The sequence below is a fragment of the Rhyacophila brunnea genome, unplaced genomic scaffold, assembly GCF_057557595.1.
Source record: "Rhyacophila brunnea isolate RB1 unplaced genomic scaffold, BYU_Rbru_1.0 scaffold_10, whole genome shotgun sequence".
NCBI lineage: Eukaryota > Metazoa > Arthropoda > Insecta > Trichoptera > Rhyacophilidae > Rhyacophila > Rhyacophila brunnea.
The window spans coordinates 35,234,742-35,487,618 of NW_028232752.1; the positions used below are offsets into that span (position 1 = coordinate 35,234,742).

At 32.7% G+C, this 252,877-nt stretch overlaps 2 protein-coding genes across 2 annotated transcripts; one reads left to right on the forward strand and one right to left on the reverse strand.

The window, feature by feature from the left end:
• Nucleotides 1–18,644: 18,644 nt before the first annotated feature.
• On the forward strand, nt 18,645–199,868 carry mAChR-B (muscarinic acetylcholine receptor). Its single transcript, XM_085955952.1, has 4 exons — nt 18,645–18,754; nt 188,661–188,913; nt 195,976–196,153; nt 197,653–199,868. The coding sequence occupies exons 1-4, from the start codon at nt 18,645–18,647 to the stop codon at nt 199,866–199,868; spliced, it is 2,757 nt and encodes a 918-aa protein (XP_085812078.1).
• A 33,371-nt stretch (nt 199,869–233,239) lies between these two features.
• Nucleotides 233,240–246,280, reverse strand: LOC147079147 (sodium channel protein Nach-like). Its single transcript, XM_085955961.1, has 4 exons — nt 246,162–246,280; nt 240,760–240,966; nt 237,804–238,097; nt 233,240–233,387 (listed from the first exon to the last, which is right to left on the reverse strand). Exons 1-4 carry the CDS (start codon nt 246,278–246,280, stop codon nt 233,240–233,242), a joined length of 768 nt encoding a protein of 255 aa, XP_085812087.1.
• Nucleotides 246,281–252,877: the final 6,597 nt, after the last annotated feature.

Consider the following 252,877-nt stretch of genomic DNA (forward strand, 5'->3'; position numbering starts at 1 on the left):
TTGTAATGTGGCAATAATTTTATATATAATAATATTATGTTATTTTGTGAAGTTAAGTAGGTCTATTGTCTATTGTATTCGCTACTGTTCTACAATGTACATTCTCAATAATAATATGGATTTACTCGTGACTATTTGTATTTTTGTGAATACGTTTCAATAGTAAAGTAATTATATCAAAGCCGAAATTATTTTTCGTCTTCGTCCGAGTAACCCCACTAAGTTTGTCCGAGTAACCCCACTAAGACTAAGCAGGTGCATAGCCGAAACCATAGAAATTTAAACAAGAAGTTAGCTTTAACTGTCAAAATTCCCAGTACCTACTTTAAACCCCTTGTCAACGTATACTGAATACAAAATTGTATAATTCTGTGAATAATTATTGATACCTATATTCGAAATTATGAAAACCAAATATTGTGAGCTTAAATTTGAGTAGCATTGAGGTTTCAAATAGTGTCAACAAAAAAAATATATGCACTTTAACTAACATAAACATTATAATAATAAACATGAGGTTCATTTTTATTTAAATTTACTTTATTCATATTTATTTAGACAACATTAATTAATTGGTAGAATTCCATTTTATCTACATGTTGGTAGAGTTAAATAAATAATTTGTATTATTATAATTTTATCCTTATGGTGATAACCTAATTTAGAAAACTTAATATATCCATCGTATATAATTGCGGAGCTCGACACCTATGAAATTAAATAAATATGGATATATTTTTCATAGTTTTAAATTCCCTATTTGTCGCATTAAGGCTATACTTCAGCTGGGGCACGGTCTAAAAAGATCGTGACTAGGCGATGCGTGGATTGTGTAAATGACGAGTGCCGAACGAAATATAATTTGTCATAAAAATTCAACATTCGTCCATTTAATGTTCTGTTTATTGTTCTATTAGTAACAATAATAATATATTCATTGACATGTTTTTTTCCCCAAGTAAATGGGTAACGTTTTTTAGTCATCTTTACACGATTTAAGAATTAATACCCCCGTCGCCATCACGAAAAAAATTGACGTGTTCACAGCTCGACTTTCGCTCTCCGATTGCCAGCGAGTCCAAAATTTCATCGCACCTATAGTTGACAATTATTTGCCGTTTCACTGAAGTATGCTCATAAAGAAAATAGGAATATTTCAGTTGTATTGCCATAATTTCATACAAATTATTTGAGACGCTCACCGATCAGGATGGTACAAATCACCCCTTATGCGATGCGGACATAATCGCGTTGCACAATCATATAAACTAACGTAATTTTTACACCATATTATTAATTATTATCCTCAGATCATAGCTTCCTAACACAAATGAATTGCGAATAACTCAAGTTCAAGCATTGAACGATATGGTTTCTAATAATATCGACTTAGTTTCGTGGTAATAGTTATAGATTGTCTTCGAATAAATTAATTTAATTATTACGATAACCTGTTTGCGATAAAGAAATTTTTCGATTCTATATTTCGTTCAAAATATTGTTTATTTCAATATGCAACTGTCATAATTTTCAACAAACAGTTTACCATATTACATTCGAGTATAAGCAATAACGAGCACAAAAATCGAACTTTACAGTTTCGTACCACAACCTGACTATAAAGTATGCCTCGGGTTGGTAAAACCAATAATGTTGTAAAAGTACGTAAAACTGCGTAAATATTTTTTAATGTGCCGCAAAAAACTGTTATGCAAATAGTGTGCCGTGACATGAAAAGTTTGGGAAGCCTTAAACAACGTCTTTCTTAAATTGGAAACAATATCAATGATATTATGAACATATAAAACACGATTAAAGCTTAAAAAAAATGCTAATATATTATGCTAATAATTCGAAACTATGTTTTGTTGTTTTTCCATGCCGTACGTAGTGATTTGTCGTAAAAGGTTATTTTTTTCTTTGACCGTGTTATAATATTGGGTAGTCATTAAAGCAGTGTCAGAAAAACGTTTTTTACCTGGCGGCACACTGGGGAAGGGAATTTATTTCATGACACACCATACGAAAATCTCTCAAAAATTACACACACACCTTTATTATGATGATTAAAAAAAAAAATCTTAGTACAGTAAAAATAAAAAAAAATGCTCTATCTATAATAGTAGTTAACAATAGCTAACTATGTAGAAGGCAAGTGTGAAGTAAGTGAAGGCTGCAATTATTTTTGAGAAGGAATTGTGTTTAAAAGTAGCTCTAAATTTAAAAGATGTTACTCTTCATTTAGTGACGTCCCGTAGGGGTAGGTAGCTTGAGCATCCCTTGGGGGCGGCAGTTACTCGAAGGGCGGCAAATTGAGGAAAATCATTTTGAATATATGGAAATAGCTATCTAAACTTAGTAATAACAAAAATGTCTTTCCATTAAAAAAATCAGCTCACTGGTTTTGTCGGGTTCGCGATTTCCGTTGCTCTTCGACGTCCTTGGTGACCAGAAACGACACGTGCAGATTTGCGAATAATTAGTGTGATATTTTGTTAGTAATGTATACATACAACACATTTCTTAGATATTGGACTAATGAAAGGATGATAAAAATAATGTATAGAAAATGAGGCGGCATTTTGGCGCTGCCTAGGGGCGGCATTTTATCTAGGGACGTCACTGCATCTACTATCTGTAATCGTTTGATTTTTTCATTTCAGTTCATGGTATTGACAAACTATAACTGAATTAGGGAGTAAGATCATGTTAACGCGCGTGTTTGAACATGTACCGTTTAAAAAAAATCGGTTAGATACATGTTCAAACACGCGCGTTAACATGATCTTACTCCCTACTTCAGTTATAGTTTGTCAATGTATGGCTACGGCCGTATGTTGTAGCTTAATCACTGGGAAATGCCAATAGAAATGGCGTATTTCAAAATACTACCTTATTCTTAGGTCAATAATTATTATAAAGCAATCATTATTTGTAAGATGTTTATTTCGTTTGAATGGTCAGAAACATAGCTTATAATCACTATCTTTAGAATTATCTTCAGATGTGTTAATCGTGCCCATTTTTTGAATAATAAAATGCCTAATTCTTGTCAAATTTGGGATCACAAAGAGTATAAAATATAATTTTTTGTCGTAAATATATCACTATATAATGTTAACATTAATTTTACTAATGGCTTTGCAAATGCGTTTAAAAATTAATAAATCTAAAAAAACTTAACATCACTGCACATGAACGTACCGAAATATGACTATATTCTAAAACATTAGATTGAGAGGTTTAAAAGAATACTATTTTATATAATAAAAATACTTTATAGTCATCAAATGTTTAAAATAAACATAAAGGATAATAAGGCTTCAAAATTATATAAATAGATTATCTACAACGTTTAAGGAATGTCCAGGGTTATGCTCTGAAAATACCATAAAAGCTCAATTTTCACCTACGACTAGCATGTGGGCCCTTATAATGGCAGGCCGCGACTGCCCACTTCAGAGCTATAACTTCATGTGAAAACGCAATGACCTACTTGTCGCAATGATTACTCGCCACAGTGAAGGTGGAAAAGCGTTACCCTATAATAGTTGTAGAGCAGAAAGCCGTGTGCTTGAATAAACTAACAGTCAATATGGCCTATTTTTCTCATTGACTCTATCGAGCATGTATATGAATAATGAACAAGCGTAATAATACATGTCGTGTGAAAGTGATTCGCTCTCACGTTATTTCATATTGCATACTTATAGAAGAATTAACAATTGTTTTATCAGTTATCACATAGTGAAGATACTACCAAACTGGAATAATGTGGCTTAGTACGTGATTTTATATCACTCAAAAATAATTGATATTTGTGTTGAATGTTTTTAATACTAAAGTAAGCTTCAATTAATTATGTAAATACCAATTATTATTTTAGGATATATTCATTGTTTAGTACATAATTTAGTTATTAATTGAAAAATGTCGATAGTTCAATATCCCCAATAATGTTGTGAATCATAGACAATCAAAACGGATTAAATTGTGTAAGATGAAACTGTATGTGGAATGTACTCCTGGTATTTAGAGTTTCAGCATACCTTACCGGCTGTCTAAACAACAACATAATATATAAAATCGCAATAGGATTGTAAACTATACTCCGTGAGAGCAGGAAAAAAAGAGTACTACGAGCTTAAAAAGAGTAAAACGCAAGCATGCATATTAAAAAAAAATAATAATTGGAAATACACGTTTGAAAAATTATAAAAATGAAAATAGTTATTTAATATGTTTAAATAAAGATGATGAAGAAATTTCTTCTGGACACGCTCTAAAACATGCCTGTAGGAAACCTCATAATGCCTCCAGACAATGGACTCAAATTCAATAATACTCCGTACTGACGACAAGTAAAGACGTGTACGTAAGATATTTAGATTCTTGAACTGAAGCTTAGCTTGTCACGTGATGAATCCTAGAAGCTTGATTCCACGCAGAGCTGTATAAGTGATATCCTAGTGAAAAGATAATCTGGTGTCAAACAATATTGCCAAAATCTTTGATTTCAGATTGATGCTTCCTAAGTAAGCTGTTTGATATAATATTATTTATTATTTGACCATGTCTAATCCTATTAAGATCATGTGAACCTCAACAGAGTGGAGGTTTATATTACCTACCAGTTTTTTTTTTGTTTTTACGAGAAATGGGTATTAGCCACTTACTTTGACTCCAAACACAAATTGAAAAACAATATGTGTATTTTCCAGGCCCGGGATTCGAACCTGGGACCCACGACATTATGAGCCGATCCGTAAGCCGCTCGACCATCGTGCGCGATAGTTCTATATAATTGGAGATCTTGACTTAGAAATCGTACTCGTAATAAAGACACATTTGTCAATATTTATTTTTTTACCAAATTTCAATTGGATTGCGATTATTTTGCACCATGTAACAATGCAATTCTCTGAAAATTTGGTGCATATAATTTTAAATTGTCTATAAAGAGTTAAATTTTAATTTTGTTTACGGCATTCACAATTTAATTAATTGGGCCAACGTTTGATCCTTGGGGTACACCTGAAAAAGTTTGAAAAACGTCAGATACACGCCTAGCATACACGCATTGGTAGCGATGTGAAAAATGGGATTTCAAAAAATATATGAAATTTATTGATCCATTTACTGCACATGAGTTGTTAAGTAATATAATATCATATAACTCTATTAATACAGAGTCGGTAAGATCAAAAGTTTGCGGCACTGAGCATGTCAATTGTTTTTATCCAATTTAACTCTGTAACCACGTTTTACTTAATTATCTAATATTCTATAGTCAATCCTCAATAACGTTATACTATATTGTCGTTATAAATTTGTTTATTTTCGAGTGAAAAGAAGCGGTCAAATAAACCACGAATCCATTAAAATGGCGTAAGAAACACAAATCAGGAAACGCTCATTACTTGATTTTGATTTATTTTTACATAGATTGCATTTACAAAATCCGTGTCTAAATACCGTCATATATTTTAAAAGTAATGTTGTAGGCGTTAAGAATTTCTATTTAGGACAGTCGCCTTGTTTAATACGAAACGAGTTTATAGTGATTAATTGAAAAATGAGGAGGAAAACGGCCGCGGTGGTGAGGTCGGTGATTGGTTATTTCCCAGCCGCGCGAAGCTTCCGCCAGAGGCGCCCGCGACATCCGCTTCCTCTCGTGATGCTAGGCGCAAATAGACGAGTTAGGAAATAATGTCCTCCAACTGCTTTTTCAATGAAAAAAAAACCTTTCAACGTTCGATAAAATCTGTGATTTCTTTTAAATCTACACAAGAACTTTTACGCAGCTGCTTTCCGATTTATTGCATTGACTCGCTTATGTATTTTGAATATCCAATGAATTTGATGAATTATTTCATTTTCATTCAACCTGATTTCCTCAACTGAAATTCTTCGACGACAATACTACCGATATCGTAAAAAATATTTTAAATATTAACTATTCAAATTGCGGTCGACTTTAAAAGCTAACTATATGAGACGTTCTATCTTGATTAATCCAGTTTTTTAGTTTTATAAATATATAATTATACAGAAAGATGCTGTAATTGTACACTTATAATATGTACTATATTTACAGCTTGTTTTATGATGAATAACCGTCAAAATGAAAAATACGCGACCGGTGTAGACTTGCCATGTCTCTGCTACTTATACACACATTCAATTATAAAACTATTCATACGTAACTATAGTATAGAATTTTAAACATAGTCATGTCATTTTTACAATAAAAAAGTGCGCAATATTATCATAGACAAGCTCATTGATAGCTATGCAAGATAATATTCAACTAAACCGCTGCTCCAGTATGTAATTACGTCAGCAGACAGTTAAAGATATCGTAGAACATTTGAGAAAATAATAATGTTTGTAGAATATAACAATAGCATTTTTTTTTAAATATGTACCCTTATGAAAATATAGGTGGAGTTCTTTTTTCAGCAAAATTTTTATGATTAGGCCTCGTTGATTACGAGCAGGGATGTTTATGGGGGTGGGTAAATTTTATATCTGCCACAGTTATAATAATATATTATATTGCTTTGAGGTGTTGTCAAAATTTGTATCTTCATATTGTATTTTATTTTAATTTAATTAATTGTATTTTTGTCATCAATATTTTCATTGAATGCCGAAAAGGCATTTTATAACATAATATTCGCTTTCATTTTCTTACATATCCAAGACTAATATCATTTAAGTGACTATAAGTACGATACTATGTTTAAGTTATTTTATTCACATTTGATATTATATTTATTTAAGAAAACAAAATATTGCGGATATAACGAATCTTCACGAAACGTTCAAACATGAGATGTACATTATCACAAAATATTACCCTCACAAGAGTGAAGAATATATATATATATATATATATATTTTTTTTTTTTTTGACCATGTCCGATCCTAATAGGATCATATGGGCCTCCACAGAGTAGAGGTTTGTATTAACAGATTTTGTTTTTTTTACGAGAAATGGATGTCAGCCACTTGCTCAACCTATTAGGTCCATACCCTGACTCACACACAAACTGAAAAACAATATGTGTACTTGCCAGACCCAGGATTCGAACCTGAGACCCACAGCGTGATAGTCCAACGTTTATGCCGCGCGGCCACCGTGGGTGTAATAATATTAATACTATCGACCGAAGGTACCTGATGGAATTTGGATTTAAATTTTAATTCTAATATATATATATGTATAAAAAAACATTAGTACAATTTTATACAGAAAAATAAAATTTTGAAAACAAAATACATAGCACGTCACTGAAAATGTCTATGTCTTAGGGGAGCGCATTTACTAGTCTTGCACCCCTTGCTAGTGGTGCCTGACAGGCGGCTTCCGTGGCGCAGTTTGTAAGGCGATGGCCTTCCATCCGGGAGCTATGGGTTCGACCCGGTGAGGACACAATATATTTATGTAATTTACCAAAGCCTGGGTGTTTGTGATTGTTCAAAATTTGTACGAAAAAGCAAGAACATGGTTATTAATAATATTTAAAAAAAATTGGTGCCTGATAGACTTCACATGAGGAAACGGTTCCGACCCAGAATAGATCATGGCTGCGACCACGCAGGTAATTGACATGCGCAATACAAATTCTTTAGGATACCCGGATTTGAAACCATCCCACACGATAACAGACAAATTATCTCAAGAGCAGAAGTGACCTACGAGATCCAATAGAATGAAAAGTAAGCATGCCTTCTAGAAAGGCAATCGGGCAAAAGGCAAATAACCATTTGACGAGTTATCGAAAGGAAAATAGTTATAATATATATTAAAATAAAGACATCGAAGAAATTCCTCTGGACGCATTCTAAAATAAGTTTATAGGAAACCTCATAAGGACACCAGATAATCGTAGTGTGTACGTATGACATTTGGATTTTACAATGGTTTGGCTTGTCGCATGACGAATCCTAGAAGCTTACTCGCACGTAGAGCTGTAGAAGTTATATGCGAGTGGAACGATAATGTAAAATCAAAAAATATCCCAAGATCTTTCGCCTCAGATTGACGCTTTAATGTACTGTTTGACAAAAAATAATTATATATTTTAACCGGGGTTTGTTACCTATAAAAAGTAATACGGAAACGTTTGTCAGTAAATTCTAGTTTATTCTTTATTAACACACTTTCAAGTGAAAAGAGATTTAGTTGCAATTAGTAATAGTCTAACTCATTGCGATTTGGCGCATATAATTTCAAGTCATCTGCAAAAATTAAAAATTCTACTCCATACATGGATTTAACTATATCATTGACGAATATGAGGAACATAATTGGTCCAAGATTAAGACCCATGGGCAGACCTGCAAATAGCAATAACAAGAATATGCCACTTTTAGACCACATCTTGAATAAGAAATCATTGAAAATATTTCTTAAAACTCATATGAACTGATGAAAACTCACTTAAATACATATTTAATGTAATATACTGTTTACTCGTAGGAGGTATAGTGGGTGTAATAGGTATGTTGAATCTATGATTAAAAAAAGAAATAAATAATTACTATTTATTCATATACAACATAATATAATACATTAATTTTGTACGGGATACGAACATTAACCAAATACCTATTTGTTGGCTTAGAAAAGATTGGGAACCAATGAATTATAGAAGGATAAAAAAGATTTCGTTATTGGAACTAAAGTTGCTGAACACCATTAGGTCTTTCAACATGTTTGCGCAAAACACTAACTTGATCTTTTTCGCTTTTCAAAGAACATCCTTGAAATGTGTTTCGTCATCTATCTGCCTCCGAGCTATGTAACGTGAGAAAAAACCCAAAGTTAAATTATTTACCGATAATGATCTAACTAAGTCTAAGAAATCAAACAACTCATGGCTGTATTAAATGGTATCGATTGCAAATTATATTTCACAGTGAAGACATTATTATTTGTTTAATTGTGTATTTAATGAACAACTTATTTTAATAAATATCCTGCTATTATAAATCTAAAATTATAATTACTTAACACACTCTAAGCCATAGGTGCTAAATATTTTGCCTTCTCTGGACAACAAAGAGTGAAGAAAATTTATTTTGGGTCCCACATAAAATATATAACATAGTTAATGTAAAGGTATAAATAATCAAATTTTAAAAAGTGTAAATCATAAAACAAGTGGGATAATGTTCATGTTAAAATTCCTGTATCAAAACGAAGATCATTGCTGCATATATTTCGTTATTCACTTCCGTGGGCTACATTATTAGGTGTCAAAGGTTGCGGGTTGTATGCCTGCTCTGAATTTATTGTGAAATATAATAATATATGATATGACGGATGTTTGGCAATGAAGAACTAGGAACTGAGAGGGGTGGAAGTTGCTAGATAGGCCTCACCCAGCAGTTGATCGACCACGTCTGATAATAACTATGTGCTGTTGTAATTGTTCTATCACCATCGGAAAAAAATATTATTTCTGGTATTCGAGATAAATACGAAAAAAATGTATACGTTTTGACTTACTGCAATTAGATTTCAGTATAATTTATTCACACAGCTAAAATATAAAAAAAAAGACGTGTTCTAGTCGACGATATGCGAGCATCGATCTGCAAACAACAGCGCGTCTCATTTCTGCGTTAGCCCTGCGTCTCCTTCGGATGTTTTAAGAAAACGTACAAAGATAAACAGTTTCAATAAACTAAACAACCCGATATCATGATGGATGTTATCCGATATTTTTTGATAAACACCCTATCGTTTGATCAAACATTAAATAGAAAAACAATAGGGAGCGTACTCCGTTTGTTTTTATCTCAATTCACATAAATCATTTTCCGACAAAGCTTCCTTACTATGAATTCTATGAATTTACAGTAATATTTTTAAATGTATTTGAAATTTAATACCTACCAAAGCAGTAAATTAAACAAAAAAACAGTTTTCTTGTCCTTCAAATATACTAATCTTACCATTTAAGATTTTCGTGAATTTTTCGATATGTTAGTGTGACGTCTCATGTGAAAAACGTGCTGAATTTTTTGGAGCATGATATTTGCTAAAACACGATCAGTCCTGACTGACAACGACCGGAGATGACGTCGAGAAAATCGCAGTTTTCTGTCAGTCCCTTGAATTGCAGGCACCAGATAAGAAATGAGAATTGACCTACTATAATATAGGCACTATTTTATTACTTACTATGTATTATAACCACTTAAATCTTGTGAATTATTCGTCCCATATTTTTTTTTATAATATGAAGTATTTCTTCCAAATACTTCCAGCGATACACGTATAATATGATTAAAAATATTTTTATGGCACACTGTATAATAAATAATTGCTATAATTTTATTACCAATTTATAACTAACTAGTAGATAGTATCAACTATATAAAGAATGCACTAAATAACTGCATGATTTTTTTTAGGTTCTTATATTCTAAATTATTTAGTAAAAAATCTTTTGCTAAATCAACATCTTCAACATCACTAAGCTGATTCGTGTTTAATCTTAATCTCCTTAAATGTGCTTAAAATTTTTAAGATAAGAACAAGATGAGAAATTTAGGCTTTGTCTACTCCTTGAAAGATACTTTGATATATTTTTTTATCATCAAATAAAATATGTGGATATATTAAATTTTATATCAACTAGTTTCAGATATATTGTTCCATTAATATCGAATATTGTCACTGACTTATTGAATACATATGGGGTTTTAAAAATATCTATTATATCAGATTGGCATTTCAATTATTGCACGTTACATAATGTACAGTACATTTTTGGTCGGTAACTATTAATTTTGAAATCTTTTCACGCAAATGAATTATATTAGGTGCCAGAAATCTGTGCTGAAGTACCCACATATAAGTATTGTTATTTAATTAATATGAAATTACTTTTATATTGTATTTGGCTCATACAATACATTATAAGCACTTGGCCTCTTTTACTCAATTTTATTAATAATATACTTAGCAAATAAAGTAAATAACGGCTAGGTTGGGTTTACCTTTTTCAGGAATGTTTTTGATTAAAATTCTTAGATGGCTATAAAAAAATGTTCTCAAATAATAATTCATTATTCGTAAAAATTTGATAATATTATAAAGAATTTAAAAATGAAAAACTATTTAAAAATCTAAAAGATTCAAGATAGTAATTATATGGATATTTAATTGACTGATATCCTGAAACTTGAACACCTACTGTAAAAAAATCATAGTTGGTATATTAATTTTGCTTCAAATTAGATTAGGGAACCAAACTAAAACCAAACTCTGGAACCTCTAGAATCCAACAAGAGCATCAGTAATCACTCAACACAGAATTTTTCAGGGTTTTGGGCATAGCGCCTTTTTTTAAATATATCAATTAAAATGATGGAAGAAAGGTAGACGACGGTGACTGATTCCATGCGGCCGTACCGCGGGGTATAGAGACAGAGTGTCACACTCTCGGGTGGCACCCGGACCACATGAAGTGCCTCTTCGTGACTACATCTGTCACCAAGGAAGGTCTTTAATATGTTAGCTCATGAAATCAAGTGTTTATATACATATCTTTAAGATTTTCAAAATTGAAAATTTGTCCCCCTTTGGGCCGTGGTAATATGGTACATAACACAGGCGCGTTTAACAAGTAAGAAGCATTAGTTTCTCATAGAATACAACATTGACCTCCATGAGACTTTGACTAAATGCATACCCTTACATGCATATCAAGTGCTTCACAAATTTACTAGAAAAACCATCATCGTCGGCTACCGTTCCAAATTGACAGTGAGACTGTTCACGGAGACGTCTAACTTTTAATGGTCTTGTTTATTCAACACTTTTATACGCTTAGGACGTTTAAGGTAATATTTCTATACGCGAAGATTTACTTCATCATATTTTTATGTAACTCACTTATGCAAGGTATTTTATTTCCCGAAAATAAATCTTAGCCCACCTACTGGTACGATAAATGTACTACAAGTAAATCTGCAATAAGATACGGCTTTTCAGTTTTACTTTTATGTTATTATAATATGTGGGTTTATGGATCTTAATGGAATGAGGTTTTTATCAAAATTTTTGGGTGCATCATTTGATAATTAGTAAATAATAATTGAATGATATTTGAAAACGTATTTGATTGTCATATTTTTATAATAATAATAGCGATATGAAAGGCAATTGAGATATGTCAGCGTCGCAGGCGTTTTCCATGGGGAAGGCCAATCTCGTCGCGGCAACGATTTGCCGGAATTAATTACAATCTACCCGCGCATCTCACCCTACCTGCCCCTGACGCCGCACCGGTGATAAGCTTCGTTAGCCTCAATCAGTCATTCATTAAGGGCGCGGAGCGGTTTTACCTGCCTTCGGATGCGCCCAAAGGCTGACACATAATTATTAGACGTTTCAACGGTCACCGCGAAAGCACATCCTATTCTTAAACTAGAGATTTTTATTCGTTCTCACAATGTCGAAAATTAAGACTTTGTGGTATCTTTGAGAGCTAAGTCTGAACTATCTATCGACTAATATTATTTAATATTTATCAATAAAATTAACGCTATAATAATTTTTAAATGTGCTATACTCACGTCTGATGTCCCAAAACATGGAAATACTCTTAATTTCAAACAATAATGTTTACAGCTACTCTTTTGTCATATTACTATAAATGATATATTATAATGTTGGTTAATAGAATGAAAATAGATTCGGCCATAATAATTGCTTATACATATTATTTCCTACAAAGTCGACAGATTGTTTAGATTTAACTCTTAAAGATACCCCGAATTCTTAATTGTCGACCTTTATATGAAAACTTGCTCTTTAAATATACATCAAAACTTAATATTTTTTTTATACGTGCATTTTAAAAGATTTCCATTATGTTTACCATAAATATAAAATAAAAAACAGATTTACATAATATTCCGAATTATTCATTAAAATATAACGATTGTTTAATAATTAGGATGGTCTCTAATAATTGTTAACGCGTCCCTTGTAGGTACACATACAGTATTGCTGAGAAACATATTCACTTCAAGACTGTTATACTTACCTAATAATAATATAACATTAAAGTTAAAAATCAAAACTGCCATCCGTACATGTTTCTCGCTTTGTATGGGTTTCAGGAGTCGGCAAACTTTTGAACCAAAGGAGCCAAATATGAGTGGCACAACGGTTAAAAAAATTCTAGAGCCATCCCTACATATATTTTTATAAATATGATTTGTTTAAATGAATTAATTACATTTTATAATTGTTTATTTATTAAGCGAAGAAGATTTCCCGAATAAAACTAACGTAAATATATGTTTTTATTGTTGAAATATCAAATGGAGAAAAATTTAATTTGTCGACTTTTGCAATGAAAATTTGCAACCTTTTTGCATCAACCATCACGGAGAAAAAAATATAAATCTCGATAATGTCATAATATATAATATAATGAGTGTACAAATCAATGATAAAAAATTGTGAATTGGGAATTTGGTAAAGACACGCACGCCAATACCCAAAGAGCCGCATGTGGCTCGCCGCCGCGGTTTGCTGACCCCTACCTAAGATTAAAAACAATCGATTAAATAGGTAATATACACATATATTTTTATAAAGATACCTAAATTTATATTAACTTTAAAATGCTAGGCCGCAGAAAATCACAGAGCAGCAGGTTGATTGTCACTGATTTATATTAAAATCTACGAAGCTCCAATACAATACATAGATTATAATTACTAATATTACTGAAATCACTGTTCTAGAAAACATTATTCTATAAATATGAAGTCTATTATATACCTGTATATAATTATAGCTTAAACCTACTACTTGTTGCTGATAATTAAAGTAATTGAAAGCCATTCCGTACTGTTTCACTGTAACACTGAGATTAATACGTATTATAATAGCATTTAGTGACTAAAGAACGCTGTTATAATAAACCATAATTATTTAAATATTAATTCATATAATTTGGCAAACAACAATGTGTGAATAACTACCTGATCAAAACCAATTGTTAAAACAGATCGCCACTTTTTATTTAAGAATGCTGCTAACCCAAATAATTTAATAGTTAAAAAATCGACATCAATAAAACCTTTCTGAATTGCCTATCAAATGCTGTAGGCCAGTGTTTCTCAACCGATGGTCCGCAGACATTTTTTGGTGGTCCGCGAATTTTTGGCGTCCAAATACATATGCTAAAAATTCCAATAAAATCTTCAAAACTCGTGCACCTGTGTTTGTGCATTGTATTTTGTTCTTAAAATAGATGAATGGTCTTATGTAGGGAAATCAACCGTGATCGGTTACTATATAAATAATATATTTTTATTTCCTCGTTAACGATCGCCACGCACTCATGTCTACTTTCACTGAGTTTACAGAAACTTTCTAGTAAAAGTGCCCATATTATGATAAAGGAGCACGGATAGTTAACAAAAATAAGTAACATTTTATAAAACATTTTAGCTATTCCAATAACTCGGTGGATGGGAATCCCGGATCAACAAAAATTGATTCAAATGTAAAAGTACCTTACTTGTTTAGCAATGAAGAAGCGTCAATTGATATTATTAATTTAATATCTTTTAAAACTATGTTTTTCACTTAATATGTATTTTTAATGAAGAATATTAATTCTTCTAATTATATTTAATATTGCCTAATTTTATTCTTATTTTTGGGACTAATAGACCTAAGTTTACTATTTTTTTACTCATCTTTAATCTGTAAATCTTAAAGTGACCCAAAATAGTATATCTGATTAATATTCATATTCGTATCAATATTCTTATTTCAAATAATAAAGATACCTTACAAAAGTCTACGCATTGTAAAATTCGCTTTTAAGATGAGCTTGTTATCACTTGGGGCTTTTTTCTATGGGATTATGTAAAATTTACCAATAAATTTTCATAGTGAATTTTATTATTTTAAATATATTTATATACTCTTTATGGGTGATGCAAAAGAATTTTTTTTGTATCTAAAATAATTGACCATACAATAAAATATTATAACATTGTAATATTCAATTTATAACCTTTCATGCTGGCCTTCACAATGACCCAAGTCAAGCAAATGTTAGTGGTAATAGTAAAAGTTTATATGTTGATTCATTATAATATAAGTCAAATATTTAGAAAACTAGCGGGTTTAACCTATCAATAAATATGCAATAATTATGTGAAGAATCTATTAAGTCATTATTAATACGAACGTCGAACGCGTTATTATAAATAATCCTGACCAAGTTTGCTTTAACTACTTTAACACATGTTTTAAATTTGATCTCGTCACATACGATAAATGTTACACCCTAGTGGGTTATTAATAGACGGTTATATTGTTTATCTGCGTAGAAAAATCGATTTCTTGTCAACGGAGAACCCTTCGCCATTATAATTAGCATCAAATAAGGTTCGCTTCGGCGAATGCGGTCGCCCGTCGCCCGCTACTCAACCTCTATTAAACAATATAGACAAGCTTATTATTTCAACATTAATTTATACGTTAGGCACCTATTATAATCGCTCAAATTATTATGCTACGAAATAAAAGAACGTTTGCAATTCACACGTAAAGACGAGTCTCGTTCCTAGATTTTTTCAAAGATTTCAAATCCTTCAAAAAAGTAAACCCGAACATTTAAAAAATCGTTTTACTTACGCAACTCGATACTTTTCTACGACAGTTTACCCGTCTGTCAAAAAATCATGACGCCGACTACTTTTCGGTTCTATATTTCTAATTCTAGTTCTAATATTTTTTAACTCTTCATAAAAAATTTCAAACCAGCGCTTTAATCTTACTACGATGGAATGTATAAGTTAATTTCATGTTTTAAAATGATTATATTAAAATATATAATAGCGCCTGTACACATGCATGGAATTAGTGTCGGCAATTTTGCTTATTTTAAACCGTAATGACGATAAATGTTTACACGTAAAAGTGCTGACTGTCTCTCCAATCTTATTCTTCAAGAGTAAGCGAGACGCGAGGTTGTCATCTTATACTACTATCTAACAGGTCGTATTTAAAATCGGAGCTCAAAATGAGTAGTTTGTTTTTTTACTGGCATGTTCGCCTCTATCGCTCTATTGCGCAGGAGCAGATCGAAAATAATCTTACTTGCGCGCAATAAATCATCACAATTTGGAATCTTCCAATCTCGTTTGATTTATGCACGCAATCTTGCCAACTGCAGGATAATAGATGTTTCCCCATACATTTTCTTACTGTGCACAGAACATCCATGCAGTGTAAATAGAGTATAAATCCACGAGCATATTTATCTAAGACATTTATAGAATTCAGCTAGATTTGTGATATGAAATTTTCCTTTTAAAATGTTATCATTGTGCAGATTAATAACTCTAATCTAAGATTAGGTCAAAGCGCTCAGTACAGTAACATGGATTTTGAAATAATATGGAAACGTTTATAGAATCATGAAAAAGCTGCTGCCACTGTTTCTGGTTTTATGAAAATTTATCCGGTGTAAATTTGTGTGCATATGGAGATTATATTTTTTGACATCATAATTTATTTTGCGTACTAAATTTCTAATAATTAAAATATCTGAAAGTCATTTTTAGCTTTCTCCGTGGAGTGGCGGGCAGTCGGATTTGTTTGCCGACCTTTGTGTAATGCTTATCAGTATAAATCAGTCACATATGATAAGAATGTTATATTAGATAAATTCACCTTTCTACCAAAACTGCTACACGTCCTGCTTTACCTACCTATTATTAATATAAAAGCAGCTGACGGCCAGCAGCTTTGATGACCGTAACTATATTGAGACGCTGAGGGTTGTAGTGATACAAGTAGATAATTAAGCCGGTAACCGAATGTTAAATTTAATATGAATCTATTTTAAATATTCTATAATCGAAGTCTCGTTCTGAAATAATGATCCTTTGTTACAATTTCGCACAAAACAATATTTATATTTATTAGCGATTTTACTGTTTGAAGGAGGGAAAATGATAACAAAATATTCAAATTATATACTGTTTCTATGAAAATTAATAATAATGATATGTTATACAACATGTGAATGAGAAATATATACTGCAGAGTTGGGAACAAAATACTTATATTATTATAATAGTATCCATGATAATGGAGTCCATTATACTCCACTCCACTCCATGTGAAATACGAGTAAGCAGTAAGGTCCAAAAGTTTCCGACCTATTTACAGGGTATTTGAGAAGTAATAACATCAATCTTTTTTATATTTCGATATAACCACAGTTTATTAAGATACATTTTTTAAATCGATGAATTAACTTTTCTATACCACTAAAAATATTCTTAATTGTTGTCCTTAAAATTGTCTAAAACTGCCAAAATGACTTCTTCATCACTTGTAAATTTTGTCCCACACAGGTCCGACTGACGGCAAAAAAATAGTCGCTATTGGATAGATTTGGAATGTAAGGTGGATGATTTGAACGATTTAAAAGCACATTGCTGAATAACGGCCTCCACAGTACCTATTTTGAGTTGGATTTTATTTTGGATATGTTCACAACGAATGAATGACTGGGGACATTAATGCCGGTAGACATATCTATAGTAAAAGTCTAGAAATGACAAACTGCCTACAGGTCGTATCTGCTAGCATCCTCGTAACTACTGGCAGACAACACAGCGTTAGCCAACCGGTGATACCGGACACCGGTGCCTTAAAACTGCTCCTCCAGCAAATAAAATAAATCCTTATAGTGCCTGTACACGTGCATGAAATTACTGTCGGCAATGGTGCTTATTTTAAAATATCGTGACAATAACAGAACTGTTTACACGTAAAAGTGCTGACTGTCTCTCCAATCTCATTCTTCAAGAGTAAGCGAGACGCGATGTTGTCATTTTATACTATTTGACAGAACGTATTAAAAATCGCTTAACCTCAAATGAGTAGTTCGTTTTTTTACCGGCAGGTTCGCCATTATCGTTCTACTGCGCAGGCGCAGATTTGACTTGCGCGGAAAAATCATCACAATTCGGAAGCTTCCAAACTCGTTTGATTCATGCACGCAATCTTGCCAACTGCAAGATAATACATGTTTCCCCATACGTTTGCTTACTGTGCACAGTAAATCTATGCACGTGTAAACGGGGTATTACATAAAACACGGTTGGCCATAGTTTACGAATCGTCGAAATCTCGTAGCTTATTTTCCTTGCTTTCATCACGTTAAAAAAAACAATATGCTTACTATTGTCTACAAGACCTCCGTTATAGGAATAAATGAAAGTATATTGATATTGATAACGTTATTCTTTATTTGTTCCAGATAGCAGACAGACAGCCAACCGCATAAGACAAGAGTCTTTTGAAATGGATCAACACAACACTAAAACGAGAAAAACTTTTCAATTCCCGCCAATCTCTCACTTTAAAACGCCACACTTCGACACGGAATATGGAATAAAACAAAAGTCAAAAGTAACAATACTCTTCAGAAATAATCATTGACGTGAAACTACATGTCATAATAATATATCTCATCTCATTTAAATATATAATATGGCCATTTCATAAAAGTAAACACGATATACCTAGTAGTCGTTGAATCTCGCGATCGTCATCTATATAGTTTGAGATGGATGCATCCAACCTCACATCGGAAACGCCCTTCAACTCCAATGGAACAGACAATGGAAACCGGACGACGCCCATCTTTTCCATCGGAGGCGAGTACATTCTGCAATGGTAAGTAATGCTTAACTTATTATTAGGGCCTGATGGCTGAAAATTCTTATTTTTATATTAAAGTATTGTCACATCAGCACTAGTTGAGTAATCAACCCCCCCCCCATATCCTTATCTATGACATTACGATTTTGCAAAAAAAAACAGTGTTTATAAGATGTAAGTGAATTTTTATTAATGATAATTCGTATAAATATTTCACATGATTTTATTCAGGAAAAAAATACATAATATCTGTATCATTAGATACTTTAATCCAATGCCGCAATTCTGATTATCTGAACTCTGAAAGCAACAATATCTAGGCTTTGGTACATATTGTAATGAAATGTAATTATTTACGTTAAGCATTAAGTATTACCAGATGCCAATAAACAATTTTTATAAAACTTCATATATAAAGCACTTTGATTATATTAGTAATTAACTCAGATGAAAACAGAACTAATAATTAATTTTGTATTTTACAACGTTTTTCTTAGCTCGTATTCTTATTTGTCCGGTGGTTATTTGTCCGGTGTAAATCTTGTTATCGATTTTTAACTAACTTCCCGAATAGTTAGACATTTGAAACTTTTAGAATATATCAGAACACAATGCCAATGCATTTTTTAATACTTTTAGTCATCTTTCAGTAGAATTGAATTCATTTTCAGTTAATTCTGTTTTGTATGAAAAGTTATTTTGGCACCATTATTGGTTGCTAGGGGTCTGGGGTCCTAGCAACTAAATTATTAATATATACGTGCGTTACTATGGAAATCAATATGACATGCCAAAATGACATTTCAGTATTATTTCTATCAAGTACAATTTTGTTTGATCGTTTAAGCTAGTCAAGTCAAGTTTATTTGATTCAATAGAAAATTTAAAAACGTTATATATAAAAGTTCTTTTTATAATTATTAATTTTAAATATTTTTTATTCGGATACTTAGTTAAAAAAAATGTTTTGGCATTATTCTATAATCTTTAGACTGATTACTTGTGAACTGTAGAAATAAACTTTCGCAAATTTATACTTATTTCTAGCCTTGATTTTCCCACGAAGAGTAATTTTCTTTTAAACACACTAAATTAAAGTTAAATGGATACAACTATTCAACCTGAAAGGGTATTAAAAAAAAACATTCGATTTGCAGAACGTTGGAAAAACATAGACAATTTTCTTTTAATCAGTATACCAGTGGTCATTTTTTGCTTCATTTCCATACATCTTTGATGTTGCCACTAAACATTATATTATACTATGATGCAAGTGTTGTAAATTTATAAAATATTTTCATTTTATTTTTTAGAAACACATTCAGTATTATAAATAATAATTGGTAAAATATCATTCATTAAAAACGAGTTAAGATTATATCTAGTTTTTCTCGCAATCGGTGATCGTTACCTTTATCAGATACCACGTCTTATAACAACATTATATTTCATAAGTAGTATCCTATGATGTGAAGTATAGTTTTACCAATACTATTAAAATGACCGTGTAATGCATGCTATCGAATTGGTGTGGGGATACGCTAAGTGCAACGCTGTCCACAAATTTAGCAATGACTAAAATTTGTATCTAAAAACACATGCATGATAATGGATTTTCAGTAACGTACCCTCTACTAAAATTTATATAATAAACTCTGTTTCTTATTCAATTAATGATTGTCAATATTTGAGAACGCAACATTTTTTATTGAATATATAATTTTAAAAATCTCAGAAACATACTTATTAGAAAATGTCTTTTTTTAAATGTAGCAGGGCGGAATTCAAGCCCGTATCATTCCTCATTGCTTATTATGATGTTTTATCAACTATATCAGACGGAAAATGCAATAAAAATAATCAATCAAATCTACCCCATCAGTACCGCAAGCAAAAATATATAGCGTTCACAAAACTTTCACTCAAACAAAGGCTGTAATATTTGATAGATCAAAAATTTGCAATACAGTAGAAAATATAATTATTATGATTTTGTTATATAATATGCTTATATTCGTATAATTTATCTCCATTCGTTAACATTTGGTCATCCTACTTACTTCATACATTCTAACATAACATTTAGTTAATGTGATCAAATGAATATATTTTTGTTTTTAAAAATGTTGCGTCCCCCCTCCCAATATCTCTATTTTACGCGCCACTAGATGATGCGCGAGATTCATTATATCTGCCCCTTAAAAGTCACGAATCGCGGGATCTAAATCTATCACTGATAAATTATTCACATCTTGTTTTGCATTTTGATTAAGAGAATGAACCTAATAGGTTGAGCAAATGAAGTAAATTTTATGAAATATCAAGTTATATTAAAAAAACTGAAATCCAATTACGAAGTAGTTCTTGATACGCCTTTGTCAGACTTAATAATATCGTAGAGCAAAAAATTGGAAAAAAAATGTTTAAAGCAGTAAAAATGCAAAACAATTAATTTATTTTCATCGGAAGTAATTGGAAAATGCATTTCATCCGGTCTCTGAGTCGCACATACCTATTTGTTTATTTGTTCTACCAATCCAACCACCACTCGAACCATTAAAAAACGACGGCATATTTTCATCAAATTTAATTGGCTCACCGTATGATTTTTGAAGTAGCAAAATAATTATAGAAATCAATATTTCCTCCAATTAAAATTTTCTACGGCCGGATTGCATCCAGATGATCCATACGTCAAGCTCGGTTATTACGATCACGGATATAGCGAGATCTCGAATGTGACGAGAAAACATTCATTGACATTTTAATTTTTGATTTTCTCCATACATTTATTCACTTTGATAACGTGCTCTTTATCGGATATACCGAGCTAAAATATCGTCAAATTTTTTATTAAAACTGTTAATGTGTGGATCGTTTAAACACACTTCGAGCCAAAGCAATAAAATCCAATGGACAGGATGCCGCCGGGTTTGGATTACGTTTATGACACTAGTTAAGTGTCTAATTACCTACCTAATTGGTGTTTTTGCCAAGATTGAAAAAGTATCCACGCATATGGTTGAAAAAAAATCCAAGGTTTGTGAATTAAGTAGGTACCAACCAGCGTTCATTACAATAAACAACTTCTTTTGTCGTTTATGAATGCTATGCTTGTTTCGGGGAAATATTCTAATTGTGTATTTTTGTTTGAATTGCGACTTTTTGTGTTATGTGACCACTCATTTAAAAATACCTATTCTATAATATCACGAGTAACGCTTATAACTAGCAAATTCAGTCGGTCCCACCTTCCTTGGAATAACCATGTTCGATTAATCTGAAATTCAGAAAGTTTTAAATGTATTTTAAGACCCAGTCACATAGCACATAACATCGATTGAAAGATACCGTCTTAACAGCATTTACGATATAGTTAAATGAAATATTGATTGTAGATCTTACAATTAGGTAGTAGCAATAAAAAGAGAAAATATATAAACCAAGCTGCTTGCGGAGGTTTCGTTTAAACAAACGTGTTGTAATCTGAGAAGATTTTTTTTAATATTCAGTGAATTACTCGTCAAATGAAGCGAGTCCATCCATCGATCCGATCACCTCGCCAGACATTTATAAATAGAGTGGCATTTAGGTTCCCTCCTGTACTGTTGTATTTGCTTCTATTCGCACGGCGATTAAAGCCATCAAAAGCTGTTGTAGCATTTGAGGATATCAGTTCTAAAGTGCTTCCCTTTTTATTTTATTTTTAACATATTTTATTATCTGACAAAATTATATGTAAGCTTTAGCTTACTTTAGATTACGGTTCAATTGTTAGTTATGATTACAGTCGGTAACATCCATAAGCTAATATCGGTAAAGTATTTAATAGCAACATCTGCAAAATAAGTCAAGTCTAATACTTTGTGTCAAAATTGCCTCCTACCTAGAAAACATTATCACTTCACAATTCAGTCTCAATAAAATAGCTTACACGAAAATATAGTTATGAAAATACCTATCTTTTCTTAAACATATATTACCTATTATAATATTATTCATCAAGAAATAAAAGGTCGTTACACTTAGGATTGGCGTCATATGAGCATCGCTTAAAAAGGTGATAAACTATTACAGATTTTTTGAGATGGAAAAGAGAGTTTTACGTTAAAAATTAACATGAAAATTTTTAATTGCAGTAAACAACAACAACCTAGTTCGTTTGAAATAATTTCAAAGTGAAGCTTCACTGAGGTTCTTCTTATTTGAAATAAATCGTGTAAGTATGTAAAATATTAATCTTTTAAACTATCTGGCATGATATAATATTATGGTGTATAATTGTAATTATTTTATAATTTGAAATGATTTATGCATTCAAAAAATCAGTTTTAACTATTAAAAAAACCTTTTTCCATGACGTCTATACCGGGAAACTGTCAATCTTCTCAGGTTTCGCCTCTAGATAATATGTTTATCCAATATAATAAAAAATATACTATTTTATGTTTATTTAATAATATCCATCGGTAAAATGTTGTGTATTTGCTGCAAAAAAATCTTTAAAACGTGTCGAAGTTTAACCTTAAATCTTTAAAATATATTTGTAAGCTGCTCTCGTGGTGCAGTGGGTAAGGCGCTGGCCTTCCACCCGAGAGTTCTGGGTTCGATTCCCGGTCATGACAAAAACATTTATGTGTTTTTCTCAAAGCCTGGGTGTTTGTGATTGTTCAAAATTACTAACAACCACCTTGTACGAAAAAGCAAGGACATGGTTATTAATAATTCTAAAAAAAAAAAAAATGTATGCAATGGAAGTGTGGAATTTGTGTGGTGTAATATAATATATTTTATGTAAATTTTTGTAATGTTATTTTATAAACTTTTAATATTTTCAAGTTATTAATTCTTAACGTTCATTATTTTTTTTGTATAATATCTTGTTTGTTATATTATACCCTCCACAGGCAAACACAACAGCGCGCCTGACAACATAATATTATTTCACGCATTCATCATCCTTACCAATGTTGATTCCATTATAATGTATCAAGTATTGACAGAAATAATTATTTAATGTTTGTAAGATTGATTACTTATACAGGGTTATCAAATAAGATATATATAATATACTAAAGTTTTCTCTCAACAATTTTATTGTGTCACGTACCACATATCGTCCAGCAAAAAAAACACTAATCATGTGTCTATAGCGTTCTCCATTGACAGTAAGTGCATTGCCATTTTCTTTTTCAAAGAAATACAAACCAATTACACTTCTAGACCATAAACCACACCAAGTGTTAATTTTTTTGGATGTAAAAGTATTTCAAGAATTATAGGATATGGATTTTCACTACTCCAAATGCGACAATTGTGCTTATTTATAAAAGCATTTCACCAAAAGTGAGCATCATCGCTGAAGATTATTTCATGAAATAATGGGTCAATTCTCTTTCCCCAATTGAGAAATTAATATGGTGATAAAATAACCATTTTCATTTCCTTACCTACTGAGGAAAATATAAAGTGAACATATTATGATTTATTCAGTAGGTGCATTACTGATATTCAAATATATTATTATTTTCACTTCTAAGCAGAACATTTCAAGCCCCACAGGGAAGTTTTCACAGAACCTTTTAGGGGAAATAGCTATTTGTCAAACTGTCAAGTGGATACAAGCGAAAAACTACAGCAATATCAACACATTTCATCTTTAATAGATTTAATCCACCATTCTATTCCAATACATTCAAACACCATGTCATTAGGAAGCCAAGCTGTCTCCAAGACCCAGCAAGACAATCTGTGACTTGGGGCTGTAAAATAAAATAACATTTGAAGCTTCAGGTACATTATATAGCTGTACATACTTAATGGTGGCGGAAACATCATTTTGAAAATACAGAGCTCTACTTTATCTGGCACGTAAATATAATGCTGGAGGAGTTACCAGCAAGGCGAAGAATGTTAGTACGCATGCCCTGAAGGCAAGAGAAGAGCTGGATTGAGCCACGTGATATTTCCATATGCACATTCCATATCCATATGCCATCCATATGCACTGCCAAAGTAAATGCAAAGCATCGGCGCTGGGTTGTACAGAATGAAAAACATTTTTGGAGAAGACCAAGATTCACCAAGAGTGTGCCACAAATAAAGATGATGACGTTTGTGATAGATATTTTTTTTTGGTTAGCGGTTTTTGTAAAAGACGTGTATATAAAGACTAGGATGATGTAAAGTTTTAAATTATTATTTGTGCATCATCAGTAAGTTTAGTTGCGTCGCAAAGTTGAAGGATTTGATGCCGCCCCGCGACCGTTCCCCTGATCTGCCGCATAATCCAAACAATATTGCAAACTTTTCCTTCTGTTACCAGCGGGGCGGAGCGAGGTGGGGCGGTTCTTGTCTTGTTATATCAAAGGTTTACTTTGGATTTAATCCCCCGTTTTGTACAAAGTCATCCGCTCTTTTTGATGTGAAAACTTTTTTGTTTGAGATTAATTTACTCAGAAATGAAGAATGCATAGTCAGATATTTTAATTGTATGCAATATACCCACTTTTAACACGTGCGTGACTTCATACAATTCGCAATATCAGTCAATATTGTTGATATTTCTAAGTGATTATATTGTTCAATACACATAATTTAGAACACCTCATTGGTAATCTCAAAGCGGAACTTGTTCCCGCATCAAACGTATTTTTCTGTATTATGTTTATTCAATAACGAATGCGTTATTCTTAAATTAAATACATAGCTTAATTAAATAATAATATATACTTTTTTATTGGATATTAAACTGGGCCGGTTTCTCCCGCTTCAAAGGGATATTGTCAACTAGTTACAGTGACAGTTAACACCATAAAAGAGATAATATTGTATGTATCATTTGGTTCCAATTTTTACAATATACATATGGAACAAGATAATCAAACATCTATCTATAACTAATTAAAATAAAATTCATAAAAGAGAGTTTTTTATTTTAGTCTATTTTTGTATTCCATTATAACTCAAAAACCACTGGACTAATATTGACGAAACTTTCGGCGCTTATAGACTATATTAGTACACATTTTAGAGGTATAAATAAATCATTATGCAGTGGCACCGTATGCGATTCACATGTGTATTAGATCTTCAATCTGTTTCAATATTAGCAAACAAAACTACCACAACTGCAACCCGTTTTTTTCGTGCTCATGGGGTCATTTATTATAATCAACGAAAAGGATGAAATTGTTTATGTTGGCAGATCATTTTAATTTGGTTCTCTGTTTATTTATTTTAATTTGAGATGCCGTTCCATATCCAAAAGCCTGTTCCTTTTTTTGACTCAATCTACAAATGCTGAAAAAGCAACTTCACACAAATATGAAGTTGGAAAAGACAATATGTATCAGGGTTTTCTATGTTAAAACTGAATACACATATTGCGTTTGCAACCAGAATGATGTTAAAATATACTCTTTATATTTATTTTTCAAGAATCCGTTTGTAGCTAATTATTCCAACAATTGCTCTTCTTCCACATGCAATAAACCTTCTAGCATGGATGTTGTATTGCTGTCATATTAGTGCTTATTGCACCAAATGCAGCCAACACCCGGTGCAGCGCGCACTCCCACCAAACTCTTCCTGTACCCTAGGGGGTACGCGTACCACACTTTGGGAAACACTGCGTCTAAGGTTATGAAAACAACACACAAAAATATCACACTAGCAATAATTCATTACGAAAAGGTAAAATGGTTGCATAGTACCCGGTAAGATGAGGTAAAGTGCGGGTAGAGGTGCGCGCGCCTAGATCCAATTGTTGGCGAACATCGCACTTGCAACAATTAATCACAAGTAAATAAATAGTCTGATAGCAGCGGTGCAGAAATGAGTTGTAGGTAGAGTAGAGCGAATAAATGGAACCGACGCCTGTATAAGTGGATTGATAGCATCCAAACCGAATCACTATATTTCTTCGTGTATATACATATTTACTTTTATAAATAAAAACCTTTTTAATGTAACACACAAAATTTTAATTCAATACTGGTTAATACTAAAGACGAATTAGCCAAAGTGGTATTTATCTAATAAATTGTGACTCTTGTAATGCCAAATATGTTGGAAAAACAGGACGATCTTTTAATATTCGAATCAAAGAGCATTTTTAACCTGTGCCAAAAATGGATATGAGTCTTGTTCTTTTGGAAATCATTTATTTTTAAATAATCATTCTTTTAATATCATTAAAAAAATTAAATCCTACATTTGAATGAGAAAATTAAAAAAGTTGGTAAACAGGAAATCCTAGAGATTAATAGGTATAAATATTTGCTTAATTCTTAATAATAGTTAAATGATCAATTGAATTTTGTACCATATCCGTTATTGTATCCTATGTAATATTCAGGATTGTCTTATCGGTTTAACTTAACTTCATAGATTGTGCATTATTTTATTTTATTTATTTTTATTTATTTTAGACTCATAATTTGTTCGAATTAATACTGCTTCTGTTGTTCGTTTGTCCATCAAGTGGTCACAATGTATTTTTATATTATAAATTTTATAAAATAATTATTAATCCAATGCATTGTGTTATTAAATATTGATTAATCATAAATAATATGTGTTTGGTGATATATTAAAATGTTTTATTATAAGTGTTTATTGCTTAATATTTTTGTTTTATGTTAATAATTTAGAATATTAGGTTTAGTGTCCTTAATGAGGTATTATGTAATCTCTATATATATAAAAATATCGTGTCACGATGTTTGTGGTCGAACTCCTCCGAAATGGCTCGACCGATTTTTATGAATTTTTTTATGTATATTTGTTAGGAATGAGAATAGGTCAACAAGTATATTTCATACGGCTAGGTGATTAAGGTATCTCTATCCAGAAAAATTTTCTTTTATTTTTTTGACAATTTTTTTTTGTATTTTTTTTATTATTTGGCATAAAAAATGCCCATCCTCCCTCCCAAACCCCCATCCTCCCATTTTTTAATCGCGATTTTATTATTTTTGTATGAACAAATTTAACCGTCGTTCGTATTTCAAACAGAACGAAATTATTTATGTGGTTGAATGACAGATGGCACTACGTCCGAGAAGAATTCAAGAGAAGCGTCGCGTCATTTTGACATTTCATTCGGCAAATCACAACGCAGTGCGTGCAAAATTTTGTACGATTTATTTTAATTTATCTATTTTTATGTGCGTGTATTACAGTGCACAATGCCAGCAAGACGCAAGGGGGGCCATTTGGGCCGTCAAACGAATAAAGCAACAAACATGCGAAATAGTAGACTAGAAAGAACAGACGAACAAATCCAACAAGAAAACAAAAACGTGCGTGTAAGCATGTCGCAATTGCGTGCATCTCAATCACAAGAGGCACGAGCTGAACGAAAGCAACAACGACAATTGGAACGGAGCCAAGCGCGCCGGTTCATAGTTAACACACGCAGAGCAAATGACCGACAACGCCAACAAGTACATCGAACATTTACATCCGTTTTGTTCCTTCGTCTCGCATTCGAGTACGAGCCAGATATTGAATATTCCGCTCATCCAAAAGTGCTGATTGGTGCTATGGACAAAGAATGTCCCCATTGTCATGCGCTCAAATTCAAACATAAGTCAGCCGGGATGTGTTGCGCATCAGGAAATGTGCAACTACCAGAAATTAAGATACCACCAGAACCATTGAACGGCTTGCTCATCGGCACGGTTCCAGATTCAAACCTGTTCCTGAAGTCCATTCGCACATTCAATTCATGCTTTCAAATGACTTCGTTCGGAGCAACAGAAATAGTTCACAATACTGCGGAAAATGGTCAACAACTCCATTCTACGTTCAAAATCAAAGGCCAAGTATACCACAAAGTAGGCTCATTGCTGCCAATGCCAAACGAACCACATACATTTTTACAAATCTACTTCATGGGCGGTGAGGACATCAATCATGTGGATGCACGTTGCGGCTACAATAGCCTCAATTCGCCTAATGCCAAGCGCATCGTCGGCGAACTGGACGCCCTGTTGAATGAGCACAATGAATTATTGAAATTCTTCAAAGCACACATGCACGAATTGCAAAGTGACAATCACGCTATTGTCATCAATCCTGATAAAACACCAACTGGAGAGCACGTACGTCGATTCAATGCGACTGTTGTTGACGACATTGCTGGAATCATGGTTGGCGACCGCACATCGACGCGAGAAATCGTGATTCGAAGAAGAAACAATAATCTGGAGTTCCTCGCTGACACACGCCGTTCATAGGACGCTCTCCAATATCCGTTAATTTTCTGGAAGGGACAAGACGGATATTGCATAAACATTAAACAACGAGATCCTATCACAGGTAATTCATTCATTATGAACATCATTACTCATTTTGAATTGAGAAAATGAATGGTTGATGTTTTTTTTGTTTTTATCGGCGGTCATCGTCTACAGTGCTCTATTCCTCTTTCTGTCATAGATCCCATCCCCACACACTTACGATACATTCGTTACTTTTTATTTAACAACCAAAATATTCACTAGAAATAATTTATATGGCAGAACAACGTTTGCCTGGTCAGCTAGTAAGTATATAAAAATCTCGTGTCACGATGTTTGTGGTCGAACTCCTCCGAAATGGCTAGACCGATTTTTATGAATTTTTTTATGTATATTTGTTAGGTATGAGAATAGGTCAACAAGTATATATCATACCGCTAGGTGATTAGGGTATCTCTATCCAGAAAAATTTTTCTTTTATTTTTTTGAAAATTTCTTTTTGTATTTTTTTTATTATTTTGCATTAAAAAATACCTATAACTCCAAATTTTCACCTTCCTACCTCCACCCTCCCATTTTTTAATCGCGACTATATATATAAAAATCTCGTGTCACGATGTTTGTGGTCGAACTCCTCCGAAATGGCTCGACCGATTTTTATGATTTTTTTTATGTATATTTTTTAGATATGAGAATAGGTCAAAAAGTATATTTCATACCGCTAGGTAATTAGGGTATCTCTATCCAGATTTTTTTTTTTTTTGAAAATTTCTTTTTGTATTTTTTTTATTATTTTGGATCAAAAAATACCTATAACCCAAAATTTTCACCCTCTTACCCCCACCCTCCCATTTTTTAATCGCGATTTTATTATTTTTGTATGAACAAATTTAATCGTCGTTCGTATTTCAAACACAACAAAATTATTTATGTTGTTGAATGACAGATGGCGCTACGTCCGATAAGAATTCAAGAAAAGCGTCGCGTCATTTTGACATTTCATTCGGCATATCACAACGCAGTGCGTGCAAAATTTTGTACGATTTATTTTAATTTATCTATTTTTATGTGCGTGTATTACAGTGCACAATGCCAGCAAGACGCAAGGGGGGCCATTTGGGCCGTCGAACGAATAAAGCAACAAACATGCAAAATAGTAGAGCAAAAAGAACAGACGAACAAATCCAACAAGATAACAAAAACGTGCGTGTAAGCATGTCGCAATTGCGTGCATCCCAATCACAAGAGGCACGAGCTGAACGAAATCAACAACGACAATTAGAACAGAGCCAAGCGCGCCGGTTCGTAGTTAATACACGCAGAGCAAATGACCGACAACGCCAACAAGTACATCGAACATTTACATCCGTTTTGTTCCTTCGTCTCGCATTCGAGTACGAGCCAGATATTGAATATTCCGCTCATCCGAAAGTGCTGATTGGTACTATGTACAAAGAATGTCCCCATTGTCATGCGCTCAAATTCAAACATGAGTCAGCTGGGATGTGTTGCGCATCAGGAAAAGTGCAACTACCAGAAATTGAGATACCACCAGAATCATTGAACGGCTTGCTCATCGGCACGGTTCCAGATTCAAACCTGTTCCTGAAGTCCATTCGCACATTCAATTCATGCTTCCAAATGACTTCGTTCGGAGCAACAGAAATAGTTCACAATACTGCGGCAAATGGTCAACAATTCCATTCTACGTTCAAAATCAAAGGCCAAGTATACCACAAAGTAGGCTCATTGCTGCCAATGCCAAACGAAACACATAAATTTTTGCAAATCTACTTCATGGGCGGTGAGGACATCAATCGTGTGGATGCACGTTGCGGCTACAATAGCCTCAATTCGCCTAATGCCAGGCGCATCGTCGGCGAACTGGACGCCCTGTTGAATGAGCACAATGAATTATTGAAATTCTTCAAAGCACACATGCACGAATTGCAAAGTGATAATCACGCTATTGTCATCAATCCTGATAAAACACCAGCTGGAGAGCACATGCATCGATTCAATGCGCCTGTTGTTGACGACATTGCTGGAATCATGGTTGGCGACCGCACATCGACGCGAGAAATCGTGATTCGAAGAAGAAACAATAATCTGAAGTTCCTCGCTGACACACACCGTTCATACGACGCTATCCAATATCCGCTAATTTTCTGGAAGGAACAAGACGGATATTGCATAAACATTAAACAACGAGATCCTGTCACAGGTAATTCATTCATTATGAACATCATTACTCATTTTGAATTGAGAAAATGAATGGTTGATGTTTTTTTGTTTTTATCGGCGGTCATCGTCAACAGCGCTCTATTCCTCTTTCTGTCATATATCCCATCCCCACATACTTACGATATATTCGTTATTTTTTATTTAACAACCAAAATATTCACTAGAAATAATTTATATGGCAGAACAACGTTTGCCGGGTCAGCTAGTATGTATCATAAATTTTAATTTAACTGTTATTAATTAACATAATATTATTGGATGGATAATTCAACACATTGGTTGATTATTTGTGCCTCCTTTGAATTGTTTTGATAAATACCTGTTGTACAAAGATTATTTAGTTGAAAATGTCCTTTTGAGGAGGAGGAAACTGCTTCAGATATAATTAATAAAAGTGGAAAAAATTCTATAAAGATTTTCGTTCTATTGAATTATATTAATAATTTTAATTTCCATATTTCAAATTGGTAAGTTAATTTTAATATTATATTATGATAATATGACCAATCCTACGTGTGTGTAAATAAATACCACCCCACGTAAAGAATATAATATTATCTGATTATTCTGCGATGTTTGTATAGAATGAAAATATTTATTTATAGCTACGCCACTGGATATAATCTTCCATTCTTATAAACTTCAAGTTTAGTGGTGGTGTAACCATCTTCCATGGACACCAGTTGAGCCGTGTAGCCTGAATAATAATAATATCCAGTGTATAGAAAAGAAAAGTCGTCTCATTGGACATGCGAAGGAAATACAATGGCCGCCTCCATCTTGGGCCAAAGAGACGAGCTTCGAAAAAGTAATCGTCGAAGGCGCTGACAAAAATTAATTTCTGCTCGCGATGACGTCACTGGCTGCAACAGATTGTTTTTACTCATTCACGGACACTGCCAGAGGCGTGCTTTGATGATTTTCTTAAACAAAAATAAACATATAAAACGCTATTTTCGAAATTAATCCTTTCGAATTGAATAACATTTTTAATAATAGTCCACCTACTTACTAGTTTATAATGAAATTCTAATGAGTAAAGTGCAATTACATTTAAATATTGATTATGTTCACGAATATTTTAATGATTACAAAGTGCGATAGGCGGAATATTATAAAGATTCATAAATATGGTCGTATTGTAAATTATAGAATTATATTGTTGTTTTTTTTACGTTAGAAATTATACTTCTTTGGCGTAACAAAACAAAAACAAAACTTGTGATAAACTAGATTCTTTGACTAGCTCTTAATTATCTTGTTAAATTACACACTAAAGAAAAAGAACCGCTTATTGGGACGCCGTTAGTTTATTTCAATACACTTGTAAGGGTCGGGTGTGCTCCCAGTGCTCACGTATAAATATGAAACTTGGTCCCTTATTAACAGAAAAATTAAGAGTTACACAAAATGGCATGGGTGAATTTTAAGGGTACAGGCCGCCCAGTTAACGTTGAATTAACCTATAATTATTAAGGTTCGTTGGGATTAGTGGAGAGAGTTTGAAAAGGCTTTCATCCACCAGTGGATTGAAACAGACTGATGATGATTATAATAAAACCCCAACATTTTTAAATTCAAACTAAATTAAACTACCCCTGCCATCCATGCACTGAAATGCGTAACAACATACATAATAAATAAATATTCTAAATTAAGTGGATATATTGAAAGATATATTTAAAGTAAGAAATTAAGAGGATATATTGAAATATAATATGGGTTGGACATCAATGCGATATGTGAACCCTAAATATTAGAGAACTAATGCTTCCGATGTTATTTTTAAGAATTCAAATTGATTTAGTACCGGCGAAATGAGTCCTACCCCCGAAGTTAGTGAATATCGGCACGCCTGGCGCTCTGCTCAGCGTGATAGGTCACACTCCGTGACTCAGTGCTTCTCATGAAGCGCGGTTGAAGGACGGGAAGTTTCGAGTGGCAATCCCGAACAACACTTTGGCGGCCGCGAAGAGAATCTCGCTCGATACGAGTTTATAATAAAGGTTTAGAAACAGAAAATTTACAATTTGTACCTATTTGTCTTTTGATGTGGTTTGACCACGCTTTTAAAGTTGTCAGCTAGACAGATTACACTTTTAATTTTGTTGTTCAAGTGTTTATCATCATCATCGTCTTTTCCTTCATCATGATATAGTCGAGTGGTGGATTCCAAGTTCACAGTCATCCGATACCGGACAACATAAATTCTGAATACCAAAGTATCTAGCACCGGTACTGTCACCGTTAGTCCCTCGAACGTCCGAACCTTTTTCAGCCGTTAAGAGTCTCTCCTTGCAGGGCTCGCCGTAATCCATAATCTTGCACATATCCTGGCCACCAAACTCGCACGATTTATGGAGATAGTGTCGTGTGACTCTCTCAGCGAAACAACGAATACAATAATTATTCAACACTACACCTAATACGAGCACGCCACACTCATTTTTTTTATTGACATGAAATGGCAAAAATATCCAAAGTTCAATGCGTCATTAATTCAGATAGCATGTATTTGGTAGAATTTTATTTTATAAAATGATAATATAAATTGTATTCAATTCTACAAGTTAGTTTTTTATTCGCAAGCTATTTTTCACACCATTATCAAGATCTCATACAATTTATTCATTAGATACCTTTATTAAATTTAGTATGAATTTCACAATTTAATATTACTGTTAAGTGGTTTCAATTCCTTTTTTTTATTACTTAAGAGCATACTTCAGTGAAACGGCAAATAATTTTTAACTGTATATGCGACGAAATTTTGGACTCGCTGGCAATAGGAGAGCAAAAGTTGAGCTGTGAACACGTAAATTTATTTCGTGATGGCGACGGGGGTATTAATTCTTAAATCGTGTAAATATGACTAAAAAACGTTACCCATTTACTTGAAAAAGAAAACATGTCAATGAATAAATTATTATTGTTACTAATAGAACAATAAACAGAACATTAAATGGACGCACGTTTAATTTTTATGACAAATTATATTTCGTTCGGCACGCGTCATTTACACAATCCGTGCATCGCCTAGTCACGATCTTTTTAGACCGTGCTCCAGGTGAGGGATAGCCTTAATATAGATTTTTTTTTGAAAAAAAATACTATTGTTTATGTCTGAAGGCTTGGAAACTCAGATATACAATAATATTATTTAATATTATGTTTTAAATTTAAGTAAATTATATTAATTTATTTTTCCAAAATACTAATAACCTATTGGGTTTTTATTCCTGAACAGTTGTTGGATTGAAGATGGAGTATCTCATCTCTTTATGTGAGGAAATTACTTTATCAGACTAACAAATCGATTATCTGTGTGGCCTTGTGAAGTTTCAATAATTAACACCAAGCTCATCATATTTATTCTGAAAATATAAAAATAATTACTGTGGACTTGCCAACACAATATAAACATCCCTTCCTCACCCGGTTGACTACATGTCCGCGTTTACAGACATAACGGTACATAGCATGTATTGTGAAATCGCAAGACAGACACTTAACAATTTATTTCTCGTACGATGCGATTTTTGTAATCGAGAGTACTCGCGTAAAAAATTCAATTTTCTGATAAAAATGTGGTAGACAGATCGGCCAAGTTGGGTTGATGAGCGCAAGTCAGATTACACAACCATTGGGTCTTTTTCCCACATTATAATGGATCACAAGTTTCGATCACAAATTTATGTAGCGATTGCCGCGTGAAATAAGGAAAGAAACAGTAGACATAATTTATATACGCAATGAATGACTGATTCTTATGGTTAATTATTCTATATTTGAAGTTAACGCATCATATCATATTGCCGCGAGTACGTTATTTTCTAAGGCTTCGGCCACATAGGCAGGTGCCTTGCTTGGTGGCTACGTGCTAGGTGACATATCCTGGTGAACGAACTCACACTATTCTATCGCAATGGCCACACTGCATGCTTCGCGCCTCGCTACGTGATTATGAGTCACCTCGTGAGTCTCCCGGCGAACAAACGTGTTGGTTATTTTTATTGTGTCACCTAGTGATTTTGCCATTGTCTATGGATTTTGCAAGATGGCGGATATTTCTCCAGTATGACAAACGTCAAATATCGTATATTTTGAGGTTATGAATAATGACGCATGGGATGAATCGTTGCCGACTCAAATAGAAAGCCGATACATTCACAACGACTGGTCCTACCTTTCCCGCCCCTTCCGTTGTTGTCCATAAATAACCTGTCAATGTTCTATAGAGTGCTCATACTGACGCTTCTGTCGTGTTCACATAGGGAATGGTTTGATTTGGATAGATGAGTTACATGATAATAACACACTAGATCAATGCTACTTATTTTTTGGAAATCAAATATACATTTTGAATACTTGATTTTTATAAAATCTACATAAAAATATTATGATATTTTAAATTATTCAAATATTGTACTATTGAAACAGAAAAATTCAATCATTTTGGCACTAAACGCTATATGGGATTAAGTTTAATAACTATTTTTATAATCTCAAAACCGTAGACCACTATTAATTATAAACCCATATAAATAGTATATTAAAAACGCTGATCACCGGGAGGTTATTTTTTGTTTATGTTAACAAAATTACAGGTTATGCAAAATTTTTGGTGTCGAAAATAAAATTAATTAAGATAATAATTAACGAAAATAATATGACTTTTTACAAATTATATGCTAAATGTATGTTCTCTGCCATTTTCATCATCATTTCAGCAGGTATTCTCTCGTCTGCCTTTAAATGTCATTACCTGTATATTAATAAATAATTTATATATATTATTACCTGTATATTAATATATTAATATATAATGTAATGTCATTACCTATATTATAATAATTATTATTATTTGACCATATCCGATCCAAATAAGATCATATGGATGGACCTCCACAGAGTGCAGGTTTGTATTAACAGGTTTTATTTTTTTGTTTTTGTTTAGATTTTGTTGAACCTATTAGGTCCATAGCCTGACTCAAACACAAATTGAAAAACAACATGTGTATTTGCCAGACCCAGGATTTGAACCTGGGACCCACGACGCTATATATATTATATTACATGTCCTATAAAAAGCATAATAACATAAAAAATAAAATATTCTAACAATCTACATCAAAAACAATGAAATAATATCAAAAATAATTATGTTTAAGGCACATTGTTTATTGTTATAAATTATGGCTCGATTTTTTTTTCAATTTTAATATAAGTACCTACAACTTTTCACTTTTTGATACACGGAACTCTGCTGCAAATAGTAGTAGTAGTATCAATTTAACATATAAAGTCTAATAGACAGTGTGAACTATATTCTATATACTAATTACAATTCTTTGTTAACAATAGAATATTGATGGAATACTAATATAATATATCCATTTAAAATTAAATTCGTCAAAGGGTTTGATCGTAAACTCCTTGGCCACCTCCTTGAATCGGCATATGGACAGAGTGTGCTGTAAGATAAGTGTACTTATCTTAAGTGAGTTTGTCAACGTCACCTAAGTTTGAAAAAGTATAAGTATGGCAGTTTAGTATGTAGATAACGAGACTGATTTTCCAAGGAATTGCTATTGATGACAAATTGCAGGATATTTTGGTTTTATCTGCAAACATTCGAGTTCATTTTTTAGTTTTACGTATTCCTGATGTGGTACACAATACGATTCAGCATCGTTTTTATAGCAATATCTATGAAATCTGCAGGCGCCAAACTGTAGTCGTCAAGTAGTGCATACATAATTAGTATACTTTATCTTTTATAATAAGTATTTGTTGTATTATTTTTAAATATTGTATTTAAATATGCAGGAACAGTGTAAGTTCTTTAGGTACTAAGTATTTAAAATCACACTCGGATGCTTAAATATTTCATAATTACATTAATATATCATGTTCCACCACAATAAATGCATTTATATATTTATCCAAATCAATCTATATATAATAAACTATTTATTATATTATTAGTAAGAACGTTATAGCGTACGGACTTCGGTTAGTAATTAATCTACCTTGATTTAATATACAACAACCGATGGCCAACAATATTAACGCAATTTGATAAGCATTTCATGTAAGAACTATTGGTTAAATTCGTCGTAATTAAGTAGGATACCCGTAGTTTATTTGGAAAAACACATTGTCACTTATCTAATGCCCATAAAATAACTTTTCAGGGACCATAGCAAACTCTGGGTGCCACGGTTAGAATGAAATATAAAATTACTTGAAAACCGATTAAAACGTTTAAAGTACAATAGATAAATTATTTAAAAAATATGAATTTATAAAATTATTCCATTTTATAAAAAACTATATTTAGTAAATTTGACAAGAAAATGTTTCCTGAAAATTAAAATCGTAATCGAATCATGCCGACTTTGAGATCTTCTTTTTTTATTTTATTGCAACGCAAAGATTCGTTGGTAATAAAATTGTCGTGTTGTTGCACTTTGGGATAATATTGTGTCATTTTATAAGCGAATACTTCTAGACGTTATATTATTTAAACCTTTCGCCATTTATTTTTATACAAGATTGTTTTCACTATGTTGACTAAAACACAATAGTGGCTTGTACCGTTTTCGAAATAAAGCTTTCATTTCCAAGATACCTAAGCACGTTTTTTATATATTTTTGTTCAATTAAAATCAAAAACTAATAAACCAACAATTTATAAATCTAGCAGGCCTAACAGACTACCGAAATTTTTTGTATATAACCAATTTAATAGAATTACATCTCAGAGGATTTCGAAGTTTTATTTTTATTAGTTTTTTTGTTAAACCCCGCAACAGGCCGTGAAGCCCAATAATAGTAATAAAACTCCCAGACTTGAGCAATTTACATATTCGATTATGTAAATATATGTTGACCTCACCGGTAATCAAACCCAGAACTACAGGATGGAAGGCCAGCGCCTTACGCACTGCGCCACGAGAGCCGCCAAAAAATATAAATTCTTGGCGGCTCTCGAAGTTATAAATTCTCTAAAATAACACAACAATTCATGACGTATAAGAAAATTTGCCCTGATTCTTTCCCACGCCTTGTCTTAGGTTCAAATTTTGGGTAAGTATATCAAGTTCACGTGTCATTTTTTCAAATGTGTTTGGATGTCATGGACCCAATAGGTTGAGCTAGTGGTAAATATCCATTTCTTGTAAAAAATGTGTTATGAAACCTGTTTGTGAGTGGCCAAAGTCTACTTGAGATTGTTGATACAATGAAAAAAGGTAAATTGGTCAGTTAGCAACTGTGAAATGGTAAAGTACGGGTAAAGGTGCTTCTACGCTTAATCACTTTTGCACGCGTGATTTTAGTCCAAACTAATAATAAAACTGGTGGATATTGTGTTCATATACCAGCGGAGTAAGATACGCATAGAGGGGCTTACACCTAGATTCAATGATCGTAAATGTTAGTGAAAAATTACATAGAAATTCAATACTTTTATTTCCTTATTGTCTACATATTGTTTCCGTATTTAATGAAAACGAAATCGCGGGCGATCGTTAGTAAAACACAAAACAATAAAATGTAACCACTAGATATTATATATTTCTCTGAGGTATTTTATAATTATGTATGTTAAATAAAAGAACGATACCTACATTCATACATTTTATTTTGAATAAAAAAAATGTTTATAATACAATATATATTTTTAAGAAGTACCAGTAAAATGTGTACTGTGTTTATATTTTGTTCAATGATAACAATTGTACAAAAAATCTTGTAGATACAGTGTTTACTATTTAACTTCGTGATGTGTTACCGTTGGGCGCCGTAGAATCACCGCAGCGCTGAAGTAGCGCAAGCGTAGAGCCACGGCCTGATAAGCTCGGTCTCAGACTCGGCGGAGTTATCGTCGTGGCGGGCATATTCTACTTCGTCGATTCAGTTAAGTTGCGATAGTTGGAATACCCGCGTGGACCGTTGGTACTTCTTCGTATTTTTAGCCGCGTAAGTTGCGCGTGACAACGAGAGGGAGTGACTCTGAACTTTTTTTTAAACTTTGAATGTTATTCAAGTGACATTATATTTTTTATGAAAAAACGTAGTTATTATAATAAATAAATATAATTCTTCCAAATTTTGGCAAAAATAGTAATTCTGAAGATAATTTTATAGGTGCCAGAGTGAATAATTAATTTCAGATTTCAGTCACCATATAAATATTAGAATTATAAGGTTATGAGTATCACATGAAAATGATAGCTATGTAAACTACTCATACTTTCAAATTTATTTATTTAATTAAAAAAACGCTACAAAATTATATAGGACCTACTCTAGTAGTAAATATAATATGAAACGTAAAATATATATCTTAAGTAAATAACCAAGTACTAAATCAGTCATAATATGAATATAAAATGGTAATACAAAAAGTTTATTTAGTGTAGGTACTGCTTGATGAATCTTTTAAATTGAAGAATGTATAGAAAATTGGCACATATTAGTTTTCATTATTTGGGTTTTCTATCTATAACGATAACAAACAACCGCGAAAGTTTCAAATATTATATAAAACTCACCGTGTATTCGAACTATAGTCTGACACTAAGCTATAAGTATGCATAATATGTAATACTCATTTAATTATAAATTTTAAGTGTAAACTACTAGTCTTTGACGGCGCCAATTAAAATGTTGTACGTTGTTACACCAGCCTAAGTAAAACGGACGAGAGTTATTTTATTTTAACCGGTTGTCTGTCAAAAGGGGAAGGGAATAGTGAATATCAAAAATGTTATGCATTTGGGACATTGAATAAAAAAAAATAAGTTATAATATCGTTACGAACATTTTCTATGTAGATTGAATGAAATTATAAAAATGTGATTTGGGCAAACCAACATATATTGAGAACTCTATTCAAGATATTTTTCAGAATGACTGCTTTGGAGAAGATAAGCTCCATTTCTAACGCAACACAATCGAATGGGAAAATAAAAAGCGCCCGATTTGAGAACGAAAGACCAAAATGTGGTTGTAGATTCTCCGTTTATAAAAGCATCGACTAAGGTTTCGTCAAACCGTATACAAATATATAGTACATTTTTAAATAATATACGTTATAAAGGTAACAATAAGAGAATTTAATAAACTAATTATTCGAATTAAGCATGTTCTTCAAAGAACTGCGACACTTGAATATAACACACTTTCTTTTACTTCTTCGGCGTACCTATATTATTTTTATTGTAATCAGTAGATCATCTAATTTTTATAGAAAATTAGTTTCCACCCATGGTATAGTAGAGGGGAATGGGACAACTGGACGCCATGACAAATGGTCGCCGCACTGTCGAATGTAATAAATATACGTTCGTTGCGATTTTATACAGAAAGTAGACGAGGAATTTTAATCAGAGTCTATACTTAGTAGTTTTAATTCGTTTTGCTCTTAACAAATTTTTTTTAAATTTCGGATTGAAAATTATCATGCCTGTGGCTTTTTGTTGGAACTTAAACATATGCACAATTAAATCATTATTTACGTGTGCATATTTAAATTATCACAAAGTATTAATATATATTTTAAAAGTACCTATAATTCACGAACGTCTATTTATTTTCGAATTTCATTCGATTGCATAGCGCCCAGTTGTCCCAGCACCGAATCGTCCTAGACCCGAGTAGAGGTAGGGTGTCCGTATCTGAAGTCATGAATTATAATCATATGTTCGTCAAAATTAACTTTTGCTCTATTGTGTATTTTAATCCAGTGCAAGGATTAGCTAACAAAAACTTTAAGCATTTAAACTTTATAATACTGCGCAACCAATTTAAAGCTGTGACTACTTAATTTTTATTAGCGTATTAGAATTAGATTCAAGACTCAGTTAATAAATATTAATATGTGCTCGGTGATATTTAATTCATCTGATGGTTATTCAGCCAATTTGTTGCGGATAATTTTTATTTTTCTTGCATTTTTACAATCGTAAACTCTCTGCCAACCAATACATTCTGTTAGTGATCCGGCTTACCTAAAGAAAGAATAATTGGAAACAGAAAATGGCGCTGACATTTCAGTTTGCGTACTTACGTACCTCTGTGTTACCCGACAACAATGTTTTGACAATCCGCAACAAAGGATATTATTTGAAAAGCCTGGATTTGAGAATGTTCGACCAAAAATATTCGCGGCTGGCAGCACTGCACAGCATTGTCGACATTTTTAAAGTCGTACCGCAAGCCTTTTTATCCTCGCACGCCGCACACAATGGCATCCCTAAACGTCTCATCACATTGTTCAGTCGCATCCACACAAAATGGTTGGCTTACTTTCCACCGTTTATTGTGAGAGGTAAACCAGCTAGCTTCAATGCCCACCCACCTGTTAGTTAAGTAGACCAAAAACAGATTGACTTGTTATTTTAAATAGTATACTGTTCGAATATTGAGTCTTCAATGAAACTATTTTCATAATATTAAGAACATAGATAATTTATTAAATAAGCTTTATTATTTGATTAATTATTTGTAATTAAATAAAACACAATTTTCTAGTACTTATTCTACTTTTTAATTAAATTTTTGTACCGGTTTCGTCCTCTAAAGGGGACATTATTATCAAGAAGAGGACGAAACCGGTACTAAAATTTAATTCAAAAGAGGAATAAATACTATAAAAATGTCACTTTCCTTTGAGAGAGAATTTAAACCAACGAGTTAAGATTATTATTAGCAATGATATTCTGAAGATCTTCGAATGCGAAACAGTTACCATAAAAAAGGATCCGCCAACAGCTGTTAAAATTATTGGACAAATTACTTTATATACATTATACAAACAAAACTAATTTAAGTCAGGCATTCTATAAGTGATTGCAATAAGTTTTTAATAAAAGCAAGAGGTTTTCAATCGTGAATTATATTTACCTGTGTTTTAAATTGCTTTCTAATCCCGTCGATTGAGTTATGCTTAACTCACAAATCAAAAAGAGGTTGAAGAAATTTGAAATCTTTTCACGTGAACAAACATTTGTTTTAAGCTCGCATGTTCACATCAAAATATTACTGTAAAATTATATGTCGTTAGGACAGTCAACATTGTAAAAAGTGCGTGCATCAAGAAAACATTCCACGAGACCATGCGTTGCTATTTCCGATGAAAGAGTTTTAAAAAATCTAAACTTGTCCTTGCGCTTGTTTGATGATTTATTTGCACATTTTTTTCATCCTTAGCAGAATAGAAACAAGCATGGAAAATTTGTATAAAAACATTTTTTTAATTTCTATTATTCTACTTATTTCGATTTGTATTTTTAATAAATTAATGTTTGCTAACTTTTTATGTTCGATTATATAATTTATTTTCTGGGTGTAAATTGTTCTGTACGAGGCATTTGAGACATATTTTTAGAGAACAGTAAAATTCTTGTCTTTTTTTTCTTCATTTTCACAATTATTTTTTTTTCAATTAAACGGTTGAAAATCTAATTACAAAGTGAATGGAAAAGCGAAAATATTTTGTAGATAAATTAGCGTCCGAAATGGATAAATTTCACGAACCGGAGCGCTCAATAATTTTCCGAAAATATAGTTATTAATTTTATGTATCTAATATATAAAAATTAATATTTGTGTGTTTGTGTGTTTGTTTGTTCGTATTTAATGCGCAGCCATACCGTTCATCCGATTGCAATAAAATTTTGTAAACTTATTGCTTGCACTTGCGGGAAGAGTATAGGCTATACTAATATATAAAAATGAATGTCTGTCTGTCTGTATGTCTGTCTGTCTGTGTGTCTGTCCCGTATGCGTTCCTATACCATTCATCCGATTGCAATGAAATTTTGGTAAGTGGTTGCATGCACACCCATGAAGGTTTCTGAATTAGAAAAATCATCATCTTCTTCTTCTTCTTCTTCGTTATATTTTCTTTTATTCGTATGGTTCCTATACCATTCATCCGATTGCAATGAAATTTTGGTAAGTGGTTGTATGTACACCCATAAAGGTTTCTAAATTAGAAAAATCATCATCTTCTTCTTCTTCTTCATTCTATCTTCTTTTATTCGTATGGTCCCTATACCATTCATCCGATTGCAATGAAACCTTCGTCAGTTGTTGTGGTAACACCCGCAATGGTTTTTGAATTAGTACAATCATCTTCTTCTTCTTCTTCTATTCTATATTCTTCTATTCGTATGCGTTCCTATTCCATTCATCCGATTGCAATAAAATTTTCGTCAGTAATTGTGCCAACACCCGCGAAGGTTTCTGAATTAGTACAACCATCTTCTTCTTCTTATTTTTCTTCTTCTTCATTCTATCTTCTTTTATTCGTATGGTCCCTATACCATTCATCCGATTGCGATGAAACCTTCGTCAGTTGTTGTGGTAACACCCGCAATGGTTTTTAAATTAGTACAACTATCTTCTTCTTCTTCTTCTATTCGTATGCGTTTCTATTCCATTCATCCGATTGCAATAAAATTTTCGTCAGTAATTATGTCAACACCCGCGAAGGTTTCTGAATTAGTACAACCATCTTCTTCTTCTATTCTATCTTCTATTCGTATGCGTTCCTATACCATTCATCTGATTGCAATGAAATTTTGATCAAGTGTTGTGCTCACGCCGCAAAGGTTTCTGAATTGTTACAACTATTTTCTTTTTCTTCTATTCTATCTTCTTCTATTTGTATGCGTTCTTATATCATTCATCCGATTGCGATGAAATTTTGACCAGTTGTTGAGAGTACGCCCGCAAAGAGTTCTGAATTAGTACAACCATCTTCTTCTTCTTCTATTCATATGCGTTCCTATACCATTCATCCGATTGCAATGAAAATTTGATTAAGTGTTGTGTTCACGCCCGCAAAGGTTTCTGAATTGATACAACCATTTTCTTCTTCTTTTTTTTCTATTCGTATGCGTTCTTATACCATTCATCTAATTGCGATTAAATTTTGACCAGTTGTTGTGCGCAAGCCCGCAAAGGTTTTTGAATTAGTACAACTGCCTTCTTCTTCTTCTTCTATTCGTATGCGTTCCTATACCATTCATCCGTTTTTTTGGATCCATCCGGAACTTTGGTGAGTTGTCGTGCGCATGCCTGCAAAGGTTTCTGAATTAGTACAACCATCATCTTCTTCTTCTATTCGAATGCCTACCTACACCATTCATCCGATTTCAATGAAACTTTGGTGAGTTGTCGTGCGCATGCCCACGAAGATTTCTGATTTAGAAAATCATCTTCTTCTACTATTCGTATGCGTTCCTATACCATTCATCCGATTGCGATGAAACTTTTGTCAGTTGTTGTGCGCACACCTGCAAAGGTGTCTAAATTATTATTATATAAAATACAAAGTTTGTTGTTTGTTTGTTCCATCCAATTTTGATTTTTTTTTTACTACATATTAATAACATTAATAACGTTTTCATATTTTGGATTCGATTTTAATTTAGTGTTCTTATGTTTGACCTTTACTCCTATTAGAATTATTTTCATATTGCCATATTGTATTACAAAGATATTTTAATACTAAAAAAATAATTACCTATTATTATTTTTCAAATATCTAAGATAAATATAACCACGAAGCGACCCTGTGCGAAGCCGGGTACTTCAGCTAGTATTTTATAAAAAAATGTGTTAAATTGTTCTACATCGCCTATGTAGCTCGGATTGTCAAATTATTTTTTTCACGGGACGGAACGATAATTTTGGTTATTTCATGAATCGAAACAGCGCTCCTGTGCTCTCCGGTCCATTTATTTCGAGCCCTGATAAGTTAAGTATAATAAATACGATAAACATACAATTACTTACCGTTTTTATGTCTTTGATATATTTTAGACTTTAAAAAATATGAATTTTTGATAACTTGGTAAACGGAAAATAGAATAATATTCGGTGCCTAGTTAGTATTAATTACAGAAATATATCTTTAATTATATTCCTAAAGCGCAAAGTGTTCAACCAGTGTGTGCTTCCCGTAATCACATATGCGTGTGAAACATGGACCCTAAGTAAAAAAGACATGAGGAAACCTAGAGTAGCACAATGTGGTATGGAGAGGTGCATGCTGGCCATAACGCGAAAGGACAAAAAAGGAATGAGTGGATAAGGAGGCAGACAAGGGTTTGCAATTTGATAGAGTTCGTTAAAAGCCTCAAATGGAGATGGGCTGGACACGTAGTTTGAAGAAGGGACAATCGTTGGACAAATTTAGTCATCCAGTCGTATCCAAGAAGTACAAAACGTCCGCAAGGTAGCCTTAGAGGCCGCTGGATCGATGAAATGATAAAGTTCTGCGGAAGTATGTGGCAACGCAACGCACATGACCGAGAGAAGTGGAATCAGCTTGGAGAGGCTTTCTTCCAGCAGTGGATAGATTCAGGCTGATGATGATGATGATGACGATTATATTCAACATTTTATAACAAACGATTATTTTGTTCTATTCATTAGGCGCTTGATACACATAAAGTGCTCTCGTTTTGATTTTTAACAAAGGTTATCGAATTAAACTTACTATAAAAACTTTTATGTTATGTAAACAAAACTGATGATGGAAACAGTAGCATTATGTTTGCCAGTGGTTACTAAATTTAATCATACAGTGATATGGCTGGCGATGCATGGCGCGGGTCGTGGGTGGTGCGGTGGTGCGGGTGACGACCCTCGATATAATTTATCCAGAGCGGCCGCCATCTCATCTGGCTCGCGCTTATGTGGAAAGTATCGTCGGTAACATTCGGCCAAATGCGTACCCAGACAAGTGGACGAATTCATAAGCATACATTAAAAAAAATATTACCCAAACACTGCAATATTGAAAAAAATACTATGCTTACACAAAACAATGACTATTATGTAGGTAGGTAGAGTACCTGCATACAGATGTTCATATTTTTTTAACCATAAAGCCTTAGATCAAACGTAGGCCGGTCTTGCTTTCACTACCTACGTAAAGCCTCAATTACATTGAGCCACTTTACAAGCTGTTTGTTGGCAAATTTACAATCTGCCTGTAAAGTCGCCCAGTGTAATCATCGAATAAGCTAATAAGCAGGTTGTAAACACTCTACCGAGAAAAGTTGAAAGCCGGTCAACTTTACACGCTACACGCCGGCGTGTAGGCCTACTGCGTCTGCGCAATAGAGCGCAGTACCAACCTCCCGGTAAAAAGAACGAACTACGTTCTGTCAAAATAGTCCCTGGCTTGTGGCTTCTCAGCGAATGGAAAATTTTGTGTGTAATCATCAAATCGCAGTAGCTGAATCGCCCGCTTTTAAATTCGCCAATAAACAGCTCGTAAAGAAGCTCAATGTAATTGAGGCTTTATTACGCAATCATTTAGAGAAGAAAAAAAATTGCTTTCATATTTTAATCAATGATGATTTATTTAATTTAATTTATAAATGAATCAAAAAACAAAATACCAATCTGAAAAATTGATAGTAAAATAATTTTACAATAAAATGCGAATAAAAACATAAGATAATCGCTTTTATTTACTTAATATGTTATCGCAGAATTTAGTATTTTGTTTGACATGCCTAAATAAAAAATATAGGTACATATTTTAGATACTTAGCTCAAAAGATTCACATTATGTGATATTATTCGTTCGACGCTTACATGCCTCAAAACTACTGTGTGAATTTATTTAACTTTCACAAGTTCCCTCTTATTTTTTTTATATACGTACGAGTAGTATTGTTTCATTAAAGAAATAAACATTATTTAATAAAGTTAGTTAATTAAGTTATATTCTTTTTAGTAATTTTTTATGCATTATAATAAATGTATATTCTAATATGAAACCGGTCGTAGGATCGCATATAGCTATTGTAACTAATATATTATTACAATAAATTTATTGTTATATGTTTTTATTTTATGAACAATAACACATAGCCTATGATCGTTATAATTCATGCAGATTGTAGAGGATCAGTGACGGCGTAAAGTCTTTTGATGGTGCGTCACCAAAGAAAGGGTAGCCGATATCCTCTTTCAGGTGAATGGCCTTCTTATAAAGAGGCAGCGCTCGGCTCCCACGGGGCTTACCCGCTTCACGCTGTATTATCCTTCCATCTCTCATCAAAATTACCAAATGATAAGCCTTTTTGGGTTTTTGAACTGGATGGTTACACACTTAAAAATACGTAAAGATTTATGCTATGATCTACAAGAATATTGCAAAACCTATTCGGTGATTACTAAATTCTAATTGAAAAAAATGTTATACTATTGAATAAGAATCAGTTGTAGCGACTTACATAATAAGATTTATGGACACTGTCAACATATTAAAATTACTTACATTTTATAATAAACTGTCCTTAATACCCTGAATCACCAGGGGTTTTCTTTGGCTAATAATGTATTTCCACTGCTCCATATCGCAACTAATCTTGGATTGTTGGATTATATTATGTTGTCCAAAATTATTCTTTCAACACATATGCATAGAAATAGGTAATGATCCGCGAGAAGCATTCTCCCCATAAGTCATTTCATATCACATTGTAACGTATTACTAATTACTGCCGTGGCGACTGCAAGGCGGATCGACAATTTTATTATTGAAGCCATTTGAAGTTCTGTTATAGGCAAATCATTTTTTTTTTCAAAAAAAAAATACAACCATGGGATCTCAAAACACTACATAAACATTTTGAATAACATAACATATAGCAACACTATACAGTGATGCAATATGCCAATAGCTATCGTTAAACTACATAAGCCGTCTTGCAGATTCCCAATTAATTTAGCAACGGTGTCCTGCAAGGTGACACGATCTCATCCAAATTATTTACATACATTTAGTAGGTATATTATATTTCCTTTTAAGCAGACTTTATAGTAAATTTTTAATCTTGGTTATTAAGACAGATTACATCTTTATATAGGGGAAAGAATATAAAATTTAAATTTTTTATTGTACGTACCTAATATTTTTTTACAAGCATTATCGATTTGTTTTCATGTAAAAGTCAATCGAAACAACAAAAAGTTGCCTATCCCTGGCATATAATAATATACATAATATCACAAAAAAACTTAAGTAACACTCTTGTTTTAATACATCATTAAAATGTGATTATTCATTGGAATATCCTAGGTCAGTGGTCGGCAAACCGCGGCTCGCGAGCCACATGTGGCTCTTTGGCCCTTTGACTGCGGCTCTGCCACAAATGCCCCTGCCCTATTTGACCTACAAAGAAAACGGAAGATGAAAAGCGTGAATTTAAAGTTGAATGGACCGAGACTTTCGCGTTTATTCAAAACTTAAATGGCCTACCGACCTTTATTATTTGTCGGGAAAAATTAGCACATTCAAATATAAAGAGACATTTTACAACTAAACATGCGTCATTTTGCACTAAATATCCTGTCGGTGATGCAAGGAAGAAAGCAGTTAAGGAACTTTATAAGAGTCAAGAAAAATCAAGTTCTGTATTTAATTACTGAATACAATCTTCCAATAATGTTAATATAGCAAGTTTTGTGGTTAATAAAGAGATTTCTAGAGAGAAAATCTTCTGCATATCCATGCGAACAATATTTTTTAAGCATGAACCTTATCAAGAGTAAATTGAGAACTCGGCTTATTGGCGAGGACTTGAAATCGTGCATAAAATTAAAAACAACAAACAAACCTGACTTACTCAAACTTTCCAAGGAGATGCAAGAACATTATTCACATTGAGTGTTTGTCAGTCATTGTCATGATTTAATTTTATGGATAGGTACCTTTCTTACAATTAAATTTTTTATCAATTATTACATTATTATAAACATTATTATTACGTATGCTATCAAGTTTTATTCAGTATACCTATAGTTTAATTAAGACTTAAAACGTTAACTAAAGTTTGTTGTTAATAAACAGTGTACCTAAATATATAATTTAAGTTTAAGAAATTTGGCTCTCAAAAGAATTCTCAATCCTTGTACTATTGATATTTGGCTCTATTGACTAATGAGTTTTCCGACTACTGTCCTAGGTGATCAAATAACCATTGCCAAAATAATAAAATGTTATAATTCGATATTATTAACTAATATGCTTTAAGAAAATGTTATAACATTGGACAGTGGACCTTTTTAATAGGATGACAATTATTGTCATTATACTCAATAATAGTATTTCATTTATAATATACTGAGGTAAATACATTTTTTTTTAAATCATGTCGAGATTCCAAAATTACAGAGTAAAATATTACTGATAAATTTTAGATATAAAAAGAACATAGTTTCTGAGTTAACGTCTACTTAATGGCGAGCTTTAATTCCAAATTAATACGAAAATCCAAAATTAGTCGTTATAAAAATTGTGTCGATTATCAATGCGATGGCACTCCGCCTCGGTGTGGTGTGCAGTTTTAGCGACAGAGACGCGGGCGCACTATACGATCGCAATGTCAACACCACCGGCATAATGGCGTCGCTAAAATATGCAAGCGCCGTGTCTTTCAAATCGGCCGGCTCGCGTCGACTCACTCAAAACCGCTAACTTTACTCTTCAAATATTTTGCGGACAGCGCCTTATCAAAAGTTTTCAAATCCTAGAACGCTTCACATAATTTTCTAAATCAAACAAATATCTTTGAACGCGTACTACGAAATAAGAAAGCTAAAAGAAGCTTTTAAGCTAAGAAAAAAAATCCACATAGAATCGACACATACGATTTCAAAGTCAAAATACGTTAAATCAATCAATATAATTTAAAACAATGGGGACCTTACCTAGATAGGTAATTTTCATAGATGTGGAATATTTTTACGTACTTTACATTCTTTCAATGCGGTTGTGACATATTCAATTTTGCAGAATCAGTACGTGGGGGTTTTAGATGAGCGCACTAATACAAATCAATATATTATATTTTTTAAGAAATTTGCGTGAAAATAAGTATTTTGACCTCATCCTCGTAATAGAATATGTCGTTATCGAGTTTTACTCGAGAAGTCTACTTTAAAATATAGAAAGATACGCTAAAATCGGTACGGTTTTCAACGCTCGTCTAGTTTCCTTATATCATACACGTGTTTACTTAACACACAGTTTAAACGTAGATGTGTGCATATTTTAAACTTTTAAAATAAATGAAAGTTTATTACTCACTTCATGAAAACATTCAATACTTTAACATACACATAATCTTTTACATTTTAATTTCGCACTTTTCTCCCATACGATAGTGTTATAAAAACTTTATAACAAGATTTTCTTTTAAAGTTTGTTAAAGAAACACATAGGTATAACTTTATTTGCGTACTTACAATAATGAATATATTACATTGCAGTATATCGTTACATTATTATAAACAGCGACAGTCTTATCATTAATTATTTATGCGAGGAACAACAAAGCTCAGCAATTGCGGCATAATCTCAGCTGGAGCTTAAAACTTTATTTACTTGTGTTATAATATGTGCCTATTTAATTGTACATGTTATTACAAAGTAAGCTTTGTAGTTTATTTTCATAATAATACAAGAATAATAATTATTATATATTTTCGAAAGCTGTATTTTCCGGTGGCGTCGGAAATAAATAGCAGAGGTCTGTAATTCCCGCCAGATATGTTTAAAAGAAGCCAAAGCAAAATATTTTTCCACGTCATGCCATTGCAGCCACTCGTATGTTTACCATAACATATTGCTTTCACTTGCGAAGCATGCCTAGGCCGAAGCTTTGCTTGTATCAAAGCAATATGTATTATCTTTCTTTGCTACTTGAAATTAATACTCCTTTCATAAGTAAACATTATTCTTTGAGTAAAAATAACTCTACGTACATTAATTTGCGTATATAATTTTTTTTTTAATTAATATTTTTGTTATTTTCTAACTCTTTTTTGTTTTTCAGTGTTGAGGATCATTCCTTTTTTCAAATGTCTTCGTATATTATCTCTGTCCGGCGTCCGTCGGCTGCGTAGCTGAAGATATTGAAAGGCCCGAAGCGTCCTTCATTTGATCGGAGGTGGAGATCCGCTTCTTACGCGTTGACTCAGATGACAATGCGCTTATACGAATTGTTATTATTTTCCCTTCCGGCTATATTATAGTCATGTAACTACAGAATTTTCAAAATTTGGAAAGCCAGTTTAAGGTGTTCCACGAAATGAGCCATCAGCATCACACCTAAAAACTTATGATTTATGGTTCAAGTTTCATGACCACACACATATGGAGACTGAACTAGGCAAGCTTTGGTCCATTTTTTGATGTCACTGCTTTTCTATATTTTTATTAAGATTATCATTCCCTTTCATGCAATGCATATTCAGCGATAACTCTATTTTTCGTAACATCCGATGATTGAATGGAATTCACATGTTTTTTTTTTTTTTTTTACTTTAGTACTTTAGTATGATTATCTATTATCTAAAAAACATAGCGTGACATCCATATTATGAAGTTGAGGCTCTTAAATTTGCTTGTTAATGTTCATCGGTGATGCTTGATCATAAAGAATTTTTATTGATATTCATAATTGAAAAATTTTGTTCACATAATATGTAGGTTGATCAAAAAATAATTAACATTTTTCGAGCAGAATTTAAGTTTTTAAGTTTAAGTGGTTCGAATTTGTCCGAATTAAGAGAATTGAAAAATTTGCAGATTTTTTCTCGACGGTGCAATTCATATAAATATGGAAAAAGTAAACCTTTTTAGAAATACGCTTATTGCTCGTGGGCCCCATATAAATACTTGGTGGGCCACATGCGGCTTGCGGTCCGTTGTTTACTCAGGCCTGATGTAATCCATTATCATCAACTATTTTTGCTTTGTGACGGATAAATGGTTTACAATCAATGGTACAAAATGTTTGTTTATGCAGCAGGCACGTAATTCGGCAGGTGAATAATGAAAGTTATCGTATTTTTAACGAAGATATTGGCCCGTGGTTTATTGCAGAATGGGTAAACTAACCATTATCTATGTTGCCTTATTTTGTAAAAAAAATATTTTAAATATTTTACAAAAGGTGGAAAAAAATTATAGTACATATTATAATATGTGGGCATGCTTTTGGTGGGCTTCCTGATTGAGAATATTTTTTAGTTTTTCCGAATTGCTGATCGTAAACCATAATCAAATAGCAGAGCTTTTTCTTACGTCTTCCAAATTTCCAACTAGATGTTTCTCTTTGATATTCATATATTATGCAAAGGTTTTTTTGATAAAATTTGTTTATCACAGCATTACATCATACAGCATTTTTGTCGGTAGAATGAATCCGGCTGAATTTCATCGAAAAATCGTTAGAGAAGTTTCAAAATTTAAAAAAAGCCACGCTCGACTTCCAACCACTAAATATATTATTGATTGACAACCGAGTGCGCTATCAATTGTATTATTAAAGCCGTTGCAAAAATGATAAGTTTTAATTGAATGCTGAGGATAACGAGGCGGATAGGATGAATTACTTTGATTTTGAGTCTTCCAGCCAACCGGTAAATCGTAAATATTTACGCAAAAATATTTTATATTATTTTACTTTCTTATTTTCAAATATTTTCACTTTACACAAATAATAACTATCGTAGATATTATTCTACATATACAGACCGAATTATAGAACAATTAAGTACTATATTTTATAGTACTGATGCTCGCTGCGCTATGAGGACTTGTCTAAATACACAACCCCCCCCCCCCGCCACTGCTCTGTTCACCCCCGCCTTCCAGCCAGTATGCTGTATCCTGATGCTGGCTGTATAGAATCCACAATGAGGTCTTTTCAGCGGGGATACTTATTCGGCGGAAGCGCGCGGGCGGTGAGTTTATTGGGTGACGTGGAATACCTTTAATGGCCGAAGATACGCAGACCAGAGCGAGGTAAGCAAAATATAAAGAGAGGCGGGTTATCACTACGTTTTTATTATGCATCAGACTATTTTTCCGAAGAACCTTTACAGTCTTTGGAAAACGTGTTTGAGTGTGATTAAATTCAGTAAGTATTGCTTTTTAGTCTGATTTCATTTTAATTCAATTTTTCTCGTGTTGATATAATATAATAGGTACAATAGGTTAACCTCGATTCTATATTAATTTATTTATATAAAGTTCAGGATCATATTTATTCCCCTAATAATTATTTGCATGGAATGATCTTTTTTTCACTTCGACTGTTTTTTCTCTTTGAACTTAAGAGACGTCAGTTACAAACAACGCTGTTCGTCTCATCAATGTATTGACCCAAAATATTGACATAATATATTAGGTAAAGAGTCATGCCTTTCAAATTAAATTTCATTGCAGAATCAATCTTTTTTTACCTTTTCCCCCACCCATAATAATGGCTCGGAGAAATAATATACAATTAAAAATAGCCCTCTTTATTTAAAACTGTTATGATATTTTTTAATAAAAATAATTATAATATACTTCTTGTCAATAACGTATTTAGATATAAATATTATTTTATTTTAAAGTACTAATTTGGGGATTTCTTATTTAGTGTGTTTCTTCTGACTGCTGCAAACTTATTTAATTATTATAATATTTATATTAATATTTAATTTAATATTTTTTTAGAGGCGATAATAGCCTCTATTGGCCAAATCAACACGTTAATAACTCTACTGCAATTATTTCGCCAATGATAGAAATTGCGTTTTCTCACGACTTCCAATTTAAAAAAATATTGAGCAATCTAAAAAAGACAAGAATCGCTTCTTCATGTCATGAGATGACATTGTTTCCCATGTAACAGTTTGATTTATTATATTATTTTTAATAATACTTTATAGTTCTTTAATAGTTTGATGTTTGAGTTTGATGTCTCGAAACACTGCTCTCAAAGCCAACCGGATTCCGGCGTCATGGGAGTCCGCTAATTACTATCCACATACTATACACGGCAGAGCTACGGGATGCTGGCATGACCTAGGAAGACACAAAAAACAGACGAGCGACCGGAATTCACAGAGGCGCCTTGTAGTAGTGCCCATGTGTAACATTTAAGCAATGACATTAATATGGACGAATCATCTGGAAAAGAAAATGACACTCACTTTATTGTCGGGTCTGCCGAATGGCATAATCTGTTCTAACGCCATTACAATAAAGGTGATATTGCTATAAATTCCTGATGCTTTTTGTTGGGTCTGCCGAATGGTTCGGTTCGAACGGGTTCGCTCAAATGAACATTGACATTAGAAACACTGCTTTAACGCCATTACATTAAAGGTCACATTGCTATAAATTCCCGATGCGTGATATCGCATAATGGAAATTGCGTGACGCCTACCTGTACATGCGAATGCGCGAATTTACTTGCTAGCTACTGTATTGAGTGCGTCGTCCATTAATAATGTCATTGCATTTAAGGGGTGAATATCGTCAAAGAAGAAGAATTGAATATTAACGTTTTGGTAGCATTACTTTAATCATTTTGTTTTTCCTGTTACTACCCTGTCATTTGCTGCGAAAGTGTTTTTTAATTTATTTTATGTTGATTCTACATTGTATGTCGTATTGGTGTTATGGTGTTAGGTTGAACAAGCAAATATATTCGAGTGTAATTAAATAAATAGATTTATCGAAATGTGGCACCTAACTAATTCAAAGTGTTAATTATAAAAATATTATGGAGACAATCAAATTTTCAAAAAGATACCTACGTACATAATGTCTTATTAAACCAGTGCTCAAATTAAAAATTTAACTAACCAATGCACACAATAATTCATTGAAATTATCAATATGTGTGTCATGCATGCATATTATTTATTAAAAAGATTAAGCAGATTAAGTTGTTGGATAAAATCCCATTTCTACCAAATCTACCCAGAAAAAGTTTATATATCCTCTTTAACTTGTTATTCTATTTTTATGTATATTTGATTTTTTAACCTATTATTCTGTGAAACGACATATTATTATGTTGTCGTTAAGCGATCTTATTTTAAATGAATATTTTGGTACTTATCTGGTGAGATGCTATTTGAAAAGAATGTTAATAAAATATTAATTATCTTATGCTATCCTAACATCTTAATTTGATAATGTTGTACATATTGAACTAGATTAGCGGAACTAGAATATTCATGATTTGTAACAGTTTTATGCGTGAGCTGATAGTAAAAGTAATTATTGTAGCATGGCTCGATCGCGTGCAAACTTTCGAGAGAATAAACTCGACCTTCACCTGTGAAAGCTCATCGTCTTATCGCTGGCATGCTTCAATCGTTAATCAGATAAATGCCTGAGACGGTTTTTTTATAAAATAAAATTTTTCATAGTAAGTGAGTATGTATATTATGCTCAGAGGAGTTTATTTGCTCCTTTACTACTTTAACTGTCTTATTAGTTTATACTCATAGACAACTAGATACATAGTGGTTAAAATCATTTCAAAAATATGGAGTGCAAAACTGTAAAGGTACAAAATATAACGCAATTAAATTGGATAATAAATTCATGTTGAAATATATTGAAATTTGACAATCCTGCTAAGCACGCGTTATTAATAATATGACCTGTGGAATGCTGCTAATAAAAAAAAATGTAAAAATGCTGAACTGATATAATCACGCACATATTAATGTGTACCTATGATACAGCGGGCGGCATTGTTTCTTCAAAATAACTTCGTACAAAATTTTCTCAGTAAAATTGCATTGAATATTTATTGTTCGGTCCCACGGCTACCTTCACTGAGTGTACGTGCTATTTGGACTGTTTCAGTTTCAACAATTTTGCCTTGCCATAATAGAATTTTATTTTCAATAGAGGATAATTTTTTCGTATAATTAAAATGCATTTTAATTATACGAAAAAAATGCGTAATTAATTAATAAAATACATTGTATTGATTAAAGTAAAACTTAATTTAATTCCTTTATTTTAATTAATAATTGAAAAGTTTAAACATTTATCGAATGAATGCTTTATTATATCAATGCATATGCTTTTAGCATCAACTACTGCTACATTTGTCAAAATAATTCCAACGTATTAAACCTATGACTACAAGTTTTTTGGCAAAGAAAATAAAAAAATAATCTACCTCTATTTCAGGGCGAGGTTTTTCGTAAAATGCCAGTTAACTTCCGTGATGTCGAAATTAGGTTTATCCGGAAGCATCAACGTCTGAATTTGCTGGGACGATAATTCTGTCAAGTTACTCAATTTTATTTACAGGTGTATTCAAATTGTAATTCAAGCATACCTACCTGTATACGTAATGAAGCAATTCTGTTGCCCTCAAATCGTCAATGACAGTCAAAATCTACACAATATAGTTAAAAAGTAAGGAAGTTATTACTAACATATTTAATTAATGCCGGTATTGTAGAGCACAATCAAAATCAAAAGGTATTTTTTACAAAATCGAAACCATAACAACAAGAAAAAATAGTGATAGTTCCGTCTGAGATTAACCCGATGTACATATTATGTGACTTATTATTTTTCGTATTTGCCATAGAAACTTCTATTATAATATGAAAAAAGTAAAATTATTATCATATCCTTAGGGCCTAGGCGAAGCATCCACAGCGTGGAAATTATATAAACAAAAATTTTACAAACAATGGTTGCTAGCCGTTCTTCAAATCTATTAGTTGGTGTGCTGTATCAAACAAATATTGAAAAAAACAACATAATATGTCTCCATACGACGGGTATAAGCTAGTGACCCACGACTTAATCACTGAATACACTGCCACTATCTCATTATGGATTATATATTAAAATATGTATGGACTGTAAACCTTCAGAAACAAAGAAAAATAGTTGGATATAAAATTTATATTACACACGATATTCAACACATTTAGATTTAATTTTAACTTAATTTTATTCAAACTGTATATACTCGAATATGTAAGTAAACATTTAGGAATTCAGACGAGTAGTATCAATATTAATTATAAAGCAAATTATTATAACCTTTATATCAATATTTTCTTTTTCATAGCTTTACTATGAACATAAGTATTCGATAATACAGAATAACACTAATTTTCTACTTGTTAACTTAACAAAATAATACTTTATATTGTATACATTTTTTTTTAAATTGAATTTCAGAGAACGGTGAACATATTCATTCGAAATTCCGTGAAAATCACGTTAAATATTTTAGATGCTCGCTCGTCTCTAGCTCAGATACGAAGAATCAAAACGTTTAAGTTGTTTGCACCCTTTAAATGTTATGGGATCAAATTCCTGCTCCAAATTCCATTCCCAATATTGTACGTGCCTGGTTTTCTTAACATCTGGCTCACGAGTCAGTTATGATGCTGCTCCAGCCACGATTTATTTCCATTCCTCGAACAGAAGGAGGGAAATTAAGAGATTCATTTCGAATTCAAATTTAAGCAAGCAACAAGTTTTATTCTAATGGATTCAAGCTCTGTACTATTCCACTTAAATGGAATAGTACAGAGCTTGAATCCACTAGAATTTAAATTCAAATTCCATCAAGTACCTTCGGTCAAAAGTATTAATATTAATAATATAACAAGTTTTATATTTTCGTAGATTATTATTAGTTTTTACGCTTCTAAATTTTATCCTGCACAGAATCCGATATTATATACGATAACTGCCACATAGAGTAATAAATATGCATCGTATATCGAATAACGGGTAATAACCACCCCTCTTGGTATGCCTTCAAAGTCTTTAGTCCATAGTTATACGTATGAATGAGCACTTTGTAGGTAGCCAAATATTTTCATACCACATAGTAACATAATTATTATGGTATCGTTAATTTGCCAATATTAAACTTATGTTATATAGAAGTGTTGATAGCAGTAGGTACATTATAACTCACTATTAGTAGCGTACGCGTCGCTTAAAGGTTATCATTAATAATTTGGGATATCTTTGGAGTTAAGTCTGAACAATCTATCGATTCTGTAAGAAATTTATAACATGACATGTTTGTGTCCTATATTTTCTGACTTTTAATAATATTTTATTAAATTTATTATTATTAATAAATAAATTGTAATAATGTATGTTACGAATTTGACATAATAATTTATCTATTTTATGATGGTAGACAGTTTTCACAAAGTGCTAACAACATTCAAAAAGATGAAATTCGCTTCGAAAATGGATGGTTTCACAAATTTAATGATCGACAACTTTCAAATGATAGATTTTAGCTATGGAAACAAATAGTTTTCACTTGTCAATAGACTATTGCAACAATCAAAAATGAATATGTTTATCGACGGAAAATATAGTTTACTCTTTTTTGTGGTTAAATTAATTAAAAGAATATTTTAATATGAGTATACTTAATAGTGTTGTAGGTTTGTACATACATATTTTATTCAGATATAATAGTATACAAGTCTAACAGTGAAAAAAACAAGTGAACAAACTAATTCAACAAGAAATGATTAATTTGATTAAAGTTTATTATGATAAAGCATAAATGGTACCTATTTTGTAAGGCTTAAAAAAGAGCTAAATTTCCAGATCTCTTTCTGTATCCGTACCTAATATAATTTATGTAAAGCGTGCGGCTGATGCATCGGCTTATTAGGTCATGGATCCCAATTTCGAATCCTGGGTCTGGTAAATACACTTTCAATTTGTATTTGGAGTCATAGTACGGACCAAATAGGTTGGGCAAGTGACTCACATCGATTTCTCGTAAAACAAAAATCTGATCATATGGGCATATTAGGATTGGACATGGTCAAAAGAAAATAAGAAAAAAATACTAGTTAAAATCTTATACAAACAAAATACTAAATACTACAGTTTTAATAATATCTAAGAATTAATGAAGACATTCATAGTTTTTATACTTTTTATGAAATCTTAGGTAAAAATATTGAACTACTTATAGGTAAGTATATCCCTTTTTTAATTATCAATAAATTATCCCACAAAAAAATATTATTGCAATCATTTTTTATTTTGCAAAGCTTTCACCATGGAGGAATACAGGATTCTTTCCGTATTTCACCCAAAAAATAATGTTGTCGACATAAAACCTGGTGACTCAGTCGTTAGTTTGTAATTAAAACACCCGATTTAAAATTCTTTGCTTGCAATTTAAAAAGAAAACATTGCAAAAATACATAATTATGTCACAATATAAAACCTACATACAAACCTTCAGTTGTTACCATAACGAGATGGTTTGCTGATGCAAGGCCATACATGTATCATATGCTTGCTTTGCCGGGGATTTTGTTTTATTATTTTGTCTAATGGACGGCCTCAAAAAGCATCTGACGGTTTTTATCTTGAATAGTTATCATGTATTAAAGTCAAATTGATCATTATCATAATTCAAATTCAAATTCAAATTTTATTTATTTTTATATAAAGTGAACATTACAAATTATTGATTTAAGACGTTCACAACATGACATTTAGAAACAAAGAAATATTATTAAATCAGTATTACATAAAAAACAGATAGATGAGTATTAAGTTATTAAACAGCTTAAAAGTGTATAAAATACAAAAAATATAAATTAGATAAGTACAAGGAAGTACACCGGGTGAGTTAAGCAGACCCTATTTTAACAATTTATAAAACAACGTCTACCTATACTCATGCTCACGTAGGTGGAATATATCAATATCCGAAGCGATTTTATTAAACATGGTTAGTGCCCTCCCAATTGGCATCACTAATGGCAGGTTAGTTCTGCATCTTGGGAGATCAAACTACGGATGCCCTCGATTCCTAAGGTAATTATCAGAGACACACAAGCCAACACCACCAAAAATGGCAGACTTCACATTTACGCCGCGTATAAGTCGGAAAAAATATATACAAAGATATATAATAAAGATCCCTTCTAACTTTTAAGCTACAGTATGTAAGCATACCTAAAAGAAAGTCACTCGGATAGAGCCACGGATAATATCCATATAGCCGAAAGTAAAAGAGTCTCAAAATTTTCTTTTGGACTCTCTCCACCATAAGGCCGTACTTTAACTGATGCGGGGCCCAAATGATAGACCCATTCTCAAGTCTGCTTCTAACTAAAGAGTTATAGAGAATTTTTAGTACCGTAACATCCGAAAAGACACGGGAAGTACGGAAGACAAAGCCCGACATTATTAGCAAAATAAATAAATAATAAATTTCCGGTCTCTGCAGCATCAATGCTACCTTATATAATATACTTAGGTGTATAAGAGGTCCCAGGTTTATTAACGCTATGTTACCTTATGGGGTCAGATTATCTCGTCATAAATGGTAAGAGTATTGTTATCGGGCCGCAGTTTGGCGCAACCGGACCCGCGTCAGGCCAACGTCGGCGTCGCGACGCTGCGTGACGCTCGGAGAATCGCGTGTCGAGTAGTAAGTCTGATCGCGGGTCACGATCTCTGATCTGCTGTCTCGCAAGCACGCGCCATCTTCTGCGATTCAATATTCATTATGTGGGTTTAACAATTACCTTAAAATGGATAGGTTAAATCTAAGTGATTATTGAAACTTTCAAACAGCTACAGATATATTATTATAAAGGGTTATCAAATTTATTACCAACTACCAATAGATTTTTAAAACGTCATAACAGCCATTTTTCTGATTCCCATCAAAATGGACATTTGTGCTCAGTATTGTTTGGCAAATTAAGACACCTCTCCAATATAATCGCCTCACTTTCGCATGTGAGACGATATAAGGATAATTTAATTAATAACATACAAAAATAAATTCATATTTGATATTTTGAAGAGACTTTCCGTTTTACCCAAAACTCAAAGTAGGCAGTCATCTAGATTCTAGATCATAGTGTGTACTTCTCGTAATCACATAATATGGATACAAAACATGAATCTTCAGTACAATATTTCAATAAGGAATACAACCGATGACATGAGGTGTATGGTGGATGGTAAAATGTTCGAAAGGTATACCTAGATACATATGGATCAACGTTTGAAGTTATGTGGAAATAAAGATATTGATTCATAGCTATTGATTATTACAGTTTAGCGTTAGAATTTTTATTAGTGTAATGCGTCAATTACATTGAGCTATTTTACGAGCTGCTTGTAGGCGAATTTACAATCTGCCTGTAAAGTCGCCCAGTGTCATCATCGAACAAGCTAACAAGCAGATTGTAAACAATCTACCGAGAAAAATTGAAAGCCGGTCAACTTCACACGCTACACGCCGGCGTGTGGGCCTACTGCGTCTGCGCAGTAGAGCGTAGTAGCACCCTCCCGGTAAAAAAAACGAACTACGTTCTGTCAAAATAGTCGCTGGCTTGTGGCTTCTCGGCGAATGTGTCATCATCACAATCGCAGTAGCTGAATCGCCCACTTTTAAATTCGCCAACAAATAGCTCGTAAAGTAGCTCAATGTAATTGACGCATAACTGTGACATTTAACGAAGGCTCAGATCAACCATAATATACTGAGGTTCGAAAATACTGGCCGCGCGGCACGACTACGAGGAGAAGGAATGATGATGATAATGATTTTGATATTTAAAAAACATCGGATACGTTAGCTTCGTTTCTCTGTAGGGTGTTAGTATTCTAGAAGATAAAGAATATTAAGCCGCAACTTTGTCTTAAACTAGAGTAATTTAGTAATTAAAACTGTTCGTGAATGCAACAGATATCGCTGAAGGAATAAGTTAATTTGTATGTAGTAGGCAGTAGGTAGCTCCATTGGGATTAAACGAGTACTTTGTCTTTGTCTTGCGTTGAATAGAAAGCGAAAGTTGGGCGGTAACACTTTCACCAACAATGGAGCGCTCGTTTCGAAGCGCATTGTCTTCAAAAAAAGTTAAATTGCTAATTTACCAAACTTTGTAAGACAGTCAATATTTTTTTAAGATTCGCGAAGAAAAGTTTACAAGAGTGTCGGGGCAGCGTTTATCTTTACAACAAAGGAGAAACTGAATAGTTATTTTTATATACAAAACGTCCGTCATAAAAGTTTTCTTACTCTGAACCTTGTTTTTAAATATTGCGTCGCAAAGTTACGGATAACGCTATAATAAAATATTAATCTTGTCTATTTTTCTGTGAATAACTATATGTTCCACTCGACCCTCCTGGCAACAGTCAGCTGTTTTGACAGATTGACGTCCTAATCATACAGTGGTGGATTTTGATATAAATATTAAATAAATCTACTTAATAATAATGATACGCGTCAACTTCGGGTCGCCGATTTGTTTCTGAAATAAGTAGGTATTTGGGTAGCACCGTGTTTTTTTGGAACTGACTTAAGCTCTAACAGTTTGTGATAAAAATTTTGCTGTCTCTTTTGCGAAAATAGCTTTTTTTACTTAAATGGTATTTTATTAGTCTACCCTGCTGTTCCTCAATTACACCCCAATAAAATCTTTCACACTCAGTTCAAATAACATTTATTTTTTTGCATTGAAATTTAAATTACTCAAAAACTCCTACATAGCACGTTCGCTGAATATTTGGTATTTCGGTTGAAAAGTTGAAAATGGACCTCTTTTTGAAATATTATAGTTTCTGAAAAAATGATGTTTTTTTAAATTTAAAAAATAAGGCAAACCTATGAATTATTTAAAATCGTTATGGCTTATTAAACGTACATTTAAATGGTAAAATTATTCATACTATATGATGTAATAATACAAATCGGATACTCAATGAACGCATATTTATATAGGTATAAGCTTTTTTAATAAAATAAGTCTTTTTAATGTTCTTAGATACGAAATCTTCTATCACGATTCTCTAAAATGACAGTTATCAGTAAAATGTATTAAATCACAGCTAATGCTAAAAATGTTACTCTCATCCACAGTTTTAAGTCTATATTCACCAGGTAGAAGGAAAATACTGAAAAAATATAATATTTGCAACAATTATGCAAGAGATATCATGTAAAAATGTATTACGATTTAGTATAGGATCATTTTTATACTCATCGCTTAAACCTACATTATATTGGCAGTGCCGATGGTAGATGAATACTAAAACCATAATATATCATATAATATAATATTTTAGCTTTATCACATTATGAAGATATGCAAACAAAACACGTTTCACCAATGATACTTTCATCCCAAAATATGTGCTCAAATAAAAATATATAATAATATGTACAGTAGAATTGGATCAAAACTTTAGCTTGCGCCTAAAGACGTTTCCTTCTTTGCTTGCGTCTAAATGCGACGCATACAAAATATGTACAACAATCTGTGTATATTATAAATAATGAACGAAACTTGTTTTTAAATTTTATGTCTTTTTACATATAGTAATTATTATATTATTGATGTAGGTTTATATCAGTGGCAAAGACTCCATAATAGGCGATTATTTAAAGCCTACCTTCTTAAGAAAAATAATTTTAATTTTATTGACGTATTTATATAATACTTGATTATTTTATCTTCAATAAAAATAAATTTATTTCCCATCAACGTCTGTCGGATATGTAGGAATGTATTACCCAGAATACAAAACAATCTGAATAGGTTTAAATATATATATATATTTATACTATAGCACGCTATCTGTCTTGATGTAAATAAATGTAGGGTTATTGGTCAAGGAATGTTGATGTTTTTTCAAATGGATTTTACGTCACATCACAGTCAGTCTATCGCATTGTATGAAATATGGTAGGCTCCTATCGCAGAGTCTATAAGCATTGCGCATAATATTGCTGTCATTACTGCACTGCACCTTGTCCAAAATAATTAATAATTAGATAATTTAAAAAAATAATTTCCATTGCATTTAATCACATAATATAAATACATTTAAATTTATTTTAAAAATTAAACATAATTGTATCTACTTAATGATTTTTGATGTGTATAAATGTATAGGAAGATACGTAATTTAAGCACATCGGTCAATTTTATGTCGTCAGTGAGTGTGAAATTACATCGAATTAGTATGTCGTCATCATTAATGTTTATCTATTCATGAGTAGTAATATAGAATTATCTACTTATTTTCCGTAAGAATACCTGACAGGTGTGCTCTTTTTCTTAGATCTCCACAGCCTACCTCTTTCTAAAAGTCACTCTTCGCCACTGGTTTATATAATATCTAAGACTGTCCACTACATTCCATAAAGTTTCGTAATTATTATTAACCATCACAAACATATGACGCATAACCTTGATCGGCTAGTCAAATAATGATTTTTCAGTGTATTAATCGTCATTGCAAACAAATATTAATTATTCCACTAATTAGGAAAATAATGTCACTTATCAGTGACTGAACTATGATAAGGTCTTTGGCGATATTTTGATTAAACAAGTACCATTAAAAATAATCGCTGAGCCAAACTTGAAATCGAAATGCATCAGTAGCCTGATGCTGAGTACCTCCGCTACAGAGAAGTACATTGGAACATGTATATGACTGAGAGCGATTGAAAACACATATACACATTCCAATGTACTTCCATGTAGCGGAGGTACTCAGCATTTACCCACTATTTATGGATATCAGTGTTTGTTATATTTTATAACATAAAGGAGACAAAATTGTTCCCCACGGCAATACGCAATTTTATTTTTTATATTACAATATGTATTCACTTATTAACGTGTAATGTAAATTAATAATTTAAGAAATATATATTATAAAAAAATAAAACACATTAATACTAATATAAAATATTAAATTATTTGTCATAAGTGAGATCCGAACCTACGCATTGGCAAAATTGTTGTAACTATAGCCCAACTTCATTTCACAACTCTATTCCCAGTTGTGAAATTCGCAGTTATTGTAGTACAGTAAAGATCGTCGCAATGGCAGTCTCGTGCCATAGCACAAAGATAACGCGTTCGGCTGGTAACCGAAAGGTCCGTAGTTCAAATCCACTCGAGTGTGATTTATTTTTTCCGCGTCCGATGGTCCTTAACTTCGGTGATCGGAAGAGGAGCGTTCGACCAGTCGGCTGGTAACATTCTGCGTAACGCTGGATTTTGTGCACACAATTTTAATATCATGGCCAGCAATAAGACATATACATGTCAATAATCTTTTAATCGTATTGTCTTGATGATGCAAATATTGAGTGCAATGCTTTCTTATTACCAATATAATATATATATTATATAATTTCTAAATGAAACACGACACAGAATATTTACATTTTAAATACTTAGTTTGATATAATTACAGTATTATTAGCTTTAACAAAACATATTATCACTACCGTTCAGCTAGATCCTAATGTTTGATATTCTTAAATAATCTGTTTGAAATATCTTTTTAAAAAATCTTACCTCTTATTTAACAACTAAATGAAATTTCAGTTTATAATGTACTGATAGATCTTGAGTATTTTGGGGGGAAAAACACCTACTAGATACTTCACAAGACTTGTATCAATATGTCATGAGATATCTGTAGAACTTTTATCCTTGGCCAGATCAATAAAAGAATACGCACGCATGTATGTGGGTATATTATACTTTCGTTAGGGTTATATAATTAACTATTTATTCTTTATATTTAATGAAACGACATTAAAGTTAAATTATAGGTTTATAATGAAATTAATAAACAAAACGAAAACGATTTTATTTAGAGACCTTATAATATTTGATAAAAATTTTTTTTTTACTGTTATACAGTTCAGAGGGATGTATACATGAGTGTCTGCACTTTATTCATTTTCAATGTTTTCGTTATTATAATATAATATAACAATTTTACGAATAAGTGAGATTTACTATTCATATATAAATAATATGTTAAAACATTCTAAGCACGTTAAAATACATGGCGTCTATACCATAGTTTCCCAAAATTTTACGGCTCACGCCCCCTTTTCACAGGTAGTTTATTTCAATCCAGCAAAATTCTCACGTTATCTCAAGTATTAGTGAAATTCTATGTCTTTTTGAAGATTAAAAAAATATTTATCTAGCTTTGTGTGTAATTTTTGAATTTCAAAAAGGTAATTTAGAAAATAGAACTTGAAAATGAAAATAAGACAGAATAATGAAAGTGCGTTTAATTTACTACGTTTACGTAATTACTACGTTTACGTAATTACTACGTTTAATTCATGCAATGATGCATGAATATATTATTTTAGACCCACAGCGGTGGCAGGTTGGGCTAGGTTAGATTAGGTTGAGTGAGTAATTTTCATTAATACCAATCAATACACTGCTGATTGTAGTAACACGACTTATTAACAGATTATAACTCTGGAAATGGATTTTTCCAGAACTTTTTGTCCTTCGTCTATATGAGACAGGCAGGTAACTTAAGGGTAAGGCATTTCAGCTCATTATTCAATCAGATACGTCCGTTTCCTTTTTGGCTACTTTCTAAATGCCAGCGAGTTTTATCGTAAAGACACCCCCGACCACCCCCACCCTCCATTCCCGTCAACAGAACTGTAAAGATAAGCTCACCTCCACATAATATAATCGCCGTATTATGATGCTCATTCTGAAGGTCAAAAGCATTCCGACTAGGAAATGGTGTAACGCCATACTATTTTTATGGATGGTTTTTCTAAAATAATTATCGGTGCTATAGATCTACCATCATAAATTGGCGTTTCAGGGAGGGCGCTAGTATGACATTGAGAATATTACCATAACTAACAAAAAAATGGTAATTTATAATTTTTTATTGGTAGTAGATTTCTGTACAAATATTATGCAATCCAAACATGTTGTAAAATTAAATGGCATTTGTAACAAATTTATCCTCGATAGACAATTTTAGTTTCAAATTCGACCGGCCGCCAACTTACGATGGTAGATCTATACTAAAATGTTATTTACAAATTTCACCTACACCTATCGATGTTTCGTGGTTAGGCGACTCAATGAAAAATAAAGTTGTAGCATTTATATAAAATTCAATAAACCTTTTAATGGGATAAATGGTGAGGTGAACATAACGTGTCGCTAGTCATCTTCTTGTGCCGTCTTCTCAACTCTGACTGTGGTTTGGCATCGAATACAGAGATAAAAGTCGATCTTTATTGATTGGGGTTGGCTTTAATTACCCTATAACGTTCTGGCATATCTCGTTGAGCACAGTATCAACGTGTTTGGTATGCGATGACTTGTAACATACCGGACAGGCGTATTCGATAACTGAGCTGCAAAGTGCTCAAGCTAAGACGCTGAGGGTGTGTGGTTGAGCTCCCTATATATTGTTACTTAGCTTTCTTAAGGTACTATTTCGTAATTTTCATTTTGGTATTCATAATGCATCCTAGGGTGATACTAAAGTTGAGATACGTCTGAATTCCAATCGCAGTCTCTTTCAGTAGACTAATAGAAATTTTCCTGCATACATATTTCAGATATCAAACGTTTTTACCTCTGCTTTATTTAGGTTTAGCTCAAGTCAGATATTTGGATGCTAAACATCTCTTTTAGGCAATCCTTGATTATTTTAAAGCTTTCACCGTAAATCCACAAAGTCACCTCCATAAAGAGAATGTAACATTTGATCGCTGACTGATTATTCCTTAGTGTAGATATTGAACAATACCGATGTCAAGATGTTTTATTGTGGTAGGAAATCTCCCTGAAGTCTCCAATAACCGTGCTTGCCATCCAGTCATACATTGAATCTTCGATTCATCAGTAGCTTTTCAATTACTCTTTTTTTTAATTGGAATCATTCAAGAAGTTACTTAGAGTTTTGCTCAGCAGAGTTATTTTTTGCTCAGCAGAAGTATTTAAGAAAACAAAACATTGTGGGCACAATAAATCCAAATTCAAGACGTTCACAACATAAGATTTACATTATAACAAAAATATTACCCTCACAAGAGACAAGTAGAAAAAAATAAAAAAAATATAGACAATTATTGTATACAGTAAAATAAAGTTTCAAAAACAAAATGCACAGCACATCATTGAACATGTTTATGTCTTTCGGGAGCGCATTGACTAGTGAATTATGTGATTCACTATGTCATACGCGGCAGTTAGATCTATGAAGACAGCTCCGGTTCTCTCATTTTTCAAATCGGTTTCCGATTTATTACATCATACTAAGAACTAGTCCGCAACATCATTTTCTTAGTTGAAAGCCAGCTTGTTGAGAAATTAATGTCGAGTCGATAGTTGAAACACTCCTTTACAGGATGAGCCATTCAAATAGGTTAATGATGTAGATTGTAGGATAATAGGAATATTAGCCAATAGCTCGTTGATTTATTCAGTATTTTACCTAGTTTGAGTACAGCGACTATTTTCGCTTGCCGATATGATTTTAGTATTGGATCAATATCTAAGATTCTATTAAATATGGCCAGAAGCCAATTATATGTGTCACCGGTTATAAATGTTTTATTCGTTTTGAATTGTAATATAATTGAATAGCGTTGAGTGCGAGGAACGGGTTTATCAACAAATTTAGTGACCTGTTGCTTCATATGGTTACTTACAAAATTCAGGTCAGCGTTGTATCCTCGTTTCCACCGGGCGCAATTAAAATATACCTGTACCTTAGGCTCGCAAAACAGTGTAAGGACTTCGGCTTCGGACCATTGCTCGACAAGGTCATCGCTGTTGGCATCATCGTACATCCAGGCACTACAATGACTATTAAAATCTCCCTAGACAGTTCTTGAAGTTTGAAGTTATAAAAGGGAAAAAATGTGGTGGGTACTAGGTAGTTTGTAGTGTGAGGATAATATTATGTAGTATAGTTTTTTTAGTTCGAGTTCAAAATAGGTTTTCTATAAACATCCTTAAATAGGCGTAGGTACTATACTATTTTACTAAACACATACAAAAAATCATAAATTAAAATTTTAGATGAAGATAATCAATAATCACAATATATTATTGGTTTAGGGTTAAACATTTTTTAATTGTAATGGGAAGATATTTTGTTTTCAAATTATAAATGCAGCCGCTCTGTATTATTGTTATTTATCCAATGCTAACAAACTTCTTGGCAAATTTTCATTCAAATTAGCAATTGTTTTTTTCATTGTGATTTTCGGTCGAAGATAATTATCGAGTATCGATCTTGCGAGTCATAAATTCTATCTTAAAATCTATCGGGGGGATGCCGATGATGTTTTTTTACCCCCGATGTTAAGTTTAAAGTTCTGAAGGTTGCTTGTGTGTTGTGACATAATATATTTCGACAGTGATAAAGAGAAACACGTGTTTGTATTTTTGATGTTTTGTATTATGGCAAAGATATTTCGTAGTTATTACACGGCACTATAGAATTACATTATATTAATATTGGTTGATTTAAGTTATGAATTATGATTACAAGAGAAACGGACGAGCTGCGCGTATCGACTACATTTTGGACAGGCGCGGTGACAACTGTGTCCTAGGAAGGCTCAATGACAACTGTTCCATTTCCGTTGCGCTATTGTCTATGTTCTATAAATGACCATAGACAATAACATGTCAATTATCAAGAGATTTCGTTAGATGAAAGTAAAAGTAATTGCATTATATACCTACATACTATATAAATATAATATATATATATGTAAATTACATAAATGGACGTTATTCAAATTAAAATGTATTTATTTTACATATAGTGAACTTCAAGACTTTCTCAACGTGACATTTAAAAACAAAGAAATAGTATTATATGTATATAAGAACTATTAGAAAAATAGTATAAAAAGTAAAAACAAAAAATAGTTAAAACACCCACGATGACCGCGTGGATTAAGCGCCGGTCTATAGTGTCGAGGGTCCCAGGTTCGAACCCTGGGTATGGCAAGTTCACATATTGTTTTTCAATTTGTGCATGAGTCAGAGTATGGTCCTAATAGGTTGAGCAAGTGGCTGACATCCATTTCTCGTAAAAATAAAATCTGTTAATACAAACCTCCACTCTGTGGAAGCCCATATGATCATATTAGGATCGGACATGGTCAAAAGAAGAAAAAAAAGAAAGAACCAATCTGGTTGAACAGACTTATTGCCATCCCAATTTGCATCACCAATGGCAGGTAAGTTCTGTACCTTGGGAGAACAAACAGATAATTTTCTCGATTTCTAAGATAGTTATCACGGACACACAAATCAATACTACCAATAATAGCAGCGATCTCATTTACACCGCGTATAAGTAGAAAAATAATTGGCCAAATCTAGCGTTTAGACTAGTATGTAAGCATACTTAACAGAAAGTCAGTTGGATGAAGCCGCAGATAGTATCATACTGCCTTACATAAAGGAGAAACACTTTTGAACTCGCTCCACCATAAGGTCGTATTTGTCGGAGCCAAACAATTGATCCACTCTCAAGCCGGCTTCTAACTACACAAACAATGACCCTCTAAACCAACCAGCCCCGCACCCTACTCGGTGTTAATCGAGCGTATCACGAGGCGCTACGTTTGAATGTGAAGCATCAGCAGTCTTTTACACCTGGTAATGTCTCGGGAGCATATACCAGACCGAGGTCGCCACGCTCTCAGGTGAGGTTTGACTGAGTTTACTGAGTTGATTTAAGTTAATAAAAAATGCCATGGGAGAGAAAGGCATGAAGAACCAACATAGAAGAAAATTAATTTAAATATAAATATTATACATAAATAATGGTAAATAACACGGATATAAAAAAAACTATGTGGAGAGATCTTCATGTCCGCAACAAGACGCCACATTTTTTTTAAAACCTATAAAGTTAGTATTTGTAGTGACCACGTCGGACGATGTTTAATACAGAAACATCCTAAATGTCCTGGGAATTAAGTAACTACATAAGACGAAGCTCCATGAATTAAAAAATATTAAAATTTCTGACTGAATAAAGTTCACATTTGCCACCTTTTTAAAATGATTTTTTTATATAATTTTGAATTTTGGTACTTTTTTTTGTTTCAGTATTCCATTGAGTGGTCGGTGACCCTTTTGGGGCTTGCGACTCATGGATTGGGAATCCGTGACGTATCGGTATTATTTCTTATAGGTATATTAATACCATGAGGTAAAAAGAATTTTCCGTTGACACAGAAAATACTTACCAATAGTGCCCGTTGATTGTTGTTTTATCAGAAAAGGTTACAATTGGAAAGTCGTAGAATTTGTATTCCCAATATGAGGTACCTAAGTATAACAATCAATTCTAAAAAGTAATTCAGACAGGACAAATATTTTCTCTCACAAAAACTAGGTACTGTGTTGTATGTCAACAAATCGGAAATAGAAATCCGCACCATACAAAATGGGTTTTACAAAAAGACATTCTTCAGATGTACTTAGTAAGCGGCATTTCCTTGATATACCTACGACAAATAAAATGTATTTGTATGTACAAAGAGGAAATATGATATAATACAAAACTATACTAAGTTAAATGTGATAGAACAAAAAATATCTTTTTATATACTTAATATTATATTACCAGCTTTGTTAACCAATAATATCACTTCTTTATTATTTCGTTATATATTTTATACAGCTCCGAAAACCCTTTTCTGCATCTCGCTTTCAAAGAGATACAGTTTCTTCTCATCTGTTTCTGATAAGCTTCAGCGTTCCGACTCATATATCAGTATCGGCCTGATAAGGGTCATGAGTCATGCTTCGATGTGTTTCTGTGAACTGTAGTAGGATTTATTTCCCAGGAATAATTATTCTTCTAAGTTTTTGGAAAATGTCATTTTGAAGATTAGGTAATGCGTAATGTCAGATATGTGAATTCGTTAAAATCTGCAAAATAGTGATTATTGATCATACGATGGGTTTTATGGAGCCTCCCTCACTAACAGGCCAGTATTTTGTCTTTGTTTAATTATTCTGGAGTCCCATTTCCTTCGCTGTTCTTTGCAGTGCGATACATGCTTATTTTATGAACAAACATCGTATTTAATTCATTAATATTTTATATATATTTTTTTTTATTAAGGAAAACAAACAGTTACATATTGATTACAGAAATTTTAAATATAATAATAAAAAGTTATTGCAACCAGCAAAGTTTCCATACATACATTATAATATAGTTAAGCCTAACAAGATAGGGAGTACAAATAACATAAATATAAAGAAATTACATAAGAAGATTACATGAGAAAAATGAGAAAAATGAAGAAGAATAATAAATAATTAAATGATATACAAAAGATAAAAAAGAAAAATAAAAAAAGTAACATAAAAAATAAAAGAATATATATATATATGTATAAGTAAATACATTATATATCTATTTATACAAAATTTTGGAGATAGCATGTTTAAATGAAACAGGTGAATTATTAAAAGGATCAACGGTGGAGAAATACATATTATAATTTAAAGAAGAGCGCCGAATAAAGGAGTTTTGTACATAATTAGAACCGCTACGACTAATATGGTACAAAGTTTGGTTTCGCGTAAATCTTGATGGACAATGGAAACCCACCCTTTCGAGTAGGTTTAGCTAGTCAACAAAACCATTGATAATTTTAAAAAGAAATAGAACGACTTTCCCAAGATGGTACCATAAAAGTTGCAGCGGTCGAAGTAGAATTAGATAAATCATAACAGTAGGCTTTAAAATTAACGTGCTTGCGAAATCGCTTTTGCACCGCTTCGAGCCGATTTATATAAGTAACGTTCTGTGGATTCCACACGACAGAGGCATAATCAACTAAGGATCTAACATATGAGAAGTAAAGAACCTTCAGAACATCAGGTGATCTGAATGGTATAGAGATCCGAAGGATAAAACCTAGTAATTTTAATGCTTTATTGATAGTTTCATTGATATGAGCGTTAAAATTCATCTTATTATTCATTATAACACCCAGGTCACGTATTTTTGAGCTGCGTTTCAAGGGTTCGACTCCTAGTTTGTATTCTGTGTTGATGGGGTTCATACTTCTGGAGAATATTATTGACGAGCATTTGTTGACGTTTAGATAAAGGTGATTCAGTTGACAGTATCTATACAGTCTATCTAAATCAGATTATAACTCAATACAATCATCGACTGAAGAGATATTTTTATATATTTTTGTACATCTGCATAGATGGAAAATTGTGAGTGAAGAAAACAGGTGCTCATATCATTAATATATAAGATGAATAATAAGGGACCAAGGTGGGACCCCTGCGGTACTCCAGATGGAATGTGTATAAAACTGGAGACGAATCCTTTAATTGCAACAGCTTGCGACTGATTTGAGATGTATGAAGAAATCCAGCGGAATAAATATACATGCTTTTTTATGAATAAACATCGTATTTAATTCATCAGTATTTAATGTTATTTTATTTGATTTTATGAACCAGAATCACATTGTATTACATACGTTATATATACAACATACATCACTTTATAGAGAGATGGAAGGCGCTAAGAAAGACGTAAATTATTGTTAACAAAATATTAATACTATTAATAATCAGTACATTACTACTGCACATAATAATAAAAGTTCTCTTGAATATTAACCATTGGCAGGCTACCCCCTACCTAGGTACCTACTGCAAATATGTTTTAAGTTTTATGGCGTTTGTATAAAAAGTGTCGTACTCACTGACATAAGATATATTTTATATAGAACACTTAACTGCAGTCGCTCTATGTGAAGACGAAAGGTGAGCCACCATGTTCAAACCTTAGCAGAGCATTTATTATGATCCACAACAAAGTAGAAGTTATATTAACAGGCTATTTGCGATAAAATATTGTTGGCAATTTTTCCAACCTATTGAGTAAATACTAATTATTCTGGATGTATTTTCATGGCTGAAGATCATGTCCCTGTGTCATGTGTGATTTTATATCAGACTGCCTTTTTCGTGGCTTTCCTCCACCCTTCTCGGAATTCAGCGGCATGGAGGAAGTGTGTCAGTAGAAAACCCGCGGCATGCTTAATCTTCAGGAACTGTATCTTTCAGTCTGACAGTACACCACTACGAAACAAAAGCGCTCGCTAATTATTTCATAGCGATTTTCACATCGCTTCCACAATACATTATGGCCAGTTGAATTTCTTTTCGATGATGCCATTTTCATTCGGCGAGAAACAGTTTTTAAAGATCCAAATCATTCAGCATTTACTAAGAGTTAAAACACCAATTTAAATATGTATACAAACTAGAATTTGATAGTGACATTTCCTTGCAAAACGCTAGTGAAAATGCAATTTGGTTTTTAAGCACGTGCTTCTTCGGGAGTTTTATGTGAAACAACCTTTTATCGAATTTACAGCTAACGGGCTAGCCTGTGTGTGAATTGTGAGCACATCTTTATTAATTTAAATTCGACCGTTCGAATTATTTAATCGACAGAAAAGCAAACAAAACTCCTTACAGAATACGATCACTATGTTAAGTCCGTTATTTATAGTGAATTAAGTATGTTTTTCTTACATTTGAATACGGATAATCGTATATGATATCACTTTTAAAGTTTTGGAGAATTCACAAACATCACGCGTCAATGCCACTTTTGTTGAGACACTTCAATTTACAAACACTTACGAGGTTGTTCGATTGAGTTACACATATTTTTTTTTAATGAAACGATATCTTGTATTAAAAATTAACGTTGTTATGTAACTTCATACTTTTTTGGACCTTGCATTAATTTGACAGATACCAACTAACCAACCAACAGATATTACCAAGTATTATTGACATATAATATTATTTGACAGGATACTTCAATATATTGGTTGATTGTTTTTGTCACTTTTTAATTTATTATTATAAATGGCTGTTGTGTTGAATATTCTTTAGTTGAAAATGTCCTTCTGAGGCGGACAAAACCAGTCCAGATATTAAATAAAAGTAGAATAAGTACGATAAAAATTTGCGTTTTATTAAAAATTAAATTAATAATACTATGACAGTTAACACAATAAAAGAAATTAATAATTAACAACCAGCTGCATACTAAATAATATAGCTTATATATTCCAACTTGCTATTACAATACCTAGTATTAGATTCAATTAGACAATGTAAGATATGCAAGACCTTTGAATATTATTATATTAGTTTTTAAACGTAAACGAATTTTTCGATGATTTCAGTAACAATACTATCCTCCAAAAAGGAGATCCTCGATGACTACACCAAAAAGCCATTTTTTTCTTAGTGATGACAGTATTAGGTGTACAACATAAAGGTATCATCGATGGAAGAGATTTAATTCCGAGATTATTGAAAGTTAATGTTATTTTATGTATAATATCGTGGGCGTACAGGTAGAAGTCACTAACTCCAAATACACAATTCTGAGATAATCAATGTTTTGTGTTTTTGGTATTCTTAAAATGGTTGCAAAATCTTAATTTTTTGAGTTATTCACTTTTATTTTTTTTTATGTTCAATAATCTTAAATCGTGACTTCTGTCAGTCAAGCAGCATTACTTTTTCTATATAATGACATTAAAATCTCAATTTCGTCAAAAATGGAGTTAGTGACTTCTGCCTGTACGCCCACGATATAATATTATTATGTCGTTTAAACTTCCAATAACTTTTGCTCGATAAAATCAGAATTTATTAATATATTATGCCCACAACGATTTAATATTATATATATAACCAGTCAACACTGATGCAATGAGAAAATAAAATCACTCGACATTATTTTGCAAGTTTTAAATTTAAACTGAATCAAAATAATTCCACCAATGCAAGTAAATAAGTAAATATTTATCTTTTATTTGAAATTTCTAACTGTATTATTTCTCAGGCTAGGAAGTTTTTTAAAACTTCTTTTAATTTACTTTTCTATTTAAGATTGAAATTTAATGATTTCTTTGCAAAGTTTATTGTGATTTATTTAGCTTTAACATACTTAATAAATATGTTTTTATTATTTATCTTAGTGAAGATTTCCATTTTTAAAAATTCTCTCAGTCGACAATGTTTTTTATTTATTTAGCTAAAATTCTCTTTCGAATAGCTTCCATTTGCGTCGCGAGTTTGTTTCTTAATATTGAATGACAGTCAACAAAAGTACCTACACAAAGAAGGGTGTATTTACGGAATTTCGAAGATTTGTTTACAATCAGATTAATCTAATATGTTACGCATGTTAAGATACTTAGACGTAATATTATTATTATTAGAGTCTACCTGGAATGAATATTGTGATAAAAAGAATTCTGAAATTAAAATATTTTCCATTTATATTTATTTTACATAAAGTGAGTACAAAATATTAATTTAAGAAATTGACAATATGATATGAAAGACAAAACAATAAATAACAGTATTAAAAATATTTAAATAGAAGACGGTGTAATAAGAAGAATACAAACAAATCATAAACTGTTAATACACTATGGAAGTATACTATTAAAGCTAGGTCGATCCTATTTAATTAGAATTTAAAACAACATTCACCTAAACGCACCTTCACAAAATTGGAATTTATCAATACCCGTAGTGGTTTGGTTGAACACAATTATTGCTCTCCCAATTGGCATTACTAATAGTAGGTCCATTCTCTACATTGCGAGGACAAATAACTGATATTCCCGATCTCTAATACAGTCATCAGGGACACATAGTATGTTAGTACTACCAAGAATGGCTGGATTCTCATTTACACCGTTACATAGGAATAAAAATGTATTACAATAAACAAAATTAGGCCTGAAATGCGTTCGCTGTAATTATATAAGCGATTGTATAAAAAAGACATCGATGTTAGTACTAAGTAGGTGTAGTAAAATGTTTGTTATTTGAGATAAACTGACGTCACGTTTTAGCAATCTCGCGTGAGGATGAGCCTCGCAAGACAAGAGTTATAAATTGATGCTATGTAAACTATGGCAAAGAAAAACTACTGAGGGGGATCATTTTTCATAGACCCAACTATTTATCAAAATCTCGAAAAGTTTTTCATATGCCGCACCTAATGAGAATATCCCCCGAGTTTGTAACACTAAATCTCAAGTAAAACCATTACATTTACATATCTATATTTTCATGAAATCACTCAAATGACTTAAAAAGGTAGATTTTTTGATACCATTCGTTTCCAACATAAATGTCTATAAATTAATTTATCTTGGGAATAGGAAATAGTCTCAGACCCTAGAATATACAAAACTGCCGAGATGAAAAGCATTTTTCCATATCGCACTGAAATTAAAGAATGACACAATTCGCCAAAATCAACCATTCGATACCTCTAATATAATAGTATCATAGTCTGATTATATCCAAAACCTTTATTGCAAAAAATGGTTTTTAGACAACTAGCAATAAAACTATTAATAAAAAGCTTATATATATATTTTTATCAAATAAGATACATTTAATGACCTTTGGTCTTCCAACATGACATTTATTAGCCAACGGCCCTTTTAATGGTAAATCCGCCCAGCACAATGTGTCCTTAAATTTGATTCCGGAATAAAATTTAATTTGAATAATGTTATTTATGTACTGCTTTGACGAAAACATTTTGTTATCATAAAACATAATATTGTATTACAATCATGAAATTACGTCTTAGCCTAAATTATTTGAAATGTCAAATGTAATATAGACAAGAACCAGCATCAGGAAATTGCCTAATTAGTACTTTGGAGTAATAAAACATAGCTCAGATTTCTATTCATTAGCTTGTCAATGTTTTATAATTTGAGTCTCTTATACAATAAGTTTTATCTAATTACCTAATTCCCAGTAAAATATACTCTACTACTAATTGACATATTTACTTGAAAGTATTGAATAGACACAAGTATAATGATAATATTTGAAATCAACAAAATATTCAATCATTAAAATTATCTGAAATTTTCAATTATACATTATATTGTTTGTTTTCATTACTCAGATTTCATCATAAATAAATTTAAATTTCAGATACTTTTAAATATAAATTAAATTAATTAAAAACACCTTATCTACTTAGATCACCTTGTCATCCTACATCATCAGATCATAAGGCAAGTAGGTGAAGGTTCACGCCATGTCCCTCGGAGCCTATTGCCATGTCGGGCATGCAGCGGGTATCTACCCGTAGTCGGTCGCCCACGATAACGCCCCTCTTCTAAATCACATGCATCATAGAATACTGACATTTCTAGTGATTGTGACACGGTCCAGATCTATAATAGCATTTTTTTATTATTAACCATAACCTTGACTTTTTGTACAAGGTGGTTGTTAGTAATTTAAACAATCACAAACACCCAGGCATTGAGAAAATTCCATAATTATATTGTATTCTCACTGGGTAACAAATCTGGAGCTTTCGGATAAAAGGCTAGCGCCTTGCGTACTACACCACGAGAGCCGCCTATGATCCAGATCTACCATTTTTCGGTATGTTTATACATAACAAAAAAAAATCATCGGCTTGCCGTTTTTCGGACATCAAAAAAGCTTTAAAATATTCAGGAATAAGCTGACTGAAAAAGCTCTCGACTGATTTTAAACGCAATTTCATCAAATATATTTTTGACCTGAAAAATTTCATCCAGCTTATTTTTAAGCCCCATCTGACATAATAAACCTTTAGACATCACTGGGTGATCTAGTGTACTCTATAGAGCTAAAATAACTCAGCATAATATTATGAAGACGCACATGCTGGGCAGAACGTATAAGGACAAAAAACTTAATGATTGTGTAAAGAAACAAACAAGCATGCAACATTATTATGTCACAGTGTTTACTAAAAAAATAAACATGAACTGGACACGTATCTCATAGAAGGGACAGTCACTGAATAAATCGAGTTATCCACTGGTACACAACTTAAGAGTTAGACAACGTCTGAAAGGTCAACCTAGGCTCTAGGTTGAACTCCAACCGGGTGTCAAAATAATTCGCAAAAGCTTGCGATAAAAAGTACAACTTGAAAGTTTTTTGGTAGGTAGGTACATAATAGAGAAAAAATGGTTTAGTGTGACCTATTTTCTAACGATAAAATATTTTAATGTTTACCTTGTAATAGTTGTAATAGTATAATGTAATACAGAATGTTACATTCTTCAATAATTATCAATTATTTTTTTTATTTCAAAATTATTAACAAAAACTTTAAAACTAAAATTTGGAAAAATCCTGAGGTCGGCTAAAATCGAGGTACATTATTATGTACATATTATTAGCAAGTACCTAGATTCAAACCACAAAGTCGGTCGCAAAAATTAACAAAATTTAATATACACTTCAGTCATCTTCAATTAGTTCATTTTGGTATGGTGCAGGTGGCTAACTCGGTAAAACACATCGGCTCGGATTCGATGGATTCTGTTTCGAATTTTGGTTCCACCACGCCAAAAGGTCGAAAATAACTGATTTACCCTGAAAAAACCTTCATCCAGTAGTAGATAGACCCAGGCTTATGATGATAATGTTTATGAAATAAGTTAATAGTCAAAATTAAAAACAAAAAACAATTAAATGTGTCATGTTATTCTATCAAAATTGTATGGTGACGGCCGATACGTTAAAGAGAGCTCAAAAATATTATTATTATTAATAATAATAATAATATGATAGTGGGGGTTGAAGGTGGAAGGAAGGAGACAGGTATCCGGATTGCGGGGTTGAGTGAGCTCGGAGGCCGGACATTGCTAATCGAGGATTTTAAAAAGGGAACGAACATAATATAAACGGAATTCGGCTGAATAGCCAACCCAACTTCTCACGCGAACATTTCTTAGACCGTATTGAAGAAAAACTCATCTCGCTCATTTGTATTACTTTTATTCCGCTTCACTAACGCTTTTCAATTGGAAACCGGATTTCATTATAAATCAAAACGCTATAAACATTATTATTGTAATTCAATATTATTTTCATATTGTCGAACTTCCATCCTTGATCTCTCACATTATAGGAATATAAAATAGAAAGATAGAAGAAATAGAAAATTAGTTTATTTACGAAAAAAAATATAAAATATAATAATTACTAGCAGAGCCAGCTGTCTTGCTAGGTCTTGCAGACAGCTTGGCGTCCCAACGTCATGATATTGGATTTTATATAATTGTGAAGTAAATCTAAAAAAATATATAAGCGTTGATTGCGCAATATTTTTCCCTTTGGAATGAATTTTCGCTCACTTCAAACAGTTTGAATTTTTGCTGATTTGTCACTTTAACGTTTTCCAAGTCGTTGCTGCCAATGTAAATTTGGGGTCATATGCGTAATCATTTAACTATTCGGGAATTCGGCCAAATTGTATTTCTGGCTTCAGGATGTCGTTCATCACCACCGCAGGCTGCTGGGCCTAGTAGAACATATGGTAATCATCAATAATTGTTACCACTGATATTTTAATATAATCTATTTGCAGGTATATAAACCTTACGTTAAAGCACGTGCATCTCAATCATCCGAATATAATGCAATACCCAAATGTGATTATCATAAATTTCCATTCAATATACCGTGAATTAATCTCCCGCGTGTTCCATTTAAATAAAAGAAGAAGGTTAGCCGTGTGAAAGACAAATTCAAACATTATATGGCTATATCGAAAACAACTGTTTGTACCTATAAAATCATATTGAAAAAATCAAATTTGAACTAAAATTTAGTTTTTGATCACAAATAATTTGATCGTAAAAACAATAAACATTACCCGGTACGGCACGTTCATATTGAAACAAATAAAAATGTTGATAAATCAATTCATATGACCGACAGAAATACAATCATCTTAAAGAGGCCTTCATCCAGCAGTGGATTGATTCTCTCTCTTGATGTTAATGCCATTGTAAATAGATAGATATGTAATATCACCGATTTTGATAAATAAACCAATTCATATGAGAGAAACGAGTAAAATCAGGTTGAGGATGCCTTCATCCAGTAGTGGATTGCTCCAGGTTGAAAAATAGGTAGATATTATATTATAATATAACCAATTATGATAAATTTAGCAATCCATTAGGCCAAGAGGAGAAGAGTCAGGTTAGGAGATCTTTATCCGGCAGTAGATTGATTTAAATAAGTATGTTTGTAAATAATATCACCAATTTCGATAGATATACAAATTTATTTCACCAGATAGAGTAGAATCAGGTTGGGAAGGCATTTATCTAGCAGTTGATTGATCCAGACTGATGATAATAATGTGTTAAATATGTATATTATATCACCAATTGTTAAAAGATTTTTTAAATAGATTTGGGTTATATTAGCTAATTTTCATTGGTTCAAAAAAAATCAGTCAATTGTTAACAGTAATAATAAAAATAAAAACTATGTTTTATGGTGTTGCTATCTAGCAACATCACATTTGTTATAAATATAGCAACTCGTTAAACCTGGAAAAGAGGACTTAATTTAGAAATATATATATTTAGATAGATGATGATAATAATAGAAATATGTATATTATATCAGCAGTTGTTGAATTGCCTAATAATATTTTTGGGTTACACTATTAGGTTATTAAATTTTAATATCTTTTGTTGGTTGCAGACAAAAAATAGTATAATAATAAATAGTAAAAAATATTATCTATGAATGTATGATGCCTCCCCAATCTGATTCTATTCCTTTCGGTCAAATGGATATCTATATTTATCAAAATTACAAGTAGTAGCGGTAGATGGATGGAAAGACGGGAAAAATAATGGTGATGGATAGAAAACGCGTTTTTAAAAGTGATATTATCTATGATTATGTTGATTTCTATAAGATTGTGCTGGATTCAAATTGAAGTATGTTCAAGACTTTAAAAATTGAAATGTAATCGTTTAATAATCAACAGAACGGCATCTAAATAAGAAACTGTTGTGTTTTTCGTGTGTTGTATTAATATATATTTTATTTTTATAAAAAAATGGTTACCTAAACGCAATATTCTTTATTATCCATAGTATTGTGAATTCCATTCGCATACATATAACTAATATTACTATAATATTTTTGGCAAAACATTTTTTTAACAGATCCGAAAACTCGTCTGACTCTTGGTTGTGTATTATCTGGAATATTATTTATTATATTGAATAAATATACTAGCTAATGATTCTTTAAGATTTTGTAATATATACATTTTTTTAATGTCAGTGAATAAACTAGAACAATGTCGTTTATTGACATTTTCCATTATTTGGATTCAAACAACTTGTTAATTTTCAAAGCGTGAAATGATCCTGAAACTACAGTCTTAGAAGTAGATATTTTTCCAATCGCCCAACGATTGGAGAGGTTAAGTTATGATTTATTGGCATACAATTATTTTTGAGAACATAAATATGAAATTTAATAAAACACCCGTAGACATCACGTATTCACATAAAAACATCGTGGCGTTTAAAGGAACAATGTGCCTCTCGGCAAAATAAAAATAAAATCCGATCCGTAATGCCAACTGAATGTAAAAAAAACAGACGCACAAAAACGATGCAAGCAGTGTCATAAGATTAATACCATCACGTAACCTGGATATTATCGGAAAATATTGTAAAATTTGTTTTCAAAATATTCAAGAGACGTCCACTCGTATCAATTATTTGAATATAATATACATATATACTCAAAAAAAATATATATATTAATATAATGTTAAATTATATTTTAACGAGTTATTTTTTTTAAAGAAAATGTCATGTTGTCGACATCTTAAATGGAATGTTTTTTAATTAGTAAATATACACTGCATTCAAAATAAATTAATGAATATTGGCGTATAACAAATGCGATAATTGATTGGCTACGATCTAAAGGCGTTTAATTTTCATTCAACACACGATATTTATGTTTTTATATCATTCGACGTGAAAATTCTGAATTACTCTATCGAGGTACACTATTCCTGTCGTATGTAAAATAATATATATTATAGTTTCATTTCTACCCGTTCAGTGGACATATATAATATGTATTATTATGTATGTACCTCTGTACATTAGATGTTTTGTTGTGTAAAATAATATTTATGACGTTGACGCAGGCTGTGCTTAATGCGATTTTTAAACTAAACGAAATGAAATCACACATAATTTCCGAATTAAGTGCATGCTTTCAAGCACCTAGACATTTAAGGATACACAATTTTCCCAACATTTTTTGGGAAATTCCTTCACCGTACATTGCTCGCCATGCTACCCGACGTATTCTAATTTCCCAAAATTTAATTTACCGGGTTCAATCCAGCGTTAATTTTAAAAGCAATCTGGCAACCTTCTGCGGCGGAGACGGAGCGCAACAAATTCTTTTACCAATCAAACAACATATTTTCAAAGTTATCCGAGGCATGCTTTGTCCTTTTTTTAATATATTGGTAGTAATTGAGAACATGCGGTGCGATGGCAGCATAGCTCATCAGGCCTAATAGGTTGAGCGTAAAGCAGATAACCATATGTTGTGAAAATATTTTTAAGAAACCGTCTTGATCAAATCGATCAAATCGTGGCGATCAATATCCACAATGAATTATTAACTAATAATTGATGATGATCAATATTAGGTAACGATTTTATGAATCATTTATAGACGCATGTACCTACACATACGTTATCATTTTAAATACAATAATATAATTACAGGATAAAAAGAACTTTTTATATACCACGTTTTTAAATTTTCTGTTGAATCATATAAACTTGACAATTCGATGAATTAATAAATACTTTTTTTTGTACTTGATAGAAATACTGAATAAATGTAGAATACTGAAATGTCATTTTGACATTTCATATTGATTACGTATATATGAACACGTATATATTAATAATTTAGTTGCTAGGGAACGATTTTATTTTTTACGATTTTTTTCCGAAATAACTTTCTATACAAAACAGAATTAACTGAAAATGAATTCAATTCTGCTTAAAGATGGCTAAAAGTATTAAAAGAATGCATTGTCGTCGTATTCTGATATATTCTAAAAGTTTCAAATGTCTAGTTAGTCGGGAAGTTAGTTAAAAATCTTCAATCGTCCAACAAAAATCTTGGACAAACAATAATTCGAGCTAATAAAAACGTGGTAAAAAATAACAAATGGGTTTACAATAATAATTCTTCTTCTTCTGAGTACATGTCCTCTCCTCAAAATATAAGGGGGGCGGTTGCGTTTGGATGTGTGTTGTCATATTATGGGTCTCTATTAAGGAAAAACGCTTGGGTATTTATATCGTTTTGTATATAGCACAATTATTACGCTGGTGATATTACAAGGCAGGAAAACACTAAAGTATATTAATCTATGAATTTACACGTACAGGTATATAATGATACTTTTATATTTGATATTTTAAGGAAAGGCCCAGCGTCTCGTAACGTCTACATTTTTGAAGCTCGCTTTAACAACTGTGGTGTTTCCGTCTCGTTATTGTCTATGCTCTAAAATTGAGCATAGACAATAATATCATGTCAGTTATATAATAGGGTAAAACCTCTACTCCACACTACGCCTATAAGAATCCCTGTTGCTAGCAAGTCTTTTTGCATCTTCCAAGGCTATGCCAGCATCGGCCATTAGCCTTGTGGATGGTATTTAGCGGTAGTTTAGGAGCCAGAGCCAACCTAGGTCTACTTCAGATCTTAACCTATAAATATTACAATAGGCTATCTTTCTTATACCGTCGTTGCTCTTAAAGTGATACCACATGTACATTCAGTGACCACGACAAGCATCTCTTCTTGAAGTGCAGGTTTCTCTTAGAGTTTGTAAGTGTTCAATGACTTATTAACGTAAAACAGCAGCTGGCAACTTACAGGCGGCATTTTATTTTATGATATATCTTAAAATATCATTTTATAACCCCGCACATATTATGCTTTATAAATCTAGTTAATCTGGAAAGAAAACCAATCCAATTTTTTAAGAAGACTTGCTGATATATTATAAAAATAAATAATAAATATATTTAAAAAAATAAGACGTCATATATTATAAAAAAATAAATCACCATATTCTATCTAAAGAGGAAGACATGGAGTGAGAGACTTAAGAGTATTAAGAGAGAAATAATAATTGTTACTATTCATCTAATCTATCGGATCCTTCAACTGATTAATATGCATTGAACAAAACAACGTGATTTTTACCCAACAGTAGATTTGAGCACACGATTCATAGCACTCATCGAGAATTAATAGGCCCAAAGTATATTGAAATGAATATTAAATAATAATACCTGGCTAAGTTTTAATTTATAATTATTAATGATATCATAAAATTTGGAAAAATTTGACGACTATTTCCCTAGAAAAAGGTAGGTATTAATTTTGTGATTTGAAATGCAACTTAACGAATTTAAAAGCCAATTTGAATAGACTATTCATATTTGTGAATTAAATATATAATATACGTTTACCACTGCGTGCAATCTGAAGAGATATCTTTTTATGTTTGAATAGTAAAGTTAGAAGTAAGTTTGAATATGAAAGGTATGTAACTGTATAATATGCCACTAACGTGAGCACTAAACTTTGTATGGCTGAGAAAAGTCCGTCGAGTGAAAGCTGCTGAGCGTTTGGCAAACTATGCACAGAATTCCACTTGCTGGTACTTTATATATTCTCATTTTTTGAATGGCGGAATACTCTCTACTTACCTTTTGTATTCGTTTTAAACGTTGTATGTATTCATTTTTATTTGAAGAGAGAAAAAATCTTGCTCCATTATGAGATAATATTACTTCTTAATTTTCATTGATCTCCTTCTTGCGAAAGGTTCGAAACCTTAGTAGAGATTTGCACATCATCTATAGCGATACTAACGAGGATTATAATGATCGTACCGTCGGCGAAGATTACCTAGCCATGAGAATCATCTTTTTTAAAAATAAATGTTCTCTTTCATTCGTTTTCAAACGTTCTGATGATTTTATGCTTCCTACTTTTCATCACGTTACTAAAATATTCAAACTTCTTTTTCTGTATATTTAATATTTCGAAATTTGTCCACCCGGAATATTTTTATAATAATATTCTCATCTATTATTATACCATATTTCAAAAGTCGCCAGTTAACGTCCAGGTTTCAGCTCCATAAAGATGTACTTTGAATACATAGTTATGTAAAAAGTATTTAATTGGTAGAATTCACTTCTTGCCATATCTATTTTGACGTTTACACCGCTATCAAGAGTATCTTGATAAATGATACAATACATTTATGAAATACTATACACATCAATTATATTATAATGTTATGTACACGGCTTATGTATTCCCCAGTGGCTTTTATTTATATTGTTAAAACAATACAATTGAATTGAAATTGACAATAATACTCGAATTTAAATAGAATAAATGACTCTCTGACGTTGTAGATAGAATAAATCGGCTTACTTTTTCTTTTGTTTGAATTTGAAATTCGTGATAACTAAGCGGAACTATTTATTCAGAAAGCTAAATATTAAGCAGCAGTCCACAATAAAAAGAGCAGTTCTTTCTTCAAAAGTTTAATATTTAAATATGAAATTGTGGGGTTGAATGCTCTTTTTTATATGCAAATAAGATGGAATCGACCCGCTTTTTAAAAGCACATTGTGAGTATAAAAATGCCTAATTATATAATATACATATATATAAACTTACTCGTATATCGATATAGTTACAAAAATATCAATATAAGTAGGTAACCATAATATTACCATACATTTTAAAAAGGTTGACTCCGGGCGACGAGTGATTTTTTTTTGAAACACTTATCTGAATTTTGTGTTTTTTTACTAATGCCAATCGATTCAGAAAATATTAGAAATAGTAGATATCAAGGATAAAAATGAGAGTTAATAATGTTGTTTTTCACATAAAACCTCACTTGTATTGTAATATAAATAAAATAACATGGATGAAATTTATTTTTTATAAATATTATTAGTTGTTTTTTTCTTGTGTAGACATGTACTGTTAAAGTTTTTGAGGTACGGAATAACATTTGGGAAATACTGAAATAGATAACATAATATATTCTTTTTTTGTTCCTACCAAATACCAGTTCTATCTATTGCATTCCATATTTAAAGATTGCATTCGAAATACCTTCAAGCGACAAACAATACCATGATTTTTCTACTCATTTTATATAGAGCAGAGATTGGACAGTGCACCGCAGGATTTTATTAAGTATATTTGAAATCAAGTTCGACCTTCGTACACTTTTACTCGTGACTTTGTTTTGCGCTATTATAAGACGCAACGTGCATTTTTATGGTCTTTGAATTTTAAAAAGTGATTGTCAATAGTACATAATATTATTGTGCTTATAGTTGTGATCAAATTAAGATGCAAGTTAGGTCACTGTCACGCTGTCACGGCGACAAATTTATTTTATGGTTTCGTCATTTTGCAGAATATTTTCAACGATCACCACCTCTCTAAATTCAATCATAGATAGTGCCAACTCTAATTAATATTATTAATTATTATTAATTATTCATGCTAATTTCAAATTATTTTAACAGTTTCTACATGTGCGTACGTTAAAATTACTTGCAATATTATATCCATAGACAATATTCTTATAGAAAATACATAGCGCTAACCATAAAAAACATAAAACGTGATTTAGAGACATCTAGAAAATGATTAAAACGTTCAAAACATCATGCAGATGTCGATGCAGTGTGGTTCAACTTAAGGTGACCTCATTGTTTTGGTGATTTCGTCAGATTTTGACAATCAATGTTCGTTTAAAGGTTCAAAATGTGCTACGGGATGGAACCATCAGTCTGATAACATGTTAAACCCCAAGAAAAACAACATTACACACTTTTTCCCCGTAGCGGCAGTTTACTGTGACATCACGTGATAGTTCGCGACATGCACCATAATATTATATTTCGCGCTTTAGATTGATGTTTATTATTAGTTTGAGATTTTAACCAGCTAATATTTTGTTGCTGTTGAAAACTCACTTTTTGTGTTTAAGAAAGTAATACGCTCATGAAAATTTAAATTTATTTAAAGTATGCCGTGAACCATAAAATATTGGCGGCCACCGCCATAAAGATATGATTGAAATGTTGATACTCTTTCGTTATAACATATGACAACCCTCGGATCGATACGGTAGATAGGTACACATGCGTTATTTATTTATGATTTACTTTGAATATTCCGTGCTATAAGATAAGCCACAAGAAAATGCTCCCTCGAAAGAGGGTATGGAAAATGTAGACGTAAATATCCCCCGTAACAAGATATAGGCTATTCCTTTCGGATGGCGTTGCTTTGAATAGTAAATAGGATCATGTCACATCGACGTCGATGTAAATTGAAGGTATATTGAGGTAAATTTGCTTCCCGCACATATAAATATCCATATTTACACGCTAACTAAATTTACAACCAAATAAATCTCGCGTTGTCCTGTTTTATTTTATATATTGTTTATTTTCATAGCAAAATAACCTCTTTAATGGTTTTAATAAATGTGACGATTTAAATCGTCTACGTTAAAAATTGTACTAATTCATTGTGTACATAATTGTATTACTTATTCATAAACTCTCGGCTTTGAAAAGTTTAGATTTTCGGAAAATTATTATTCAACGTACCTAGTCGTCTTTTGGGGTTACCCACTTTCTCATGTCACAAAAAAAACCACGATGGCCGAGCGGTTTACGCGTTGGCTTATAATGTCGTGGATCCCATGTACAAATCCTGGGTCTGTGCAAAAACACGTTTTTCAATGCGTGTTTGGAGTCAAAGTATAGACTTAATATCCATTTCTCGTAAAAACAAAAATCTGTTAATACAAACCTCTAGTCTGTGGTATATGATCTTCTTAGTCTCGGACATGCCCCAAAAATATTTTTTATCGAACTCTGTAACATTATCGACTACGGCGATGACATTTTTCCGGTATGAGGAAAATTTCTTTACATTGATCGAAGATTTAAATTCGTAAATAAGTTATACTGGCCAATAATAGATTTTATAGAATAATCATGGATATGAAAAACCAATTTGAAGCCCACTTCATGCAATCGTTCAATTTTGATAATCGATTTATGGAACGGCGCATTATCCTAGGACCTAGTGAAAGGGTAATATTTGTGTGCCAATCATGCTCATTTTTTTTTTAACTTGTTTTTAAAGCGATCTAATGGAAACAAATGTTCTTTTTCTTGCCTTGTCCAAGTAATTAGTCGTAATGCTTCCTCTTCTTTAGAACACTTTCACCAATACTTTCCCATTGTTTTGACTACGTCATGTACCACTACCTACATAGTGGTGGGTTAAAATTTTAATAAACAGTTACGAATTAATGAACTCGCAGACGGAAAAAGTTTTTTTCAGATCGCGATTAAACATCGTCAAGCACTCCGCTGAAATATCATTCGAATGCGTTTTTGGTCGGTAACTATCGCGCTTTCGACAGGTTTGTCATGTTTATTTTTTTCTTGAAGGATATAGGTCTCCAATTAACTTGAGATTCCGTTGGTGTCAGTAATCTTGAGCGCTCTCAATTGAAGTCACCACGTAGGAAATCATTTTTAATGATTTTCTACAATCTATGTGATGACCTCAATCGGGCGTCCAGATCGCTATTAATATTTGGTGCTAGCACGATTGCGCTTAAATTAATTTAGCCAAAAATAAACAGTCAGCGCTGATACGTCCCGTAAACTTCATGTAGGTTGTTTTGATCTGCGTGGCAGTTAATTCAACAAAAATATTATATGACAGCACGGAACTAACTTGTTTTTTTCTTATTTTTACGCGTTTTTCTTCTATCAAAATTTTGACATGGTTCGATAGAAAAATAACACTGTTGCCGGCAGTGATTTAACTTTTTGAACTATTATATACGAATAAAAGCTAAAAAAATTACTGGGCAGCGTGAACTAATTTTTTTAAAAAAGGCCCGCCAAAAAAATCGATTTAACATAACGCATGTTTCCAGCAGTAGATCCGAGTAAGATAATAATGACAATAAATACTGCAGGTATAATATATTACTGCTAATAGTTTAGTATTCTACATAATATTATAAGCCTTTACAGAGGGTAAAACCTACATAGAGTAATTAAAGACTGTTTTAAATTGGATGGAAACTAGCATACGAACAAGTGGGTCGCAAATGTATGACGCAAAGTGATCGTATGTACATCTTAAGTGGAGCTGCTACCATACAATATTATTTTGTGTATGCGGTGAAACCTTTATTGCTTTTCAGGTCGACATGAGAGTGCATTGCATTCATTTTCTTCAAAAAAAAAAAAACCAACCTTTTAAAGAACTCGTATATGCGAATAGGTAGCGACATTTTTTTCTTAAATTGCTTCGATCCTCCCTCAAACAGTATGAACAGCAGTTGGAGGTAATATTATTGTGAAATGGTTGACATACTTTTTTTCTAATACTTCGATTGATGCAATTTTGAACAATGAAATAGTGAGTATTAACGGTAGCCGGTCGTGTGAGTTTATGTTACGGCTCGTTGTGTTGACATTGTGAACATTGTCATCAGCCCATGCCGAAGAGAATAGCACCGGTGTATATCGGATACTATATTGTGTACGCTCCATACTAAATAATTATTGTCATACAGAATATCAATTCATGCATGCAGGCGTTTGCGTCACGGATAATGCCTACTATGCAATTACTGGTTAGATACCCGCTTGAATGTTTTAGAGTGATTTTTTTATTTTATTTATGAATTATTTTTCACGCATGTGGCTTGGCAACAATATAAATAACAGAATAACGAAATAAATATCTTTGAATACAGTTTTCTGAAAATATACTTCTTTTGTTTGAATAAAGTATTTATTGAGGTAAAACTGTTTGTAAAACCGCCAAAAGAAAAGAAAAATGTGCGAACGAAATCCGTCTTTTTACACAAAAGAAGAAGACGCTAAGGATATGACCAAAGAACAGTTTTGAAATTTTAACTGTGGTTTTAATATATATTTTTTTAAATTTTACATTTCTTTTAAACTGACCGCTATCTCATTTACTACACGTTCTCATTAGGAGCCACCCCTTACTTACAATACAATATAAATATATATATATATATTGCATGTCGTCGTAAAATGCAGCAGCCGAAAAATATTTAAAAAAAACACCATCTCGTTAGAATTTTTATATTGATATTTCATCTTATGGACATGCAACCTTTTAGAGAAAAATTTAGCATGCCAAAAAAATATAATTTGATGCCTAACTTATAAATATAATATTAAAACAATTTAAATATTATGGGAGTAAAGGAATCATGGCTAACATTTTGTTAGGGGGATGAATTTCAGATGGCTCCCCTTCTTAAGGGGGAGAGGCATGCCAGCAGAAGCATCTTTATAAAAATAGAAGTGTGTATAACTTGAAATCCTTTTTATTTCTAAAATCAAGCTTCAATATAGGGACTATACCTAAAATAAAGTTTGATGTAAAAGGATTTCAAGTTATACACATTTATATTTTCATAAAAATCGATGTTTTTTAAAATAAATATAAAAAATATTAAAACGATGAATTAGTCAAAAATCTAAAAATTAAAAAATTGAAAACTTAATAACCTAAATTTTAATAATAAATATTACCATAAAATATAATGTAATAATAAGATAGGACCCTGCAATAAATTCACATTTTATTACATATTTTTACAACTGTAAGTTTATCTTTGACCTGAAAAAAAAACTTTTTAATGTTTTCAGATGATTATTATTATTATTAATTAATACAGTTGAAATTGTAAATAATCAAAAAAATATCTCAAATTGCAAGCTGCGTATTTTTTCCGCTAGGTGCCTCTGTTGGTATAAGGATCCCCCTTAAACATCGACGATGGGTGTGGACGTGATAAATACCAAGTTTGGTACTAAACGCTACTTGCAAAAGCGACTATGTCGATGAAGGTGCTTCACTCGAAAGTGATTCAGAAAAAATACCAATTATTTTCAGGAAGCGATTTCAACGTCAATTTTGTTTCTCCGCACTTTTTCTCGAGTTTTATACACAATATTCAAATTAAAAATTATTAACTATTCACCAGTAACAACCATGATATAACATAACAACCAACCATAAATCGGGAAGATTGACGTAATATTTGCTAGATATTCAGAACAGTTACAATCAATGGACAATTATAATTATCATATGTCATTTATCTTAAACGATGAAGGAAATAATATTATGCGTTCTAATAAAATTGATTTTCCATTTTTCTTATTTTTGAAATAATTGTAATATTAAACATAGTACTCGTAGTACATTAGATACTAAATTATGTTTGTTACACAATTTCATACAGTTTTGCTTTACTATTGACAATAATTATTCTTGATTTTTGAAGCATAGTAACTGGCCACGACATTTCAACATGTTAATATATTAAGTACACGAATATGAAGAACGAAGTAACGAACTGAAAAGGTACTAGTAAGTCACTTCGACCGCGTGTTTTCGATAATTATACACAATATGTATTCATTCCATAACATATAGCGTGGCGGCTTACGTGCTGTAGTGCGTAAGGCGCTAGCCTTCTACCCGAGAGTTTTGGGTTGGATTCCCGGCGAGGACACAATATTTTTGTGTTATTCTCAAAGCCTGGATGTTTGTGATTGTTCAAAATTACTAACAACCACCTTGTACGAAAAGCAAGGACATGGTTAAGTATTAATAATTCTAAAAAAAACATATAATGTTACAGTTGTTTGATTAATGCTCCATAATAATATGATTTACAGTACACCATATAACACGACCTTAATAAACAAATGAAAATGAAAATGAAATTGAAGATAAAAAAGAAAAATCCTAATCAATGTGAAAAATTTAAATATAAAATATTATAAAAATTAAATTATAAACTAAGAACAAACATAGACCAATCTAAATGGAAATTTCACACGGGTTAACCAAAATAACTTCATTAAAATGACAGCAGTAGTTTTCAGACATTGTTGAACTATTTCTCATTCAAATTAATACCATGATTAGTGTATAGAGTTTTATCAATTAATAAAATTATTTTATATTCAATACTAAACATACGCTAGGTCTGAGAAGTCTCATTATTTTCATAAAGCTCATAGACATGCACATTAGAAAATATCTATAAAAAATGTTGGAATGATTTTTCAAAAATATGTTTCCTTAACATAATTTATTTTATTTTCAATCTACCTGTTGACGGCATTTGAAAAGTTTGCCGAGTTGACATCAAATCGGTTTAGACATATGCGAGGAGAGCGCAACTTGGAGAGCCGATGCTGACTTCGAGCGATGAAATAACAATATAAAATATATCCGTCAGAGTCGTGACATGATGGAAAGCTGGCGAGATATTTTCTTGACACAATCGTTCGCGCAATCTGCGGCTGATGATTACTGCTACTTGCGATTTGACAGAGAGATCAAGACGCGTTTTATCACATCTTCATTTTAAATTGGTTATTTTGAAATAGCGTATCAATCTTTTGATATTTGATATTTCAATATTTCTATACAGATGACTCTCGAATTACCGGGCTTGTATTAACCATAATAAAAACACCTCTATTATAACGATCCCTTAAATCAGCAGAAGACATTAGCGGGGGAAAACTGTTTATGTGTTTGATTTTTCTCTTCGTGATAGTCCTCTATTGACAAATAATGCCAAGTGAACCACTATTTATATTTTTGTTTATCTATCTTTTGATTTTTTATTGTAATCTTTTGAGATATGAAATTGGGTATTAATCATTTTGACATAGGTACTTCAAATATTATATAATTTATGACTGTGGCAAAAAATTATGTTCAATAAATTAATATCGGGCATGTTTAAATGCCCATCGCAACATACATTCAATTCGTTTGGGCTTGTTCACATACGCAACGTAGTGTATGAGTCGATTCATATTAATTCCGTAGACTTTAAATTTTATTTCAGATTTTGATTAACATATAAATCGATTATCCTATTTTTCATATATTCTGGTCACTTGAAACTATTTATTGAGGTGCTTGCTATATATATTTACACTATTTATAGAATTACGGACAGGTATCACGTTGTATTAAAATTCCATAAGTAATATTAAACAAAGTACATTTAATAAGAGATCGTTTGATGTATACCTAGACCATAATCAACATTATACTCTCAATGGGTTGAGTAATCCACCCCATCTCATGCATCCGTGATATGTATACTTCACCTTCCATACATAACGCTATAAACGTACCTGAATGAAAAGATGTGCCACACTTCCTTGTTCCGAGACGATGCTGCATGGGGCTGATGTAGCAACCGTGCACTTTGGTTGTTAAAGAAAGGGCTTAGAAAATAAAATCAAAATCTTGGCTTGCTTTATCGTCATTTATCTTTATGAAGTATCTTATAATTAATCTTATAAAAGAAGTATCTTATAAATGAAACATCATATAAATATACAGAAACTCTGCCAAAACAGAGGAATCAAGCGTTGAAAGTAATTAATCTATGGAGAAATCGTAATTATTCTGTCCTGCATAAGACGCAGCGAATTTTCAAACGAAAACCGTGTAGCCTAGCCACGAAATCACCATGGCCGGTCAGGAACTAGTTTATCCAGTATGTAATTTTTGAAGCCTGCAAGACACATCTGTAAACAATAGATGCATTAACTCGCCCTTTGGCGGACACCGACCACATGGATTGCTATGCATCGAGTGCTATCTTGTAGACTAATGTGCTCACAGTCTGCCTGTTAAGTACGTTTTCAACTGAAGCGTCAGATAAATGCCCCCTCAAAAGGGTGGTGATCGATCCTTGTACTTATATGTGCAGGTCGAGGTGCAGCATCCCTGCCAGGACAAGTAGCGCATCTTATGGTGTGCTTGTAGGCTTCTCAACGAGCTCAGTGAGAGTCGTTGTCCACTAATACATTGAAATATCTGACTATTGAAAATCGATTGATAATCAATATATTAAAATGGAAGTAAGTCAAATGCGACAAAGCCGTCGTCAAATAGGTCAGGTAGACTGTAGAGGATATGTCTTTCTCCGTAAAGTGATCATGTCAAAATAGTGACAAAATTGCGAATCGCCTTCATCATGAATATACCTACTCAAGTAATTTCGCATCTTCAATGTGTCTTTTGTTCCTACATATTGCTATATAAAAGGCGTACTTCATTGTTCTGTTAATAGGCATTGTAAATGTTCATTATTCATTATTTCAAACAATTTAATTATATAAATTTATTATTATTTATTATTATTATTAAATAATGATATCACGCCATGCGCGCGATGTTTACATAATATCACCAAGAGAGTACTTGCTTGACTATTTTTCTAAGTGCGTTAGTAATAAATAAACATCTTAGTAAACTCTACTGTGTTATTTTTCTGAAAGATTCACAAAATAAACCGTATCCGTAAATTTATACGTAAACAGTTCACCGCAGGACAATTATTCGTGCAGCGCAGTACGTGTAACATGAGTTCGTGTAACATTTAATCAAATGACGAGTTCTTCGTTGAATATTTCACCGTGGAGTATATGTGTACGTATGCTACAACATGTGAAGATGTCTTTACTACGTTAAGTTAGGTTAGGTTAGGTAAGGGTTAATCTAATTGGAACAGTACTATTTGCAAACTATCGCCGCATTTAGTAAGATGTGTACAAATGTATTCCACGGTGAAAAATGTTCAACGAAGAACTCGTTATTTGATAAAATGTTATACGAACTCTTGTTTCACGTACTGCGGCGAACGAATAAGTGTCCCATGATGAACTGCATACGTACAACTTACATGTAACCAAAATAAACTACTGTCATGGCACGAAAACCACGAAAGCGTTTTGTAAGTGACTATTTCGACGTTGAAATATTATGAAGTGATCAATTGAAATTTTCGACGATAAGAAAGGCTGTATGCCGGCAATTTAAAACGAAAAAAAATCGAACGATATCTTTACGGCGCGTACTTAAATAGCGATCAAGTCCTTATCGCGTGTCTCATCTCTGCCGCAACATCGTCGAGTGTGTGAAAATACTCGTGTGATTCATCAGGGCGAGTTCGGCTTCGACAATGATTCGCGGCCCAACTCGTCGAATAGATGTAGCGGCGAATTTTCCAGCGAAGCGTGCATATTAGCGGGGTGGCCTCTCGGGTGAGGGGCAAAAGCCGCGGCGTGAGGAAAGCGGGCGAACGCTTTCATGTTTAACATGTTATGGGTGATTCAGTTGGCGACGAGTGAACCCGAACTTTGCCGAACTCTGAGTTGGAAATCTGTTTTGCTCGCCGACGAAAACTTTACACTTATGTGCTGATAAATATTTACGCAAACTGTTTTGATTTGAGAGTTTATGGATATGAAAAATAATTAAACCAGCCTGATTTATGAAATGTAACGTTGCAGAATGTTAACAAATACCTATCTTGCGCGGAGATTTCAAAATGTATTTGAATTACCTCTGAGAGATTGATACAATCGTTGATCTCGGGATCGAATACCGGGTCTGGCAGATACACGTATTGTTTTTTCAACGTGTGTTTGGACCCATAGCACATACCTAATAGGTTGAGCAAGTGGCTAACATCCATTTCTTGTAAAACAAAAGTTTTAATTAAAAAACCTCATCCTGAGACGGCCAGGATCAATATCAGATTGTTGAGCAATTAAAAAATATATGTGTAGGTATATATATCCAATATAACAAAAAAGATTCATATAAAATACATCATTTTCAAAAATGCTACGATTTTTTTGTTGTTAAAAAAATGACTAATAATTAAATAAAATTCTGATAAATTCTCTGTTCAAACATAAACTAAATTTAAGTACCTACTTATGTAGTTTTTCGAAGCGGACAAAACCGGTCCTAAATATTAATTATTCAATCAAAATATTCTTAACATCAGTACTACATCAAGCAAAATGCTTGATTATATTCTGAGGGATGGAGGGAGAAAAACGTCCGTGGGCTACGTACATTAAAAATTCTCCTCAAAAAACCTCAAAATTTCTTGGACTGACCCGGTGAAAAATGTTGAAGTTCTCAATCGAATGGGGAAGGACCGAGAAGTTCTACGTAGTATCAAAACCAGAAAACTACTACTACCTCGGCCACATTATGAGAGGACAAAATTACAGCAATCCCCAACTTGTCATTCAAGGAAAGATCAATGGTAAGCGTAGCAGAAGACGGCGCCGCATTTCGTGGACTTCCGGGATTGGTACGAGTGCAGCTCCACTGAATTGTTCCGGGTAACAAATGACAAATCTAAGATTGTCTCGATGGTGGCCGACTTCCGCTAGGGGATGGCACAATAAGAAAAAGAAGATAAATGATGCTAGTTTTTAGTGGGAGAGTAAATGTTATATATCTGAAGTCTGTGTGTCTAAATTGGATAACCTTTTTTCCCGTAACGTGATACTCAGGTATCTCTCATAAAATTGATTTCTTCTATCATTTACTGCGACTCAAATAGTTTGTATTCATAAAACTTTGATTCATGCAAGTTCATGTCATTTGATTAATACCATCATAGCAAAGGCATAGCAAAAATCGGTTAAATTGAGAGTGGAGAGACAAACAAAGCAATGCCTTCATCAAAATAAATTGTGGAAAATCCAATTTTGACAAAATTACAAAAAAAATGGTCTTAAAACAAAAAGACGGTCTCTCAAACAACACAGCTCTAATGATTTCAAACACTTTAATGAAATACAAAACATCTTCGGCGTGTTTTTTCAGAGACTTTTTGCTTTCTTCCATAATTTAATCATAAAACGGCTGTCGGTGATGGAGGGGAAGAGAGAGGGGCGAAGAGAGTAAGCTGAGGGTGCGGATATCAGCTGATAAGAGGGCAAGTTTAATATTCATTCCTATCATATTAAATATCTGGTTACTGCCGTATACACAAAACATGAAACATGACACCCTTTTATGCGATTTTATGTCATGTCTCAAGCGATGCAGAAAATTTTTCGTCAAAGATTTTGAAGACATGAAGATATATTGTTATTAATGTATTTTATGAACATGGTCCGTGCGAGTACCTAATGTTCGAAAATAAAAAATCTATCAATCTTAAATCTTGCATAAATTCAGTATTGGTCTTATATACTTGCATAAAGGAGGTCGATAGAACAATTTTTCACGTATGTACATTAAATTTCGCCGAATGAAAGGCGATTAACTTTATAATTAGGTAAAGTTAATGATATTACTATTTCAATAAATATATGAAAGCTGGTCGCCTTCCATTAGTTAAGGCTCGATGACATTGAGCGAGTTTACAAGCTGCTAATCAGCGAGTTTAAAAGCGGGCGAGTCAGCTAACGCGATAGTGATCAGAATCCAACAAGCTAGCGAGTTGAAACCATATGTTGATTCTTTAATTTGCGGAGAAGGTTCTTTGGGATTTACGCCAGACCCCAATATGAAAGAGTACATAGGATTAAATGTCATTTTTTGGTACTATTTGACAGAACGTATTGAGTAGTTCGTTTTTTACCGGCAGGTTCGCCACCATCGTTCTACTGCGCAGACGCAGATCGGCCCTCACGCCAGCGAGTAGCAAGTAAAGTAGTCCTGCTTTCAACTTTTCTTAGATTGTTTACAATCTGCTTGTTAGTTAGTTAGATAATGACACTGGACGAGTTTACTAGCAGATTAACCGGCTTGTAGCTTGAAAACTCGCTCAATGTAATCGAGACTTTATGAGTAGTAATTATGATACATGTTATTAACTCAAAATATAAGAGTACTCACATGGACAGCGAAGAATGTTAGCTCGAATCCCACTCTATCCAACTCTGTTTCAAGGTTTTTTTTTTTTAATATATTATATGTTTCTGCTTCTATTAACTTATTTATACGTGTTATTATGTATATTTTACCAATATTTCTAGTACTATCATTTTAAAATGAATTAGTTTTATTATAAGAAATTGATAAAATATTGAACTTAAGCATTTCAATACGTAATACGAGGATGGGTCAATAAGTCCTTAGAAAAGCCGACAGGTGGCGCGACTAGTACTGTAAGCGGTTTGTTTTCATGCAGCGGCACTACCGATTCAGTATGCTGCGAAGTTTCAATCAGATTGGTCGGGTTGTTGTGTGTTTCTCGTACATTTAAAAAAAAAAATTGCTTGTGGAAAATGGAGAAATGGAAAATGGAGAAAATTGAGTTTAGAGCTGTTATTAAACATTTTAATATAAAAGGGTTAACAGCAAAGGAAATAAAAAATGAGTTGGATTTAGTTCACGGCATATCTGCTCCTTCACTTGCAACTATTTATAACTGGTTAAATGAATTTAAACGTGGTCGTACATCAACAAAGGATGAACCACGCTCAGAACGTCCTGTAGAGGTGACTACACCAGAAATGATCAATAAAATCCACGATATGGTGTTAAGTGACCGAAGATTAAAGTTGAGTGAGATAATTGAGGTTACAGGGATCTCAAAAGGTAGCGTCATTTCTATTTTACATGACAAATTGGGCATGAAAAATATTTCTGCAAGATGGGTGCCGCGTTTGCTCACAGTCGACAATAAACGCAATAGGGTGGTGGCCTCTAAAGCCCTGTTGTCGCTCATGCAACGCAATCCGGATAAATTTTTTCGTCGCTTTGTGACTGTAGATGAAACATGGATACACCACTATACTCCCGAGACGAAAGAACAGTCAAAGCAGTGGATGGCGAAGGCAAACCATGTCCAAAGAAGGCGAAAACCGTAAAATCAGCTGGTAAGGTTATGGCTACTGTATTTTGGGATGCACGTGAAATTATTTTCGTTGAACATTTGGAAAAAGGAAAAACAATAACAGGGGATTATTATGCATCTTTATTGGACCAGCTAAAAAACAAAATTGAAGAAAAACGGCCTCATTTAAACAGGAAAAAAATCCTCTTTCATCAGGACAATGCCCGTGTTCACACATGTTTACGATCAATGGCTAAAATTGAAGAATTGAAGTTCGAATTGGTCGACCACCCACCGTATTCGCCAGATTTAGCCCCCAGTGACTTTTTCCTTTTCCCAAACTTAAAAAAATGGCTAAGTGGACAACGTTTTTTTTCAAATGAAGAAGTCATCGATCGGACAAATGCTTATTTTGAGGACCTTCCGAAAACTTATTTTTCTGACGGTTTAAAAAAAATTGAGAAACGTCTAACCAAGTGTATTGAGCTCCAAGGAGATTATGTTGAGAAATAAAAAAAAAATACAAAAAAAAAACTGTTTTAATGCTTTTTTCTAAGGAATTATTGACCCACCCTCGTACTTACTAAAAATACTTTTTTAGACTCGGCAGAAATTATTTATATTATTTAATACGTATATTTTAGGCAAGATTTTGTATATTTTATAACTAATTATCGAATACGACGATAATTATCCAAATATTTGTTTATTAATAATTTATTTTAGTTGAATTTGCGCGTCAATAATTCCTCTCAAAAGATGTACATACCTTAGACTATAGATACATCGTACATACATATTATATTAACTGCATTACAAACGGCGTCTACAATGAGTTCTCAACATTATGTGACTAAAAATATTTGGAAATTATGCCACAAATTTCATTTCCACGCATCCCTATCGAATCTAAATGCATTTTCTTCTTGTACTTACCTAATATTGTACAACTTTACTGTATTTTACAACAATTACAAAAAAGCAGTCCACTCCCGTTGTTTGTACTTTATTCCATGAGCATTGTCATTTTCAGCGACTATATAATTTTTTCATTAAATTTATCAGTAGAGAACATTTTTCAGACTGTCTTTGGAAAAATTTAATCAAATATAATTTTGGCTTGTTACGTGTTAACAGATTATGAAATATCCGGTTAGTAGACATATAAATTGAATTGAGGCAGTTTCAAAAAATGTCGTTATTATAAACCCAGCTTATGTTTTTAAAAACTAAAATTTCAAGAAATCCTGACGCCTGCTATGAATCAAAGTAAGTACCGACATATTATTGGTAGTAACCTTAATTCAAACCAAAAAATCCTTTCCCAAAATTAACGAAATTTTTTAAACATTTTAGATATCTACAAAATATGAGCTATTTTCGTCGTAATTGCATAGGGTGCATGTGGACCAATGGTAAATCACATTGGGCAGTAATCAGCTGGATTCAAATTCAATGCCTGGCGCCATATTTTATTGAAGAGGAGTTTTTAGATTATCTTCAATAAAGAATGATACATTCCCTAATCTAGTGAATTATTCGTTAAATAACGATATTTAAATAAACAATTATTTGCCAAAAAATTGTATCTAGAAACGTCTTTCTACCCAGAGCCAACTAAAAAATGTTTTTATTGATGGACAGAAAACACCCGATATCTAATCTGCTATGAAAAATAAACAAACAAAGTGTCGTGTAGCATTTAACCATTCAACATCCAAACCCTCTTTGAATAATAATTTTTGAAAAAATCGTAAAATGTAGGCACGTAGTCATTTAAATTTAAAATTTATTTGACACTAAAATGTTTAATAAAAAAGAAAATGCCTTTTCGTTTAATAACTGTTTATGTCACTCATTCTTCTTTTACATAATTTTTCAATTCTGATTGATATTATGATCTACTGACGTAATATGATTAAGTACCTATTTATTATATTTACAATTAGTTATTGTTATTATTTACAACTAGCTATAAATACGACTTACATGACATTGATTTATGCGAATGTAAATATAATTCGTTTATAAAAAAAACAAAAGCGGAAGGAACTAGACACGGCCTTCATCTGGCCGTCAATTTAGCAGTCGCCGATTATGACTTTCATGCTACAGTAATAATATATTGGTATCGTAAGCGGGTGATAAAAAACATTTCATAAATACAATAGAGTTTTGCAGAAATAGATTGATATTCCGGATAGAGAGAGCGGCATTGCGTCAAAATCAGGCCAGGACATACGACTGCTCGTAACGTAAAAACACCCTTTATTAAACGCGGTGCTCGCTGTCGGTGTAATTTGACGCTCGTGATATTTGATTTGCTATACATATTAATGAGACAATCTTCCGATCAGAACACACAGGGTGATTCTGTCGTAGTTACAATATTTTTATCATTCTGAGATATGTATAAACATTTGTAAATCGAGCAGTTTTGGCGATCATATTACTATTTTTTATTAAGGCTAAACTTCAGCTGGGGCACGGTCTAAAACGATCGTGACTGCGCGACGCGAAGATTGTGTAAACGACGCGTGTAGAACAAAACATAATTTGTCATAAAAATTCAACATGCGCCCATTTAATGTTCTGTTTATTGTTCTATTAGTAATAATAATAATATATTCATTGACATGTTTTCTTTTTCAAGTAAATGGGTAACGTTTTTTAGTCATCTTTACACGATTTAATAATTAATACTCCCGTTGCCATCACAAAACAAATTGACGTGTTCACAGCTCGACTTTCGCTCTGCAATTGCCAGCGAGTCCGAAATTTCGTCGCTCCTATAGTTGAAAATTATTTTCCGTTTCACTGAAGTATGCTCTTAATCAAAAGATTTAATTTATGGACTTTTAGAAGACTTTCAAAATCTTTAGATATAGTATAATAATATTCTTATTCTTCTAGTGTTATCTTCTATTGGAAATCAACCACCATCGAGGTGATCTTCTCTCTATAATCTACTACCCGTAACAACTCGGTCAAGTTGCATTCGCACCGATCATGGAATTTTGTTAAGCCACAAAATTCGACGGCGTCTTGTGCTATGTTTATGATCTTTTCTTGGTTAGTGAGTTGGGAAATTCTGTATGTTAGTCCTCTCAAATGTAGTACTTTCCCATTAATTTATCATCCTGTCAGTCCAACGAAAGAAGAAACGTCTATACAGTCACATCTTGAGGGCTTTTCTTGATTTTGCGTCCATACTATCACATGTCTATCTGATGGAAACTAGATCGATTGTTCTTCACTACGTTTATCAATTGTGAAGATTGGTACACAAGATATTATTAAATTTTGCAACCTCTTTTAAATTAAGAATCCAAAAATGTGATTTTTAATCGCTCCAACAACCAATTTTTACACGTCGGTACATATGTGTCGCTAGATTTCAAAATCAGCCAAGTCCATAATAGATGAATAGGAGAAAAACAGCTTTTTGTTTTCTCAAATACACAGTCACAAGGGTGAAAGTTTATATTATTTCGAGTATAGAATATTTAAAATTAATAAATTTCAGATTTTGATAATGCAGAAATGTTAGAAAGCAGTAGTTCTTCAGCAATTCACAAAAAAGTCAAAAATACCTAAAGGTGGACTTGGCTGATTTTGAAATGTAGCGACACATATTATAACATTATGTTTGGATGTTTGCAAATTTTCAGTCTTTCCAATTTTGTAATAAAATTTTCTTTCAAAATTAGAAGGATTAATGTTTGAAAACATCTCGAAATCATTATTATTTTATTAATATTAATCAAATTATCAACTTTAAATATTATTTAAATGAAATATCAGTTTGGATTCCTCTAAATTGCTAGATAAGTAGGTAATCCTGATTAATATTGAAATTTGCCATTAAATCGGTTTCCAAGTTAGATCGGCATCGTAAAAGTCAAAAAATTTCAGATATATAATATATATATATATATATTAAAATGCAGCTTTACATAAATTAAAAAAAAAATCTATCTGAGTACCTACCTACGATAAGTTTATCCTAAAAACCATATCGCCCTACTACCACCATCACAAAGATTAGTAGCCTTTTTCTTTATTGAGACTTCATCATATTGACGGTCACAAGCTATAAAATGTTCAATGTCTTTCAATGTAGCATGGCTTTTTGCATCTGTTTTTTTTATAATTCGTCCCTTGTAGCAATCAGACATCACCCTCTAAGTCTAAAGTGTAGATATTTGTTGGAGCGTGGGTGTCATTAGCCGAGTGTGTAGATGTAGATTCTGAATTTAATAACCTCTCGAGTAGTGTGTAGCGTGGCAAACAAAGGCCGTCCACAATTCGGCGACGAACTACCAGCTTTATTTACTTCCCTTCAACTGATTGCTGAGATGTGTGAGTACGCCAAGACTAGGATTTGCAATGCCGCCTGATTTTGAAATTCTGTCATCCATCCATTACGGGCCTAGGTTTCAAATGCATAATTCTGTATAACTTCTAAATTAACTTATTTTTATTATTTTTTACCAGTTTTAATCTAAAATATGTGGGTGGCTAAAAGTAGTAAGTACCTAATTAATATTAGGAATTGTATTATATTTTTTTTATTTAATATGGAGTTGAAATTGTGATAAAATCAATTTATTTGACGGAAAAATTTCATTTCATCTTTATCGATCTGTCGATAATCGATGTCTCCCCGAATCTTAAGCCGCGTTGACACGATCCAAGAACACTCGAACCGAACGCCATCCGAGCGCACTCGTACAAGACAGCTTCATATTAATTACTTCTATCCGAGCTACTCGGACCGCGTCCTACTCTTCCAAGTTAGCTCGAATAGGAGTAATTAGTATGAAACTGTCTCGTACGAGTGCGCTCGGATGGCACTCGGTCCGAGTGTACTCGGATCCTGTCAACGCAGCTTTAGAGGTACATTGATTCTTTCGCCTCACAAACACTCCAGTTCATGAAAGGACACGTGTGCCCTCGGTGATCAAAATAGCCACGCTTCACGTGGTTGGGACATGAATTCCGGATATCGCCAGAGGCTGCGACACTCGGTACCGTTACGGCACGGCCTCAAGGCTCACCCTGCAGCGGTCCTACCAAAGATATCTACACGCTACAGATCTCACATAGCGGGAGGCGCGAGACGTATTTATTTAAAATTCTAAAGTACTTCTATGACATAAAATCTAAACAAACGTCTGAATAAGATACTTTACAGTGGAAGGTGATTTACCTACTTCAGTGGCATTAGTTAAATACGAAAAGATTATCACCAACCTGAAACGATCCAATGGAATATAAAAGCATTCTCCAGGTCATTCTACTATTTTACGTTCCTAGTTCTTCACTGGCATGGACATTGTACATCCGCCTGTTTTTTAGTGAGCGTAAATTTCTTTACATAGTGGCATATTTTGATGACAAATATCTCATTATTCAAACTTTGAACGACATTTTAACTGTTATTAGTTTAATTATACAGGTCGTTTTAATTAACTGTAATTAATACTTCACAATTAAACTTTTATTATATTTTAGATTGAAGTAAGTATTGAAGTTTTATGATACTCGGTCACGAAAATTTTGCATACTTAGTACATATAATTATTTGATAAATTTGTTGTTCATATAAAATACGACGATCGATAAAATTATTATCGCAATAAAAGGCGACCAAACTTTTCTTGATTTAAATAAAAACCATAGTTAGTACTACGCTAACAATAGCCGGCATACAAAATCTTCAAATACCTACCTACACCACCTGCTCTTGGGCAAATTTATAAACTTGCGTAGCATAGATGATTGACTAACCTAATACCAGAATGAATAGACAATATAATTACCCATTAAAATGATGTGAGTTTTGTACTATTCCATAAGAATGTGTTTTGACAATCTTTGGGATTTATCTATTCTAACTTTGCAATGTTTACTTTTCATTTAGGTACTATACGTTTACATCATTCAGTTGGTCATACTCAGCCTCCCTAAATTCCTTTTGATATTGTCCACCAATCTCCTCCGGAGATATCTCAGGGGACAAGCGCATACTGTGGTTCCTTCGTAAGCCTTATGGAAACGTCTAGATACGTCACATCTAACAATGTGACTGAACCCGTCTGCATCTTAGCGCCTGCAATATATTCACTATATTTGGCTTTAATTCCTCGAAAAGTTCAACACTTATGCGGATACACCACCTTTGCCGAAAAAAAATATTTATGATTACTTGGATAGTCTTTCTCTTAATTTTCTGCCAGACTCCAGATTTCAAACACATAATAAACTAACGGTTTAAGGGTCACGCTATATACCCGGAATTTATTTTTCTTTAAAAACACCTTGGATCTGAATAGACTCTTCGATGCAAAAAAGCCTGAACACATTTTTGCGGGCTGCTGGCGAATTCCAAATGTATCTGAATCTTTCTGAAGATACTGGTTCCTTTTTGGTACCTACCTAAAAGCAAAGGAGCGTTCGAATGTTGAATTGCCCACGCTTTTTGGGTATCAATTCTTTCTAAGGTTTAATGGTTTCACTGTATCCTCTAAAGCTTCTTTCCCCCCGAACACTAACAGATTATTTACATATTCCTATTACACACAATATCATTATATATCAAGTATAATAGAAATAATACTTATGTATTTTTATTGATTACTAAGATAAGTATGATAAATTTCCCGTAAAATTGATGTCAAGTATAAAATTAACAAGAAATAAAAATATAAATAATATTTATATTTTCATTTTTTGTAAAATGGAATTCTACCAAGTAAATGCTAACTCAATAAATATAAAATTAACATTTAATTGAATTAACTTCAGAATATCTATTTACAACATCAGTCAGTATCATTATATTCTTATAGTTATATAATGTATTTATTGAAATTCATTAAATACATAATATTACGGTAGGTATAAAGATTCCTAAACGACGATTTTTACATAGTGCTCGTTAAAAATTTAAAAATATTTCGGTGAATATTTTGAAAGTAGCGTACTGCGTACTGACGATAATTTTTACATTGCATTTGACAGCTTTCTACAGTCGACAAAAAATGTAAAACTCCTCAAATAATTTGCATACCTAATAAAATGGAAAGGGCAACTTTTTCAGAGGATAGCCCGCTTAGCAATACGTCTGTAAAAGCTAAATTTTGCACAAAATAAACGTATATTGTACTGTGCCCCAATTAATTTTTTAACTTACAATATGAACGTGAGTTTCGCTTTATTTCTTCTTCTAGTGCCATCTTCTATCAGTAGTCGGCCTCAATCAGGATGAACCTGCACTCGTGGATTGGAGGTTTCTTGAGGTACGAATGATGTTCTCTGCTACGTTTACCGTTGATCTTTTCTTGAATAGCAAATTGAGGAATGCTGAATATGTTTCGCTGAGGTTTTTGGTCTTGATACTACGCAGAACATTTTCCATTCGTTTGAAGACGTCAACATCAGCCCGGAGAATTTAAATGATACATCGATATCTATTGAAAGCCTCAAGTCTCCGTAATACCTCTTGGTTTAACGTCCATACCCTCATGCCTAGGGAGTCCAATCCCGAGCCAAAATTCTGATCCCGGGATTTCGGGATTACAATTTGGCAATCCCGGGATTGGCATTTTTTTCCATTGTTAATATAAAAATTTTATATTTACAAATAACATTAATAAAATCGGTCAAAAATAAATCTTGTATAATATATACTATTTAAGATATTTATTGTTAATATTGTATACGTTCAATCTTGGAAATACATAAGTTTAATGGAGTAAATAATATTGAAATATAAACAATAATGTAAATTTAATAAGATTGCTGTTTCTGATAGTAAAGACTTAATGAATGGGTTAGCAAGATTTAAAATAGTAAAGCAAATCATGGTGTACTTATAGCCTTTTCGCTTCATAAATCTACTTAGTCAGAAAAATATGAAACTGCCGTAAAACGTATGAGATCATTGTGGAATTACTTTGTTAATAGTGCAAAGCATTGTTTTTTTCCAATCTTTCTCATTTTTATTAATTTATCTGAAAAAATAAAATGAATCGGCAACTTACACATGGGTATAAATCAAACTTCATTGAAACTCAATTTATTTCTAATGTAGTTATTTGTTATTAAACGCATTTTTTCTGTTATATTTTTGTTTTTATTTTATTTTCCATAAAAATTGATAAAAAATCAATCCCAAAGGTTTCGGGATTATGTTTATCAATCCCGGGATTCATAGGTATCGAAAATAGCTCGGGATCACGGGATTGAAATCCCTACTCATGCCATATAACATGATTGGAATACCATAACAGTAAACTATTCCAGTCTAGTCCAGTTCAGAGAAACGAAGAACTGAATAAGTATCGTATAAGGTAAGTGAAGGATTTGACTCGATTCGGGATATAATACTATCTAAGAGGGTTTTAGGCTGGCATACCAATAACTATTTACTGGAATAATATTTACATGTAAAAATATTATGTAAGTATAGTTTATTTCATAATAATGTGTTTATTAAACTATGTCATAGAATTATCTTTTTTAAAACACAGTTATTAGCCAGGGTGACCAAGCACTGAAAATGGTACTTTTTCTGAAATGATATAATTTTAGTAACTGTGGAAAAGTACAATTAATTTCTGCCTGCGTCAAAAGTAAAACACTTAAAGCTGTAAAGCTATTATACATATAATACAATATGTCAAAAGAAACCCTTGTCAATATATAAAAGCTGCTTTCCTTAATGATTTGTTAAGATATGACATACCAACAAAAGAAGGGCGAAGCTAAATAGGTATAAATAGGAATAAAGACACCTGACTTATCTTATTTTACATTAAGTACCTAAGTCTGAAATTACTATTTGTATTATATATTATAGTTGTTGTTCGAATATTCTGCGGTTCCCAATTACAAGATATTCGTGAGTCGCCGACAGATCGCAAAGACTCTGAAACAATAAGTTGACGGCACCCTTCTCATAAAGTTTTCCCCTACACATCTTTTCGTGATGTTCTTTTTACCTTTCGGACATCCCGGACGGATTTAAATTTAAATGCGAACTCAATAATGAAAGACAGAATAAAATAAAACAATTATAACATTTTCAGGTAAACGACATTATTTCAAACGTTTCTCAGTAATTTCTGGCCGTTAATTCATTCATGTACGAGTAGCTAGGTACTTTTATTGTTACTTTGAAGAAGGGTTAAATTAAATGAGGTCATTAAATTATATTTACGATCATCACACAACAACAATTATTGAGAGCATTTTGAGAGATTTGTCGATTCTATTTTCCAACGAGTACAGCTTCATTTATATTTTACCACGTTTTTATTAGCTCGTATTCTTGTTTGTCCGGTACAGATTTTTTCTTGTGTGTCCAGTACAAATTTTTTTCTTATTTGTCCAAGATTTTTATTGGACGATTGAAGATTTTTAACTAACTTCTTGACTAGCTAGACATTTAAAACTTTTAGAATATATCAGAACACGACGACAATGCATTCTTGTAAATACTTTTGGCCATCTTTAAGCATAATTGAATTCATTTTCAGTTAATTCTGTTTTGTATGTTTCGGAAAAAAATCGTTAAAAGTAATATTTACTACTCACTATTATTGGTTGCTAAGAGGGTCCTAGTAACTAAATTATTAATATATATACGTGCGTTACTATGGAAATCAATGTGAAATATCAAAATGACATTTCAGTATTCTATAATATTTATTCAGTATTTCTATCAAGTACAAAAAAAAAAAATTATTAACACATAGAATTGACAAGCTTATATGATTCAACAGAAAATTTAAAAATGTGGTATATAAAAAGTTCTTTTAATCTTGTAATTATTGAAATTATTATATTATAGTACAAGTAGGACTTTGCCCCCTTAACCGCCCTTCTACCAACTAATACACAATCTGTGTTAACATAATTATTTATAATGGTACAAAATATTATTTAAAGGAGACGATTTATTTTATTTATTTATTCATAATAATATGAAATCTCCTTTAGGATCTAAATATTTTTATAACGAAAACCAAAAGGTGAAGAGACGAGTAAAGCACCCGTTACGGATAATATAAAACTGATATCGGAGCATATGCTTGGCTGCAGCATATTTATGTCAACACGTCGTCGCCTGAGATGATGAGATCACAATAATAATGTTTTGCCAATATTCCGTCGGAAATTTCGGTCAGGAGGGGTCGTTTATTATTTATTTTGACCCGCGACGCCCGAAATGGACATCATAATAATTCTGTTGTACATGTTTATATCAGAACTTACCAAAATATAACATTGTCTTTATTTTATATAATATGAGATGCGAAAAGGTTTTTTTCACCATCAACAAGTGCGCACTATTTATTATTGTAAATACAATCCAATTTAATTCAAAAATATTGAGTTTAATAATTACTATTGAGTAAGTTTATATTAGTTTACAAGAGATACCAAAAGCTGTGAATGTAGTAAGGCAACAAAAACAAGTGTTATACGACACAGAATAATCAAATTTTTTTCAACAACGCTTACCATTATTTACTTAGAGGATTACTAGTTTACTTGCTTGCGTATTCGAAATAATATCACATTTGGCAAAAAGTGCAGGGGAGTTTTGTCAGTCGCTTTTAGCAGGTCATCATTTTTTTATTTGATCTTGATACAACAGAAAATCAGCATATACCTTGCCTCATTCTCACGGGTAAAAATACAACAACTTTTTTGGTTCGTTTTGCATCTTTGCAAGCATTGAAAAGCAATTTGCTGTCAAAACTTATATTTGAGTAAAACAAAGATTATGATTTCAAGCTGCTCTGTATTTTCGGTGAACGTAATCAATTTGATGACCCAACAGGTTAAAGTGAGTAAGAGTGTAAAGTGAAATTAACAGAAAAGATACAAATGCATGAATTACCATACAAGAAAGATTGCATCATATAATTAATAGATGTCGTAATATTTATAAAAAAAATTATACAGAGACCTCAACTTTCAAGCTCAGACCAAAAGTTACTGTGGATCGCAATTATTGTCGTTTTATTTAGCGTAAAAGATTAAACTTTGTTAATTATCGCTCTACAATAATTAAAAATACGTAGTACTTATAAAATCATATTAAAATGTTACCCTTCATCTGAATGAATGGGTTTGGTATGGTGATATATTTCATTTGAATGTCAATCGAAATTTAGATTAATTTTATATCGCGTACGCGTAATCTCAATACAATACTATATTTACTTGAACTCTTCTGCGATATATCTGACCAGTTTGATAAATGTCACAGGCATGTCGTACCTGTTTTATGTTACACCTCTACAACATCTCATTCTTGCGTAATGTATGATCGTGAAAATATCATAATAAAAAATTAAAAAAAATAATATTAGAGTTATTTTAATTGTATGTTTAAAAATGAATTTCAATTTGTGATCCCTAACGTAGTCGATCGGTATTTTGCGAATGCTACCTATATATTGTAATATTATAGTGTGGTTTCAGGTTAAATTGGTTATACGCCTACGGCGTATTAATGCTCGCTTTAGCATCAAGAGGTTGGATGGATTTTCTCAACCGCACCTGCATATATTACATATATTCACCTATATTATGGACGATGCTCCAACATTCTCCGATAGTCACATTTTGCTTCTGAGAGAATCGGCCATATTATACTCAAAAAATTTCCAACTTACTCATTTAACGGACATAAAATGTTATCCTTGCATTTTCAATTATGCCGTCCAGGCAACGAGATTTTTTGCGCTGATAGTCATACCGAACCATTTTCAAGTATTTTTGTACTCTATTTCTTAGATCTGCCGATCAATAAGATAAATATTTACTAACATATTATCGTCTCTGTTCTGGCAGAACACACCAACTGGAGAATACTAGTTTTGAGTAATTTGACTTTGAAATTGTTAAAAAGTTTGAAATAATGGTCTATCATGTGAGTTTATTAAGTAATCGTAAAAAAGATGATTTTAAAATAAAGACTTATTTATTTATTAAGAAGGTTTCCAGACGGTAAAGTTTGAAATAAGGAATATTTTGGTACTAACTCACTATGTCATTTTTTCGAATTAGTGTCTTCTGCCAGAACAGTGACGTTATAATATGCCAGATAAATTGAATATTCTGTTACTAGGATTATTTTATTCGAATTCTAGTAAGTATATATTTTGATAATTAAGTAAGGGTGGGTATTTTTTAGTTTTAACATATAAAACGTAGTAAATTTGATATAAAAGTGAGAGACATAAAAATGTAGGTTCATCATAAATTCAGTTTTGTCATTTCAATTAGCTTTGTGGTAGAATGACTAGCTGCCTCGCTTACAGACTTATGCCATTCAACATATTTTCAATAAAGAATTAATGTCTCTGAAGAAAATCAGAATTTTTTCGTCTAAAAACTTACGGAAAGCTTATTTTAACGAAATTATTTAGAATTAACCATTTTTTATTTTAATTAAAAAGAATCAATTTATTCTGGTCGAGTATGGCTTCCAGAACCTGCCAGCTTCGATGCGGGATTTTACTGTTTAGTGCTAGTCAGCACAGTTATGCGAGAAATTGTATATATATATATCAAATTCCGATCAAATTTTATAATCATAATGAGCGTTATTTTTTGAGAGATTCATTTAATATGTAATGAGTAATAAGTTATAGATATATTTTATATGATTAGTGTATTTTTTGCTTATAAATCAAAAATATTTAGGGAGTCGTATGAAAACACGTTTAAAGGTATTCTATAATATAAATAAAACTAACTATTTTTTTTATTCAACGAATAATTCACAATATTTAAGAATGTAATATTCTAATTATTGAATATACATAATTTTGAATATACGATACCCAGCTGGAATCGAACCAGCATCTCTCGGGCTTCGCGCCCATGCATATAGACCACTATGCCAGTTCAAATAAGTTACAACAAAAATCTTGGAGTGATCCGCTAATAATAAAGTAATACCTTCTTTGATTTAAAAATACAAAAGCCGATCGCCAATAGTTACTCAATTTGGAAAGCGCTTCTGAGAGTATTAAGAGCCATTAGTTAAAATTTGTCGCAATTAGGTATGGTATATATATCATAGTGGAATATGTCAATGGGCGCGAAATCCGAGAAATGTTGGTTCGATTCCAGCTGAGTGTCGTATTTTTTTTTTTCAAAAAAGGTTTTTTCTTTAGGTTATATATTTTTTCAGAAGTGTTTTCAAAATTATGTATATATACAAAACTATTTTAGGTCTCCAATATTAAAAACTTAAAGAGTAGGTACCTACTATGTGAATAATAATATACACATCTATACATAAAATAAGAAATGGAAGCACCCTTCTCAAAGCTGAAATAAAGTTGTGGATGTGGAAAAAAGTTTTGAACCATTTAGAAATTTGTAAAGTTGTACGTTTTTTAGTGTCAAAGGAAATCCTTAAAAAGAAATCATTCGAACAGATTCGAGTTGTCTCTACTCATGTCTGCTACTCGTGTGTGTATGTGTGCGAATCTATGTATGTACGCCTCGCTTACTAGACTATAATATAATGCTAGTACCTATATAAGATTACTAAAGGTTTTCAAATGGTAAATATAATGAATAGTAAGTTAATTATCAAGGCGTATCCAAAGCGGAACCTTTATGTTATAATATTTTATTTGTAAATTCGTAGTCTAAATTTACAGTAATTATATCACACCCCACAGCTAAACTGCCACAATTCAAAAAAACCTCACACAAGACAATCAACTTTGAAGTTTATACCATTCACATTTTGTAGTGTGTTTTCGAAATATATTTAGATATTGAACGAATTTCTTGACTTCCATTTGATGACTTAGAGATATTAAATTTCCACTACGTGTAGGTACTATGAATGATATAGTTGAAACGTAGTACTTAATTCAAAGCACCTAATTTTAGACTTGTGTCGATTTAGTTGTGGGGGTGCGATATAATATGGGAAAGTTTATTAAATAAAGTGGGTGTATGTAAGTGTGCGCAGAGAGAGATGGTTGCTAGATCGGCCTTCTCTGAAGCTGTGAGTATAGGGGCTTCGTTCCACTACTGGTAAAGAAAATCATGTTCATTTTCAATTTATTTTCCGTCGGGCTAATGACTAACAACCATTCCTCGTTCCTGTTAATATGGTTCGCTTAGGAGCTATAACATCTTGATTCCATTGGGCAAATGTATACGTGTGCGAACTCAGTAAATGTCGATTACACACAACTAGTAACTTCTCCCACATGAGATTCGCGAAGTGAATTGTGTTTTCATGCTTAAATTATGTCGATTTTCATTTTTTTTTTAAATATATAAATGTAATAATGTGCAATGGAATATTAAACAATATTATAGTATAAACAAAGCTAAAAGAATATGGAGTTTATGGCTTAAAATTTAAGGTTTGCTCAGAGTGGTGGTAGTCAAAATTTTATACAGATATTTGACTATCCAAATTGCACATAATAATTTCACTGTCCAGAGAGTAAAATATCGAGCGAGTAGCTAGAATAGCAGCATAGTCTTCAATTTCACTCTAAGAAGACGTGTGTTAACTAGACATCGGTATTTTTTTACTAGGCGAACCTCAACAGAAATTGTGTCATTAACAGCGAACTGATTGAACACTAGGAACGTGTCAATGAGAAATGGGACCAGTCTCAGGAAATAAAAAACATAATTAAGATCGCAAGGAGTACATTTCTCAAAATGAGATGCCTCTTTAGCAATCGAAACTTTAACTTAGGTCTGAGACTGCGTATCATACGTTGTTATGTTCTCTCAATTCTTTTCTATGATATGTAGGTATTGATGCTCAATTATGACATGTCACAGAGAGTTGGGGCTTTCGATATATGGCTATATAGATGCATCTCTTGATGCATGCTATATAGATGCATCTCTTTGGATTGACCACGTGACAATTTTTTTAGTTCTCAATGAAATGAGAAAGGACTAAGAAATTCTGCGTAGTATCAAAACCAGAAAACTACAGTATCTCGGCCACATTATGGAAGGACAGAAGTACTTGGTATCGGAAGGAAAATCAAAGGTAAGCGTAACAGAGGATGACGCTGGATATTGTAGCTAAGAACCTCAGTGATAAGGATGAGTGCAGCTTCCCCGTACTATTCCGGGTAGCAGATGATAAGGCAAAGATTGCCCTTACAGTGGCTGATCTCCGCTAGGGTATGGCACCATAAGGAAAATGTACTTAATCGATTTATTGGTACATTTATAAGGATAAGATATTATGGTTTTTATTTGAATAATATACTTGGTCACAGAATAATTGGAGGGGGCGGCATAAAAAATTCTGGTAAACAATAATATAAAATTACATTTTATTTAACAGGCCAATTTTAATAATAATAAATTTCACAGATTTAATTTTTACTCAATAACTATTTTGGTTCACAATATTTATTTTATTTATTTATTTAAAAAAGACACGTTGAGTACATAACAAATTATTAATTCAGGACGTTCACAACATGACATTTAGAATAAAAATTACAAGTAATCAGTTAGAGAAAAAAAACAAAGCAATAAATAGTTTTATACAAACGAAATAAAATAAAAAAACAACAATAATCCAAAAAAAATACAAATTAAACAATAAAATAAAATTTAAAAAACAGAATATATAATAGGTCGCCAAATATATATATATATATATTATAATATGTACATGAAATACCACTATAAATATTTTTATGTGGATAGAACTTGATAATTTCATTCACCTTACATGGGTTTTATTTCAATTGATTGACTTATTTCAGAAAATATATGAGGCGTCGGAAAAAAAAATTTGACAAGAAATAATAAAAACACATGTTAAAGTTAATTACGTTAATAAGGTTTCTCGAATACTGCCATGAAATAATTGCTAGATTAGAAATATAAAGAAGGTCTCGTTTTGTTTTGTATCTAGATACCTTGCATAATATGATATATTATGGGATAATAAAATAACAATAGAGGAACAATAAAGGAAACTCTGTTATTCGTATACATAATCTTAATAACGTAGTTACAGCCAAAATAGCTGAGATACTAGATTTACTCAATATATATAATGTTCGAAATTTGATGTAAGTACATACTTCGTTAATTTCATTAAAAAATATATATTTATTACTGTAATAAGTTCTTGTGGCCTGGTTAAGTGTTAATAAAATTTTGAAGTAATTTTAAGAAAAATTATATTGCGTTGGTGACGCCGTAGTTCTCCACTTGTTTCCACTTGATAGTTTACAACTATGAAAACTTCCTTGTCGACTTTGAAATTCTCTGTTTAGGAGTTAAAATGAGTAATTTATTTGAATATCAGTAATGCAGCTACTGAATAAATCACAACGCGTTGACTTTATATTTTCCTAAGTAGGCAAGGGAATTAAAATAGTTATTTTTATCATCACATTTCTCAATTGGGGGGAAAAAATAGTGTTAGAGGTGTGAAATTAATTTGACATCAATATAATTGTATGTTCAAAATTTTATCTCAGTGGATTACCGTTATTACTATATTACAAGATAAATTAAATTAGATTAGTGAGGCCTTCACCCAGCAGTGATTTTATTTTGGCTGATAATATTAATGATGATACCAATAAATATATATTATCACTAATTCTCATTAAAATAACAATGCATATGACTGGGTAGAGTAGAATTAGGTTGGGGAGGCATTTATATAGCAGTGGATTGTTGCACACATATCAAAAAATATTTTCTCCCATAAAATACATGCCAACAAATGTCGAGTGAAGAATGGTAAACCTATTATGGATTAATCAAGTATACCCTAATAGAATAATATCGAGGTCGAGATTTCTCAAAATCTATACTTTTGTTTTTGAATAAAGAGCGAAGAGGGGATTGATTTTTTAGATCTATTGGACCTAATAAGCAAGGCACACAATCGCTTGCCAAAATAAAAAAGAGCTCTAGGATAATAATATATGAGGTAATACTATTATATTATATAAAGTCAAAACCGATGTTCATGAATCATAACAAGACAATTATGTCATATCTACTCGTTATTGATTTTGATATTAAGTGACAGTAAGAATCCAACTAAATGTAAAATAATTCATTTCCGTGTTTACAAAAAAGCGAGAGTTCTTAAATGCTTTAATGAAATAAAAAGAGGTTGGAATATACAAAAAAAACTTTAATGTTTCTTAAAATTCATATCGCCGAATTGGTCTCATCTGCTTATTTCAAATGTACTCAGTTTTTATACACAAAAGATAATTGAATAGGTACCGTAAAAGTCGTGAGGAGTTTCATGTTTTAAAAGACTTAAAACATCTTATGGTTTTTGTTACGTCTGTGTTTTGTTTGAAAAAAGATATTCTTTGCAAGCAAACAAACAAATGGAATTTTCTGATTCCGAAACGATCTACAAAATTCGAATTTAAAAACAAAGTGTTTCAGAGATAGCATAGGTAGGTACTTAGTAAAATAAAGATATTTGCTTTCATCTACATAATATGTAAATACTCACGTTATAATAGGTACTTATAAATATTAAAATTAATTGTGGTTTTTTTTCAAAGTTAAGAAATTTTGTTGCAAACATATAATGTTCAACTATTTTGAAACGACAATTATATTATTAGGCGCCAATTTATCAATTAACATAAATATATTATTATAGGTATGTATTAAATGTTTCACATAATTTCATAATGACCAGGACTTATATTATGCGATTTGTAACAGTTGCCACGTGTGTCTTGTGGTACGAGGGTGGGTCAATAATTCCTTAGAAAAAAGCATTAAAACAGTTTTTATTTTTGTAATTTTTTTTTATTTCTCACCATAATCTCCTTGGAGCTCAATACACTTGGTTAGACGTTTCTCAATATTTTTTAAACCGTCAGAAAAATAAGTTTTCGGAAGGTCCTCAAAATAAGCATTTGTCCGATCGATGACTTCTTCATTTGAAAAAAAACGTTGTCCACTTAGCCATTTTTTAAAGTTTGGGAAAAGGAAAAAGTCACTGGGGGGCTAAATCTGGCGAATACGGTGGGTGGTCAACCAATTCGAACTTCAATTCTTCAATTTTAGCCATTGATCGTAAACATGTGTGAACACGGGCATTGTCCTGATGAAAGAGGATTTTTTTCTTGTTTAAATGAGGCCGTTTTTCTTCAATTTTGTTTTTTAGCTGGTCCAATAAAGATGCATAATAATCCCCTGTTATTTTTTTTCCTTTTTCCAAATAGTCAACGAAAATAATTTCACGTGCATCCCAAAATACAGTAGCCATAACCTTACCAGCTGATTTTACGGTTTTCGCCTTCTTTGGACATGGTTTGCCTTCGCAATCCACTGCTTTGACTGTTCTTTCGTCTCGGGAGTATAGTGGTGTATCCATGTTTCATCTACAGTCACAAAGCGATGAAAAAATTTATCCGGATTGCGTTGCATGAGCGACAACAGGGCTTTAGAGGCCACCACCCTATTGCTTTTATTGTCGACTGTGAGCAAACGCGGCACCCATCTTGCAGAAATATTTTTCATGCCCAATTTGTCATGTAAAATAGAAATGACGCTACCTTTTGAGATCCCTGTAACCTCAATTATCTCACTCAACTTTAATCTTCGGTCACTTAACACCATATCGTGGATTTTATTGATCATTTCTGGTGTAGTCACCTCTACAGGACGTCCTGAGCGTGGTTCATCCTTTGTTGATGTACGACCACGTTTAAATTCATTTAACCAGTTATAAATAGTTGCAAGTGAAGGAACAGATATGCCGTAAACTAAATCCAACTCATTTTTTATTTCCTTTGCTGTTAACCCTTTTATATTAAAATGTTTAATAACAGCTCTAATCTCAATTTTCTCCATTTTCCATTTTTCCATTTTCCACAAGCAATTTTTTTTTTTAAATGTACGAGAAACACACAACAACCCGACCAATCTGATTGAAACTTCGCAGCATACTGAATCGGTAGTGCCGCTGCATGAAAACAAACCGCTTACAGTACTAGTCGCGCCACCTGTCGGCTTTTCTAAGGACTTTTTGACCCACCCTCGTATAATGGTTTACACGGTTATTTTTTATCGTAATAGATTCTTGGGTTTCCACCGCGTGTACTTCTTCCTTCTTTCCTCGACGTTTCGCGCTCGGGGTTTGGACTCGGCATGTGTGTACAGGTGAGCTAGAGCATTGTGTACCTGGTCGTCTGGTGTAAACACCTAGTAAACAAAATCCACAAAACAAGTTAAAACTAAAAGAGCTAGAATATAAAGCACTGCGAGCAAATGCGCTGGCTCTCTATGTTGTTCGTTTGGTTTAAACTATCACATTTATTTTGTTTGTTCGTGAGTGCACAACTTGGTCGTGTTTTTGGTTTGATTGCAATAATACGCAAAAGTGCTGTAATATTTAGTAATCGTATAGGTAATCGTATAGTCCTAGCGCTTTACTTATGCGCGCGGTGCAAGGCTTTGTGTGTATTTCCTGTTCGAAAATTTAGAATTCCCTAATAGTCAATAAATAAAAAATTCAAAACCATAAAATTGTATTTCTTTCATTTATAGTTTCAACGGTCTACGCAACTTCCAGGCGCACTGGTTAAAAAGGAGAAATACGAGATGTCATTGTGTAACTTCATTATTGCGAATATGCACGTAACTATTTGCTTTAAATTATAAAATGACATTATATTTGCAGATTATGGATGGTTTACTACTGTGATAATAATGTTATATCCAGATATTTCTCACCCTAGTATGTCAATCAGATGGAATACTTGTATAACTAAAACGATATTACTTGTTTAAACCATTTGACACTATCTATTTTGAAACGAACAAAAAATGACTTAAGCCACGCAATTCTAGGTGAAACTTTGAATGGAATCGTAAGTATCCTTTAAGGACGGACATGCTCAGCGTGGGTCAAAACGCGTGTTTGAACATGTACCTAACCGATTTTTTTTAAACAGTACATGTTCAAACACGCGCGTTAACATCATTTTACTCCCTACTTCAATTATAGTTTGTCAATTTATGGCTACGGCCGTATGTTGTAGCTTAACCACTGGGAAATGCCAAAAGAAATGTGGTATTTCAAAAAAATACTACCTTATTCTTAGGTCAATAATTATAATAAAGCAATCATTATTCGTAGGATGTTTATCACACGTGAATGGTAAAAGACATAGCTTATAATGAGTATCTTTAGAATTATCTTCAAATGTGTTAATCTTGCCCATTTTTTGAATAATAAAATGCCTAATTATTGTCAAATTTGGAATCACAGAGATTATCAATATAATTTTTTATCGTAAATACTTCACTATAATAATGTCAATATAAATTATACTAATGGTTTTATAAATGTGTTTAAAAATTAATAAATGTAAAACATCTTAACACCACTGCACATTTATGTACTGAAATATGACTATATTCTAAAACATTAGAGCGAGAGGTTTAAAAGAATACTATTTTATGTAATAAAAATACTTTATGCAGTCATCAAATGTTTAAAATAAATATAACGTATAATAAGGCTTCAAAATTATATAAATAGATTAACTACAACGTTTAAGGTATGTCCAGAATCATGCTTTGAAAATAGAAAAAAAGCTACATTTTGACCTACGCTGAGCATTTCCCCCCTTAAGCATATTCACAATATAATTAATACCATTTCATAAACTATTGGACGGTAATACATATACGAATTTAATGATTTCGCACCCTACAAAGGTTTCGAATAAAATAACAAACATCATGACCCGCATCACCATTCGTAGATTCAAAGTAGGCTGAATCATAGCCATTATAGAAAATGTACAAGCCTGAATAGAGATGTCGTTGATCTCGGATACAATCATTTTTTGGAACACTCGCGGCAAGTTTGAATAATGCCGCTGATTGTGATGATATAAGTATTGGAAATTATTAAATACTGAAATTTTGTAATATTATTATGATTCACCATATTTGTAACTGAGATATTATATATTATGTATTTATATAGCGTATAATTTTTCATATAATACATATTGTTACCGACTATATTACGCTGTGAGCAATATGTGCTAGCCGTCTAAGGCTTGGAAGTAGGTGGTAGTAGCAGAAACACACGGTAGAATAGTTAAAGTAATTATTTTACACGGAATAAGACAAAAAAAACACAAGTAATAGTCAGGCAAGAAACTGCAAAAAAAACGTAGCACCGACTCCACGGGAGGTACTCTCCCCGACACCGAAGTGAGACTGCAAAGTGACTCTACGTATAGTGGTAACACTCCTTCCGGCGTCCGGCGTCGGTGGAGGAGACGTAGCTCCCACGTAGCAGTCGGCGTAGCGTCGTAGCAGCATCTTAACAGTGTCGTAGCAGCGTCGTAGCAGAGTCGTAGCAGGGTAGCTGCCAGGCATAGGTATCTCTACACGGGCGGAAAAGAGCTAAGGACGCCCGCGCAATACAGAGCATAGCATAGCTTCGAACGTTCCGTAAGGCGCGGATGGCTGTAGGTGGCGGTCAGGGTGGAGGCGAATGCGACCGGCGGGGCGGTAGACCAGGCAGCGAAAAGTGGCGACGTTAGCGTCCATCAAGGCGCAACTAAGCGGCGGTAAGTGGCGGCAGTAGGCGAGCGGCGGCAACAAGACTAGAATAGAATATTATTTAAAAAAAAATGCATCGAAATTTCGCGACCTCTCTGCGCGCAGCGTTTCTGGGTCGAACTTTTTCCATACATCGCAAGTCGAAATCCATTGGATGTTAGAGTAAAAGATCGTATACAGAAGTATCACTCTAGATCCGTGAAACATTCCACTCCGCGAGTATGATTTCAGTCCCGCGAGATAAAGTTACATACGATTAAGATAAAAATGATTATGCTAGAATTGATTATTAAAGTTAATGCAATTTAATGGCTAGAGGCTAAGACTAATTTTGTGTTTACTCGTGGCGGATAAAATAAATTAATATTACTGAAATTAATCTAGACAAATTAGTTTTATATTAATTAATGTGAAATTAATTTAATATTAAATGCTGCTGAGTTTCAAAATCAAAGTCTGCTAAGTTCAAAGATGTTTATCCTAATATTAAAGCTACACAAAATTAACATTATTTGATACTGACAAGGTAATTCAATATTATTATAAATGATTATAATAAATATTATGATAGAATTTAATTACTGTACAAAATGCTAGAATTAATTATATCCTGTTAATGCTGGAATTGAATAATTAATGCTCATGTTGGAATTAAGAGTAAAATTAATGTTGCTGATGGAATCAAGGTTACATTTAAGATTATATTCTACTTATTGAGGTGCGTGTAATACTAATGACCACGGAATCCGTGATGGGGTCTCCATACTAGGCTAATAATGCTAAAGCCGATGGTTTGGTCAAGTGCTCGTTTCCGAGTTGCAGCATCCTGGGGGATACATTTATCTGTTATCAATCATAAATGGTAAAAGATCTATAAACCATACATACTAAAATTAAGGGAAGAAGCCATCTTTAACTTCTAAAAATAGAAATCAATAGTTATTACTTTAGTGCAATTAATCTTGAAAGACATACGATATTACAACACTGTAAACAAACTATACAAGCCCATTAATGATTTAGTGGAAATTTTAGCAATACTATGCATAATTTAATTAAGCAATTTTTATCTTATTAAAAAGAGTAGTATTACTGGTTTGTGTGAATCCGGATTATGATATACAAATAGCTATCAACTAGTCCTCGTTAATTTTGCGGAGACCTATATGGTTTACCTTGAAGCAGCGTATTAATTGTATTTGCATATTTTAATAAATATATCATACCTAACTGCAGCCTCAAATAAACGATTTTTACTTGCATTAATATTTCAGAAACAAATAATTTGACTAAATAATTAGCTATTTAAATAAAAAACAAAACAACATACATAATAATATCATGAATCAGCAGCGTTCACCTCTAACGTGTTAACGCAAACTTAAAGTGTCCGCACAAATGTGGCTATCTTCCGCACACTGCAGTTTTGAAGAGAATAAGTGTGCGATTTTTTTTATGCCTAAATATACTAAGCGATGATCAACATTTTATTACAACTCATTAAATTTTATACATTTTTCACAGACACATTTCTCACAGGACGAATGTTGTCATACCATTCTATTTTTGATTTGAAGAAATTATAAAAACACAGTATCACTTTTCGCTGTAACTATTTCTACACTGTGTTAATGAGAGAAACAATTGGTGGTGCTATCTTTTCTTAACGAAAATGCATTATAAATAATAGGTAAATCATTCTACAGCACAAACATAGATCCTTCCAAACCAACCGATCAGCAGTTTTTTACGCCTGGGCAAACTAAACCACTACAACTGCAAGCCACTTTTGTCGTACACAATATGGTGCCACTATATAATGATTTACATTTATACTAAAAACAAAGTTTTCCCTTATTATAAAAACTTCACAGTAGGTAGCTACAATATTATCAGTCGGTGAACGTGTTCTTTTTAAATAATCAATACACTATGAGTTCCTTCTTAAACATCAAAAATAAATAGATAACCGCTTAATAATACATTGTTTGCCTACTAAAGTGTGGGTGTCTACCTACACTATCAAGATAAAGTGGTCGTATAATAATAAAGTGCACTTATAATATTTATGACAAAAATTCATGATCTGAAAATATTAAAAATTATGGGGTGGAAATAATTTGACGAGTTCATATTTGTTTATACAAATGACGGTGAATGTTTGCGAAAATATTCTTTTGTACTGCTCGAATGAGTTTATGATCCGCTCTCACAATATACAATTAGAGGCAACGTTGATTATAAGAAAAATGCCAGATAAAGCTAGTAAAGTGTCATATATTAATTACACATACTATTATATACATTGGCACAGTAACGGTAATATTGCATCAAAAATATATACCACTGGTATGGCATCCCTCTAACTTGCGCTACTAACCATGTTATGAGAATTTTGATAACATTTTACTTATTGTATATTCAATTGCGGAACCAGTAAACAAAAGGAAGTGGAGAAATGAAATCAACGCGAATGCGTTTGGATAAACGCTGAATACTAGACACCAGCTATTCCCGATCGGAAAAAATATTTATTTCCGCATTCTAGCGTCACTTTATACTAATAGAAGAAACTGAGCTATCAACCATAATATACATTTATAAGTGACATTTATCTATTTCAAACTGACACGTGGCTTAAATGTAAACTGTGCTATTATTGGTAATATAAGTTTTTGAAGTTATACTTCTTTAGGCGCGTTTGGGAAAACAGATCAGAATGTACTTTTGGCGTGTGACGCGCGCAAATGTAACGCATTAATTTTTGCGTGGGACGTGGGATGGAAGTTTTGCCCGGCGATGCAACATAATTTATTTTGCACGGCGATGTTCGGGTGTTCCAAATAATGTTGCAACTTTTATTATGATTATTCATTAAGATTTGAGGCTATATTTATGTATGAAGTATTATTTATGAGTAAAATTATATATCAATAAATAAATAAATTTTGTGAATGTTGAGTTGGTAAATAATTTAAACAATAGTATGTTGTAAATTTACAATATTTAGACACTTCATACACAAAAATACATATTTTTACGGTTTAGGATAATATTTATCGTATATCCCATGTAAATTTATTTATTAGCGGTTTATAATAATTGAAAACAATAATAATTATTATGTTTCATCACAAAAGCCAATATCACGTTACAGTTAAACCATTAAATAGGCTATGTTTTACTTTTGATTTATAATAAATTATTATTGTTAACGACAATAGTTGTACAGTTATTTTAAGGGCGGATGTGCTCAGCGTGGGTCAAAATGGAGGTTTTTTTCTATTTTCAAAGCATGATCCTGGACATACCTTAAACGTTGTAGATAATCTATTTATATAATTTTGAAGCCTTATTATCCGTTATATTTATTTTAAACATTTGATGACTGCATAAAGTATTTTTATTATATAAAATAGTATTCTTTTAAACCTCTCGCTCTTTTGAATATAGTCATATTTCAGTACTTAAATGTGCAGTGGTGTTAAGATTTTTTACATTTATTAATTTTTAAACGCCTATTCGCCGTCGACGTGATTCGCATTCGCATTCGACGCGAATATTCGCCGAGCGACATGTCCAGCCCATTGCCATTTCGTCTACTTTATAACTTATTATTAATATTGTTACTATTTTCTCTGATGTCGAAAAGTCTTGAGTTTTTAATTTTCACTTCATGTAAAATAAACCAATTTTAATTATGACATACCTATTGCCCGTAGTGTAATTCCGGCTTCTGAGGCTTGAATCTCACGTCTGGAAGATGCACATGTGTTTTAAATCCAGAGTGTAATTTTCATGTATATTCGGTAAAGAGTTATCGGTGCTAATGCTCATTCCAAATGTACTTGTACATGCATATTGTTCTTGTTTTTCCTAAAATTTCCTAAATCCTAAAATCTGCAACAGGAGCAGGAACAAAAAACTTTTTATTTTCATCGAACCACTCTCGGCTAATCATTCGTGAGATTCTTTGTCATTCCGACATGCGCTTCTCTATGATATATAGTGATAGGATTATAAACTTCAAGAGGCCACTTGTCGTTACATGGTGTTACGTATTCCCTATTTGGTTATAAAAAGTTTATTTTTCTTTTTCGCATATTCCAAATCCTTTACATTTTCCGCCATGAGAGGGGAAACTTTCAACTTAATAAACCAATTACGTTATCGGAATGATATACGTTATTTAGGTTTATATACGGAAATCCATATATTAATCTAAATATATAAAAGTAAAAAAGACTACTTAAACTATTGAATAAATAGGCTTATTTCTGTTGCTGTTTTATCTGTGGTAAGTAAAAATCACACTTTTAAACACTGACATAATATTTTCGTAAAATTTAACATAACAATATATTGAATTTGGGCTATAAGTATATAAGAAGTTTATACGGTGAAATATCGTTATTATTTAGGATTTCGATTAAACAAACTGAGATAACACTTTGTGTTATGTTATAATTTTACAATCCAGCTAACCATTTTACCATATGGATTAAAAGAGTAAAAATGTAAGAACACAAACTGCGAGAATCTTGTGAGATTTCCAGTTTTCAATAACGACAAGTAAAACATAATAATACGTTACTCAAATTCCAATAAATAAGTAAAAGTAGACAATTTTGAAATGGTGAGAAATTTTTATGTTTTTTTTTTTTGTTAGTCGATGTTGACGAGGTGTGAATAGTGTCCCATCCCCCTACCTGCGACAGAACGATCGCTTGGGAGGAATTTCTCGCATTTGAAAATAAAATTGAATTTGCGATATTATTTTCTTTTGCAGTGTCTGCTGTTATTGAGGTCGCTTAGCTTATTTCGCATTCGCCGTGCCGAGATTGTAAAAATCCTAAGAGGCCTATCGAATATTATATCAATCCATTTTCTAAACTCAGAAAAAGCTATTTTAACGGACTATAATGTGAATCCACTCTTATCCAAGTATCAACAATATGCGTGTGTTTATATATTAGTATTATTAAGTATTTCATGGTATTCAAAAAGTGTTATTAATAATAAAGAATGAATTTTTACATCACTTGTTAGGATATTAAGGATAGCTCATGACCACACGTGCAGTCAATAATACTCATATACTACAACAGTTAAATAAATACGCCGACTACATAATATTATGCAGTTACAAGCGACATCGTGAAAGGGCGCCTTTACTCAATCCAAGGAAAAGTTTTCCGATATCCACCCCTAACTAGTTGTCGCACGCACCATATTTGCTGCAAATTACGTGTTTTATTTACATTTTTCTACAGAATGAAAGTGTATGGAGCGGAAAGACTGGAAGCTATAATGTTTTAAATATTAACTTACAATTACATCATTGACGTTTTACTCGAAATAAGGGTGATTTTAAATATTTTCATTTCGAATTACAATATTATTTTCAGTCGAACATATTAAAGAACAAACATATCATTACAAAACAGCTTGTACAATATCATTCAACATAGGATTACCAATTTCAGATGTGTTCCTCGAGTATTCTACTTTTGTATCCTGATTATTTTTCCACCAGTCAATGTAATTTAATATTCAGCACACTATAACATTCAGTAAAACGCTTTAATGTTAGGTGAAACAGTGAACGGTAAATAGGCAAACAAGGACGTGGCGGTGCAGTGCTTTGCCGGTGTTATGTACGCGCGGTAGTTTCGGTGAAATCCGTGTTGACACAACGCCTCCGAGAGCGGGCAGCTCGCCTCGCAAACCTGACGCTGCCATGTGGAATTATGCTTTGTTTGCTTATTCTATAACGCAGCTATAACCCCATCCAGGTTGGTGTTATCAACTGCTCCTCTAACAGCGTGTACGTCAGGGGTGTCGAACACATCCAGTGACACCTCTAATTACCCTTGTATTATATTCAACCACCGACATGGTGGCATTCAATGATGCAATAAACAGAAACATTGCAAAAAAACATTTCGACACAAATCGGCTCAAACTTGTAGAGATCTGGTGGCTCCGGGTTGGATTCTCACGAAATCTCATCAAATTTTAGTGTTTACTACTTGTGACTATACTACTGTCATTCAGCCCTTGATATATAATTGTTGTTACAATGAAAATCCAACTACCAATAATTGTATCGAGCAAGTTGTTTATTATATCATCATTTTTTTTAACACCGTGTTTTACGTTGTCGTATTTTTTTGAGTTCACCTGGCGACCAATTCGGTTACAATCGAAATTGAAAATAGGTAACCATATTTATTGCAAAATTACTTTTCTAATTAAAATTACTGAACTTTTACTTGAAGCATGTCCATCGTAGCTGGTGTCAACTTGTAAAATTACTACTTAAAAGGAAAACTTTTTTTTTCATTATGTACATTCATTACATTAGTGAGCCTACATTTTGTGACTGGGAAGAAACATTTTCAGGCCAAGTGGCAGTAATATACAGAAGGGCCATGCCGGTCACCGCGTATCGAAAAATTCACTGCGCGCGTGCCCGCCGGCGCTGTAGAACAACTCTAAGGTAGGTCTTCTTTGCCGGTCACCGGTGACCCCCATGGCGATCAACGTGTTAATTAAATAAAAATCATTGACAGAACAGCCAAAATATATTAAATATTTACAAAATCTCATACATTCACCCTCCTGCTATTCTTCTTCGGGGATTTATTAGTAAGACTCTTCTGAAATAACGTGATTCGATCGTTAGATATACGTCTTTACACTTCAACTTTACGTTTCTTGGTACACAGTGGCGCTATTTAAGTCTTAGTCTTATCTAGTATCCATCGTAGTTTTATCGCACTCACCTCTTCATATATAGGTACAAAATGTTACTGACAAGTACCTTGCCAATGGATTGGGTCATTGCATAGTATTACATATTTGCAACTTTTGTCTACAGTTTGTTCATTTTCGTGCCCAAGAATTTGCTTTCATCCATCCAGTAGAGAAATAAAGCCTTATCTTTATCAATTTTGTAAAGAGCGACGCATGATATTATATTTATCATAATTTAGAAAAATATTCACCTTTAATAATTACTCTCCTTTTACAAGTATCTAGAGTTATTCTTTTCATGTTTCTTTCCTATTATAATAGCGTTTGATATTCTAGAAAATCAGAAAACGTTTAATGTGATAAGCACTAAAGTTGTCAATTTGAGTATTTTTAAAGTTGAGAAATAAGTGTGCGCGGTCTCCACTCATAGCAGAATTTAAATTTCTTTGCTATGAAGATGTCAGAGAGTTTTTTTTTATAAGAAAATTTTTATATCTTTACATGCTTTAAATCCTATGCATTTCATTTAGGTTTTTTTAAGCAGAGCTGTACACCCAACACTTTAAGCAAAACCTCTCAATTCACTCATATTTGCATTTAAATTTATTATGTTTTGTGTGCGTGAATTTAAAATGTGTCTTTATGCTGCATTCGAATCGAATAGAGCACCGCCTTGCATATCAGGCTGCCCCAAAGATATTGACGAAAAACTTATTCCATTGTATGCAAAATTTTTGTGCTGCCATGTCTAACATTCCTTTCTCTCAGGTGACTGACTTTACACTACAAATAAATTTTACTTTAAAATAATATCGAGCCGCAAAAGAATTGAAAATGTTGTTGACTGCTACAACCTGTGCTCCGGCTCTGCGCGGCGCAACGCAGCCTTACTAATGGGCCACTTGTGCAGAATGTTACATTACAGCTCCGGTTAAATGTAATCCGTTACAAAAAAGCACCATTGATAACATTGTATTTTTTTAATATTTCGTTGGCGTAAGCGCTTTCCACTTTTTCAAACATGAAGCAAAATATTCTTTAAAGTGTTATGGAGTCAAACATTCTCGCAGTTATTATTGAGATAGCAGCTGAAACAGATGTCAGCTACGGCGTTTTATTTTATATTGCAACACTTACTTTGATTGTAAAAATATATTTTTCTGCAAAATAACTTCCTTGGATATTACCTAGCTGCTGGTATACGTTATTATTTATTGGCGAAACAAATATAACTTACGTTTATACTTGTTTTATGAAACATTGCGTTTGTGCACATCAACCGTTTCATTATATTCTAAAAAAATCACATATATATCAACACGATTACTTGCAGCACAGTTGTGAACATCAATGAAAGCCACTTTGACAAATAATCATATTTTATGGACGCAATGGCTTGTGATATATTTACAGGTTGACAGAATAGCACTGGTTACTAGTCAAAATAAAACTTATTTTTATTTTTTAATAATTCTATATAAAACTCAATGTTTTTATGTTTCAAGTACCTAATTAAACATAGTAAATATAATATGAAACACTATTTTTTGAAGTTGTGTTGGTTTTTTGTACAACAGTTGACCTTTATAACACTAGATGTCATTTTAACAATTTTCCTTTATTAAAGAAATTTTTCTTTACGATTTATTTGACTAAGGTTATTAAATTAATAAGTTAGTAGAGTTTTTATTTCGGCAATTAATAATTTATTTTTAAAAGATCAACAATGGCTATGATAATAATTCGTATAACGTATTCCGGATGCCGCCAAATAGTGCGGCACTTCGTACCCTTGTGGCACAGCCTCAAGGGTTCCGTCGCCGTGGCCGGCCCTCCCTCACCCTGCAGCGGTGCTACAAAAGCGACCTACGTGCTGCAGGGCTGACATGGCGGGAGGCGCAGGAGTTGGCGATGAACCGAGGGAAGTGGCGCCAACTTGTGCTTGCCCTATGCCGCAATGTCGGGACGTGACAGGGTGAAAGAAGAAGAAGATGATAACAATAAAAATATATTATTACAATATGCAGCGCTCGTAGTGCAATGTGTGAGCCGCTTCGTATACTAATCAGGAGTTCCGTGTTCTATCCCGGTGAGGTCACAATAAAATATTCGTGGTTTTCTCAAAACTTGGTGCTTCTGTGATTGTTTCACTATATACTGTAATTAGTACTTATCACCAAATTTAATGAGTTCGTCGATCCACCTGATTTTATGGCCCCGTTGTCGATTATAACACATTAAAATATTATATTATATTATGCTACAACCATTTATGAAAAGAGATTCAGTCGATTGGAAGTATAATTTTATTAATATTCTAGATATTTATAATTTTTATATTGAAGGTGACTGTTATTCCCCCTTTTATCGTTGTTTATGAATAATATCTTTTATATATTAAACCTATGTACTGTATAAATGAGTGGATATGGAAGCAGACAAGGGTTTGCGATGTGATAGAGTTCATTAAAAGCCTCAAATGGAGATGGGCTGGACACATTGCTAGAAGAAAAGACAATCGTTGGATGAATTTAGTCATCCAGTGTTATCCAAGAGGTACAAAACGTCCGCAAGGTAGACCTAGAGGCCGCTGGATCGATGAAATTATAAGCTTCTGCGGAAGTACGTGGTAACGCAACGCACAGTACCGAGAGAAGTGGAAGCAGCTTGAAGAGGCCATCATCCAGCAGTGGATAGTTTCAGGCTGATGATGATGATGATGACTGTGTAAATATTATTTATATTCAAAAGATTCACGCATAATCATTTTAGCGTAGTATTTTTCAATCTTCCCGTTATTATATTTAATTATTTAGGTATATCAAATGAAATAACAAAATTGATTTATACTTGTCACTCTATTCAGAAAAATGAAAATGGTTAGCAATTTTTTTTTACTTTCACGATTTCAGCATAATATTATATAATTTTAATACATATTATGTGGATATCCAATTCATTTATAATTATTACCATAAGCATTGTGTTAATAAGTATCTGGAGCTCGAATTGCTCTTTCAGAAAAATAAAATCCAGGATTAACCATATTTTGAATGTCTTCAAGCCACCCTTAGTCGCGCCTTCAATAGCGCATTATTTCGTCCAACCAACGTAAAGCGATAGTGTTAAATGTAGACACGTATGTACTGTTTGGTGTATGCGTATACATACATCAATAGTGGCGTTAATGTGTATTGCTTACAAACTATTTTTAAGGTAAATTGGTCAAATAGTAGCGGTAAAGTGGTGAGTTGAGGTGCGAGTTAAGGAATGTGCGCCTATATTCAACCATTATCAAATAACGCTCTTGTAATAGTTCATCACGAGTATGAAAAGTGGTACGATATCAGTGGTGAAGTAGTGAGTGTGCGTGCAGTAGAGTGGCACACGTTTAAGTCCAACTGATCAATTTTAAAAAAATCGAAATGGTTTATTTCTTAATTCTATATACAGTATGTTCGTACTTCACACACACAATGTCGTGAGCTATCGTAGTACTTCATAACATTGATGACTATTATATTGCTTATATTATATTAATCATAATAATACGCTGGATGCAGAATAAAGTAATTTAAGCACCTGTCCTGATCCAGATTTCCCTCTGAATAGCAATGGATAAAACATCCATCAACAGACAAAGTACCTGGGTTACACATCACGGGAGATGGCATTTTGCAGAAAGAGCTCGCTATCCGAATGGGAATGGCTGGAGCAACATTTAACTCGATGTCTGGGACTCACGATTGTACTCGGTCGAAACCAAATGCCGCCTATTCGACGCTTGCATTCTGACGCTGCTGCTTTACGGTAGCGAATCATGGCACCTTACGAAGGTTCAGAGCAACCGTATACAAAGCTTTGGAAACATATGTTTGCGACGGATACTGGGTGTGCGGTGGTGGTATGATTTGGGAGCAACGTGGAAATAAGAGAACGCACCAAGCAGCCTCTCAACACGCTGAGAGTGAAGAGGTGACATTGGACCTGGCTCGGCCACGTGCTGCGGATGCCAGAAGAGAACCTCAACCTGGCTTGCCTGTTCTTCATGTCGACCGGATTCCGGCATCCTGAAAGGACTAAATACTATCTATAGAGTGTATACGGCGGAGCTACGGGATGTTGGTTTGACCTGGAACGAAGCAATAAGACTAGCAAGCGACAGGGATTCTTGGAGGCGCCGCGTGGTGTCCATATGCTCCAATTAAGGGGCGTATATGGCCGAAGAAGAAGAAGAAAAATAAGTATTTGCTGCCGATGTTTTCAATATTTTCTTTATTTTATAGTAATATAGATAATTTTAATACGTTTTGCATAAAAATGTACTAGCAATGATCGCTGCTTTAAAATTGGCATTATTTTTTGGGCTTAAGTGATTTAGTTATCTTACAATAAATCATCTTTCTCCGTGAATATGTCAACCTCATTGTGTTTAGGTTCGTTAGATATGGTATTCTCAAAGCCTATATTATTATGAACGATATTACGATTCACTTTGGGATTGCAATACCGAATGAATATATTAATACCGGTATTCGTCAAAACATATTATAGAAAAAATAAGTACCTAAAATAATAAGTAATAAGTATCAAAAAATATAACAATTAAAATATATTTAAAACACTATTTTATAACAACCTAAAGTACCTACCTACATTTATTATGTTGACCTTTATAAACATGTATAGATCATAATATTTTAGAACTGCTAATGTTTACCCACGGTGGCCCAGCTTAAGCGTTGGACTATCACGCCGTGGGTCACAGGTTCGAATCCTGGGTCTGGCAAGTACACATATTGTTTTTTAATTTGTGTGTGATTCAGGGTATAGACCTAATAGATTGAGCAAGTGGCTGACATCCATTTCTCGTAAAAAACAATATCTGTTAATACAAACCTCTACTCTGTCGAGCCCCATATAATCCTATTAGGATCGGACATGGTTGAAAAAAAAATGTTTACAAATACCGTCCGGAAACAGGAAAATAATTCTCAAACTCAACGTTTGTTGGATGTACTACCAACATTGGATCAATAGTTATATAATAACTGGAAATTTTGTAACGAATATTTTATTTTTCGAAATTAATTAATTTATTTATCGTGACAATTTTATAAGTATATTTGACGTATTTTGTTTTATTAGTATTTAACTTTGTTGGATTCAGTCAATATATTTGCGTTTTGGCAGCATAAAATTTATACACTAAATTTAATATAGTAATGAGTCATGAAAAATTACATTAAATTATTTTTTTTAGAAAAACATAAACATGTATGCTTTATTGATACCGAAAATACCGGTATTTTGGATTTTTTAAACCGGTATTTCGGTATCGATAAATAATTGAATACCAGTTTTGAAATACCAGTAATGCAATATCTAGATACACGTGTATAATAATAATACATACATTCTGCAGTGCTTTATCATTACCAAATTACATGAGCCGAAACTAATATATGAATGGGTAATATTTTCATATATTACATTACTAATTCCCTAACATCTCGATCCCTACGTATTGATGTGTTCAGTGGTAGTTTTATAAACATGTATATCCAAGAAACTGACTAATTTTGAGTCTCCCACGTTTAAATTTGAAAAAAAATCATTTGTATTCAATTTGGTTTTGACGGATTTTTTTCGTAAAAAAAAAACACAAAATTTGGCAGATAAAAATTTAAAAATATTTGGTCTTAAACGATATTCCTTAAAAAAATCTTAAAAACAAATTTGAAACGAAAACAAAATAATCACATTTGGGTTTTTAAAACAATATACGAAAAATACGCAGAATATAATATAAAACTATTTTAATTGTATATTATACAGTAAGTATTATCAAAAAGAAAATCATTGTGATATCATATTTTTGTAATATTTTAGTATAATGGATATGTCATCACCAACTCACCAAGTGACCAACAGCTATTACCGTTACTTAGATATATACATAAAACATGTAGATAGGTATCTTGAATTCCTAAATAGAAATACATTACATATTATATATCTACGTAAATCTATAAAATATTCAAAGAAATATTTGTTTCAGCCAAGATTCAATCTATTACCTATATTGTAACTTTCGTCGCTTAAATCGCTTTAACAGATTTAACTATAAAGTATTCTTAATGAAAAGACGCTAAATTTCAGGACATTATTATTGATCCTTCACAAAAAAATATTCGGTGTCATTTTCATTTATAAGAAGATTTAATTTATAATACTCTTAAAAGTGGAAAGGATTATATTTAACGAGGCTTATTTAAAATTGTGGTAAATCAAAATAATAACGAATATTGAATAAAACTTTATCGAACATCTTCTATTTAAGACCGCATCATTTAGATTTAAGCCTTGATGCCAAATGCCCGACGAATGTGTAAATAAATGCATTTTGGAAAATAAAATAACCGTTACTTTATTACAATAATAATTTAAATGTTACTTTGTAAAGTTTTTGATCCGCCTCTGGCAGTTCCCCAAAGGGAGGCTATGTTACTTGTTCTTCCGCGCATAATTTTTGTTGCCCCCTCCCACACACAAATTTATTTCCGATATTCGGTTAAAGGGTAAATGTTAATTATGATTACACCGGTAATTTCACTGTTTATTTTATTTTAGCGTAAATTACGAAACACATTTTAATATTGTTAAGATGTTCAAAATATTTACTTAATTCTTTACATCAATTTTAAATATACAGCACCTACTCCTTTGGCACATTATTTTTTAATTGCTGTTCATTATTGTTTCAATGGTATTCAATGCAACTGCTTGTCTAATATATTACATTTGTAAGGACGTTTCCGAAATACGTTTATATATATAACAAATCCAAATTCAAGATATCCACTCATTTTCGAGTAGGTTTAAAAATTTTCACTGCATATTAATGTTTATTTTATACAAAATTAAAAAATAAAAACAACGGAACATTTACTTGCCATTCCAATAATTCCACCGTCGACAAGTCATTCATTAATCATTATACTTCAATAATTATTGTTATAATATTATAAAACACATGAGAAGTTTCACGTTTACCGTTCTACACATAAACCTTTTTTTTAATAATGCCTTCTGATTTAGTAATTTATTGGTTTGCAACACTTTCTCCGTGAAGTAGGTACTTCTTGTGATTTAAAATTTCTACTTGTATAGTGTTCTGTAACTATTTTCTCATAACTGAAACCTTTGAATTGGCCAAATTAGACAAATTATAAAAAATATATTAATGAAAAATAATGAAACTACTCATTAATGAAATTTAAGGAATGTTTGAACTGGTAACCAGAAAATATTGGTAAAAATACAGGATTCGTTGATTTAGCACATATCATTGGGAGAATTAATTAAATCTTTAGTTAGTTGAATGCTTCGCAAAAAAGTAAGACAACATTGAGCAACGAATAAACAAAAGAGCGGCTGATTGGACGGACGCGCCGTGAGCACTTTGTTGTATTGAAGAGTGCAAATAAAGCAAGGGAGCTGAATACAAAAACGACGCCACTAAATTGAGATGAACACACCCAACACACAAATTGCAATATCGTTAAACAAGTTTTCGAAATTATATTTATGTGATCCTCAACAATAATAAAATAATCTTATTTAAATTTTCACAGGACGGCCACCTCGTTCTATGAACTTCCAACAATGCTTTAAAGCTTTTTTTTAATCCCTAACATATTATTATCATACATCTCACGTATATTAATATAATTGAGGTAATTTAAATTTTTGACAACCAATTTGTAGCGATTGGCTTAAGTTTTAAGTGGTGATAATAGATTATGGAAAGCTTAGTGTTTTCCTTGAAAAATCCATTTTTAATGTACACCTTTGACAACATATTATGTATATATTATAGAGATTGCTTATAGGCAATTTCCATGGATAACAATAATAAATAATTAGTTGAAGTTGAAAGTCAGGTTGATATAAAAAATGATTTTTAAGATGGGTTTCTAACCAGGTAAATGGAAATGGTGATGTGTAATCTCTCCACTGATCATTTTTAACAATTCTGTAGGGTAAACATAAAAAGTTATTTGTAAAAGTCGAAGCTACTTAGTCGAAGCAAGGGTGGAAAGCTTCTTATATTATTTGAAGCTACGCAAACAATAATATTATTAGATACTTGTTTTTTTTATTCTAAAATTAAGAAAAAATGTGAAATGGATTCTTTAAATTGTAATATATTTTCCTCGTGCACACTTCCGAGTAGGTTGTAACATAACATTACATATATATTGTTTATTATTATTAAAGTGTTTTATTATTATTATCAATGAACAAAAGATATTTTTATAGTATTCCGACCGGTGAACTTCACCTGTTCACTTTTTTTTTAAAAGTGTGTTGATTTGTATGACAAATCCATTCTTCTGTTTTTCATCGACACAATTTTTTTAATTACACGTATGTTGAACGTTTTAAGTCAAGAATCTCTTGTATTATTCTTTTTTCGATACTGAGCATACATAATGCGTTCAATCTTGGTTGCGTGATGGTGTTTGTGCTGAAACACTTGATCCGTTTGAAAGTGGAAAAACATTTTCCACTTTCTACTGATGTCATCGGAATAGTGCACATTAAGTTTAATAGTAGAACCGTTTCCTTAAATGTGACAATAAGATTTTTTTCTATTAAAATGTTTAATAATGCTGAGGCACCATCAGCATTATAAAAAATATCCAAGCTGTAAATAACAGACAATTTCTTTAAATCTTTAAATATCAAAAATATATATTTGAAAAACTTTTATTTAAATACGAAACTGCGATCGAGTTACTGCATTGAATTCCTATGTGTCGGGTATTAACCTGAGCGGCGCTCTACTGTTCTGCCGGTGAACCGACGACCGATCTTTGCCACCATCCTCAAAATAAAGAGTATCCGGGGTCCAATGATATGTTAAAAATCAGTGGACAGAAATTTTAGTGACAAGCAGTCGTATTTTTTTTTTTTGAATAGCCTTTTTATAAAGAACGATTGTCATTCAGTATATTTAGCTATGCATGTACGGTTCATAAAAATATTTAATATAAAAATAAAAATATGTACTATATTTCAAATATTAAAGATTTAAAAAGGTGTTTCGGATATTATTTAAATATACGTCAGAAATCAAGTTTTTATTTAAATGATGGAACTGATAATTAAAAATTTTCAATATACTTGTCTCATAATTCTTATATGGGCTCATCCGCCGTCAATTTTAAGAGACTGCTAAAATAAATGGCTGCTGAAAAACTCTAAGCCTTAACCCATTGACTTGATTCTATAATACAAATGCAGCGTATTTAATACATACACGTAAGCTTAAACTATGGCTTCGAATTCACAACCCACATACTTTCCCTCCGTCACCTTTCTCACCAAATACTTTCTGGCATATGCCGTGATCTAACGAACGAGAAGCTACACTCATCAAAGATCTCTGTTGTTACTGGTGTTCACTAGAAGGTGCGGGATTTCTAGTTTACCTTATTAGTTTACTTTATATTATTATTTCTGTTTAATCCACCCACTTGGGTGAAGTATGTGAAAATACACATTCTCTTTAACCGTATGAAGCCAAATATCCACAATACTTTTCTTTTGCTAAAACCAGATCACAATATCCGATCGGTTCAATTGCAGAAATAGATGCGTTTTGTTCACTACTCCACTGCTAGATGCGCTAGTTATAATACGTAAACAAGTACCACCAATAAAACAATTTGATACGGAACAAACGCAAAATCATAAATATAAAAGTTATTTATAAAAATATTAAAAAAAAAAAAAATTAATTCAGAGTTCATTTGAATCAACAAAAATATTTATATGTTTGACAATACAGACGTTTAATGTCCTAGGGGATTAGAAGAGAGTAGGAAGAGTTTAAAAGACAATACAAGGGGGAGAGAGAGAGAGCAAGAGAGAAATAAAAAGAAAAACAGATGTGGGTAAAGAAGTAAAATTTAATGTACCTACTTAAAAATAATATGAATGGTAATAAATTGTGAAAATGTCAAGATCTATCTACTTTCGTCTTCTATAATATGATGTCGCGAGTTGACTGTCCAAAAAATATATGCATATTAGAGGGACCACGGCGGACTCTCTTTTTCTCTTTCACTACTCTTTGTCTGTATTCTTCTTCCTCTTTCTCTGTCCTTCCTTCTACTCATGAATCGTAGGTCCGATTCAGCGGCTGAAAAAATCCATGTATTTTTTTCAATCTGTACTTGAGTGCAAAATCCTAATAAGTTATATGCAGCGTTGCCAACTTAGTGTTTTTTGCTTGCCAAATTGTTCCTTCTTATCTACGAGTATCTTGTAAAAATCGCATCTGTTTTTAATATAAACAATTTTTCATTCTCAAAATAAAGAAATTCCTGACCTGTCCCTGGTACCTGATAGTAATTTTATGTAGCTACCCATATGAGAAAAAAATGGTCTTCAAAAACCGTTATAGTTTTAAATTTCACCGACAGGGCGACATAAATTGTGGCTTTTCCTTGTCAAAATTCACCGACGGAAAATGCTAGCTACAATTTTTTTTCTGTCAGGAAATATAGTACTTTTTCTGCTAAAGACCTTTTTTACCACAGCTGATATACTTTTGTCGACAAGCGTTGAGAACACCGACTATATAAATGGATAATAGCCGTCTCTCGTAAAAACAATGTCAATATAACATGCACTCCTCCCTAGGCATGGCGAAGCAATTGAAGTGGAATTCAGAGAGAGAGAAAAATAGAGTAGGTAATATAGTTTTTAAGGGCTCATTGCTCAATTTTGGATGGTCAGTGAAATTTTGAAATGCCATAACAGATTTTTTGTTTCTACGAGTAATGAATGTTAGCTATTTGCTCAACCTATTAGGTCCATACTCTGACTCAAACACAAATTGAAAAACGATATGACAATGTGCAATTAAAATGCAAATTTTATTATTCCACTCACCTTGTGGCCCATTATACAATACGGAATTATATATTATTATCTAGATAATTTATTTACCATACATTATGATTATTCAATTTATGGTTATCCTTCATTATTTGCTTCCCTCCAATAGGCAGTCTCACCGATGCTATATAACTTGTTTTGTTATGTTGCGGACACCAATGTTATTTTATTTTGTTCCTAACAACGTAATGTAGCCCAAATGAAATAACTCAATGTATTTTTGTCATAAAATAAAATAGGCCAAGCAGCTAAGTATGTCTTTTGGAGAAAGGTTTCCCGCTTCTGGGTTTTTCATTTCTCTTATGAATAAATTTTTGTGCTCGGCGTTAGTAGGAGAAAGAAGGAAAGGGGTCGCTCCGAGCGAAACCTTTCTTTTGCGTAAAAAGTAATTAAAAATCATCCAGTGGATTATTGAGAGAAATAGAGATGCCCATGAATAGAGAGGGACCGGGGTGAGGAGAGACAGTGAGCTTTTCTCGATTTGCTAAATTAATTCCATTTAAAACGTTTAATGACGCAAAACCAGGATCCCCTGCTTACAGGTGCTGTCTTTATATTTTGAAAATGTCATCAAAATTTCATTAACATTTTTACTTAGCGAGAATATCCGGGCTTTGCGTAAATTCCGTATTACAACAACACATTCAATTTAATTAAACTCTTCCCAAAAACTGAAGATGGACGTTTTTAATCGCATGCAAACATTTATGTCAACTTATTATGTGACCGCATTGTACCTTTTTGAGATTTTTCATTGAATATTCCTAAAAATCGACGTTTTGTTAATTTTCTTCATAATATAGTAGAATCGGATTTGTCTGCGTAATGCGAGCGAATGTGACCGGTAAAGATTAATTAAAAACTTAACATTGGAATTATGTTTTCATTTTTGTTGCCTTTTTTATGAGAAATGTGTATTAAAAAGTTAAATAGGCTTCTTTCCATAGCATAATATAACTAACACATTTTCTACACACATTTAACCACCTTACCGCGCAAAATAAAATCGTACGTTATCGCAAAAATATGCTGTCTTCACAACTAAAATCTCAATTAACAAGTCTCATTAATCGAGATTAAGAAACAAGTTTCACCGATTAAAAATTCTCCACCAAACGCAACGAGTGCCGCCTCTTTATATTATTATAATTTTATTGCGGGACATAAGGACTCGTATTTGGTTACAGCTACGTGTGCATCCACGTTGGATAATTTGGCAGAGCGTCCGTCTTTGCATAAATACGAAGCCGTCGGTAGCAAGTTCAAACCTGCGTCTAGTCAAAAAATGCATTTTTTTAATTTTGTATCTGTATTTGATCCAGTGTGAGAAGGTACTCGCGGTAGTTAAACTCTCTGATAGGGGAGTTCATGACCCGAAATCATGGTCCCCACATCCTGAAACGGACCCCCGGGTGAGGATCTTTGGCAGGCCCCCCTACCTATCGCTAAGAATAAAGGCAGTGTGATGCTCCACAGTAGCGTTTTCCAAATGGTGTACGAGGTAAAATTAATGTGTATATTTTTAATGTTTTTTTTTTATTTTTTAATACATCCATTTGAATTATGGTGTTGTCGAGTATCGACACACAGATAAAAATTGTATCGTACAAACACATAATTCAGAATTATAACAGTACAGAGCACTGTCAACCCCCTCTTTGTGGGGGCCATGCCCGAAATTTACTACCATAGTACACAAAATTATTCTAACACGTTACAATTTTCAGCAGTAAATTGTAGTTAATTATTTAACATTCAAACTCAGATTACTCAAGATCATGTTATTTGCAGTTACGACCCTATAGATCTCAGTGTGCGATATATTTCAACTGCACGAGACTTCGTGATGTAGAAAAGGCTATGCTTTGAGATGACTCAGATACTTACAGGCCGCAGAGTCTTGCGAGCCAATCTGCACCGGTTTAGAGTAACATCTGACTTTAGGACGTCCTAGATCTACTCTTCGATTGTCCAATTTTCAGCAAGGTGCGACACAACCTGAACTTTTTGTTACAGATTGCAGACGCAGAGACCTTCCGGGGACCATGGCAAACGGAAGAGATGCACTTTTTAACTTCTGTATTGATGTAAATAATAGAAAGAATCGAAATAATAAACGGTGACATGTAATAATGATTTTCGCCTTTGAAATCCAATGATTGCAGTCATACAAGTTAGGATAAGTATATACTCAGAAGATCAATTCTATGCGACATTTGCCATGGGAATAACGCATCTATAACGCAGTTCCTAATAAATACGACGAAATATTCATCAGAATCACCACCTGCTACAAACAATTTTCCAGAGTTTTTTCAAGGTGGTTTCATAGGCCATGTCCGAATTCAAATTAGCAATACCGGTGCGGGTATACGAATTGTTTTCAATAAGGCATTTTTCTCAGCCGGCACAAATTCCACTTGACTTAGCATCAAGTACAGTATTTTGCGTGCCGAAGTCCCAAAGAAACTCGATCGTAAATTTGAAGTAGGTATCCATAAAGGCATCTCGAAAAAAAGATCCAGTGTGAGGACTCAGTGGGTTAGGTTAGGTGATTTTGTAACTAATTATTATTCGTAAAAAAAAGTTTGTTATTATAATCTCCAATTTCCGTTTAAGAGAGAACTTGGTATTTTTGTATAAATACGTGACTCAATTGAAACGTGAAAATATTCAAGCAGATGAGATTGTTATATACGAGAAAAAAATCTACGTTCAAATAGTAAAAAAAAATAAACGATGTTTCAAAAATAAAAAAAATCATTTGAATGTTAGTCTCATTTTATTGATAAAAATAAAAAAAATATTACATGCCTAATGTTTGCATTAAAATTGCGTATTTTTACAACGTTTTTCTTAGCTCGTATTCTTATTTGTCCGGTGGTTCTTTGTACGGTACAAATCTTGCAATCGATTTTTAACTAATTTTCCGACTAGCTAGACATTTGAAACTTTTAGAATATATCAGAACACAATGCATTTTTTTATTACTTTTAGCCATCTTTAAGTAGAATTGAATTCATTTTCAGTTAATTCTGTTTTGTATGAAAAGTTATTTCGACACCATTATTGATTGCTAGTCTGGGTCCTAGCAACTAAATTATTAATATATACGTGCGTTACTATGGAAATTAATATGACATGTCAAAATGACATTTCAGTATTATTTCTATCAAGTACAAATTTTTTTGATCGTTTAAGCTAGTCAAGTTTATATGATTCAACAGAAAATTTAAAAACATTGTATATAAAAAGTACTTTTTATCTTGTAATTAGTATAATATTTAGATTAGATAACTACAACGAGTATGACAACTTTCGCGAATCATAGAAAATAACATCATTTTAGATACCTATTAATAAACATTTAAATACTTAAAAAAAAACATTCAAATAAAACAACAAGTTCACAAACCAATTCAATTAATGTTAATGCCATTTAATGATATCGTCTATAAAATATCCCAATAAATACAAGCCCTGTCAATAACTTATGTTTGCATCTAAAAGCCTTTTCTCAAATTATTTTTAAACTATGTACACAATCGGCTTATGTAAATTTTAAAGCATCCGTGTTCGAAGGAAATAGTCCCCTAACAAATAGCTTACTAAGTTAAAATATTCGGTTTTCCGGGGGGAGCCGATAATTGCCGACACGTTGGGTATAACGCGTTTAATTTGACATCGGAACCTTTGGAGGCCGTATTCCATTATGACGGGAGTAAACAAAGATGTTTTAATTAACTATGAGACGCTTACAAATTAACAGCCCCTCGTTATTTCATTTTAATTACCTAAGAGCGTAATTAAAACTGAATTATCGCTCATTTTTCCTCTTCAGCTCTAGTTTATGCTGAAGATAAACTACTCCAGAAAGCATTTTGTGGTAAAATGACTTCTCAGAAGACTTCCTAATGAAATAATAGTCTTACAATATTCTCTTTGACTCACAATATACTCGAATATTTATCGCGTAATCTGCACATGTTTTAATGAAAACATATTGAAAAATATTATAATTCAAAGAATTAATAAATATTTAATAATTCTTGTTACTTTTTATAGTTTTAGTAACATTTTCCACGTTTGATTTATTCAAAATTTCTAAATTAAAATAACAAACATGATTAAATAGCGTTCGTATTTCTTTCTACAATCATAATTTTTTATCAATAAATAATACTTTATTGATATTATGCAGTTTTTTACCATTAGCAAAGGTAATTTCTTGCATATAAGTTTTCATAATGAATACAATCATCTAAGTGGCCAAAATGTGTTCTGAATTCGCTTCACAACCCATTTATATGTTTTGGAAACAGTTCCCAAATATTTTATGGTTTAGTGATCATAAAGTACAATAACCTGGCTTACAAAGAATGCATATTTTCTTCACTCTTCTTCGGCCATATCCGCTCCTTAGTTAGAGTATAATATGGACACCACGCGGCGCCTCCAAGAATCCCTGTCGCTCGCCAGTCTTCTTGTTTCGTTCCGGTCATATCAGTATCCCGTAGCTCCACCATATACACTCTATAGATAGCACATTTTATATAGTTTTTTTTTTATTTGTAAGATTATTTTTTTTTAAATTTTAATGTTACTAGATGCATATTGACTAGGTAGGTATTCAATATGAAAGTTGTCAGTAAAATTAATCAAATTGCAAGATTTGCTAAAATTGTTACTCTCCGCTTTAGGGGACCGCCGTGATCTCAATGCAATTATATTCAGAACTATTTTTTCAGTGCATAATGACAGCAACACCATTTTCATTTTATTTTGATAATACATTACTGATTTTTTACATTGAATTATGAATTTCAAAATTGGAATATCTGCTCTGTAGACTTTTGAGCTTTCTTCGTCGCTTGAATATAAATTTATATAATTTTCGATCTTCGTATTGGGTATTAGTTAAATAATATTTATGTTCACAACACTAAATTTTACTAAAAAAAAGTTGTAAAGTAATGAATAGAAATAAAGTAGGGAAAAACTTTAAACAATAATCAGTCTATTTTTTATTATTAAGCTACGAAGTCGCAGTTGAGACATAATTAATAATTATATTTAATTATTTACTGTTGTTACATTTCATTTATGCAAGATTAGTAATTATACTATATTAAATCAAAAATACATAATATTCATATCGTAAGTACATAATATTATAAATTGTGAGCTTTAACCATTTAGTATTATAATTTATATTCTTTTAAAAATATTTTGATACACAAAAACGTTTTGATGTTGTCTGAGCTATGAACATTTCAAGATTTTCAAGATTAAGTGGTACCTAATTGATTAATAAACATCTTAAATTTTCATGGAGCCTTAGTCTTTGACCATCATAAAGCTGATATTGTCAAACAACGTGGTCTAATAACTCTTCATTGTCGCTTCCGTATTGACATTTAAGATCATTTGTTATACCTTGGCGAGCTAGAGATGCTGTAAGATTGATCAGCGAAGCAAAGATTACTTGTTACAATTATTATTGTTTCCCTATCTAGAATTTTATTGGCGAACCTTTTTTCCGTTTTTATACCCCTATTCTTTTTACGTATTTTAATTCGTTATTATATTTACGAGCGGACTCTATTTAAAAATATATATATAACGTCCATCGAAATTCACTCTCATATAAATGGAATAATCAACATCTTCGATTATTTTGGTTACACGTGGCCATTGCTTTTCAAATAGTAGTTAATTATTTACTCAGAAAAATGGTATTCTATGTAGCTATTAGAAATACGATATTAGTGATAATAGAGGAACCTTCATTTAGTTTAGTATAGAAATACAACGATTTCTACTAACTTTGAAACAATAGTTCTGCAATGCTATAATTTAGTGGTACCCAACGGATATAAGACAGTCGAAGAGTCGCTCCAAAGTACCTTGTATTGACGAAATATTAATGTCTGGCGGTACGTGGCAGCAAATAACAAGGAACCGAGAAGAGTGGAGGCAATTTGAAGAGACATTCGTCCAACAGTGGATAGGAATAGACTGATGATGGTGCAAGCATATGAGAAAAATATTCTGTTAGAGGGATGGATGTATCATGTTATCCACTATACAGCTGAACTAAAAACTGATATGGACCCTAAACAATCGACACTCTTTCAGGGCTGTTATCTAAAATATGCAGTAGTTATTATTTTAAATCATATTGGGTAACCTTGAAAGTTTTTCACTTCTTATTTTTGTGTAAGTTGTTATTTTACTTTGAATTTGTGAATCTAAAAGATTGTTGCTCTGTTAATGAATTTTGCTGGATTAAGCAATCAAGCAAGGCATTAATAAATTCAGTCAGCAGTCTTATAAAATAATGTATTTACATCAAATAACGTCATGTCTCGTCGCTTCAGATCCAATTAAACGTTGATGATAAGATAATCTTTCAGTTTCAAATTCAAAATAGAGCATTTCTCTCATTTAAATGTAAATTTTGTCTCAGAGAACTTACAATACAGTTCAAGAAAATTAGGATAATTTCATTTATAAAATCATTATTTAAAATTAAACATAACTCACATAAATATGTATGCTATCAAAACTTTTTCTAAAAGTTAATTTGGAATTCTCTGATAATTTTAATATAATACGTTCTGTCAGCGGAAGGTGCAAGAAGAAAATAAAATATTATGTTTAAATTCCCGTAAAATGATGATTTAAATTCATAAACTTCCATACAATTTTTTCTACTGTGTTTCGCTTTTTAATTTATTTTAATGTACTTTTTTTAATACACAATGGAGTTCATAAATTATTTCTTCAATATCTTTACAGTATAACTTTTGCCCATACATCCGACACTACTTCGCCAATGAAGCGCCAGATAATATTATGTAAATTATGTTGTTTGAGATCTGAAATCGCTTAACCACCATCACCGCAATTTTAATCGCATTTTCAAAAAAGTACGCCGCGATCACACCTCCTGCCCAGAAACCACACCACGCCATAACTTTTTAAGATAAATTGAATTCTTTTTTCATTATCATCAGCCTGAATCTATCCACTGCTAGATGAAGGCATCTCCAAGCTGATTCCACTTCTCTCGGTCATGTGCGTTGCGTTGCCACGTACTTCAGCAGTACTTTATCATTTCATCGATCCAGCGGCCTCTATATCTATCTTGCGGACGTTTCGTACCTCTTGGATGCCACCGGATGACTAAATTTATCCAGCGATTGTCGTTTCTTCAAACTATGTGTCCAGCCCATCTGAACCCAATGAACTCTATCACATCAAAACCCCTTGTCTGCTTCTTTATCCAGTCATTTCTCTTTTTCTCCTTTCGCGTTATGCCTAGCATGCACCTCTCCATACCACGTTGTACTACTCTAAGTATCGGAATCTCTTTATTACTTAGGGTCCATGTTTCAACGTAAATTTCGCTTCACATTTTTTTCGCTGCACATTTTTAACGATTTGTCCCTGTTATTGTACTGTAGAATTTTACATAACTTTAGACTGTGTATGCAAAATTTAAAATGACATCAGTTCAAAATGGCGGTACGTTTAATCTACCAGTTTTTATTAATAAATCCGATATAGTATTAATACTATCGACCGAAGGTACTTGATGAAATTTGAATTTAAATTCTAATGGATTTAAGTTTGGACCTAAATGGAATAGTACAAAACTTAAATCCATTAGACTTTAAATCCGATATAAATAATTACAAGATAAAAAGAACTTTTTATATACCACGTTTTTAAAGTTTCTGTTGAATCATATAAACTTGACAATTCTATGTATTAATAAAAACTTTTTATTGTACTTGATGGAAATAATGAATAAATAATAGAGAATACTGAAATGTCATTTTGCCATTTCATATTGATTTCCATAGTAACGCACGTATATATTAATAATTTAGTTGCTTGGACGCCCTTAGCAATCAACAATAATAACTATACATACAAAACAGATTTAACTGAAAATGAATTCAATTCTGCTTAAAAATGGCTGAAAGTATTAAAAGAATTGATTATCTTCGTGTTCTGATATATTCTAAAAGTTTCAAATGTCTAGCTAGTCGGGAAGCTAGTTAAAAATCTTCAATCGTCCAATATAAATGTTGGATAAACAAGAAAAATGTATACTGGACCCACAAGAAAAAATCTGTACCGGACAAACAAGAATACGAGCTAATAAAAACGTGGTAATAAATCGGCAGCGCGAATATAGCTGCAGTTAATTAAAAGTAGCCTTAACATCACTTTTAGTTTGATTTCTAGACCTTCATAATCGTTCTACGACGTCTTTGTTTAAACCCGGGTTTCAGACTCCCTCGGTCAGTTGTATGCACACGGTGTTAATAAGACAGCAAATAATTTCTATACTATGTAACGATATTGAATCGATAGATTGGAATTCTCCGATGGAATGATGAGGTCGTTCATTGAAGAAAAGCCAATGTCATCTGAACATTCAGCAGGAAGGAGTATTTATTTAGGCCCGCTAAAAGCCACTCAGTGCGGGCTGAAGGAGAGGAGAGGGGGGCTGAGAGGTCACCGGCAGAAGGGACCGGGACCGAACAATTTTATTGTAATCCCTCCACTTAATTCGGATACAACGATATTGCGAATGGATGTTGAATAAAGTTTAACATTCTATTTGTTTGCACGACGATTTTGATTGTTGTATTCATTGATTTTTTACTTCAACGTATTATTAATTCATTTACATAGAATTCATTTTTATTCTACAATTAGGTATAATAATCATATTAAATTCCACAGAATTATAAGTTAATAGAAAAAAAAAATAACACATTAACACGTAAATTTGTCATAACACATTAACCGAGACAGTAAGAATAAAACATTAATTAACCTAGTTTCTATATTTAACTCGCAGAATGACACGAGTTCATCTTTATCGTGACGCAGCAGGCCGAGGTGGCCCCTGGCCTCCTCGCGTCGACTCCCACAGTCACGTATATTCTCCGAAATCCTCCTTCAATCCGGAATTTCGATCACTCGCGCATTCTGGCTTTTGGGCAATTCGGGTCTGCCAACACTCTCCGACCAGACGGCTTTGCATTAAAAACTTTCCAAACCGGTCAACCCGGCTCCATCCTAGCCCTCACAACCTGACCGCGGTAATTAACGTGAATTTAACGCTAAATTCAATGAAAGTAATACATTTTTTACTTATAAAATTTTTACTCAATTATGATCGTTTTTTATATATACGTATTATATATATATATATATATGTATTAATACATTTTTTTAATCTATGCTCTTCGTTACAATAATGTATGCTTTCCGGCAATCGGTTATCAGCAATATTCAGAGTTCTTCCAACTAGCTAGTACTAACCGATTACTTAATAAGGAATAAGTTTGTATGTATTAATAATATTATTATGTAGAATTTTATATAAGTACCTATCTGTGATTTTCTAGCTATAGTGTAAAAACTCAACCATGAAATTGAGCAGATTGCGACTACTTATACTGCGGACGAACATAACATATTATGGTAAATTTAACTATTGTTACCATTATTATTTCCGACTGCTTTTACCTATTGCATCGTTTTCTCTCGCTCGGCATCGCTCAAACTACGTCATATTTTCTATCAAAACTTCAAAACTATCGCTTTATGCTTGTGTGGAATGTTTATAATAATACCAGCAGTATAAGTTATATTGGTTATACTAAAATAATGGTAAAGCAATAAAACCAGTTTACTAAAGCAAAAATTTGATAATACATACCTACTATGTAAAAATTACCTACAAAAGAAAATATGTCTAAGTGACTGAATATCATTTGATGGTATTTTAATAAAAATAACAAGCATTAATAATTTCTCAGACGAACCGTTGTTTTTGTTTTTTTTCACATAAAATAAAATTCATATTCACCGAAACAAACTTTCATCAAAATTTCAAAGCAATAAATGACTTCCAATTTCACAAAATCGTTTGTAGTTGACAGAAAAATTTCTTTCCGCTCAAAGGAGAGAAACAATGAATCGTATCTCTTATTTTCTCAAAAAACAAAATGAAATTCTGTGTACAGGCTGATTTTTAAATCAAATCAAACGTGAAATCAGAATAATGAGGCCAGTGGATTTTCAATATAATGCCTTCATTTATTCTGCATGCCCGGTAAGCGAATTTGCCAATCACTCGCATACAAGCAAAATCCAAAACCTTACATCTACGTTATATCGGATCAGAATAAATTGGATAACGTCTTTTCTCAAAATATGCGCAAAATCTTACATTCAATATCCTATTCCATTTTGCATTAAAAGTAAAATCTTCCATACATTGTAGATCTTTTCTTGCACCGACCATCGTAGAGCAAAGTCATATTAATTTTAACTTCTCGTTCGGCGATTCCCGGGTTCGAATCCGCATTCAGTGGGATATCCTTCTTGAGAAGCACTCATTCGAAAATATGATATCATCGATTCATCTCTTGTGTGAGACCTGGAGGTATTTTACATATACGTGTACGTGGTTTTAACTTCAGAATCATTATGTGATGCATCTATTACCTAGAATACTTTCGTATGATCTTCACTATCCCCACCAATCCCATTTACCAATAAATCATTTCTACTATGTGTACCTTTTGAGTGTTTCATTCTTCAAAATGATGCCAAATATTTTTGCAAACAAACAGCAACTTTTTGGCTAATTTATAGTTTAGTATCGTAAAATAGACACCAGACACCAACACAAATTTTGTCATTAACTGCGAACCAATTGAACGTGTGACCCATTATAAATATTTAGGTACATGGGTCAATGAGAAATGGGACCAGTCTCAGGAAATAAAAACTAGAATTGAGATCGCAAGGAGCGCCTTTCTCAAAATGAGACGCCTCCTTAGCAATCGAGATCTTAACTTAAGTCTGAGACCACGTATAGTACGTTATTATGTTCTGTCAATTCTTTTCTATGGTATGGAAGTATTGACGCTAAACCAAGAGATGTCACGGAGACTTGAAGCTTTCGAGATGTGGCTGTATAGGCGCATCCTCATAATTCCTTGGACTGACCGGGTGACAAATGTTGAAGTTCTCAATCGAATGGGGAAGGACCGATAAGTTCTACGTAGTATCAAAACCAGGAAACTACAGTACCTCGGCCACATTATGAGAGGACAAAAATACAGAATGCCCCAACTTGTCATTCAAGGAAAGATCAATGGGAAGCGTAGCAGAGGACGGCGCCGCATTTCGTGGCTTAAGAACCTCCGTGATTGGTACGAAATGCAGCTCCACTGAACTGTTCCGGGTAGCAGACGACAAAGATAAGATCGCCTTGGTGGTGGCCGACCTCCGCTAGGGGATGGCACAATAAGAAGAAGATAGTTAATTGAACGATTCCTTAGTCTTCATGTATTTTACGTGACACCCGTACATCAAGATGGTCGATGTACCATTTTAATTATGCAACGTACTTACTTTAGCACCTTCTCATCTCATAATTTTACTATTAATTTATGTAATATATGAATGTGTAATTTATTAATATAATTTAAAACGATGTCCTTCTCAGTCTCTTCATGGGTCCTTAACTCGAATGAGGTTATAATATAATATATATAGGAAATGGTTATGAGTTTGCCATTTTGGAGGCAATAATATTATAATCTGAACAATGATGCATTGCTGTAACCACTCACTCGGGTTCTTCATTAATGAAATTCGACATCGTCTTTTGCTGCATGTCCTTTATATTTTTCATTGAAATTTCAGATGCAGTAGTACATAATAATAATATGTGTAAAGTATTTCTAATATCGCACCAGTTTGACTATTCATTATTTTTTTTTAATAACTTAGACATTTTTATTCATCATCATAAATTTTCAATGTAGTGTTTTTGTAAGTATTCATTTTTTTGCAGCATTCGCTTCAACAAATAGTTTTTACGGTTACGTATATTCTTTAATAATGCGGATTTGATGAAAATATGTGTTTCTTATAATTATCACTAAAATTCGACAGTCACTGGCAATGTTTGAAGTTTGTTTTGAAGAAAACCTTTTAAACTATTAAAAAAAATATACTTCAGGAAAAAGATCAATGTATTTTTACAGCGTTTTTCTTAGGTCGTATTCTTATTTTTCCAGTGGTTGTTTGTCCGGTACAAATCTTGCAATTGATTTTTAACTAACTTCCCGACTAGCTAGACATTTGAAACTTTTAGAATATATCAGAACACGATGCCAATGCATTTTTTAATACTTTTAGACATCTTCAAGTGGAATTGAATTCATTTTTAGTTAATTCTGTTTTGAATGAAAAGTTATTTCAATACCATAATTGGTTGCTAGGGGGTCCTAGCAACTAAATTATTAAATAATATATACGTTCGTTACTATGGAAATCAATATGAAATGACATTTCATTATTCAGTATTTCTATCAAGTACAATTTTTTTTGATCGTTTAAGCTACACAAGTCATGTTTATATGATTCAACAGAAAATTTAAAAACATTGTATATAAAAAGTTCTTTTTATCTTGTAATTATTGTTGATTCACTTCTTGTTCTTTGATTCCTACGATATCAGTTTTATAATGAACGATCAAATAAATTGACATTGTTTACGTTGCTTTCCTTTTGTCTCGACAAACATTTACGTTACCTGATTTCGCTTTGTAAATATTTCTTCGTGCTGTTGTCGAATGTTGGCGGTGCGCCGATTGAAAAATTAACTTCGTTTACTGGGAATGAATTTGGAATCGATGCGGCGGTGTATGTACCTACCCATAAAGAGAGTCAGCTCAGCGCGGCGACCGGATCGCATTCAACAGCTTTCTCACAAATATTATTTACATCCGAAAATTAAATTACGCCATCCTATATGCGTACAACCATTCCAGTACGCGTATCACGTAAACAAAAAATATTTTAAAACATTTTTTTTAAATTGTGTTATTTTATACCTATATATTTATTTGTGACTATATTTGCATAGTACATATTATAAAATTAGACCTCGTTTATGAACAGTTTATAACTATGGATAATTCGATCGAATAATAAAGATAATATTATTTACCTATCAGCATTGTAAAAACCTATTTTTTTTTCAATAATATAATTAACCATGATACTTTGAGTTGTTCTATTTTACCACGTTTTTATTAGCTCGTATTCTTGTTTGTCCAGTATAAATTTTTTCTTGCTTGTACAGTACAAATTTATTCTCGTTTGTCCAAGATTTGTATTGGATGATTGAAGGTTTTTAACTAGCTTCCCGACTAGCTAGACATTTGAAACTTTTAGTATATATCAGAACACGACGACAATGCATTCTTTTAATACTTTTGGCCATCTTTAATCAGAATTGAATTCATTTTCAGTTAATTCTGTTTTGTATGTTTCGGAAAAAAATCGTTAAAAGTAATATTTACTACTCATTATTATTCGTTGCTAAGTGGGCCCTAGCAACTACATTATTAATATATGCGTGTGTTACTATGGAAATCAATATGAAATGTCAAAATGACATTTCTCTATTCTATATTTATTTTATTCAGTATTTCTATCAAGTATAATAAAAAGTTTTTATTAATACATAGAATTGTCAAGTTTATATGATTCAACAAAAAAATTAAAACGTGGTATATAAAAAGTTCTTTGTATCTTGTAATTATTTGAAATGCAGTTTTCTTCGTTATATTCTTGGGACACACCATATAATATTACTCGTATGAACTTTAAAATGTTTTGGTATTTTGATAGGTTTTTACGCAGAGATGCAATGGAAGGTTTTCTTCTTATTTTTCTGCCATACACGTTATCGGATGTCGGCGTCCGGTACTGCTGTGACTGAATTATATTAGTTCGATAATGAAGTGTTAAATCTGAAACAGTCGTCGACTCTAAATCAAATTTATAAAATTACATACATATACTTATTATCACATTCTCGATTCGAGAGTACATTATGTTAGTATTATATTATTTTTATATGTGAAAATTATACGGTTTGTGCAGTATCACGTTATTAGAATTTCTTATTTATATACTTATTTATTATTAGAAGTGAAGAAAGAAAATAATTTGGCTTGCGAACAATAAGAAAGACAACGATATGAGATGAGAGATCGTAAAAAAGGCGTGTTTTAGTGCACCAAAGAATGTTGTCGCCATGAAAAAATTGCGCTTCGGCAAATAATTTCTCTCTGATGAAAGGACATTCTCGTAAATGTATTTTGTGGGCGCTGCTGAGACAAGGCAGCCAGTCTGCTTTTTCACTTTCTTTCTTACAATTCTCATTTTTCACCCACATACATGCTGTATCATATATATAAATGTACCTATTGTAAATATCTACAGGCTCTGAGAGCATTCTTGTGTTTCCACATACCTACTTATTACGTACCTGGATTTTCGGCATTTATTCTGTCATATTGGATATATTATTGATTATATTACACAATCTGAGAATGAAAGCGAAAAAGAAAATGTTAAAAAACAAAAATAAAATATTTTCACACTTCACGGACGGACAGACAAAATCAATCTTCACCTCGCCAAATCAAGTTTTCAAAAGTGTTACAAAAGTTTCTAACATATGAATTCATTATTCGTTTAATATCTAAGTATACTTACAATCCTAATTCAGGCCAATAGTGTGTTTAACAAAATAAATAGAAGAATTTTATACATGTACATTAACATTTATTAGAGCTCCTGACCACTTTTATTTTAACAAAATGTTTGTAAATCGTGTTATCAATTGTGTGCCAAATTTTAAGTCTTTGAATGCATATAAATCTGAAAAAATCGTTCGTTGATTTCCAGAAAGATATTAACTAGATTCGAACTAAAATTAATATCATTTATCATTTATGAAAAAAATATTATTTTTTCAATCTAAATTTAAAAACACCCAACTTCAGTACTAAAAATCGTATCTTATTAACACCCGTAGTAAAAAATCAATAAAACATACATATTTACTAAGCATACATATTTTTAGATCCATACTGCGTGTCGAAAATGCACATTAAAGAAATCCCTTGTGAATCTACCAGGTTCGAAATTTAAACCTGCAACACATCGATTCAGAAGCTATATTCTGCATGTCATCCATCGTGAAGTACTTGGTTAATAAATTCAAAACAAAAACATATATCAACAATGCCTAAAGCGTCAATTACATTGAGCCACTTTACAAGCTGTTTGTTGGCGAATTTACAATCTGCCTGTAAAGTCGCCCAGTGTAATCATCGAACAAGCTATCAGCAGATTGTAAACACTCTACCTAGAAAAGTTGAAAGCCGGTCAACGCCGGTGTGTGGGCCTACTGCGTCTACGCAGTAGCAACATCTTGGTAAAAAAACGAACTACGTTCTGTCAAAATAGTCGCCGGCTTGTGGCTTCTCAGCGAATGGAAAGTTTTGTGTGTCATCATCATAATCGCAGTAGCTGAATCGCCCGCTATTAAATTCACTAACAAACAGCTCATAAAGTAGCTTAATGTAATTGACGCTTAATTAAATACGGTAATTTTTAGTATCGTCAGATATCGTTGGTTTTATTAATAATTGGATATCTTATAATAATGGCAATGATGAGTAAATTTAAAACACATTTATATTGACTTTTCTTATTTTAATACATAAATTTATTGTACACAAATCGAGTAGCAGCCCTGGATAGGAATGGGTGGGATTTCTACCAATCAGTACCGTAACTCTGCTTTGCGAGAGATGACAAAGTCACCCCAATAGTCTTAAGGGATGAACGTCTCAGCCCGGTCCGCGGCCTGATTCCGACGCTGAACGTTTCGACCGGATTATCGTCCCCCAGATTACGTCGAGACAGATTATCAATTTAAGGGAGAGGATTATTATTAAGATGATTGAAACATTATACTTTCATTATTTTTTAACAGTAATTTATTTATCTGTCCGGCTAAATGACAGGTTTGGTAGTTTCTATGAATACAGTATTTATTCATTTGGTGTTATTTTTGGAAACGTAAATATATATAGTAGCTAGTATATTATTGTTTCATTAACAGGAAAAAAATATTTGTCCTTCGAAAATGTGATATTGTACTGTTTGAGAGATATTGTTTTCTTTTTATTAGCGTCACAATGAGTATTTATCTCTTCAATTGTTCACTGTCTCAATACTCAATCTTTTCTCTCTCCCCCAGTTATTGAGAAGGAGATGATCCTTAGCAATCCAAGGATTCATTCATATTATCTCCCTACCTGGTCATACATGAAGTTTTTTACTTAATAATATGGTACACGAGATCTAATTATTCGACAATATATTATTTATTTATAAACGCAAATTATATAGTGGACACAAAAATAATGGGAAATGCATTACCTTCTGGGTGTGGTTGTAATAATGTACAATTCTGGTGTGTGTTAAAAGTAAATGCGTGTTAAAAATATGTTACATTCAATATTCAAGTCTGTACCCATAATATACAATTAAGATTGTCACATAAACGCAATGCGCATTCAATATTGCTAATATTTGAGGATATTCAAGAGAGATTGTATATCTCGTGTTTAATGACTTGCCACTCATAAACCAAAACTGCTGTCAAAGTCTTGCTGGTGACTGATTTCCGTATTTCTATCTGTGGTATTATATTCTGTGGTATTATATCAATGTTGGAAGACGGTTAAATACTCATCGGTCATCTTGCAACTTTTTTTGTTACCGATCTGAAATGTTTAATAAATTCATAATTGAATATAAATGCTACCTACTAAATACCTAAAGTTATGATTTTACTTATTCTATGATCGCAGTGATGTTTTCAATTATGCGGGATCATCGCTTTGCATTTTAAGGCTCTGGAAACAAAAACAGCAATTTATATAATCTCATGCAAATCATCACAAATGTAAAATCTCTTTTTTATTGGTATCCACTATGATTGATAGCTACGCGGCTTAAGCGTCGGCCTATAACGTCATGGGTCCCAGGTTCAAATTCTGGGTCTGGCAAGTATACATATGTTTTTCAATTTGTGTTTGAGTCAGAGTATGGACCTAATGGGTTGAGCAAGTGGCTGACATCCTTTTCTCGTAAAAACAAAATCTTTTAATACAAACCTTCACTCTGTGGAGGCCCATATGATCCTATTAGTATCGGGCATGGTCGGATAAGTGTTCTTAGCAAAGGGTTTCAAAATATCGTATTTTAGAATAAAAAGATCTAGAAATTATACATTTATAAGAGAGAAAATAATATATAAAACATTTTTGTAATTTAAATGAATTCATAATAACAATAATAAAAATAAATCCTGCCCGGGTGTCATACTTTAAAAAAAAATATTGTTTATAATATATTTTTGCAGAAGTGTTTTTCAAAATTATGTATGTTCAATAAATATAATGGTACATTCTTAAATCTTGTGAATTATTCGTTGAATAAAAGAAATAGCTAATTAAAAATTATAAGCAAGTACGAGTAAGTTACATCATAAAATATTGAAGAAATCCGTGACGTCGGTTAGTAATTGAAGTATTAGGAACCTACTTTTATTTAATAAACAAAAACCGATCGCCAATAGTAGCTTGATTTGGAAGAACGCTGATGAGCAGGTATTTAAAGGCCAATAGTTAAAGTTTGTCGTCGTTAGTATGTCACCTCGTAGCTTAAGCTACAATTACATTGAACTTCTTTACGAGCTGTTTGTTGGCGACTTTACAGGCAGATTATAAATTCGCCAACAAACAACTCGTAAAGAAGCTCAATGTAATTGACGCTATAGTGGATAATGCACGGATTGGGGCGTAAATCCAGGAGATGCAGGTTCGGTTCCTGCCGGGTGTTTTACTTCTTTCAAAAAGATTTTTTTTATTGGTTATAATATATTTTCTCAGAAGTGTTTTTCAAAATGATGTATGTTTAACTTATTGTTATTAATAATTATAATTGCAGTTATCTATTCAATGACCAAATATTTATTTCAGCTTATTTATATGTCTAATTTCTTAGTCGATATATAAAGTTAGTATTATTTCATAATATTACGATTTCTGAACATAAATATCATTATTTATGCTTAACACATGAAGTGGATAATTGGCAAACTATCACATCGATACAATAATAATATATCTTTGCATTCACCATTTTAACATTAAAATACATGGTGAATACATCGGTTGTACATTATATACCGACGTAAAACAGATACTTGCCACCGCATCGCTAAATTTGCTTTACTGCTTTCCAGGGCCGTATATAGGAGGTGGCGAATAGGGCGATCGCCCTGATCACCGAGGCGCTGCAGGAGCATAGCGCCAAAATAATGCCAGAAATTTTCAGAAAACTCGATCACTAAATTGTTGTAAATAATAAATTTAAAATATTAACAAACTTCGGTTATTTGACTTATAAAAGCTAAACTTTCCTATTAAAAATAAACAAACGCTAACCGCGATTGTTTCCTTCTTGACGTTTGAGAGCCAAAAGCATAGATGTATTATTCTATGAATAAGTAACTATTTAAGGTCTTGTGGGCGGAGTTTTAGCATAAACATATATATTCAAATTCATATTTATTTATTTTACATATAATGAACATGACAGATTATAAATTGAAAGCATTCACGACATGACATAAAGTAGGTATTAACAAATTTCAAATAAAAATACAGGATAATGAGAGCAAATAATACAATAATAAAATATTAGAATAAGAAAAATAAAAATAAAAGTACACGGAAGTACACAGGGTTAACTAGTTTGGTAGACCCTATCTTAAAATTTATAAAACAACCTAGATTCACCCTTACGTAAGTGCAATATATCAATATCCGAAGGAATTTTATTAAATATAGTTAATGCCCTCTCAATTGGCATTACTAATGGCAGATTAGTTCTGAAACTTGGGAGAAGAAACAACGGATGCCCCTATTTCTAAGATGTCAGAGATACACAAGCCAAAACTACCAAGAAAGGCAGGGTTTCCATTTACGCCACCTATAAGTCGGAAAAAATATGTAGCTTAATAAAGATCCCTTCGAAACTTTAAGCTACAGTATGTAAGCTTACCTAATAGAAAGTCAATCGGATAGAGCCACGGATAATATTCAAACAGCCGAAAGTAAAGGAGTCTCAAAAATTTCTTCTGGACCCTCTCTTCCATAAGGTCGTCCTTCAATTGTTACAGGGCACAGACAATAGACCCACTCTTAAGTGTGCTTCTAACTAAGGAGTCATAGAGAGTTTTAGTACCGTAACATCCGAAAATACCCGGGAAGTACGCAAGACAAATACCAACATTTGTAGCGCCTTTTTACAAATCGTATCCATAAGACCACTAAACGTCAGTTTACTGCCAAACGTAATGTCAAGATTCTATAAAGATGATATTGAATACTGAAAAAACAGTACTCGTGAGGCTTTATGAAACGATACAATATTGTATTTATCGAACATATATAATTTTGAAGAACACTTTCTGAGAAAGTATATTATAACCAATAGAAAAAATCTTTTTTTGAAAAAAGTAAGTCGCCCCGACGGGGAATCAAACCTTGTATCTCCCGAGTTTACCCCTCATCCATCGCATTTATCCATTATGCTACGGCGTGACATACTAATAGTGACAAATTTTAACTATTGGTCAATTTTAATACCTACTCATCAGCGCTCTTCCAAATATTTATCAATGCTATGTCATTTATAAAAATTGTGAACAGTAATGGCCCCAAGTTTTAGCCCTGAGATACATCAGAAAATATTTCAAATGTTTGTGACTGATAGAGGCCGTCCGATATGTATTTTTGACGATTCCTAAAATAGCTCTCTAATAACTTGAGAAATCGATCAGACAATCTAATTAGTTTTTCATCCGAATAATATCGTGATCGTCAAATGCTTTCAAGAAATCGTTGTAAGAACAGTCAATCTGACTGCCTCTGTCCATTGCTTAGTATTATATTCATTTAAAACGATTCAAATGAATAATTAGTACATTATCTAATTATGAATCGCTGTTTGTTAAAATATTTTTATTAAAAACTACTGACTAGACCAGTCACAAAGATCTTGACTGTGTTGTGTCTGAGGGCCGTAACAAGGTGTGAGGTCTTTTGGTTAATTTTCATTTTCAGGAATTACGCTTTAGTGTCTCGGTAGCGTTGTAGGGGCGCAAAATCTACCTCTTGCCCTGGGCGCTAAAAGACCTTGTTATGTCCCTGCTCCTTTCCTACCTGGTGCGCTATATAATAGTAGGCTGATAGATGATTGACAAATTCGTTAAATTGGTAATAAGGTTGGAATTCACGTTGATGCTTGTGCGATATATACATTATTATTAGTAGTAGTAACACGGTGAATCTATCGACATATTATACTGCCGTCCTAAGCGAAAGAGCGGTATCTCATTTTTTTTCGTTTTCTGGTTTTTGTTGCCTTATGAACATTCAGGGGGTGCCACATCTATTTTCCTAAGCGATGTAGCCGCATCTCATTTTTAAATAGGTAAAATAAGCTAATTAAATATGGCGTATCTCAAAATCACAATGAAATCCTAAGCGCAATAGCAGTATCTCAATTTCCTAAGCGGTTTAGTGGAATCTCTGAGATACGCCCTTTTCGCTTACCATTATGACCGAAAAAGCTCACAATATTTCGCTAGCGACAATGCCATAATTGTCGGCTTGACGTTTCGGCGTGTACTATTGTAGGTTTGACAAGCGTGTTTTCATCAAAAATATATCAAGAGTGTATTCAAGAGCGATGAAAATGATGATAATGTGTCAATAAAATATAAAGGAATTAGGTAAGACATTAATATTATTCAAATACAATGCATTTAAATTTCTCGAAAAAATGCATGTGAGGTTATGTCAATCAAATTCGATCAAATCGACTTTTATATTCTTTTATACTACAATATTATCAGCGATTGTTGCGAAATTTGGTTGTTTTCAAAGTAAGTATTCTGAAATCTATATCTAAAACTGAGAAAGAATTAATAAAGAATAATTTAGCTGTTGCTGAAACGATTTTTTTTCGGTTCGATATATCTTCAAACACGCGTGTTAACATGATCTTACTCCCTACTTCATTTATCTTCAAATGTGTTAATCGTGTTGAATAATAAAATGCCTAATTCTTGTCAAATTTGGGATCACAGAGATTTTAAGTAAATATTTCACTGTATAATATTAATATTAATTTCACTAATGATTTTATAAATACCTTTAAAAATTAATATATCTAGAAAATCTTAACTATATTCTAAAGATCGAGAGGTTTAAAAGAATACTATTGTATGTATTAAAAATACTTTATGTAGTCATCAATTGTTAAAAATAAATATAAAGGATAATCAGGCTTCAAAATAATATAAATAGATTATCTACAACGTTTAGGAAATGTCCAGGCTTATGCTTTGAAAATACCATAAAACCTCAATTTTGACCTACGCGACGCGGCGCACGTGGGCCGTTAAGTGCGGACTTACGTCATTTCAGAAACTGTTAAATGTTCAGAACCTGATGTTGGTGAGGCAATGCAGAACAATTTGGGTGGGTATGGTTTCAGAAATGCTTCAGGATGAAAACATATTTTGTTTTGAAGGTAACTTTGATTTGTTTTAATCGATATAATTCAATATTATGTCCGTATTTATAGTGTATCAGATAAAGGCCAAAAAATACAATATTACTTATAATACGTGATTTATTATTTCAGACCAACGTAGATGTAATGTGATATTATTTTTGGCCGCCAGTTAGTCCTGCTACTGCTACTGCGACTATGTATGATGTTACTTCTTTGAATCAAACAGAATCTCCAATAAATGATATTATAGTTGAAGATTCTTCATTATTATTAGAACTTGAACCAGTTAATCCTGTCAGTTCTAATAACACTGTCACTGAAGATATTCGGCAAATATTGGATGAGGGTGAGATTAATGAGAATAATGGCACAGGTGAAATTTTTAGTGAACGTAAACGCAACAGTGATGTCCTTTACACAAAAAAGGGATTAATTAGAAAGAGAAAAAAGTTTGATTTGTGTTTAAAAGAACTAAAAAAACAAAAGTTGCAAAAAATAGCAGAAATGCATGCAGTAAAAAATGGTTGTGATACTGAAAAAATATGCTCATAAGTGCGCTGAAATGATATCTGAAGAAAGGACGCAGTTTCTTAACAAAGAATTTTGGAAATATACAGTTCTATGGCAAGAAAGTCTTTCATATTACATCATGTTTCAAACGTTCCTGTCAAGCAAAATGACAGTTAGTCGTGTGTGCTGAGAACGATTTTAGAAGTAATAACACTTCGCACATCATTTAGTGCTGACAACGCGACTGGCGCGTTTGCATTAGTTGGCCATTAGATATAATTAACATGATATTTAAAACTTGATTTGTACGAAAGTATAAAAGAATGCAAGTTTTTGAAAATAAATGTAAGTTTTCCTACAACATCATAAAGGCCGAGGTCGTATCTATTATTTCGAAACCAAATTTACTAAGCAAAATGGACGTATCTCATTTATTAGCTTAAGTTTTTAATTTTTAATTAAAATTAACCCATAAGCAGTTAGGTAAGTATGAGAATAGGTATTATATCGCATATAAACATCAAATAATAATTTACAAAGTGGTGCGGTTTGTATCTTTACAAAATTGCTCATAGCCAAAAGTTAACATTTTTGAGATACTGCTCTTTCGCTTAGGACGGCAGTATAGTCTCAAAAAAGAGAAGAGAGTTATCGCTTAAAATAGGTAACCAGAATATTTTTTTAGCAATTTTATTTTATTTCCCAACACTTGCAGACACTAAAGAAATAACCTCGTATTAAAAATATTATGCAATCGTTGGTTATAGCCATAAGAAAATTTATTAAATTCTGTTTACATACAGAATTCATTGAAAAGGGGCAGATATTAACAATTTGATGGGATGTTTTTGGTTTTATTATAATAGCCGTATAATCATAGAAGAAATAATAAATAAAAATGTGGAGGCAGTCGCCATACACCAATAATTCGAAACAATATTTTTTGCGACTCAAAAAATACAAAACTTCCGAAAAGCCTCAAATATATACTTATTACCAATATGTAATGCGCGTTTCATTTACGTGAAAAATTTTAATGCGTTATGATATGATATAGACGTGACTATTGAAAATAGCATATTCTTTTACTTATAAGATTGCACCTTATTTTTCCATACTCATTAATTAACCCTCACCCAGAAAACAACCCACTTCCCAATATTTATGTATGCCTTGCCAGTAACATACTGATGTTCGCATATTTTGTGATTGCTTATCTTTCAAAATAATGATAATTCATTGCTTAAATAACTTGTTTGTGTTTAGTATTTTAACTTTATATTAATTTTGTTATTTAGTTATGATCTAAAAATACATATTTTGATGAAAACAATACTGGACGGAATCCACATTATATACTAGTTGTTTATTAATGAATTTTATTTATTTAAAATTATTATTTATTTATTATTACTTATTTTTTAAAATCAAAAGTGTATTTAAAAATAAACTAAATACGCTGGTTTATCTATTAAATATATTTTGCCAGAAAGTTGTCTACAATAATTCATGTTAATGATGATTGACATGTGAAAGTGAATAATATCATAAAGATGTTAGTAATTTTTTTTTTTCTAAATGCTATCGATAGTGTAGCCGTAGAGTAAAGTACAGTCAGCACTGCTATTCATGCTATTAATTATATTCAATTCCACAAAGTATTCAATACCAATTAAGGTTACTATACCAATATACTGTACCAGAAGTTAAAATAAACACGATCTATTCTTGCAGTATTTTAGAATGGCTCTTTTGTGAGTAGATTCTCTAATACTAATTCTTGATATCGTTTAAAAAATATCGTAATAATAATACAATGTTATGTTCGATGCTGATGGAACAAAGATCTAGACGGGCTCAGATGCTATCGTCAATCAATAATTTATACGTGAATTTATTTCTATATTTTCTACAGAAAAAATATTTCATATACTTTACCTATCATATTTCCATATGAAAAATTAGTTAAATCTAATTAACATTTAATAAATAAAATATTATGACGCATGATTTTAATGCCATCTAAATTCCAGTTTCAGTTCTCGATTATATTTTGGAGTCCGAACAGTTTATCTGCAAAACAATTTGTAAAAAAAATCGTTCACTTTTATAGAGGAATATGTGTCGCGCTTTGTGGGGAAGGCTACATACACGCGCAGTGTAAAATGTAGTTTTCCAACAAAGCGGGCAATATGTACTTACGGTAGATAGTGTAACTACGCGAATTTTCCTTTTGACATGTAAATCGTGCTCGCTTGATTGGATTTCCAATGGTCAACTTTTTGTTTGATACGCCCGCCACCTAATCTCGAACAAACAAACAGCTCGCAATATTGCTTCCAACAGGAAAACTTTAACTACTAAAAAATAAATAAAACTATCTGGAATGTTGTAATTCGCTGCTTTTAGGCGCCACTGATTCAAAGGAATTCAGTTTTGAATTCTCATAAAAATCTCGGAGCTGTTTGCTCTTGGTTTTAAACCGAAGTATCCATTTTATAAGAAGAATACTATTTTAGTAAAATAGATATTCTTTAATCTATACGCTTCTGTGATTACAACGATGATTCAATAATTATACACGAGAAAAATATCAAGTCAAAATTTAAGCGTCCCTGTCTATAATAGCGCAATAAATGCGAATACAATAAAAGTCGCATAAAGTCTATAGCATTTATATTCATTGTATTATTTTCTGTGATTACAACTTTAATTCAATTATGATTCAATAATAATAAAATTCTACACGAGAAAAATATCAAGTCAAAATTACTATTTATAATAGCGAAATTAATGCCAAATACAATTAATTACTGAATGCATGGACTCCACATCCTGAAGTGGGCTCACCTACTTATTGCTAGAATTCAAGCTAGTGCGTCGTCGGTCTACAGTAGCATTATCCAAATAGTGTTCCAGTTAAAATTAAGGATATTCAGTGTATTTCTAGCAATTCTTTGTGTTTTTTTAATAAATCCACCTGAATTGCAGAGTTGTCTAGTAACGACACCCAACAATAAAAAGTTACATTACACAACTACATATTATAAAATGTTAAAATACCTTAATAGTGCCGCAGGCGACTTTTTTAATTATTTGAGAAATTTTGAGATATATGTTTATCTCACTTATCCAGTCAAACCGCCACGCGGGGCGTCCAGGCTATTTTTTCAATGAATACTATAATTATGCGCTACAAGATATTATTATGTTAGTTCGTATGGTTGTCATATTTACCTGAATCTATTGTTTAAATGATATAAGTATAGTTTTTTTTACATTTTTAATAGAATTTACTGTTGTTTTATGTACTACGTGTTTTAATATAAAATGCTTAGATAGGTCGTCGCTACCCGGTCAGTGATTCAAGAAAAGAAAAAGCCGTTAAAATGTAGACTCTTCTGTCATCAAAAAGCTTTCAAATAATATTGGAAAAACCTTTTTTACAATTATTCTTCAAATATCATCTCACTTTTTCCAATCAAAAGAAAATGGCTTCCTACTTAACTTCGATCCCTTTTAAAATTATTTCGTTTCATCCGGAAATGATGAGAGTTCCAACTTGTAATAATCTTTAAGTGGGTAACCAACTAGAACTTTTAAGTCGTACTATAAAATTTATTATTATTCAATATTTTTTCGATGTGTTCACTTTCGGTTCTCTCTCAAAACTATGGGTATTTAAAAACCATGTAAGTCTCATTTAAATGAAACGATTAGAGTATTCCGCAGCGCCTCTGTAAACCATTAATCTCATTTTGTAAACCGGTAATTTATTGTATATAAACCTGTTTCATAATTGCCACCTTAGGTCTGTAAAGTAAATCTCAAAAAACAAAAGTCTGAGCTAATGCGAATTTACCAACTTCACTTTCGAATATATAATTAAAATCCGTCTCTAAAATATAAGATTTTCTACAACGACTTTAATATATATATTTTTAACAGCTATGTAATTATTGTTAAATGTCCACAATGTCGAGCGGCTTATGCGTCAGCTTTTAGTATCGTGGATACCAGGTTCGAATCCTGGGTCTGGAAAATACACATATTGATTTTCAATTTGTGTTTGAAGTCAAAGTATGGTCCTAATAGGTTGAGCCAATGGCTAACATATATTTCTCATAAAAACAAAAAAAACTGTTAATACAAATTTTCACTTTGTGAAGGGAATGACAGAATTGGGCGCCTAGACGATTGGATGCTGCACTGTCGAATTAAATAAATAAACGTTCGTTACAATTCTATACAGAAAGTAGATAAGGAATTTTAATCAATTTCTATCTACTTAACTCATTTATTGCTAACACCGCGACTGGTGCGGTTTGGAGCAGTTGGCAATTCGATATAATTAACGTGTTATTTAAATTTGGTATTTAAAATGTAATTAAAACTTCAGCAGTGATTGTGTTTATTTTTCTCTTGACATAATGTTTTTTTATTGTAATATGCACAATTAAATCATTATTTACGTGTGCATATTTAAATTCTCACCAAGTATTAAATAAAAATATAATAATTTTAATATAATTAATATTAATTGTATATTTTGAAAGTATCTACCTATAATTCACAAACGTCTATTTATTTTCGAATTTCATTCGATTGCGTGGCGCCCAGTTGTCCAGGCGCCGAATCGTCCTAGACCCTTATGTGAAGGCCCATATTATGATCTTATTAGGATCGGACACGATAAAAAAAAGAAATTGTTAAAGTATCTTTATTATTACTAAAGAAGATGATCATTTAGTTGAAACTTGAGATATTATAAGTCATAATTTGCATTTACGACGTATATTTAAAATTAGATTCATTCCGACACAAAATTTATAATGTTTTATAAAAAAAATACTACTGGCAGATGAATGTGCCAATAACTGAAAATGGCAGACTTCGTCCACAGTAAGTTTATTAATCAAGTCATACAATTCATGAACAAAATATTTCTAATATAAACGTTTTTTGTATTCCTGAAAAATTAGCGAAGTATATAGCATAATTATGTAGGGTAATATTAAATATATATAATATGGTTTTTGGACAAAATAAATAAACAACATGTCAAAAAAATAGTTTTTAAACACTCTTAATTAAATCGTTGAATCGTTCGTTCGTTTTTTTGCGAACGATTACAGGTATCGCCGTGAGTCATTTCTTTACAACACACAAAACACTGTCAGTTGGCGCATGGTTTTTTATAATCTTAGATCTCGTCAATTTATATATTATTTTTCTTTCCGTATAAAATTTGTAGATAAGAACAAAACAGTAGACCTTTTGTAGAGTACCTATTGGCGACGTTACTTAGTGATTTTTCCAGGTAATACGACTAGTATTCAACAGAAAGTAGGTATATTCTAAATTAACTATTATTGCGGCAGATTTTTAAAGTAATCTTATAGTATTAGTTATAATAATTTTTTTTTTTTTTTTTTAAATATATCGTGGCGCATATATATAACCAAATATACTCCTAAACATGTCGTATTTTCCTCCAAAGTCCCTTCACTTCACCTGAATCTATTACTTGCATATATTGTGAATAGTATCCTCTGGCAATGTTATCATATGTTGATTGAATGGAAAAAGCTACCCAAGTGAATCCGTCCCTCTATTTGATCGATCGACCATTGCGAATATCGAAAAACGTACGTCTTGCGTCACGCATTAAAACACATTGACTGCTGACTAGATAATTACTAATTAATTACCACATTTAAATAGCATGCCAATTATATCTAATGGTCACCTAAGCGCGTCTGCTCTCGTCTCACCGAAGCTTGATTATTATATAATTAATTAGAATAATAATCACGTTTATGTATTTATGACTGAACAAGACTTATATTAATTATCAGTTATCACTATTATTATTCTTAATAAACCAATATGCTTTCTCGAATGAATGTATTCTCGGTGTACATAATATTTTTTGCACAATAATAAATCCTGTAAACTGATTGTCAGAATTACGTCAATCACTGTATATTATAAAAGTGGAAGTCTTCGGTTAAGTGTATGAAGGCTGCAGCCGCCCGACTCGCCTGCTGGTAATGGATGCGGTGAGTGATTTACAAAAGCTGCCCACAAAAGTTAGGCGGACATTACCACTCGTAACACTCAAGTTTGTCCCCCCCCCCCCCCCCGTCTAAAAAGCTTAAACTCAAATAATTATACCATTAAATGCTTTACAAATGGTCATATGCCTACTTTATCAATTTATTATAACTTATAAACACATCAATACACCATTAAAATGACACACTTAGCAATTACACCATCCACAACAGATGAGCAATTTTCAAATGAGTATTTCAGTGAAATACCTACGGGTATGTGACGATTGGTTATGTTATGATCAATTACCATCTAAAATAAAATAACTAATCGTATATTTTTATTTCAATTCATACTAAGTTGTTGATGGTGCCTCTTTTTAAATGTTATAAATTTCCCGTCCTACGTCTACATAACTAAATAAATTATGCCTTCACCTTACTCTGATCATCAAGTAGACAATTGTACTCTTCCACACCCAAACTGTATGGTTTTGTTGGCGACATACCTTTTAATTTTTTTAAACAGTTTACCCTTTTGATTATCCGTCCACAGAACCATAGGAATTTCTTAAATCATATTACACAAAGCTGGTTTTTCACTTTTATTTCTTCCAAAACTCAAATACCTATTCGTCATTTTTACTGTCTTTGAAATCCTTAATATGTGCTTCTAATATAGCATTTTAAATATATTAACAATTTATCCCAACACCATAAAAAATATAGGAACAAACTAGACACTTGATCAAGCGTACACATATTATAATAAAATAGAAACCATTATATTCTAAAACCACTCAATAACATCATATTTAAATAGTACTTGGAAAATTTTCTTTATGATTTTAGTAACTTATATCAATATGATAAATGGCGTAAAATTTCATTAACTAATTACGAAGAAAATATTATACCGGGTGAAGGATATTTTTCTTTCCACAATTGTTTTGCAAGGGTTTCATGCAAATTTGAAATTATCCTTTCCCAGTTTAGTTGGCCTCTCCTTGATAATTGTTCCTTTGGAGGGGTTGAAGACTTCACTAACGGTCCACCAATACGCCAAACAAACACAACCTCTCCGTTTAAATATACTATTTGAAAAGCACTTAAACAGTAGTGAAACTTGAGTTAGTAGATCGACCGCACAAACAATTCTCCATTTAAATATAATGGATAATTTTCATTTAATTTTTTCTTTTCATTTCAAAAAATATTTTTTTCTTAAACCTGGTGGGTACTCTATAGTTATTCGTGTGGTTGTAATATTTCAGGAAATTATTTTATTATTATATGCCATTTATATACATCGATTCATCATTATATCGTAATGATAGCTGTCATCATAATAAGTATGTACATTATATTATTATAATAATTATGTCACAATATGAAATTCAGTGATTTTGAAAGATTATATTTATTTGTCATATTTAAGTGAGACTAATTCAAAACACGTGCAGCATAATATATTTTACATGTTGGCAAACAATTAAATGACTATTATTAGTATAAACATAAAAAAACGGACCGCATTACCGTAAGGTACGATAGTTTGGACAGGAAACAAAAAAGAGTGGATGGGGCGCCGAAATAAATAATATGTAGGTGATATAACAAATGCGATCGCGATGTAAGCACAACCAAAGACAATAAACATGTTACAAAAATGCATTTTCGTAATATATTGGTGATTTAGCGCTTCCATTATAAAATGATTACCCGTTAGTATTCTTTGGTATATAAGAATATTATAATAAAAATCAGTAACAGTCGAAGATGTTTGAATCTTCTTTCAGGTGAAGCCTTTTACACTTTTCCTATATCAATTCTCATCTCAATGCTTATCGGTCTCCAATCGTCATGCGTTTTCCCATGACGTGCCAACATCCCGTAGCATCGCCGTATACACCCTAACGATAGTAGTTTGCGGTCTTCTAGAGACGCCAGAAGCTGGTTGGCTTGAGAAAAAAATGTAGTCTTCTTCATAATATCTATTGAATAGAATATAATAGAATTGATTATCATGCACTTCATGCATAATTCGTAAAAAATATATATAAAACTGAGGTTGTATTTAATAGAAAAAAATAATATGTTATTTCTGCAAGTATTTTTTCATTAGGTTTTATCAACCCACCTTTTTAGCTTTCTCAATTGATAAAAAAAACCTCACCTTGGATTTTTGTTGTATTTCCTGTTGTCTTCATGTTGATTCACCATTAAGTACACTATACTCATGCCAAATCACAATTGGCTCTTTAATTATTTTATTAATTTTGCGTTACTACATTGTGTGACATATCACTGACTACATTAAACGTATTATTATACATACATTTAGCCAAATTACTATAAAAATATTTTTAACTACCTATGAACTATAATAATTATTGAAAAACTTAAAACCACCATCATGGTACATTATGGATCTTTTAAATGCTGCCTTTGATCCATTAGCTTTAGTTTTTGCGAGAGCTGGATGTAGGTGAAGGTGGTTTTTATACAAAATTCGCCTTAAAGAGCCGTATGAGAAACCAAGTTGCTGCGATCTTCTTGGAATCGACATTTTTAACTCTTCAGTTACACTTTTGTATTCAGCATCAATGTTTTTGCATAAATAGACATGTACAACCATGTATAGGTGCCACTATCAGTCTTTTAATTTTTTTTAATCATCTTGCGAATACATCTTTTAGTTGGGCGATGATTTCTATAGAATTCTGACCATATTTTTTTAGTACGACCGTTGAAGATTTGCCGTTTTCATGGTAATATTGTACATCATTTATGCGTTGTGCAAAGAAACGATCAACTGTATTAAATGGTAGACTTTCACCTGACTATTTGTCAAAAATACGCGTGAAACATTTGACAGGTAACAAATGACAGGACTGTGAATTTCATACCACAGGTTAGATAACCCTGTATATACCATTAAGGCTTTATGTGTGTATTCATAATACCTATGTATTATATTCAATTAATTGGCAAAACGAATTTTTCACCTACTACTATGGGTTAATGCAGAATTAAATATAATTTTCACGATATAATGCTTATAGAATATTTAGTCGACAGTGATTCAATGAAAATTGCAATGGTTTTTCAAGTATTTTATATTTTTTCTTAATCATGATAAATCCTATTCTGATACCCTAATCGATTTAATTAGCAATACTTTTTGGATTAAAAATTGTACATGCTTAAAAAAATTAAAGCCTGTAGGCATATATTTTATTTTTTATCAAAACATTTTAACGATCAGAGATGTATTGCAATTATAGCAATACCAAATAAAAGCTTTGATCAATTTGATTTCATAAAGAAACATACTTTAACAGCGTATTAATTTATAATCGAACAAATCACGCATTCTGATTAATTTTGAATAATAACATAATGAGACTGAGTGCTCTACGCCACAACGTAGAGCTACTACGTAGGCCGTAGAGGCTGCTGTCAAATACCGCAATGTAATAATTTGAAAAACTCAAGTATTATATATTTACATTTACAGTCATAATAACATATCGAGAATGGCTATATTACTCGCATTTTCGAGGTGAATAAATTTTTTTAATCAGTGATATAACATAATGTATTCATTATCATCATACCGGCTTTCTCTAAAAGTTCTCTTAATCTATTCTTATTCAAATTAACCACATTCCAATTCAATACCCCAAGTATACGGCTATCTAACCAGCGATTTTCGGGGTAGCTTTCATCCTGCGCCCTATTGGAATACTCGACATTTCTATCTTTGCCAGTTCATTTTCATTCATACGATGCATAATGACCTAGCCAGTGCGGTATCCCAGACTTAATTAAATGAACTGCACTCGGATCTTTTGAAATACTGATGAGCTCAGCGTTATTTATTTTCTAGTGAATTGATCCTTAGTACGTATCACAAATGTAACATCTTATCATATTTCAAATAATTCATTGCTTCATGCTGGGACAACCATTGATTGAAATTAATTAATTTCCAGTACAGGTTTTTTATAAATGTTTTTTTAAATTTCACTATACATCTTTCGATCAAATAAACAAAAAAATTAGAACACTTATTTTGTGATGAATATCATTAAATTTATGATTGTTTGTTTTATAATCACTTATGCTACTGAAGAGTAGGTAATAATAAGGGATATGTGTAGGAGCAGTCATCATATCGCCACATGTATATGCATGGCACATTATTGAAACATGTAACTGTATTGCAAGAATTTATATTATAAGTATTTTATTTCAATCATTAAAGTTTTTTATTGATAAGATATATAAAATATCGTTAGTATTTTCATAGCAACTATATATATATTATATACCGTATATAAGGTGAATGTTTTGACCTACCCTGTCCTCCTTCAAATGCTAAAAACATGAATTAGCATATTGAAGAAATACAAAATACAAAAATTAACATATTTATATATAAATGTATAGAATAGTGCAAAGGATCAATTAAGAACGAGACTGTTCAACCGTGAGTACATCATTTTATTTATCTGACAGGAACACGTCATATATTTTTCCATGGGTGGAAAAATGCATTTCACAATTTATAATACTATTTTTTTTTCATTCAGTTTGCTTACCTTTCATTCTATAATATGCTACCCTTTATGATATTTCTGACTGAATTGTGGTCTCAAATACCTTTCCTTTATTCTACTATTCTACTGCGTCTAAAAGCTGTAGTACTTGGCTTACCTTGCAATATTTTTATAATAATCTTAGAGATTTTATTTAATTTTCGATTTAAAATATGCGACTTCGTCGTGTAGCGGATGAAAGAAGGGATATAAATATGTAGTGTTTTTTTTCTGCATATTTATTTCTTTTTACATGTTCCAATTTCAGTAGGAAGTAATAGTGAAATAATCACAGAAACATCCAGGCTAGACATAGCTGTACTATGACCTTACCGAAAATTTAATCCAGGACCCCAGTATGAAAATTCATTGCCTCACGCATTGAACTGCAAGAGTCATCGTAATTAGGTAAGGTAGTGAGAACATTATTTTTTCAGCAATTTATTGTTTTCCATTAGCGATTTGTGGTATTTCTCACAATATTTCAAGGGAATTATTTACATATCGACGTTGTAGCCAGTGACGTCATCATACCATGCAAATCGGAGACGCAGTCTAACTTAAACGAGACGTTATAATAAGCCACCTCGCTTTTTCATTCTGTCAACGCGTGTCAATTAATTAATATTGTCTCACTCACTTTGCCGCGTGATCGGTTCACGTTTCTCTCGTTCCGTGTGATTCTGCGGGGAGATTTTGGGACACCGTGTATCATATCTGTTTCCATATTAGAATGAGGGTATGTATCGAAAACAGGGTTCAACTGAATATTGCGTCACTGCTTTATAATTTATTAAATTTGGATGAGTTCATGCAAAAATGTTGTATGTCGTGTATTTTTTTTATATATTTTGAGAAAATCGAATTTAAATTATCCGACACGATTACAAGTGAAGGTGACCTGGACATATTAGTATGTATTTGAATAATACAATATCTTCAGAAATAGGCATCCACTATTCTATTCGAACGTACAATATTTTTACAAAACTTTAATAAATTAAATGGAATTTTGTCTGTAACCTCATAGAATATCTGTAATTTTATTGATATCTTATTAAGGGCGTATTGAGGGACTAGTCAAGTATTTAATACGCCGCCCACGAAAATGCATTAATACAATAATTTATAATCACTACCAGAGCCAGTTGCCTCATTAGGTCTTGAAGACAGCTTGGCATCCTATCGACAAGTGCTAGATTTTATTATAAGTGTAAAATAAATTTAAAAATTATATACATACATATACATCGATGGCACCGTAGTTTTTACTTAGGGATGAACTTTCAGTCACCTCATAGAGTTAAAGATTTATAATGATTTGTCAATATTACTATTTGAAAGTCGCTACTGCCATATAAATTGGGGTATATCACCCAAATTGGGGTGATATGCGTAGTATATGACGGATTTCGGTCTTCAGGATGTCATCTGACACCACCTCAGGGTACCAGGCTTAGCATAACAGCTGGCAATCACCGATTGCTACCACTGTCATTTTGATACAAATATTATGTATGTGTATGTATATAAATTTGTCGTTAAGTCACGTGCATTTAAATATGTTAAAATATACATCTCAATCATTCGAATATGAAGCAATATATTATCATAAATTGCGATCCAATATAACGTGAATGTTAATCTCCCGATGGTACCCTTTAGATAATAGAAGAAGGTTGTCAAAAATTAATTTAAACATTAATTTGTTTTATTGTCTATAAAAATAAATGCTTGCAGCCATAGAATAATATTTAAAAAATCAAATTTAAATCCAATTTTAGTCTCAAATAATAATATAATGTTTACTGGTGCAGGACATTCATATTTAAATAAGTGTTGATTTATGAAGAAATGCATATTATTATATCTGAGAAAAATGGGTTTCATCTATCAGTGGATTGATGAAAATGATGATATAAATATGTATATAAAATCACCAATTCTGATAATAATACGAATTCATAAGACCAAAAGGTGTGGAATCAGCTAAGAAAGGCCTTCATCCAGTAGTGTATTGATCCAGGCTGATGATGATAATGACGATATAAATAGGTAGACATATTATATAACACCAATTTTGATAAATATAGCAATGCATATGACCAAAAGGAGTAGAATCAGGTAGAGATAATCTTCATCCAGCAGTGGACTTACCCAGTTTGATGATGATAATACCAATATGACGTATAGGTGGATAATATCAGCAATTTTGATAAATATAGCAATTCATGGGACTGACAAGAATACAATCAGCTTAGAGAGGCATTCATCCAGCAGTGGAGTCCGAAGAAGCATAGTGATACATATGCTTTTATATGACCACACGAATGCAAAGAATGGTATTGAGAAAAGTCAAGAAAATATATTAAGTATAAAAAATATTATATTATGTAGGTACTTACTCATAGTGAAAATGACATAAAATGGTAATAATTGACTATAAGCACAAGCATGCATTTTACTTACAGGTAATACAATAGCACACAACATGCGTATCGTAATGTCGTTATTTAATATAAAGGAAGAAAAAACATAATTGCTAACTAATAAATGTAAGCAATGAGTATTAATATAGTTACTTAAAATATAACGCCACGTGACTGGGACATGTGTTCCGGATGCCGCCAGTGAGTGCAACACTTCATACCCCTGTGGCACAGGCTCAAGAATTCCCTCGCCCTAAAGCGACCTGCGCGCTGCAGGTCTGACATGGCGGGATACGCGAGAGTTGGCGATGGACCGAGGGAAATGGGTCGAACTTGTGGTGGCTCTATGCCTCAACCATGGGGCGTAACAGGGTGAAGTGGTAGTAAAATATAGCAGAATAAAAAACATATTATATAACTACTATTAATAAAATAGGAATCAGGGAAATCATAGAGCGCTACCAGGAATACAAACTGCCATTATATCTTGGTTTTATAGATTATGAAAAGGCGTTTGATTCCATCAAAAAATTCTCAATTATAGATGCCCTTAGCAACCAAGGAATTTCCAGACGCTACATAAACATATTGACCAGTATATACAGTGATGCCACAGCATGCGTGAAACTCCACAAACGGTCGTGTAAATTCCCCATTAACAAAGGTGTCCGGCAAGGTGATACCATTTCACCTAAACTATTCACCGCTACTCTTGAGGACTTATTTAGGAAACTTGATTGGGAGGAAAAGGGTGTTCCAATTAACGGAGAGCACCTCAGTCACCTGCGCTTTGCAGATGATATTGTCATACTCTCACAAGACCCGAAAGACCTCCAAGGTAGAATGCAAGAACTCGCGGATGTCAGTCAAACGGTCGGTCTAAAGATAAATGTCTCAAAGACAAAAGTGATTAGGAACTGTTTTTCGGACCCTGCGAATATCTGTATTTCTGGCACCCAACTCAAGCAAGTCAGCAGCTACATCTATCTCGGACAGCAGGTGTCCATAGACGGAAGCATGCACGATGAAATTGCTCGAAGAACAAAGCTGGGATGGAGTGCTTTTGGACGTCTGAATAGTATCTTCAAGAGTGACCTACCATTATGTCTTAAGCGTAGGGTGTTCAACCAATGTGTGCTAACCGTGCTCACGTATGGCTGCGAGACGTGGACCCTCAACACGAGAGATGTCCAAAGGCTAAAAGTCACACAGCGAGGCATGGAGAGGTGCATGTTGGGCATCACGCGAAAGAACCGTAAGAGAAACGAATGGGTTAGGAAGCAGACAAGAGTACGCGATGTAATAGACGTTACCAAACAGCTGAAATGGAGATGGGCGGGGCACATTGCTCGCCGAAGGGACGGCCGCTGGACAAATGCCGTCATCCAATGGTACCAAGGGGTACGAAACGGCCACAGGGTCGCCCTAAAAGCCGCTGGATTGACGAACTGGTAAGGTTCGGCGGAAATACGTGGCAGCGAACGACACAGAATCGAGAGAGTTGGAGAAAGCTTGGGGAGGCCTTCATCCAGCAGTGGATTGACCCCGGCTGATGATGATGAATAAAATAGGATAAATATTGTTTATTAATTACCTATACAAAACATCACATGAATTTAATTTACCTACCCACCTTTAATGTTTACGTTGTGTTTGAATATGACAGCTGACATGATTCGATATTTGAAAGTAATTATTAGCGTTGTAAAACTAAGTCTGTGATCTGCGATCTAAAGATCTGCGCAGTGAAGTAGGGTAAAGGTTTTGATGAATAAATGCAGTTTTATATGGAGTTTTCATCTTTTCTGCCATGTACTAATCTTTTAACGCGAATGTGGCCTTATTAGATTTAAATAAACTTATCGAATATTGTGAATATGCAATGTATATTGAACGCAATAAGCGGCATTAAACAGTATTTAAATGCCGAGAAAACCTTTGAAATGTATCGGAAACGTGATTTTAAAAATGATTTTTTTCTATAAATGTGAATTTCTTTAAAAATATGCTCGATTCAAATTGAAATCTCTTTAACTGTGCAAAAATCGAAGTGAAGATGTTAAAATATCAACAAAGTGTCGTTTAAATAAGAAATTGGTGCATTTTCTAAAGTGTTTTATGATAATAATTATAGTGTATCTAGATAATTGTATTGTTTCAAATATTCATTTTTGGTGTACTAGATCTTTCAAGCTGGGACAACTAATTTTCACTAATTTTATTACGGCCGTCGATAGGAGTGAAACATTTTATGCCTTAACAGAGTACCATAATTATTATGTATGCAATTAAATTAGTAGGTAGTGTAAGCAGTTTTGTTGTGGCTGCTTTGACCGGGTTAATTTGTCTTTGAAGAATATTGTGACTAGAAATGTTAACAATCCTTATTATTTTCGACATTTTATATTGTTCATATCTTTTGCAACTTTAAAATACTACCACATGAATATGCGAAATGTGAATTATATTTATAATATTTTGAAAACTTAACAGAACTTGGAAGACATCGTATAAAGTCACTATTAAAGTTGATGTATGTAGGAAGCATCTGCGGCATTTTTGCTTGTACTTTTACCTTCTTTATATTATAATAAACATATAAAAATGTGTATTTTAAAATCTCTTTATTAAAAGCACGTCAAAACAGTTGGAAATATCTGAAATAATAACACAACACTATGTCAGAAAGTGGAGGTTGATAGTATATATATATGCATGATAGAATCCGAACGTCAGAAAACTCAAAACTGAAATTCTATGCTTTGTACCTGACATCCTACATTATAGTTTCAATTCTTTGCACAACTAATTATGACGGCACTGTAACGTCAAAACATATGTTCTTAAATTTGAAATATATATATATATATATATAATAATAATAATAATGTAATCAATTCCGATTTCGGTCTTCAGGTGAACAGATTTTCGTAATTTTGATCATAAAACTTGTGTTATTCATTATTCGCAACCTATCGAAATGTACCGACTTTTACATATTATATTTTTGAAATAATAAACTTAATTATAACATTTAATTTTTTTCGCATTACTTTTGAATATATGTTTATAGATTAATAAAGTTTCATAGCTATTTTTCGATAACAACTTTACCTAGAGACTTCATCATAACTCAATTTTCTTTTGGTAATTTTCAGGTTTAATATTAGAAACTCCGTTGGAGAGTATTTTAAAGCAGTCGAACTTATAATTATTCCCATCTTGGGATCCCATCATATAACGATAAATAATCAGTATTTTTTTTATTTTATTCTTCGAAAAAAACAATCGTTTGCACGTATCAATAGATTGATTACCGTATGTAAAATATATCAATTATTGGCATTACTGAATAAAATGTCATAAAACACGCTTTAAGGGTTCTACTCGAAGTATAAACCAAAATTAAATCTAGCAATCTGAAACAATAAATTGTATCATAATATTTTTAAAACACTAGGATTCCGAATACTTAAAATTATTAAACCTTGAGTTTAAAATATAGATTACTATTTAATTAATTACTTTGAATTAGATTTATAATTACTGAGACTGTTTTACTATTTATTCCACATAGGAATCGCTGCTAGCGATCTGAGTACTGTTACACTGTGCACTCCAGGCTCCCATATCCAAATACCTATGAATTGTATACAACTGAAAATGACTCTAAAATTTCTTACCTACTGTTTTCAATTTAGTTTAGTAATTAAAGGATCGTAAAAATGACATAATTTTATGAACAAAGTACTTGTAGAAGGCATAGAAAAGTTTTACGTGTTGTAAATTTCAGAACTTTAGGTAAACATTTAATTAATCATTTTCCTTGAGAAACTCATGAGTACTGGGCTATTTCAAAAGTACCCGTATTTTATAACAGCTTAATACTGAACATTAATTTATAACGAAAAGTTGCGACGATCGGGTACCTATTGCAAAAACACGTGGTCGCATTTAATACGTTTTCAGCGTTATACCAAGACATTTTTTTTTCAGTTTTAGATTTGATCAAAATATAAATATAATTAGTGAGACTTGCACAATATGGTGCAGCGAATCTCAAAAAGTGAAATTGGATTACAGCGAGGCCGGGCGTATTCCAATATTTTCAGTCAATCGTTCTCAGCCGGACCTCACAGAATTTGTCATATGAGCTAAATGCCAATAATCAAGTTCCTCTCGGGATGCGTTCATCACATCTCTGGGGGGTACTTTTTCTTCATTAAGCTGCGGTAAATATCCATAAGCAAAAACATAACAGGTATGGAGGAGAAAAATCATTAGGGACTCACAGTTATAGATATTATGTACTATGTAGTTATGTACCTACATATTATTAACGTCCATATATTGTATTTCCAACAATACCAATATGAAGCGCCTATTTGAAAATCCCCCGAAAACGGTTTTTGAAAAAATATGAGTTAGATAATTATGTATTTAGATGGATATTTTTGTTATCTATATGATGTACAAATATTAAACTTTCAAAAACGCGAGAAACCGTCAATACGTATGACCAAAAATTAATGTAAAATTCAAAAACCGCTAAAATGGTTTGGTGTGATTTTCAAATACCCCTAAAATGAAGAAGACAAAATACTCTTTAGAATGTATGAATTAAATAATAAATACATAAACTTCAAAGATTTAATAGAAATGAGTTTTTCTCATTTTTTTCAAAACTAACTAAAATCGTTTTAGAGGGTTTTGAAACTAGGCGTTTCATATACGAATTGATCGTTTTAAATACTATAAGGTGGTAGGTAATTAACTAGTTATTATTTAGACATGAAATCATCCCCTGTTTGTCATGAAAGTGGGGGGGAGGCGCATATGCAAAGCTTGTATTCAGCCCGCATGCTGATGTAACCTGCTCTAATTAGCGGCTCAAAACAAAGTTTTATTTATTTTTAAGCTGCAACACCAAAGCGACCTTCTGTAGCAATTTAATTTTATGGATAATTGGATTTAAGATACTACAGCCACCGCAGCATGTCCTATTAATAATTGGATAATGTGCTTTTAGCTTTGGAAACCTTTGCCAAAGCTTTTAAATACTCTTTGCACTTCAATAATGAGAGCTTTTACGAATTTGTCTAACATATACCTAAACCATTTTACATTTTTCTGTTAATAATTATTGCAAGTATTTTACCTTATGTATCATTAATATTTCTATTTTTTTAATTCATTTATCACTTATTATTCATTACATATACTTATATTATTTTACACAGCACGTGTTTTGCTCAGATCATGATAAGGTTTCGAGTAAAACACGTGAACTATTAAATAATTCTTATGTGGTAAATACCATGTAATGGAAAATTTGTATAAAATTATCATGATTTATCATCAATTTAATTTACTACTGAATTAATTATAATTTACCCCTTCATTTATTTAATTTTGGCTCTTTATAATGCCCGAGGCAGGTGAAATTTGGTGCCCTTTGATGCGCTTTGAAACACCGACACTGTGTCTATTGAGGGCAAACATTTGCTGGGTAACGTGGTTGTCGCCCCTTCACAATGTTGAGCACAACGTGAACACTAACATTCGCCTGACATAATTCGCATGATTCGTCAGCATAAGGTGTAAAATATGTAGTTACCTATGTATTTGTTATTAGATTATATTTTTATCAATACTACTTAAATTATTACATGATTAAAATTTAAATATTTATGTGATTTAGACGAATAATAATTATTATGTTAATAGTTTTATTTTCTGATTTAGTTAATAATATGAGTAAAACATTGTTTCTTGCTTTTTTATTATACTTGTAATGTAGGTACATACTTAAAATTGCTCAATAATTAGGTTTTTTCTTGATTTAAGAATTTCGTGGTCGAAAATATTAAATTATTCCGACAATACAATACAATATATATATATAAATAATAGAATTGATACGTCTTTTTGGTCTGCTGTAACAATCGCAGCATGCATATTTTTGATCAATTTATCCAATTGATGAGAATCAAATAGAAAATTTGAATCTTTGAGAGTTTGTGAAGCGTTTCAGAGGCTTTACGGGGCGGGGAGAAGGGAAGGGGGAATGGGGAGAAGCAGGCAACGCAAAATAGACAGCAAATGATGACAACAAGATTAGCGATACGACGCGACGTAGGGTCGAATCATTTCGGCAAAATACAACTCACGAAATCATTCCATATACACTTTTCGAATTGAGTTTCACCCGCATATTTTCATATATTTCTTACAAATTTTCAGGAAAATCGGCAGATTTGTAGCAATTTATGTATCAAGGTGACTGTATAATAAATATAATATTGTAATGATGTAAAACATCTATTAACTTTCCTTAATTATTTTTTTTTCATTTCATTATTAATCTGATACAGTCTTTTTGTTTATATTCAACAATTTGAACATTTCTACTATAAGCCGTCTCACAAATGACAACCACAGCATCACAAAAACTACTAAAAATTGTGTCGTTAAAACTCTGATACTTTCAATTTTTCTTGTTGAAACGTAGATTTCTAGATAATCCGTTAAGACGCGTTCGAGATGTCGTGCTGAGGGAAAATGCTCCGCATTCCATGGACGGCCAGGTGTACAAATGTTGCTGTACTGGAAGAGCTTGCCATTAAATAACATCTCTCTGCGTTATATTCGGGAATATTATTAGAAGAGATCTGAGCTGCTTGGAGATGGAGTGACCCACTCGTGGCGATGAAAAGAGGTTACGAGGGCGTGCGTCTTCCAGATGGTGTGATATCACGAAAAAAATCGACGGAATTAACCATAAATGCCAGGATGCATGGAATATCACAAATTGCTATAAATTTGTCTTTGTCAGTTGCTTGACGGATAGCAAAAAATATATAAACCTACATGTTGCGTGTAATAACCTGCTCGTAGGACTAGTGACAGCCGACAACTCACAGTCAGTCGCGACTCATATAGTATTCACACAAATCACGTAACTATGGTCACTTTGCAATCGTTTTCGGGAATTCTAAATTTTCGATTTAGAGTACCAATTAAATATACAAACACGAAAGACTACCAGGATTAAATACGTCTTCTTAGGTTTTCAACAACGTTTTCATTTAATTTCGTATCAGATGACATCTCAGCACGATATATGAATTAGTTAAACACCTGAAATTTCAGTAATCATAGGATATACCTAGGTAAAAATATTGTTTCTAGTCAAATTTATACATTATTTTACTATTAATGTAGCTATATACTACCATCTAGAATTGTACGTACATAATTTCAAACCAATCCAAACATAAAAAAATCTAGAAATAAACTCTTTTCATTATTTTATATTAAATACCTATTTATTTTTTTCGTTTTACAGTTTGCAGTGATTATTTGAAAACACTATGTGACATATTAATAAACATATGAAATCAGTAAAGCCGTTTGAAGTTAAAAAATGTGTGGCAGTATGTTTTAATTTTGTAAGTCTTTTTGTATCGGTGACATGAATGACACCCTGAATATGGTGCTTGATTATTGATTACCTGTCATAGTCATTATAGCATGGTAATAAATTTAAAGACAGTTTGTTGTCCCGGTTTGGTGCGAGGGTATGGTGTAATAAGGAAGACACATTGACATTTGAGAGAGGTAATTTAGAGAATATATCGTATCAGCGTCGAATTTGAAACAAATTTAATCGTTAGCAATATGTTTACATTATTTAGATCTTTGCAATTATTTAAAAGAATATATAATATATTTTTTATCAATTCCTCTGTTTTCGTTACTTTATTAATGACATTCAATTTTACGAGTAAGAAGGTGTTAATTGTAAACACACGACATTTACAAACATCTTAATAAAAACGATTATTCAACCATTTACTCATATCTTTATAAACGTTCATCATTAAGATATAGTGATTGAAACCGGCTGATTAAATTTGGCCCTCAAATGTTACAGCGCTCGAAATGGAAAAGTTTACGAACCGGAGCGCTCGACAATTTCCTGAAAATATTAACATAGTGATCAAATTTTATGTGTATTTTATAAAAATAAGTTTGTTAAATTTTTTTATTTAGCTCAGACGGTCAAATTATTTTTTCCACGGGACGGAACGAAAACTTTACTTATTTCACGGACTGGAACGGCGCTCTGGTCCATTTCGAGCCCTACATGTACTAATATTATTGCCTTCTACATATCATGGTTTTGGTTTCAGTTCTTCTCAGCATTCAGCGGTACACAGGGCCTGTGACCGTGGAATTCCCGTAGCATTCTTGATTTAGTATTTCCGTCAGAAAAAAGCTCGTCCACTTCATTTCCGACCTTCGTCATTATTAAATACTATTATATTATTCCCAGATCATCATCCTTCTAACCGGCTATTTGACCAAAATTGGAAAAGGCATAGCGAGTGTGTCTCGAATCCATAAGACTATCAGAAGCATATCATATACAAATTGGAAAGACGAGAGATTTTACTAGACGTGTTTTAGTGTTTTAGTAATGGATTTTCTCTTCAAAGTTGCAGTGCAGTTATGGTATTTTTATTCTTTAATTTTATCATATTGATAAAGGTGGTAATTAAAAAATCATTATCTAGTCAGCCCAATGGAGCAAAATAGTCACTCCTTTGGGTGATTTCACAATGAAGAAAGTGCGCGTGCTTCAAATTAGAGATATTTTTGCCTCAAACAGTGACGCCATTTTTTCAGTTCAGTTCTCATTTTAGTATAAACAGAGCAATATACGAACCAGTCAATTATTCAGAGACTACAGATAAAGGAACAACTTTTGACAATATTATATTTGAGACCTATTTTATAGTTTTTTGAGCATATTCTTTGGCTCGAAACGGAAATCTTGGAGAAACTGGTGGTTTTAGGTCTTAGGCCTCTAGAGAAGGCGAATCGAAGATCGTCGGTGCGCTAGAGTGACCGAGTGAAAGATCTTACTGGGGACAACCTTCACTGTGCCACGAGAGAATCAGAGCATCGAGAAAGATGGAAAGTCACGGTCGCTCAAAATATTATGGAATTTCAAGGCAGTCATGATCCTCAACCACGAGCGAACGACAACTTCAATTTTTTTCTATAGATCGTCATAACTTGTCTTGATAGTATTAGCAAACATAATATAAATATTGTTTAATTCAACGACGTGTATAACAATAATTAATTGTATCAATGTAATATTACATACACATTTGATTTGTATGAACTATCCAACATTAATAAAGACATTAGTCATCATTCACAAAAACAAATTTTGCTTTAGACTTTAGAGTTTCATTAATATTGAAAGACGATTGTATTGTTGTCACTTTTTAAGTTCGCAATAATAGTTGACAGCACGTTTTACCCCGTCCTTTTGTAACGGAATTTGAAAAGTAATAGAGTAAATGAGTAAGTAGGTATCTGTTGATACGCTGATGCGAAAGTCAGTCGAAAGAAAATGTTGAAAGTCAACAAGAAATTTAACTAAATCAATTAATGTCACACTAAATGATGGTAAACCCGGTTTGTTGACAATAAATGAGACGCAAAAGTTGTAATTATATTATCTCTTTCTCGTAGGATAGTTATCAGATCCATCAAGAGCGCAAATTGAAATGAAATAGGTAGATACTTTCAAATACTTTAATCTAATTTTTGCCTTTAAATACATTACATTATCCAATCATTTAATTAAAGGTATTAAATACTTTGTAATAAAATACAACTTTTGAAATCATCTCCCGTATGTACGCCATCGTGGAATCTTAATTATTATTGGTAGTTATCAAAAACAAACAAAAAATCAAACAATAACAAAACAAGACAGTTTAGACGGCTAACTTATTGTAACAATTATAATACCTCAATACAACCGTCGATAGCCGCTGGTAGCCTCCTTGCGTATAGAATAGACCCATGGCTTACTCTGGAAATGTTTGTAATATATCGAATGACACGACAATATTAGATTTAATTCGGATCGATGGATCAAAAAATAAGATCACTTACACGGATTTGATATAAGCTTCGAGTCTCATTTGGTGTTGTCTATTTTTTCTATAATTTTTTTTAATGGTCTGAGGTTTTTCAAAATTATTTATTTTCAATTACTTTTACATTTTATTTTCTATTAACATAATAATATACCATCATTTCATTAATTAAACAATTAATAATTGATTGACATATTTCAATTAACACTGTCAATCACAAACGACGCAGGAACGTTTTGTAATATTATTATAATATATTATTTGCATTGTTCTGTGTTATTATAAAATCATAGTTGGTTTATTTAGCTCCTCTCAGTGTTGGTGATTTTGTGACCTACCCTATTTTAGTACAAGCATACAGTGTGGGTAATTATAAAATGCTAATTACGCAAGTAGATGCTTTAGTAAAATATATGCGCCTCATAAAAGCGCGCAAACGACTCAAAATCACAACGTTTTGTAGTTTTAAGCTGCTATAATATCTCTACTGAAATTTTTATAACGCAAAGCCCAAGACGATACAACCCAATCCGAAGATACGAACATTATAAAAAATAATTACAAGATAAAAAGAACTTTATATATTCAACGTTTTTAAATTTTCTGTTGAATCATATAAACTTGACTTGACTAGCTTAAACGATTAAAAAAAATGTACTTGATAGAAATACTGAATAATGAAATATCATTTCATATTGATTTCCATAGTAACGCACATATATATTATTTTAATAAGTTAGTTGCTAGAACCCCCTAGCAACCAATAATGGTATCGAAATAACTTTTCATACAAAACAGTTCAAATGTCTAGCTAGTCGGTAAGTTAGTTAAAAATCGGTTGCAAGATTTGTACCGGACAATTAAGAATACGAGCTAAGAAAAACGTTGTAAAATAGTGGATTCGACAACTTTTACTGCATTTTAGAAGATTTTTTTAGTCACAATATACCTACGTGATTTTTTCAAATCCAGAGTGTTTATGATTTTTTCACTTAAGTATATTACTGAATATTACTAGGCACTGCTTAACTACACTATTTTCATTGGACATTATGGCCTTTTGTAGTGTTAAAAAGAATAAAATATCAGTAAAGCAATTCGTTAATCGAAAAACGCGACCTTTCAGTCGAAGTAATAACAACAAAATTATATCAATTAAAACCCATGCCATTTAAATTGAAATGTGTATCATGTTGTGCCGTCACACGTTACGTACCTACCAATATTCATTCCCGAATGACAGGCGAAACCGATAACAGAATTTCGTTTTCACTTCGACTGAAAAGTTGCCCATTTCGATTAATTCAATTTAATCCTACATATAACGATAGGTATCATTTATTTTACGAATAATAATAATAATTCTTTTAATTATTTTGTAGCAATATTTTATTTACTAATTCCACAATTTTTGAGATGATGATTTATACAACAGCCGCTTAGGGATTCCAGTCCAAGTCCAGCATCGAAAACTGCTACACAAAAAATATTACAGATGGCTTCGCAGCCCGAAATAGCTGTTATTACCATGATATTTCCTAATTTTATTTGATTAACTTTTTATGACGGGCTATGTCCATTTAATTAAAAAATGGGATAGCAATTACTATCAACACCTACAAATTAAAACATGAAATATTAAATTATAATTTACACGTGGGACATCGCTTACCGACCCCCCCCCCCCCTCCTCTACATGGCCTTTTTGGAATCCAAACACTCCCATTTCGGGCATCGCCTCTGGCCGTGATCTGAATTTTCATCTGTGTACCAAAATTCAAGTCTCTGGATAATCAAAAAGTAATCTAAAATTAAGCATAAAAGGAAAACTTAACACAAAAACCACCGTTGCAGATTATAAATCTTTTTTAGAAGATATTCGTGTTATATTAATATTATAAAATAGATACTATTTTTATATTATCAATTCGTTTGATAACTGTTATTATTGTATGAAGGAATGACTATAAGGAAATGAAAACTGATCATTAAATTGAGGTTGACTGTGTAACTGTCCTCTATAAATTATCAATTATTATTTATACATGTTGTAATTATTATCCACTCTTCTATTCTAAATCGATATTTGCGAATTTCTTTCTTCATCGTCAGCTGAGGAAGTCGATTCAGGTGTTGAGGGTGTAATACGTGTCGCCACCATGTTTGTGTAGTAATTATTATTATTATCCTCTGGCTCTCGTGACAAAGCAGATTATGAAAAAACATATTCTGAAATAAAAGCGGCGGATAAGTGGTTTACCAGTCACGGAAACGTTATATTGCACAGCTGCGTTTCTTCAACTTTTTATACAGCACCATACATAAAATAATTTAATTCGTTATAGCGCATAGTACATTACATTATATTTACCCTATATACATAATGTCATCTAAAATTGTACCTATAAAGGAAAATATTACGTACTTATATACTTATTGATGTATTTCAACCATTACAATATTCCTGACGATTTAGATTGTACATTACCAATGAACTAATAATGATAGTACAATAAATGAAACGATCGCGTTCTTTTATCTTATATACGAATATACATTTTAGCCAGTGATATAAGAGGATTATAATATGCTATAGTGGAACAGCTTAATCCTTGAATTTGCGCGGATTACGACGTCTTCTACTGCGCATAAATTACGTAGGGTAAACAACAAGATCTCGTCGATAACTGGAAGTCACTGTAGCTGACTATAGAAGACTTATCAGTGACATACCCACCTGTCATGGTGGCAATGCGTGTTTGTATCGGCTCTCTTTTTAAGTATGATCCCTTTTCTTCTTCGCAATAACTAAAATATTTACTAATAACAATTTTAATATTTTTTCTGATCATTTTAGACATATTTTTATTATAAAAAACATCATATTACGTAAATTTATAGATCTGTACACTGCGGAAGCGTAAAATGAAATGATAAATTTAGGTGCATTCCTCATTTGGAAACGGAATTACGGTTAACTAAACAGGAGGGGCTTCCTAACTAACAGTTTTAACACATTGACAAGAAGTTCTTGTTCGACAGTATTGTTAGGTAGGTACCGTTTTTATTTCCGACTGCTCTTAAACGAAGCTTATTGCATCGATGTCATATTTTCTGTTAAAACCGTCGAATTTCACACTTATGTAGTATGTTTATAGTACCTATAACCATAGACGCTGAAGCGTCGTCACAAACTATGTTATAGGCATAAATTAAAATGTGTTCTTATAAATAATTTGCTTTATATTAACATTTCGAGCATCTCTATTATGGCCATAACCAGTGTAATATAATATTCGAAATCATAAATTAGCGTTGGTTACCTATTTATTGTTTGGAAGCACTTTTTCTGATGCAGTTAAATAACTGCATGCTTTCTTTGTGCACCACTTTCAATAGTGTTATAAGTACCTACTCAAACTATTCAATAATATTCAGGTAGGTACATTTATCGAATGCACATGACATGGATTATTATTGAAGAAATAATTATTACTTGTATATATTTCCTTGTATCAAATGTCTTATAAATTGAACCGAATTATTACTAATTGAAATATAATATATCGATTAAATTTGTTTTTTTTTATATAAAATATCGAGTTCTCATTCAAAGTCTTTAATTTTTAGTTCAATATATTCTTTATTAAATATTTTACAAAGCTTAATTTTAAAAAAGTGTACCTGCATCTAAATTTATCAAAGTATTCAGTCTCTTCCGGTTCACAGGTGAATCTCACTAGCCAGAAATAATAGGACATCGATTGAGTAAAACCTCGTATGCACTAGGGGACAAATGGAGCAACATGTCGCGGGACATAACGCTCAACATCTAAGTCAACGTCGCGGAATATTTTGCTAGTACACAACATTTTGGTCGGCGTACTATGTATGATATTAAAAGGTATAGTACGCCCAAAATACTATAATTTTGAAAATCCGCCAAAAGTACTAAATTTTTTATATACATTACCTATTATACTATTACCTACTATAAATTTTTTAACAGAAGAAAATTTGGTGACCCGAGAAAAAAATTACTCGAAAGAGATTTAAAAAAAAAACCCCTTGAAGCTTTATTAGTCTACTTATCAAGAGAGTCTCCTTTCTAAAACAGTCACTGCTACGAGTAATTCACAAAATTTTAAATCTTAGAATAATTTAATTTACCAAAAATAAACTGAGTACCTACACATATTATAATATTATGTAGTTTATCGGAAAAAATAATTACCAACACTATTTTTATTAATATTCATTCAATGTAATGTAATGTTATTTTATTTAATTATATTTTTATTGCTTTCCAACAAAAAATACAATTGGAAGCATTAACATGAGAACTAATAGTTAATTATTTTTAGAGCTTAGTTGGATATTTGTTGGTCGTTAATGTGGTTGTTACTTAATCTATAGTGGTAGGATAAAGTGCTGCCCTACTAACACGATATTATTTCTTTTGTTTACAGGAAGTTGAAGAAGCAACGCGAAAGACTGTGCAAATCCACACTGAAGAAGATATTTTCACCGCGCGACTGCAATTCGTACAACCTAGGTCAGTCGGTAGCTCTGGGCCCGCTTTGGACGGAAATTGATATGCAGGCTTGGGCCAACGAGAGCGCCTCCTCTATCTGGGAGTGGGTCAACGCCACCGACCCCAACGCTACCGGCATGATCGCCAACGCAACTAACTCGGACAAACTTACCACGCCGATTCCACAGGTATTGACACTTCTTAATTCAACACAATTTTAGTATTCTTCTTCCTGGCGCCTCAATCTTATTTCTTGTCCTCCTCCTGTACCTGCCTCCATCCATATCTGTCAAAAGCCGCTCTGCTATAATTTTGGCCACTATCCGTTATTATTATATGAGATTGACCACATCTTTGTTTTCCTTCCGGAGTCCCGAATATCAGTTATTATCATGCGTAACTCGCCCAGTATATTGGCATGTCCCATCTATCCATGGCCACCTTATTTGATGGACTACGATTTGTGAATTCTTATTTAAAGCGTAGGCCTCTCGTTTTAATATATCCACCCCTACTCCAAGTGTGTGCCATTGATAATTCTGAAGACACCACCAAGCATGCTCCGCTTAAATTACCCCAACACCATTTTCATGTGTTTGGTCACGAACCAGGTTTCGTAGCCATATTGATAACAGCTAGTTTTATTATTATAATCTACAAGATGCATTATCAGTTAAATGCCCTGTAACGTGGAACATAACACATTGGTAATACTGAAGTTGTATTTTTTGCCTTCCGCAATAATTATTCTTTTCTTTACTTAGTTTTAGGCTATTTTTATCACTCATAATAGAGGGTCACATGTATTCTAAATTTTTGACCCTCACTGTTGGGCGCCTTGAACGTGTCACAACATGTTTCACCCGGCACTCTGTATACGTAACTAAGAGAGATTCAAATTCAAATTAAAATTTATTTATTTTACATACGAGGGTGGGTCAATAATTCCTTAGAAAAAAGCATTAAAACAGGTTTTATTTTTGTATTTTTTTTTATTTCTCAACATAATTTCCTTGGAGCTCAATACACTTGGTTAGACGTTTCTCAATTTTTTTTAAACCGTCAGAAAAATAAGTTTTCGGAAGGTCCTCAAAATAAGCATTTGTCCGATCGATGACTTCTTCATTTGAAAAAAAACGTTGTCCACTTAGCCATTTTTTTAAGTTTGGGAAAAGGAAAAAGTCACTGGGGGCTAAATCTGGCGAATACGGTGGGTGGTCGACCAATTCGAACTTCAATTCTTCAATTTTAGCCATTGATCGTAAACATGTGTGAACACGGGCATTGTCCTGATGAAAGAGGATTTTTTTCCTGTTTAAATGAGGCCGTTTTTCTTCAATTTTGTTTTTTAGCTGGTCCAATAAAGATGCATAATAATCCCCTGTTATTGTTTTTCCTTTTTCCAAATAGTCAACGAAAATAATTTCACGTGCATCCCAAAATACAGCAGCCATAACCTTACCAGCTGATTTTACGGTTTTCGCCTTCTTTGGACATGGTTTGCCTTCGCAATCCACTGCTTTGACTGTTCTTTCGTCTCGGGAGTATAGTGGTGTATCCATGTTTCATCTACAGTCACAAAGCGACGAAAAAATTCATCCGGATTGCGTTGCATGAGCGACAACAGGGCTTTAGAGGCCACCACCCTACTGCGTTTATTGTCGACTGTGAGCAAACGCGGCACCCATCTTGCAGAAATATTTTTCATTCCCAATTTGTCATGTAAAATAGAAATGACGCTACCTTTTGAGATCCCTGTAACCTCAATTATCTCACTCAACTTTAATCTTCGGTCACTTAACACCATATCGTGGATTTTATTGATCATTTCTGGTGTAGTCACCTCTACAGGACGTCCTGAGCGTGGTTCATCCTTTGTTGATGTACGACCACGTTTAAATTCATTTAACCAGTTATAAATAGTTGCAAGTGAAGGAGCAGATATGCCGTGAACTAAATCCAACTCATTTTTTATTTCCTTTGCTGTTAACCCTTTTATATTAAAATGTTTAATAACAACTCTAAACTCAATTTTCTCCATTTTCCATTTTTCCATTTTCCACAAGCAAATTTTTTTTTTAAATGTACGAGAAACACACAACAACCCGACCAATCTGATTGAAACTTCCCAGCATACTGAATCGGTAGTGCCGCTGCATGAAAACAAACCGCTTGCAGTACTAGTCGCGCCACCTGTCGGCTTTTCTAAGGACTTATTGACCCACCCTCGTATAATGAAGATGACAAATTATAAATTCAAAGCGTTCACGACATGACATAAAATAAGTATGAACCATTTTTTTAAATAAAAATATAGGGCAATGTGAGTTTAATTAATAAAATGAGAAATAAAATAACAAAAGAAATAAAATACATAAAAGCACACAGAGTAAACTAGGTTGGTAGACCCTATCTTGAAAACTTATAAAACATCGTCCACCTAAATTCACGTAAGTGGAATATATCAATATCCGAAGCGATTTGATTAAACATACTTATTGCCCTCCCAATTGTCATTACTAATGGCAGGTTAGTTCTGCACCTTGGGAGAACAAACAACGGATGCCCTCGATTCCTAAGATAATTATCGGAAACACACAAGCCAACACCACCAATAATGACAGTTTCCATTTACACCACGTATAAGTCGGAAAAAATAATATGTAGCTTAATAAAGATCCAATCTAAATTTAAAGCTACAGTATGTAAGCATACCTAAAAGAAAGTTAGTCAGATAGAGCCACGGATAATATCCTTACAGCTGAAAGTAAAGGAGTATCAAAAATTTCTTCTGGACCCTTTCCACCATAAGGCTGTACTCCAACAGATACGGGGCCAAAACAATAGACCCACTCAAAAGTCTGCTTCTAACTTCAGTTCTTCGAGTTTCAAGTCATCAGCGAACAACAAAAACATAGCATTTTTAATTACTAATGCTATGTCATTGAGTGATATGAATATTATCCCTTTTCCATATGGCATCCATTATATTGTTGTCTCGTATAAATAAAGCAAAACAATTTTTAAAAATCCAGAATCTGATCAATGATAGGTTTAGAATCACTTTCAAATTAAAGTTTCTGTCAACATTGCAGTTTCTTTTTTGCTTCTTCGTTTTGGTTCGGCGCAAAGCCATTACGCGGTTCTAACGATGTTTACCACACTTTTTACTTCTACACAGAATTATTTCCAGCATCTGCAACAAGTAAACGGAATATACTACTGTAATATAAATAATACTAATAACAACTTAATCTAACTATTAAATGGTTGTTTTTATATAATTTATCTTTGAATCAATATTTTTTATTCGTGTATTAATAGTCATGGTCCACATCTACAATTTTGTTTATAATGACCACAAATAAATCATTAGTTGGTTATATTATATTCTATAAAGATTTTCACTAGGTTTGAACTATAAGAGAGAGATGCTTGCGAACTTGTCACAATATTTGACAGCAGTATCAAGAACTACTTTAAAGTCGGAGGGGAGGGTTGAATTGGCAACTAACTATTGAAACATTAATATTCTCTGTGTTGGAAACTTTCTGTAAATAAAATCAAAGTGGAAGCCTGCTGTTGACAATGTGATTTGATTATATATTTGGATACAATTATTTATGATTTTAAGGGCATATTAATTATTTATCTAAATCAGGTATGGCCAACAGATCAATCGCGATTAACGGTGTTTACGAATAAATAAAACAATAATAATAAAATAAGTTGTTAGTTAATAAAGATTAATATTTACGTTTTATCACGTCATATTAACACAAAAATCCAAATAAATATAGATAAATAATGTTTACAATAACATTCTAATTTTAATTTTATTTTAAAAATGTGCTACAGAAATTTAAAACGTTCCGGAAGAAGTGATTAAATAAATCGAAGTGAAGATATTGTTCAATATCTACGTCATAAAATCCTTTCATGTCATAAAACATATTTCAAGAAAAAATTTTGATTTTTTCCATTGTATGGAACAAAAACAAAAAAACATAATATTAAACGTTCTGGTAAAAAAATCATACCAATGCAATGTATGCTCAATAAAATTCTAGGAGATTGCTTACCTTAAATGAGTACCTATGCGATGCGAAATGACTTGTAGTTAGCTTTAATAATCACTTATTAAACTTCACTTTCATGAATTCAGACGTCGTGTAAATAGAAGAAGGTTTTCTCGAGTAGTGGGCTTGATATATTTTTTTTTCATCATGTTCATTTATTTTTCAATCGATCAAAAAATCGAATTAAATTCATTGACTGTCTCGTAAATCGCACAGTTATGAAACACGATTGCGAAAGGTACTTATTAATTGAAAGGTCTGCGTTAATAATCGATGCAGAGAGCTAGTAGGTACCTTTAAATAGTCTATGCGTAGGCTTGGGAAGCCGGTGCCCACCGCAAAACGTGTCCGTCATGAATATAAAGTGACGCGTTCCACTTAAATTATGCATGTCCTCACAGCAATCTCGCAAGATCAACTCAAATAAGATAGTCAAAGGGTCTGCCGTGTTTTAGTATTTAACGATACCATTATGTGACATTTGTGGAAGATACAGCGTGACCTCATAATGTCGCCTCCTTATTTACCAAAAATCACTTCGTCACTACCGGAATAGTTGAAGTGATTACCTTACCATACCACGCTAAAGGATTTACACACACACAGACCCAAAGATAATTTAAAAAAATATTTTATATAAAAATCATAGACAGCGTCAATAGGACAGGACAATAATTACTATTAAAATAATTCACAATTTAAATTTAAAAAAAAAAAAATCATTGACAGCGAGAAATCTTATATCGCATATGTCTATCAGCGCATATAAATATATTGTAAAAATTACAATAAGTTAGCCGTCTGAACTGTCAAAACTGTCAAAACTCACTCTAAAAATTATCACAGCCAAGAGAGGTGCTGTTAAAACATGGGCACATAATCTGGTCGAATGCGATATTCTGGTGGTACCCGAGGAATATAAAATGACCGACAGAAATATGAAGAAATATTATAGTTAGTCACGTCCTTGGTGAACAGCAATACCACGTGATTTGCAAATTATAGGTATCTAGGTACATAATTACTCAATTTTGTGTAAAATGTTTTGCAAGTCACTCGCGAGTTTTGGAAGTTGTCAGACGTATTTTTAAATGTATCTGAAACCGTGGACTCGCAATACCTATTGTATGTCTATTGAAGCGAGGATGGCATTTAGTGGTATACATTTTGTTAGTAATCTATTCATACTACACATTTCTTAGATATTGGAGTCATGAAAGGATGATAAAAATATTGTATAAAAAAATGTGGCGGCATTTTGGCGCTGCCTAGGGGCGGCATTTTGTCTTCACTGGGACATCCTTCACAGGGACGTCACTGAAGCAACATGGGGTATATGGGATACATACAGTCGGTACATGCAATAGAATCACAATAGAAAATATAGAGACCGAAGGTGAGACGACTTCTTGTCACGCGTCTAACTTACTGTACCGGCTCGTCAGTAATTTAGAAAAAAAATGTACCACCGTATCAAAATAAAAAGCAGTAGGCAGTAATCGTTCAGAAAAAAATGCATTTTTTAAACAATAATTGACGGAGAAAAGAAAAAAACATGTAAACGTTTCTTACTCAATACTTTAAGCGTTGGAAGAATAAGATTTCATGGCAGAAAAAAACATTTTACCCATCTCTTCCTTATTCCTTCCATTGTCATGTAAGATATTTAGCAAATACATTGAATATCTGAAATATATAAAATGAAAACCGTCTTTTCATTTCCATTTCAAAATATTCTGAAAAAATCGGAGGACTGGGAAACGTATGATATTTTTTGAATTTGGCGAATTTCGGTCTCACATTTCTTTCGTGATGTGATTATGATATGACTTATGCTATGACTTATGTGATGTTATGCTACTGCGGCTAAGCTAGTTTTATTTCAAAGATGATTATTGGAGGCAACGGACTATGAATAATATCCTCAATATTGTATTAAACTATAAATACTCGCCAAGAAGTTGTTTTATGAAATAATAAATATAAAAATATCCCACTGCCATTACCGAATCATATAACATTAAATACTTTTAAATTACTAGATTAATAAACCGCCATTACACGCTTTAGCGATATCGCGCATATTTGGTGATATTGAGCGGGAGGGGAAGGTGCGCGAGATAAGGTTTGCAGAGACGCCTGTTGGAAATTTATTCATGTTGATGGGAGTTGAATAATAATTCACGAATCCGCCACAACCATGAATAATACCGACTGTGATAATGCCTACGACTCTCAGAAATCATTAGAGTCATCGCATTGACTAAATTATACATCTCTCTCCGTTCCCAAGCCATCCCATCCTGTTCGAGTTTTTTCACATGGTTAGATGTCTCTTTCTCGGTCTATTTGTAGTTTATAACCTCTCTACACTATCACGGTCATAATATTTTTTGACATTTTTCCGCCTGTACAGTGGGTGTAGTAGGGACATAGCGTATGCGGTCGGCGCTCAGTTTTTTTTTCAATCCTAATTAACTATTTAAATAACAATATTAATGTCTTCAAACAATCTAATTTTCTCAGAATTATAAACCTCGTAAACCAAAAATATGCACATGTAACGTAAAAAAAAATAGGAAATGATTAGTGAATCTGTTTGCGTAGGTTAACAGTCATAATGGTTTTAATATATACTTATATCCACCCTTTTTCTCTGCCGAGAAATTTATCCAATTCCCTCTTTTGAGGATTCACTGACTAGATAACTAACTTCTGACTGACTCTGTTCTAAAATTTTTTTTTAAATTATGTTTACTTCTGAAAACTTGAAATGTGGCTTCAGGGGTGGAAAGGTAGACAGTTTTATTTAGGACTACGCCACTGTCTTTCATTTTAATATTTCTTGATCATTCGTTATCCAAGTTTTACAGAATCTCACTATGGTATTTTGTTATCAAATAAATTTCTCAGCTGGCAGTTTGATTTTGAACTTGTAACTTCTAGACCTCTCTATCCCACATATGATCAGTCCACTCGCATTTGGTCTGCATTTAGCTAGTTTCTTCTGATATGCGTCTGCATGGTCAGTATCTTTGGTGTCCTCCTGTAATCTGTCATATATATATTTCTAAAATAGTTTCGACGTAATATGCGTTGCCATACTGTTCATTTATATTAAAACCGATAGTGTGGAACCATTACAACTTATTGTATTTCAATTTATTTCAGGTTCTACCGCCCTTCCTACCGTGGCAGACTGTGTGCATTGCTCTCTGCCTGGCCGCTTGTATTGTCCTCACTGTTGGAGGAAACATCCTGGTACTCCTAGCCTTTATTGTGGACCGCTCCATTCGACAGCCAAGCAATTACTTCATAGCCTCCCTGGCGGCCACTGATATGCTAATAGGTCAGTATAAAACTTATTGACGGAAATGGGACAACTAAACTCCGGACAATTGGACGCTGCACTATCGTAGACACGTATACAGAACGTAGACGACGTATTTTAATCAGTTTCTATCTACTACTTAGTAGTTTTAATTCATTTTACTCTTAATATAATGTATTTTTTATTGCGGATTGAGAATTGCCATGCCTAAGGCTTTATATAAAATAAAAAACTCTTTTTTCGTTGGAACTTAAACATATGCACGATTAAATCATTATTTACGTCTGCATATTTACATTCTCACAAACTATTAAATCATAATAATATAATCATTTAAATATAAATAATAATATTAAGTACCTATAAGTACCTAACGTCTATTTATTTTTGAATTCCGTGGCGTCTAGTTGTCCCGGTGCCAAATCGTCCTAGACCCATATTGACGGAGTAATATGAATGTTTCACTTAACTTAAGGGGTGACATGCTCAGCGTATGTCAAAATGGAGCTTTTATACTATTTTCAAAGCATGATCCTGGACATTCCTTAAACGTTGTAGATAATCTATTTATATAATTTTGAAGCCTTATTATCCTTTATATTTATTTTAAACATTTTGAAAGCTTCATTTTGACCCACGCTGAGCACGTCCGCCCTTAAGGGATCTCAGAACATTTGTAGTAGGATTATTGAATAGGCAACTATCGATAAATTAATATTCTCAGTGTTGGCAACATTGAATTCATTTTTATCAAATTCGACTTGCTCTGATACTACTACTTGGTGTATATTTTACATGACCCATCAATCATAAGCCAAATGTGCTGGCTTTTTCTCTATATGGGGAGGCTACACAGTAAATAATAAAATGAAAGCTACATAATCACAAGCGACAACGATCACATCAGCATTCTTGTTTCTTTTGTTATTGCCAACATAGGTAACATGCCTTTGATTCAATCTGAAAACCTTAATAAATTTCCTTTAAAAAAAATATTTAATCATCATATTTAAAAATGATTGACAATACAGTTAATTTAAATAAAAGCATTAATATCGTATTGAAAAGTGTTTTCACAGGGATATCAAATTCAAATTTAGCCATTTCCAAAGAAACGGAAGCAGCTCGGAATTAAAAAAGGTTCTGACATCCATTTCTAAAATATTATGACAGCCATTGTACATTTTTTATTTACTCTTCGGAAATTGTAAAGATTGTGTCAAGCGATGTAGATATGGTAACCTACTTACTGCTTATTTTTGAAATCACGAAATAATAAATTGAAAATAAAAAAGTCTAATGCTTGCATCTGTGTACGTCATAACTCATTCATAAAATACCCAACCAAATTTGTACTTTTGTATATTAGACGTTTTTGGAATTTTTAAGCCAATGTAGCCGAAGCCTTTTTTGTTATTGGTTTCGTGGTTTCGTATTCACCAGCTGACGCATATTTAGTGACAAGTAGGGAACCTAATTCTTCATCCAAAAAAGTAATCAGAGTAATTTGATTTCAGGAACGGTTTCAATGCCTTTCTACACGGTATACGTACTGATGGGCTACTGGGATCTCGGACCGCTGCTTTGCGACTTATGGCTATCAGTTGACTATACCGTCTGTCTGGTCTCCCAATACACCGTACTCCTCATCACGGTCGACCGTTTCTGCAGCGTCAAGATCGCCGCTAAGTACCGAAGCTGGAGGACCAAGGACAAAGTCATTTGGATGGTCTCTATCACATGGATAATACCAGCCTTACTATTTTTTATAGCAATTTTTGGGTGGGAGCATTTTGTGGGCTATCGAGATCTAGCTCCGGGGCAATGTGCTGCACAGTTTTTAAAAGACCCTGTCTTCAACACGGCCTTGATCATCACTTACTACTGGACGACGCTAGTGGTTATTCTGATTTTGTATGCGGGTATATATAAAACGGCGTACGACATGCAGAAGAAAAGTGAAGCCAAGCAAAGAAAAATGCAATCCATGGTGGCTTTAAGCGCTGGGGCCATGTCTGGAATGGCAGGAAGAGCTGCGGGAATCGGAATGTCCAAGACTCAGAGCACTCTACTGAGTCAAGACAAGCCGAAGGTGGCGGTTACTTCCCCACCTCCCACCGTTCCGATGCTCAAGGCGTCCATTCCTCCACCACCACCACCGAGACGAGGACTAATCATCGGTTCTGCGGATTCAAATTCGAGCCAAAAGTCATCCGCCCACAAAAGTAGCTCTGGAACAAACGCTACAGCCACCACGACTAGTGACAATGATGACAAAAAGGGTTCAAACAGTCAAGATACAGAAAAATCTGAACGTTCTAGCAGTCCCGCCTTCGATTCAGATGAAGAGAGCAATACTCCGAATAATCAACAGCCGCCGACATCCTTCAAAAAGAGGCCGTCAATTGCTGGAATTGTAGTGCAATCTGGTGCTTTGCAGATTATCAATGTCCGTTTGAACGGAGGCCTGTCTCTTAAATCGCCAGACACCACAAAGAACGCGGTACGAAAATCCATTTCACCTTTGACGCCTAGCTCTGACGTTATTCTTCCGAAAATATTAGAGCAAAGCCTTTTAGATTCAGATATTCCTAAAATTGACATTAAAAACAGGCGGTCTATGTCTTTTAATCCATTGATTCCGATTCCCGCACCGCCGGAACTCAAGTCCCCGGAAGCAACAATTCCGGTTCCTGAAACAGTGGAAATTCCTGTCCAAGTCCAGATCACCGTGGCGCAAGCCATAATTCCTCCACCTTCGGAGTTTCAAGGCAGCCCACCCGTCTCTGAAAGTCCTCCGTCTTACGCTGATCGACCGCGCAGTCTCACCGTGAATCCTCGATCTGATCTCGCGCACACATATGACGTTTTAGTTGGGATGGATGGCGCCGACCTACGGTTCATGGACGAGAGCTCAATCGTTGTGCCTTCTCCGGCGCATGAAAGTCCTCCATCGTCAGTTTCTTTTCCTACAACAACTGCACCTTTATCTCCAGTAGACTCTTCGACGCACGCGCCTCCCATGACATCTTTGCTACAAGCGGCGCTCATCAGAGCTACGGTTCAAGCTGAAGCAAATATAGCCATAATTTCCAAGCCGACGACTCCTATGTCGATCCATAAAGTGAACACAGAAGTAACATTAGCCAATGAGGAATCCAAAAGACCGATAATATCAATAGTCGCCCCGACTAAAGACCTGACTATTAAGACAGAAAATATATCCAAAGAGCCAGGGAATCGGGGACCACACAAATCGCCCGGCGGAAAACAGAGTCCACTTATCCAAGCGGGCGCCGCAGCTGCCGTCATGGCTGCGACTACCACCGTTGAGACATCCGACAGTCCTGACAGAGTGGAAGGAGGATCAAGAAGAGATTTTGTAAAGAATTTCGGCAAACGATTGAAAGGTAAAAAATCAAAGCGGGAAGGTGCAGGATTTCCAGCGGCGGGAAGACAGAAATCCAAATCAGAGAACAGAGCAAGGAAAGCATTCAGGACGATTTCATTCATTTTAGGGGCGTTTGTGGCGTGCTGGACGCCTTACCATATTTTAGCTCTGGTCGAAGGATTCTGCTCCAATCCACCTTGCACTAATCCACATCTATTTATGTTTTCATACTTTCTATGCTACGCCAACAGTCCGATGAACCCGTTTTGCTACGCGCTCGCGAATCAGCAATTCAAAAAAACATTCACTAGGATTTTGAAAGGTGACCTACACATGACGTAATCTGATCAGGTCTTTTCGTTTCATCGCTTTATGAAATTCCCAAAGTAATAGTTTTTAGATAGCAAAATTTTCACATTATTTAAAAAGAATATATCCCACTTTTATAATATCCATATTGTAATATCCACCGTTTCTTAAAATGATTTTTTTATTCTGTATGGAAGTACTACACGCAACGGCAATAATACAACAACACATTTTTAAAGATTTTATTATTTATCAATATAACTGCTCTGGAGACATAGACATTTCCCTCCGACTATCGTCTGTCGACTGGCTATTCGCAAGGTGCACGCCTGTCGCCTGTTGCCTGAAGTTGTATGAAGGAGCATGCCGGATGTGATGAAATAATGTAATATAATAATTATTATTAATATTCTCCCAAAGTTCCGACACCAATTTCAATTTTGTTCAGATTCATTTTAAGATACCTTATGAGCTTTTTTCGTCTATAAATTGGCAACATGTAATATAATGCCTAGTTAAAAAAAATAATAAGTATATTGCTTTTAAGATTATTCAGTACTTAGAAATTCAATATCGCGCATAATTTGATGTACTTATTCGTATGTATTAATCTTATAATCAAGACAATAAAACAATTTGTTCATAGATGTAATAGATTAAGCAAGAATTTCCATTAATTATATTGAATAATAGAATAAAATAGTATAGTGAGTTTAAATGTTTTCATAGTTTATATAAAATAGGTTGATATTTGTAATTTTAGTGAGGGTTGTCTGAGCATCTATCTTCATAGCGACAAAATACAATTACGTTTACTACTAATTTACGCTAATATGTATATTATAATAATATGTTTATTATTACTGTACATAAGTATATAAAATTTTATTTATTAAAAGAATATTAAGTGTTAATTTTTCTGACTGATAATATTTTAGGTCCCTTTATTTCATATATTTTAATTATTTAAACATAAATAACTATCCTGTATTTAGTACAATTATATTATTTATTGTACGTAAATATTATTAACTCAGTTACTTTTCGAGGATTATTAAATCACGTTATTGTTGTTTTATGTATGTGCTCAAAATATGTTGTATACCTACCTAAGAATGACTCGTGTATAAAACCCTAATATTATTTACTTCATTTTTGTATTATTTCGATACAAAATCAATAATAATCCATTACGTATAATATTAATTATCTCCTAATTCATTTTAAAAGCAATACAGGTGTACCTTTAAGATTGTAATATAATGTATTTATCTTATGTTATATTTCCGAAACGCAAAAATTATCAATGTGCAAAGTTTTAACATTTCATTAAAAGTTAAATATTTTCAAATATGTCAAAATACAATACCCAATTGAACACTAGTTTGTAGATGCTATTGTTTCCCAAAAGTAATTACGGCGGTAACACCTTATCGGTAGACTATTTAGTATTTACAACCAAATCATTTGCAGCACGCAAGTATATATTATAAGTTTATATATTATATACATTTATTCTGTTATGTTTTAATGATTTTCCAACAAGACTAAAAATCAATTACTTATTAGAAATATTATGTCCCAAACAATGTATAAAAAATCGTAACTTAAACAAATTGAATAATCTATACCTATTTAGTACATACCAATGTTGTATTCAATGTTTTTTTTTATTTAATTTGATTTAATTTGTTTAGTGAATTTTCAATGTTTTATTCGTTTTGGAAATATAAATTGCTTAACGTCGCATATTTTTACATTTTTTTTCCTTGCGCTAACTATTTTTATAAAAAATGACAGCTTCCTTTTGTCGATTTATAAATATAATTACCTATCAATGTGCGCACTATGTAAGCTAGCTAGATATTTTCGAATAGAGCCCTTTCGTAAATTGACAGTTACCTTAACACATGTTGCCCATGTATGTACATATCAAACTCTATTATGTGAAGCAAATTCACTTCATAACTGTATATCGTTCACCGAATGGACCACTGAAGCCAAAATGCCCTTTCCAACATTTAGTCGCTTTTACATGTCGCATATCATGTTACTATATTATGTATCTAAAATATTAATATATTTTGTGTAAAGTAATCTTTTATATGACTACGTCAATCGGATATTATTCACTTAATTTTAGAAGCAATGACGACTATAATAAAATAATAATTATTTTTAAAGAAATACGCTTCTAACCACATTTTTGTGGATGAATAAAATTGATTGACCCTTCTTTAAAAAATAATTAGTATCAAGATATTGAACAAATATTTTGGCTAAATAAAGATATTGAGCATGCCAATTTCATATTATTTTTAATTTCCAACTTGGCATCGAATAAAATGCTTATAACGATTTGTTATATTATTATTATTATTATTATTATAGACTGTTTTGTTATTATATTTGTAGTATTATTAGTTTAAATATGTTTATGTGACTTAATGTGTTGTGATGCATTTTTAAAACATACCTAAGTATTTATTATTGCCATAAAAATATGTTTATTCTTAGTTGACCTTTTGTTGTTCATTTTTGTGATTATAATAAAATTTTCAAAAATACAAAACATTTGTTTTTATTGATCCATTGATTATTCATTTTTTAACTTGTCATCATTTTAAGAAGCATTTGAATTAAGATTAAAAATATTATAATATTATAACCACATATACCTACCGAAATATCATATTATAATATATGCCAGAATATATGGTAACTATTTATATTACGGCCCTAGTAGTTCAATGCGTAAGGCATTATCTTTTCACATCGAGGGTTCCGGGTTCGTTTCCCAATAAGATCACAACATAATTTTTTCTCAAGCCTAAGTATTTTTGTGAATTTTTCACTGGGCACTGTATATATTTCATGTATTTCATAAATATCTAGTCTTTTTTTAATGAAGACAGTAATATGAGGGTACAAATTACAGTGCCCAGTGAAACATTCACAAAAATACTTAGGCTTGAGAAAAAATTTATATACTTAAAATAAATATATACTTACCAGACATGTGCTGCTTCTCTTCGCAATCATAATATCCATCACTAGGTTCTGATTTGTCTACTGATTAACTTGGACATCTGTGGCGCAGTCGTACGAGCGAATCTCCAGGATTCGGTAAAAGCGCGTATTCTTAAGGGGGGACATGCTCGTCGAAGGTCAAAATTGAGTTTTTATTGTATTTTCAAACCATGATCCTGGACACTCCTTAAACGTTGTAGATAATCTATTTATATAATTTTGAAGCCTTATTATCCTTTATAGTTATTTTAAACATTTGATGACTGCATGAAGTATTTTTGTTACATAAAATAGTATTCTTTTAAACCTCTCGCTCTAATGTTTTAGAATATAGTCATATTTCGGTACAGAACTGTGCAGTGATGTTAAGATTTTTTACAATTAATAATTTTTAAACGCATTTATAAAACCATTAGTATAATTTATTACGAGATAATTTTTGTAAAATATTCACGATAAAAAATTATTTTGATAATCTCTGTGATCCCAAATTTGACAAGAATTAGGCATTTTATTATTCAAAAAATCGGCAAGATTAACACATTTGAAGATGATTCTAAAGATATTTATTATAAGCTATGTCTTTGACCATTCAAGTGTGATAAAAATCTTATGAATAATGATTGCTTTATAATAATTATTGACCTAAGAATAAGGTAGTGTTTTTTTGAAATACGCCATTTCTTTTGTCATTCCCTAGTGGTTAAGCTACAACATACGGCCGTAGCCATAAAATGACAAACTATAATTAAAGTAGGGAGTAAAATTATGTTAACGCGCATGTTTGAACATGTACCTAACCGAATTTTTTTTTATTTTTTTTTAAACGGTACATGTTCAAACACGCGCGTCAATATCATTTTACTCTTTACTTCAATTATAGTTTGTTATTTTATGGCTACGGCCGTATGTTGTAGTTTAACTACTGGGGAATGACAAAAGAAATGGCGTATTTCAAAAAAACACTACCTTATTCTTAGGTCAATAATTATTATAAAGCAATCATTATTCATAAGATGTTTATCACACTTGAATGGTCAAAAACATAGCTTATAATAAATATCTTTAGAATCATTTTGAAATGTGTTAATCTTGCCGATTTTTTGAATAATAAAATGCCTAATTCTTGTCAAATTTGGGATCACAGAGATTATCAATATAATTTTTTATCGTGAATATTTTACAAAAATTATCTCGTATTAAATTATGCTAATGGTTTTATAAATGCGTTTAAAAATTAATAAATGTAAAAAATCTTAACACCACTGCACAGTTATGTACCGAAATATGACTATATTCTAAAACATTAGAGCGAGAGGTTTAAAAGAATACTATTTTATGTAACAAAAATACTTAATGCAGCCATCAAATGTTTAAAATAACTATAAAGGATAATAAGGCTTCAAAAGTATATAAATAGATCATCTACAACGTTTAAGGAGTGTCCAGGATCATGGTTTGAATATACAATAAAAACTCAATTTTGACCTTCGACGAGCATGTCCCCCCTTAAAACTCAAAAATTGAGACTTTAGAGCAGCGGTGGCATGCGTGCCACGTCTGGAATATAGGTAATTTCTGATGTCACAAATCGTAGAATCGTGTAAAACCTCAACCATCGGCATATATAACATCTCGGTCAACGTAGTAACCTGCGTTGCAAACTTGGTGTTCTTCTTACCAAATATAGCGTTTTAAGTAGGCACCTATTATATATCTGTTATGATTGCATCTAGCTTATGACATAAAATCATAGTATTTTTTGACACCGAAAATAGCCTTTAAAAGTTACAAGAAAATTCCTTTTTTTTGCAAAATAATTGGCAGACGACTTATGGTGATGAAAAAAACCCTTGAACTTTTTCCTGGGTAAATAAAATGCCCGAAAATGTAAAAAAAAGATCTTGTATAAAATTAAAAATTATGGTCCTAATTTTCAAAAAAATTCTTGGCACTCAGCGCGATATCACAAATATTTTTTTGGCACATAAGCATAAAATGTTTTCTATCTCTGCCTTAGAGCTTTATTCAGATGCCACGTTTCACAGAAACATACCACAAGTAGCCCACATTTATATTGAACGGTATTTGATCCTGAAGTCATGTATCAGTAGGTATCTAATGGTAATATTTAAAACAATTTGGTGCTTTTGTGTAAACAATGGTGTCAATAAATCAATCTCAAATAAGTATAACATATGCAAGTGGGTTAAGTTATACTTGTAAATGGTCGACGATTATAAAACTAGTTAGGTCTAGCTCACTAGTATAGGTACTAATTGTTATGTATTTAAAAGATTATGGTATTGTATAAAATACAATTATACTAAACTATAAAACATGAAATAGAATTAATAAGAAAAGAAATACTGAACAAAAATATTTTATCGATTGTAGCAAAATAGGTTTTAAGCGCAGCTTTCAATATTGATTGACACTCAAGGGGGGATTAGTTTTCCTGCAATTTTATAATATAATATGTATAACACAGGTACACGTTTGGTGGAGGTATATGCGTGTTCACAAATAGAATGACTTTCTTACTCCACTGCAATAAACCATGACGTTAAGTAAAATAAAGTTAACTCGAAAAATGAGGAACGTTAGTATTATTATATTTAATAATACACTGAATTGCATATTTTTATTGTAATCTTTGGCAAAGCTTCCCAACCGGTGTGTTGCTGGAACAATACACATATTAGCCGTAAGACTTGTTAAGATATTTAATAAAATTGAAGCCTCTACTGATTTCTACGTAACTTCGTTTGCAATTTAGCACGCCGGCATAGATTTTAAATATTATATTTATTTTGTTATCATTATTTTTCATTTCTAGTGTCTCTTCTATCCTTTATGAACGTATAATATTACGGATAAGTAGGTAGCAGTTTCAAGCATCGACCCAGATATCAAAACATTATCTTAAACAAGAGAGAAATTTCATTGCAAGATTTGATTATAATATTATTATCATTTATTTGGCTATATTTATTTATTTAAGAAAACAAAACATTGTGAACATAACGAATCTAAATTCAAGACGTGCACAACATGAGATTTACATTATAACAAATATTACCCTCACAAGAGAGAAGATGAGAATATATAAAATAATACGCGCGTTAGAAATTATACTAAATTAATGCGTTACATTTGCGCGCGCAACTTCGTCCCACGCTAAAAATACACTCTGATCTGTTTTCCCAAACGCGCATAAAGAAGTATAACTTCAAAAATAAAAACATACTTTGTATGAGAGTCTGTATTCTATTGTGCCATCGCGTTCGACTGTTGCAAGTTTTCAATGGGAGGGAACCAGAGGGAATGTAGTGCTGAATGCTGAAATGGGGAGGGGGGGAGGAACCGCACGCCACCTTATAGAATATAGAAGACAATTTTATACAGAAAAGTAAAATTTTGAAAACAAAAAACAAACAATTTTATATAGAAAAATAATATTTCGAATACAAAATACATAGCATGTCACCGAAAATGACTACGTCTTTGGAGAGCGCATTGACTAATTGTGCACCCCTCGCTAATGGTGCCTGATAGACTTGATACGAGAAAACGGTTCCGATCCATAATAAATCATAGTCACGTAGGTAATTGACAGACGCATGTAAATTCTAATTCATTAGGACACCAGGATTGGAAACCATCCCTCGCGATAACAGGAAAAAGTGTTTCAAGAGCAGAAGAGGCCCACGAAATTCAAGAGAGTGAAAAGTAAGCATGCCTTGTAGAATGGCAGTCAGAAAATAATCATTTGACGAATTAGCTAAAGGAAAATAGTTATGTCTTAAAATAAAGACATCGAAGAAATTTCTTCTGGACGCGTTCTAAAATAAGCTAATAGGAAACCTCATAAGGATACCAGATAATTGACCCATATTCAAGAATGTTACGCACTAATGAGACGTAGAGTGTACGTAAAACATTTGGATTCTTGAATGGTTTGAATTGTCGCATGATGAATCCTAGAAGCTTACTCGCATGTAGAGCCGTAGAAGTTATATGCGAGTGAAAAGATAATGAAGAATCAAAAATTATCCCAAGATCTTTCGCCTCATAGTGACGCTTTAATGTACTTTCTGACATAATTGTCCGCCTCACAAAGAGGTTTCACAACAAGTTTTTTTTTTACGAAAAATGAATTTTTGCCATTAATTGCTGATTACTCTGGATTCAAACACACATTGAAAAATAACGGACTATTTTGCGGGACGTGGGATTCAAACACGACACCTACGACTCTATGGCCAACACGACTACATGATTCACCATCATCGTCAGTCGGGGTCGATCCTCTGTTGGTTGAAGGCCTCCCCTAGCTCCCTCCACTCTTCCCGGTCCTTAGTTCTTTGCTGCTACGAACATTCGCCTAACTCTATGATTTAGTCCAGTCTTTCTCAAAGTAGGCAATAACCTCCCTCCCCTCTTGTGGGCGCTGGAGGCTTTCAGGGGGGCAGTAGAAGGCTCAAAGAAAATTAGAGGGCGTTAAGGAAATCTAGAGGGGCGACGGCAGATAAATTCAATCTATAAAAATCCGACGGAATCGTTGCTAACTAAAAAGAGAAATCGGCTGCAAGTCACTGCACACGGCTATTCACGGCTGTTTTACGTGAATTCGAGCCTGATATTAACGAACTCGTCGAAATGCATCAGATTCATCCTTCACATTAGATAAGTTTTAAATTCAAAACCTTATTTTAATGTTAATAAAAATACTTCCAAATATGATTAAGTATGAGTTTTATTTCCTCTCATTCCTCCTCTCACACCCTATCTATCCTATCCATATAATAATGCATGCTTAAAAGTTATATTTGCAATAACTGTTTTTAAGATACGCAACAGAAGGTAATGTAAAAAGGTAAGTTAAAGATATGGAGGGGCACTTGATTTTTTTTAAATCTCAAAGTGGATGGTGGTCGAAATAAGGTTGAGAACCTGTGATTTAGTCTATCCAGCAGATTTTAGGGCGTCCCTGTGAGCATTTAGTGCCCCTTAGATACCACTGTATGACGGCATTTTTCAAGCGCTTGTCCATTCGCCGAGCGACATATCCAGCCTATTGACATTTCATATGCTTAGCGACCTCTATAACATCGCGTACTTTTGTTCTCAAGTAAATTATGACCTAACATAATGGCATAGCATTAAAAATTATATTACTAAACTAAAACTCTGCACGTCCTTAATATATGGCATATAATAATATGGAATATAGTAATATATAATAGTTAATTAGATAGGTACTTGAAATGTTTAGTTCAAATTTGAAGTAATACTATGAAGATAGGTACTATGAATATTCAACAATTTATTGTCATATTGAATCAAATACATTTGTCACTCTTTGGAATGTCACTCTTTCATTATTTGTTTGAAGTTATTATGGCTTTACGAGAAACAGAATATTTGCTGGTTGTTATTACGTCGCAACATGTGCAAGAAAACCCCAGAACACTCTTGATTGTTTTTCGGTAACGTCTCACATATTTTTACAAGAAAGGATAATTTTAATGTACGGAATCGGAACAAAAAAAAATGTACGCTAATTTCAAACTACTATTATAATATTGTCTTTTAATGGGTTATCTTATCAAAGATAATGAGACAAATTTTAATTATATTTTGATATGTATGCATCGTGGTAAATTACATTTTCTCCATGACCTAGACGCTCAAAACTTCCACTTAAAAAAATCGAGAGCATGGATAAGTATAATATACCGTCCCAGGCAAAATAATAACATATGCATAAACTCACATTAATCAATTGCAGAGTACTGCTCACAATATCTAGAAAAGAATAGCTACGCTCACCACCATCAAATAGAGCCAGAAGCCGCATTTTCTCTCGCAGTATGAAACTAAAATTGAACTGATGGTCGGATGAATGTAAGTAACTTTTCATTTTTAACCGACTCCAAAGAAGAGCTCGAATGGAGATAGGGAAAAAACCATCATTCGCCAACAAGATTTTTTTTCAAGGAAATAAGAAGGAAGAATACGCGCTAAAAACCCAATAAACTATTACAATTTTTCAGATTAGTGGAAGAAACGGAAGTTTTTGCCTTGTACCTAGTGGATTAAGTGCAAGCTAAAATTACGTTGATAATTTTTTTCGATTGTCGTCCTCTAGACATCTCTCTTTCTCCCGGTTGGTCACACTCAGCCTCCCCCCATCCCTTTTGACTAGCGATTCCAATCCCGGGATCCCGAACTATTTTCGATACCTATGAATCCCGGGATTAGTAAACATAATCCCGAAAGTTTCGGGATTGATTTTTTTATCAATTTGTATGGAAAATAAAATAAAAACGAAAATGTAATAGAAAAAATACTTTTAATTAAATAAATAAAAAAAAAGAAAATTATTATAATATTTTCAACCAGTGTGGACTCAATTTTATGCTTAAAATATTATAAAGCCATAAAATATGAAATGTAATATGATGACACAATAACTCTTGCTGAAAAAATCAAACATTGATGGGTATCAACTTCGGGCATATTCAGAATAATGTGTTAATGACTCAAATCTTTAATTTTTTAGTACTTATTCCACTTTTTAATTAAATTCTGTACCAGTTTCGTTACCAGTTGATAATGTCCTCTTGAAGAGGACGAAACTGGTTCAGAATTTAATTAAAAATTGTGTTTCAGTTAATTACAAATAATCAAATAATTTATTTTCTGTAACGGCCACGTGTATTATTTTATTTTCGAATGATTTAATAGTATTTTCTATTTGTTCATCAGAATCTAGGTTTCATAGATATAAATTTCGATCAAGGGGTAACAACCATAATTTATTATTATTAAAGTAATAGGTACCCATAGGTATTTTAACAATAATAATAATAAGCATTTTACAACAAAGTGAAATTGTGTTACCTATACTGTTATATGACAATAGTATTGTAAAATTCAGATTATGTACGCCACTGGCACGCCATTAAAGCTTACCCACGAAACACAATGTGGTGCTCGTAAAAAGCCAAATCGTGAAAAAGTATGATTTATTTAAAACTGTATTTTACACGAACTCCTAAAATACCGCACAGTCTATATCTATACAATATACATACATAATATAGCAAGCTACTAAGTCACTTAATGTAAGTAATTTCAACTTTGCAATGCTTCCACTCAGATTTCAAATGAATAATATGAAAATATAAATATGCAAAAAGGCTTTGCGATACATTCTTTTTCCGGTTGGCTTTTCTTTCGATCGTCATACTACGTAAATACTTCTGGGAAGGAAATTTTTCTCGGTAGGACTAAAAATCGATACGGATGCGATACTTTCGTTCAGTATTTCCCGCATCCCTGTATAAAAAACCACACCTTGGATTCAATCATTTTATTTATTGCGAAACAGCATAACATTCCGATGTATCTATTTCAAATTTACGCGACATATTTTTTTTGTAATATCTCAGTCGACTATTTCTTTTTATTCAATATATTATTATGCCTTACAAGATTTAAATATGTAAAGGCAAGGAATCAAGGTAGGTACCTGTAGCGGTCATACAATGTCAGCATTACAGGTGTGACACACTTCGGTGTTCATGTTTTGTTATTAAAACAAATCGTAGTTGCGATGCGCAGTTGTCAGCAGATTTCTCAATCATAACCTGGATAGACAATGACTCTTATAATGTATTGAATATTCAGGTGTATATTTATAGCGAAGGACGATGATGGAAACAGTCACTACTCACTTTTCACTCGTGACTCGACACTTTCTCACCGTCGTTCGCTCACAGTATTATCATTAACATTAATTCTGTAGTCGTCACTATCGGATCGCGGCTAAGTCTGAAAACTAGCTTACCACGATTACTCTGTACCATTAATCTTTACTCCTACGATTGTAACTCTGTATCCAGACAATAAATCCTACATCCATCTATGCTACCACTGTTTTCAATCAACCCACATCACCTTCTCCTCATAAACCCCAAATACCTATTATTGATATCTTGATTCAAACTACAAAAGCCAATCACCAATATTAACGAAATTTGAAAAATGCTCAAATTGCATGGTTATTAGATAATTTCGTCGTTATTAGGTGGAGAAATTGATAATCACATTGACCGGAATCCGATAGATTCGGCTTCGAGTCCCATCCGGTACTACATTTTTTTTTCTAATATGTGTGTCTCCGAGCTTTTCCGAACTATGTATAGGTAATATCTCTGTGTTTGAATTTATCTAATTTCTCCTTTTTCTCTGGCGATACAGTCCGAGTATGCCTTTACCCCCCCAAGCATATTGCTTGCAAGTCTTTGGTGGTTGTACATTCCTCGCTATGTACCAGAGATGGTAAATAGGATTTGATCGGCGTGCCAAAATAAGCCGCTTTTTTAATTCGTGACGCGTGCCATTCCTTTTTAGGTGTACCAGCGCCATCTTTAGATTAATAAAGCTTGAGCGTATCTTTTTGCACAAGCAACGAGTGGTCCACTGTTCAGCTGTCAAAATCAGACTCCTTCACACAAAAACCGGTCAAAAAAAATATATGGCATTGATCTTTGACATTGACATTTTTAGAAGGTGTGTTAATACTAGTGTATTATGTATCATCTAACTTATCTATTCAAATCAAACAATTCCCTGTGTGAACACGACAGACACGTCAGTATGAGCACTCTGTAGGGTTCATTACCCTACCATCTGCACGAGTCAATTTATAATTACAAGTACCTTGTAACATAATATGGTGAAACAGCAAAACAAGCGATTTATGTGAATAAACCAATTTTGAACAGAAAGCTAATTTAGCAAAATAATTATTTTAAATAATTATTTATAATTTACAAAACAACATGATGTGCACAAAATTGTTTATATGAAAATCAATCGTGCCTAATAATTAAAAAGTGCTTAATTGTCTAAAAATTAAACTCAATTATTTATAATTTACCAATAAGCGTGATTATCAAAAATATTCAAATAGTGTATGCAGCATTTTCTATTGTATCGAATCTGTATAAAACACTCAATTACATGACATCAAATTGTCAGTCAGTTATCAAAGACTTAACCGTAAGGTTATCGTTCCACTTCGCCCGATCGACTTAGCAATTTCTCATAACGCATAAAGTGCTTTCGTTCTACAAAATTATAATCGGTAAACTTATCTGTAATAATTAAATTGATATTTATTTGGAAGGAGATAATAAAACCAGGGTTCATTTCATTCACGCATCAATATTCTTATTATTGGAGTCAAACAAACCTACCCTGCCTGTTCCTTATACCATCTCACTCCGATAACTCAATAGAACAATGACAGGTCATCTATAGACAACAACGGTCGGGGCGGAAAAAGTAGGACCAGTCGTTGTGAATGTATCGGCTTTCTACTTGAGTCGGCAATGGGTGTACACATGATAATAATATAATCTAGATCATATGTATTGAATACAAAAAAAAACAATTAGGTACATTGGTAACTATATCGTTTATTGAATATATAAAAAATGATACACATAAAATGATAGAAAATAAGGAAATATAAAAACATTTAATAACACACTCATTTTTGATTGAGCTTTTTATGCTTCATGTTATTTGCGCGACTTCTTATATCAAGCTGATACCTATGTCGTTGATTGCAAATTAATACTATGCTGCTGAATCTCTCTCTGTCAACCTATTTCTAGTTTTTTAATGTACATGATTCAATATAGAAAAAAATACTTTTTGGCATGCCGTCGAAAACTTTTAGCGTGCCAAGCTGGGCACGCGTGCCACGTACTTAACATCACTGCTATATCCATGTTCGTTGCATACGGCTACAAAGACTCTTGTCAATATCTTCCCTTCAAAGATATTAAGCTTCCTCTTATATTGTTACCCATAATTCCTTTCCATTATATGCCATCAATATTATAAAAGGCATTATTTTAGGTTTCTTATAGAGGAGTTATGTGTCGCATCTCTGTAAAATGTAGTAGCATTGTTTATGTGGTAGTAATAATTCTTCTACTAACTTATTGGCTGATAATAAAATTATAAATTTCGCAGATCAAATTATTGTTCCTCGATTTAAGGAGTATTAATATATTTGATTCCTACATTTATAGATAATATCTTCAATATTCTTTTTCTTAGACATTTGTATTGTAATCTTTACCTTTTTATCTTAATATTAACTTAACATGTGTATATTATTATAATCATCACCAACATATCAGCCACTCTTAGTCCACTACCGGTGGAAACCGAAAATGTATCCTTGCCGTCGTCATTACTCTCATTCCTGGATATTACATTGTCATGTATTCAATTAATTTATTGTCTTAAAAATCTAGCAAGCTTTTGATCGTCTTTCAATCTTTTTGTCTCTCTTGAGTGTCACCAAATGATTTGAAAAAAATGATTAAATGTCATACGATTGATGTAACCTGCCCATTTTCAATTCGATTTTTGATTCGTGATATGTATTACCTAATTCAAATTCAGATTTATTTATTTTACATATAATGAACATAACAAGTTATAAATTTAAAGCGTTCACGACATGACATAAAATAAGTGTTAGCAATTTTTCAAATAAAAATACAGAGCAATGTGAGTTAATAATACAATAAGTAAGGAAAAAAATAAAATAACAAAAATAAAAGTTTAAAAAAAACTTGAAAACTTATAAAAACATCGTCCACCTAAATTCATTCTCACGTAAGTGGAATATATCAATATCTGAAGCGATTTGATTAAACATACTTATTGCCCTCCCAATTGTCATTACTAATGGTAGGTTAGTTCTGCACCTTGGGAGAAAAAACAACGGATGCCCTCGATTCCTAAAATAATTATCGGAGACACACAAGTCAACACCACCAAGAATGACAGAGTTTCCATTTACACCACGTTTAAGTCGGAAAAAATAATTTGTAGCTAAATAAAGATCCCTTCAAAATTTGAAGCTACACTATGTAAGAATACCTAAGAGAAAATCAGTCGGATAGAGCCAAGGATAGTATCCATACAGCCGAAAGTAAAGGAGTCTCAAAAAATTCTTCTAGATCTTCTCCACCATAAGGCCGTACTTCAACTGATGCGGGACCCAAACGATAGACCCACTCTCAAGTCTGCTTCTAACTAAGGAGTTATAAAGAATTTTTAGTACCGACATGCATAATTACATTTATACGTACCTATACTTATTAAGTAACTTTTTAAAGCTGCCAACGAATTTCTTTGTTCATTGCAGCAATCTAGTATATTATATTATTATACAATATTGTGGCACTTCAAAAATATAAATGCCACACACTCGTATTATCGTGTTTAGTAGATGGGTACTAATATAATAAACAAAGAAACAGTCCGCTTCATTTATCATAATTTTACAATTAAGACGCATCTCAATTTTAATTTAATTTATTCAGTTATCGTACTAATACATATCGATTCAATGAACAGCTTTTTCTTAGCTTTCTTTGCTTATAATAACATTCTGATTATTAAACTTCCATTAATTCCATGAATTATTATTTCATTTCTTTACTGTTATTTATTGATGGAAAGATATGATAATAAGATGTAAATAACAACACATCTATTGTTTTTATGTATTATATCATCATTATATTATAGCATCAGTCATATAGATATCAATTGCATTTATGACGCGTAAGGATATCATAATTTTTTTTAATAATCAGATAATAAGAACCGTAGATTTTTTAAATAATTTTACATAATATACAATATGAATTAAAAGCGCAGAAAATGAGATAAGAATAAAATATTATTTATTTAATCAAAAAAAGGATACAAACTTTTGCACCATCTTAAAAACTTCGCAACAGATGTTTGCGACGGATACTGGGTGTGCGGTGGGTGGTATGACTTTAAGAGTAACGATGAGATAAAAGAACGCAGCCTTTCATCACGTTGAGAGTGAAGAGGCAACGTTGGACCTGGCTCGGCCACGTGCTGCGGATAGAGTACCTATATGTTTCATAACTTTTCACTCTAGGATGAAAATGATGTCAGTAATATATTCAAAAAAAATTACATTTATTATCTATTTATTTTCTTATTACTACATAATATTAATACAAGTGAATATCATTTGATCCAATTGTATGTGAGATAATCAGGGAAAGAGGCGTATCAGTATAGTAAAAGGTGCAAAAAAAGGTGGAAAGTTATAAAACGTATACTCTACCAGAAGAGAACTTCAACCCGGCTGACATGTTCTTCAAGCCAGCCGGATTCCGGCGTTCTGGAAGGCCGCTAAATACTACCTATATAGTGTATACGGCAAACTACGGGGTGCCGGTTTAACCTGGAATGATGCAAGAAGACTGGAGAGCGACAAGGATTCTTTGAGGCGCCCCGTGGTGTCCATTTATGCTCCAACTAAGGGGTGGATATGGCCGAAGACGAAAAACTACTTGAGTGACTAGTCGGCGCCCCATAAGTGTACGCCATTATCCAAAGTAAGTAAGTACTTGAGTGATTATCTTATTCCTGGGTAGCTAAATCATGACTCGTGGACAATTTATAAATACGAAATATGAATTTATAAACAGTTCCGATTACTTATTCTTCGGCCATACTTGGCTCTTTGAGTGAAGCATGTTGATACCACGCGACATCTCCAAAAATCCCTGTCGCTTGCCAATTTTCTTGCGCCTTCCCATTTCATGGCAGAATCGCGTAGTTCCTATGGATGATATTTTTATTGTATTGACCACCTATTCAAAAAATGAGCTCCTTTGACGAAGTGTCATCAGTCATAATGTACACCATCAGATAGCTGACGTTATCGACACTTTTGATATTCACCCCGTCGCTTATGCCGTCAGGTGTGGATGCACAATTCGACGTTGGTTTTCATTGCCAAACGTAATTAATATGAGTTTTAATATGAATAAATAATATTATTGTTTAATAATATATTATTGTGAAACTTAAGTTAGATAAAAAAAATCATAACTGATCTTTAGTAGGTAATCTTCTGAATATTATATGTTCATATGCTTATAAAAAAATCATTTCAATACTTTTGTCGGTCATTTTAAAATACTTATATTATTTATTATAACACCATGACAATATTCATTCATATTATTATGATATGTTACGAGTATGTAAATTATCATTCAGTTTACAGTTCAACAAGAGAAAAAAGTTACTTGACATTGATAGTGGTCACACTGTGCGTTCTTCGAATAGCCATGAAATGTCTCGGAAACCTCATGACAATAAAGTAAACGAGTTCTAAAAGACTAAGAAAACTGCATCCCAACAAAAGATTGAACATTCCTCCAAAAGAAGCTGAAAACATAAAATAAGTAAATTATTGGCTGTTATACAATTACAATTCATAAGTATATAACCATTACATATGGCAGTACACGGTTAAAAATGCATCACAAAAAAAATTGCCATCTTTCAATGTCCCAATAAACAGAATATAAATTTTTCCATAGCTACCAGTTTATCAACACACAAAACATAGTGAAATCGTTATTAAATGAGTATCTTATGATATCATGTAGTTATAGTGATTTAGTGTGAATTGCGTAAAAATATTTAAGAACTACTGGAGTCAGTGACGTCTCTTGGGGTAAGGCAGGTCATGCGTTGCATAAGGGTGACACATTATGAAGGAACGACTACTTTTGAAAGCAGTGGCGGTTTTCCATAAAGCAAAAGATGCTTTATTACAAAGCATGATAAAAATAATTGAAGCATAATTAATAATCCCGACAACATAACCATTATTATATTGTACTCGTAATATCCGCTATATAATATTATGTTATAATAGCGGTTTATCGCGCTACCAAAAATGCCTCCAAACCTGTCAGTACCGTACCTAAAACCATCACTGTTTGATTTCGTGGAAATCCTCCTATTCTCAGTAGATGGTATATATGTAAATTGAAATTTTTTTGGTGTATTTGTTTAAGGCAGCTGAAAATAAATAATATATTATGTATGCAGGTAAATTTTTAACGAAAGATAAACGGGGGCGGCATTCTAAGTCCGATTGGACGGCACTTTACGTAGGGACGTCACTGACTACGCATCTATTATATACACAAGACTGCTTTAGGCCGCTATTTAGGGTAGGAAATTATCCAAGTGTTAGCACTTATTGTAACAATTACAATAAGTTAGTTGTAATGTAATTCTTACAATAAGTTCTATGTTTTAACAGCACTTCTCTTGGCTGTGATAAATTTTAGAGTGAGATAGACAGTTTTAACAGTTCAGGCGGCTAACTTATTGTAATTGTTACAATAAGTATTAATATTTATATACTTTCCTACCCTAGTTAGTTAGTTAGGCCGAAAGCAGTTGTGTGTATAGACTAGAAGCGCTGGAGTAGATTATAAGGTGACACAATTACATGCATGGCTGCGTTAAATTGCATATCGATATCGTTGACAATATAAGCTTTTCGAGACCAGACAGCCACACAATATTCATCAATGTAATTGACTAGTGCGGGTGCTAATTAATTATACGAAGATAAGCTGAGTACACAAAGACAATCAATATTGACTTACTATGTCAATAAACTAAATATAATAAAGTAAAAATACGACAGAGATTAATGTTGATCACAAGCGATGTGACAATGAAACGTTCATTCATTTCTTGCCCTGCTTTTCGCCTAAATATGCACAAATATTCATTTGCAGATTAAGTAATATACACAAGCTCACGATTAATTTTAATAATTATTCGCATACCTACTCGAGTGATAGGAACCTGAAATATTATGTAGATTGAGTTTCACCAAGCAGCTTAATCATATTTACATAATATTATTCTCCAAATATGAATGCATCGTATGCAACCACGCGCATATAAGCTCAGTCACATTTAGAAATGCGGTTTAGTTGACATCCGCAAAACACGGATTACCTAATTCAGTGACTGACACGCACACTAAGGTCAACGCAACATATTCTATTCGATTTTATGCATATTATGCTATTATATCACCAGTTTTAAATCGAATCTTTTCGACGTAATAAGTTATTAATTTCGGTCGATGCGATAAAATCCATTATATCTTTTAAATATATTTGGGTAATATTAGATAATGACTTTTATTAAATTAAAACATAATTTGTTTTATTGTTCTAAAAAAAAACATAAAAATCAATTTTGGATGTTTCTATAAATTTAATGTAGTTGGGTTGTTAAATAACATACTGCCATCTAGGTTATAATCGTATATAAATTGATGGATTCAATACCGTTGAGAAGAAAAGCGCAAAGTACCAAAAATACAAAAAACATAGTTTACGTGGAATGGGTGGGTACCAAGTACTATCATGCGTTAAATTGCAAAAGGGCTATGGCTCCAGAAGTATAGAAAACATCTTATGATCGATCAACAAATGACAGTGCCCCGTGTTGTACCTACACCATTTTAAATTTTATTTATCTTTATTTTTTTCAAATCTATTATTATCATATTACTTTTTTATGTATTGTAACCTATGAAGCTTAATGTCGGACAAAAATGAATAAATGTTTTTAACAAATAATATGTTTTTCTTAATTTCCCACACTTCTGATTTATGGCACATAACACCATTCTTCTCAACGGTATTCGATTATACATGAAAATCTATTGCCATTTTAATTATTTTGCAGCGAAGTCCTATTTGTATTGTTTGTTTTGACAACAATTCGTATTAAATTGTAGGCAGATTAATGTATTTTAAAGACCTCAAAAATCCCTCAACGTCACTATTCTGCAGTATTTTAGTATGTGTTATGAATACCTTGACAATATAAAAGTGATAAATAAATAATACAAAACGATTCGATTTTCGACAACGTGAATAAAATATGAAATCGTAATAGCATCATAAGATAGCGCTGATAGAATTTATTTGCTTTTAAAAAATCTCAACTCAATCTTAAAATCCTACGACAGTGTATAAGATTTAGATAAGAAATTTGTCTGTTATCAAAAATCTCTTAGCGCAATAATGTAGATACACTGTACACTGTACTCGGCCAAAAATTGGTTTAAGTACCTACTCTTTTCAAAGTAATTTATGCCTATTTATTTCAATTGCATTGCATTTATTTTATATGTGCAGAGAGTGTGTGAGATTCACAAACTTTCTCGGATCAGAGTAAGTTAAGATCTCTGTGATTCTCTATTTGCGACTGTCTTCCGTCCGTGTACTTCAGTGCAATGACCTAAATGTATTATATGAATATCAACTGAATTGCACAGATAAGATGACGAGTTGCGGTTGCATCAAATTTGTGTTTGCGAGGCCGTCGGGGCTCGTTATCGCTGCCGCGTGACGTCGGAATCCCCGCCGACGTCAGAGCTTTTCAAACAGATGCACGCAAATGCTTACGGCTTACACGGATAGCGTCACACTTGCAACCGAAAGGCATTGTTAAAGTATTGATTCCTCTTTGCATTATACCTATGCGAGCGCAGGAATTTAATAGAAAGCAGCCAACTTATACCGCAGCTTTGCAAATTTATTGCAATGAGTTTACCTGTAGACTGTAGAGGAGTCTTTGGAATTCATAATTTTGTGACACAATGCAAATTTTAAGCCAGCCGTAAAACTTGACGCAAAATTTAATTAACATTTTCGTCATCAATTTATTGTTCAACTCACAGTATATATTCCATAGCTACATCGTCTAGCTGTATTTTTTTATTTTTAATGCTTTTAACGCAATCCATATTGAATTAAACAATAAATTTATGTGTGTCTATACTCTATATACTATTGTTTCATAACCGCGACCAAGATATAATAGTAATAGTAATAGTTTCAGTTTGGCAAACCAAAAAAATATTAATCATATGACAAATACAGATAAAAATTACTTATCTAAATAATTTATTTGTGACAGCATTACATCTTGTAATATTAATTTGTATTTTATTGGTTTTATATACGATAGGTATAAACCCTATCTAATCTTCATGCTGCAGTCTACTTCCCAATATGATTTTGTAGTTTGAATTAATCCAAATACAGACAATATAATATGTTAAGATCCAGAGGAATAAATTACAAAAACGACGTGTAGGAGGTATTAGAGTAGGTACAGGTGCAGGTGTAGGCAACTAGGAAAATGCCACTCCTTTCTATTATTTTGTAGTCTGAAATTTGATGTCAATTCAATTACTTACCCACATAAATTATGTATTATTTCAGCGTGACTATTTTAAACAGGTACATGCAAAAAAACCTTTCAAATTCTTAAGCCAGGTACTCATTAGTGAGCCGTAATCAGGGCTTTTTTTATCATGTAACACGGTGGAACGGCGTTCCGGCACCTTTTTTCACGGTTTTTTATTGTTTCAAAAGTAATTAGATGAAATAATGTTTGGGCTTAGATAGTACAAGTTAATTTTTCTGAATCATCTCATAGGAAAAGACATATCCTGAAAAATTATCGCGTTTGATGTATGCATTGAATTATCCTATTAGGTAACATTTCTTCGAGTTAATGTGAACGCGAATTTTTGCAAATGAATCTAATGATTACTCCAATAAGAGCTTCGTTGAATACTAAAACAGTTTCGGCACAGTTTGTTCATCAAACTCGTCGGACCCCCTCCGACCCTTTTCGATCCTTCAAAATACGTTGATGGCAAATGGTTACTCAGTGGAAGACATTCAGCCATAGACTCGTAACACTAAGAAAAGGAATCGAGACGATTTGCCAGATGAAAATTGAACTGAACTTTGGCAATCACCATGGCCCCCACAAAGAGGGTGCTGACAGGGCTCTAGTCTGGGGGATCGACCAGATAAGTGAGATAAACGTTCATCACAATTTTGCTCCAATCGTTAAATAAATCGCAATTTCCTTCAGGCGTATTAACATTTTTAAATATGTGGTTGTGTAATTCACGTGGCTGGGACATGTATTCCGGATGCCGCCAAAGAGTGCGGCACTTCGTACCCTTGTGGCACAGCCTCAAGGGTTCCGTCGCCGTGGCCGGCCCTCCCTCACCCTGCAGCGATGCTACAAAAGCGACCTACGTGCTGCAGGTCTGACATGGCGGGAGGCACAGGAGTTGGCGATGAACCGAGGGAAGTGGCGCCAACTTGTGCTTGCCCTATGCCCCAACGTTGGGACGTGACAGGGTGAAAGAAGAAGAAGGTTGTGTAATTGCATTTTTGGTTAATGTTTGTTGATACACTGAATACCCTTAATTTTACCTCGAACAACATTTGAAAAACGCTACTATACAGCGTCACACTGCCTTTAACCTTAGTGACAGGTAGGGGGCTTTATAAAAGAAGTTTATAAAAATCATCGCGTGGGTCATTTAAAAAGCCTGCACGAGTCAGTGTCTGACCCGCGGGTCACAGGTTCACCATCCCTGGTACAATATGTCATTAAACCTGGCGTGTGGAGTTAAAAACAACAATATGAATAAGTCCAGTTTTCAATCGAGTATTTTACGTTTGCTATTTGGAACATTTTATATCACAAACGAGAAATATAAACGGCAGCACAACCATAAAAAAAAACAAAAGAACAATACAAATAATATGTTCACAGCATACTAACGTGGATGGGTCTTATTTTCATTTTAAAATAAGTACCTACAGAATAAACGTTTGCATCTACCAATACACCTTTTTTATTTAATACAAGTATTTAATATAGGTATTGTACCTTCATATTTAATTACCTATATCATTTTCAAGAAACAATCATTAGATATAGGTATATCAAAACTATCGTCCGTGGACTTATTCGTACAGTGCACTCATTTTCTAATGATAGTATAGTATAATGAGATTTACCTATACATATTTATAATACTATAAATTATAATCAGTACATATATACCAGTGAGTGTTTCCCAACGTGGGGCAATTTGAATGTTTTGGGGGGCAATGTGCTAACCGTTAATACATATTTGCTACATTTTTTTTTGTTGAAAAACGAATTTTCGAAATATTTTTTTTTTGATATTGCAACCCTGACTTTCCGAAAAAAAGACGGCATCATTGTTATATTAAATTTGTACTTTTCCTTATTATTTTTACTGAAAAATGTCAGAAATATGAAGGAGAAATTTGAAAAAAGATCAACAATACATTCATTGTTCTCTTGTTAGGTAACTATACAATTTTGATAGGCGGCATGGAGATTTTTGAAGCGTAGAAGTGGGGCATAGCACAAATAAGGTTGGGAAACACTATATAATATATCGTCAGTGTTCTGGCAGAAGACACTAATTCGAAAAAATGACATATTGAGATAGTTATACCAAAATGTTCCTTATTTCAAACTTTACCGTCTGGAAACCTTCTTAATAAATAAACAGTCTTTATTTTAAAGTCATCCTTTTTACGATTACTTAATAAACTCACATGATAGACCATTTCAAACATTTTAACAACTTCAAAGTCAAATTACTCAAAACTAGTATCCTCCAGTTAGTGTGTTCTGCCAGAACAGAGAAGATATATTATAATAGAACAAACATATATTATAGATGATAAAATAATAATATACTTACACAACAAATCAACCCAGAGAGTGATGACCGCTCTTTTGACAACAGTCGCCACTTGTTTTCCGTAATATATATGAATCATCGTCTGATTCCCTTTTAGGCTTAGACTGCAAACATCCAAAAAAGTGCTCTCAATACATTGTTATTTACTAAACGGGCGCCGATCAGAATCCCGGCATAAAAAATGATTAGGTTGGATTAAGGTTTCAGCCCGTTGACGAGGTTTTCCGACCCTTAAGGCCTTCCACATGACGCGTTTTGACTGGCGCGCATTCCAGATACATGTGACTCCATTGAGCCGTCCACAAGCACTCGCGCCGTGACAAATGTCGCGCGCGGTCAAGGTGCAAGTAACCTCATTGAGATGTCCACATTCACTAGCGGCGAATCGCGGTGAGACACGTACCATGTGGACAAGGCCTAAAGTAGTGCCTTATGAGGTGGATAAAAACTCAATATGTCCATAAATAATCATGAAATAAAATACTCAAACATGCCAGCAGAGAACCTAGCGGAAAAATACGAAGCTTGCAATTTGAGTTTTTTTTTTGATAATTTACGATTTCAACTGTATTAATTAATAAATATTTATCAGAAAACATTAAAAAGATTTTTTTTTTCATAAACTTACAACTGTAAAAAAATGTAATAAGATGTGAATTCGTTGCAGTGTCAGATCTTATTAATACATTATATTTTATGGTAATATTTATTATTAAAGTTTAGTTTATTAAGTTAAATAAAAAGATTTCAAGTTATACACATTTATATATTTTATAAAAATCGATGTTTTTTTAAAATAGATATAAAAAATATTAAAACTATGAATTAGTCAAAAATCTAAACGGCGAAAATTTGAAAACGTAATAAACTAAATTTTAATAATAAATGTGACCATAAAATATTATGTAATAATAAGAAGTGACCCTGCAACGAATTCACATTTTTTACAATAATTGTAAGTTTATCTTTGAATTAAAAAAAAAATCTTTTTAATGTTTTCAGATACATATTATTTATTAATTAATGTTGAAATTGTAAATTATCAAAAAAAAATATCTCAAATCGCAAGCTTCGTATTTTTCCGCTAGGTTCTCCGCCGGCATGCCTCTCATCCTTAATTAATATTAAATGGGCTTATATTATTATTACACTACGATCAAACGATTAACTGTTTTTTTTATTTAAAAAAAAGATTAAATAAAATTTTATTTCTTTCCTCTTCAAAATGAATTACAATTATACAGTTGAGACACATGTGATGTTCACACATAAATAAGAGATTACTACTTGGATACGCCTTGTCAAACATCACCACGTAAGAAAATAGATTTAAAAAAAACCAGTAGTACCTATTTGTAGAACTTTAGAAGCGAGATACTATTAAACTTTGGCTGACCAAGTTTACAAACTTGGCTACGGCCATCCAACAAACTAGCAAGAATATTATGTCCGGTCATAATACGATTTTCCAAAATAGATGACTACATATTAAGGAATAGTGTAAACAATATATATTGCCATAGTATATAGCAAATAATAAAAAAATCTAATGAAAAAAACATGCATTTCGTGTCCAACGGTTGCAGATGACAAATATCTTAGATTCTTAGAACCATAAGCTTGATTCTGCAGCATCAGCTGTTCAGATGTTTAGTTTGTGTGCTATTTATTTCTTTCACGGGAAACAAACACATGCTTTCCATCCATCACCACCGTCTTGGGCTACAAATAATTCTTCAGGATTTTTTTTTTGCAAGGCGGTCCCATGTGTTCTGATTTCTCAAATATATTTTTGAAGATGATTAATCCACTAAAACGATGATGGTAGCAGTATTTAATGTGATACATACTAAATAGGATCCGAGGTGAATTGCTCGTTAGCAATGGGGACGGTGTGGACTTCGACGCTTGTGGAGTTCTCATTGCACTGCTCAGGACAGTCACAGTCCCCGCCCCAGCCTTCCGCTTGGACTGATTCTGCAAATAAGACGTTCCAGTACGTATCTGGTAACTTATAAGAAGGTAGATTGGTTGACACATAGCGCCAATTCACAAAAGACAGAAAATCGTCCAAGTTGTCAAGAAAAGGTTCAGCACCACAGAGGCATCGGTAGAGTCTTAAAGGGTTTAATCTTCACTTACAAGTATGCGAGCTATATATACATAGGATATGCTCACAGCGTATGCGGATGTATTTTTAGAACAGTTGAGTGACTGGTAACTCTACCATTGAGTCTATTACCAGACGTGATTTTCACAACATAACGTTGCAAAATTTCTCTAGCTCATCGTTCAGTTTGACCAGCTATTGTCCTGCCATTCAGTAATACTCTCTTAATATTTTCAAGAGATTCACCGTTTACCTGGTGGTAATTCATGATAATTTTTAAAATGCTTTTTAAGTGAGTGAAACATGTACCGTAGAAACAATATTTATATCGTATATGCTAATAACAAGACATGATAACCGATTTTATAAATGCTCTCTTAATTTTAACCGGCATGTGGGTTGAGATATTTCATTATAAAACGTGATATGAAGTTTGATAAAACTTTTTTATAATCTCTGAATAGCAATAGTACAAGCGGCTATGTTTGGTTATGCAATTAACCTATTATGCGGGCTGATAACAATTTTCGCATGCCGTCAGTTGGATTGAACTGCCTCGCAGCTTTTTTTCAAATTTACTAATTTCGGTAAAAGGGGTATAAAATTTATATTCATTTTTTTTCAGTTTATGTACGAGGGTGGGTCAATAATTCCTTAGAAAAAAGCATTAAAACAGTTTTTATTTTTGTATTTTTTTTTTATTTCTCAACATAATCTCCTTGGAGCTCAATACACTTGGTTAGACGTTTCTCAATTTTTTTAAACCGTCAGAAAAATAAGTTTTCGGAAGGTCCTCAAAATAAGCATTTGTCCGATCGATGACTTCTTCATTTGAAAAAAAACGTTGTCCACTTAGCCATTTTTTTAAGTTTGGGAAAAGGAAAAAGTCACTGGGGGCTAAATCTGGCGAATACGGTGGGTGGTCGACCAATTCGAACTTCAATTCTTCAATTTTAGCCATTGATCGTAAACATGTGTGAACACGGGCATTGTCCTGATGAAAGAGGATTTTTTTCCTGTTTAAATGAGGCCATTTTTCTTCAATTTCGTTTTTTAGCTGGTCCAATAAAGATGCATAATAATCCCCTGTTATTGTTTTTCCTTTTTCCAAATAGTCAACGAAAATAATTTCACGTGAATCCCAAAATACAGTAGCCATAACCTTACCAGCTGATTTTACGGTTTTCGCCTTCTTTGGACATGGTTTGTCTTCGCAATCCACTGCTTTGACTGTTCTTTCGTCTCGGGAGTATAGTGGTGTATCCATGTTTCATCTACAGTCACAAAGCGACGAAAAAAATCATCCGGATTGCGTTGCATGAGCGACAACAGGGCTTTAGAGGCCACCACCCTATTGCGTTTATTGTCGACTGTGAGCAAACGCGGCACCCATCTTGCAGAAATTTTTTTCATGCCCAATTTGTCATGTAAAATAGAAATGACGCTACCTTTTGAGATCCCTGTAACCTCAATTATCTCACTCAACTTTAATCTTCGGTCACTTAACACCATATCGTGGATTTTATTGATCATTTCTGGTGTAGTCACCTCTACAGGACGTCCTGAGCGTGGTTCATCCTTTGTTGATGTACGACCACGTTTAAATTCATTTAACCAGTTATAAATAGTTGCAAGTGAAGGAGCAGATATGCCGTGAACTAAATCCAACTCATTTTTTATTTCCTTTGCTGTTAACCCTTTTATATTAAAATGTTTAATAACAGCTCTAAACTCAATTTTCTCCATTTTCCATTTTTCCATTTTCCATAAGCAATTTTTTTTTAAATGTACGAAAAACACACAACAACCCGACCAATCTGCTTGAAACTTCGCAGCATACTGAATCGGTAGTGCCGCTGCATGAAAACAAACCGCTTACAGTACTAGTCGCGCCACTTTTTGGCTTTTCTAAGGACTTATTGACCCACCCTCGTATATGTAGGTGTATTACGTATAATAAATTAATCCATGTTGGTTTTAGAATGTATGCAAAGAGGTCAATTAATCCCTCTAAATCCATAATCACCATCGGTTTGCGAGCTAAGTCCTTCCAGAGTTATTGGGGTTTGTTTACGTAATAAACTTATTCACCCCTTTACTTGTGCGCACATATTAATTTTACTTAATTACTGGAAACGTTAGCGACAAGTAAAATTTCAAATATATTCCAGCATAAATTCATATTAAAATGTCAAATATATTAATTATCTATATATAGCATATTCGATATAGAAGCGAATTTATTATTTTGTTATGTGTTAACAATATGCTATAAGGAAACGCAAAAATCGCTTTATTTTTTTCGAAAGCTTATTTTGTACAGCGAGCATCTAATGAAAAGGGAAAGAGAATGAAAATAATGATTCTTTTAAAATATATATACCTATCAAGAATAGTAACTAAGCGTAACATTTAGTAATGAAATTGGGTTTTTTTAAAGCATATCAAACAAATCATTGAAAGCAAAAATATATACCTAGATCTCTAGACAATAATTAAGGCACTGGAAAATAATAAAATGCGCAGAATTTTTTGTTTCACCGATGCCCTTACATTGGTCGAGTTGGGTTGAGTTAATGAAAAATTCGCCACATTATGAAGGCGCAAATATATTATTAAATAAGCAAAATATTTGAGTACTTACTGAAATGTTTCTTCAAGCAGAGAATGCTCGAGGCTTTACAGATAACATCGGCAGGATCCCGAGGATATCCGAAAGGCTGGCAGCCACAGCGTTTAATGCACGATGCCATTTCGCACTCGACCAAACAGTCCACTTTACGATATGAGCTGAAATACCTGGATAAAGAATATTTGTAATCATTTCTTCCACAATCTGGTGTAAAGGTATCTAGGCCACCACACGAAGAGGTTTCATCATAGATTTTTATGATAAATTGATGTTAACTTCTTGCTCAACCTATTAGTGCATGCTGGTCCAAACCAAAGATAAATAACCTTCTTCTATATAAGTGGAGCCCACATGTATAAAATTAAAAAACAATTTAACCCATACTCCGCCAATTAAGTGGCTTCGCATTGCAGATAACTTCACACTATTGCTATGACATTTATTTGTCAATTTTCAAGGCGTATAAATAGATAAGCAGCCAATAATACTATACTGTCTACACTTCGGTAATGTTATTTAGTTGAAAAATCCTGTACAATTTGTATAAAATGGTCTATAGCTGCACTCGAGTAAGTATCACAAAGGACATGAAAAATGGCAACCATTGAAATAGTAAGAATATCGGGATAGCAACTGTGCGATATTAATATTTGTGGAGTTTACCAACATAACCAAGCTTCATAAATGTGTGCTTGATAATTTCAAATGTCAAAACAGAAATAATGTACAAGACTCCTTCTGTTTATTGTTTAAATTCTTTCGTCCAACATACACATATCAACTTGCCAGATTCGGGATTCGAACCCAAGACCCTCAACTTACCAGGCGGATGCGTTACCACTCGACCATCGCGGGCGCGATTCAAACCCAATCGCAGCTCATTATAAAATATGGTAACCAGCTCTAAAAAATACATATTTCGCACTGGAAAGACCCGCTAGTGGTAAATGGGTTTCCAATTTTAATAAAAAAAAAAACAATATCCAGCTCACTACTTCAAGGTTACAAACAATGGCAGTGACGAATTCCACGACAAATTCATATATTTGGGATCGCGTATCCACACCTCAAAACTATTACCAGCATATAGAATAATATTTTATTCCGGCAAACAAATCCTACTAAGACTTATGAGAGACACTTCAAGTCTTCATTTTAAAGAAAACTAAAATAAAGCCCTACACAACCCTTCCCGACCCATTTTGACGTAATAAAGTTAGGTATTTTTGTAAGGAAGATGAGCCGTCTATAGCGAAGATGGCACATGGTGAAAAATATACAACCATGAACCATACGCGCTATACTATACTGTGATCTATCTTATAGGTCAGATTACCGTGTCTCAAAAATCGAAGGCACCCAACTACTCAAGAGTAGGGAATCCAATCCTGAGCCAAAATTCTGATCCCGGGATTTCGGGATTACAATTTGACAATCCCGGGATTGGGATTTTTTCCATTGTTAATATAAAATTTTTATATTTACAAATAACATTGATAAAATCGGTCAAAAATAAATCTAGTATAATTTATACTATTTAAGACATTTATTGTTAATATTGTATACGTTAAATCTTGGAAATACACAAGTTTAATGGAGTAAATAATATTATATTATAAATAATAATGTGAATTTAATATGAGATTGCTATTTCTGATAGTAAAGACATAATGAATAGATCAGCGAGATTTAAAATAGTAAAGCAAATAATCATGGCGTACGTATGGCCTTTCCGCTTCATAAACCTAATTAGTCAGCCAAATATGAAACTGCCGTAAAACGTATGATATCATGGTGGAATTACTTTGTTAAAAGTGCAAAGCATTGTTTTTTTACCAATCTTTTTCATTTTTAATAATCTATGTGAAAAAATAAAATGAATCGGCAACCTACACATCAAACTTCATTCAAACTCAGTTTGTTTCAAATGTAGTTATTTTGTATTAAAAGTATTTTTTCTGTTATATTTTCCATAAAAATTGATAAAAAAATCAATCCCGAAATCCCGGGATTATGTTTATCAATCCCGGGATTCATAGGTATCGAAAATAACTCGGGATCCCGGGATTCGGGATCCCGGGATTGGATTCCCTACTCAAGAGGCTGCTTTTCATAGATCTGAAGCATAAAGGAGAGTCGAGGGACCTGGACTACATTGATTAGGTTGGGAAGGAAAATAAACAACAAGTCAGACCCAAATCAATGAAGGATTCGTTCGATAGACAGAGAAGAATGGAAACGTTTTCTGGGCATGAACAAACCCCGTGTTGGATTTTTGTGACGATGATAATAATCACTGCAACAACCGCAGCAAAAACATCAAAAATGTTTTAGACAATAAAATGTAGGCTTTTCGTTTTCGTATCCTTCACTTGTATTGATAGTGACTCTTTTTAAATGTCCCATTTATATAGTATGGTCGGGCCATTGTGTGACCTCCCTCTTTCGGATCGATCGTCGATATTTCCATTGACGATGAGCGTTTCCAAACTATTGTTATTATACGTAACTTATTGGAATCATGGTAAAATAATATTTACGACACGTTATGAAACCCAACTTTTGCTTGCGGTACTAACAACTTTCGAATGCCACCATATGAGTTTCGATTTCTGCAATGAGGAGATTTTAAGATGAGCCAATAAGACAAGAGCTTATAGCTACTATCAAGTGCAGAAATGCTGCATACTTTGCTAATATCGGTAATAACAATAATAACTCTGTACGTACTGCAATTCGGTCGCCAACCTTCGATCGAAGATGGCACCAAAAAAATGAAAAATAGTACTGTGACACTAATTGAATTTGGAATATGCCATGTTTCTCAGGCATTATTGGTGTATTTTTTTTAAGAAACTCACGCCTATCAGAGAAAAATTATTAAACCAACCAGAATTCGAATCCAGTAGCGTCCGTTTGCATATTTGTTTTATTTTAGCTTTCATTTACACATTACCAAAGGCTTTGTATTCAATGTATTTCTTGACATTTTAACGTCTAAAAATACATTATATATTTTTTTCGAATGGCACCGTAATATTATCTGCATACAAATCCCATGTCTTGTGCTCGTGTATCCTGGAGCCTAAAATAAACTGTGAAATAAGTCATCGAACGTATGCACACATTGACGGCACGTACCTACTCGCACCCAACTTCCTAAAAGGGTCGGGTAGAGGCCGCTGTAACTCGGTCCGGGAAAAGTTTCCGCCGCTAGCAGCTATTCAAACAAGTCACAAATCGAAATGTTTCAAACAACTAAACATTTCCTATTGAATCTTCAGACATTATTTGTGCTTTTTTCGCTTTGCCTGTATCTCTATTCATGATTTTGGGCTTATATATTTTTATTCGAGGTTGTAATGATAAAATTATTACGTCGTAGAAAATAATAATGTACAATTCAATTTATTTTATTTATTCACATGAGTAAACATTATAAAGGCCAAGTTTAAAATGTTCGCTACATTGTACCTATATAGCATATTAAAGAAACATTCGAGTCATATAGTTTCTTTCAAAAAATATTTTCACTTTCGAAACTCACATTTTCGGTTTCGAGAAAAAGCGCTAAAACCGCTGTGGCTACTAAGTAAATATAGCAACAAATAATATTATACCCATACAATCCACAAACTGAATCATTGTTTTGTTTTTACTGTACCTACATCATGTTTAAGAGTGATATTGTAATTGGTGAAAAAGGAGTTTATAACTTATATTTTTTTTAATTGAAAATTATCGACGTTTTTCCAATCACTTTTAAGCCTAATAAGATATTTTAATTTAAAAGGTTGTTTGCCAACAATACAAATATTTATATGTAGTGAATTAGGTACAACAAATAGACTGCTTTATCTGCAAACCGACTAACTCCATTTGGGCAAATTGTTCATAAAGGAGAAAAAACTTAATAATTTAACTATCGAGCGGAATTCAACAATTCCAAAAGTACATTTGAAAAAAAATATAAATATGCTACACCATGAATTAATACACAATTTTAGCTTCTCTCTTATACATAAATATAGAACATTAATACAAAGCGAGGAGTTGTTCCATTTACGATATTGAAAATTTGGCACCTACAGTTGGCTGTTTTGTATGAAGAACGATAACGTATTTAATTATAAGTTTAAGTTTGAAATTTTGATGTGAGCATAGAAAACATGCTTTATCTTTATAACAAAATGCCATCAAAATCTCATTTTTGGTCGAAAGTGTAGTTGGCCAGTTTGCAGAATAAACAGTCGAAAAGGCATCCCATTTTATAAATTGTCATGATTTACCACCAAGCCACCGCTGATTTTTTTTTGAAAAGACTCTATTAGCTATTAATTTGTAGAGCTTTAAATGCTATAGGTACAAACTAGTATAACTAACTCAATAATTATAGTTAACAACTTTTGAAACTGCACAATTTATTCTACAAAAAATATAGTATCTTCAAACATAAATTCACGTTGCATATAAAGTTTGGGGTTTTCAAACGGCGTGTACCATCATTGTTTTAAACCTAATAATAGATCTTAGAAGGAGGCAGCCAAGTTCCATAGTTAATTACGGAGCCAGCAATGATGATATGAAAAATAAAAAATTAAGGCTTTTAAAATTGTACACAATTAAAATTGCACGAGGTAGTGACTGAGGCGCTACTTATTGTTACAAAAATCTACCTTTGTGAGAATAAACTTTCTGTCTGAATTTACTTTAAATTAAAATACAGACATCGCTTGTACCCGAAGACAGCATCCAAATTGCTTTGACGTAAAAAATCCCAGAAAACAATGCTGTGTTATAATAAATAAAACAACGCCATTTTTAACACCTGACATAGAGTGCTGATGTTGAGAGAAGTACGACTTTATTCTGCATTTTAAGGAAAATTAAAATGTTTTTGTTTTATTTAAAATTTGGTTTGATCGGTGGTAATATTATCATTTGACGCAAAATGGTTTTGAGTAATAGCCAAAAAGTTCCCCGACCCCTGGTCATACATCAATAGAATATTTATTTGAACTTCGATCCTCTTTCAGTGGCTTTTTGACTGAGCTTATTCAATTTTATAGGGCTCGCGCGAACATCAATCAAACATTTGGCAAATTTTAATAAAACGGCGTAAATATTCATGTTGCCTATTCATAAGCGGAATGTGAGAACCAATAAATCATTACGAAACGCGCTTTCGCTGGAAAGTGTAGCATAACATTTCTCATCCATTATCGACACTTCAGTTTCCAACTGTTTGTGAGATCTATGAAAATGTTTATTACTTTTACACCTATTTATGGGTTCGCAACCCTCACTAATGCGTACCACAGGCACCAAAATATATTATAAATAATAATGTAGGTATTGTGAGGTTTACGTAATATTATTATCGCTGTTATACAATAGTATTAACTTTTCACTATAATAATAATAATAGATAGATAGATAAGTCGATTACAAGGAAATCAGGCAGCAAAATGAAGCAACTACCATTGTGGTCAGATCCACAATGCATCTCGAAGACATCTTTTTGAAAGTTTGAATTAATTCGCTGAATTTAATTTGCCTCCACATTCGTTAAATCTAACAGAAAAATACATTTTCTTTTGGGCTAGCTTAGAATATGATGTATGTTATTAAATGCCGAACCAACAACATTCGGAACGAAATTCAAGCGCCGGACTTCACAATACACATTTTTTTGTTTTATATAATATTTATTCATTGTTTAAACGGTAAAGTGACTTATGGGTCACCTATAATGGCTATAATTAAGATAAATGTATCTCTTTATCATGCCCATTATTAAATTTATATTATATAGTATCGCCACTGTCAGGATGGTACTAAAACCCAGTATGGGTATTGGTGCCCTCCAGAAAAGGTCTCTATTCTCCTCTGTCAAATCACTTGTTTTTTCGCACTGCCAATAAATAAGAAAGATTTATAAAAACTGTCCGCTGAGCGTTTTCTGAACGAATTTGTCACCCATAACTGTATATCTGATCATCTGGACTGGTCTATCGAATGGTGCAGAATTATATTGTTATACTTTCCCTTTATTCTAATATTAGCACTGTGCAATTATTAATTCCTTACTTTAACTTTCGTTCGTGTCCCAGAACACATCTTCTGAGCTCTTCGTTCATCTTGATGACTTGCGGACCCGACATTAGCCGCAGAGGATTGACAGCGATGAAGATCTCTTTTTTTAGCGGGATCACAATTCTTTGATTGATGCGACTGGCAAATGAGCGACCATTGTGTATTATCACCTGGAATGGTTATTATAAACTATAAGCATAATAGCTGCTCGTGGAGTTTCCGCTTTACGTGTTGGATAATACGTATATAAGGTTATTCATAAAGATCCCGCGATTTTTCAATTGAAATAAAACGCACATGTTATTATGTTTTTTTTTTGTTTCAAATAATATTTTCCGTTATGTATGAAATACGTTATCATTTAAATTTCTTCCAATTCTCGACGACTTTCTTTCATAATTACGGTACTATCTATCGATAATACGAGTGGTATCAATTCTGAAGCCACCAATAATTCGTGACTTATTAGTATATACTAATGATTTAACATAATCCCACAAAAACTCCAGTCAATGTTACCAAATCGGGACATTACACACTCGTTGAAACACTCTAAATAAATAAAACCACAAGTCGACGAATTATTAAAACGATGTTTCCGAATATTATGCATATTAATATAGTACTTATAATTAATTTTTCGAGGCTTTATATTTGGTGTGCCACGAAACAAATTCTCCTTTCCTTGTATGCCGTCAGGTAAAAAAAAAGGAGACACTGGTCTAAGTGAACTCTGATGTTGGTGGTAAAATTTAATTGCTAGCTACCTATTAATTTAATTATTTTAGTAGTTTGTTGAACCTCATACTGCGTCACATTAAAAATGGTATATTTAGGTTGTGTAGTTAATGAAATCGTATCGAACAAAATCCAATATGGACTGTGATTTAAATCTACATTTAGGGACACGGTTGGCCGAATGTTATGTTTACTCTATTTTTTCTATATGACACCATGGTATGAGGTAACCGGATAAATCTTAGGATATAATGAAAACAATGAACCCATTGATGTAGTACCCGAAAGCCCGGAAAACTTATTCATTGGGAAGAAACGAAAATTACAAATATTATGAATGATTATGAAATGGAAAATAATTATTGCTATTAATTATTAATTTAATAATCACTGTTACAATCATGGTTATAAGATAATCGATATAGTTGTTAATTGTAAATAAAAAAGAAAAAATGAATCCTCATGTTCTCTATCTATACAATCTCGATGTAAAATTCAATGAATTTAATTTTGATTTAAACATTTAGACATGATAATAATGTATTACTATGTTTACGTACATCGTACATTTTCGTAGCACTTCGTCTATTCATTGGGTGATTGGTTATCTACATTTCTACATAATTAATACTATTAAATTTTATGAAACTGTTTTGTCTGGAAGACATTATTTATTTTTTATATCGCTACTTAAATTTTAGAAGCATAATTACAAAGGCATAATAATATTATATACCTTAAAGGAGTCGAGCAGATGAAAAACCTGTTTGCTGTACTCTGTCCCCATGTTCACAATAAAAGTCAGTCCCATCTGGGGACCAAAGAATGGTGTCTGAATTGACTGAAACGTTGAGCTGAAATTAGAAGAAGAAAATTAAGCGCATGTCCATTAATAATAATAATTACAAGATAAAAAGAACTTTTTATATACAACGTTTTTAAATTTTCTGTTGAATCATATAAAGTTGACTTGACTAGCTTAAACGATCAAAAAAAATTGTACTTGACAAAAATAATACTGCAATCTCATTTTGACATGTCATATTGATTTCCATAGTAACGCACGTATATATTAATAATTTAGTTGCTAGGACCACAGACCCCTAGCAACCAATAATGGTGTCGAAATAACTTTTCATACAAAACAGAATTAACTCAAAATTAATGTTTTTTACAACGTTTTTATTAGCTCGTATTCTTATTTTTCCGGTGGTTCTTTGTCCGGTACAAATCTTGCAATCGATTTATAACTAACTTCCCGACTAGCTAGATATTTAAAACTTTTAAAATACATCAGAACACGATGCCAATGCATTTTTTTTAAATACTTTTAGCCATATTTAAGTAGAATTGAATTCATTTTCAGTTGATTCTGTTTTGTAGTACTGTAGGTATAAATCTAAATTATTCGAATGGGCGCATTCGTTCTGTACATTGGTGCAAAAGCCGCGGAATACGCGTGCCTAATAGGCCTGATGCGAAACTCAAGTAAAATATCAAATTAATTTCCTATATTAGATTTTCTGTGAAATATTACCAAATGATTTCATATTTATTAATAGCACTAGTTCAATATTTTAAGCTTATGGCATAATCAATGGAAGGTTACTATTGAAGAGACTATTCAGGCGTCCAAATGCGCTTTATGTCAGATTCGTTCTACGAGCAATCTCATCATACATAATAATATTATCATATTATTTCTGTCAATAGACATTTCGCTATCCCAGACAGATGAAGTTGTTGACCAGCTCGATTTGAATGTTAAGGTCTGCCAGAACCTGGCCACAAGTAAACACGCATATCTATATTATTACACATCATAAAAAGTTCTCTGTTAAAGATCCTTGTATAATAAATTAAAATGTTATTTTTGAAGTTATACTTCTTTTGGGGCGTTTGGTAAAGAGTGAAATTGCGAGCTACGCGCGCACACCGTTGCGACAATATGACGTTAGCTGCGAATCAGTCAGCTATATACAAACGCAAGTTTGATAGTAGAATTGTTCCGTTGTCTTCTTCTTCTTCTTCTTTCACCCTGTCACGTCCCAACATTGGGGCATAGGGCAAGCACAAGTTGGCGCCACTTCCCTCGGTCCATCGCCAACTCCTGTGCCTCCCGCCATGTCAGACCTGCAGCACGTAGGTCGCTTTTGTAGCATCGCTGCAGGGTGAGGGAGGGCCGGCCATGGCGACGGAACCCTTGAGGCTGTGCCACAAGGGTACGAAGTGCCGCACTCTTTGGCGGCATCCGGAGTACATGTCCCAGCCACGTAATTCGTCTATTCGTGATAACTTCAATCACCGAAGGCTGTTGTGTCTGCTCACGAAATCGGATGTTTGTAACGCGGTCGTACCAATGTACCCCTAAGATTCTGCGGAGACATCGATTCTCAAAGCTCAAAAAAAAGAGACTCTTGAAGCTTAGTAAGATGCCATGTCTCACAGCCATACAGGAGCACAGATAGCACGCACGCGTTAAACAAACGACATTTGGTCCTCACAGAATACAGCCTTGACCTCCATGCGACTCCAAGTTGGTTGAACGCAGAGCCCGCCACACCCATGCGGATTCCAAGCTCACTAGAAATACCACCATCATCGGCAACCGTGGCACCCAAGTATTTGAATCTGGACACCAGCTCGACGGGCAGACCAGAAACCTGCAGAGGAGTGTCAGCGTCGATGCAAGCAGCACTGCACATGGATTTGGTCTTAGCGGCATTCAGATGAAGACCCACACGCATCGAGTTCGCGGCTAGCCTGTTCACGGTCACCTCCAACCTTTCGATCGTCGAGTCAAACACGACTGCGTCGTCTGCATACTCCAAGTCGCACAGTCTTTCTTCGCATAGATCGCTTGTGTCATCATGATGTAGGCGTATCCCACTGTCGGGGCAAACCGTCTTACGCATTATGAAATCCATCATGATGATAAAAAGAAAGGGCGCAAGTACACATACTTGCTTGACTCCTGACGTGATTTCAAAAAGGTCAGAGGATGTTCCGGCTGCTCTGACGCGACACTCTGTATTGGTGTAGAGAGCACTTATCACGGCGACCAGTTTCCGTGGGACACCATAGCCTAGCAGAATTTGCCACAGAGATTCACGATGAGGACTGTCAAATGCCTTTTCATAGTCCACGAAGCAGCAGGCGACAGGTATATTCATCTCTTGGTACTGTTGCAGGAGGCATCGTGGTACTGTTGTCTAGGCAACGATTTTATTATTGTCGGCCATTTGCAATTCCTTACGTAAACAAACGATCAAACGTCAGAGTGACAGTTGTTACTTAAAAAAAAAACAACGAGAAATAACTATATAATTTAGTACCTAATATAAGCTAAAGCGCATAGAAATAAACCAACGGCGCTCCAATAAGTGGCATTTTTTCTTGAGTGTGTAACTTAACAAGATAATTAAGAGCTAGTGGAAGAATCTAGACTACATATCACAAGTTTTGTTTTTGTTTTATAACGCCAAAGAATTATAACTTCTAACGCGCGTACATAAGTACACACACACCGATACTTAGCGCTAACACTAAGTTTTATCTTGTATATTATTTATGTACGTAATAACGTAAAATTTCCGGAGTATTTAGTATGAATATATTAATAATAATTAAAAATAATAACATAATATCTAGACTCTGGAGACAATAATAATATTATTACCCAATATTAATAAAATTGTTCCCTGTGTGAAGAATGAGAAAATTGATAAGTTAGCCTACTAATAAATACGTTGTACATAGCTGTTTTAGCAACTACTATTTTCAGGTGCAAACATCTAAGCGTAAGTGTTTAATTACTCTTTCAGATTGGTATTGTAATTGAACGAGCAACAGTAGCCGTCGCTGGTGATGGCCCTCTCGAAGAATCTGGAGCAGGGGGCGTCGTCGCCCTCCCAGCGGCACTGCAATAAAATATTGGCGCACCGCGGCGTCAGCTGCTTCATCGCCTCGTAAGCTTCCAGATTGTTCAACTCAAAGATAGCATCCAGCATCGAGGCGTTGTTTGCGTCCTCGGGCATCGGGAACACCAGGCCATGCAGCTGCGGTAGGATGGTTTCCACGTCGCTCGAATTTACGTCAGCGGGAAACTTCCTGGTGAATATAAATACAAATTAACAGAGTCAACAAGGTTGAACGACTAAAATGGAGGGCATGGCCCCCACATCTTGGGTCGCTTTACAGAATCGTTTTCTAAATGTGATTTCAGGTCAAATTTATAAGGTGTATTTTTAGAGATTTTTTTGTATTGTTAAATAAATTCACTTGAATTATGGAGTTGTCGAAATCGGCACACAGTAGGTAGTCAAAAATTGCATCATATAACTAGACATTTTAAAATGTTAAGATTCTACAAATAAAATAGCACCACAGACGACTTTTTTCACATTAGGCCCCCCAGAGCCCGAGCCCCCAGGCTAGATCCCTGTCACCCCCCCCCCCCCCCCCCTTGGGGGGCCATGATGGAGGGATTTCACATTTCAATAAATTTTGATACCGATTCCAGAAACTTTTAGAATGATTGTATTGGTAAAACTAATATTTCATATTTTGGTAGCGTTGAATACATAAATTATTGTTTATAAATAACATGAAAATGGCGATTTTCCATTGACATTATAGACAATTTAGATAGTTGCATACTTACAACGATAAGCGCCTTTTTTGAAAGCGCTTTCAGTGATCTCTTCCGCTAAAATCGGTATACAATTGCGGTGTTGCATTTTTTTGCATTCAGACAAACAACGTTGCCACGTATTTTTGCAATCAACCATTACTATGCGTCGGCTTGAAAAATGGTTCAGGATTCTTGACCCCCAGAGGAGACATCCCTAAATGGGGACCATTCGGGGATGTAACAATACTTACCTATGCACTATTATTTGTCGTATAAATCGTTTGAATGATGCCTACATTAAACTAGTCATTTTACTTCATCAACTATGATACCATCTCATATTTAGGTATCTACGTACGTTTTTTTATCAAAATATTATAAGCTGTTGCTAATCGAGTGATAACGTGTCGACTTATAATGTCCTGGGTCTCGGATTCGACTTTTGGATTGGGCAAAAAAACACATGTTATTTTTCAATGTCTGTTTGGACTCAATAAGAGTATGGACCTAATAAGTTGAGCAAATTTCTTCTCGTTCAAACAAAAACCTGTTAATACAACATCCACTCTGTAGAGGCCCATATAACGATCTTAGGATTGAACATTGTAAATCAAAAACATCATCATTTTAATCAAAAAGCAAAATAATATCCTGATCCTGATGTTGAAGGAAAGTGTAGTAGGTTGCAGTGGCGGAGGGTGGATGTGGGCTGTTAAGATCCGCCATAAATAATAGAGCACACTAAAATTTATCAGTCATACATATTTGTTTTCATTGAAATAAGACTACAATTTACAGATGGTGTTGGACAGTTTTTAAAATTCAATTAAACCCTGCTAAAACCAAACCATGATAGACCGAAAAATACTCGTCTACCTATAAAATATCTAAAATATCCAATTAAATCATACATTACTTTGAGTATTTTATAGATAGAATAATGTTTTTTTTTATATTATAGTTTGTTTAAGGCAAGGCTAAATGAATTTTAAAAAAATTAACCTACAACATTGTGTAATATGTATTCTTATACCAACGAAAACAAATAAATATGAATGAAAAGGTGTGTACAATTTTGTCGTATCGCCCAAAATATACCAAAACTATTATGGTTTGGCTTAGGCTGGGTTTAATTGATTTTTAGAAACTAACCAATACCATCTGTACATTGTAGTCTTAGTTTAATAAAAACAAATACGTATGACTGATATGTCAAAATTATATGTGCACTATTTATGGCGGATCTTAACAGCCTACCTTCACCCTTAGCCAGGTTCGTGTAGGTAGGTATGACGTCACACACATTATTCGACCTGTAATGTGAACATTGATATTATATCGGCTCTCGTTACACTTTCTTACAACTTCGGGGGGTAATAATATCGTTATATACAAATATATTTTGGTATAGTCGTAGTTAGAGTTGAGTTTTGAGAATTCTCGAGAAATTTTCGAGATTTTCCATCCCGAATCTCGAGAAATTAAATTTTTAACATTTCGGGAAATCCCGGATCCCAAGAATCTTTTCTAGAGATTCGGGATTTCTTTATTATCAAATATTAATTGAAAAAACATTTTTTTTTATTGAAATAAATTAACAAAATTCGAGTTCGAGTGTGTCACACAGTGTATAAAAAAAGTGGACAGAAAACACAAAACATTCAAAGACTGATCGGGGCATTTAAAACAATTAAGCCAATGTCGACTCAAAATGAGCGCAATTTTTCAACATCGGGGAATGTTGTGTCTCAAAAGCGTACCTACACAATTGTCAGACGCAGCCATTGACAGTCTGTGTTTTTTGAAATTCTATTTTAATAACTAATGTTTTGAATTATTTTCCTACTTCTATTTGTTTATCTTCTTACTTAAATAAAAAATAATATTTTGGAATTTGTCTGTTTTTACACTAATTTTAGGATGTTTTACAGGTTTTTTTTTAAATTTTCTCGATATCTCGAGAATTCTCGAGAATTCTTTTCTGGAAATCCCGAATCTCGAGATTGAGATTTTCTCGAAAAATACCCAACTCTAGTCGTGGTTTGTGTAACTGTAACATAAAACATAATAGAGAGGTAATCGCCAAGGGAATGGTATTTCAAGATGACGCAGAGAATAAGAATAAAAAGTGACATTCACAGTTTCTCGAGAAATGCAGTCCGGTGTTTGCTAGTGAAGCGTCTGGGAGCGCAGACGGTGACCGCAGGGAAGTATTGCGAGGCGACTGGCTCAAACTGCGTCTCGTACACTGTCCTAATTGGCGTGGCGTGGTAGCGCTGGTACAGCATCAGAACCAGCACCCCCGCGAATGCTCCGCCTACCGCCGGTAGAATCGACCATGCCCATCTATTGAAATTAAACATCGAAAATTCTGTACTTCAATCCAGTATTTGGAATCAATTTTGGATGTAGGTAGGTACATAGTCATATTAAGGTAGGTATTAATTACCTGGAAATAACTCCTAGTGCTAATGCCCACTAACAACATAGGTACAAAAAATCAACACTCGTACATACTGTGCTCCGGCCGCCATCTTGGAAAATGGAGGACCATTTTTAGTTTTCCAGCCATATTTCAATAACGGCTAAAAATATTTAATATATTTTCAAATACAATTTGAATAAAATTAAATAATACATTATTTTTAATGCGAATAATTTTCGTCGTATCTACAAATTAATTTTTTAGATATTAGCTAAAGTGTCTGTATAAATGTAAAAAAAAGGATTGAATTTTGAATTTATATAAATTATATATATAAGATATAAGACTCCTTTTAGTTCACTGCGCATCCCAAAATACTATTTTTAACGGTTAATGTATAAAATCAGCCGCTGATTTCCAAGATGGCTTTCTGAAAACAAGTGCTATACGTAATATGCAGCCTCATATTTATATGGATTACGTAGAGATAAAACATTTATTATAATAAAATTGATTGAACCCGTAATAGGGTTATTTACTAATGGATAAAAAGAAAAATTTACTAACGTAACTCATAAAATTACATGTAAAGTCTAATAAAGATATGTACACTCCAATTAAATATTATCCGTGGTGAAGAAATGGTTACTACACAATGATTTATTATAATGATCAATTTTCTTTGATGTACCCACAGGAGAGGTACCTAATAGATTGCTACATTGTCAAATTTATTATTTTACGGGTACACTATTAATTGCATACCTACTTACATATTTAAAAAAAAACTTTAAAGAAATCCAATTTATGCGTCACGGATACCTACATTATCCTTTTGACAACCATGAAATGCCACAGTTCACATTAATTTATTAACTAAAAGTTACTTATTCGATAGACAGCGATTTTTATTTATATGTACACAATAGTGAGGTACCAATGTAATATTGATTGAAGTTCTTCCAGGGCTAACTTCCAAAGAGATTAGTTTTAATCTCATTGTGTCGGTGGCATGTTCCAGTCATCGAATAGTGAATTAAGAGATTGGATTCAGAGATCAGGCGACGTCAATCGATACCTGTGACAGTGCGTGGGTGAACACGACGTCTCGCGATTCTCACCTCTAATTATATTGACGGAATTGATTGAAATTACCTGGCTACTGTATAGAGATAGACTTTATAATAAATATGCTCGTATACGGTTAATTTACCGAGGAAGGATATACAATATTATATACTATTGTAATGGTGTTGATTGTTAATTATGCTTGCTGCAAAGACATTAAAAAAACTATATAGGTTCAAGATTTTCCAATTCAACTCAGAAATATATACATAATAGAAAGAAAAATAGCCTGGGCTCGAAATGGACCGGAGCGCCGTTCCGGTTCATGGATTCGGCAAAATTATCGTTATCGTAAAAAAAACATTTTTACCGTCTGAGGTAGGTAGGATTATAACAAAACATCTAACGTAGTTATTTTTATAAAATATACATAAAAGAATAATTAATTTTCGGAAAATTGTCGAGCGCTCCGGTTCGTAAAATTTTCTATTTCGAGCGCTGAAAAAAGCTCCGAATAGGCGCTGTGCATTATTGCTTAACCTAAAGATGATTTCATTTATAATACATTATCAGGGGGTTCGTTTGTTATACGTTTATTAATTGATGTTACCTTTACATCATTAATTTAGATTCATCGGTGACTTATCAGTTATAACTCTCATTTATATTTATTTAATAAATTACTGACAGTCTATACAATCTGCGCATCTATTCTATACCCAAGACTGCTATCGGCAGCTATCGAGGGTAGTTTTGTATCGACATATTAGCACTTATTGTAACAATTACAATAAGTTAGTCATAATTGTTACAATAAGTGCTTTTTAACAGCACCTCTCCTGGGTGTGCTAAATTTTAGAGCAAGATAGACAGTTTTGACTGTTTAGATGGCTAACTTGTTGTAACAATAATTATAATACTTCGTCCGATACAAACATACCAAACAAACTACCCTCGATAGCTGCCAATAGCAGTCTTGTGTATAGAATAGATGCGCTTCAGCCTGACATTTTTTTAGATATTAATTAAAGTATTCTGTTGAGATGTTAGTTTTATTGATTTTATTGTTTTGATTTGATTTTTCTATTGATAAAATATTTTTAATTAGTATTCATGTCTTTAATAATTATTTTTATCGTTGAATTATTAATATTATAAATAATTTTAAAATTGATTTTTTTAGAAAAAATTGAGAATTTCTTATAATAGCCGATGAAACCGGTCATTATCGTAATTAAAGTATGTAAAAGTATCTACGAGTATTATATATTTTATTTTATTTAAATAGATATCATATAATATATGGGTATTCATTTCGCCATCTTCTGAAATGTGTAATAAAAAATTGGCAGACAAAGCTGCTACGTAATTAAATTTATTAGTCGCTGTCGAAAATTTTCCTAGAAATGACATTCATTTCCATTTCACAGTACACCAAATAGTAACGAACGATATAATAAAATTATTCAAGCCCCTGACTGAAAGTGTCTTTGGAGAAATTAATATTTCAATTGAAATCATAAAATATAATACGACCCAATAAAATGACTGAAAAGAAAGAAGCCACATGCTTAGTCTGGGCATTGGTCTGGTGTACCTACGCCAGCGTTTCGTCTCGTAGGTACCTAATCTACGATTTTCATTTTGTACATAATAGAATAAGGACAGGTTGTTTGAAAATTTGCAAAGCTTTTGTCTGTAGATAGTGCCTATTTTCGCGATTGTTTCTTGTCTCTGACAATATCATCTAGCATAGATGCTTTCTTCTTCCTCATTTTCTCTCGAACTGTAATAACAAACAAAGGATTCAGTACCTTTCAAGACGACAAAGTTAGTAAATGTTATGTATATTTCCACCAATTTTAAATAATAACGAACATTTTTAGATCTTCTTGTAGATCAGAATCAAATTCGATGCATTTTCTTTTTTACCGAGAAATCAAATTTTCGTTAAATATTCCAGTTGCGGTCGGCAGCTTAAAATAGTAACATTTTCTCAAGAAATGAGAATTCGAGATTGGCTTTTTCTGAGTATTTCATGAGAATTCTCGAGTTGAGATTTCATAATTGAACATGTTTGTTCACATAATGTAGGTTGATCCAAAAAAAAACAACATTTTTCCAGCATAATCTTTAACTTCGAATTTGTTCGAATTAAAAGTGTTGTAAAATTAGCATATTAATTTTTTCTCGACGGTGCAATTCGGTACGGTATAATATATTCAAATTTTATTTTTAAAAAAGCGTTAAAATGTATAAAAAGTAAACTTTTTCAAAAATACTATTAAAGCTCGCGGGCCTCACAGAAATACTTGGCGGGCCGTAGTTTGGCCAGACCTACTCTAATCGAGCGTATCACGAGCCCCTACGTTTTATGTGAAGCATCAGCAGTGGTTTACGCATGATAATGTCTTAGGAGCAGTTGCCCATGACTGTGGTCATCACGCACTTAAGAGTGCTTTGACTATGTTTCAAATTAACTTATTTAATAAAATGTGCCCATTGAAAAGAGACCACAGAAAATTATAAAAAATAATACATAATACTCTTATATGAAAAAATACATAACAAAATATATGAATACAGTATAAGCCGACATTTCTAATTAAGGACGTCATTAACATTCACGATTGGCTACAAACACGCATTCTGCGGCACAATTACTAAAAAATTCAAATATTGCACCATCCAGGTGGAGCATAATATGCTTTTTACAATGATTGATTTTAAACTATTAGCTTACCACTAATCTAGGGGATGAAAAAGGGGGAAGATAAGATTTGACATAAAAAACACCGATACCCAGGATTCAGATGCGGTAATTAATTTAAAAACTAGTAAATTTAGTCGACTGATGGGATTGTAACACAGACTATATAGATAGAAAATAATAACTCGTTTAATATCATTAAAAAAATTAAAATCCTGCATTTGAATGAGAAATCTATAAAATTGGATAAACAGGAAATCCTAGAAATTAATAGGTATAAATTCTTGCCCAATTCTAATTTTTTAAATGATCAATTTTATATTTTGTGTCTTCTCCGTTATTATACCCTATTTAATATTTGGGATTGTTATAACATAACTTTATATATTGTGCATTATTTATTATTTTAATTTTTATTTAATTTTGACTCATAATTTGGTTGTATTTGTTTTTGTATTCGATCTTACTTCAATTGATAATATTGTTTATTTTGTTTGTTATATATTTTTTATTGTAAATTTTGACTAATGTTATTGTAAGTGTTGATTATTTCATATTTCGTGTTTTGTTAACATTTTTAAATAATTTTCTTAGTGCCCCTGATTTAGTATGAAATATTAATGTCCAACCTCGTTAATTTTAAATTAATTTGTTATTGGGAAGGTATTATTGGACGGATAATGTATGTACCTATTGTCATATTATTTCTGTCGCTTTGGATTTTGTTTGATAAATATTATTTTAAAAAAAATGTATTCAGTTGAAAATGTCCCTCTGAGGCGGAGGAAACCGGTCCTAATTTATTTATTAAAAGTGGAATAAGTACTACAAAAAATGCGTTTTATTAAATTAAACAACATTTTTTTATATTATTTAATATACAAGATTTAATAATGTTACTATATTATTTAGTAGATAAATAAATAATACCTTTAATTAATAATTATTCGTGTTAATAAAATTGGTTGATAGGTACATGACGCTTCTATAATCTTGTTTGTATTATAATAAATACAGAGTTCGTTGCCTTTCCATTGGCCGGATAACGTAATTATTGGAATTAATTTGCATGATTCATAGACGGATCGGATAAGACTACTCATCCAGATAGTGAAAGACGTGAGTTCGAATCCCACTATTTTTTTTTAAATATGTATCTTATATGCATTCAAAATATTGAATAGCCCATTACCAATTTATTAAATTCCCATTTAGAGAGCTGGAAACGGTGAAACACATGGAGAATGTTGTAAGCAGATCTTTGGTACTAAGATATTATGGGGAGTTTAATATAAGTTTAGGTTTATATTGTTTGTTGTAAAGTAGACTGACGCTTACCGATCGAGTCGTCGTCTCCCGATGGCGTATTTGAGTCCATGGACCGACGTCTCCTTGGCGTATTCCCGCCACGTCTGGTTAATCGCTTTCCAGAGAGCCGATTCGTTTTGACGCTTCATGTTTTATTGAAAGCTTTCAATCGAATGACTACATTTTTTTACCAAAACTCACGCAGGAAGTCGCAACAGTCGACATCCGCTATGAATATTAATATAACCACACATATGCGATTTCAGAAAATCGATTTATGTACACAGTGACAGTAATGAAAACCTTATTAGGTAGGTAGGTATCGCATATCTTTTCATCAATGTTATAACCTTGAAAAGAAAATAATGACGGATAAAAAGATTTTTAATAAAAAAAAGAAAAAATCACGCAAGAGTGACACAGTAGTGTCTCGCCGGTCTGGCGATGGTTAGTCGAATTTTCACAGCTGGCTGCTATCTGGTACATGGTATGTTGCTTGTGTTTAGTCTGGTAGTCCAACATAAATATTTCTGTTGTCACCTTCTTCTTATTGGCATCACATTCTTATTCTCATCTTAGACTCTACACACGTAAAACCGCATACTTCCAATCCACAACCGGGTCTCATCATTCATACAACTCATCATCATCATTCATCAACCTCATATTATATCATCCATCAACAGTGTACGGGTAATCCAAATAAACAATACCGCACGACTGATAGTGCAACCAGACCACGGAGCCATCATCAACATCAAAAAAAGTCAGTGTCTGGCATCCTGTTATCCCCCCCCCCCCTCCTAGATCCGGAATCCACTACCACCTTAAAATTATACAGTCCACTGCTAAAACCATCACCAGTAGGTATATGGACACAATGGGTTGAGTGATGGCGGCTTTCGTGGTGAAGTGCGTAAAGCGCTTGCCTTCCACCCGAGAGTTCCTGGGTTCGATTCCCGGTCAGGACACACAATATTTATGTGTTTTTCTCAAAGCCTGTGTGTTTGTGATTGTTCAAAATTACTAACAACCACCTTGTACGAAAAAACAAGTACATGGTTATTTATAATTCTATAAAAAAATGGGTTAAGTGACTGACTAACTAAATACTGCCCCGTGAAAACCTTGTTAATTTAAATTCAACTCTGTGCAGCCGGATATGTTCTCGTTAGCAGTAAAAATAGTAATTTTCTCTATCTAGTTTTTAATATATTGCTTAACAAACTACCAATAATATTAAATTGGGTATCTAAAATTATAACGAACTTACCTACTGCTATTTTTTACGTTTTTCTTAGCTCGTATTCTTATTTGTCCGGTACAAATTTTGCAATCGATTTTTAACTAACTTCCCGACTAGCTAGACATTTGAAACTTTTAGAATATATCAGAACACGGTGCCAATGCTTTTTTATAATACTTTTAGCCATCTTTAAGTGGAATTAAATTCATTTTCAGTTAATTCTGTTTCGTATGAAAAGTTATTTCGACACCATTATTGGTTGCTAAGCGGATGGTCCTAGCAACTTAATTATTAATATTAATATATACCTGCGTTACTATGGAAATCAATATGAAGTGTCAAAATGACATTTCAGTATATTTATTCAGTATTTCTATCAAGTACTTACAAATTTTTTTGAACGTTTAAGCTAGTCAAGTCAAGTTTATATGATTCAACAGAAAATTAAAAAACGTTGTATATAAAAAGTTCTTTTTATCTTGTAATTATTATAGTTATATCTATAAAAGCGTTTAATTCAATACCATTAAAATTATCAAAATAAAAGTATCTACCAACATCCAATCATTCAACGTAACATTATCGATGGAACAATATCGTTGAAAACTAATATATTAAAAAACAAAACTTTTACTAAACCAACAACATATTCCGAGTATTTTCTCGTTGTTGAATTAAAATATGTAGAGTTACATTGCAAATATTGAATCATCTACCTCCCTTTGTCCTTCGTCCGCATAGGAATGCCAGGAGGAAATATTTTAATCACAACAAAAATGAGAAGCAATCCTTTTAAGTGAAACTTTCAAGAAACATAGAAACAAATTGTTATTTGTTTGCGGTTTCGTTTATTTAACTTTCAACAATGTTTCAAATAATTTTCCTGCTACCGTATTTACTTTTCGTCGGTTTTCTCGTCTTGTATGAAAGTTACCAAAATTCATAATCGATTCGCAAGCAACGCAGTGCCGTAACTACCTCATCGTAAGAATTACGTAAACCGTCGGCGCCCAATCGGACAAAGGACCCTAAATCTCAGTCTGATATTTGTTTTGAACAAATTAAATTCTTATTACGCAGTATTGTAAAACTCGCAAATGATTATATAAATTAAAAATAAAACGAACAGAAATCTGAAACCATCGGCGTTGACGAACCTGCAATGACGTCCCTTTGCCAAAGTACCGCCCTTAAACTGCTTTAGAATACCGTCCCATTTCATGTTTAGTTTCAAATTATCTGCAAATTCGTTAGGTCCCTATTACCATTTATTTTATTTATTTTGAATTAGGCATCTTTAAATTTATATACACACTTCTACTAAGAATTAAATCATTTCCACGTAGCATACTCTCAAAAAACGGTGGTTTAGGTATGTGGAGATGTGTGGCACCGAGGTTTAGACTGTTTAGAGCAGCGATTTCCAAACTGGGAGGCGTGCCTCCATGGGAGCCTCAGACTGGGGCAAAAGGAGGCGCGATCAAGATGATGAATTTGGATTGACTACTATTAAAACGTAAAAAAATGATGGAATTATCATGCGATACTTCATTGACACAAAAAATTCAGAGTGAGCCCATTGTTCAATTTTAGTTAAATCTAATTGAATAATGTAATACTTTAACAAGCAAAGTAATGCAAGTGATGTTGCCATTCGTAACGTGGTATTTTTGCTGAACGGGATTTGGTGGATTATCTGCAAGTTGTTAAACTTTGTGCTAATATAATAAACAAGCACATCCATCACATTAAAAATTAATATATTATTATAGAAAAAACCTTGTTATTATATTGTCAATTACGATTTTTTGTATTAATACTAAAGTAGGTACTTTAGTGGTGTTCCATGTGGGCTGGTCAATTGTGCGTTGCTTGCGGACGGCACATGTAAAAAAGCGGAAAACTAAGACAGGAATGATGAGAATACAAGTAATATGTACAACAACAGTAAATTCCGTGGAGTTGACATTTTTTGTTGAGCCGCTCACGGATTTTGCATTTTGTGGATACGTATAATCAAACTTAAAAATGTTTATATAGGTACATCTATTCATTCAAGATAACTAAATAATAACATGTAATATGACTAGGAAATAAAACAGGACAATATAATGTAAAACTATAAATAGTAAGGGACGGGATTTTGAGTCTGATTAAGGGTAGCACATTGCCTATGCTGTGGCTGCATAGAAAATTAATTTCAAGGTTTGAGAAACTGTGTGGTGAGCAACATGCTAATTTATCTCACAGTTATTTTAGCGGCGTTAAAAAAAGCGCCGGCTTATAATGTCGTGGATCGTGGGTCCCAAGATCGAATCCTGGATCTGGCAAATATTATACACATATTATTTTCAGTTTATATTTGGAATCTGGACCTGATAGATTGAGCAAGTGGCTACAGTGACGTCCCGTAGGGTTAGGCAGATTAAGCGTCGCTTGGGGGTTACTAGAGGGGTGGCAAATCGAGGAGAATCATTTGGAATATATAGAAATAGTATATATAGAAATATTATATTTAATAGAAATAGCTGAAAATATTTTGTTTACATATTGTACAATAATAGCATAGTAAACCCCACGGTGGCCGCGCGGCTTAAGCGTTGGATTATCACGCCGTGGGTCCCAGGTTCGAATCCTGGGTCTGGCAAGTACACATATTGTTTTTCAATTTGTGTGTGTCAGGGTATGGACCTAATAGGTTAAGCAAGTGGCTGACATCCATTTCTCGTAAAAAACAAAATCTGTTAATACAAACCTCCACTCAGTGGAGGTCCATATGACCCTATTAGGATCGGACATGGTCAGAAAAAATGGTATGAAAATAATAAATCTGTGCATTGCTAAATGGTACAAACCAAATGTGTCAAAAATATCAACTAAATAGAATCTCAGACTCAGACTTAAATTTAATTCTGTATGTTAGTTAGAGGTATATATTTTGTTAGTAATGTATCTATGCAACACATTTCTTAGATATTGGAGTCATGAAAGAATGATAAAAAATACTATACTAAAAAAATGGGGTGGCATTTTGTCTAGGGACGTCACTGAGTGGCTAACATCCATTTCTCGTGAAAACAAAAATCTGTTTATACAAACCTCTACTATTTAGAGGTTCGTATGATCCTATTAGGATCGATCATGGTCAAAAGAGAAGAAAGAAGAGCGTCGCGCGCCGTCTATCGAAAACCTTTGAAAACTATCGATCTACTAATTTACTAATTATTATCTTTATGATAAATCAATCATATTTAACCGTTATTATGTTTGATTACCGCCGTTCAATAACGATAGGTAGCTCCGTTGCATGCTGTGTACCGCAAATGCGATAGTGACTAGTGGCGAAACAAAGGTAGGTTAAGCTGGTCGCGCAGTACATGAGACGTGACTCCACTTCAGGAAAGGTCTAACATCCGGCCGGCGGATGCGAACTTCCGGTTTCCGCCCCTCAATCACTCCATCGGTAAACTTGTAGGAGCGCTAATTGTTGACACTTTCCACGCTAATGTCAATATTACAACTCTCCCTTTAGCTCTTTGTTATTAGACAATAATAATATAGTAGATACCTAGGTATTTTCTACCGTCCTTGACCGAACTGTTAAATTTTATTCTTTTAATGCAAGTGCTGAGGTAAGTATTGTTCCAATATATTCAAGGTTTATCATTATCAATACTACTAGATAGTTTTTGTTCTCACAAATCTTATAGTGATTTCTAACGTATCGTGGTTGGAGGCGCCTGTAAAATATTTTGTCTCATCTCGAAAAACCTCTATTAGGCTTACACTTATTACTCAAGTAGGTTCGACAGTGGTGTGAAGAAAATGAGAAATATTATCATTTCTCATCCTCCACGCGTGTCTCCATATTTCGTCCGAGAGGAGCAAGGCTATCTTCGGTTGGGCGTTGGGCGGATTGGTTATCGCAATCAGGTTTCTATGAGAGAAAATTATTTAGCTTTTAGTACATATTGTGATGTATAGAAAGTTTCTTCTCACGTAAGCTCTATTCTAAAAGTAAATAGTATCATGATACCTACTTTTGTATTTCATAAACCATCTACTACCTACACTCCTAATAAAAGAACCTACTAAATACGCCTAGTTGCTCTAGTATGAAAATACCATTATTTATTATTTATTATTGCTACAGACGCTTCTCATTCATTACACCATGCCTGAAAGGGTGTGAAGATCTTGCAGTTGATCTAAGGAAAGCAAGCGTGTATATGTTATTTTTTAATAACTTTGTATAAAAAATTAAGCGGCGTCATACAGCAACCAAGAACCACCATTTTACACGCTACTGCTGCTACACTCTTGGCATAATTTTGAAGAGCGCTTATCATTTGGTACACTACGGCATACATCCATCAATGAGCGTAGAAATTTACTAGCTGGTCATGAAAAGCATGTCCATAAATTATTTTCCAAGACCACATATAAACATTCATCGGTCAGTGGTTCACACTTGGAACTTGGAACGCTAAACTCCTGATGCTATATTCATTGTTATTACAATGACATGAATATGTGTACATAATGGTAAGGCCGACTATCATAAAGTAGGTATAAAATTAAAAATATAGAAAATAATAAAAAAAAAATATTTATTTCTTATAAAAACATACACACAATAAAATACATTAAGTACCCAGAAAATAATATGACACACAACACAAAAATAATTAAAATGTATGGCTAGTGTAGTATAATATTATTATAATATCATTATTATCATTATTTTTCAACACTTGCACCCACCGCGGTCCTTCTGTTAAATAGGTTATGCACCACTGAACTAAGACTACAAATTGCATTTTATAGATAGACGAATATTTTTTTTCTATTATCAACTATTATGGTTCGGTTTACGCAAAGTTTAATTGAATTTTAAAAATTAACCAACACTATCTGGAATTTGTATTGTTGGTTCAATGAAAACAAATAAAGTATGGCTGGCAAAGTTACTAGTGTGCACTACTTATGTCGGATCTTAACAGCCTACATCCACCCTTCACTGCTACAAAAAATATATACTTTTATAATTTGACAGAAAATATTTACAACATATCTTTTCACAAACCATTTCTTTTATTCAACGTATAATTCACAAGTTTTTAGAATGTAACATTCCATATATTGAACATACATACCGGTTAAAATCCCGTCGGGCCTCGTATTTTTTTCAAATATGATTTTTTCTAGAGGTTTTTTCAAGTTATATATCTTTTCACATTTATTTGCTCATCAAAGTACACCTCTTTTCTGAAGTTGTTTATTTTCCTCTTATAGATTATTAATTAAAATAAGTGACTGTGTTTTGATATTAGAGCTAGATTAAGGCTAGAGTGACACTAAGCTGTGTATTTATTTGTACATGATACAAAATATATCTTTTATTAATAATGTGTAACAATGTTATTAAGATAAATAAATAATATTTAGTAGCATAATATAAATTTTATATTTTATAATGTAAATGTAATAACCATTCTTC

Excerpts from the sequence above, each read along its gene's own strand:
- mAChR-B (XM_085955952.1), top strand. The coding sequence starts at position 18,645 with ATGGATGCATCCAACCTCACATCGGAAACGCCCTTCAACTCCAATGGA. Across the intron at positions 18,755-188,660 it reads GGCGAGTACATTCTGCAATG|GAAGTTGAAGAAGCAACGCG; the intron begins GTAAGTAATGCT and ends TTTTGTTTACAG. Across the intron at positions 196,154-197,652 it reads GGCCACTGATATGCTAATAG|GAACGGTTTCAATGCCTTTC; the intron begins GTCAGTATAAAA and ends ATTTGATTTCAG.
- LOC147079147 (XM_085955961.1), bottom strand. The coding sequence starts at position 246,280 with ATGAAGCGTCAAAACGAATCGGCTCTCTGGAAAGCGATTAACCAGACG. Across the intron at positions 240,967-246,161 it reads GGGAGACGACGACTCGATCG|ATGGGCATGGTCGATTCTAC; the intron begins GTAAGCGTCAGT and ends TAATTTCAATAG. Across the intron at positions 233,388-237,803 it reads TACAATACCAATCTGAAAGA|TCGCATCAATCAAAGAATTG; the intron begins GTAATTAAACAC and ends CTCATTTGCCAG.